At 52.7% G+C, this 276,815-nt stretch overlaps 12 protein-coding genes, 2 long non-coding RNA genes and 1 pseudogene across 23 annotated transcripts in view; 7 read left to right on the forward strand and 8 right to left on the reverse strand.

Annotated features, from left to right (window-relative positions):
* The first annotated feature begins 14,006 nt into the window (after positions 1-14,006).
* Positions 14,007-78,697, forward strand: SYT7 (synaptotagmin 7). Of its 2 annotated transcripts, XM_090260587.1 has the most exons (13): positions 21,487-21,647; positions 44,948-45,051; positions 49,457-49,536; positions 53,030-53,161; positions 54,064-54,258; positions 57,918-58,286; positions 62,112-62,234; positions 67,008-67,143; positions 71,032-71,302; positions 74,302-74,471; positions 74,905-75,019; positions 75,548-75,747; positions 77,853-78,697. In XM_090260587.1, exons 1-13 carry the CDS (start codon positions 21,617-21,619, stop codon positions 77,955-77,957), a joined length of 2,031 nt encoding a protein of 676 aa, XP_090116713.1. In that variant the 5' UTR covers positions 21,487-21,616; the 3' UTR covers positions 77,958-78,697. The 2 variants fall into 2 exon arrangements, with proteins under 2 accessions (XP_090116721.1, XP_090116713.1); XM_090260595.1 differs by lacking the exons at positions 21,487-21,647; positions 53,030-53,161; positions 54,064-54,258; positions 57,918-58,286; positions 62,112-62,234 and adding an exon at positions 14,007-14,056.
* On the reverse strand, positions 17,905-18,985 carry LOC150017675 (uncharacterized). The gene is made up of 3 exons (XR_016509170.1): positions 18,823-18,985; positions 18,319-18,502; positions 17,905-18,210 (listed from the first exon to the last, which is right to left on the reverse strand). It is a non-coding gene; the product is annotated as an uncharacterized LOC150017675 (long non-coding RNA).
* A 6,781-nt stretch (positions 78,698-85,478) lies between the features above and the next one.
* On the reverse strand, positions 85,479-87,292 carry LRRC10B (leucine rich repeat containing 10B). Its single transcript, XM_090260605.1, has one exon. The coding sequence runs from the start codon at positions 86,899-86,901 to the stop codon at positions 86,023-86,025; it is 879 nt and encodes a 292-aa protein (XP_090116731.1). The 5' UTR covers positions 86,902-87,292; the 3' UTR covers positions 85,479-86,022.
* Positions 87,293-95,823: 8,531 nt separating this feature from the next.
* Positions 95,824-108,720, forward strand: LOC150017677 (uncharacterized). The gene is made up of 4 exons (XR_016507763.1): positions 95,824-96,084; positions 96,366-96,524; positions 107,779-107,938; positions 108,491-108,720. It is a non-coding gene; the product is annotated as an uncharacterized LOC150017677 (long non-coding RNA).
* On the reverse strand, positions 99,606-105,824 carry SAXO4 (stabilizer of axonemal microtubules 4). The gene is made up of 14 exons (XM_090267471.1): positions 105,765-105,824; positions 105,161-105,302; positions 104,650-104,767; positions 104,287-104,440; positions 103,193-103,321; positions 102,566-102,629; positions 102,035-102,147; positions 101,587-101,646; positions 101,383-101,469; positions 100,985-101,098; positions 100,804-100,898; positions 100,420-100,584; positions 99,851-99,933; positions 99,606-99,714 (listed from the first exon to the last, which is right to left on the reverse strand). Exons 2-13 carry the CDS (start codon positions 105,267-105,269, stop codon positions 99,864-99,866), a joined length of 1,278 nt encoding a protein of 425 aa, XP_090123597.1. The 5' UTR covers positions 105,270-105,302; positions 105,765-105,824; the 3' UTR covers positions 99,606-99,714; positions 99,851-99,863.
* A 16,617-nt stretch (positions 108,721-125,337) lies between the features above and the next one.
* SDHAF2 (succinate dehydrogenase complex assembly factor 2) lies at positions 125,338-139,476 on the reverse strand. Its single transcript, XM_090260657.1, has 4 exons — positions 139,321-139,476; positions 132,576-132,799; positions 132,383-132,492; positions 125,338-125,810 (listed from the first exon to the last, which is right to left on the reverse strand). The coding sequence occupies exons 1-4, from the start codon at positions 139,354-139,356 to the stop codon at positions 125,680-125,682; spliced, it is 501 nt and encodes a 166-aa protein (XP_090116783.1). The 5' UTR covers positions 139,357-139,476; the 3' UTR covers positions 125,338-125,679.
* On the forward strand, positions 136,912-137,263 carry LOC150017680 (large ribosomal subunit protein eL42-like; annotated as a pseudogene).
* An 11-nt stretch (positions 139,477-139,487) lies between the features above and the next one.
* Positions 139,488-158,587, forward strand: CPSF7 (cleavage and polyadenylation specific factor 7). 4 transcript variants are annotated; one of them, XM_090260647.1, is made up of 10 exons: positions 139,488-139,568; positions 140,189-140,297; positions 146,252-146,470; positions 147,280-147,383; positions 147,801-147,973; positions 150,928-151,342; positions 151,685-151,803; positions 154,272-154,440; positions 155,073-155,240; positions 155,664-155,882. In XM_090260647.1, the coding sequence occupies exons 2-9, from the start codon at positions 140,244-140,246 to the stop codon at positions 155,233-155,235; spliced, it is 1,416 nt and encodes a 471-aa protein (XP_090116773.1). In that variant the 5' UTR covers positions 139,488-139,568; positions 140,189-140,243; the 3' UTR covers positions 155,236-155,240; positions 155,664-155,882. The 4 variants fall into 4 exon arrangements, with proteins under 4 accessions (XP_090116773.1, XP_090116755.1, XP_090116747.1 ...); XM_090260629.1 differs by lacking the exons at positions 139,488-139,568; positions 155,664-155,882 and adding an exon at positions 158,280-158,587; XM_090260621.1 differs by lacking the exons at positions 139,488-139,568; positions 155,664-155,882 and adding an exon at positions 158,225-158,249.
* Positions 158,588-166,340: 7,753 nt separating this feature from the next.
* Positions 166,341-170,509, reverse strand: TMEM216 (transmembrane protein 216). Its single transcript, XM_090267472.1, has 5 exons — positions 170,390-170,509; positions 169,705-169,806; positions 169,088-169,180; positions 167,209-167,410; positions 166,341-166,922 (listed from the first exon to the last, which is right to left on the reverse strand). The coding sequence occupies exons 1-5, from the start codon at positions 170,400-170,402 to the stop codon at positions 166,907-166,909; spliced, it is 426 nt and encodes a 141-aa protein (XP_090123598.1). The 5' UTR covers positions 170,403-170,509; the 3' UTR covers positions 166,341-166,906.
* A 9,591-nt stretch (positions 170,510-180,100) lies between these two features.
* On the reverse strand, positions 180,101-185,718 carry TMEM138 (transmembrane protein 138). Of its 2 annotated transcripts, none has more exons than XM_090260717.1 (5): positions 185,271-185,718; positions 183,427-183,694; positions 182,176-182,347; positions 180,945-181,020; positions 180,101-180,687 (listed from the first exon to the last, which is right to left on the reverse strand). In XM_090260717.1, the coding sequence occupies exons 2-5, from the start codon at positions 183,552-183,554 to the stop codon at positions 180,575-180,577; spliced, it is 489 nt and encodes a 162-aa protein (XP_090116843.1). In that variant the 5' UTR covers positions 183,555-183,694; positions 185,271-185,718; the 3' UTR covers positions 180,101-180,574. The 2 variants fall into 2 exon arrangements, with proteins under 2 accessions (XP_090116843.1, XP_090116849.1); XM_090260723.1 differs by having other exon boundaries at positions 183,427-183,512; positions 185,271-185,717.
* A 57-nt stretch (positions 185,719-185,775) lies between these two features.
* CYB561A3 (cytochrome b561 family member A3) lies at positions 185,776-193,270 on the forward strand. 4 transcript variants are annotated; one of them, XM_090260705.1, is made up of 7 exons: positions 185,776-185,931; positions 188,312-188,418; positions 188,944-189,084; positions 189,587-189,785; positions 191,139-191,347; positions 191,864-192,018; positions 192,507-193,270. In XM_090260705.1, the coding sequence occupies exons 4-7, from the start codon at positions 189,602-189,604 to the stop codon at positions 192,805-192,807; spliced, it is 849 nt and encodes a 282-aa protein (XP_090116831.1). In that variant the 5' UTR covers positions 185,776-185,931; positions 188,312-188,418; positions 188,944-189,084; positions 189,587-189,601; the 3' UTR covers positions 192,808-193,270. The 4 variants fall into 4 exon arrangements, with proteins under 4 accessions (XP_090116831.1, XP_090116819.1, XP_090116825.1 ...); XM_090260693.1 differs by lacking the exon at positions 188,944-189,084; XM_090260699.1 differs by lacking the exon at positions 188,944-189,084 and having other exon boundaries at positions 185,776-185,882.
* A 2,587-nt stretch (positions 193,271-195,857) lies between these two features.
* Positions 195,858-208,058, reverse strand: TKFC (triokinase and FMN cyclase). Of its 2 annotated transcripts, XM_090260669.1 has the most exons (19): positions 208,001-208,058; positions 207,759-207,874; positions 206,497-206,616; positions 203,492-203,681; positions 202,928-203,038; positions 202,649-202,830; positions 201,307-201,385; positions 200,946-201,035; positions 200,304-200,338; positions 200,143-200,227; positions 199,958-200,047; positions 199,278-199,394; positions 198,907-199,026; positions 198,611-198,748; positions 197,320-197,426; positions 197,113-197,216; positions 196,945-196,978; positions 196,751-196,840; positions 195,858-196,404 (listed from the first exon to the last, which is right to left on the reverse strand). In XM_090260669.1, exons 3-19 carry the CDS (start codon positions 206,497-206,499, stop codon positions 196,243-196,245), a joined length of 1,737 nt encoding a protein of 578 aa, XP_090116795.1. In that variant the 5' UTR covers positions 206,500-206,616; positions 207,759-207,874; positions 208,001-208,058; the 3' UTR covers positions 195,858-196,242. The 2 variants fall into 2 exon arrangements, with proteins under 2 accessions (XP_090116795.1, XP_090116804.1); XM_090260678.1 differs by lacking the exon at positions 207,759-207,874 and having other exon boundaries at positions 208,001-208,050.
* A 118-nt stretch (positions 208,059-208,176) lies between these two features.
* Positions 208,177-234,802, forward strand: DDB1 (damage specific DNA binding protein 1). The gene is made up of 27 exons (XM_090260733.1): positions 208,177-208,384; positions 209,508-209,656; positions 210,668-210,784; positions 211,132-211,353; positions 213,214-213,328; positions 214,156-214,253; positions 214,939-215,097; positions 215,665-215,748; positions 216,291-216,407; positions 217,010-217,112; positions 220,363-220,438; positions 220,530-220,638; positions 222,761-222,939; positions 223,034-223,197; positions 223,275-223,382; positions 223,534-223,741; positions 224,463-224,558; positions 224,662-224,773; positions 225,751-225,874; positions 226,179-226,343; positions 226,998-227,092; positions 230,985-231,155; positions 231,519-231,628; positions 231,904-232,073; positions 232,240-232,342; positions 233,345-233,468; positions 234,045-234,802. The coding sequence occupies exons 1-27, from the start codon at positions 208,324-208,326 to the stop codon at positions 234,126-234,128; spliced, it is 3,423 nt and encodes a 1,140-aa protein (XP_090116859.1). The 5' UTR covers positions 208,177-208,323; the 3' UTR covers positions 234,129-234,802.
* Positions 234,803-238,534: 3,732 nt separating this feature from the next.
* On the forward strand, positions 238,535-261,951 carry VWCE (von Willebrand factor C and EGF domains). The gene is made up of 20 exons (XM_090267233.1): positions 238,535-238,644; positions 240,990-241,084; positions 241,207-241,296; positions 241,626-241,754; positions 243,298-243,414; positions 245,253-245,369; positions 246,252-246,380; positions 247,150-247,592; positions 247,667-247,760; positions 249,019-249,101; positions 250,578-250,665; positions 252,158-252,243; positions 253,514-253,631; positions 254,328-254,413; positions 255,698-255,794; positions 256,801-256,883; positions 257,998-258,088; positions 258,171-258,253; positions 258,612-258,702; positions 261,293-261,951. Exons 1-20 carry the CDS (start codon positions 238,535-238,537, stop codon positions 261,877-261,879), a joined length of 2,817 nt encoding a protein of 938 aa, XP_090123359.1. The 3' UTR covers positions 261,880-261,951.
* Positions 261,952-269,371: 7,420 nt separating this feature from the next.
* LOC150017688 (pepsin A) overlaps positions 269,372-276,815 on the reverse strand; it is an 8,790-nt gene continuing 1,346 nt past the window's right edge. Inside the window, exons 3-9 of the mRNA XM_090267473.1 lie at positions 275,225-275,342; positions 274,625-274,743; positions 273,727-273,926; positions 272,138-272,254; positions 270,861-271,005; positions 270,667-270,765; positions 269,372-269,680 (exon numbers count right to left, since the gene is read on the reverse strand). Coding sequence (XP_090123599.1) covers positions 269,531-269,680; positions 270,667-270,765; positions 270,861-271,005; positions 272,138-272,254; positions 273,727-273,926; positions 274,625-274,743; positions 275,225-275,342 — 948 coding nt within the window. The 3' untranslated portion in view covers positions 269,372-269,530. The remainder of the gene's footprint in view (positions 269,681-270,666; positions 270,766-270,860; positions 271,006-272,137; positions 272,255-273,726; positions 273,927-274,624; positions 274,744-275,224; positions 275,343-276,815) is intronic.

The raw sequence follows: 276,815 nt of genomic DNA on the forward strand, positions 1-276,815 counted from the left end.
GAGGACAAGGTGCAGAACAAGAATAAGGATGCTCAGACTGAAGCCAGCTGTACTGCTTACCAGCCGTGTGACCTTGTGCTAGTTACTTGGCCCCTCTGGGCTTAAGTCGTCTATAAAATGGGGATGAGGCACCTCACAGGGCTGTTGTGAAACAAGGTGAATTAAGACATGTCCAGTGCTTAGAGCAATGCCCGTTAGAACACAGTAAGCACTCGGTCTCAGTTCTCCATTCTTATCATTACTGTCACCCTGGGACTCAGCTCTAAGCTGCGTGACATGTTGGTTCTTTGTTCCTGTTCTTGGAGGGGAAGCAGATAGGAAGACATGAAGCCCAGGGAGAAAGGAGCAGCAGCCCTCACCGTAGACCCAGGTGTCCCTGACCCAGATGGAGCGGCCCCAGCAGTTTTCAGACCCCTAGTAGGTGACCAGACAGGCAAGAACTGGCCCGGGTAGCTAGGTCCTGGCCACACCCTGTCCTAGCCTTGGTTCTAGGGGACAGGGGAACTTCATATCAGTTTCCCTGTGCCCATTCATGAAGGTTGCTGGTCAGGGTCCAGTGTCCCCCCTGCCAAGCCCAGGAACGGGGTGACGTCTGGACAGTGGGCTGGTGGGCACGCCCAGGAGGCCCTAATGAGGCATGTAAAGGCCACAGAGGCTGCCTTGGAGCCATAGTCCGTGGGAGAGCAGCCGTGGCAGCCGCGTGCGATCCGCCCCTTGCTGGCGGTTGCTTGGGTGAGCAAGTAAGCTCGGAGTCATTCGGCTGTAATAACTCTAATCTGCTCATTACCACTCTTGGGCTGACGGGTGACTCAGGCCGGAGGTGCCGAGGGTTCCAGCCTCCCCCCACCTCGCCCACATCTGTGCAACAGCTGGGCTCCGGGACAGCCAGTTCTCGGCAGGCCAGGCACCATCTGCTTCCCCTGGAGAGTCAGGCTCCCCAGAGGGTGCACCCAGGGGGTTGGGCCCCCTGGAAGGGCAGAGTGGAGCTAAGGTACACCTAGCCTGGTGTTAGAAGGCTTTGAGCCGCCCTCTGCTCCCTATAAATATGGCAGGGGCCCAGGCTGGGGACTCAGGAGGCCTGGGGTCTCTGCCTGGCCCCTGGTGGACATTGAATGACGTGTTTTCCTGACACTTGAGCCTCGGTGTCCCCATCTGCACGATGGAATGGCTGTCTGGCTCCCTCCCTGCTTCCCTGGTCAACCAGACCTAGTGCAGAAAGGTGTTTTTCCAACACAATACCTGGGGCACCTGTGTGTGTTGGGGTCCATTTGAGGGTAGTTGAACTGCTGACTTCTTTGGGGTGTGGATGGGGTGTATGAGGGGCAGAGGCACTGCTTCCCAGTGCCTTTTAGCTCCACCCAACCCCAGGCTGCCCACTAGTTTTGGGGTCCTCATCCCCTCTCTCCTACCCCTGCCTGGATCAGGGGACTTTTTCTCCACGGACTCTCCTTCCTAAGACTGGGAGGGGCCCTCAGGATCCTTGGTCATGACAACTTAGACGTATAGAGCACCCACCATGCACCCTTTGAAAACTTTATGCCAGGTGGTCTCCCAGGTGGGTGGTTTTCTTTTCTACCCAGTCCCACTTCCTTTAATGGGTGTGTCATGTCTCAGGCTCCCAGCCCAGGGACCTGAGGCAGAGGGGACCCGAACCACTCTGGAGCCGTCTCACAAAGCCACGGAGCCCCATGTGGCCCCAGTGCAGGCTCTGGGATTGGGGGCTCCCCTTCTAAAGAGGAAGCTCTTTGGGGCTGGGAAATCTGGCTGTCTTATTGGACTTTATACCCATTTGGCATGAAGCGGGTGCTCAGCAACTGCTTGGCACATGAAGGGACCACTAGGCAAACTGCTTAAAACAGACTGCTCTGGCCGAAGAGAAGGGTTGGTGTCTCTTTAGGAAACTGTTCATGTGCTTCTGTCCCTGCCTCCTCGTCTCTCATTTTCAGAAAATAAAACTGAAGTCGAAAGAGGGAAGGGGCTGACTGGGGTCTCCCATCAAGCTGGTGGCAGAATCAAGACCAGATCCATACGGCGGGCCTTCCCCAGGGGCGCGATGAGGAGGCGTCAGAGCTGGACCAGCTGCTCTCTCGCCTCTGAGAGGGGAGGGCCACACCCTGCTGGCCCCTTCCTCAGGCCCCGCCAGAACCTGAGGAAGAGGAATGGGGACCCAGTCGGGGCCTCGCTCTCCCCACAGCTCTGTTAACAGGGGTGTCAGGTCTCAGGGTCCGCGGCCCCCACCAGCCGCGCCCTGCACAGTGGTCTCAGTGACTCCCTCCTGGGACAGCCCATGTGTGCATGCAGTTCAGGGCCACCTCGTTCCCCACTGTTGACACACCTGACTCTTATTCCATCAGCAAACATTGGGCCTGGAGAGATGGTCTAATTGGCTGGTGGCGTCCTACTCCTGGCTCCCTCCTTGCCTAAACAGACAGTCCTGTTTGTCCTGTCTGCCAACCACCATGACCTCATTGTCACCCATTGACAACTCACCCCCTCTCGCTCCCACAGAATCTCTGTCCACTAGAGAGGCCCCTGGAAAACTTTTAGGACGACCCCTAACCACCTACCCAAACAATGCCATCTTCACTTTTGCAGATGAAATATCCCTGAGAGGACAGGAAGTGGCCAAGGTCACAGAGCAGGAGGGCAGGGCCAGCATCCGACCACCCGCTGGTGTGTGTGTGAGCATGGCCTCTGTATCTTTGCATAGCTGTTCCTTTAGCCAGGAAAGCCCCTCCTCAGTGAAGCCTCAGCCCACTGGGTGAATGACAATGACGTCATCTGCATCCCCACATCTCCTGGGGCTACCTTCACTAGAGCCCGCAATGTCCACCACCTTCTTCATCACCCTGGAACTCCTGAAGGTCAAGACCTGGGCTGATTCAACTCAGGGCTCCAGCTCCCAGCCCAGGTGCCCGGAGTGAGGCCCTGATAAAGGGTCGGCCAGAACAGATCCCAATCTTGGCCCAGCCTGACCCATCCTCGGCCCCTCAAATGCCCGTGCCGGCTTCCCCTGGTCCAGGGCTATTCTGGGAGGCTTCCCCCCACCCCACCTGTCCCAGGATCCCAGGGGGCTTTTCAGATCATGATCTCCCTTGCTTCCCTATGCCTGGTCCCAGCCTGGGCAGAGCCTTCTCCAGTCTATGGTGGGTGAGTCAGGGGCAGACTGTAAACAACTCTGTGGAGCACTGACTGTACCACCAAGGCCTGGCACTCGTCCTAGCCGTGCCGGGGGATCTAAAAGAAGACACGGATGGCTCCCACGCACCCACTATGGAAAGGAGAAGGTGGACTTGAAACAGGATTCCAGATTTGCATATCAACATGTGCACAGAGGCTGTGATGCAGCCCCTCGTAGGAGGGGCCCAAACAGAAGCTAGGGGTTGGAGGGGGTGTTAATCAGTAAAGGACCTATCCTGGTGGATTAGAGCATCATCCCCACCACCACAAGGTTGCAGGTTGGATTCCTGGTCAGAGCACATACCTAGGTTACAGGTTTGACCTTCATTCAGGTATGTATGGGAGGCAATTGATCAATTTAAAAAGAAGAAGATTAAAATTATTTTTTTTAAAATCAGTAAGGGACCCGTGGAGGGAAGGTGGGGTACCTACTGGGAGTTTAGAAGCCACGAAAATTATTGAGCATCTACTATGTGATAGACACTGCTGTGGTACTGAGATGTCATGATGAGCAAAACGAAGGCCCTATGCTGCCAAAGACAGGAAAGGTGGAGTAGGGTAAGGGCAGGTGTGGGGCACTGCTTCATTCATCATTTGTAAGGTAGTGTAGAAGGATGGGATCTTGACAGGAGGGGAAACTGAGGCCCAGGAGGCCTGAGGATTGGCCTGAGATCCCATAGGGAGTCAGAGCAGAGGCAAGTCCCAAGGCTTTGCACGTGGGCTCAGAGGTGAGGTTGGCCCCAATGTGGCCACGTGGGGCCTCATTGCCGTAGTCCTAGTGGGGGGCTGGATGAAGGCAGGATCCCTCTTTTGTGCACCTTGGGGTAGGGGCGCAGGGGCCCCCATGTACATGGCAGCAGAGGAGACTCATGAATAAAACCAGGCCCTGAAATCACTCAGCGGTGGATTGCCATGACCAGCCTCCTCCGTCTCCCCATCTGTAAGTGGGCAGCTCTGTCTCCATGCTGAATGGCCTCTTCAGGACCAAAAAAGATGCTTCTTTACTCCCCAGAAGCAGCCAGCTGGGGCCACCAGCATGGTCTGGCATCTGAAAACTCTCCCACCTACACTGCAGCCCCAGGCAGGGAGCTCTAGGAACACGGAGTGACTCGTTCCTGGGCATCAACGGCCTCGCCACTGCAGGGTCAGACCGCGGGCGCTGACATTTCAGAGGCTCGCGCTCTGCTAAGTGAACATTAGACACGGATTACTTAGCCACTGAAATCTGTGGCTGCCTCCTACATGCTGTTTGATAAGCTTTTATTGTCACCTCCCTCTCGTGCTGCGTCCCTGGGGCCTGAAGCAGCTTGTTTGTCCGGAGCCAAGAGGCTGCCTGGTTGTGGGGTGGGGGACAGGGCAGTGGGCGGCCCAGAGACCTGGCTGGGAGCTCCTGCCCAGATGTGTTCCCTGGAGCATGACGCCTGCCCTTTCTGGTCTCGCCTGGAAATGGCAATAATGAAATCCGACTTCCCTGTCTAGTGGCCCCTTCACAAGTCCACTCCCAGTTTCGCTCTCAGACTAGGAAAAAGCAACTTATTCTTGGGTCACTAAGCCAGTGCCACCACCCCTCCCCCAGTCACCTAACCTAAACTATTAGTCATTCCAGGCCTTCACACTTCTTGCCGGAGCTTCTGAGGATCCTCTCTCCAACACTATTTCTTCCTTCTCCGAGCTCCGGTCACACCTTGTCCAGGCTCACTCTGGACGGTGCACTGGGCATGTGGCTGCTCCATGGAGCTGAGGCTGTCTTATTAACCATCGGACGCCCTGCACAGGCCTGGGACATAGTTGATCTCTATAGATGTCCATTCAATCAGTCAGTCATTCAACAAACAGCTCTTGGGGGAAACTGTGTACCCCATTCCACACTGAGTAGGGGCATACAGATATTAGAGGTTAATAAAGCACTGCCCTACCCTCGAAGAGCTTCCAGTCTGATGAGGAGAAACACAACTATATAGCAGGTGATTAGTATCCTGATGGGGTGGGGGGAAGCCTAGGGAACCATGAGAGCACACATTGGGTCTACCTGGCCGGGAAAACCAGAGAAGGCTTCCTAGAGGAGGCAACATCTGAACTATGACTTGAAGGATCAGTAGGAGTCAGCCAGGTGGAGGAAAGCATTCCAGGAAGAGGGAACAGCCCAGATAGAGATCATGAATGCAGCAGAAGCACAGTGTATTCTGGGAACTCTCAGTAGGTGGGTTGGTCTCTTTGCTCCTCTCTATTTCCTGGATCTTCCTAGCCCTCTAATAAAAGAGGAGATAATTCCCTCCTATTGGGTCAGCTTCCCAAACCCCTCCCCCTGCCTGGAAATGCCAGAGAACTCCCAGGAGACTGGCCACTTGTCCCATGCCCCCAGATCTGCCAGTGACTTCCCCACTCTGAGCCTCAGTTGCCTCATCTGTTAAATGGGGTAGGGCACTCCAGCCCACATGGTTAATATTATGAGAGACCTGGAGGAGAAGAAAGAAGACCCTGGACCTCCCGTGCCCAGCCAGGGGATGCAGCCTGGATTGGGGTTTGGGTCTGCAGGGGTGGGATGAGGGGGACCTCAGATGCCAATGACAACCAGTCTGAGCCCAGGCCATGAACCCCTGCCTCCCATCTCAGGAGACTCTCTTCCTGAGCCCCCCTCCCTCCCAGCCAATTTGGACGGAGATTAAAAAAAGAAAGAAACCATCCTCCCACAACCTGGCAGGCGTGCCCAGGATGAGAAACGCTTTCTGCTGAGCGTCATCTCCGCGGAGTTCCCGCTTGCACCCAGCCCTACCTGTCATGGTCTTCTGGCTGCTGGCCCTCTGTCTTCCCATCCCCTGTCTTCCCTACCCCTGGACTAATGAGGGAGGGGTGGATAAGTCACCCCTCATGGCGGGGTTGGGCGCTCAGAGTCTAGGTGTGGGGGCAAGGGGGAACAGAGGGGTGAAGGGGAGCCCTAGGACCAGCTGGAGACAGGCCATTTTCCCCTTCCTGGTTTATAGGGAGAGTGTGGAGGTGGGAGTGGGGGCAGGAGAGGGTGAGGTGGGGTGGGGGGCATGGAGTCTAAGACCAGCAGACATACTGAGCCTGACTTAATTCTCAGAAAGTGCTGCGCCCCATGAAGGACACAACAAGCTTACAGAATCAGATTGGCAGAGTCAAACGGGACATCAGAAATGGTCTCATCCAATAAACATGAAAACTGCGGCTCAGAGAGGGGCCTGGGCTTCCCTAACGTAACGCAGCAATTTAAAGGAGGCAGAGCCAGGACGACAGCCCGGGCCTTCTGAGCCCAGTCCTAGGGCTGGGACCGGCGGTGTGGAGGGAAAGCAGGACCACCGTGAGGACTGTGGCAAAGCCAGGCCAGGCTACGATAGGGTCGGGGCCCAAGCCTGACCGGGGCTTCTGTTCCTCCCACATGCTGCAAAGGTTTGTCCTGGGGAAGGCTGGGTTCCTGTCCCACCCACAGGGGTGTAGTGGTAGGGAAAAGAGGAATTCCTGCCTAGATCTTTCAGAAAGCCAGACTTTCGGGCCCTCTGACATTCCAGAATTGCAGAAATGCTGGCGAGAACCTTTTGGAACATCTATGGGTGACAGGACAGAGGCCCAGGGAGGGCATGACTTCCCAGATCCCAGAGCCCAGTGAGTGAACAATGCATGTCTTCTGACGGCCAGTCCTGGCTCCTTCCGGGATATCAGTGATGAAGAGGCCAGGCTAGGGACGGAGTCTGACCGACCTGGGCTCGAATTCTTGCTCTGTCACCCACTGGCCATGGGACCTCACTTCACTCCCTAGGCTCTCTGAGCCTCAGCTTCCCCATCTGTAAAGTGGGGATAGCAATCCTGACCACGCAAGGAGTGATAAAGATTTAATGCAATAGCATGAACCCCACAGGGCTGGATGGTAGACTTGGCCTCATTTACCCCTGTATTGCTAACACCCAGAGCGCTGCCTGACACACAGCAGGCCCTCAATAAAAGGGAGCAGTCATTATCATCACTCTGCCATGACACTTCTGGCTTGACATTACTAGTGGATAGGAAAGGGGTAACTTCTTCAAAGCCATGGCCACCTGAAGGGACGTGGAGGAGCCTGGCTGTTGCAGAGGCAGGCAGTCACTATCCTAGAAAGGAGGCTGTGCATCCTCAGGCAAATCCCATGCCCTTTCTGTTTGGGTTCTTCCCACAGTACAAGAAGAGTATTGCTAAGTGATAACTGAAGTCCCCCCCAACTCCAGGAAGTGCTCCTGGACCCTGTGCCATGGCTCTGGCTGAGGGCACTGACCCTTTCCCTCTGCAGAACCCAGAGTGGAGAGTCGAAAGGCAGGGCTGGAACCAAGGGGTGGGAATGGGGCAGCAGCTGATTCTGCGAGGCTCTTGGGAGTCTCGGCTCTATTAGGCTGCCTGCTTGCTGGACACATGAGTGATCAAGGCAGGCCGGCATCAGTGCCAGCCTCTGTCAGGCCTGAGAGCCAAGCTGATGGTGAATGCTGCCTGGGTCATTAAGGGGCTGAGCTTGCTGAGCACTTCACTCTAGTCTTACCACTACCTGGCATTTAGCAGCTGCCTCCCCAACGCTTCCACCGGGCATCTGGGAATGGTAAGCAACCTTGTGGATTTTATGACAGACCGGGAAGCCCATTCTGGCCATTAGCTCTCGCTCCTTGCAGGTGCCTTGTGAGGGAGGTTTTATTGCTACCTCCAGGTTGCAGGGGGGTGGGGGTGTAATGGGTGAAGTTCCCAGAGCAAGATCCCCAGCTGGCCATGGCCATGCAGGTCCCCCTGCCTGGCTCTGAGCCCCTCCCAGGGTGCCAGCTCCCATCCCATGGTCTTTTCATGGTGTGTTGCCAGCCCACTGGAGCAGAGCAAGGCCACATCTGCCCCCATGAATCCTCCTATCCCCTCCCCATACATGCATATACACTCAGGATATGTTCTAAGCATAGCCCGGTGCATCCAGCCTCCAGAGAGGGGCTAGCCAGTGGGTTATTTTCTAGGGGGTACCAAAGGCCCAGGTCGAGAAGTCTGCAAGTCCAGAATGCTCTGGGCTCTGGAGACAGAAAGCAGCGTCCTGCCCTGACCCATTGGAGGAAATAGCCTCCAGGGGCCAGAGAGGGAAAAACAGGAAGCGCCAGGCTGGGGAGGAACTTTCAAGGGTGGAGCCTGGGGAGGAGGTGCCAACTCCAGCCCTTCTGTCCTTGCCTGCACTGGTGGGCTCTGCTGGGGGAATGACTGCGAGCCCTGGCTGCAGGCTGAGTTAAGGGACTGTCGTGGGCCGCTCTGGAGGGTCTGTCCGTCCCTAGCTCACTGTTGCCCACCTGAGAGTCATGTCAGGGCCCCAGCTCACGGGGTGGGAACTGAGCCCTGCGGGTGGGGGCACAGACCCTTCCTCAGCAGTGGTGAGGTGCATAGACCTGGCACCAGCCCTCTCCTCCCACTCCTTGGCCCACTCATGCCCTCTCTCTTCATCTACCGAGCCCTCCTCCGGGCCAGGCAACAGGTACAAAATAGCACGACACGGAGTGCTTTTCTCCTACCATTGCTCCTATTTCAGAACTGAGAACGCTGGGCCATGGGGATGTTAAAAAGAAACTTGCCCAAGTTGACACAGCCAGGGAGTCGCGGAGGATAATTCCAGCGTTGGCTGCCTGACTGCACAGCCCTCGTGGGTACAGAAAGCCCAGGAAAGGACGAGACCCTCTCCTCAAGGAGCGTGGGGCAACTCTGGGGGCCGGAGGTGGGCAGCGGACCTGGGCAGGTGGGGGGCGGAGGCTCACTGCTGCCCGTCCTTGCACGGCCACCTTCCTGCCCCCAGGACTGTTTCTCACCAGCTTGCCTCACACCCTGTCCAGGCCTCCCCCACCCTCACGCTCCGCTGTCGACCTCGTTTCCCACTCCCCGAAGACAATCTAGCCTCCCTGGATTCACAGGGTCACATCAGCGCCCACCGGCATCTGCACCCACCAGCTCCTCCTCCCCAGCCCTACGAGACTTGTCACCCACGCTCCCACCCCCACGCAGCATCAGAGCCCATCCCTCTGCTCTGCTCAAGGATGGGGATCCAGCAAGTCCCCCGCGCTCTCTCCCTCCCGCATCATCAACCTCTCCCTCTCCACCAGATCGCTCCTATTGGTGAACAGACAGACTCCCAGTTCTTCCTCCTGTCTAATGCCAGCCTGCCTGGATCTCACATTCCCTGCCAGACACCCCCCATCTCCCTGCTCCCCTCTGCAGGGAGACTCCCGGGATTTGCCCCCCACTACCATCCGTTCCTCTCTCCCTGTTTCGCTCCAACCCACCCCAGTCTGGCTTTCACCCCCGCCCCTCCATCAGAAGTGCTCCGGTCAACATCTACGATGGACTCTGTGTAGCTAAACCCAGCGGTCAGTTCTCAGTCTTGCTGCCAGGTGTCCTCCTCGCGGCATTTGACACGGTCTGGGTCTCCCTTCCCCTGAAGCACTCTTTCCACTTGGCTTCCCGGCTCCTCTGTCACGCTCCCTTGGCGTCCTCCAGCCTCTCTGGCCAACCCTTCTGGGCGTCCTCTGCTGGTTCCTGCTCCCCTCCCAGGCCTCTCACTGTGGGCCGCCCCGAAACCTGGCCTCTGTCTGCGCTCGCTGCCCTGGCCTTCTCACCGCTTTAAGCGCCAAGCCCACTCCTCCAGCCTGGAGCTCAGGTGCCCAGCTGTCTCCTCCGCACCTGCTCCCTGGGACAGACTGCAAGGGTCTGTCTTGTGTGAACCTGAGCGCCCGCCTTCCCATGGACAACTCGCTCTAGCAGGTGCATTCTCCACGGGAGCAACCCCCCCCCCCACGGGGGGTGAACATTGGTTCTGGGGGGGACAGAAATTCTTAGATATTGCAATGGTGTGTAATTCTCCAAAGAGCCGAAGTACGTGAACATATACCCATTATAACGGCGGCATTAAAATTTCTTGCAGGGAAGTGATGAAAGGAAAAAGTGATAGGAAGTGTCCTTGGGGGTGGGCGATCCTGACAGAAGATTGAGAAATGTTGCTCTAGCACCACTTCCTGCTGCGGTCGATGGCAATCCTCTCCTTCCAGGGCTCAGGCTGAGATCTCAGAGCCCATGCCGCATCCTGCCTTGTTCTCACAACCCACTTCCAGTCCGTCAGGAAATCCTGTTGGTTCTGCCTTCAAAACAGATGCCAAACCCGACCACTCCCGCCCCCCTCCCCCCACCGTACCCACCCCAGGCTGAGCCGCCTCGTTTCTTGCCTGGATTATTGCAACAGCCTCCTAACTGTTCCTGCCCCCTCGACACAGCCAGGGTGATCCTGGTACAATATGGCAGCTCGTGTCCCTCCTCTTCACAAAACGCTTCAGAAGCCTCCCTTCTCCCCAGCTTCTTATAGGACCTCCCCTTCGCCTCCCCCGTCACTCTCCTGACTTCCTCTGCTGTTCCCCTCTCCCTCACTCACGTTGTTCCAGCCCCACAAGCCTCCTTGCTGTTCTTCCTGCCTTCCAGGCACAGCTCTACCTCAGGGCCTTTGCTCTGGTTGTTCCCGATCCCTGGTGCACTGTTACCTGGAGAGCCACAGGGCTAGTTCCCTCCCTCAAGTCTCTGCTCAGATGTCGCCTCTCAGTGAGGCCAACCTTAACCATCCTGTCTTTTTTCTTTTTTTTTTTTTTTAAAGAGAGGAGAAAGGAGAAAGAGAGGGAGAGAAACATCCATCGGTTGCCTCTCACGTGCCCCCATTTGGGGACCCGGCCCACAACCCAGGCATGAGCCCTGACCAGGAGTTGAACCAGCAACCTTTCGGTCTGCAGGCCAGCACTCCATCCACGGAGTCAGCCACACCAGCCACACCATCTTAATGTTGCAGTCCACCCCCAGCAGTCCAGAAAACCCTTGCTTCTCCCTACCCTTAAGATTTCCACAACATTCATCACCTCCCAACACACTATGACATTTACTTACTTGGCTTATTGCTAATTGTCTATCCTCCCTGCCTAGATGCCAGCTCCCAGAGGGCAGGGCTCTTTGTTTTGGTCACTGCTGGACACCCAGTATGAGAAGTGTCTGGTACAGAGTAGGTGTGTCTGATACCCTCTGGGTGCCCATCCCAGGCTCCTGCCATTCTCCCTCACCGTTCCCTCTGAAATGTACCCCCACCCCCGCCACCACCACACACATCGTCCTTTAGCCAGTTCTTTCTCACCCCGAGAACCCTTTCAAAGATGACTTTGCCTCCCTGGTTAGGTCAGGAAGGGCCCTACCTCTCAGACAGAAAGTGAGCTTCTCCCCCAAAGCAATGGGGTCCATGGACGGGCTTTGAGCTGAAAAGAAACATGGTCACACTTGTGCTTTGATGCCCATAGAAGGGAAGGGGAGCCACCTTGAACCGGAAGACGGGACACAGAGAGAAAGCCAATGAGAAGTGAGAGGACCCAGGCTAGGGCAGTGGGCTCAGGCAGAGTGTTGAGAAGGCTTGGAAAGAGAACCAGGACCGGGGGAAAGGCCAGGCCTTGTCACCAATTTGATGTGCAGGTAAGGAGAAGAGGGGAGGTGGGGACATGGCCAAGAGGTGCCTGACTTACAGAGTCGAGGGTGGCACACCAGCCAGGCCCAGGGAGTGGGCGGGGAACACATGTCAGAAGGGGCAAGGAGGTTTATGATAGAAACTTCTCTTCCCCTACTACAGCTTCCAGCCCCTTTCACTGGGAGCATCTTGTGCCCCAACACTTCTCTGGCCATAAAGGGAGAAGCCCATGGTGATTTGGAGAAGGACGGTACTTTCCTGGAGGAACCCAGACCTTGGACCTGGGATGGAAGGGAGGGGCCCACTCAGAGGGCTTTTTCAGAATACGTGCCTCAAGTCTATGATCCATAGTTGACAGGGACATTGCTGGCTGAAAAGTCCACATACACCTCACTTTCTGCATGGCCTTGTTTGACCAGAAGAAAGACAAACAGGACAGGGAGTAGCCTTTGGGACATCACAGGGACTCCTGAGCTCAGCCCAGGGCGTGGTGGGCAGTGCATCTCCCTGGAAGAGTCAGAGACACTCAGGATCATCTTATCCCACATCCTCATGTTTCAGATGGGGAACCTGAGGCCCAAGGAGAGAATCGAGTTGTTATAAGGTGCGCCTGGCTTTCCCAGGGGGACATCGAGGCTTCTGGAAAGAAGGACTTACTGGTACAACAGGATAGACTAATAATGTTGTACATAGATATTCATATGTCTATATACAAGGGAGGACCCCCAAAGTCAGAATTTATTTATAAAAAAATTGTGTATTTGTTCTCACATGTTTTAAACTCCAGTCACCTTCAAGGTACTCTCCATTTGATGAAATACACCTATCAAGGCATTTTTTCCACTGCTCAAAACAGTTTTTGAACTCATCGATTTTGGTGCCTTGTAGTGCTTCTGCCCTTTTCTTGTTTCACCTCTTCCACATGGGTGAAACGTTTCCCTTGAAAGACTTCTTTCACTTGGGAAACAAAAAAAGTCTCGCTCGGGGCAGGATTGAGTGGATAGGGAGGAGAGAGCAATGGGGGTCATGCCGTTTTGGGTCAAAAACTGCTGGACACTAAGCACGGTGTGAGCAGGTGTGCTTGTAAATCACCCATCATGAAATGGGCAAATGTGTTGAAAGCCTTCAAAAAAAATTCACTGAAGCTGAACGCAACCTCTCACAATAACACCAGCTGGTACACTGATACAGACGGGTTCCTAGAACACTCGCCTAGTGGGAGAAGCCTGCCGTACAAGGGGCCTGGCCTCCAAATATAATTCTGTTTGTTTGGGTTTTTTTTTTTTTGGATATATATATCTATATAGATATATATAAAATCTTTTGAGCTCATTCCTCCACAAGAACCGCCTCCCCCCCAGGATGGGGAACAGGACCGCTCTGTGCAAATGTGTGACAATACTGTCCTTGTACTTCCCTCCATAACATTCCTATACTCCCTCAGTCTCTGTTATGCGCCATTTCTTCTCCCATCCAATTTATTTCAGCAAGCATTAAAGAGGCTCCCAGTTGGTGCAAGGACTGCGCATTTGGGAAGCTTCTGGATTTTTCCAGGGCCACAGTCATTGTTCTACCTTCTACGATTTCAGAGCACTGTGTTCATACCCGCATCTGTACATGTGCTATTTCTATATATCCACGGTCCCGGAGGGCAGGGCTTGGTCTTACTCAAGCTTCATTCCGCCACAGTGCCTGGGCCAGGGTCTGGCATTCAGGAACCTGGAAAAAGGCTTGCCCAGGGCTGACTTACCCCACTGAATGTGCCCTAGGCATCCTTCCATTAGTGTGCTTGTCCCACTATATGCCAATTACGAAGAGGAGGAGCCCAGAGTAGGAATTCTGTTATAGGCTGTACCTAGCACACAGCAGCATCTCTGCTGAATGGATCCATTAAAAACTGAATGAAGGAAGATGAGAATGGATAGTCATCGGCAATGCTTGACTTTAAAGAGCTCCTGATCCATTGCATGGGTGGGGGAGGTAGACAGGGAGCAAGATTGGAGAGGCATGCAAATACTACTGAAGTAGACAATTCTGTCCAAGCAGTGCTGAAGAAGTACTGTGGGGCTGCAGAGGAGAACAGCTCAAACTGACCTGGGAGAATCAGGGACAGCTGCCTGGAGGAAGTGGTATTTGAGATGGGCCTTGAAGGGTGGAAACCCATGGAAGAAGGTCAGGAACAGTTTTTAGCTGAAGGTGGGTATTGGCTAAGACAAGGAGGGCAGGGCTCTTATACTGGGGAGCACTCCGTGGCAGGCAGTGGGGCACCACTGAAGGCCAAGGGGTGTGTTGCTGGGAGGAGAATGATCAGATTACCAGGAAATCACAGTGAAGGAGGGCACTGGACTGGAATGGAGACCGCAGGCAACTGGTCAGGACCAGCTACGGAGGCGGAGGGTAAGAAGACTGTGGGTGTCTTACATAGGCAGGCCACTGCCAACTTAGTGATGAGGGTGTGTGAGGCTCCACAGCAGACAGATCTGAAGGACCTGGCCACTGATCTGCTTCGGGGGGAGAGCAGTGGGAGGCTTTGGGGAACTGATCTGGAGCTTGGGAGAGTAATGGGGCCTTAACAGGCATGGTGAGATCCCAGGGAGGGGCTGCTTCCCAAGGAAGGTAATGAGTTCACTCCACCTGGGTGGAGACGCTTGATTGGGAAGGCAGATACCATCCTGGGAGGGAGGTCAGGGCCCCAGAGACAGAGTTAGGAACTGCGCTGAGGCGAAAGTGAAGGCTGTGGGAGTGGATGAGCTCATGCAGGAGAGAGTGTGGGGTGAGAAGGAAGATAATAGCTAAGGACAGGGCCTTGGGGAATGCCCACAGTTGGGGAGGGGTAGGAGCAGGAAGAGAGGGGATCCAAGAGGAAAGGGGGTGGTCCCCTAGTTCTCCCTCTTTTCCAGTGCTGCCCCACCTCTGCTGCCCCCTCACCTTCCATGAGCTGAAGAGCCGGCCCTGGTGCCTGCCTAGTTCAGGAAAGTTCCAAGCTGAAAGGCAGCGAAGCCCAGTGGTTGTGTGCTAGGGCCCGAGACCTGGTCAGAGCTGGGTGGGACTCCCAGCTGCCTCTCTCCCTCACCCCTTCTGACAGGGTGGCCTCAGTTAAGCCACACCCCCTCTGATCCTCAGTCTCCTCACCTTCCAGAGGGGATCACAACTGGACTTCTTCATCAAGTCGCTGTGGCTATTAAGTGGAATAATGTGTGTTATGCACTTGGCCTTGGACATGATATGCCCTCAGAGCTCAATAATCGGGGGCTGCTGCTATTATGATTATTACAGAGCCGGGACTGGATTCTGCCTCTCCGTCTGGCTAGGCCAAGGAGCCCAGCAGCCCCCAGAGCCCTTAGCGAGGGAGGGGGCCTGGTGACCTAAACTCACCCCTCCTCTGGAGTGCCAGGACCCCTCCTGTAATCCTCCCCAGCGCAGAGCCAGGCATCGTGAAACTGGGGCAGACGCAGCTCTCTCAAGGCTGATCATTCTACACCTGCTGAGAAATGGGACCCCCACCCCGCACTGCGGTCTTAAACTCCAGCTGGGGCGCAGGGACGCGGCCTCTGGCGCGGGAGTGGGGTTGGGGTTCCTTTGGGACTTGTCATACCCCCAGCTGGAGGCACGGGTAGGCCTCTCTCGGAGGCAGCACGGACAGGGACGAATCCTCTTTCTGCTCACGGAATTCACCATCTCTCGCCGGCTCAGCTCCGAGGCGCCCCCCACCGCGCACGCGCGTCGCCGCCCGCCGGCCTGAGACTTCTGCGAGCTCCGGGTGGGTCGATCCAAGTTGGCAAGAGGAAGGCAGCGCTGGGGGAACCCGCCGCAGGGCGGTGATGGCCCTGAGCCCAAACCGCCCCCCGCCCCCCTGCGTGTTCGGCAGATGGGGCCCACCCAGGGCCTTCTTCAAGGCCCTGGAGGAGTGGCACCAGCTGTGATGGGGGCTTGAGGAGTGGGTGAAAGTCTTGAGTTGTTGGGTGCCTGCTCTTGTGCCTCAGTCGCGGAGGCCTGCACCCAGGACTCCCCAAAGCCTGCTTCCCCTTCTCAGCCTCAGGATGAAGGGTGTCATTTACTGGGCACTGGAAACAGGTTAATGGATCCCGTGGGCCGTATGCCCCTCTGTGCAGCCTCAGCTGGGCGGGAAGAAGAGGGGTGTTCCACCAGAGTCTGGGGGACACATACTCAGACTCCAGTCTACCCGAACCAGGCGGGGGCTCCCTGGCAGGAGTGGGGCTTGGCTGAAGCAGACCTCTGCCAGCTGGGCTCAGGTCTGGGGTCCTGCAGTTGCAGGCGGAGCCTTCTAGCACTAGGAGACCCCATTAACTAGGCCACCGCTGGAGGTTGGCAGTGGCAGCTGCAGCTGACCGGCGTGAGTCTCCAGGGAATGTGGCCACAAGGGCCAGGGCTTTGAACAATCCATAGAAGGTTTCTGCAATATCAAAAGAGCTCTTAGTCACTAATATATGGAAGAAGAGGGGCTGTTGGTGAAAGAGCCTCTGCTTGGTTTCCATCAGCAGAGGATCAAAAGGCATTTGGTCAAAGAACCTTTAAATACCTTGAAAGGCAGGTGAAGCCTGTTCAATGGGCTCCAAGAGGGATTGAAACGCTGGTCTGAAACGCTGGTCTGAGCCGCTGGCAAGCTGGCTTCAACCACAGGGAGTGCTGGGGGAAGGGAGTATGTAGGCAGGAGGGACAAATGTTGGGGATAGGCCACAAGCCCACCCCCACCACGACCCAAGAATCACTGTGTGGTGGGTGCCTAGGGCAGGGCACTGGGCTCAGACAGTCAGAGTTTAAGGTGCTCATGCAGTCCTCTAGGACAGGGATTTTTATCTGGAGCTTTAAGATGTCCCCACCCAATTATGGGGAAAATGTGTCTCTACTTGGATATGCATTTTTCTAGGGAGGACAGGTCCACAGAGTTCATTACTTCCCAAAGGAGTCCAAGGCCAAATCAAGATTAAACACCAACATTCTTATGGTATAGACTGGTAAACTGAGGCTCAGAAGGATTGAGCAATGTATCCCAGGTCGCTCAGCTTGTAATTGACAAGCTGTGATGCTTCTACAGTGCATCCTGATAAGGGCGTCTCACTAGTCTTGGAGCCCTCAGCAAGCCTCAGGGTCCCAGAGTTGCCCAAGACTGCGAAAGGCAGGGGTGTCTCAAAACAGAGGCCTAAGCCCAAGATTCTGACTGAGGCAGGGCCTGGCCAGGAAAAGGGGGACCAGCTTTCATCTTTCGTGGTGGCAGAGGGTTTGAGGAGCTGAGCCAAAGCTCATAGGGGGTGTCAGGATGCCCATGGAGAGAGACTGGGGGCCAAAATCTGGTTGGAGAGGAGGTTACAGGGAGAAAGCTGGGGGTGGCTAGGGTTGAGGTATGGGTTTCTGGCCCAGCAACATGAATTAAGGACAAGGATTGGGGACCCAGGGCTATGGAAGGTCAGCTTGGGGCAGGGTCCTTGGTACTGAGACTCACCCCAAGGGAGTTAGGAAAGACGCCCAGTTCTTGCCTAGCCATCTCCCCAGTGTATTCTCACATACCATGTGGTGCAGTTATTTAGCCCTATTTCACTGATGCAAAAACCGAGGCCTGGAGACATCAAGCAACCAGTCAAGGCCAAATAGCTAGTTCATGGCAAAGGCAGGACCAGAGTTCAAATCCAGGATTCTTCCGTGGATGCTGTGGGCCTGCGCCTTTAGTATCAGATCTCCAAAGCAGGGCCAGGCAGAAGTGTGACATGTGTGGACCCTGGGTGGCCCTTGAGATTCAGTGGTTACTGGATCTGGAGAGAAGAGTAATTGATCAGCAAACTCGAATTCAGCCTCTGTTGTGACAAAGTGGCCATAGAGGTGGAGGCAGCTGTTTCTAGGAGTTTGCTGTCGCATCTTTTCTGAGGAGGTGACTTCTGTGAATTTTATGCTTTTACCTTCTTTAAAGCTTGCCCTCGTGGAGGACAGGGCAGAGTGAGGACGGGGGCAGCTGCAGGGACAAGGTGGCAGAGCAGGTCCTCACCCCTGGTCTGGCACATCAGCAGACTCTGCTGCTCTTCACAGCTGTTTTCTGGCTGGTGTCTGAGTTTGATCATCCTGGATCAGGCGAATGCTCGGCCTGCATCTCTTGCCACATGGACGGTGGCAAGGAGAGAGGTGTATTTGTTCTGTCACGTGAGCTGCACAAACAGCTTCCTCAGCACTTTTATTAATAATTCAGCCATGGCCAAAGGGATGGGCTGGGGGAGGGCAGGAGCCGTGTGGGGCAGGAGCCGTGTGGGACAGCAGCATTGGAGACTGTGCCAGGTAGAGGCCAGAGGGGAACCCAGGAGCCAGCCCTGCCTCCCAGCTGTGGCCTAGCAACAGAGCCTGGAGTCCTCAGGGGCCCTGTTTAGAAGCGTGCAGGCCTAGGGGACAGAACGTCCCTCCTGCTTTGAATTCCTCCTGAAGCCAACCCAGGTCACCTGGGCCCTGATGACAGTACCAGACTGGAAACAGTCCTGAGGGTCCACGGGACGCAGTGGCAGTTCGTGGTGAACCAGGCGCTGCCAGCATTTCCTGCCACGTCATGGAACCTAGAACACAGGGGCCAGCAGTATCACAGAATGAGAGGGCCTCTCTGGGCCCTCCTCTCCTGGGAGGCGGGAGGAGAGAGGTAGAATACCAAAGGCCCAGGCTCTCACCTGCAAGGGACGGCAGGACATGAGGCAGAACAGGGTTGATTCATACCCTCTGATCTCCTGTCTTGGAGGACATGCTCACTCCCAGACTTCATTTCCTGCCTGTGCACAGTCCTCCATGAGTGCTTTGAAGACACAAACTCACAGTGGGCTTGGCTCCCAATGATGCTCCAGCAGGAGAGAGTAGCTTTTAAATGCAGCAGAACAGTTTGAGGTTAGACATCTGGAAGAACTTCCTTGACAAGCAAAACATGGAAATGGGGTGTATGTGGTGTCTCTCTTAAGGATAAACATATAACAATAATGGCATTCAATATCTGTCAATAGTTCTATGCTCCATGTAGCATTTTAAGTGTTTTAATTGTATCATCTCATTTAATCTTTATAATAGTAGAAGGAAATACATGCTATTATTATCTCCATTGTATGGATGAGGAAACAGAGGCCCAGAGGTATCAAGTAGTCTGCCCAAGGTCACACAGCTATGAATGACAGAACTACACAAACCTGTATTCTTGACTCTTCTCATGACTCTGCATCCTCTAGACAAAGTGACCAAGGCCCAGAGAAAGGGTGTCTTCAAAGCTTTACTGTGTCAGTGATACAAACAGGATATAAAAAGATTCAGAGCCTCAGTTTCCATAACAAAATCTCATGGGACTTATATGGTATGTCTGATGGACACTCCAGCTCTGATATTCTGGAACAATGGTTGTCTACCCATTGCTGAGAGTGAATGAGATTGGAACTATTATTTTTGTAAGGGACAGGCTGTAAGCTCTTGGATGGGAGCAACCATGGATGGGTCTTCTTGTGAATTTCACATTGACGTTGGCAAAAGTCTGCGAGTCAGGACCAAGGGTTCTACTCCTGGCTCTCTCATCAGCTCCCTGAGCTGTTAGTCCTGGGGCCTTTCACTCCCTGGATCAATTCCTTCCCCTCTAGAGGGCTTGTCTTTGTCATCTGTCGCCTGATAGGTGGTCTGGGTCATCTCTCAGATGTCCACTCCCCCACCACCTCTGAAAAACTCCATGATTCTAGATGCTTACAGATTTGTTGAGATGCAGTGATGAATTCTGTATCCCCCACTGGACTCTCAGGTTGATGGATGGGGAGGTTACAGGGAACATTTCTGTGTGGTGCTGGTTGGTGGATAGGGGCGGGGTGGGGTGGGGGTGGGGATGGGGATGAAGTGCACTGTTTGCTCTTTGCTAAGGCAATGAGAGAGGCAGCTAAGGGAGGGAGCAGGAACAAGCCAAGCTGGAGACCCTGAGTTCCCAATCCATTGGCTTGACTTTCTGGGATTTGCCAAAAAGGGGTGCATGGATGGATAGCTCCTGGATTCTTGGCTGCGTGTGGGTATATGAAACATAATGGCCCTTGACCAGGGGATGAAGACTGAGATTTATGTCCACTGAGGAATTTTGGGCTAGAACCTACAAATGCCCTTTATCTTTCCATTTTTTAATTAGAACATTCAATCCAAGGTAATGCGTATGAACTCCACTGGAATGATCTTCATGAAGGTTTGCTTGGGGGGATTTTTTTATCTGTTTCTCAACCAGAAACTTGTGGGTGGAAGTGTGTGTGTGTGTGATAGGCTCCATGTGAGTTCAAGGAGATGGTGTGTGTGTGTGTGTTGGGGAGACTTGAGATGGAGGTTTGTCCCTGTGGGTGCTGCCTGCCTGCTCCGCTATGGGAAGGTGGAGGTGTGGCTGGGTGTGAGCTGTGTAGTATAAAATTAGGTGAATTTCTCAGGGTGGGAGTAGGAAACCTTGACTCTGGAAAGCCTGGATTACCTGTGAACCTCATTCTCAGTGGAGGGGAGGGCAGGATGCTGTAGCAGGCCTGGGATTATGTCTTCCTGCCAACCTCCTTCAATGCACAGTGGGAGCAGGCTTTGTGCTGTATGACGACGCTTCAGTGTCTGTACCTCCTTGTGTGGGAGTGTGTTTGTGTGCCTGTGTGGGGGGTGGTAGTGGTGGTGGCAGTGTTGGGGATGGTGATGGTGTTGTTGATTAGCTGCATAGGTGTGCACAGGGAGGTCTCTGTACCTGAAACCACCAATGGCTGGTTCCAGGCCCTTCAAATGCTTACAGTTCCAATTCTGCAGAAAGAAGAACTAGGATTTGCTGGATCTGGACTGAGCTGTGCTGACAGAGGGACAGAGAGGGTCAGGAGAGCCGCAGGGTTGGAAGGGCAAGGAGGGATTTCCTTCCTACCCACTGAAAGGAAAAAGAGGGGCCGATAGTGGAGGAGCTGTGCAGGAGATGGATGAGTACAGGCTGTGAGGTCTGTTTTCTTCTTTTGTGGGACTGGGTTAAATGGGGAGGGCACTAGGCCTAGTCCTCCACCAAGGGTGACGGACGATCCTAGGCTTTTCTGTTCCATCTGTGTGCAAGCCTGGGGGATGGCCAGAGTAGCGGTTCCAGGGCTCAGCCTGGCAAAAAACTCCACTCCTGGTTTTTGTACACGTCAGCCCGTTCCCTGCTCCCCCACCTCACCCCCCAACACACACACGCCACCACCACCACCACCACCGACCATCGTGGTGCGGAGTCCCGAGCTGACGCCCTCGAGCCGCCACCAAGTGGAAAACCCGGACGGGATTTCCACGCCTTTCGGAGCGGAGTCAAAGGGCACTTCGGCGGAGGTGGCCGGCTCCGCGGTCTTAGCGGGTTCGAAGCCGCTGCCAACAGGAGCGCACTTGCTGAGCGGGTCGTGCAATGCGGCGGGACTAGCAGGATCAAAGAGCCCAGCAGAAGGGCGCAGGGCCCTCCCCGCGGGGGCTGCGGGAGGGCAGGGCGCGGGGCGGCGGCAGTGCCCTCGGGGCGGCTCCGGGCGGCGGCGGCGGCGGGCGCGGGCTGCAGTGCGGCGCGCGGCCGGCAGCGGGCAGCAGCGGGCGCAGGCGGTGGCGACCACGGCGCTCGGCAGCGGGCGGGCGGGCGGCGCCGGCGGTGCCCCGGGCGCGCTCACACACGCGCTCACACACACACACATACACACGGGCCCCTACACACGCACTCACACACGCTCCGGCGCGCACACGCGGCGCGCAGGCCGGAGGGAGGAGGCTCGGCGCGGCTCGGCGGCGGCAGCGGCAGCGTGCTCGGCGGGCGGGCGGGAGGGCTGGCGGGCGGCCCCCGCTCCCCAGCTCCGCGGCTCTGTGCAGCCCGCGCGGCCTCCGCCCTCGGACCCGCCCCCGGGGGTCGCCCGGCCCCATGCCCTGCAGCGGCGGCGGAGCAGCGCGCGGCCACGGGCGGCTCTGAGGAGCCCGGAGGGAGCCGGCGACGAGGGGACCATGTACCGGGACCCGGAGGCGGCCAGCCCAGGTAAGCGCGGCCCCGCGCAGGCTGGGGCGCCCCGCACCGGCGGGCAGGACGGCGGCAGCGCGGGGCGCCGTCTCGGAGCCCCAGCCTGGGGCCGCCAGAGCCAGAGCGGCGCAGACTTCCCCGCAGGGTCATCCCAGCCCCGGGGCGCGGGCTAGAGCGACAGCGGCTCGGACCCCGATCCCGTAGTCTGAGCACTGCCAGGCTGGATGCCCGGCGCCAGCTTCGCAGTGTCCCCACAAGGACCTCCCCCCCCCCCCGACACCCCAGCAGCCCAAGGACAACGTGTGTGGCGGAGCGAGGAGCCGCTGCCCCCGCGGGAGCCGGGCAGTGCCCTCAGGCATCCCCGGGTCCCCAGCACCAGTGCCCTGAAAGGGGAGGTGCCAGCGCTGGGAGACCCCAGGACAAGGATCCTGGAACGCTTTTGATTAAGATTGCGGGCACTGGGGAGTGGAGTGACATCGGCGGTGCCGACTGTGAATTGAGAGGGTGCTGGGGGCAAGCGGGAATCTGGCGCAGCAGCAGGGGAGGGGGCTGCGGGAGGGACCGCCGGAGCGCTGAGGAGGGAGGCAGGAGTACCTGAAGGGAAGGAGAGCCCAGATGGATGAGTATGAGGGCGCCAGGGGAATGTTCTCCTTGGCTTGGGGAGTGGGGGAGCCAAGAACCCCAAACTCCAGTACTGCCGGGGGAGGGAGGGGGAGGGGCCGCGCTCCTTTGCATTTCCCCCGAGCTGGAGCCCGGGGAGTGGCCGGGAGCCCACGTCTGGTCTGCTCAGCATCCTGGAAGCTGAGCCAGGAGCCTCTCTTCCTTCCTTGGGCAATGGCTCTGCCATCTCCTCCTGGGCTCGTGACGCCGCCTCACGCAGTGCCCACCTGTAGGTAGGTCCCCTGCATTTCCTGCCAAGGCTAGTCTGAGGTCCATCCTGGGGTGCCCCACCCCAGGCCCAGCAACCCCATTCTGCCAGTTCTGGCAGCAGGATCTCAGTCTCTGAGTCTCTGGGGTTACTGATGCCAATGCCCTGGGGGTGGGGATTTTTTGGGAGGCAGCTCCAAGACCCTCAACAGAAGGGACCTAGAGCTCCAGAGCTTTTGAGGGCAGTTCGGTGGGCACCTGCTTTGCCTGTTCTTGCCCCGGCCGCACTGTGCTCTTTCCCTTGGGGGCAGCCCCAGCCTGTCTTTGCCTTCTGAAGTGTCAGCTCTCACCCCCATCGAGTCATTGCAGCTGACTCCAAGGAGGGACACCTACTGGTGCCAGGCATTGCACTCACTCAGTGTGCTGGTACAACCGTGAAAGAGACTCTGTCGCCCTCTCTGGAACCTCATGCCCACCTATGAATGTCCTGTAGGTGATGGCTGAAGGGCCATTGCCTTTGGAGATTCCTCCCTTCATCTGCCTGGACCTGGGTTACTCACTGTGGCATCTTCCCCCAGGAGGCTGCCAGCTTCCAGCACTTGAACCAAGGGCAGAGGCATTGTCCTGCCTGTACCACCCTCTCAGCAGCCTGTACCACCCTCTCAGCAGCCAGTAGCTTAGTTCAGAGACCAGCTCTGGGGGATGAGGATGGAAGGGGGGATGCAGTAAGGACACTCCCCTCGCCCTGCCCAGCCTGGCTGTCAGCACCACCCCTTAGGTCAGTGGCCTGGGGCTGTGCCCTCGTCCCCTCTCCAGCCCTCCTCTCCCCTCCCAGGCCTGGGCACCATGACATCACCCCTCCTTCAAGCCCCTCTGCCCTCTCCACAGAGGCCAACTTGACCTTTTTGACATCTTTCAGGCTAAGGGATAGAACCCAGTGCTTGCAGCCCCTAGACATTTCCCTCTCCCCCTCTGCAAATGGGCCTCCCTGGCTGAGGCGGACACCTGTCTGTCTTGCCCGCTCCCACCGCAGCTGCAGGGCCCACCAGTTCCGTGGCAGGGCAGCTCTGGGAAAAAAGCTGGCCTGAGGTCTGCTTTTCTCTGGTGTGGGCACTGGGCTAGGTGAGGGTCAGTCATAGCCTGGAGGTGGCAGAGGCTGCTCTTTCTTCTAGTCCTCTGGGGTTCTCTTTGGGACCAGAGGACTCGCTCTGGCCTCTGTGCCCCCGGCATCCCTGCCTACCTTCTATAACCCCTACAGTTCCAGGCTAGACTTCCCCTTCCTGCTCCAGCTCACCTCAGCACCCCCCCCCCAAACTTTGCTCCCCCAGCCAGGGCTATGTGTCCCTAATTTCTGTTCCCCCATCTTTCTTTGGCTGGCATCAGGTGGGAGTGAGATACGCACATTAATTCCTGTGTGATTCAGTCTCTCTGGTCCCCCAGGGGCCAGTACCTTTTACATCCTGATCCATTCATCCTACTCCCAGGAACACCTGCGGCCCTATCGTTTTAACATATTAAAATCTCCTGTCCTCTCCTTTTGCCCCATGTCCCAAGCTGGTTCCAGAGGGTCCCTGTAGTACCCTACCCCCACCCCCGCCTCTTTCACAGCCCACTCACTCAGCATGTCTCCATAGAGCTTAGCCTACTGCAAAGATCCTCACCCAACAGGATAGGCTCAGTTCCCTTCCCACTTGGGGCCCTGGCCCCCAGGCAGTTCTCTCCCAGGCCTATCAAGGCTGAAGCAACAGACTGGGAAAAAGCCGGAACCCAGTGAAGAACAAAGACTCCAATCAGCTTCTGCTCTATACTCTGCCTGGCCTTCCCCAGCTATGCCTGCAAACTCACCTCTGCCACCTCCCCTAGACATGTGGTCCTCTTCCTGTTCTCAGCTTTCTTCTGTTCATTCCCAGGCTGGCCTGGCCAGGCCTCCCTGTGTCCCTCAGATGCCTGTCCCCAGGCCAGGCAGGACCTCAGCAGGCCTGCAGGGGTCAGCGTTGCAGTGGGCAGGCAGAATGGCAGCAGGGAGGGAGGGAGGGAGAGGTGACCTTGCAGTGAACGAGTGATCGGGGCCAGAGAGGGGACGTCTGAGCCTGCACAGCAGTGTGGGGAGAGAGGGCAGGTCCGAAGGGTGCCTGCCCTGCCCTCTGTGAGCTTGTCCCTGGGGATAGCAGTGCTTGAGGTCTCATCTGTTCCACCTGTTAGCCGGCTCTGCTCCCTACAGCAACTCTGCCAGGCAGGTCATTCCTAGGGAGTATGGGGGGCACACTGCATGGGCCAGGGGGCTGGGGCATGGTGGGTCTCCTCTCTTGAGGCAGAAGGATCCACTGGGCATCCTCTGGGCACCAGTTAGGGGCACTGGCTGTTGGGTGACATGTCGGGCAGGGGTGTGCTGGGAGGGCTGTCCAGGTTAGGGATCAGGGCTGGGCTGTGGGATTGTCCAAGGAGGCCTGACTGACTCTGTCTAACCATTTCACTGACACTCTCCCACTACCCTGATCTACCCATCCATCCCCCCACTGCTCACCTGCCCCATCTGCACAGGAGTCTAGGACTGAAGATCAAATGATCTCCCAACAGGCCATGACCTAGAGGGGCACCTGAGTCAGAGCAGGTTTGAAATGCAGGGCAAGAGGGATGGCTTCTGTGGGCCTTGGGTCAGGGTAGCCAGCGCTCCCAAGCTGTGATGTTTCCCATGGAGACAGGACCCCCTTGGCCTTGGTTCATACTGTTCAGTGGTCTTGTGGGGACAGTGTGCCCCACGGGCTGGGTGCTCAAGGACTGTGGGATGGTGAGGAGGAAGATAGCCTCAAAGCCCCTTCTAGTTGGAGAAGAGGGGCTAGAATAGGCTGGGTTGGGGTAGGAATACACAGGCCAGCAGGTGACAAATGAGAGACAGCTGGAAGGCACAGGGACACATGGGTGTCAGGTGAGCACAGATAGGCCCTGGACAGCTGGGACCCGCCCCTTTCTGACCCCAAGCCCAGGCCCAAGGATCCTGGAAGGCGACATAGAGTATCTGTGGCGGGCTGTCCCCTTCTCCACCTCTAGACCTACTGTTGCAGGAAGCCTTTAGGGAAAGGCAGAGAAGCGGGTCGTTCCCCTCTCTTTCCCCCACTCCCACTCCCTGCCGCCCTGGTTCTCTCAGGGCCTTTGAATCCTCATTGAATCTGATGGACCGGTTTCAATAACTGCTTACCCCAGGGGAGTGAGCCCGGAACAGCAGGAAGAGGAGAGAGGAGGGGGCCTCATGGAGTCCTGAGCAGGGCTCTTGGCTGGAAGAGGAGTCAACAGCACAGCCTGCTCACGGGCACCAAAGCCTCCCCCGTGGGCACAGGCAGCCCTACACGGAGCCAGCCCCCCGCTCCCCGGGCAGGGCCCCACAGGTGGCACATGCAGCTGGTGAGGTCAGCGCTCTCTGCTGGGACAGTCACTTGTCTGGCCAGGTGCCAGGCCCAGTCCAGTACCTGCCTCCCTTGCCAGGGAACCCCAGCCAATGGTGCCAGGCAGACTGTGCCAGTTCTGTGGACATGGAAGTCACCGACCTCCCAGGCGGCAGGGGCAGCAGCCTGGCTGGGCCCCGTCCAACTTGCATCTGGAGGGCAGGGCTCTGGTCTCACCCAGCAGAATTCCCCCAGGGTTGCAACAGAGTTGGCAGACAGAATGGGACCTGTGGAAGGCGCTGGATGGTGCCCAGAGCCGGCGTCTGGAATTCTGGACGCAGTTGGTTGGAATGTGGGCTGGTGTGTTGGGCCTTCTCCAGGGGGCTCTGCAACCTCCACCTGGTAGGGCCGCTTGGGAAAGTGTGTCACCCGTGGGGCCGGACTGGGAGCCCACTGGTATCGTGATTGTGTGTGGCCACAAAGCAGTGGAAAGGGAGGGTGAGGCCGGTGGGAAGAAGCACCCTGCTGCACGTGTACCTGTGTGTGGTGAGGTGCAGGTGGCAGCTGGCCGGGCCCCTGTAATAGCTGTGCTCATCTGAGAGCTGCGCCCTCTGTAAACAGCAGCTAATGAGTGTATTTGTAGGGAGGTGCGTGGAGGTACGCAGGGAGCTGTGATGGGAAGCATCGGGGGAGGGCGCTTCCCCAGCCCTGGGCCCCTGTCCCCAGCTAGGCAGGGCCTGTGCCCTCCAGGGGCCCTGCCTGCCCCCTGCCACGCCCTCCCACCTGCCAGCTGGGCTGGCTCAGGGGCCTCCATCTGCGGGGAGCAGGGCCTTGCCTGGCTGTGCGGCATGCAGAAGTCCCAGTGCGGATGTTGGAGCTTTGGTGTGTACGGATACAGGCATTTCGACAACAGCATGTGGGTCAGTCAGCATGTGTGTGTCTGTGTGTGCTTGTGTCTGGGTCCAACGGGGCAACGTCTGTTTGTGACTACATCTGATTCTGTGCGTGTGTGTGTGTGTGTGTGCGCGCGCACCTCTCAGAGGCTTCCCCGAGGGGAAGACTGCCTGCCCCTATCTTGGTGGCCCTGCTTCTTCAATGCCCTTTGTGGAGTGCAGGGAGCTGGGCGCTCTTAGGCTGGCTGGGAGAGAAAAGGGAGTGACCCGTCCTCTTCTGCCCATCAGAGGAGACAGGAGGGACAGGTCTGAGCTATGGCCCCAGGGTCTCCCCTAGTTGCGGCTTGCATCAGAGAAAGGGAAGGACTTGGGGCCTACAGAGCCCAGCTAGGCCTGGGGTTCTGGATTCCCAGAAGCCCTGGGAATGAAAGAGGCAGAGTGCCAAAGGGTCGTCCTAGCAGGTGGGGGTCTCACGGTGCTGGCTGGTGCAGTGTGCGCCCTGCCCCCAGACAGGGTGGGCTGGCGTGGGGTGTGGGAGGCCACGAGGAGCGCCTGCGTGAGGCCCTGCACGAGGGGAGCGGAGGAGAGAGCTGTGTGGCTAATACGTCCAATTAAATTACTTCAAACCCTGCCGCGGCAGCTGCGCCCGGCGGGGCCGTGGGTACAAATTGGATCCGTCTCATTACCACAGGGTGGTGTCAGCGGGGCCGGAGAGTGGAGGCCAGCTCAGCCAGCACACGCAGGGCCTTCTCCCACTCTGCCTAGCCTGGGCTCCTGTACCCCTTTTGAGCACTTGCTCATTCTAGCACCGCCTGGTTCCCCAGGTCCACCGGGTCCAGATAGGGGGGGCTCCCTGCACACCTGTTTACCATCCTGACCTCCATGGCAGCTCAGGGCTCCTCTGAGCCCTGACTTCTTTTCTCTAGGAGTGGGAATTTCTTGCATTATAAGGGCTGCAACGTAAAGAAGCCCTCTCGGGTCGCTCAACATACCCCCTTCCCTCCCGTCCTCTGATAATAACAATAGTGCAATAGCAGGTTCTTACTTGTGGGGCGCTTAGTATGTGCTGATCACTTATGTCTGTGCAGAAGTTGGCTTGCTTAGGCTAAGTCTCTGGGGTCCAACAGCTGTCTGTTCCAACCCTGGCAGACGCTCTTGCTGCTGTGTCTCTGAAGCAAGTTACTCTACCGCTCTTGCCTCGGTTTCCTCCTCTGTTAAATGGGTGTGGTGATGGTTCTTACCTCCCATGGGACTGGAGGATGAGGCAAGATAAGGCAAGAAACATCTTTAGCAGAGAGCCCAGCGCATGGAAAACACACAGCCAGCGCCAGCTGTTATCAGCATTATCCTGAACCAAGTGATTGATGTGTGGGCTGATGGTTCTGGAAGTTCTTGGGAGGACAAGCCTGGCTCCAGCCGTGGGGGGCGGGGGTGCTTCACCTAGTTCACCTAGGCAGTGCCAGTCAGTTATCATCAGAACAGCTGGAGGAGGACCTTTCGGTTAAAAATCGGTTTGAGATTCCAGCCACACTACTGGACCCAAGTGGGAGCTTCGGGTCCAGCGCCTTGGGTCTTGAAGGAAGAACAAGAGCCTGCCATGCACATAAGCATGGGTGAGGCATTGGGTGTGGTAGGGACAGCACATGCAGCTGTCTGGAGGTGTGACAAGTCTTGGCCAGGTGAGGCAGCAGTGTTTGAACGTGGCTGGAAGGGAGGCCTTTGCGGGTAGTTGTAGGAGTTAGGGTATGGGAAAGGTAGGATCGGCCAGATGATGAAGGTCGTGGCATTCTGAAATGGAGAAGCAGGATTTAAAAAAAAAACAACAGAGCAATGGAGAGTCCTGGATGGCTTTCAGGCAGATCTCTCTAAAGATCCTGAATGCTGTGGCAGTTGGGGGGCAGCCTGGTACAGATGGGTGTGGACGGACACCCCCAGAGGGCTCCCCTAGAGAACTGGGGGATTGAGAAAGCCGCCTAGGGAGGGATCTAGAGCCAAGAAAGGCAGGCCAGGGTCCAGTGGACATGGTTAATGTTCCTGACAGTTGGATCTGTACCCCACCCTTCACTGTGGGCATCAGGGAAGAACCACACAGCTCACTCCAGCTGCCAGGCCTGAGCTCCAGAGCTGACCTGTTTCCACAGCAACTACGTGGGCCACCCCTGCCCCTCTGTGCCCATGGCCCCTGACATGGGGGCCCATTCATATCAGGGCATGGGTATGTCTTCTCACTTCCCTAGGGGGCTGCCCTGGGTAAATACCTTCCATCTAGGTGCTGATTGCACACTTGTGTGTTGGAATTTGGGTCCATGTGCATGTATCAGGCATATGTGCACCCTGCAGCAGGAAGCAGGGAGGCAGAGATGGCCTACATTGCATACCCACATTCGCTGGGCATTTGCTCCCCTTGGGGAGAGGCTCAGGTGAGCACCAGAGAGCCTGATGCCAGGATGAACTAGAGGCCACTTTATAGTGAAGAAAGCAGCCCAGGGAAGGAGAGGTTAGGAGGATGTGCGGGTCCCAGGACGTGGCCAGGGAGAATCTCCTGGCAGTGCCTGGTGGGTCCTCAGACCACAGTGTTCCTCACATACATCACTTCATCTGATTTCACAGCAGTCCTGTAAGGGAGATAGCATTACCACTGTCCTACAGATGAGGAAACTGAGGCCTCGAGGGGTGGGGGGGCAGAGTGTCTTACCAGGTCATTCAGTAGAACAGGGAAGAGATTTCAGGTCAGCCTCACTCCAAAGCCGAGATCTTAGCCACTGGCCCACACTGCCTGGTGCCCTGCTTATCCTGCTAGGATCCAGGCCAGCCTGTCTCTCAGCCCATCACTTGGAAGGGAGTGCTGGAAATTGGTTCTGGCTGCAGAGCTGGATGCAGGGCGACCCCAGGGCCTCCTTTGGTGCTCAAGATGTCCCCTGAACCCTTCATTCTCAGGTCCCTGCGGTGGGGTGGAGCCTCCTTTCCACCCTGTCTCTTATCAACAGGGACCGCAGAAGCATCCTCTCACTCAGGGGAGGCATCCCTCACCCCTTGCTTGGCACCTGCCAGCCCTGGAGGAGCCTGATGAATTGGCTGTGTGCCCCCCCAACCCCATGCCTCCCTCACCAGCCCCCGCCTGGTTGGGGAGGTGCGAAGGGAGCGATTTCACAGCCTGTCAGCTGAGGCCTAAAAATACCCAGAACTCCAAGATGCTCGGGCAGGGGGAGGAGAGAGCAGGGACCAGGATGGGGTGGTGGGGGTGCAGTGATAACTTAGCCAGAGAAGCCCTTGCAGCACCCCAGTCTGCTTGAGAAGGATGAGCAGAGGTCCCCAAGTCTCCATCTGGCCTCATATCTGGCAATGATAAACGGGGGGGGTGGGGGGGTGGGGGCGTTTCCTCTGGGGTCTTGAGAACTCAACTCTGGCACTCAGACCTAAGGGAGGGCTCGATCTCAGACAGGTCCCATGGACCTGGGCACCCAGAGCCTCTGGCCAATGCCTCTGTCTCTCTCTACACCACCCAGTTGGCTGGCATCTTTGGGCCGTGGGAGCTGGGTGTGTGCCCGCTTCCTTCCTGGAGAAGGTGCCTGCTTCTGTTAGGGGAGAAGTGCGGGGAAGGCGGCACGGATGGGGGTGCCGGCAGGTGCGAGCTGTGACGTGTGAGTCACCCAGGCGCTAGTGGGGGGCAGACAAGAAGGGGTGTGGTAGCCCATGTCACTGCCATGTGGCTGTGTGCTGAGGCATGGCACGGCCCCCGCGAGTCTGCCAATGCCCGGAAAGGGGGAACGTGTGTGCATGTGTGTGGACCTGTTCTTGGTGCTGGGATGCTTGTGGGAATGTAGGACCGAGCATGACTGTCCCAGACAGCAATTGCGTGAAAGCAGCAGGCATGGAAGCAAACACATGTCATGTCATGCAGACACATGACGGTGCATATGCTTCTCATGTTGGAACACGATGGCATGTGTGCCTGTGCAGAGGGACATAGGCAGACCTCTCTGGGGAAATAATGTGGAGTGACAGTCAGGGCAGGGACTCTGGACCAAAAGTAATGGGGCTCAAACCCCAGATCTGCCACCTATCGATTAGCTTTGTGACGTTGGCTGAGTTAATTAACCTTTCATTGACGCATTTCCCCATCTGTAAAATGGAGATGATAACAGCACCTACTTCAGAGGGTGGCTGGGAGGATGTGATGAGTTAGTATATATCAGCTGCCCAGAACTGAGCCTGTCACAGAGTCAGCACCATCCGCGTACTAGCTCTTATTACCTGGTCCTCTCCTTTGATGGTACAGGTGGGAACACCAAGTTCAAAGGGCGCAAATGAGCTGCCCAAAGTCACACAGCAAGTTAGTGGCAGAGCCAGGACTAGAACCCAGACTCCAGCACCTTAAGACAGGGCTTGTTCCAGTCTAGGACCTCATGACACTGCCCATTGTAAGCCACAAGAAGCCTCTGCAACACAGGACTATAACCCCACTGGCATGTGGGGCCTAGATGCCACCAGGGCTGGGCTGGCATCTTGGGAACTCAGGGATCTGAGCATCATTAGATGCCGGGATGGAAGGGTCTGCAGGGCAGTAGCCAGCCGCCTGAGTTAGAACCATGGCACTGGTTAGCCTGTGGACTTGGCCAGTTACCCCCGAGTCTCAGTTTCTTCCCTCTAATGGAATAATAGTAATGCATACTTGATAGGGTTATTGTGGGGATTAAATGAGATACTGCATGTAACACTGTAAGCAGCTGGCACACTGTACCTAGTAAGTGCTCAGTAATGTCAGCTGCAGTTATAACCAATGTGGAACCCTCCCCACCCCCCCACCCCCCGCCGGTGCTCCATAAATGGTGACTTCCTGTGCTTCCCTTCCCGCCCCTTGATACCCTTGCTCCCTTCCACCTGCCCCACCATACTCCACAGGGCTTAAACGGATCAGGGGCGGACTTGCTGGTGACCGAGACCTGTCTTTGTCTTCTGTTATTGGCTTTGCCCAGAGGGAACAGGACCTGCCACTGGGACTGAGTCCCTGAGCCCTCTGTATCTGGCCTCATCACCCACTTGCTGCATGACCTTGGACGAGCACCATTTCCTCTCTGGGCCTTGATCCTCCCTTTATAATGTGGGGAGGCAGGACCACACAGTCCCAGAGCATCCTGCCCATGTTGCTCTGTGACCCAGGAGGGTCCCTGGCTCAGCCCACTGGAGGGGGTGGCAGATTGGCAAGAAGAGAGGTGGGCCGGCTGCCCTGGGTGGGTGGAGCATCTGGGGCCTGAGCTGGCTGGTGGCCTGCCGTCATGCCTGCCCATACCTGCGGGTGTGTAGGAGGGCGAGCAGGCCCGACTGGCTGGGCGTTGACATTGGGGGAGGCTCAAGGACAGTGACGTAGAGAGAGCCCTTCCTGGGGCCCTGGGAGCTACCACTCCAGCCGTCCTCCCCTTCTCCCAAGGCTTTCCTCCAGCAGTTCCTCCTTCCTCCCTGCCCTTCCTCTCTCCTTCCGCTTCATGGAGTCTCCCAGTATCTTCCCCTCTCTGCCTCTTCTGCTTCTGTCTTTTTGACCATTTTCCAGGGTGCTGTCTTCCTTCCTCTCCCTCTACAGAGGGGAGATTTCCCCCCTCCTCTGTCTCTCTGCTTCCTGAGCTTCCTTCTTTTTCCTTCTTATGACATACACGTGTCCCCGTTTCTCTGGATCTTCCTGGCTTCCCCTGCTGCTCCTGAGCCTAGGTCTCCCTCGTACTCCCTGTTCCAGCTTCTTGTCCTCTGGCTCTTCCACTTCAGAGCCCCTCCTTCCCCAGCATTCTCCCTCCCTTCTTCCAGTTCTTTGGTGCATCTTACTCCTGAGCAGCCCCCGCCCCTTCTGCCCTCAAAAGTTTCCTGGCCTCCTTCAGCCGATGGGGCCAATCCAGGCAGTTTCTGTGGCTGGTGCTGCTACCCTGTACCTCAACAACCCCCACCCGGTGAGTTAAGAAAAGGGGTCAGCCCAGGGCCCAGGGACTGGCAGTCTTGCCTCCTAATTAGCAGGAAGTAATTGCCTGAAAAAAAATTTTCATTTAGAATGAGAAATCGAGACTCCAAGTTAGAGCGGAGCCCACTGATGGCCCCTAGGGAGCAGGAGGAGGGAAGTAGCCCAGGTCAGGGTCTCAGGAAGCCTCTCAGGAGGTGAAGGCCCATAGAACCCCCTCCCTGGCTTGCTCCTAGGACCCCAGCCTTGGCAAGGAGGGCGGATAGCGCTGGGCTGGGAGTCCCACCACTGTCATCTGAATTCTGGCCTCCTTCCTCACTGTGTGACGGGGCAAGCCACTTATGCCTTTGAGCCTTAGTTTTCTCTCCTGTAAAACAAAAGAGGTCCTCAGTATTGTGAGGGCTGATTTGGACAGTGGCTATAAAAGCACTTTGCAGACTGTAAAGTGATGCAGGAGTATGAGTGTTACTATCTTTTTCCACATGGCTTTCAGCTTAAGATGTGAGGATGGTGGAGGGGTGGTCTTGGAAACACCTAAGGGTCAGCGAGCCTTCCAGAACAGGTTGATCTAGCTGAGCTGCAATACTAAAGGCAGACAGATGTGGTTTCCCGTGCCAGTCTCAGCACTCCCCGGCTGCACCACCCTGAGTGGTCACCTCGCCTCTCTGAACCCCACTTTCATCATCTGTAGGATGCTGATCATGATGTTTCCCACCAAGGGGGTTGTGCAGCTAAATGAGATAATGTTGGCAGAGCTCTTACCATGGTGCTTGCCTGTAGTAAGTGCTCCATAAATGACATTGGCTATAGGATCTACTGTAATTAAAGGCTATTATCTTTCCTTGCTGCCCGGATTCAGAGAAGCTGTGATTTCGAGTGTTGTCTTCAGGTGGTTTTATTTGTTTTTGCTTCTATTTTTTTAAGGAGGGGATTTTTACACCCAGTGAGGCTAATATCAAGCAGCCCCTATAAAAAAAGAGCAGAAATTCCTCTCAAAGAGCTCCCGTCTGTGGGGAAGGGGGTCAGTCTCTGCCCTGGGGAAGGGATATTACAGTCCTTTGTGTTCATCATGGGAGGCTGGCCCTGAAGTGGGAGGAAATGGCAGGAAAGGAGGAGGGAGCAAGAAGTTTCACCTGGCCTGGGTTGGCCACCTGGGTTGAGTCGTCACTGTGAACTGGGCAGCCCAAGGCCACTGGAACACAGCTGGACTCACAGTGAGGAGCACGGGTGCTGGGCAGCACTGCAAGTCAGGGTGCCAGGTTACTCTGAGAGGGGTGAGGGGGGGTGGGGGCCAGGGTACTCTGCCACTTCTTCCCCATTCACCCAGGGCCACCACTTGGGGACCTTCTGTGTGCCTGCTCTGAGCACAACACCCGCGCCAACATCCAGGAGGCAACGTGGCAGGTTCCCCTTGAGGGAATGGGATGTGGCATTTACAATGTCAGGAAGGTTCTTTTTATCTCAAGTTGGGCTGCTGACTGGGGACCTCATGAGCAGAGAGGTAAGGGAGCTCGCTGACTAGGGACCTCAAGGAGCTGGGGTAAGGGAGCTCTTAAGGTCCGTTGGTCGCTGAAACCCCACCAGCAGGTTTCAGCTCAAGTCTGATAGTGGAGGAGTTGGCAGCAGAAGATGGGGCCACTATGCAGCAGTCCCGAAGGGTTCTGGTTGGTCGGATTCCGCTCTCCAGGGGCAATCAATGCAAAGGGTAGTCCGGAAGAGGGCTCTGTCCCGGAACTGAGTCCTGTGTCAGCACCACGGACAGGGCAGGTGGCTGTTTCAGCACCATGGACAGAGTTCAGGGTGAGCGCTTGGTAGCTAATTGTGGTGCGAATGATAACCCGAATATGGTAGAATGGTACCTCTGATAGGGAATCTCAGACTCCCTATATTCTAACAAGGCGATTTGTGACCAGAGAATTGAGTTAGTTGCCTAAGGTCACACAGTCATAGTGGCACAGCGGGTGGCAGACCTGGACTCAGATCCCCAGTGGTCTCTTTCCACCCATCACTGCCACAGACCAAATTCCCACTAGTTATCCCCCTCTTTCCTAAACACCTCTGGGAACAGCTTCCCATTATGTTGCATCCCTAAGAGTTCTTGAGCTGTCAAAGATTGAGTGTATCTCCGCCCCTTCAAAACCCCAGGTCAAGAATCTGAGTGTCAGGACAGAAGACTCCGAGTCCCTACGGCTTTCCTCAACTGGGAAGGTGTCAGGGCAGGACAGGTGCCCGGGCCTGTAAGAAACCCTGTGACTTGGGGGGTGGGGGTTAAATTGAGTCATCAGCCTGAGGAACTCATAAGTGCTCTGAGATCCCCAAGTAAAATATTGCTCACCATTGCAACCCCAGCTTCTTTGCGGCCGTGTATTATTAATAACAATAAGATGCTGATTTAGGCCAAGGCACAACAATGTATTATTCATAGGAGTCACTAACTAGCGGTCAAGGCCTGCACTTAATCATCACACGTCCCTGATCCTGCCCCCGCCCCACACTCCTGGAGGAGAAGCGCTCCATCTGAACTCCTCCTTCCCTGGGCTCCTGCTGCTCTGATGGATGTGATTATTTTCATGACTGCCCAGGCAGCTCATCAGCTTTGGGAGGGGGTAGGTGGGAGGATGGCAGTTTCCGGGCTAGCTCCTGGCTAGACACCCTTCCGCTTGGGCTCCCTGCTCAGAGCTGGCACCTGGCCCTGTTCATCCTGAATGGCTTTGACCCTGATGACTTCTGGACTCCCTAGTTTTCTAGGATCTGCAGATGGTCTCTCTCCCTCTCCCCTGCTTTTGAGGCTAAAGACTAAAGCCAGATGCCCAGGCTTTGCTAAGCTAGGAATTGTGGGAAGTGGGGGCAGCTGCGATGAGGGGAGGGGTCACCGGGGAGAAGATACCTCCATCACCTCCATTAAACATGACAATGGATGTGAACCCCTCCATGAACTCTGGAGCACTTTGTAAACTGTTCTGCACGGAGCAAATGTGAACCATTATTACCAAGGCCAAGCTCTGTGCTGGAAGAGAGAGCAGAGGCAGAGAAGGGGTGGACAAGGTCCTCGGAGCTCTCCAGGCCTCGCTCCCTGATGAGGAGTCAGAGCGCTTGCGGATTCTGACATGTCCCCGTCCAATTTCTGGCTGGAACAGCTCCTGGCCCATCCAGATAATCCTTCATTCACTGTTTACTCACTTGGCATCTTCTCTGAATCCTAAACTGTCTGCATCGAGCCGGCCTCTGCGGCCCCTGCCAGCGCTCTCTCCCTAGCTCATGCACGCATTATCTGTTTTTATTACAGTCAAGGTTGAGGAGGCTTGCTCATGCTAAGCCCCTATTTTCAGCTACTTGTAACTTTCCAAAACAATTCCCCTCAAGCCTCCTTCTTTCCCCAGCCTTGTTCCCCTCCAGGTGAAGCCGGAGGGGTTGTGGGTGCCTCCTCTGCTTTCTGAAGGGCACTCAGAGAGACTGTCGGAGCGTGCGGGGGTAGGGCCGAAGCCCGGCTTTCCTGGGAAGTGAGTGTCTGGCTCTCTTCCCCTTCGTTTTCTTTTTTTCTTCTACCCGCCCATCTCATTTTCTTTTTTTCCTGTAGCAAGAAATGAGCTGCCCCCATTCCCAAGGTGGGAGGCCTGGAGCAGGGAGTCTCAGTGTGGAGAGAGGGCAGAAAATGCATCATGACAGGAGGCCTGGCACTTAGCCTGGCTGTCTGGGGTTCAGAGGTTAGCTCCTTGGTTTTCTGTTGCTATCTCCAAACTATGCCCTTGTCTGGCTGTGTGTGTGTGTGTGTGTGTGTGTGTGTGTGTTGGGTTGGTGGAAGGGAGATGGGCTGGGCATCAAGAATGTACCCCCCTTCCCATGCCCAAATAGCCCTGGGGCTGGTAGGCTCTGCACCTGTAAATGCCCTCCCACCTCTGCATTTCCAACTGCTCAGCAGAAAAGAAGTAAAGCCAGGATTGGACTTGGAGTCTGTATGACCCCCAAACCCTGCAGCTCTCACTCTATTCCATGTGCCGGGAGCTGATCCTTTTTGAAACAAGTCGCTTCAAGGATAACAGGAAGAGAAGAAAGACACCAAGTGAATGCGAAATAAAGAGCGGCAGGGGAAAGGGCTTCCACTTCCCCAAGAAACCTGCGACTCCAGCTTTCGCTGCTTTCCACCTGAAACACCATCCTGCAGCCGCCAAAGGATGGAGTGGAGGGGAGGGAGCAGTGCTGGGGCATAATATGTCCCAGTGCAGGTGCAGAGTCAGGTGGGAGGAAGTGGAGTCAGGATGGGACCGTGCTGGCAGATGTCGCGCCAACCACCCCCAGTATCACTCCGCTTTCTCTCTGAAATAGTAGCTGCACTAATCAGCACAGCGGAGACAGGGCCCTGGGTACGCCCTCGGGCACCCCAGCCTCCTCTTCTGCGCTCACTCTGTCCAGCCTCAGGAGCTCAACCCCCAACCTTTTCTGAGACCTCTTGGTAGACTGAGCTTTTATCTAATGAGGGTGCTTTGCTGAAGCCCCCCCGGGGGGGGCGGGGGGGGTTGGCGGGGAGGAGCTTTGGGAAGAGTGGAGGGGGAATGTCTGAAATGCTTGGGGTAGTTTGGGCACAGCTCTCTGGTAAAATTCTTGGGGAGGTGGAAGCCCTTTGCCCACCTCTCTTTATTTTGCCTTCACTCAGTGTCTTCTCTTCCTGCTATCCTCGGAGCGACTTATTTCAAGGCTCAGCTCCAGGGGGTGGAACAGAGTGAGATCTGTAGGGTCTCGGGTCTTACAGACTCCAGGTCTGATCCTGGCTTCATCTCTCTTCTGCTGCATGCTCCTGGACAAACATTTTACCCTTCTGAGCCTCAGTTTGCTTCTTTGTAAAATGAGCAAAGGAGTATTTACTTTCAGAGAGGTGCTAAGGACTGTGATTCAGTGTTGAGTGTACATTAGTTACTATGATTAAAAGCACTTGGGAAGGAGACTAAAGGCCTGGGATCTGGGGATGCCTAAGAGGGGGGAGCAGTCTAGATTGGGAGGGTGTGGGGGTGATGGCACAATTTTGGAAGTGCTGGATATGGGGAATGTGCATATCACTATCCGAGAGTATAAGAGCAAATAAATTCTGGGCAAAAGAGCCTATGCGCACAGAGTTCCAGCATGTCCAGGAGCTTCCCTGGATATGTCCTGGGCTGTGAGCAATGGGAGACCCCAAGCAATGGGGAGACAGGATCTTACCCCATTGGCCTTGCCTTGGGAACAGGACTATCCCCAAGAAAGGGGAGGGGGCAGTTAATTCAAGTTTGGAGAGGGAAGAGACTGCTGTGAGTGTATATCATCAGGGAGAGCTTCCTGGAAGAGGTGGACTTACCAGGGGCCTTGAATAATTTTATGCATTTGTTCAGCACTTATTTATCCAGCCTCTGCTGTGTACCTGACCTTGGGCTACAGGGATGAGTGATATGGGGTCTCAGCCCTCCAGGTGCTCCCAGGGGGGGAAAGACATAGAAAGTGCTAATTAATATCATTAGCCCAAGGAAGAATTCCCACAGTTACAGGGGAAGCAGAACAAAATATGGGAAGGAATGAAGGCCATTTTGTCTAGGGATCTTGAAGGTAGAAAATAGAAGGAAAGACATTCCAGGCAGAGGGAGGAGCTTATGCAAAGCCTCAGGTGTAAAAGACGTTGGCCTTCTTGAAGGAAGGAGAAAAGTTGGGTGTGGCCAGAGTGTGCAGTGTAGCATATTACAGAATGTTGTCACATCCTTCGGCTCAGAGAAGGCCACTAAAGCTGTGGTAAAGGACAAGTTCAAGTTGCCTTAATTCTCCACGCCTGTTCCTTCCTCTGTGAAATAGGACTAATAATGAGGTACAAGGCTGTGGAGATCATACAAGATGGTGTATATAAAGTTCCTGGCACAAAAGGCGTGTGCTCAATTAATGTGAACTGTTCTTTGATCCTGACAGGACCCCAGCAAGGGAGGTCAGGGGTTATTATCATCATTTAAAAGTAAAGCACTTAGACCCAGAAAGGGCCATTCCAGGGTCACTGGCCAGGGTCAGAGGCGGGACTTGAATCCTGGTCATCTGCCTCCAAGTCTGTTTTCTCTCTCACTGCTCTGCCTCAGAAGGACAGACGGAATTTGAGTAGACAAATAATGGGCATAGGGAGAAAATTTCAGGCTAGAGGAAGTACATGAATAGCTTGACCCCCATGGATGGCAGAGTGGGCTGGGCATCTGCTCATGGCCATGGCCATGGGTGTCCATGCATGTGTGTGTGGATGACTGTAAGCATGGGTGTCTGTACCAAGGGTGAGTCTCCGTGATGTGTGCACACATGTGTGAGTGTGTGAGAGAGAGAACAAGTCATGGGTGTCTGTGACCTGTGTATGTGTAACTGCTCCCCCCCAGCTCCCCTTCCATTCCCCCTGGGTAGCTGGTGAGCTTACCCACAGAAGTCCTTTCCCTCTCCAGCAGCTGCCCAGGGCATCCCAGCAGCCAGCAGCCTTGTTTGATTCTGTTCATCTATAAATCATGGCTTGCTGAGGAGATGAGAAAAAATTGGGAGCGGGGGCAGATCCCTGACAAAGGACTGGGTCAGGTCTTCAGTTCACGCCTGAAACCCAGTCTGGCTTCCAGATGTCACCCCCACCCCCCTGTCTCAACCGTGCCTACTCCTTGCCATAAGTATTCACAGATTCTTGCTCTTGGTCAAGCCCTGGGCCAGGTCCTGAGTCAGGGACTGTGTGGGGGGTGGGGTGGGGGGGTGCATAGAATTGAGGAATAAGTGACCCCTGGCCTCTGCTATCCTGCAGGGAAAACTAGATATGTATCTAGTTCAGTATTTTGTTCAACACTCATTGACTGCCAACTCCTTGACCCTGAAGTTGCATGCCGAGCGAGATGTGGTAATGCTGTAATAATAGCTGGCATTTATTGCCTACTTATTCTATGTCAGGCACTGTGCTGAGCACATTACATGTGCTAATTCCTTTAAACCTCACCATAGGTCTATGAGGCCTGTACTGTTATTAGCCCCCATTTACAGATGGGGAAACCAAGGCATGCAGAGCTTTGGTCACATGGCTTGAATGAATAAGAGCCAGAATTTGAGCTCAGACAGTCTGACTCCAGGGCCCTGGCACTTAGTCACTGCACTCTGTGAAGGCAGCTCAGCGGCAGGAGAGGTTAATTCCTACTGGGGAGATTATGGAAGGCTTCCTGGAGGAGGTGCTTTTTCATCTGGGTCTACAAAAATCAGGAATTATCAGGCAAAGATGGGCATCAGGGAAGAACAGAAGGCGTCCTAGTGTATGTGTGTAAAAAATAGGTTCTCAAACTCTGTCACTGCAGCATCTCCCATCTCTTCTCTCCCGTCTTGTTTGGGTGACAAGTGAGATAACATAATACAAGCATTGAATATTCAACAAATATTTACTGAGTGCCTCCTGTGTGTCAGCCTGTCACAAAGGATCCTGTAATAAGCAAAGCAGATATAGCCCCTGCCTTCATGGACCCTGTAGTCTGGTATACACAGTAGATGCTTAGTAAATGGTAGCCTCTATTATTATCATTACTCCTAGAGGTCTCGAATTCTTCCTCATTCATTCTTTCAACAAGCATTTATTGAGCACCCTCTATATGCCTGGTTCTGTCCTGGGTGCTGGGAAGACAGTGGTGACCAGGAGAGCCAGTGCACTAGAGGGAAAGACTGTGTGTGAGCATCTTGTCCACCCTCGGAGGTGGGCCGCCTCCTGGGGCACACACGCTTCACCCTGAGGGCTTCTTGGGGTGTGGCACGGTCAGGAGCACAGGCATCGCCCGCAGGACCTGGCAAAGCCTACAGAACTCCTTTAGATGATCACTAATCAGCTGACATACCCACCACAGGCCTGGGCGTGAGGGCAGCAGTGCCCCTGAGCATACATGTCACTCCCAGGATACCCCTGGGAGCGAACCCAGGAGGCCTGACTCTCCTCACCCATGGCTCACCTTGCCTCCTGGGTCTCCCGATGTCACCTGCCTGCCCTTGTCTGAGTCTCACCCCCTGGGACCCAGGATGTCTCCTCTGCCCGAGGATAGGTCGTGGAACTCAGCTCTGTCAAAAGGCTGACGAGGGCTGCAATATTTTCTTTCCCCGAATGTTAATATGCTGACGCTAAGAGGACTTGAAACCAGGCTCGTCATCGGAGAAAGGGTTGAGAAGGGCCAGGGCGGCTTTGCCTGGAGAAGACCGGAAGGGGACATGAGAGCTGTCGGCAAGGATTTGGGGGCCTGTCATGTGGCCAAGGAGGCCTGCTTGTTCGCAGCAGCTCCGGAGGGCAAGCTTGGGGCCATGAGGGAAAGTTCTAGCAAGACAGATCCAGCTCAGGGCAAGGCACAGCAGCCCTCCCTAACAATGCGCATCATGGAGGGCCTGACCCCTGCAGAGGCAGCTTCCTGTCACCAACAGGGCCGCCCGGGGTGGGGTGGGGCGGGGGTTGTGCCTTGGTGAGGCCTGACCCATGACTTCCGAGGTTCCTTCCAGCCCGAGACAGAGGCTCCCTGCTCTGGGAACGGTTTCACTCTGGCTGGCAGGTGAGAACATGCTTGTTCCCCTGGATGGCAACATCGCGTGTTGGCGGAGCGCACTGTGTCACTTCTAGTCACAGCATCAGTGCAATTTGCAGTGGCAAGTGTTTGTTTTGCCCGAGATGCAGTTTCAATAGCTGTCTGAGGGCTGCTGGGGGGCTTCGGGGAAGGGGTCAGCTGCCTGAGAGATGAGGGCTTCCGCTCCTGCTGCGGATGATCCCAGGGTCACCGACCCCAGGAGGGGGGCTCCACGCCCCAAACGACACATCCCTTTCTTCAATTGCCTGCAAAAGCTTAAGATGTGAAACAGGGAAGTGATGCTGCTTTGGCTGAAGAGGACTTGTGGGACCAGAGCCTCATGGACTCAGTGTCTACCTCCGTATCGCTTGAGAAATTCCTGGGAACCCTACATGTTCTCAAAAGCGCACAAAGCAAAGCATACAGACTCTGAGCCAGACTGCCTGGGTTTGAATCTGCTATCCCAGTGAGCTTGGACAAGGTAACCTGACCCCTCCGAGCCTCTGTTTCCCCATCTGTAAAATGGGGATAATCATACTGCTTCCTTCGGTGGTTGTTGTGAGGATGAAGTTGTCACCTCGCAGGGAACACCTAGAACACTTGCTTGCCATCAGAATGAGGAAGGGTCTGCTCGTTCACAGAGGAAGGCGCTGGCCTCCAAAAGGATGAGGGTCTTGCCCACAGCCACATGGCTGGCAGTGGCCAGGATAGGGCCTCAGTCTAGTTCTCCTAGAAGCAAACCCAGTGCCCATTCTGCACGCCACAGCATGCTAATTGCTTAAATGGGAGCTCCCTGGGTCTCCGGGGACCCTCCAGAGGAGGGTGCCCACTGGCTTCTGGGATTGACAGGCTCTGTCCTCACGGTCTCTCCAGCTTACGGCAGAGGTTGAAGAGCAGCTTTTGAAAAGGATTTTGTTTGGCAAAGAGACTAGGGAACTCCAGGGAGGTGACCCCTTGGAGAATTGCCCCTTGACCAAGACGGGGGTGCGTGTATGTGTAGAGAAATCCATCCATAGCGCAGCTGCCTATCACAGTAATGTGGCTACCAGGTCATGAGTCTGCTAACACCCCCTCTGAGCCTGCCCCTCCCCCGCTCACAAACCCTCCATGGCTACTACGGCCTGCAGAACACAAGTCCCCTCCCCATTAGGCCTTGCTCTCATTACCAGCCTGGTCCCCACACTTCGTTCCCCATAACCTAGTCAAACCGCTCAGACAACATGCCTGACACTTCTCACCACCTCCTTGCCTTTGCTTTTGCTGTTTCTCTGCCCAGAATGCTCTACCCTCACCTCCCCTCAACCCCCAGACCACACCAAATACCACCTCCTCAGGGAAGCTCTCCCAGATAGCTCCCTACTCCAGCAATCACTTCTTCATTTGTGCTCCCAGAGCCCTCTCTTTACACCTGAGGCAAAACTGATACCAACAGCCCTAGAAATCATACCTATGGACTGAGTGCTGACAACAGTCCCATGGATGGGACGCCATTTCTACCTTCACTTTATAGAGGGGGAAATGGAGACACACTGGTTCAGACACTTGTCCAAGGCCACATGGCAATTAAGAGGCAGAGGCTTGTCAATTGTAATTGTAAAATAAATTTAAAAGGATATAAATATTTTTAAAAATCATGTTTAAAAAAAGAGGCAGAGGCTGTATTCACGCTTGGATCTTTTCTCTTGTATTTTGGAGTCTGGAGCCCAGGTGTCCTGCTGAACACTGGTCCTCGGGCACCTGACATGCTGAAGAATAATTAGCTAGACCCTTGCCTGTCCCCAGTGCCTCATGGCATATTCCCAGTAGATAGTGGTTGGAGAAAGCTCAATCCAAGAATGAAACTTACTTTATTGAAGAGGGAGCTCAGCAAAGGAAGGTGTGGGGTCACCTGCTGTCCCAAACCACACCTCCCCAGATCCTTCCAGCGGGGCAGGGGCAGTTTCCTGCAGAGAGAGCTGGAAGAAGTGCAGGCCCGCTTCCCAGAAGACACACTTGCCCATTTCCTTACCACAGCCTTGAGTCTTGGGGCCCTGGTGACAAACCCTGTGGAATTCTGGCCATCACTCTCTCCATTAGCCCCCTTCCCCCACCTTGGAAGCCTGGAGTTTAAAGGTGGAGGCCTCCCATTTTGCCAGAGTACTTTGGCAAATGCATTCCTCTGCTCAGGGAAGGGAAGGGCAGGACCAGTTCTTTGGTGTCTGGGTCAGAGCTCCCAGGTGACAGGAGCTTCCTGGGGGTAAGGCTGTAGACTCAGGACAAGAGGAAATTTAGTGGGCCTGACAGATAGATGGGGGAAGGGGACAGGTATGTATGGCCTTTTCCCACAGCTGGGAGGCTGAGGAAATTGGGAAGGGAGAGGGGGCCCAAGCAGGATTCTAGGGAGAGCAGGTAGTGATCCAGGTGCCCAGGGCCCTGGAGTGGTGGTAGTAGGAGGGAGCCCTGTGGGCTTGAGAGCTGGAGATGACCTCTGGGGGCAGAGGCCCGCCTCCCGGGGCCCCACATCAAAGCAAGGGAGACTGGGGAACGGGGACCAGACAGCTATTGTCAACTCTTAATTACCATCATCACGGGCACCAAAAAGCCCACGCAGGCTCCTCGGTAAATAAACAGCATCTCCTTGACTTGAGGACACATCCCACTGCACACATAGTTACAAAGAGCACGCGTGATCAGTGCCGTTCTCACTCGACTCCCCCACGTAATCCTTTCTGGCCAAGTTATGCTTTCTTACGTTTGGTTTGGGCTCATGTTTACAACCACCTGCGAGAAGGCTGAGAAGGGGTTTAATCTGCGTCGCAGGGGAGAAAACCGTGGTTATGTGACTTGTCCAAAGCCACACAGCCAGCAAGAGGCAGGATTTACATAGAAACATGGAATTTTCCTCCCAGGGCAGATCCATGAAGATTTCCATTCCTGGAGCATGGGACCCCTGAGCTCTTGGAATGGAAGCTGCTGGGTGGCCCCTGTGAGCATTTAGGAGATGGAACCACACACTCAAGGGCTGGGGGTTGGGAGGGCAGGGTGTGCAGAGGCCAGCTGGTGGGCTTTCAGCCCAAAGAAAGCTGGGCTCCAAGGGGTAAGAGCTGATCAGAGGGTTCCCAAGACTTCCTCTCTGACTCTATATGAGGCTGTTAGGTCTTGGCCAGACGCTTAAGGGGATCTGTAAGTGCCTATAGGACAGATGTCCTCTGAGGAATTGTAAGAGCTGACAATAATCCTGTGGGGAAACTCAGCTAGAGTTGTGGCTCAGAGTGTGGGGGTGGAGGGGCGTGAAAAGCGTGCTGAGCGGGAAGGCCTAGTACAAGCAGTGGCTATTTTAGAGAGATTTGAAGGGCCTATGAAGCCTGGCTGAGCTTGGGGTCACACTGGCTGCTTCTCCATGTGCAGATGTCAAGTTTAGGGGGTGGTACAGATCCCATGGGCTCACACAGGGCCCATGCAGGGAGAGACCAGGAGAGATGTCAACCAGCACAATTCTCCCGCTTTACAGATGAGGAAACCGAGGCACAGGGAGGGGAAGAGCCTTCCCAGGGTCAGCGGGTCTGGCAGAGCTGCCAGTAGAACTTGGGGCTCAGAGCTCCCAGTGTGGGGGCCAGATAGAAGATAGGGTGGCTGTTCTAGGGGCTCTGGGGTGAAGGGAGGGTGGCTGACCCTGGCCAGTGAGGGTCTGACCTGTGCATGTCCTCTCCAGGGGCGCCCACCCGCGATGTCCTGCTGGTTTCCGCCATCATCACCGTCAGCCTTAGCGTCACTGTCATCCTCTGCGGCCTCTGCCACTGGTGTCAGCGCAAACTGGTGAGGCTCCTGAGGGCCCTGCGGGCGGCGCCTGGCCCTGCATCCCGCACCCCATAATCACAGGCTCGTGAACGCTCTCAAGGGCGCGTGCAGATGACCCACCTGCCCACAGAGTCAGGCACACTAGCGTAGGAATTCACACCCCACGTGCGCACTGCATTTGCGGGGGGCGGAGGGGGGGTTTGGCGGGTGGCCCCGTGTGTCTGTGTGTACACCTAGAGCTACACAGCTAGGGCCATTCGTGGATAGACATGGATCTCCCGGGCATTCTCGTGCGCAAGGCCACGCACATGCCCCACCTCCCGCAGAAAGAGCCGCAGGCGCACGCCCGCAGACTGAGAATCCAAGCCCCCCTCCACCCGCTATCCCCTCCCACCAAGCGCTGGGCGTGGCCAAGCCAGGTAACCTGGCCAATGAAGCGGCGGCGCCCACCCCGCCCCGCCCCCAGCGCCTGAACATTCATCCTGGTTCTCCAGGTTTGTACAAGCACAAACGGCTTCTTTTCATCTTTAACGAGGGCTGAGGAATTAATGAGCAGGATTGGGCCATCAATAAGTAACGAGGCCGTCAGAAGGGACATTCATCGCCCAGGGCGCCGAGAGGGAGCTGGGCTGGGCCGAGCCGCCCTCCCGCAGCCCGCAGCCCAGCTCCCGGAGGGTGGCCGCCTCAGGAGACCCTCACGCATTCCCTGTCCTGCGCCCCCAGCCCAGAAGTGCGGTGGGGACTTCGGGGAAATGCAGGGGGACACCCCCGGAGGTGGGCCGGGAGGCGTCCCACGTATGGGATCTTTCCCGGGGTTGGTTGTAGAAGGGTCGCTGGGAACCCCATTCTCTCCCAGCCCATGCACAGACGGGCCTTAAGGACAAGGAGGGAGGGCTGTGGTGGTGGGCACTGTGTAGGCGGGGGCTTCATGCCCCACTCCTATGGAAGAGAAAGGGCAAATAACCATAGGGAGCACGCAGCCTGCTTCCTTTGGGAAAGGCTAACTCCAGAATTGGAATGTGACTCTCCATCCAGAGATGCACAGCTTCAGGCTGTTGCTTCCGGTGGGGAGCAGCCATGGAGACGGCCAGCCCTGCCCCATGTAGGAGTGTGTGTGAGTGTTTGCAGGAGGGCTGCTCCCTGCATGCAGGTGGAGCCAGGCTGGCTGCCCTGCATTGTTCCTGGATCTCCTGTGGCTGCGGCTGTCTCAGAATTTCGGGGAGGTGGAGGGTGGGGCTTGGCCACGTGCCTGTGTATGCTTGTGTCCTCAGAGGCTGTGGGAGTGGCTGAGCACACGCTGCAGCCCTGTAGGACTAGTTGGGCCCGTTAGGGTGTCTGTATTGGGAGGCAGGTGGAGGTGTAGGAGCAGGTGTTGCTGGTGACCTTGAGTGGGGGGGTCTTTGTGCTGAGTGTGCCGACTTTGAGGGTATTGGTGCAGTCGTGTGTGTCTGTTCGTCCTGCACGGTAGGATGTGGACAGTCTCATCAGATCCCTGAGTGAGCTGATGCAGAGGTCCGTCCCATTGTCCCAGCTGAGTGCTGCAGTGTGTGCGTGTGTGTGCATGCATGCGTGCGTGTGTGTGTGCATGTGTGTGTGTGTGTTTGTGTGTGTGTGTGTGTGGAGAACCTCACCCCACCCCCACTCACCTGGGGACAGGACTTCAGAGAGAACAGCTTTTGTAGCAGGTGGGCAGCTGAGAGAGGCAGAGCCTTCCCTGGCCTCAGCCCCTCCTCCCAGCCTGAGGAGCTTCCCCAGGGGTCCGGACCACAGTCTGTCCTTTTCGACTTGCTCCTCAGAGCTGCCCAAGCCCTCAACCCTGTTACTACCCCTCCCCTCCCCTCTGACCCCCCCCCCCCAGGTTGCAGAAGCCAGGGAGCTTTTGCACAGACTATCTCTGTGCACGGTGGAAGGGGCTTTTAAATGCCCTCTGCACAGTGGCTGGGATCTCCTTGCCTGCCTGTCCCCTCAGCAGCAGTGACGTGATACCCTGAGAGCCCAGATCCCATTTCCAAACATTAATAACTTCCTTAATCTCCAGCTGGCTTTTTCCGTATCAGCCATCCAACCCCCTCCCTGCCGGGCAGGCTGGTGATATGGGTTCCTTTGTAGCCCCTTGGACCCCACCCCCCCACCTGGGGTTCCTGTCCTTGCCCCATTAACTACCCCCTATTCCCCAAATCAAGCCCTGCCCCTATTCCTGCCACCCAGAGCACCCCAGTTCCTGCTGCAGCGATAGTTGCAGCCTGAGGGGAAGGCTCTGTGACCTGTGGGAAGAGAAGGCATAGCCCTGGGTGAACTGGGGACCAGCCCACCCTGGCCATGCCTGGCCTCGGGCAAGGACAGCTGACCAGCCTTAGAAGGGGGTGCTTGGGGCAAGTTCCCTGCCAAGAGTAGGAAGAAAGAGGAAAGGAGGTGAGGGGTGGTTGGGGGCCCTCAACAGGGGTCACTCCAAGAAGGGCCCTTGGCCACCATGGAATTGTTCTAGGCTCTGATTATCCCAGTTGGAACCAGGAATTGTTTGGGATTAAACTTTTGGGTAATAATGGGAGAGAGCTGCGGAAGGGCAGCTTCTGTGGACCCAGAGGATCCAGCAGCTCTGTTTGTTAACTCTTCTTCTTTTTCTTCTTTCTTTTTAGATTTTATTTATTTATTTTTAGAGAGAGGGAAAGGGAGGGAGAAAGAGAGGGAGAGAAACATCAGTGTGTGGTTGCCTCTCACACACCCCCAACTGGGGACTTGGCCCACAACCCAGGCACGTGCCCTGACTGGGAATCGAACCTGCAGCCCTTTAGTTCGCAGGCTGGTGCTCAATCCACTGAGCCACACCAGTCAGGGCTGCTTGTTAACTCTTAATGTTCTGGCTCAGAGGCAACAGCCTTGGTGCTTGGACCACAGGGTGTGTGGGACGCTAGAGGGAAGCTTTCGGTTGATGGTTTTGAGAACCAGCTTCCATGCCAAGTACTAGAGGCCACCCAGTTCCCGTGATTGAGGGTGACGTCCCCAGGGATGGGAGCTGAAGTAAATAAGGAGTGAAATAATATCTTTGGTGAGAAGCTTGAAGCATGAGTGTCCTGGGCTCATCCCATGACACCACAACATTTCAGACAGAAGGCAGAGGAGGCCAGAGAGGGCCAGGGACTGAACCAAGTCAACATGGGCAGTGCTGGGACCAGGATCCGGGGGTCCCTGAGACTCAGGGCTGCGGAAGGTGGGGTGAGGGCCCACTCCCGACTCCACACACACCCTTTAGGGAAGCTCCGCTGCCACTGTCCCTAAACAGGTGGCCCCCCGTCCAGGAAGGGGCTGCAGCTGGCAGGAGCACCAGGGAGCACGGCCGTGCAGCTTTTCTTTTGCTTCAGGGAGGATGGAATAATTGCCTGCTGTGGCTGTGGTGCCAGGACTGGATGTCGGGGAATGTGCGTGTGTGTGTGCCCACTGGGCTGCAGCAGGCCAGTGCCCAGGGGGCGGGGGTCTGTGGGGGCAGCCCCAGCCCCCGCACAACCCCTGTTCCCCCACCACCCACACCAGCCCTGGGCCGGGCCCAGGCCTGTGGCCCATGGGTGCACTGAGGATGCTTGGTGGCAGCCAGGAATGTTAATGGTGCCAGGCTCTGCATGAGCTAAATTTAGAAACCCAAACCAAGGTGAATGGTGCTCACCTTCCGGGCAGCAGGCCCGGTCGCCGCTGCAGCCGTGGCCCTTCTTCTAGCCGGGGACCTGGCATGCCCACCCAGTTCTGCCCTGCCCCTCTCCTCCCCCGACTCATGTTGGCATGAGGAAGTCTGAAGGGCTGTCCCCAGCCTCAGAGTCAGGGGGCAACCTGTCTCCCTAAGGCTGCCTTCCCGCAAGGGACAGTGCTCAGGCGCTGCTCTGCCTCCCAGCCCCAGGGTGTGAGGACCCCAGGGAGCCACAGACAGTGAGGGACACAGCCTGGACAGGACCGGGCACAGGCTCTGTCCCCGCCCCCGTGGCTCACGTCACTGGCGGCCACTGGCCGCAGCCAAGTTTGCCCTGCAGGATGCCACCCCCACCATCTGGGGGCAGTGACATGGCCAGTGTGACGTGGCCAGTGTGACGTGGCCAGGCGCCTGAGAGCCATCTGTCTGTGGCAGAGGGAGATATGTTTCTGGGAGCCTGGCCAGAGCCCCAGGAGACAGGAGGACAGGAGAGGCCCCATCCCTGGGGTCAGGGATGGAGTGCAGGTTGGGGATGGGGGGGCGGGGAGCAGGTCTTAGGGCCCAATGAAACCCAGAAGCTGCCAACCAAAGAGCCTGTAACAGTGGAGTTGACACCCTTCAGCATGATGCCCTCTCACCTTGGCCCCTGACCTTGTTGCCAAGGCTGGGCTCCAGTGGGAACCCTTTCTGGGGAGGCAGTGGGGCTGCAGCCCTTGTCCCAGGAGTGACGTGGTGCTATCTCCGTAGGGCAAACGCTACAAGAACTCCTTGGAGACGGTGGGCACGCCAGACTCAGGGCGTGGGCGCAGTGAGAAGAAGGCCATCAAGTAGGTGCCAGCCTTGGGGTTTGGGATGAGGGTGCACAGGCAGCCCAGGTGGGAGGGGCCCCTGTCTCTCCCCAGATCTGGCCACACACACACCTCAGTCCCCCTCACATCCTCCTGCCTTGCTCTCCCCAACCCCCCCACCTCAGGGTGACTCCAAGGGCTCCACCTTCTCTGCCTGTGCCCCCCAGACCCTCACAATGTTCCAGGGCCCCCAACCCCACTTTCTGGCTGCCTCCTCCCTTGGCCCTGGTTGCTGGTGCCTCCCTCCGAGCCTTACATCACACACACCATGCCCAGCCCCCCCCCAGCTCCCCTAAAGGGTGCTCTTTTCTTGGACCCCATCATTGTTCTCATGGTGACCTGGAGGGGTGCAACCCAGTGATGGGCTGCTCAGGGGAAGCTTTAAGGGGCAAACTCTCCCCTCCCCCATACGCCCCATCCCCACCGAATGTCTTGCTGCCTCTGAGTCTCCTGGGTTTCCCCATTTTGCTCTAAGAGGCCTTTCAAGTACGCAGGTCTGCCTTCCACTGTGGACCCCCTGGGCCAGCCCACTGCTGAGGTCGCTGGGAGACACCAGGAGAAGCCACCCGACCCCATGCTGGGCATGGGGGGCTCTCTCTAGAGGGCTCTGTGCCCTCTGACCCATGGCCTTGACATCTTCCCCTGCTGAGCCCAGGCCTTCACTGGGAGGCTGTCAGGCTGAGGAAGGGCCGAGGGCCCCTCCATCTTAGCCTGCCAGCTACGGGACAAGCTCCCCCAGCCTGCCCTGGCCCCCCTCCCGCACCTGCCTAGTCCTCCTCTTCCCTGCCCTTCCCTTGCCCGTCTTTCTCCCTTTCTCTCTTCCTCCTTCCCTTCTTCCTCTCCCCTGTTCCCCAGGCCTTCCCTCTCTGTCCCTCCTCACCCCCGCCTCTCTTTTCATCTCTTGCTCTGACCCTGCCTGGGGCCTCCCCAGAAGCTGCCAGTGTGTGTCTGTGGAGGGCAGGTTAGTGGAGGGGGTGGGCCAGACCAAGGCTGGGGGTGGGAGGGAGGCTCTGCAGGAGGCCACGGGAAGCCTTTGAAGCTGGGTTCAGTTGCATACTCTCCAGTCTTCAAAGCCAGAGCTGGCAGGTCTGCGGAACTGTGGCAAAGCCCAGCTCCAGGCTTTCCGAAGGCGGAGGGGCCATGTGGGAGGAGGGCCCAGCCCAGCCAGCACCTGTGCCGCCTTCAGGGCAGGCGCCTGGGTTTGCAGCCGTGGTCTGGGCCAGGGCATCTGTCTCTGCCGAGTGAACATAACCTTCCTGGACAGGGGAGTGTGTGGCAGGACCAGAAGTCCTAGAAAGGGCCCGCGAGAGGAGATGGGATTCCCCGCAAGGGGTTGGGTGGGCAGCGGGGCTGGCAGAGGCCCGGTAGGCTGGGCCAGCACCCAGGAGGGCTCTCTGAGACAAAGTGAGGGCAATAGTGGGCTGTTCCCCGCCTCTCTGCAGCCCACGCCCACTCCACCCTGCTGAGCTGGCAGACCCTTGCCCCAGGAGAAGGAAGCCACTGTCTCTACACGTCCCCAGATGCCTAGGCCTTTGCCTCTTGCCAGGGCCCAAAGCCAGGGGGCGGCAGGAGGCAGGCCTTAGCCACTGTGCAAAGCTTCCCAGGGCTCATGACCTCCGTTAAAGGGATTGGCTTGTCCGGGGGTCTGGGAAGGTGCATCCATTAGCAGTGCTTCCCAGACTGTGTTCCTCAGAGCACCCGCGCCCTGGGAGTGCATAGTTATTCTCCACGTCAAGGCTTTCACGACCAACTCAGTTTGGGAAACACTGCACACTATATTCATTGGCACCTTAAAGGCTCTGAGAAGTCCTGCATTAGAGCGACCAGCGTTTCACAAACTTTTTTAAAGATCCTCTTTTCCAGTACTGCAGCAGGCAACCTGGGGGGCCTTCAAGCTCCTTAGAACACAGGACGGGAGGAAGGCCTGGCAGTGACGACCCTGAGGGGATCTTTCTCTCCAGGACCTAGGGTGGCTGGCCCTTGATTTTGGCCATCTGAAGGGGGTAAGGGGAGGGAGGCCTTCCAACTGCTCCATCTCTCTCTTGCCCTCGAGAAGGGGGACCAAAGGACATCTCTGGTGAGAACAGGGTCTTCCGTCCAGGGGACTTCCCCAGGGATGGGCCTCCTGCTGCTGAGGGTCTGCCCTGCCTCTCTTACTTTTGGTCCCCACTGCCCGTGAGCTGGCTTAGGGTTTTGGCCTTGAACCCTGGTCACAGGGTCCCTGTGAGGCATTTCCAATGTGTGCTATGGACAGAGACTCTGTCCACACCAGGGAGGCCCAAGGGGACCTGTGGTGGCAGCTCAGCTTCTCTCTGTCTTTCTGTACTTTGTTGTCTGAGACTGAGAACTGAGGTCAAGGTCAAACCTGTTTTTGGCTCCTGGGGTTTCCAGGCCATGCCTTCTGGCAGCTGAGACTTCTGCTGCCTTCCTCCCATGGATACCCCCACATTCTCTGTGCTTCCAGCATGTCTGCTCCCACAGGACATATCAAGAAGCAGAAGGGGGTCGGGAGACAGGGGCAGACGCTCCATTCCAGGCCAGGTTCCCCAGCCAGATACGTGCCAAGGGCCCGAGGCTGAGTCTGCCTATTATCCCTCAGGGAAGGGCAGGCCCCAGACACAGGCCCCAGTGCAGAGGACCTGAAGGGCCCCTGTCCCACCCTCAGCAAGGTCGGAGGCCTGGAGATGCTTCCCTTTTCTGGGGGCGGGGGCGGGTGGGTGACCCAACCATCACATTTGCAATGAGCAAAAGGTCTCCAGCTCAGCCGAGATCTCACCCATCTCCTGTGCAGGCTGCATCCCAGCCTTTGCCAAGGAGGGAGAGAGCAGAAGAGGCTGGGGGACCTCAGGCCAATGGGAGGCAGAGAAAGAAAGATGGGCAGGGAGCTCGGCCTGCCCCAGGAGCTGCCCAGCGGAGGTGGATGGAGGCGGGAGAACGTCAGGTTCCAGAACTTCGGCCCCCACGCCGCCATGGGATAAATGGTGGCTTAGCAGTTCCAGCCCGCCTCCTGGTGTGACAGGCGGGGAGACTGAGGCCAGAGCAGATGGGACCCAGGAAGTTGGCAGCAGGGTCTGATCTACCTTTCAGCTCTTTCAAGCCAGAGACCAGCACCCTCTCCTCTCATTCTCCACTGCATCCCATGGGGCCTTCTCCCCAGACCCTCTCCCCTCTCCCCTCCTCTCTCACCATCTTTCTCTCCCACCAGCTTCCCAGGGTGCAAGACTCCAGGCACCCTCCTGCAGCTTGCCTCCTCTCTGCATGGGCTCCTCCCGCCCTTGAGTGCGTGTGTGTGCACATGTGTGTGCCTGTGCCTGTGCGAGGGAGCCCGCCTGCCTCTCTTCCTCCCGCAGGAGCCGATCCCGGCCCGTCCTGCCCTCTGAGTGCCCAGACTGGCCCCCCTGCCCCCAGGACTGGCAGTTCTTGTTTCTCCTTGTATCTCCCTGTTTTCTCCCCTCTCTCTCTGCCCCTCCAGCGATCTAGACAGAGACTTTTGGAATAACAATGAGAGCACAGTGCAGCAGAAATGGAGCTCCTACCCTCCCAAGGAGTTTATTCTAAACATTTCACCCTACGCCCCTTATGGCGACCCACGACTGTCCCTCAAGTGAGTGACTTTACCTGGTTTGATCATACGTACTGAGTATCGAGTTCCCGCGCACGCCCTCCTCCCTTCCCAGCCCCTCATTTCTCTTCCTCCTGCTCCCCTCCCTCACTTCCCTTCCCCTGCACCCCATGGGCAGGCTGACCATGGAGACGAGCAACCCCTCCTGCCCCCTCGCCTGCCGGCCCCTCTCCTGTCCCCACCCCCAGGGCCAGCCACACAGGAGAGCCCCCTGGCTGCCACACCGGCCCCCAGCTGGTCCCCACGCCCCGCCCCCTCTGTGCAGTCAGGATGGGGTTGCCCGTTTTGGTCCCTCCCTCCCGGTGTGGCTCAGCTTTCCTCCCTGCTGTGTGGTGCTGCCCTGCTGCTCCGTGGCGGTGGTGGTGGTGGTCTGGTCGTCGGTCGGTTGTGGAGGTGGTGGCGGTGATGGTGGTGGTGCTGATGAACTCTGACTAACTCGGCTTTCTCTCTTTCCCTGCCTGGGGGCCTCCTGGCCTGGACAGCCCGCTCTTCCTCCGTCGTTAACCCTTCGTTGTCCTGTGGGATAGAGTTGGAGGTGGCTGCCCACCCCCCACCCCCGCCGCCCTTCCCCGGCGGTGGGGAGGGGCCCCCTCCGTTGTCGTGGTGCGTTGTTCTCCAACCCCAGCCCGCTGGTCCCCCTCTCTCCTCTCTGCAGGCTCTGCTGTTAACCCATTTGCAGTGCTGATGTCTCTCTCTCTCTCTCTGTCTGTCTCTTGTCTGTCTGTCTCTCTCCTCCTCCTCTCTCACTGTCTCTTTCTTCCTTTTATCTGTTATTGTTTTTTCTCCTCTTCCACCCCCCCCCACCCCCACGTGTGTCCTGCCCTCTCTCCCCCACCGCCACCCCCGGTGCCCCTCTGGCCTGGCTGCCTCGTGCGTGCCTCCAGTGGCACCCTCCTGTCCGGCGCCAAAGTGGCCGCCGCAGCAGGGCTGGCGGTGGAGCGGGAAGGCCGGCTGGGGGAGAAGCCGGCACCGGTGCCACCACCCGGAGAGGACGCCTTGAGAAGCGGCGGCAAGGCGGGGAGAGGCCGCTGGCGGACGGTGCAGAGCCACCTGGCCGCAGGGAAGCTCAACTTGTCCAAGTGAGTGATGGCCCCATGGCCGCCAGAGCCATGAGCTCAGGCCTGTCCCTGCCAGGGTGGACAGCGGGACCCCTGGCATGCCCGCTGCTGCCCCCAGAGGTGCCGTCCTCGGCCCCTGGCTCATTCCATCCCTTCATGAGACCCCCATCGTCCTTGCCATCCAGCACAGCTAACAGCCATCCAGTGTCACATCTCAGCCTCCGGCTGCGGCCCCCATCAATCTCTTCCTTGGCCCGATGACCAGGTCATGTCATTTTCTACCCCCAGGCAGCTTCATTTCAGCCCTTGGGTCATCCCATCCTCTTTGATTGGCTGCCCATATCAGCCCTTGGTCACCCCTTCACAGGCAGCAGGCTGTTCAGCCCCTGGACCATCCCATCCTTGGAGAGCTGGCCCACTCTTCAGCCTGTGTTTTATGCCACTCATCTGCCACCAGGCTGTCCCTCTTACAGCCAGCAGATGGCTCTAGACCCAGAGGTTGAGCCCTGCCATTTCTGACCATCAGGTGACTCCACTGACTCGTCTCAGTCTTCCTTACACCATAACACCATCTGTTACCAGCCCCACCATGAGCGACCGGGCCGTCCCCATTATGGGTTCATCCTCATCTCAGCCATGCCCACTGGCTGTCCCCATCTTGGTCAGTTGTTGGGATGATATGTCTGCAGAGGTTGGGTTGTGGAGCCCCAGCTAGCTTCTCTTTTCTGACAAGGGGGTCTGGATGTCAGACAGAATTGCCATTTCCTCTTTAATGGCCATCTGAGCTTCTCAGACACAGTCAGCCCCTCTCTGGCAATGGAGGTAGGGCTGGGCCCTCCTCTCAGCAGAGAGTATGCTCCCCGCTTCCCGGCCATGGGGAAGCCTTATTCTCGTCTTGGCTTTTGGAGCCTTCTGTTTTCCCCCAGGCTCAAAATCCTTTGAACCATGACCCTCTCACCCATTGGGACATAGTTTCCCGTTTCAGCTGTTAGAACTGCCTTGTTCCCGGCTCACTCACGGGCCAGCCTCTCACTGAGAAGGCCAGCAGCACGGACCTCTACGTAGCTCCTGGGCTATCCTGTTTTCCCAGTTCCGGTCCCTCCTGGTTCTCTTCCCAAGGCCTGGGATTTCTGCCATTGGGACCGCTGAGGCCCACTGTGCTAAGGTCACATTTGCTTTTTTGGCCTGAAGGAACACAGGCCGATTTTGCCCCTGACATCAGTCCTCAGGGGAGTCTGGAGGGAAGCCGCACCCTCCCTCTGAAAGGCAGGCCCAGCCCCCACCCGCCCCAGGCTGCTCCGACCACAGACTCCGGGCTGGATGAAGCCTCCATGCCATCCCCTGGCTTAAGGCCTAGGGGAACCAATTTTAGTGTCCTGTGACTGAGAGGTTGTAAACTGGACTAATTTTGGATATGATAGGAAACCAAAATGAGGTCAGCAGAGAGGAGGAGGCGGCCAGGTGCTGTCCTCCTGTTGCCTCTGCCTGCCCCTGAGAGCCGTAGGCCTACCTGGCCAGCCAGGCCTAGGCCGGGCCCTGGCAGGAGCCCTGATTCCAAACCTAAGCCAGGAAAGGCTGCTGCCCTGCCCGAGACCCCGGCAAAAGCCATGTTTTGCTTCTCTCTCTCTCTCTCTCTTTCTCTCTCTCTCTTTTTCTCTCTTTCTCTCTTTGCTCTTCTCTGACTTTCTCTCCCTCTTATACTCTCTCTCTCTCTCTCAGCCCACAGGGGCAGCCTAACTGTTGTCCTTTGGTTCCCAGGGTAGGCTCAGGGTGGGAGCAGAGCTGAGGTCTGGTTGCAGTGGTGAAAGCGGCTCCAAGGGCCCTGGGGCCCCTCCCTCGGGCAGCTCAGAGGTACATGGTCATCCCGTGGCCCCAGACCAGAAACTGGCACGCTTTCTCTGTAAAGGGCCAGGCAGGAAATAGGCTTTGCAAGTCACATAGTCTCTCTTACAATAGCTCAGTGCTGCCATTGTAGCCCCAAAGCAGCCATAGACGGAGGTACAGGCAACCCTTGGAGACATTTCCAGTTCCATTCTAGACCACGCAATAAAGCGAAGGTCGTAATGAACAAGTCACACGACATTTTTGGGGTGTCCCAGTGCATTTAACAGTTACATTTTCACTATACCGTAGTCTGTTATGTCTAAAAAGAATGTACATACCTTAATTAAAATACTTGGTGGCTAAAAAAAAAAACTGGCACTGATAGACTTGCTCGACCCAGGCTGTCACAAGCCTGCAATTTATAAAAACAAAAAAACCCACAATATCTGCAAAGCACAGTAAAGCAAAGCTCAATAAAACAAGATATGCCTGTAAATTAATGACAGTGGCTGTGTTCCAGTAAAACTTTATTTAAAAAAACAAGTGGCCAACCCCTGCCCTAGACCACTGGTTCTGGAGACAGAGGGAAGGGACAGAGGAAGAGGATGGGACCTCTGAGGCTCCGGCCATGCCTATGGGATGAGCTAAAATCTCTAGCCAGGGCACGAAGCAGGCAGGCTTCCATCTCCTGAGACATTTGCAGCCACGACTGGCACAGGAGTGGTGATTGTACCGTGCCTCCCTGGGTCTGGCCTCATTCGGTCCCCATGACCAGCCTGTGACAGAGGCAGCTCGGATTATTTTCCCCTCCCATCTCACAGACGAAGAAACTGGGAGGTGAACTCACTTTTCCAAAGTCACAACATTAAGAAGTGGCAGAGATGGGGTTTGAACCTGCGTCTCTGACCTCATGCTGCCTCTGATCAGCCATGTCCTGTCTCTTGTCTGTCCTTGCCCTCTACCCCATCCCAGTGTTTTTCTGAGATGCCTCGGGCCCATGAAGTACCCTCTTTCGAATGCATAGAGGACAGGGCAGTCACCCTGTTTTCCATCAGAACTGGGCAAAGTGGCCAGACAGGTGGTTCCTGGGGCTCCCACCTCGTCTGCTCCTTTCCCGGGGTCCCTTTTCTGACTAGCAGTCATTCCCAAAGATACCAAGAGGAGACACTTGACCTCAGAAGCAGTAACCCTGGAAGGAGGGTGAAGATCTGCACCACAGCTTGAATCCTGAGGTCACCCTGGCCACAGGGCACAGGTCTGGGAGCCCAAGGACACTCCCAGCCTCTGTGGACAAAGCACAAGAACTGCCACCTTCCCCTGATTCACCACGCATTACTAGGCCAGCACTGCACTGGCCTGGATTTCCTCGTGTCTCCAAAGGCCAGGAGAACTTAGAACACAGAGGCAGATTTTCCTGAGGTCCCTCAGTGAGACGGAGGGAGGGGACAGCCACAGCTCCATCCACCCCGTCTCATTCCAACATGACAGGCAGCCGCAGGGCCTTGGGGGCCCGCCTTCGCCACGCAGCAGCCTCTGAAGCTTCCGGGGCCCACTCAGACCAGCCGAGAGGTCTGCTCAGACAGGAGGTACCCGGGCATTAAGCTGAACCAAAGCCAGAGGGGAGGGGCTGGGCGAGGCCAACCTGGGGGCCTCAGGGTGGGCTCGGGGCTTTATGGCCTCCTGGGTGAGGTGGCAGCGGCGACAGCAGCAGCGACACCTGTGATGGAGGCCTGGCGAGGTCCGGCACAACACGCCCTGCACGCGGGCCTCCTAGTCCTGGCTCTAGGCTTCTTTCTTCTCCACTGTGATCCCTTCACCTGCTTCTCCTTTCTCTCCTCTCCTCCACCCACCCCAAGTTTCGAGGACTCCACCCTGTCCACGGCCACTACCCTTGAGTCTATCCCCAGCTCCACGGGAGAGCCGAAATGCCAGCGACCCCGCACTCTGACGCGGCAGCAGAGCCTGCAGCAGCCGCTGAGCGAGCACCAGCGGGGCCGGCAGCCCAGCCAGCCCACCACCAGCCAGAGCCTGGGCCAGCTGCAGGCCCACACGGCCTCAGCGCCCGGCCCCAACCCCCGGGCCTATGGCAGGGGCCAGGCTCGGCAGGGCGCCTCGGCCGGCTCCAAGTACCGGGCGGCCGCGGGCCGCAGCCGCTCCAACCCGGGCAGCTGGGACCACGTGGTGGGGCAGATTCGAAACCGAGGCTTGGACATGAAATCCTTCCTGTAAGTCCCCCCCTTGAGCCAGCTGGCCCCCCCACCTCCCCGACCCAGCCTCTTTCCCTCACATCTCCTTGGGAACTGCTGGCCCTCCATTTCCAGGGCAGGGTGCCAAGCAGACTCAGCCACCCCCTCTCCAGTCTCTTGTGGCTTATGGTTCAAGCCTGAAGCCCCCCCGTGGAAGGATTCATATCTGAGCCACCCCTCTGAGGACCCTGGTGTCTCAGGGCTCAGAGAAGCACCCCCACCCCACCCCCAATAATCAGTGGAGGCACTAGAGAAGCTGCTGACATCCCAGATCTGTCTCCTCTTCCGGACTAGTCCCAGGCTGCTCATGGCCTCCCTGCCAGCCTCCCCCTCTCCCCTGTGACCCCTTTCTTCCCCTCCTCCCAAACCTGATCTCCTTCCACTCGCCTCCCAGGCCCTGCCTCCTCCCCTCCAGTTTACTTCTTCCCTGTAACTCCACTCTGCTCACCTCCCTGCCCCAAACTTTCTCCCTCCTTCTCACTTCTCCATCCCTGCCATGGGCCCTGTCCTCTGCCTCTCTGGCGTTCTGTAGCCAGCCACCTGTCCTCCGCTCCTATCCTGGCCCCTGAAATGACCCACCCCCTGAGGACAAATCTCAGATGTTTCTCCCAAAGCTTTAGAGAATGTTGTTTCTATATCAGAGTCTTTTTTCGAGTGTCCGGATCTGAGAAGTAACAATATACCATCGGTATCTGACCTTAGCCACTCTGCCAGCCACATGCTCCTCTGCCCTACCTAGGGCCCCCACCCCCACCTGGAGCACCCTGTCCCTGGCATCCCTCTGGGCACCTGTGCTCCCTCTCAGAGCCCAGGCAGGTCTGGTCCTCCGTCCCTGCAATCACCGCCTTCTTGGGTCTAACGCGACCTTCCTTCCAGGCTCTGGGGATCATTCCCCTCGCCCAGGTCTTTACTGGGAGCGCTTTTCCCGAGCAGGAGACCAGCACCCCAAGCCTGGGAGACGACAAGGGGAGGAGGAAGGAGAAGGCCAAGCTCAAGGCCTCCGCTCATTGGCAAGATGTGGGGATTCTGAAGGCAAGCAGGTCCCTCAGGGCTTTCTGCCTCTCTGGCTGGATCCCAGCCCAAATTTCCAGGGCAGCCGGGAGTGCTGCCCCCGGCAGAGGCATCCACCAGAAGAGGCTCCACCGTGGCATCTTCCCACACTCATGCAAGTGACTGGTGGCCCCAGCCTGGCGGGACAGGCCGCCTGTGACTCTGCTTGGCAACTCCAGGCCGCACATCCATTGGGGCTCTTCGGCACCCCACCTGGGACTTCCTGACCCAGGATCCCACCTCTCTCTGGAACATTCCGCCAGCTTAGCATCTTCCCCTGGGACCCTCTTGAGATGCTTTCATGCCTATCCCATCTGAGACAGAGAATCCCTCTCCCTTGGTCGGATGAGAGACCCAACGCTGGATGTGCTCCACAGAGCACCCAGGAAGTGCCTGTGAGCTCAGATGGTGGAGGGGTAGCCGCCACTTTTCATCCCTGGAAAATGCAGGTGAGCCTGCAGTTGCCCGGCAGTTCTCTGAGAGTGCTCCGTGCTAAAGATGTCACCCAGGGACCCTCGGGCATGAGACGAGATGCCCGGCAGAGCCTCCTGGTTTCCAGGTTGCGGTTTGTTTTCAGACAGGCGCCGTGGCACTGGCTTGGAAGAGGACAGCACTGAGAGCCAGCCCGGCCCTGCACGCTTGTGCAGCCCCACCTGCAGTCCCTCACAGTGGGGGTCAGCCAGTGGTGGGAAGAGCAGGTGTGAATATTTTAGGCTTTGCGCAACACATGGAGTCTTGATCCCATTTAAAAATGTGCACACCTTTCTTGGCTTGGGGGCTGTGCAAACATAGGCCGCCAGCTGTAGTTTGCCGACCCCTGAGCCCTGCCTTACAGTTCAGATTCTGAGGCCTTTCTGAGGCCCAGGTAGAGGATCAGGGTGAGGAGGCTAGCCAGGGCCAGCTCCCCAGAATCCCACTCCCTCTCTCAGGGAGGGAGGCATTTCTCTTGCTTAATGGGAGTGACAGCCCAATACCACCAGCTTCCCCCCAACTCTTCCAGTCTTGCCCCCCATTCTCACCCTTGTAGCCTGGCTTGCTATTGAGAGAGAATGGCAAACTGGGAATTTATGCAGAGGAGCCATTCTGTTTTTACGAAGAGCAAAAGCAGTGCCTGAAAAAGGCATTAACCAGGGAAAAACATGCTGTTTTTACTGGGTTCGCTGTCGCCCAGCTCAACCAGCTCCCAAGCAGCCAAATGGAATTTTACCAATGCTAGAACAGTGCTGGTGGGCCAAGAGCAAAGGAAATGAGGGGTCATCCCCAAAGTTAGATGCCAGTGCAAGTGTCAGCCTGGAGTCACCAAGCCTAGGACAGAGACACAAAGGCAGAGGAGGCAGTGTGACCACTTAACTTCCTCCCTCCCCAGCCCCCCCCCCACCAGCTCCCCTTTTCCAAGGCCTCTATGCCCTGCCCTCCCTGCAGAGGTCATTTCTCACCTGCTAGGGCTCCCTAGTTGGCAGCTTCTTGGGGACAAAGCCATAGCCAGCTGCTTGTGATTGCCTTTGCCCTCCTGGATGGAGGTGGAACTGAAGGACTTCCCGACCCAGGATCCCGCCAGCTTAGCATCTTTCCCTGGGACCCTCTTGAGATGCTTTCATGCCTACCCCATCTGAGAATCCCTCTCCCTTGGTCGGATGAGACACCCAATGCTGGATGCGCTCCACAGAGCACCCTGTGAGCTCAGATGGTGGAGGGGCAGCCGCCACTTTTCATCCCTGGAAAATGCAGGCGAGCCTGCACTTGCCCAGAAGTCCTCTGAGAGTGCTCCGTGCTAAAGATGTTGCACCTTGACCTCTGGCCCCAGGCTGCTGCCCACACATCAACCCCAAAAGGGTCTTGTCTTCTCCTTGTCTGCCCGCGCCGCTCTGCCTGGACTGTCCAGCCTTCTCCAGACTGTGCTCACTGCAGACACAGACCCCCTCAAGTCCTGCCCGGACGGCTCCAGACTCGCCAAGTCCTGGCACTTTCTCAAACTCCATCTTTGCTTTTTGGTGACTTCTGGACTGCTTCTCCAAGGGATGGCCTTGGCAGTTATTCCCTGGATCTCCAGGAATGGGACACAGAAGGCCTGTGATGGCCAATACACCAGAGGCCAGAAGGGACCTCCATTTCCCTCTGATGGGCTGTGTGTCCAGGGACCCAGGGGAGGAAGCTCCTAAGACCCCTCCTGGCATCAAGCACGCCTAGCTGACCATGACCAACAGATGTCTTTACGAGGGGCTTCCATAAGCGTGGGTGCGATGACTAAGAACCTCCCAGCTGGGAGCCAAACCTGCCTGCACAGTCCCGAGCCAGGATGGCGACCGAGCCCTTCCCTCCGGCCTTGGTTCAGCTGGAGATGACGTGGCCATCGGAAGTCTGCCACGTCTCCGGGCCTGGGCTCCCCTCCCCTCAGCCTTCCCCCAGGTCCCCTCACGAAGTCCCGGTCACATGCCACCTCAGCAGGACTCTGCCCGGCCCCTTCTCCTTTTTTTTCTTCTGAGAACCTGCTCTGGCCCCCTGGCGAGCCGGGTCTCAGACCATGGACACCTCCCCTCCATTGCGTGCCTCCCTCCCCGCCCCCCGCCTCTACCCTCCTCTGCTCTACAGCTGTTGACAGTGCTGAAGTTTGGTTTCTCTCCTTGCAGGACCAGTTTCTTACGCTTTTTTCTTCTCTCTTTTTGTCTCTGTCTCTGTCTGTCTCTCTCCTTCCCCTCCCCGCCCCGCCCGTGGGGCCTCCTTTCACTCGGCTGGTGGGCTGCCCACCCCGGGCAGGGAAGGCCGGATGGTGGTGCTATCCTTGGTCTTAGGGCTTTCGGAACAGGATGACTTTGCCAATATCCCTGACCTGCAAAACCCAGGAACCCAGCAGAACCAGAACGCTCAGGGGGACAAGAGGTACGAGCTCAGGCGAGGGCCCGCGGCGGTGGCAGAGAAGGACGCGCAGAGAGGCTGCCCGCCTCACCGGGCTCGGCTGCTGGAAGAGGCGGCGGTGCCTTCAATGGATGCTGGAGCGGCAGGACTGCCCCCTCCCCAGCCGGCGCCCTCACACACGGCCACCCTGGTGGTGTCCCTTGGGTCTGAGGCCACTGCGGCTGTCCTGGGACCATTCTGGATCAAGCCTGCTCCCCGGGGATGCTTGCCCTCGCCCGGAGCAAGCCAGCCTGTCTGCCCCATCCTCCTGCTTGGCTCCCTCCTGCTGCCCCTCATCTTTCATCTCTGCCCTGACCCAGAAATCCCAGTTTCTCCGGTGGTTGGTGGGCGGGGGGGATGTCAGGGAAGGGGCGCCAGCCTGTTCTCCCTCATCCCCGCCACCTCAACCTCCCTCTTGCCTGGAGGTCCTACTGGGGTGATGGTCACACTCCCCGCTGCAGAGGTGTGACCAGCTACTCTGCTGATGGAAGAAGAGTCCCTGGTGGGGAGGGTCTGGGGCAGGGAAGAGGCCTGGTGACCAGAAAGAACCAGAAAGGCAGACCCTGAAGCTGAGGTACCAAGAAGAGGGAACAGGGTGAGGGGCCAAGAGCAACCTGTCACTGGGAGCCCGGCTGCTGGCCCTCAGGGCCCTGTGGGCACCAGTAATAGTCCACGTGGCCACAGCACAGGCTCAGCAGAGGGCTGGGCATTTAACCAGCCATAGCCTTGGCCCCCAGGGTCTCAGGGAAGCATCTCCTGATGCCCCTGTCTCAGGGAGGACATGGAGCATTCTCATGGGAAAGGGGACGGGGGTGCAGCTAGAGGTCCCAGGGCTCCGGCAGCATCACAAAGGCGGGGTGATCCCGCGCCTGGTCTGGCAGCCTCCTCTCACCTGGCCTTGGCCTGGGCTGGCCACACACCTGTATTCATGGGAGGAGGGCTCATCACTGTGGTCAGGTCTGCTGCTCGTCAGACCTACGCCTGCGTTGCAGGGGAACATGTGGCCCAGTGGCGGGGACTCCTGCCTCCTAGCTCTGCTTCAGCCAGGCCACAGCCCCTCCTGGGCTTTGTCCCCTTGTCTGTCCAATGAAGGATTGGACAGGGTAACCCTTTGCAGCTGAGACATGCTAAGTTTCTAACGAGGGAACAGGCCCTCAGCCGGGGGCACTTGTCAGATCCTGTCAGCCAGGCAGGGATCCTGACGCTTGCTCATTAAGAGGCCCTTAGGTACAGGAAGGGGCTGTCCCAAGCTGCTGCCAGGGGCCTGTGGGTTAGGGGAGGATAGGCTGAGTTAGCCAGCTGACTGGCCTGCCCCTCCGGTGGCTTCTGGAGACCAGCCCTCTCCTGTCCTCCCCGTCTACGTCCACAGTTGCATGTCTGTGGTGGGCAAAGGCGGAAGTTCCCTATGGGGTGGGAGGGGAGGGCCGGACCAGCTCTTTCACTGAGTGACAGATGGTGTCACACCCTGAGCCCAAGCCCTGGGGTACAGGAGGAACAGAGCCTGCCACCCCGCAACTCACCTGGCGCTACAGGAGTCCCAGCTTCCTGGGCTGGGGCCACAGAGTGGGGCCACACGCAGGCCCGAGGGCCGTGGGGAAAGGGCCAGGAGCGGGGCAGAAGCCCCCCAAAAGCCGAGCACCCGAGCCCTTGCCTGGAAAGGTGTGAAGCGTGAGGGAGCAGATGCAGGCTGGAAACGAGATTTCACGTCACCCATGTGTTAATTAACTGCCTCCATTTTCATCCATAGCCTATTTTTACCTCTTTGCCACTTAGGCCTCACTCCATAGTTTAAGACTACCATCCCTTCTGATCATTGCATCAGCTATCCCCTGCCTTCCTGGGAAAGGTGGGTGTGCAGGTGGGGGCCAGGGCCCTCCCTGGGACCCAGCTTGACTTTCCGAAGGATCCATGCCATTCTCACCTGCTCACACCCATCCATCCTGGGCACTCATTTCTCATGGCCTCTGGGGTGTTTTCAAGGGAGTCCAGAATCCAGCACTTTCCCCATCCCGAGCTTGGTGCTGGCACCACCCACTGGGCACCAGGCGCCTCAGGGCTTCAGCTCTGTGGGCTCCTGGCTCCTTAGACCTTGGAGTGTTAGGCTTAGGTTCAACTGTCCCTTCCTATTCAGTGTCTGCCTCCAGACCCAGTCCCCCCCTTTCCATCTAGTCTCCTGGGTAAGGGGTGGGAGGCCCTTGGCTGGTGTTGGGGAGGACTTTCTGCGCCCAGGGTCTGTTAGCATGAGGCTCCAGGGAGACAGGAGGACCCTGGGAGGAGGAGCAGCCCCCCCAGGTCCCAAGAGAAATGGGGGTGCATCTAGCAAGGAAGTTGAAAATGGAAGGGTTGGTCACTGTCCCTTCTCGCAGGATTCCATGCAGGATCCCCCAACCCCTGGGCCTCAGCACAATGGGCCCCAAGGACTTCAGAATGCTCTTGGGCCCAGGAGGGAGGAAGGGAGGGAGGCCAAGGCTGTCCCTGGCTCCTGCGCCCTGCATTACACCTTCACCCATCTGCCCTGCACCCATCCCGCCTCACGCTCTCAGCCATCCCTTTCACCACTGCTTCTTGGGATCCAAATGGTTTCCACCATGGCCCCACCCCTACCCGAGTGGGCCAGGGGCCAGGCCAGGACCTGACCACCCGCATCGCTCTCCTTGCCCCAAAGTCGCCATGTTTCTCCTGTTGCGGTGTGTGTCCCCCGCCTCCTCTGCCTCCTCTCGGCCGCCTCGCTCCTCCTGTCCCCTTGTGCACCTGCAGCCTTCTTCACTTGTCTCTGACTAACCTTTCTTGGCCTCTCTCTCCCCCATTCTTCCTCCCATCTGCTCCTCACAGGGATGCCCCTGGGCCAGCGACGGGCCCCTCCGCCTCTCCCTCTGCCTCTCTGTGCACTCGTCTCTCTGTCTCTCTCTGTCCTGTGACCTCCAATAGCTTCGGTGGCGCTGACCATCTCTTCCCAGGCTGCTTTGCAGCTGTGCTGATGCAGTGGTGTGGCCAGAATAACTCTGACTTTCTCATACCTTCAGCAGTCAGTCTCTGCTCTCCTCCTCTACCCCTCTATTTTTAACCTGACTTTACCTCTCCAGCTATTTCAGTCTCCTCTTCCTCCCCGTGCCTGCCTGCGTGAGCACGTGTCCACGTGTGTGTCCGTATGTCCGCCCATGTGTGTTCGTGTGCGTGCGTGCTCTGCTGGCCACGCCTCTGGGAGGGGCACCCTCGTGTCCCGCCCCCCCGGGTTGGATGGGGCTGTTTCCGTGTTGTCCAGGCAAGGCCAAGTTCTCACAGCAGGTGCGCCATGCACCTGATTTCTCAGAGTGTCTGTCCCTGAGACTGCTCCCTGCTTTTCTGTCTCAGTTTGTCCCAATTCACCAGCACACCTTGGCATGCTTGGGTCTCCCCAGGTGTGTTTCCTTTTGGGCTCAAAGTGTGTGCATCCCTGGATGTACGTCACCTCGCTGCTCTGGTTGACCTGCCTGTCGCCTGTGCCATCCTCTCCCTGTTTCCTGGGTGTCAGTTGGGCTTATGTGCACGTGAGTGTGTGTGCGTGTGCGCACGAGCACCCTGCTGTTGGGTTCTGGTGTCTCCCTTCCAGGACCTGGCATATCCCGTGCATGTCTGTCTGTGCCTGTCATGGCCAGTTGTGTGCTGGTGGCTGGTCCATACCAAGGGCCATGGCTTGTGTCCAGCCTGTGTGGTCTCCACGTCTGGCTCTGGTTCTCTCAAAGCTGACCTACTGCAGCCCGTTCCGAGCCCCGTGCTGCCAGTCTCCTGCCTGCCCCACCTCTCCTCCTCGTGGGACATTCCAAGCTGGTCCCTGGACAGGCTTTTAGTCCCCCTTCTCAAGCCCCAGCTAGATGGAGCCTGGGCTCACCACCCAGCTGCTGGGCCAGAGAGTCTGGCTCCCTGGAAACAGCACGGAGTTGGGTGGCAGAGAGGGCCTCTCATGGAACAGTCAGATCTGGGGATTCTCGGTGGTACCCCATCTTTCTCTGACCCTGAGGGAGAGCCTTCTCAAATGTGCAGTCCTCAAGAGTGGGTAAGGGTGGGGACTGGAGCGCTCAGGGGTAACAACTTACCCTACCCAAGGGGTGGCTATTTAAATGAGTTTTAAGTCAAACCATGAGAAATTCAGTTCTCTGTTGCTCGGGCCACATTCACACGCTCAGCAGCCACACGTGCACAGCACAGTTAATAGGACACTCCTGTCATCATAGAATGTGCTACTGGACAGAGCTGTGCGGACAGCGGTCCTGACCGCACCTGGTCAGTCTCGTGCCTGAAGGGCACCTGTGTTCTCGCTGAGCCTGAACAAACACAGGTGGGGCGTCCCGTCCGGGAGATAGGCACTCTGGGGGTGTTTACAGAAGGTAATGATGTGGAGAGGCAGCCTGGACACGCCACCCTGGAGCCTCTCCTCCCAGGCTGGGGTGAGCAGGGATGCAGGGGGCCTCTGGGGAGGGAGGCGTGCTCAGGGACCACCACGCAAGCTGTGCCTGAAGGGTGGGGTTTTTCTGGGGAACAGGTGGAGGGTGACTACCCCCCAAAAAAACAGCATCTACAGGGGGCAGTCAAGGCAGATCACACTGGAATAGGTGAGGGGATGGGAACCAGGCCTCGCTGTGGACGAGAGCGCAGTTCCTACTGGCCTGCGGGAGGTGGCAGCTGCTTGGGTCTCAGAGAAGGTCCCGCAGCCACCCAGGCCCATGGTGCCCCACCCTGCCCTCCTCCAGTTACGCTCACTCGGACTCCCCCGGCCCCCAGGTTGCCTGCAGGAGGGAAGGCGGTGAACACCGCTCCGGTGCCCAGCCAGACACCTCACGATGAGTCTGACCGTCGGACTGAGCCACGCTCCTCTGTTTCGGACCTCGTCAACTCCCTCACCAGTGAGATGCTTATGGTGAGAAGGGCCAGAGGCCTGGGCGCCACGCAGGAGCTGGGCCAGGGGACCTGGGGGCATGGGGAGGAGTGCGTGCGGGAACTGGGGACAGCGTCGGAGTTGTCCAGTCAGGTGAGGGAGCCAGCGTGGTGACCAGCTCTTTCGTCAAAGCAGGCTCTCATGCCTCAGTTTCCTCACTTGTCAAGTGAGAATAAGAACACCCATCCTCCACCAGTCTCTTTCTGCGTTGAACCGGGGCCTAAGAAAACCTTCCCACAGGAGATACCTTTATGGTCCTCGAAGGGAAGGCGAGTGGACAGGGGACCTGGGACAGAAGCTGTCTCCTTTCTCTGAGTGGCATCCCATTGGATGGAGGTCTGAGGCAGAGCGCCCTGTGGAGCCCGTCTCCTATAAGCATCCCAGAGACCTTCCCCAGCCCCCATTGCTGGGGCACCAGCGGGGGTCCAACGCAGACAGGAGAGCAGACACCGCCCTGGTCCTGATCCCTGTGAGGGGACGACTGTTCTGGGGTTTTCCTGTCCACACCCCACCAGGATCCCAGCCCTGTGGTTCTGGGGCATTTTTCACCAGGGCTTCACGCTGCGCCCCCTGGTGGCAGCACCAACAAGTCACAACCATTTGCCCTGCCTGTTTTCCAAAGGCCTGAGATCTGCAGGCAGGAGTCAGTCAGTCCAACCTTTGGCAGCTCAGAAGCCCCAGGAAAGCTTGGGGCGGGTGTGAGGGTGGGCAGCCAGTGCCAGCTGTGTTCCTACTGGACATGACATGGGACATGTCAGTTCCCCTCCCTGGACTAGGCCCCTTCCCCACCTCCCTCCCACAGAGAGGAGGAAGGGGCTTGGTGGGCTCTCAGACCCTCACCGGTGCTGACAGCATTCAGCTTAGGGTTCCCTTGCCCACTGCCTTGGCACCACAGCCCCCACCCTCCCTGAGGCCCCAGGAGCCCCTAGGTCCACCCCTTTGCCATTTAGGGTTCTGGCTGGCCTAACCATCCACCCTCGCCTGCCCTTTCTAGCCCCGCCCAGGGATCTTGGTAAAGTGCAGATCCCCGGTCCTCAGGCCCGAGGTGGGCCTAAGGGTCCATATTCCCCTTGGGTGCAGATTAGAGCATCAGATTCCCCCTGTTTCACATCTGGTCTCCCTAGGGCCTCCTCACCTTTCCCCTTTGCCCCGCCCTGCAGGCCCTTGCATGCCGGGCTCTCCATGGCCATATATCTGTCCCAACCGTGTAGGTGGTTCGGCTGTCTCCTCTGCACAGGCTGTCACCATAGTCCGTCCTGTCTTCCCGCACATTCTCTTAATTGGCTATAGTTCCCGGTACCCAGGCTCCCAGAAGGGACAGCCCTTTCCCAGCCAGCTGCCTGCCCCTTGCAGCTCCCCAGAAGGGGCGGCCAGCTCAGGCAGAGGAGGAAGTGCAGGCCTCAGTGCCCCTCACAGGCTCAGCGGCCCCTCAGAGGCAGGCAGGCGGCCCGAATTGCCCAGCCCTAGGCCAAAGGCATGTCATTAGCACCAGTGGTGAAGATGAGCAGGACAGAAGTAAACCTCTAGCTGATCTCCCGGCCCCAGGCTGTCAGACGCTGGGGGTCAGGGGAAGGAGCAGGGCACCCACGGCTGGCCAGAGGAAGGGTCAGGAGGGAAGCTGGGCCACACCCCCATCCAAATCTGAGTCACCCAGCCCTAGCATTGCCCAGGTGCTTTTGGATGTTTCTACTGGAGCAGGGGCTCAGGGAGCACCTCCCTGGGGGTGTGGTGGGGGTGGCCAGCTCAGTTGCCATGGAAACAGCTTCTGGAGCTGCCCCAGCTGGTTAATTAGGGCTGGAGGGCTGGGAACGGGCACAAAACCACTGCCTGCTTCCATGGTGAAGCCCACTTGCCCCCCGCCTCCAGCCCATCTTGTTTGGGAGCCAAGGGCCAAGTGACCAGAGAGAACTCAGATGGGGCTAGAGCCACCTGGACTCCGGTCACCAGGGACTCCACCCCAACTTTTGGAGGAAGGGGAAAGGACAAGAGGTCTTTGCAGGCCCCAGGGCAGCAGTGGCAGGGCCAGAATGCAGAGCAGCACTGTGGAAGGGACCTGGACCCATTTAACCCTCCAGGATCCCCGAGAGCTGGGTCTCACAGTCCCATTCTGCAGATGCAGAAACTGGGTTCAGGGCGGGGCTGGAGAGGGAGGGAGCACCAGGGGGAAACTGGATTTGGGTAGGGAAGCCACACTCTCAGGGGACCGGGGTGGAGCTTGTAGGGATGCCTGGATCGGGGCGGGGGCCACTGGAGGGACCTTCTTCCACTGTGAGGATCTGAGTGTAACAGTGAGGACAGCTGGAAGGGCACTCCTGGTAGCTGGCACTGACCTGGGTTTGAGCTTCCACTGACCATATAGTCACAGGTGACTTGAAGCAAGTTAGGAATCTATCTGCGCCCCAAACCAACTGGAATAGAGCTGTACCTGCCTCCTCGGGATATCGTTGGGAGCGTGAGAGTTAAGCACTCGGCACAGGGCAGGGCCAGGCACGGGGCAGTTCCTATTACTTGTGTGACTTAGATGCTTCTCACCTGGGGCAGGTGAGTCCTCACTGGCTTGGGGGGAAGTCCCAACCCTGCCCTGGGATGTGGACCTGCTTCGGTGGAAAAGCAGGCTTTCAAGTCAGAGGGTTCACATTGTCGTGCAGCCTTGGGTGTGTGACTCAAGCCCTCTGAGCCAGTCCCCTTGGCTAGAGAGGTGGTACCTGCTTCGCCCGCCATTCTCAGGGCTCAGTAGGAAGGTGATATAAGAGTCTTCTGCCGTGGTAGATGCGCACTATACACATTCTTATCACCTGTATCATTTAGTATTTTGGAGCGTGGGCCACCTCTCTAGGAGGAACAAGGGCCACGTGGACCCTCTGGGTTTGGGGTAGGGTCTGGGGTGGGACTCAGGTGGCCGGGAGTGGGCAGTATTCTGAAACCTACCCAGATATTCCCAATGAGCAGCCACAGCTGAGAAGACTCGCTTGGGAGACCCGCCCCCAGTTGCTTCCTGTTTCAGCATCAGCCTGGGAATGGGACGCCCATGCTACCTTCCATGTACCTGTCAGTGGCTGGGTCAGCCCAAGTGGCAGCCCTGAGGGAGGGGGGCGGAATCAGGTGTGGTCCTCAGCACAGTGTGCGGTACAGTCTTCTGAGGCCTCTTTTAAACAACACTGCTGCCCACCCCCCAGGTCCACCGACCCCATCACATCAGGCTCCCAGAACCTCAGGCCTGGGAATCTGTGTTCTTAGTGTTCCTGCCTTATACAAGTAGGGGTCACTTCTGAAAACTCGCCTCTCTCGTTTTGTGACTCACATCTTCCTCAGAACTCCAGAGTCACTTTCCAAAGAAATATCATGGTCCATTCTTTGGAGATATGAACAATCCCCCTCACTGTTTGGTAGCCCAGGTTTTTGTGCTGGTATATTTCACAAAACACACAAAAATGCCCTGCAGGGCTGTGGGAGGCTGGGAAGCTGGAGGAGGGACCTGGGACCCCGGGCAATCCAGCTCAGTGATGACCAGAGGAGACGAGGGTGGCCTGTGTTGGAGCAGAGAGGACAGCAGACCCGGTGTGTCCGGGGAGGCTGGTGAGTGAGCTGTGCACTGCCCTGCGGTTCAGGAGACAGAGGCTGTCCCGGCTCTGCCCTCCCTCCCTGTGCGGCCCTGTCTGACACTTGCCCTCTGTCTGAACATCCTCACCTAGCTGCGAGTGTGGGACAGGCCCCACCAGCCCCACGTGGTGACAGAGGGACAGTGCGGCTCTCAGCAGCTGGCATGGCCTTGTTGGGCACAGAGAGGCCTCCTGACTGTGCTGGGCTGCAGTGGGGCCTGTAGGGAAGCAGAATCCACGCCAATCCTGCCGGCCTCTCCCCCACCCCCAGCTCTCCCCAGGCTCCGAGGAGGACGAGGCCCATGAGGGCTGCAGCCGAGAGAACCTGGGCCGGATCCAGTTCAGTGTCGGCTACAACTTCCAGGAGTCCACGCTCACCGTGAAGATCATGAAGGCCCAGGAGCTGCCGGCAAAGGACTTCAGCGGCACCAGCGACCCCTTCGTCAAGATCTACCTGCTGCCAGACAAGAAGCACAAGCTGGAGACCAAGGTGAAGAGGAAGAACCTGAATCCCCACTGGAACGAGACCTTCCTCTTTGAAGGTGAGGTTGGGGCTGCCCCTGCCCACCCAGAGCCTCTCTTACCCTCCACAATTGCCCCACACAGCCACATATCTGTACACACATGACCATAGGCACCAATGCACATGTATAGACACACACACACACAAGGCCCACACAACATGTCTTGCCAGGTTAACCTGTTGCATTTTGTATCTACCTGAGATTAGGTTATTGCCTGAGTGGAGCTGGCATCATAGCCAGAGGCTCAGGAGGAAAGCTGGGCCACCATCGGGCCTTCAGCTCAAACACAGAACTCATCCTGAGCAGGGCAGGAAGGAAGGGAGGCACCCACAGGATCCAGAGGTGGAGCATGGAGCGGTTAAGAGCACAGGTTATGGCCCAGGCTTCCTGAGTTTGAATCCCAGTTCTGCCACTTACTAGCTGTGTGACCTGGAGCAAGTTCCTGGGCCTCTCTGTGCCTTGGTTTCAAATCAGTGAATCAGCAAAAGCACTTAACAACAGTGCCCTCCAGGTGCACAGGAACAATGGCTCTGAACTGTGCCCCTGGGAGAGGCAAATGTCCTTCCTCTCTCCTGCAGGCACTTCTTTATCTCTTATCTCTGAGGATTCAAGGTAACCAGGAAGCTGGTGTGTGATCAGGGAGTGATTTCTGTCCCAGGCCCTTTGGGTGCCCAGACCTGACTTAGAGAAGCCATAACCCTTCCCCAACAGCCTCATTCAACCAGTGAGAACAAATCCGGGTGCCCTGGCTCTCCAGAACCTTCAGTGTGCACCCCACCCCTTCTGCAAGGCGGTGGCCAGCTCACCCACTACATAAACCACTGAGGGTGAGCTAGTAGGGGCTCCTGTGTTTCTGGTCCCTCCTCCTCCCCAGGTGAGCGTGGGGGTTGGTTTAGAGATGGTGCAACCAGCAAGAGGCTCAGCCGTCCGGAGGTATATGGAGCAGTTAGTGGGGAAGGTTTATGGGCAGAGCCTTCCGTAGACATTCATCCAGCATGAAGTCCGAGCCTGGCACTTTCCTGGGTACTGGGGGTGCAGAACAGAATTATGGCCCTCACGGCACTCCTGGTCTGGTGGAGGACGGAGCTGAGTAAATAATTGAGCCATGTACTGTATGACAGGTGCTGCAGGAACCCAGTATGGGCTCCCCTTGGTGATGTTGAAGAATATTTCCCAGAACAAGGGCCATTCAAGATGGGTTGTGATGAATGAATAGGAGTTTGCCAAATAGGAGACTGCCTCCTCTGGCGTTGAAGAGAGCTAACTCGGGTGCCAGGACCTCTTGGAACCTCCAACATTTCCAGAACACTTATGCATTTCACCTGAATAGATGCCAAGCACCATCTGGCAAGGTCCCTGGGGTACTCCAAGATGAGCCAGACAGATATAGTTCCCCTCAATATGAGGCTGGAGATTCAAGGATTCAAGGAACGTAAGATTTCATCTTCTAGTGCACCTGCTCCTGTCAGAGGCTTCTCTGTGCTTCCAGCGTCTCTGGCTGAAGGTGCTAGAATCTTCCAGAGCCCCTCGTCTCCATCAGTCAGGCGAAGATGTTGTGTCCTCCCTCCTTCCTGCTCATACCCTGCTTCAGGATCTGACCCCCTCAGGCCTCTGGTTGGTCTGTGCCCCCTGCACCTCCCAGGCGACCCCTCCCCGCAAGGGCCAACAAGTCCAGCTTCAGACCTTCCCCGGGCTTCCTAGTACCTTGTCTGTCCCATCCGTGCTCCTTCCCCTGGCTCTCCCTGGCCACAGCTCCCCTCCACCCGGCTCACTCTTGCTGCTCCAGCAAGCCATTTCACCGGCACTTACTTGTTCAATTATTGATTCACTTAACAAATATTTATCGAGTGCCTACTACGTGCCAGAAACAGTGTTAGATGCTGGGATCCAGTGGCTGAGGACAGAGATACCTTCCTGGAAATCCGAGCCTAGTGAGAGAGTCAGACTCAAGGAAACAGATTAATCTCTATTACAGCTTGTGATATGAGCTGCAAAAGGAAAGTGCTAGAGGGTAGGACAGGGGATCTGACCCCATCTGGGATGTCAGGAATGAAAGCAGAGACTGCAGTGGCGGGGGCCAGCTTGGGCTGCCCAGCGGGAGGGGCAGGGAAGGAGGCCCATGTGGCTGGAGCCCCGTCATTGAGTGAAGAGCGGTCACAAGACCAGCTGGGCGAGGACAGCGGGCCAAGTTGTGGAAGCGGCCTCAGCGCACGGCTTTTATTCTAAGTGCCCTGGGAGCCACTGAAAGGCTTTAAGCAAGAGTATTATGAGGCGATTTCTATTTTTAAAAGCTCACTCTGGCCGCTCTGTGGAGAATGGACGGCAGGAGAAAGTGAGCAAATGGGGAGGGTGGTCTGGAGACTCTTGTGACTGTCTAGGCAAGAGACGCCAGTGGCTTGGAGGAGGGAGGTGACCGTGGAGAAGAGGGCAGCTGTGGGACCTGTTGAAGGTCAGAAGGACGGGTGGATGCGCTGGGAGGATGCAAAGGGGAAGCGCGGAGTCCTGTGAGGTGCACCCACTCCGACTCCTGCGCCTTTGCCATTTCCTTCTGCCGAGTCCTCTGGGTCTCCTGTCTGGCAGCCCTGCCCACCTCCGGCAGGGCCGCTGGCCCGGACTTGCCTCAGGACAGTCGGCAGTGGCAAGGGGACTGCAGTCCTGTCACCGAGGCGGATACATGATGAATGAGCAAATGAATGGTGGTCCCGGTTCTGCTCTGGATTGTCTGTGGGACTCTGGGCAAGTGATAGAAGCTATCCGAACCTCAGTCTCCTTATCTGTAGAAAGGACAGGAGATCACCCACCTCGGAGAATTGTTGCAAGGAACAGATGAGACAGCTCTTGCTAAGGCTTCATGGAGGCCTGAACGTGGGTGTGGCCTGCTGAGCTGGGTGGGGTGGCAGCCTGGGGGGACAGGTCTACCCTGCTCCTCACCGGCCTTCCTGCCCAGGAGCATTGCCCCGCCCAGGCCCCAGGGGGCCCCTCTGTCCCAGTGTTCACCTGCGCTGTCTGTCCCTCAGGTTTCCCCTACGAAAAGGTGGTGCAGAGGGTCCTCTACCTCCAGGTCCTGGACTATGACCGCTTCAGCCGCAACGACCCCATTGGGGAGGTGTCCATCCCCCTCAACAAGGTGGACCTGACCCAGATGCAGACCTTCTGGAAGGATCTGAAGCCATGCAGCGATGGGAGTGTAAGGCCCCAGCTGCGGGTGCCCGGTGGGGGCTAGTGGACAGGACTGACAGACCCAGCCGAGTCCCCCCACCCCCCCGGCCTCAGGAAGGGTGGGAATTCTGTAAGGAGGGTGCAGGTGGGCAGCTCCCATGGGGCTGAGTTCCCACCAGCTGTCTCAGTACTGAGGCCTGGCACTTGGGGGGACTCACTTGAGCTGTGGTAACGAATCTGGAGCTCTGTTTATGGAGGGGGTGGGGGGCAGCACACAGACCGAGCGTGGCTGAGGTGATAGACGGAGGGTATAAGCACCCAGGTCAGAGCAGGGGGGCCCTGGGACCAGCCAGAGGACTCAATAACCCTTCCCGCCCCTGGTCCCCACACCCCTCCTGTTCTCCCTTTGAGGGGAGCTGAGGGGAATGGCCCAGCCTCACCCCTCCCCTTGTCCTTCCCAGGGGAGCCGAGGGGAGCTGCTCTTGTCTCTCTGCTACAACCCCTCTGCCAACTCCATCATCGTGAACATCATCAAAGCCCGGAACCTCAAAGCCATGGACATCGGGGGCACATCAGGTTCTGGGGCTTCTTGAGGCAGAGGGCGGATGGGCCGGGGAGGTTCTGGGGACACGGGTGTCATGCTGGGCACGGACAGCAAGGTCCATGCTGTTGCCATCATCCCCGACTTCCACAGCCCACCCCCCACCTCCAGTCTCAACCCCTGGGTGGTCCCCTTGGGGGCAGCCTCTGGGTCAGCGTCCTCTGAGGCTCTGTCCTTCCCACAATCATGAGGAAGGGGACACAGTGGCAGGGAGACCTGGCTTCTGGCCCCAGCTCCGACACTGCTTGTCTGTGCCCTGGGTGAGACCTGGCCTCTCTGGGGCTCAGTTCCCTAGTTCTTGTTCACAGGAGGGCAACAGTGATGGCTAAGGTCCCTCCCAGCTCCTCCATCCACTGACGTCCCCACCCCCCTCTCTCTTGGGGCTTTCCTGGTGCTCTGCAGAAAGCAGCAGCCCCTCCGGCCCCAGCTCCACCCATGGAGGGAGGAGGGTATCCTGGAAAGCTGCCCACCGCCCCGCTGACCCTTCCCCTCCTCCTTCCCAGACCCCTACGTGAAGGTGTGGCTGATGTACAAGGACAAGCGGGTGGAGAAGAAGAAGACCGTGACGATGAAGAGGAACCTGAACCCCATCTTCAATGAGTCCTTTGCCTTCGATATCCCCACGGAGAAGCTGAGGGAGACGACCATCATCATCACTGTCATGGACAAGGACAGGCTCAGCCGCAATGACGTCATCGGCAAGGTAGGGGGCGCACTAGCTGGCGCCCGCAAGGGTCTGTCCTTACAAGAAGCAGGAGGGATAGTGGGCGAGCCCAGGGCTGGACAGCGGGAGAGATAGGGTCAGTCCCTTCCCGCCTCTGGACCTCTGGAGATGAGGGGATTGGGCAGGACTCTCCCTCAGTGTCGTGCTGTGGATCTGTCAGCTGAGACAGACTGCTGGAAGTCAGGGACAAAAGGAAATGGGAGGAGGAATCACCCAGGATCCCAAGACCTTCAGGGTAAGGACCTCAGAGCAATGCCACCCAGGGTCCCATCTGCAGAGGGTAAACTACGTGGGGCAGTGTGGGAAGCTGCAATCAGGCTCCAAAAACCTGGCTTTGCTTCCCATCTCATCTGCTGTGTGACCTTGGGCAAGTCACTTGCCTCTCGGAACTTCAGCACACTCATCTGTAAAATGGAGCTGCTCATACGGACCTGACAGCACTTCACAGGGTGGTGTAAGAATGGCCTGAGAGAAGTAGATGTTCTCCGCGTATAGAACGGCCTCTCCTCATCATATATTAGCCAAAAAATTGCCGTGTGGCCTTGAATTTTTCCAGGATGTGCTTCTGGGACGCACACCCTTCCGTTTTTCCGCTTTGAAACATCTGTTCCTGTGTTTCTTTAGGATTTAGTGTTAAGTGTGTGGGTTTGCGAGTCAGACTGTCCAGGTCCAGGTCCCAGCTGTACCTATTAACAGTTATAACGTTTCTGAGCCTCATTTCCCCTCTTAAAATGAGAAAGACAGTCCCAGGATTCAATAACAGGTGAGAGGCTTAGCACAGTACTTGGGACGTGTATAGTAGCTTCTATTATCTTAAAAGTTATTTTTGAAACGTCCCTACTGGGCACATATGTGCTCGTTCAGACATGGAGGTCTGACCAGGAACCGTGCAGGATGCCAGTGATCGGGGCAGGCAGAGAGGAAGGGTAGATGCCTCCAGGAGCCAGCGAGGGCAGCCAATGGATGACCCAGGGCATCGCCCTGTGTGGGGGAAACAGAAAGGGCCCCCGCTGGGAGGGGGGCCGAGGTGGAGGCACCCCTCAGACAGAAGGGAATGGAGAATGCAGCTACGGGGTTGAGGGAAGTAGCTGCCTCAGGGAGGAGTACCGGGCCTGCCTGCCATCGAGCAAGGGCCAGGGAGCACAGCTGGTTGACCTGTGGCCACAGGTGAGACAGTTCCCCAGGATATGACGTCACTCATATTCCGGTGCGGCTGTGTGTTCTGAGTGGGCTGGGGCCTGCTTAGCCCCTCCTTGACCAGCGCAGGCCAAGGGCTAAGGGCCAAGTAACTATTATCTACTTCTAAGCTTTTCTGAAGCTTAGCCTTTTGCAGCAGGGAGTTCCTTAGATACCAATTATAGCTCCTTTGGAAACAGCCCTGCGTTCTGTTGGCTGAAGTAAGGTGGAGCTGAGTTTGTTCTGACTTTGGCCTGGTAGCTCAGAGAGCTCTATAGCCAGCCACCCGCACAAGCTGGGGGTCATGTGTGCAGCCCACGAGGCTGCGATCCCCTAACCCAGAGGCCGGCGGGATCAGGCTGGTAGTGTAGAGCCCAAGATGGGGGTTTAAATCCCTCAGCATCACTTATAGATTCTGTGGCTATGGGTAAGTCTCTTAACTCTCTGCACCTTAGTTACTCCATCTGTAAAATCAGGATAATACGCCTGCTTCACAGGTCAGGATTTGACGATCTGTGTGTGAAAAGCACCCCCCGCTCAGTTCCTGGTGTGTAGTAAGTGCCCCAGAGGTGTGAGTGTTCCTATTAAGGAAAGGTAGTGCCTAACATTTAGGGCAGGGAAGGGCACGGAAGCCAACTGCCCCACCCCCACCCCACTGCAAAACAGGTCGGAAGTCTAATTCAGAAGGGCTGTGCCTGCCCAGGCTCCCGAAGGAAAGTAGGTCAGGCTGGAAGGGGAAAGGAGGAGGGCGGCCGGCCTCTGTGACATAGGTTGTCACTTCCTGAGGAGGCCCCTTGGTCCCCATGATCACAGGAGAGGGGGTCATTGTGGAGCTGTGGAGATGGAGTGTCACAATGACAATGCCTCAGAGGGAGCCGCTAACGCTGTCCTCTTCCCTCTCTCCCCAGATCTACCTGTCCTGGAAGAGCGGGCCTGGGGAGGTGAAACACTGGAAGGACATGATTGCCCGTCCCCGGCAGCCCGTGGCCCAGTGGCACCAGCTGAAGGCCTGAGTGGGCCAGAGGAGGCCCAGGGGGCCAAGGGACCGGGTCCCCATCATGCCTCACCACTTTATGCACAACGCCCGGCCTGGTCCCCCTGCCATGGGTGAGGGGAGGACCCTGACGGCTTGGCCAGGGAGGGGTCCCAGAAATCATTTGGGCCCCATTTCTAGGAAGCACCAGCCCCATCCTCCGCCAGTCCAGCTCTGGGGGAGGGGCTCTGGGAGCCATTTTCCTGCTTTGCCCCTTTCCTTCCTGACTTGCTGATACTAAAGAAGGGGGGGAGGTCAGGAGAGCCAGACAAGCAGACATGCAGATCCCTCCAGAGGCCCGCCAGGTGGGCATGGTCCCCCGTTTTCTTTAAGGCAGTGCCTGGAGTGGAGAAAGGCTGCCTGCTCCTCAGCCCTCGATCTGGGCCCCAGGAGAGGGGAGGCCGAGGCGTTTGGCCCCAGCCTGGCCAAGAGAGGCCTGACCCAGGGCAGTTTCAGGTGCCGGCTGGGCCCTGAATGCCAAGGATAGTATATAGCCCCCTCTGGGGTCCTGGAGCCGCAGCCCTGTGTACTTGTGTTGTGTCCACTGTGTGTGTGTGTGCGTGTGCGTGTGCATGTGTGTGGGGGGTGGCGGGCTCGCTCCCTGTCCCCGTGGGGCCAGCAGTGCTGGAGACCATGAGGAGAGGGCAGGGTTTCATGAAGTGAGGCAGGGCTGGAGGCCTGGAGAGGGCAGTGCACTGAGCCAGGGGACAGGAGAGGAGAGGCAGGGGAGGGTGAGTGGTGGGGATTGGGGAGGGTGGGGTGGAGAGGAGGGACAGACATGAGCTGGGCTGAGACTGGGGCTGCCTCCTGCTGTTTCCCCATCCTGTCTCCCTGCACCCCCCAGGGCCCCTCTCTGCTCAGTTCCCTCCCTAGTGATTTCATCTCTTGAACATGGCTTCCCATCTTTTAGGCACCTACTGTGCGTATCACATTCCACAGGGACCCACCTGCTCCCTTCCTTCTTGGGGTCCCAAGCCCTCACTAGCTCTCTTCCCTAACGCTCTTATCCAGAGACATCCTTATTCATCCCAGATCTCATATCCCAGCCCCGTTGGCAATATTCTACATAAGTCCCAGCCCACCGCCTCCCCCAGCCCTTTTTCATCTCCCTGTCTGCAGACACACCCACCACCACCACCACGCTCACTCCTCTGCCCCTCCTCCACTTTTGCAGACCTTACTTTTCCTTCCCTGCCACGGTTTCCGGCCCTGCATCACCCAGCCTTCTCCAGGAGTGTCTTCTTACCTTCCCCACTGCTCCCTGTCCTTCAGAGCAGCTCCTTCTTCCCCTGTCAGTTCAGGTGAAGGAAGCAGGGAAAATGCCAGGATTTTGTGAGTTCTGAGGCCGCCCCACACAAAGAAGCTGTGGTTTCTCCGCCTCAGCTGCTGCAGAGACTAGAACTGACTTCCCCTTGGAGACAGCCGATTTCATGATGACCCCTGCTTAAGCCCGCTCATCCCCATGCAGGTCCTGGTATTGATTCAAGACAGATAAATGGTGACAGCTTGGAATCCAGAGGTCCGCGAGCCCGGACCGGATATTCGCGGCACGCGCCGCCAGGTGGCGCCCGGACACCGCAGTCGGTGACCGGCGACCACGGTCTCTGACCACAGTTACGCCCCAGAAGGGGCTGACACCCCAGGAAAGGAGCACATGGCAAAAGCATGGGCATGTGGGAACCATTCTTCAGCAGGCTCCCCTTGAGCTGCGCATTCTGCTCGATGCAGTAGACGGGTCACATTTTTGCCCATATCAAAAATTTCTGACATTGAATCTCACACTCCCACTCCCTCCCCTCCCCCTTGGATCTGGAGGAATATCATACTAAGTAGGTGAATCCTTCTGTAGAGTGAAAAGTGCTCATGTACAGCAAATAGTCGCCCACATTCCTTGTAAATTCAAAATTTTCTCTCTTGTAGCTTTGCTTAAAATGGGGGTCTGCCCCAAATGCACCGTCCTTATCCAGCGGGCTGGGGAGCAGCCCCCTGCGGGGACAGGAGGGCAGCAACTCTGGAGTCTGTGGGGAAGCGAAGAGAGGGTGCTGTCTCTATAGGTGGGGGGGATCCTGTGCCCCTCCACCTCGCGGGAGGCGAGCGAGTGAGCAAGCCCCGTGCCAGGCCCCCGCTTCTGCTGCAGAGCCCAGGGGACCGAACCACTTTGCAATTGCAGCCCTTTTTCTGAGCCCCACCACGGGACTCCTAGCCAATCATATGCAGAGAGCATCTCCGCGCCGAGTCTGTTCCCCGTCTGACCCCACCCCGGCACATCGGTGAAACTGGTCTGGGGTCCCCCAACCCCCGGACGCGCAGCCAGGATCACGGAAGAGGGGTGGCACGTGGCGGGCCTAGGGCTGGGTGGGCCTGCAGGGAGGAGGCAGGTGGGATGGGGGGAGGGCGGGAGCGGTCTAGGCCTATAGGAGAACAGGGAATGGGGGAACTGGAGGATGAGGGAGGGCACCGGAGTCCAGCAGCGATCCCAGGACCTTGGGCAAGTCACCCACACTCCCGGGGCCTCGGTTTCCCCATCTGTAAAATGATGGTAATAATACTTCACCTACCTCATAGGGGAGGTTGTGAGGCCGCTGTCACCTGACCTGGGGGTCAAGGCAGGAGAACTCTGAAGGTGCTACCCGTGAGCAAAGTATTATTGCTGTAGCCTGAAAGCAAGGCCCACCTGCCCTGACCCCCACAGAGCCTCTAGGGATAGCGGAGGCCGGCCTGGGCCCATCCGTCTGTTCTCCCCTGTGTCCCAGGCCATCTGTCGTCGTCGTGGGCGCCCTAGACTTAGTTGTTATCTCGTTCAGGTATCCTTTTTTGTGACCATTTCCCCAGGGAACCGCTGTACAAATTCCACCACCCCGGGACCCCGCACCTGTCCACCAGTGCCAGGAAAACAGCCACAAAAAAAGCCAAGGGGGCACCAGAGCCCCCAACCCAGCGGGGGCCTCAGGGGTGGGGGTTGGTGGCCGTTGTTTGTATTGTGTTTGAGTCCTTGAGCGCAAGTGTTTTATAAAAAAACAAAATGAAAACCCACTGTCACAAAAAAAAAAAATGCAGCAAAGAGAAATGAAGAAAAACTGAAGAAAAAAAAAAAAAGGAAAAAAAGAACCATACACAAATTTTCCACCACAAGCACCCTCTAAGCCAGCAAGATTTCCTCTTTGCAAAATCATATTTTTGTGGGAATGGGCCTACTTTTTGTGGCAAGGCTCGTTCTGGCTAATAAAGGATCGTGGAAAAGTAGGGCCTTGGCTGTTTCCTCCGTGGGTCCCAGCCCTCTCACCTCTCAGGGGAAGAGGCAGTGGGGTGACGGGGATGGGGAGCCTGGGGCACAGTCTCCCCTCAACCTGTCACCTTGGAGATTTGACTTCACTGGTGGTGAGGCCCTTCCAGTCCTGTCCTCAGACCTAGAATATAAACCCCTCAGCTGCCCAGAAAGCAGAGGAGCAGCCTCCCAGATCAGGCCTGGAGCAAGGCTTGTTGGGAGTGGAGTCTCAGCGAGGTAGGTCTCAGGGGTACCCCTGTAGCTCACCCAGCCCAAAATTCCCTCTCCCAGCTCCCAGGGGACCCTCACCATCCTCCAAGAAAGGTCAGACAAGCCAACAGGGGACCCTCCACCTTCCCCAATCACCACCAGAACTCTGGCTTGGCCACTGTGGTTTCAGATCAGCTTCTTCTCCTTCCTTGTCCCTAAGGAGCTCATGGTCTGTCGTCTGGTCCTGTGGCTTCTTGGCACCCTTCTGGGTTTAACCCTTTAGGATTTAGAAAAGTCTCTTCAACTCAAAAAAGTCTGTGGCCAGACCCACCTTGAGGGAACTAGGCCTGGTGTCCTCCTCCAGCCACTGTGGCCCTGAATAAGCTATTTCCTTCCTCTAGTCTCAGACCATCTAGGTAATGACCGTCCCAGCCCCTCCCCTCCCCCGCCCGTCGCCTGGGGAAGCAAGGCGGCAGCTCTCAAGTACTTCAGAAGGAAGGTGCTACCTCGGTGACAGGCACGGAGGGAACCAGTGCCCTCTGCTGTCCTGTGTCCCCCTGCTGGCTCCTGCCCCGCTCCAGACTGAGCGGGTGAGAGAGGCTCCCCAGCACCTGGCCGGCAGCTGTTCCTCATGCAGCACTAAGTACCCCCACCTGAAGCGGCCCACCCGCTCCCTTCCTGCCCCATCTATTTCTGAGAACCTAGTGTAAGTGTCCAGTTCAAAGGTGGTTCTTTCTTTTGTCTCCTGATCTCTGCCCCAGAGATCAGAGGGAGCCCCAGGGTCAGGTAAGTAGACTCAAGAGTGCCCCTTTCCAGAACCTCTGTTCCGGCTTTGTCTGGGAAAACGGCTCCGGAAAACGGGGCCTGAAAACAGGGACAGCTGGGCCCAGAAGAGGTGGCAGCCTGTTGCCACACACCCAGAGCCTTCTCCTCCTGGACTTCTTGCCTCGCTCTCCTGCCTGTACTTCGTTAGGTCTCTCTTCCTCCCTGACTACACTGAGATGCGCCCTCCCTTCCTGAGCCTGGGACCACTGCCCTTGGGTGTTCTCTTTCTCCTGAAGTCCCTCCTGGATGCCACTGCTTTCTGGAAGGCCATCCTGGGCCACGCTGTGCTCTCCTCTTCCCCCCCAAAGACACCCAGAAGGACAACGCTGAACACGCTGTATTCCCCAGCCACGGCTCCCCTGACCATCTGTGTCCCCTGGAGATGCCTCACTCCCTGTGTTTGTGTCCTGTGTGTGTGTGTTGTGTCTCATTTAGATTGTGAGCCCCCCCTGGGCAGGGATCTCTGTCTGAATACATGTTCCATGTGGCACACCTGGGTGTGCTAATAAATGTCCATCCTCAGAACAAGAGTGCCCGAGTGTCTTAAGGAAGCTTTCGGACAGGTGGCTGAACAAGCCCATGTGGTGGCATTGGAGACAGGAAGGTACTTCTGGGTGGGGGCCCCAGTTCCCAAGCACCCTATTCTGCCTTCCCAAGCCCCTGAGGGGGTGCAGGAAGAGGAAGATGGTGGCAATAAAGCTAGGAAAGGATCCAACCCTGTCCCATCTCTGCTGCTCTGCGGGCCAGGAGGTCGGTCTGGCTGTCTGTCGGGAGGCTCCAGGAGGGAGAAAGAACAGGTTACTAACAACTACCGCTCATTCCCCACCCAGACCTGACCGCCAGCCAAGGACAGAGGATTGAGCACTGGCTTAGGAAACCTAACACCCATTTATGGGCAAGTCACTCCCTCCCTGGGCCTGCTTCTTGCTCTGCTGCAGCGGCCGCTCTTGTCCTCCCAGTCCCCGTGGCCTGCCTTCCTGCTCAGAGGCTGAACCCCCGGCCTCTGCCCTGCATGTGTAGCACAAACACAACTCCTCCGAGGCTCTCCTCCTACCCGCCACGGCCCACACACCACTGACTGCTCCCACGCAACTCTCAGAACTGCAGACGTCATGGCCTTGTTACAAGTGTCCCTCCAAAGTCAACCCCCCTCCTCCCTGCTCGCCTGAGTGAGTCACAGGCAGTTAGTTTGATGTGGGGGAGAGGAAATAGGACTCCTAATACAGTGCTCTTTTCATCGCCGAGGGGAGCTATAATGTCCAGCTGTCGTTGGCAACAGCCCCCTTCCTACCCTGCTCTCCCCAATTCCGCACAGAGATGGAGACCCTCAACAGTACTCCCTAGCCAGGCAGCAGCAGCCACTCTAAGCAAACTCTCTAATGTCCCAGGAGGAACCTGGCTCCTGATGGTGGAGAGCAATCGAGTAGCAAAGCCGGGGACCAGGCCTCAGAATGACCCAGAGGGACATATCACAGGGCCTTTGCCCCAACCTGGAGCTCTCGAGTGAATGCAGCAGAAGAGTTTCAGGGAAACCAGCCAGAGAGGAAGGACTCTTAAGCTCACAGTGCCAACAGTTGTTCTAGGGTGACTGTGGCCCACCCCACTGCATCCCCCTCCCAGATGTCTAAGGTAGACAAGCACCAGGTTGCATGTAGTCCTGAGCTGCAGCATCAGATCTAAATAAACCCAACTCCTTGCGTGCAGATGGAGAAACTGAGACCCAGGGCAGGGTGCGGGCCATGACTTACTCAAGGTCACTCAGTCAATAGAACTAAAACGGAAACCATAGCTTTCTGATTCCAGGACCAGGGGAATTTTTCCCATGCCATGACACAAGCCACATGGTCAGAGGGCATTCTCGGCTGCCACTCCCACCCAGCCAGTGTGATCTGAGATCTCAGTTCCTTCCTCTAAGTTCCCAGACCCGTGAGCATGGGCACCTGAGGAGCTTGGGCGGGGGAGACGAAGTCTGCTGCCACTCAGACCCCTATTTATCCTCAGGAGAAGGGAGCCCCAAGTGTTCCCCACCCACTAGCTCTTTCTGTCCATTCAAAGCCTTCACTCTCGCTTGCAAGATGACTGCTCCAGACAGTCCCGAGCCTCCTCCTAACCTAGGCCCAGCCCAGTGGTCAGCAGAACTGGTGGGCCAGGCCTGACCTTTGGGCCTTGTATGACATCAGTCCTGTTGCCATGGTGATGGTGGCCTAGCAGTATCTCATGGGAGATGGGCCTCTAGGCTTGAGGCTTTACAAATTTTTCCTTCCTTTAAATCTTTAATATTTTTTCCCTGAACAGTAAGGGGAGAAAGTAATACCGTGAGTGAATAAAAAGAGACTAAGAGGGAGAGACAGAGGAAAACAGAGGAAAGGAGATGGAAGAAGGGAAGAGTAAAGTCACAGAGAGGGGAAGGGGAGCAGTGAAGGAAGAGGGAAAGGTCAGCCCAGCTTGAGGGAGATTCAGAAACATATTAAGAGTCAGGAACCTGAGAATTAAGCTGGAGAAGACCGAGGAAGAGGGAAGCAGTTGGCTGGACCAGTCTAATGCAGAGCTGGGGCACATGGACAGAGGGCAGGGCCAGAGGGAGCCCAGGGTCCCCGCAGCAATGAGACTCAGTGCTCCCAGACTTATAAATAAACAGGCATTGGGGAAACGCACATACTTTCTCCAAGAAATGTGATTTATGTTTACAGCCAGTTTTGTTTTGTTTTTTTCTTCTTCTTCCTAATGAAAACAATACCATGAGGGGCCCCGGCCCCTGACAGTGTCCCTGAGTGTCCTCGGCCCTGGCTTCCTCCTCCCATTATTACTTGGATGGGAGAGGTCTGGCCCTGGGAATTGCACAGTGAGGCGCCCTCTTCACCCACTTGAGGCTGTCCCTGGTGACTGGAGTGCTCGTCCCATGCCCCGCGCCGTGCCAGCCACCCTAACTGTGCCCATTTAAGGGAACGCAGAGTGCAGGCAGTGGGAGAGGCGCTAGGCGGCTTCCCAGAGCAGAGAGCCACTCTGCGGTGCAGGAGGCCTAGAGGCACAGTGGCTTCTTTTCAAAATTGACAGCTGGAAGGCTCAGGCTGGGGGGAAGGGAGGCAGAGCTTTTTTTCCCAGCAAGATTCCAGGCACAAGCCTGGGAGAGAGAACTGAATAGAAGGCAGAGGTGGAGACCCTGCCTCCCAAAGGGGGGGGTGGGGGTCCTGGCAGAGAGTCAAGGGCAGCTGCAGTGTTAGGGCCCCAATCCCAGTTTCTCACTTCTGTCCTGGGCACTGGCCCCTCCAAGCCCCTGCCCCTGGGCCAGGCCCTCATCCAGGAGAAGTCCTGCCTCACATAGGCATGTGGTCCATCCAGAGGCAGGGCTCCTGCGCCAGAAAGGGTGGGTCTGGAAGATTCAAACTCCGGGAGGAGGGAGGTTGGTGGGCACCCTGGGCATCCAGACTCAGCCAAGGTGATGATTCCACGGGCAGAGGTTACCCTGATTCCAAGAGGAAGCTGGAAACTTTATCCTGTTGTCAGCGACTCTTTCAGGGACAGACACGGATCCCAGGAACTGGATGGGGCTCTGAAGTCCATACTTCTTGGTCTGACGACTGCCCAGAGACCAGTCAAGAGGCGGTCCTCTTACTACCCAGGAATGTCTGAAGATGGCCCCCAAGCCTGCCTATTCCTGGCAACTCCCCCAAAGTGGCCCCTTTTCTGCCTACCACTCCCTCGGACCTTCCCAGAGTGTCCCAAGTTCATCACCCAGAGCACAGGCTCAGGTACCCAGTCCTGGAGAGGCTTCCAGGGCGCGGAGACTGCCCCCAGGAGGCCCCAGAGCCCGGGAGCCACCGCCTCCTATGAGCAGGTCTTCTTCCTCCTCATCCTCAAAGGCCCGCGCTGGGCGTCGGGGTGGCCGCCGGGGTATGGGCTCGTCGCGCTCGGCCATGCGTTCGACGGCGCCCTCGCCCACGAGGAAGACGGTGTCGGCGACGCGCGGGGGCCCAGTGACCGGGTTGTGGTCGTAGGAGAAGACTCGCAGGGCGCGCAGCGGGCGCAGGTCTGGGAAACCACCCAGGCGGTTTCGGTCCATGTCGAGGATGTGCAGGCGGCCCATGCGCAGCAGCACGGGAGGGAACACCTCGAAGCGGTTGCCGTAGAGCCAGAGGCCACGTAGGCCGGTCATGCCCGGCAGTTCGGCTGGCAGAGAGCGCAACCGGTTGTCGCCCATCTGCAGCGACTGCAGCGCCACCAGGCGCAGCAGCGGCCGTGGGAAGCGCCGCAGGTAGTTACCCTCGATCCAGAGGCAGCGCAGGCTCTGCAGCTGCGCGAAGTCGTTGGGCAGCTCCATCAGCCGGTTGCCACCCAGGTAGAGGCGCGTGAGGCGCGGCAGGCGACACAGGCCGTCGGGCAGGCACTCGAGTTTGTTGAAGTCGAGCGCCAGGATGCGCAGCTCGCGCAGCTCCTCGATCTCCTCGGGCAGCTCGCGCAGACCCGTGCCGCTCACGTACAGCTTCTCCAGGCGGCTCAGCGCGCACACGGCGCTCGGAAGCCGCCGCAGCCGCTTCCCGCTCAGCTCGAGCTGCTGCTCGCCGTGGCGCAGCTGCTCCTCGGCGTCCGACGGCAGCTCGTCCAGGGTGGACTCGGCGATGCCCATGGTCACGGGCCCCGACCGGGGCCGCTGCCGCCGCCGCCCCGCATCGCTCAGCCCCGGCCGCCCCCTGTCTCCCCGACGGGGCCGAGGCCGCCTCGGCTCCGGGGCCCCCCGCCCCGGCCTGCCCCTGCGCCGGGAGGGGGGCCGGGCGGGGCCGAGAGGAGGCGCCCGCTTGGGGCCCCGCCGCCGCCCGGTGCGGCGTTCAGCGGTTAGCCCTCTGGCCTCCGCGGCTCCCTACGCCAGCGGACTGGCTGGAGTTCGCGCTGAATCGCAGCTAAGCGACCTGTCGCCCTGGCAACCCCCGACGCGGCTGCCAATGAGGCGGAGGGAGGGCGGAGCGGGGCGGGGCCAAGGTGCTTTTAGCGCTAAGTCACGGGCGACGCTGTGGGTCCCCCGTCAGCTTATCCCACCCTCCTGACAGTCACTGCGGGCCAAGGAAACCCAAGGTCTGCGCCTCGCAAGCCGGTGGGAGCTGTACCAACACAAACCCGCCATCCGACGCTGTCCACCACTCCTCCTGTCGCAGCGAGCCACTTGGTGTGCTGTCGTGTGCGCCCAGATCGACAAGTCCAAGAAGGGACCAAGGAACTAGGAAACGCCGGCGCACGACCCCTAACTTTGGACACGTGGTTCTCCAGGAGGAACTGAGGGTTTCGATCACTGCCGGACACTTAACGTCCATCGGCACGCGACTGGTCTCCCCGCTAGAGTCACTTCAGGATAGTGACTCGGAACAGCGCTACAGTCTGGCCCTTTTCCGGGTGCGTCACATAAGAAGACTTTCGCGGACTTAGAGCCTGGTTCCGCCCCCTTCCGCGCCCCAGACACCTTCCTTGCGCAACAGATTCCTCGGTAGTGCACTCACGTACTTATCACCCGCCACGTCCCTCCAGCTATGCTCAAAGTCTGTGTGTGGCTGCGGTGGACCGAGGACCGGGGCACAAGTGCCTTTGAGTGCCACCAGCGATGACCACTTTAATTCGCGACTCTTCTGTTGTGCGCGCTCCCACCAACCACCCAGCCATGTGTCCCTGCCTTCTTCCCTCCCACTCCGGACCGTCTTGCCCAAGCTCCTGCCAGAAAAACTCACTTCCATTTATTGTGAGCCTGCCGTGTGCCCAGAGCATTTCACTGAATCCTTGTGAGGTGCCTATTGGGGAGGTACCCTCATTACTCCAATTTTAGAGATGAAGAAGTGAGGCTCTGAGAGGTTTCCCTTGAGCTGAGTGACTTGCTCAAGGTCACCCCTGGCTGGTGAGTGGCTGGGATTTGAAACCAGGCAGTGTGACTCTCTCTCCAGCCTGCGCTCTTAAACATGTCCCACGCCAGTAAGTGGAAACAATGATAACCGCACCTCCAGCAATGAACTTTCTCACAATGGAGCCTCTAACCCTCGTGCCAAAAGTACAAGGAAGGCATTATTAATCCTGTGTGAAGAGGAGGGAAGTTGCCCCAGAGGGATGAGGCACTGGCCTCCTCCATCCTGCCTGTGACGGACCTCGGAGCAGCACGCTGCCCTTTGACCCACCCTCACTCCCAAGGGCAGAGGGCAGTGGCCAGTGCAAGGTCAGAATAAGAACCACACTCCCTGTCATTGAGCTCCACGGGGCAGGCACCTTGGTCTCCCCTGCTGGCATAGGGTGTGGCCCACTGTAGGGATTCAGTGAAGTTTGTTAACACTTTGAAAGATGGAGGCAAACTTTACATACAGTGAGATGCATGGATCGTCTAAGTGTTGGAGTTTTGACAAGCATGAACACCCACGTACTATTTCCATCACTCAGACACCCCCGGGCCTCTTTCAGTCACTTGCCACCTCCCAGGGGCAGTCATGATCCTGACCTCTGCTGTCATCATGGGTCAATTATTTCTGTTCTTGAATTTCATAGAATGAAATTATTCTGTGTGTGTGTGTGTGTGTGTGTGTGTTTTTCTCCTGGCTTCTTTTGCTCAGACATTCCATATATATGGGTGGGATAAAGGAACACTAGCAGTTGTACCTGGGCAAGGGAGGTCATGGGGTAGTGGGGGACAGAGAGACAGGTATTGCTCTGAGCCAGAAACCAGCGAGGGACCCCTGTCTTGGGATGGAGACTGACGAGATGCAGGCAGTACCCAGGCAGAGCCTAGACATCAGACCTGAAGTATAGGAGGATCTGAGTCCTAGCCAGAGGGACTTCAGTCTCCTTCCAGACCTCGCCTGAGCCCCGACCCAATGCTCTCCCCTCCACCTCTGCTTTATTGATTCAGGAGAACTTCTTGGAAGGAGTGAAACCACAGAGACCAGGAAGCTGAGGAAAACCCAGCCAGAATGATGGCTAGGATGAGCGCTCCCCACCCCCACCCCTGCTGCCCCTCAGGCAGTCTCCCCAGGGAACATTCGCTGTGGAGGAGGAAGCCCAGCGGGCCCCCTCACCACATGCTCGAAGCTGGCACTGCAGCACCAGGCGGCCCTCTTAGGCTCTGCCTGTACGGGCAGGAGTCACATGTGCCCCTGCCACTCCAGCCCCAGCTTGGCAGAGCTTCCTGGGGTCAAGGGCAGAGGGGGGCAGCCCTCTCCTTTCTCCAAGGGTTTTTCTTGCTCTCAGTAGATGCTGCACCTTTGTCTCCCTCCAGGTCCTTCTCAGTGAGTACAGGTAAAATGCGCTGGTGGTTCTGGCCCACGCAGGCTGGCACTGGGCAATCACGTTGGTGAATCACACCAGCACCGCAGGCGCCCGGTCTTTGTTGAGGCATCACTAATGAATTAGCTTCGTGCCCAGCGTGGGGCCTCTCAGCCTTTCCCTGCTCCTCAGGGAGGCAAGCAACAGATCTGGGAAGGGGGAGCAGCGGAGGAGAGGGGCTCTGACCGCTCTGGGAATGGGCCCAGATGCCAGCCATCCCCTCTGCCCCTACACACCAGGAAAAATGCCTGAAGTCCAGGCCTCCTAGGTCCCCAGAGACAGCCTCTCTCTTCCTAATCATAAGCCATACCCGCCCTGCCCACCTCCAGATCTGGGTTTTTGAAAGCCATTTTTGACCCACACAAAAGCACTAAGCTCCCTGTGATGAGCACCCCTGTACCCAGTAACCAGCATTCACAATTGCACACATTTGGTCATATTTGCTTTAACTCCGTTTTCTTTTACAGAAAAGGAAGAAAACAGCACATGTAATACAGAAGTCTCCTCTGTCTTCCCTCCCATGTCCCCAGAGACCCCTCCCCCTCACCACACTGACCCTGCCAAGGCCCCTCTGGTTCCCACTCCCCTCTTTGGGGCCAGGACCGGTGTGGCTGCTGAGACTTGAAAACTATCACAGTTTGCTCAGCATCACAGGTCTTTAGAAAGCAAAGATTTGAACCTATCAGAGCCCAGTGTGAAGTGTCAGAGCAGGGGGGGTGCTTAGCTCCCCTGAGAGATCACGGACTCCATTAAATGTGCACAGGAAGCTATGGGCCCCCACATCCCAGAAAAATGCAGGCAGGCACACACGCACCCAATCAGGTGCCCAGTAGCCATGGGTTCATGGTCTCCTGGGGACCTAGTGCAACTCCCCCATTTGGCAAAAAAGGAAAGTGACAATGTCCTTCCTGCCATGGTCCACTCTTCTAACCTGCACCCTCAGAACTCCAGTCCTCGCCTTCATTCAGGTATTCATTCAACAAACATTATGTCTCCGCTCACGTGCTTAGGTGCTGGAGGTGGCTGTGAATGTGAACATATTAATAGGCTCCCCCCCCCAAAAAAAACACCTTACCTTTGTGGGATTTATATTCCTGGGAGTAGGGATAATGCACTAAAGGCATTTCCCAGTGTGGAGGAAACACGGCAGGGAGAGAGGGCTCTGCAAAAAATGGAATGGCTGGGAGCCCTCATTGACAGGCTGGCACTTGAGCAAAGACACAAGGAGGGAGAGCACCCAATGCAGATGGATGTCGGGGGAAACGTGTTCCAGGATGGGGGTGGCGGGGGGGAGTGCTGAGACCCTGTGGCAGGAGTGTGTTGGGTGTCCTGGAGCGACAAGGGGCCCGGGCAGCAAGAGAGCGTGGCAGAGAGAGGCAGGGTGGAGGGAGTGGCCTTGGTGAAGGCTTTGACTTTGACTTTGACTTTAGGTGAGAGGTCACTGGGGGACTTTGAGCAGAGGAATGGCATGATCTTACTTGCATACATTTTAATAGGATCCCTTTGTCTGCAGCTGCGGGAAGGGTGTGTGTGTTTGTGTGTGTGTGTGTCGGAGGAAAAGGAGTTTGTGCAACTTGTACCCCTCTCCTCTTGGTCCCCTTCCACACAATAATAATGATTATTATTTTCTGACCACCTTCAGTTTATCTAATTAAACTTTTGCCACAGCTTTGTCACGAAGCTACTAAATTCCCCTGGCTTTACAGATGAGAAAAGGGATTCAGAGAAGGTACCTTGATCAAGGTCACACAGCTGGAAAGGGCAAAGCCAGGATTCAAAGCCAATCCATCTTATTGCAAAGCCTGGACTTTGACTATGTCTTATGGCCTCTCTCAGCCAGGGGAAATTAGAGAAACCACCCAGAATGCTCAAATGCCTGCCCCGCTCCTGCAGACAGCAAGGAGATTTCCAGGACTGCCTTACTTGGAGATTTTGACCCCAGGCCCCAGTGCCCAGTGTGTTTATCCAGCTGGGGGCATCCTAGAACCCACAGAGCAAGCCTAGGAACTGCAAAATAGAATCCAGAAGGCAGAGCAAAGAGGTCTTCAAGTCCAGGGGCAACCTAGAGCTATGATCTGGGCTCAGGGTTTGCCCATTAGCAAATTTCAGGAAATGTCTGGCCCACCATTGGCCCAGACCCCTTCATTAGATTCAAACTCATGCGGCTAGCTCAGCCACTGCCATCCTGCTCCCCAGGCCCCCTAGAAACTGGAGCCTAGGTACAACCTGGGGATCACATTCTCTGAAACCAGAGCTCTTGAGAGTAACCAGGCTGGTCTGTTGAAAGCTGAGCGTCCTCTCCATCCTCCCAGGGACACAAGAGCTGGAGCAAGAGACCAGGTAGTGAGGCTGACGTGGTGCTGGGGGGACACCACCATGCCATGGGTGGAACTTGACCTCCACATTCCAAATTGGGTCCTGACATCATGGCTCCTTCCTCCTGGAAGAGACCACAGTGGTCATGGCTGGCAGCTGACCTTATGTTAATACTTTCCTAGATCTGCGGCCAAGTTCAAGTTGGATCTTCTGCTCCAAGACTGCAGACCCAGGTCCTGACCATGACTGCCAAGGACACACCTGACCTAGTCCCTTCAATGTGGCAGGGGCAGACAAGAGTCAACAACTTCTATTTCCCCCTTTTCTTCCTGTGCACTCAGCAGGCTGATGGAGTTGGGCCCTGGAATGAGCACTGGGCCAACAGAGGTGGGCAGAAGTAACAATACACGCCACATCCATGAACAATCTCCCTCTGTTTTATTTTCTGCAGTGTTAAAGGTGGAAAGAAACTGGGCCCCTGAGTCACCATGTGGAGATGAGCTCTCTGAGCCCTGTTAGACTGTGAAGCAAATGAGAAATACATTTTAACATGTTCAGCCACTTAGATATAAGAGCTGTTTATTATAGCATCAGCCTGGACTAACTACCACATTTCCTCTCAGATTCTCAAATGCAGCTGCTTTCCACCCCAGGACCTTTGCACATGCTGGTCCCTCTTTTCCCCACTCTACCCAGCTCACATTGTTTATCCTTTAAGGCTTCAACTGGAACCTCCCTCTGTCAGAGAACCCTTCCAGACCCTCCAGAGCATGTCAAGCTCACATGTTACACATTCTGGAACTCTCACAATTCTCCTTTAAAGTACTTATTCCAATTATAATTGAATAAATAATTGCCTTCAGATTATTTGAAGTCTGGCTCCTCTGTACTAAGATACAAGCTCCATGAGGGCAGGGACCTTGTTCAATGATGTTCCATGTACTCAGCTGCATTGTACCTACTTAACCAATATGTGTTAAATGAGTGAACACACAGCCTCTGCCCCACAGGTTCCCTGGGCCATCTGTTCCGCTTGAGCTACTCACCCTCTCTGAACCTCGATTCTCACATCTAAAGAATGAATCTGAACCAGGACTAGGGTGAGGTCAGTAAGGCACTTTCCCCAGGCACATAATTTAAGGGGGTGCCAAAAAAACTCAGTAATCAAGATAAATAATAGTTTGATCCGATCAAGACAAGTCAGTACCAGTTCTGTGATGAGCCATATTGGAGCCTGTGGCAAAAGGAAAGAGCAGTAATACTAATCCTGTCTGTATTTTAAATGTTTACATTTTGTTCATCATGGATTTTTTGCATTCATTTTGATTTTTAAAATGATTGCATTCAACTATTTTTTTTCTCTGGATTACTCAGTGCTTTGGCTCTTTAAATGTTGTTCCTGGGAAAGTGCCTCGCTCACCTCACCCTCGTCCTGGCCCTGGAATGGGCACAATCACTCTCCTGGAAGGATTATCTATCGTGAAGCCTCCGTGAGATATAATAGGGAGCTGGGTATTATCACTCCGAGGAATTAGCTGATGCTCCACTGTAGGCTACGTCCAGGTATCCATTCCCCTCCACTCTTCCTCTATTCCAGCTCTCCAAGGGAAACTCAGAACAAAGAGTCAAATCACTGGCTTTGAGTTGCAAAAGAGGCTTTGAAATCCATATCTGAGACTATAGCTTTGCAAGAGCTGAGAAAGAAATCTTTTTTGTAGGTCCAAAAGCTTGGCTTTGAACTTGGATAGGAGGGAGCTGATGCTGTCAGTCCTGGAGTGGGGGAAGCATGCGCCATGACAAAAGCCACAACCCCACCCGAAAAGAGATAAGCGCCCATCCGGCGGGCAGGCGGGAGAAAAGGGGCGGAGCAGGGCCCTTCAACGTGGAAGTCACTGGCAAAGGGGTCCCTGGCCCTACCTGCTCTGAGTGGAGTCTGAGAGTGGCATGAGAAAGAGCAGATCTATTTGGGGAACACCAGGGCAGAGGCGACCTGTAATTTTTTACCAGGTGTGTGGCATGCACAAGCTTCCCTGACTTTCTGGAGAAGCCTCAGTAGAGGCAAAAGGTAGGTGAGCTAGCCCCTCTGCTGAACCTCTACCCAGCCCTGTGGCATGAGAGGAACATCCAGAAGTTTCTGCACCTCCACAGTGAGTGGGGTGTGGCTGAGAGCAGGCTGGTGGACCTGGCGGGGCTGCATGAGAGGTCCAGGTATGGCAGCTGGAGGGCTGAATGCGTGACCCTGGCAACCGGAGGTCAGAGTGTCACCTCTGCTTCCGGGCAGGTGCAGGAAGGACAGGTGTGGGCGACCACAGCCCTCAGAGATCACACCCTCAGGGGGCTGAGCAGGGTTGGGTGACGCTCCTCCAGCAGTAAGCTCCTTGAATGTTTGTATACCCACTCCTGGGAGAAGAAAATGAAAAGGAGGAGGGACAGAATTCCTGACCTGGTTGGATTTGAGTCCCTGGGGACAAAATTAAATTCAAAGGGAACTGAGTGGGACTGGAAGCAATTAGATGGATGTCTTTGATCAGTTCAGTCACAGAGAGACCAAGGTACATTTCTGAGCACCTATGAGCCTGCGAACTCCGCACCTGCTGAGCACACAGCTGAGCAGGGTGTGTGATGCCTGAGGGAACCCCATTCAAGGGGTTTGCATTAGGGACCTTGTAGATGGGTGTACCATCAGGGCAGCGGAGGAGGGGCGTCCCTTCCAGTGTCTCACAAAGAGCCAGCGCATTCCTACCAGGTGTGCAAAGCACTGGCACGCAGGGGGCACCCCACAAAGGCTCGTTCCCTTCTTGACGGCAGCCGCATGTGAAGGACATTTGAATGCCCTGGGCCGCCCAGCGTTTCCCCATGCCGGAGAATTCCAACTGTCTTACAGAACAGAGCCCACATGTTCTTGTGTGGAAGCTGAAAAGGCTGGAAACTCACCTCCCCAGCTTCCTTGGCAAGTTAAATACAGACATACGACCTGCAAGCTACGCATCAGAAGCACCTACCCCCGAGTTTGTATTGAAAATGAGCAATGCAGAGCGGAAGGGACCAGGCAGGGTCCCTTCTGAGGACGGGCACCCGAGTTCTTGGCTGTGTGGCCTGTAAGCTTTGCTCTCAGGCCCACCTGAAGATTCTGTGATCTCCGAAATCCTTTTCGTAAATCCATCTTCTGCTTAAATGAGCCAGAGGTGGTTTCTGCAGCTTGCAAAGAGATCTGATGGCTGCCCACAGGGCCAGAGTTCAGCAAGCCCTCCTAGGAAGCCCCCAGTTCGGTGATGTGCTGGGAAGGGCCTGCGCGCGGAGCAGAGAGGCCCGAGTGTGCGCACTGAGCCGGTGGCCGGGCGAGGCGGCTCCATCTCTCTGGCTCAGGTTGACCTGGTTCTCACAAAGTTCCTTCCAGGGTAGTTTTATGACTCAAAAAACTTTCTTGGCAGAGCCCTGTCTGCAGCAACAACATCTTGAGAAGCAAGAAGTATCAGCATGGGGTGGGGGTGGGGTGCTACTGGGTCTGATTCCTCCTCTGTCCTTGCGTATTCGGCTGCTCGGGGAACATTTCCGCAGGAATGGGTGGCCCTCCAGATGGTCAGAGAAGAAACTGGGGATCGGATTCCGAGTTTCAGGCCCTCCATCTGTCTGCGTGTAGCATACCCACCCTCCTGCCGCTCCCCAGCAGGGCTTTCCGCCACCCCTCTGGCCCCCAGTTCCCACGGACAGATGCCTTTTCCCAGCTGGCTGGCTATCAAGCCCATGAGCTGGCGACTCTGCAGGTCACCATGTGACCCGAGCCAGATGGCACCTGCCAACATCAGCTGCCACGGTGCCATGACGAGCTGCAGCCGCACACGTGTCCGCATGCGTCAGAACTGGGGCCTGGGTGCGTGGCATCCAGTGTCTGTCCCGATCCTGCTGTCCCATCAGCCCCTGGAGCTCCACACCCCCACAGCAATGCCATCAGCCCAGCACCCACCTGTCCCCAAACTTCCCCCAGAGGGAGGCCTCTCTGTGCTCTCGCTGAAAAGACGAAGGCCCACGGAAAATTTCCAGCACCCTGCAGGCTGTGGGGGCTTAATGAAGGTTAATCATCGTCACTGTACACCTCGGACCAGTTTCTAGAATACCCTGGGGAGGGGCAGGAAGTTTTTGGCAGCAGCTACAATTGGCACCCGCTGGAAGGAGTGACTCACCTGACTGCCTAAAGCCTGGTTTGCAGGTGAGGGGAGGGGCAGGCATCTTCCAAGGGGCCCCAGCAGCAGCTGACCTCAGGGAGGCGGCCTGCGCCCCCACTGAAGGCTGTGCAGGTGCACCCCCGCCCCCGTGCCCTCCCAGACAAGAAGGGGCCAAGCGGGAGGAGACAAAGGCCAGAGCCTGTGACTGCCTGCGGTATGGCCTTGCTCCAGTCCCTCTTCCTAGCTAGGCCTCTGTCTCCTCTGCTCCAGAATCAAGGCAGCTACTTACCTATGAGCTAAGTGCCTTACACATGATCTCACTTAGCCCACGATGTAGGCACTGCTCTTAACGTCAGCTCAGAGCGCTCAGGTGGTCACAGCTGTGGCAGGAAGCTGCCTCCGGTGTGAAGAGCTGAGATCTGAACCCGGGATGTCTGACGCCAGAGCTCAGGCCGGACGGCTCCACCCTGCTTACGGGTCCCAGGTAAGGAAAGGGTGCTGGGCTGATGCTGGCCCAAGCCCGACAGGAGACTCAGGTCTCAGAGGGGCCAGGAGACAGGCATCCCCAAATGAAGCCACACTGTCAATGCCCACACCCACCTAACCCCACAAAGGGGAAGGGGCGCAGCCAAGGCCGGTCCCCTCAACAGAGTATCAGTAACCTGGGTAGCCACAGCGCGGGAAGTGTCCGCCCCTCCTGCCTGGTAACATTGAGGACTGCTCAGCGCTGACCCAGCTCTGGCTTTGGGGCCAACGGGCGTCAAGGTTGGAATGCGAGGCCTTTGGGCCACTACAGGGGAGCTTGGGTGGGATCGGTCAGAAGCTGGGCACAGGGTGAGGGGAGAACAAGGGGGCACAAGCTGAGAGAGAAGAGGTGGCCTGGTGGGCAAATCAGAGCCATTCCAAGGGGTCATGGCCACGGCTTCTGGGAGGGGTGGGGGCACAGTTGGGCCTCCCCAGGTGCAGGGAGCCTGCCTGACCTGCGTGGGGCCAGGGCATGTGACAACCAGAAGCACACATCCGGTGGCCCTGCTGGCAGTCAGAGTTCATTCATTCAATTATTCAATCATTTATCAAATATTTACTGAGCACCTACGGATGGGCTGGGCACTGTCCTGGGCTTCAGAGTTTCTGCTGTGAACAAGACAAACACGGTCTGTGGCCCTGTTGAGTTTCATAATCGAGGAGGGGGACAGAGACAGGCTCCTTAGCACGTCTGACAAGGCCCCCGAAACCTGGCCAACCTACCCTCTCACAGGGAGCCACGCTTGTTCTCTGCCCCTTTTCTGGCCAAGCCTTGGGCTAGCCCCTCCTCTGTGTCCTTGCCCAAATCTTGCCTCCCTCGGTGCCCCAGACTGGCCGCTCTGCCCATCTAATTCAAGGTTGGCCACAGGGGCCCGCCGCCCTGGGTAAGTTGGTGGGTGCGAAGAGGCCAGGAAGCCAGGTGTGACTTGGGATCTACTCTGGCTCCCACCAGGCTACTGCCCTCCACCCCTCACCTGCAGGCCCCCACCCACAGTCCTCTCTGGCTATGTGACCTGGGGGGGGGGGGCGTCCCTCCACCCCTCCATGTCTGTCTCATCTGGGAGATGGGAAATCCAGGCCCTGCACCAGGTGGAAGCTCCAGAACCACCCAGGCATAGCATTGGCCCCTCTGAGACCCCCTTCCTGCCAACCCACGCCCTGGGCAACCCTGTCCTCACACAGACCCTCATGCTGGGGCCCAGGACCCTCACAGGGAGGCCAGGAGGAGCTGCCTGGAGAGAGGCGGCAGGGGAGAAGGCGAGGCTGAGCGAACACAGGGGGCTGCCCGTGGGTGGGCCCACAGCTCTAGCTCAGGAAACCGTGAAGCAGCCCCAGCTCATGTGGCCTGGAAACTGGGTGCAGGATGATGAGAGAGGGGGAGGCAGCAGAGAGAGGGTGGAATCAGGCCCATGTGTCCCCAACACCGTATCTCCCATCATGCCAGAGGCTGGGTGGGGGGTGAGCAGGAAACACGAGCCGAGCCGTAAGGAGACACTAATGGGGCAGGAAATAGAGAAGTGGGGTGGGGTGGGGTGTGTCTGTCCTGTGAGTCTCTGTCCATCTGCTTCTGTGTGTCTGTGTCTGGCCTATGTGTGTTGATATGTCTGTAGGTCTGCCTGCGTGTGTGTATGTATGTCTGCATGTAGCAGCATGTGGGTGTTCATGTGAAGACCTGTGCTTTTGTACATCCTTGTTTGTGTTTCCATACGTTCCTGTGTGTGGTTGTTAGTGAGTCTATGTGTATTTGTATGCTGGGATGTTTGTGTCCGTATGTATTCCTATGTGCGTGTCTTCTGGGGTCTGTGTGCATCTTGTATTTGTGTGTGCTTTGGTGAGTGTGCGTGACTGTGGGTGGGAGGCGTTCGCTGACCCCGACCTCTCCCCACTTCACTGTGGCCAGGCCTAGGTTGGGGTCCAGCCCAAGCAGCAAATTGCTAGTTTGCTGACTCACCCCTAATGTTGGGGGCCATGGACCAGCGGGCTGCAGCCACAGCCTGCAGGCTGTCACTGGGCCCTGAGTCCGGCTGGGTCTGTAGCTAAGAAACTCTGAATCCCTCCTCCAGTGCTGGTGCCTGCTAGAGACATCCACATGCCACACAGAGCTCCAGCCAGGCCATGGACAGATCCCAGGCCTGCCACTCAAGACTACTGGGTGCAGCCAGGCCCTGGGGCCAGCAGAGCTGCTCCCTAGACACCCTTCTACCGGGCAGGGGAGGGTGGGGGTGCAGCTGGGCCACTGAGTCACCCCTCTGCATGCTGGGCTGGCCTGCAAGGTGCAGGGGACGTCCTCAACCGAGGGCTGCTGCTGTCTTTCTGTCCTGTGTGACCTTGAGCAGCTCATGCACCCTCTCTGGTCCAGCTTCCTCATTCATAAAATAAGGAGCTGGTGCCAGCAGGGCCACAGCCACACAGACGCCCCTGGAGAGGTGACAGGCACTGAGGGGCAGCCTGGACTCTGCCTTGCAGGCTACGGGTGCTAGTGTCGGGCAGCCGCCTAGGATGCCTGTCCCAGTCCCCACAAAGGGTCTGCACTGAGGCACAGACTTTTCCAGCAGCCCATCGACCCTGCATTGGCGTCCATGTGTCCATCCATCACGGACCCTCCTCCATATGTCTCTGCAGCGAGATCTCTGGGACTCCTCCTGCCTCCCATCCTCCCGTATCCTTTAAACCATCTAGTAGGGGACCCAGAAGGGCCTGGAAGTCCTGCCCTGACCGCCCTCCTGTTTTGTAGACTAGGCATCTGAGGCCTCTCCACCCACCCCACCCACCCCTGCCTGCCCTCCTCCCTGGCCCACCTGCCCTCTCCCCGGGGCCTCCTCCCTTCCACAGTCGGCCTCACACTTAGCGCAGCCCATAGGAGACCCCTTGACAGGAGTGGAAACTGAGTCTCAAGAGTGAAGTGCCTTGTCTATAGTGTCACAGTGAGTCCAACCGGGCCTCCCGACTGCACCTCTGGCCCTTGCCCCTCCACTGCTGCACCCCGCCTGCTCGCTCCCCTCCTTTTCCCAGCCACCCCGGGCAGCGATGGACACACTGCTCTGCTCACGGCTCTTTATTTCATTAGGAAAGTGGCTGGGGGAGTCCCAGGGACACTGGGGAGGGTGTAGGGACACCAGCCGGCTCATGTCCCATTTGGGTCAGCAAACCTGTGGGGAACGAAGATGAGCTCTGAGGGGCTCTGGGTGGTCTGTGCACTCACCCACCCCCGCTCTGGGGCTGGAGTCCACAGGCAGGGCATTCTTGACTCAGGGGAGCAGCTGCAGATGGGGCCCCAGCCCTTACCCTGGCCTCAGGCTCAGTGGGGTGCATTGAAGCGGCTGCCGTGAGGTGTGGAGCAATAGAAGGGGTCGGCTGAGATCAGGGTTCTGCAGGGAGGAAGGGGGCGTGCTGAGGGAGGGGTGGGGCTGGGAGCCCAGCCTTTTCTTCTGCCCGCCCACCCGCCTTCCGGGAGGGGCCCGCACTCCACCAGAGCAGCCAAGCCACAGACATTCTTTGCCTGCCAGCTCAGGGCCATTGCGGGTATAAACGTAATTTTTGAGGAATTGAGTTGAGCAGAAAGGTGTCAGGATGAGGCGTAACCACAGCCCATTCAGTTCTGTGTGCCCCACATCCCTCCCCTCCCCCCCTCCCCCGCCACATGCAGCCTGGCGGGGAGCAGATGCAGAACTGGCCTCTGGTCACCAGGTAGAGGAGGGGAGCCATGTGGGCAGGAGAAGCAACGAGCAAGCCACAGAGAGGACATGGGCCTCTCAGAAGGACAGAAAGACAGATGGAGGGAGGTGAGGCTGGGGAAAGGCCTGGAACCAGCCAAGGACAGAGCAGAAGGGAGGGAAGGAAGGAGGTCATGCTACCTTCCCACGTGGGGGTGCAGGTGCCTCAGGCTCTCTGTGGGGTCGGGGGTGGCCTCCATGCGGGTGACTGGCTGGTTGAGGGCATAGCCTCCAGGCTTCTGTGGCTGGATGCCACCTCGAGTCCAGCCTTGCCGGTCTAGACCCTTGGGAATGTTCTCGAAGTACCTGCAGCACAGGAGGGGCTGTGGGCGGGGAAGCAGGCCCCTGCGCGCCTCCGCAGCCTCTCTGCCCTCCTCCACCAGCGGTCTCCGCTCCAGCAGAGCACCGGCTGCCTCTGGGTTTGCCTTCCTCGCAAGCTGCAAGCGCGTTGCTTGTCCCGGTCTCAGTCTCCCGGTCTGCGGCATCGGCTCCACAGCCCCAGACTCAGGCAGGAAAGGGGCTCACCCTTGGCTGTAGGTGGTCAGGTAGTGGTTATCCACGTCTGGGTCACAGGGGCTCCGGACATAGCTAGAGTTGTTAAGGCTGTATCCTGTGGGTTCCTGCAAAACAGGGATAGAGAGAAGGGACCTGTCGGGTCAGGAGGGGGAAGGGATTGGGGCTGGGGGGAGGGTACCCCAGGCCTCACCTTGTTCCCCACAATCTCCCGGCCGGGCAGGGCGACATTTGTCTGTTGTACACGCTGGGGGGGCTGGAATTGCCAGTGGCTCATGCTGCTGAGTTCTGGGTCCAGAGGGCGCACCTGCGGGGAACGGGACCACGAGAATGGTGTGGCCAGGCAGCCAGGCTGAGGCAGCGAGGAAGGAGGGAGGTCAGGCAGAGGCGCATGTAGCCACAGCCTGCCCCAGGCCCACAGCCCCGCCATCCCCTCCAGCCACACCAAATCCGGCCCCTAGGACCTTACCCTCCACAGAGGGTCCAAATATCCTGATTCTTCCCACGCTTCAGGGCCAGCCCCAGTCCCAGAAACCCCCTTCTCCCCCCCTCTGCGTGCCCCTTCTCCAAGGGAGCCCCGAGGCCACTTACTCTAGAGTTAAAAGTCCTCTCATTCACTCGGCTGAAGCCTGTCTCCCGCTTGGAGCCGCGGGCCAGCCGGGGCAGCACCTCATCCCCCTACGAAGCAAAACAGCAGGGCCCCCACTGCGCCTTCCCGCACACTGTCCTCACTGCCTCGCAGAGGGCCCCAGCCAGTCGGCGCATCCCGCCCCACTCTGCTGCGGCTGCACTTACGTGAGGGTGGATCATGGGGACAAAGTCTGACTTGGTGACACTCCGGCCAGGAAAGAGGACCTGAAAAGAGGGCAGCAGAGGAGCATCAGCCTGACAGAGGCAGCTGCCCCCTTGGCGTGAGGAAGGCTCAGCACAAATAACTATCATGGGGTAACTGGGGACAGGGAAGAGTTTGGGGAGAACTGAGAGCAGGCCATGATGCTGAGCAGCCACTGGTCACGGAGTTCTTGTCTGAACACTGAGGGACCTGGCCACGCAGCATCTCCTCCTTAGACCTCAGGCTTCCCATCACAGTGGGTATATTGGACCCAAGTAGTCGTTTTCACCTAGGCTTTCATCTTGTGTTTGAGAAAAGGTTCTGCAGCTCCCTTTTTTTTTTAACCTAGAAATTCCCAGATGGGAGGGCATCAATTTCCCTGAGATTCTAGCGGAGCACAGCCTTACTTACCGGGTCCCCAGGGAGGGCCTGAGAGGGCGGCTGGAAGACAATGGGATTCTTGGTGGATTCCTCGGTGAAGCCGGTCTCCTCTTTGGCACCAATTGATTTCTTCCGCAAGAGATCTGCAAAAAACAGCCCCCCCTGTGCTCCCTACCCAGCCACCTGCCCCCACCCATGTGGCCTCCAGGGGCTCAGAGTCCCAGCAGGTGGGAAGGGAACTGGCTCCGAGGATCTGGAGGCCTGAACCTGCAGGACCATGGGCACCTGGAGGAATCCAGATTCCAGGGCAGAGGAGGAAAGAGGAACAGAAGGAAAGTGGGCCCGGCCCCATAAGGGAGCTGTCTGTCGGGGTTCGGCAGACCTAAGGCACTAGGGTCGGCCCAAGGAGGCTGTTTTCCCACGCTGCCTTTTTTCTTCCACTAGTGCCTCCTTAGTGCTGTGTCGGCTCCGGTCCCCAAGGGGTCTCTCCTGGGGTAGCTCCTGGGATTGGGGGTAAGGAGGTACAGTGGAAAGGAGGTATGAGCTCAGACAAACACCCACCTGGCTGGTTTGAAGGCTCCTTGAGATACTTGGAATTATACTCAGATGTCATGAAGCGTGGGCCCTGGAACACAGAGGGTAGAGCAAAGGGGGACATAGGTAGGCCGGGGCTCGGCAGGCGACCAAGTGGCAGCTCTTCAGAGGCTGTGCTCTGAGCAGAGCTGTGTGGTGTGTTCTGAGACGTGAGAGCCAGGATGACACCCCTGACACACATGCCTCTCTGCTCAGGCATCCCAGTGCCAGGAATTCATTGGAGGACATTTCCCCTGCGCCAACGGAAACTAAGTCACAGCCCACGCGGGACTCCTAGTAATGAGCAACAGGGTCTGGAGTCCTGGGACTCAGACCAGGAGGCACCCAAAAAGAGGAGAGACTGAAGGAAAGAATTGGGTGGTCATTTCACAATTCCGTGCCTGGATTCAAAGTGTCTGGATGGGGGGGAGGGGAGAAGGGAGCCTGGATGTGAAATCCTAAGATGCACATAAGGACCAAATCCTTTGCTCACCCCAGTGTTTCTTGGTGCCCTGAGCCCGTATTTAGTTGGCTTCTTGAGTGTGTCAGAGGGAGGAGGAGGAGGTGGGCCTCCTCTACCCAGCCCACAGCCCGTGCTGGGATCTGCCCACTCACGTGTCCGGCGTTCTCCCACTCCAGCGAGCCCTTGCTCTGCTGTTGGTGGAGCAGGGGCATGTGCTTGGGCTCCAGTCCTGTGATGGTCTGGGGCCCATAGTCCTGGGTGTCGAAATGGACCTTTCTGACCTGGGAGGAGGGAGCAACCGATTACCCGCCTGGTGAGGGGTTGGCAGTCACTTCCTGACTCTGATTCTGCCCTGGACCCCTCCCAAGTATCTGCACAGAAGATCACAGGATCCCTTTCCCATGAGGTTGGGTCCTATCGCTCCTCTGCTCAGAGCGCCGCAGTACTCATAACGCACTCAGAGTAGATGCCCACATCCCAACAGGAGCTCACAAGGCACTCGTCTCCCTGCTCCTCTCCAGAACCTGCCTCCTTGCTGTCCCTCCTCACATCGGACACCCCCACATCCACACACTCTGCCTCAGGACCTTTGCACTTGCTGTCTGCATGGCCTGGAACTCACCTTGCTGCAGCTGAGGCGAACACTAACCTCCCTCAAGTCTTTGTCTAATGTCTCCAGAGCAACCTTTTCTGACCCTCCCGAACTGCAGTTGCCACCCCGTCACTTCTGCTTCACCCCCTGCCTCTTCCCTGCTGTAGGTTTTCCCCAGCATTTATCACCTTCCAAGATAGATGTTCAGAACATTCGTTGAATGAATGAATGAATGAAGAGTATCTGATAGGAAAATTGATAATAAGAATGACGGTCATATCAAAGAGAAATGAAGGAGATGGGGATGATGATGACAAAATTGAATGTGACAGTGGTGGTGGGAATGATGATGTGGGCTTGGAGAGGTGGACGGGATGGTGGAGACCGTGGCGCTGGGGTTGGAAGGGGATGGGACTGAAGATGGGCATGGGGATGAAAATGGAGGGGAGGAGCTGGTGGGGATGAGGGTGAGGAAAAGGGGGTAAAGGTGAGTGGACCCCAGCCTACTTTGTGGCTTCTTCATACCCAGACATCTCACCTTGACCAGTCCCATCCTGCTGGAGAAGTCCCCACTCTTTCCACCTCCAACCCTTCTTCCACCCCAAGCCCATCCTAGGGCTCCCCCCTCTCTCCTGGCCCTGGCCCAGCGCTGACCTCCTTGGTGGGGAGTACCGAATTGGCCTTCTCCAGAGAGTAGCCAGAGTCGGTCTGGTACAGGTTGCAGGGCAGTGGGCATTTGCCGTCAGGCACCTCCAGGGGGCGGTAACTCTGACTGGTTACAGTACGGAGTTTGTCCTGGACTTGTTCCCTGAGGATGGAGCAGGACTATTACCACTAGGGCCTGCAAAGCTTATGTCCAGACCTCAAACCTCCCACAGATGCCCCAGAAGTCCCTTGGGCCCCAGGCTAGGTGCAGACCTAGGCAGGAAAGGCTCAGGGTCCCCATGCATGGATGTCCACGAGAGCTAAGGCCCAGCAGGCCAGGGGGTGAGAAGGGGCTGTACAGACCATACATACCCCACGGCTGGATTGTCCAGGACGTTGAGACTGGCTTGGCTTGAGACCACAGGCCGGTAATTTGATTTGTAGCCGGTGCCTTTGTGACTGCCCATGCGGGGCTTGAACCCTTCCCGACCTGCCAGAGGGGTAGCAGCGAGGCAGGACCCAAGGTCAGCAGAGTGGGAGAGTAGAGGGCAGGGCTTCCCAGGGGGCCCAGTGATGCAGAAGGCACAGAGCCAGGGGCAGCAACAGGTAAAACAGGAAAAAGCAAGGCTTTTTGGGACTCTGGCAGAGGGAATGGAGTCGCCAGGACGGGGACCAAGTCTGTGTGGCAGAATCACAGTGGCTTCATGGGCAGGGACCACAGGGCAGGGCCAGCTGACAGTATGGGTGTGGACCTGGTCAGTTCAGTATGCTGGGGTAACCCTGAATGTATGGCAGGCCAAAGGGGCTGCTAATCTCCCAGCAGGAAGACCCCCGGTCCTGCCTGTGTCCTGGGGGGTGGCCCCTGCACAAAGGTTACCCTCACCATAGGCTGTGCAGTAGCTGGTGGCGTAGAATTTCAGAGGGTCCGTGCAGCCCCCCGAACTCATCTTCACATAAGGGGAGACAACTCCCAGGGGGAGTTTCCCCATCATGGTGCTGTGGGGCAGGGCCCCAGGTAGGGGAGCCTAGAAAGGAAGCACAAAGAGTCTGTATAGTCCAGCAGCTCTGGGACCCCCGGTGGCCCCCCTCCACCAACACCCACACCTCAGACTGAAGAGAGGACTGGTCCTGGGCACGGTGTCTCTTTTCCCCTTCCTCGTGCCTTTTTATGAATTCCCCATTTTATAGCCCAGAGACTGAAGTTCCAGGTGATGAAGGATTTAGCCCATAAAAGGTGGCAGAGCCAGGACTCAGGCCCAGGGTACCTGACTCCTCGGTCTCTGATCTTAACCCAACACACTGTCCTCTGGGGTCTGATGGCCAGACAATTGCTGGCCGGTTGGGAACGCTTGGCTATTCTACCTGGACACTCACTCTCAGCCTCAGGCTCCTTGTCCCTCCCTGGGCTCCCTGGGCCTCATCCACCTCCCACCAGAAGTTGGCTCTGCTCTCCCCAGGGACCCAACAGCAGCTGGCCCCACCCTCACCTGCCCTCTGCAGTGGCTCTGAGGTCTGGGAGAGGCTGTAGGAGGCAGGTGCTAGCTGCTCCAGAGAAGCCTGGGCCCTTGGGAGGTGGCCGGGCCAGGGCAAACAGTGTGTTGCTTAGCAGCTGGTGCCTAGCAACAGCGTCCCATACTTCTGAAGCCCTTCTAGGGCCAGAGCCCACTGAGGTGCTGACCTGGCCAGGAGGGTCTGCCAATTGAGCTGCCCAGGCAAGATCCTGCCTCCCCACTCTTGCCCCCATCACCAGCCTCCCCCGCCAGGGCCAGACAGAGCTGTTGTCTGTGTGACACAAAATTAAAGATAATCCCAAACAATCACTCCCGTTTATTGAGGACCCACTTCTCACCAGACACTTTACAACCTTTATCTCCAGTGCTCTCAGCAGCTCTTCCAGGCAGCTATTATCATCCCTCTTGTCACACGGGGAAAAATGAAGTTTAGACAAGAGAAGTGGCCAGAGAGCTTGCAATCAGAAAACAGAGCTGATCTCCAGACGCGGGTGGGTCCAGATCCCACTCTCAGCCTCTGGGGAATTTAACGTTTGCTGTGTTCTGCTGGGGCTGAGGCTGTGCCAAGCTCCTCCGCACACATTAGCTCCTAGAATCATCCCCCAAACCACCCTGCGACCTGTGTTTATAGGCCCAGCAAACCACAGCGGTCAAGAGTGTGGTTCACACCGGATTTGAAGCCTTTGATGAGGTATTTACCTTCTCAACGCCCTGTTTTCCCACCTTCCCTGAGGCTGTCACTGGCCCAGCCTCACAGGCTCAGGAGAGCTCAGACTTAGCACCTCACAGAAGAGTGTGGCAGGCACCGACCCTCCGCCACGATTCTGTTCAAGGGTCAGAAGCTGCAGGACAGAAGTGAATGCCCTCCAGCCAAGAGCTCCCAGTCGAATGACAGAGGCTTACATGAGCCCCACGCAGGAGACACATGATACGGCGCCATGGGTGGGGGACTCACCCAGGGTGAAGGGAAGGAATGGCTCTCCTCAAAGTGTCTATAGAGAAGTGGTCCCAAGCAAGGCTCAGACTACGAAGCCAGCTGGCATGAGCCCTGGCTCTGCCACTTCTATCTATAAGACTTGGTGTCTGTTACTTGTGCCTCAGTTTCACCTTCTGGAAATTGGGGGTAATCATGGTAGCTACCGGTAGGGTCATGGTACCTATAAAGCACTTAGCCCAGTACCTGACACACCTAGATGGTAAGCGCCACCTTAGAGTGAGGGAAAGGCCTTGGCAAAGATCTGGGCCCAAGGCTTAAGAGCAGGACTTGTACATGGCCCTGCCCTCAGGGAGCCCACAGTCTACAGAGGTCTCAGACCTAGACAGTGGGATGATAATAGCCACAATCCTAAAGGTAACTAACTAAAAGAACAAATACACAAAATGTAACTGAATTTTTCTAATACTTTGTTATAAAAAATTTCAAACAAACAACAATGTTGAAAGAGTTCTACAGTGAACACCCACATACCCAGCACTTCGGTTCTGCCGTTAACAGTTTAACTCCACTTGACCCATCGCTCATCTGTCTATCTTTCCATCCCTCTCTCCACCCATTAAACCATCTACTTTTTGATGCATTTCAGAGAAAATTGCGGACATCAGAACACTTCCCCTAAATACTTAAGAATGCAACTTATTAACCAGACTTTGATATACATTTAAAGTTTTTGTCTTTTGCTGTAAAATATGCATACAATGAAATGTACAAATATTATGTGTACATTTGCTGAGTTTTGACCCAAAAAATATATTTTTGACAATGAAACCCCTATCAAGATATAGAAATTACCATCATCCTGCATACCAGTTCTTGCCCAGACAAATGTTTGCAAATATTTTTACTCAGTCTGTGGCCTGTATATTCATTTTTCTCAACAGCGTCTTTTGAAGAGCGAGAGTTTTAAATTTTGATGAAGTTCAATTTATCAGCTGTTTTTTCCCTTATGGTTATCGCTTTTGTGACCTTATTTTCTCTGTCCCTCCCTTACAGGTGCAGCCTTCGCCTCTCAACCTGTCTCTGCACCTGTAAGGGAGGAACAGAGCGCCTACCCGGCAGGGTTGTTGGTGGACCTGAAATGCCCTCTGCAGCAAGCCATCCCCAGACGGAGGTGAGGGACAGCACTCCATGTGGAAGGCCCCGCAGGGCAGAGGTGAGGGTTGCTGGCCTGCGGGGAGCAGAGGTGACTGGTTCCCTGAGACCGGGGCCCTGTGTGAAGAGGGGGGCTTAGCCTGGGCGGGGGCGGGGGTGGGGGGGAGGCAGCTCCAGGGGCGTTCTGTTGCGTTGTGAGGGAAGCTCTTGAACTGGGGGAATGGCCCCGGCTGGAACCTTTGAAAGATTTGGGCAGGAATTCCAGAGGGGAAGGCTCTCCCAGCCTGAACTCCCATTGGGGCCACTCGCTGCAGGCTTCTCGATAGCCTGTGGGGCTTTGTTTTGCGGTGTGGCGACACCCAGCGGCCGTAAGTCGGAACTGCAGGAGATGCAGCAGGTGCTGCCTTCCCTGGAGATGCGCGAGGCGTGAGCGAAGCGACCAGATCACCCCAGACACAGGCTGGCGTGGAGCCAGCTTTGACTCTGGCATCGCGCCAAGCCTGCTGGGACGTGCTGGCAATTTCTCCGTAGTGTTGAGACTCTCGCAATGGGCTCAACACCGCTTAGTTCTCATTAGATAGACTGTCCTGACCCAACTCTCTCTCCTTTCTAGACTTGCCCGGTTCTGAGCGGTAAGATTGAGAGGGCAGGGCTACGGGTAAACAGATGCTGGCCCTGAACACCAGCCTGGAAGGCGGAGGCTCAGGAGCCAGCAAGAGGACATTTGGGGGTCCTGGCCCATGGAACTGCTTCACTGGGGCCAATGGGGGCAGACCCCGACAGGCGTCTTTGAAAGGCGATGGACACCTTCACTCTGTGCACTGGGCGACGCGAGCTGCAGGCCCCTGGGAGCAGAGTCAGCCCAGGCAAAGGAGAAGGCATAGCACCAAGCACGGCACATGATGCTTCGGTGACGTGTGTCTTCGCAGCTGGCCTCCGAGGGCAGGACTAGGGCTCTTACCAAGAGGAGACAGGTTCAAGGAGGGAAAAACTTCCAACCACACTCCAGCTTCTAAGGGGAACTGGATGCTCTGGGCTGGGGGAGGGCGTGCGGAGTGAGTTCTCCTTCCAGGGGGCATGCAAGTAGAATCTGGATGATGATAATAGCAAACTCTTATGGGTGTGATGACTGGGTCCAGGGAGAGAGCCCCCAGACGGGCCAGATGCCTTCAGGTACCACTGAGGATTTGGCCCATGTCCAGCTTCTCTGCAGTGTGACTTGGGCCTGCAGGAAGGACCGCCGCCTCCGTGAGGCAGGAGAGCAGCCGGGGCTTGGCTCCTCAGACTCCCACTTGCATGGCGCTCTGGGCCCTTTGCTCACTGCACTGTCACCACCAGGAACAGAAACAGCCTGAGTCGTAATGGCCGGAGTCCCATCTCCCTGCCTTTGTCTTTTCTAAAAGGAAATGACTCCCCTGATAGCCTGAGCGCTCTCTCTCCACCTCCCCCCACACCAGCATCATTTCTTCCAGTTCATTTCCCCCCCTTGGCGGGCGTTTCCTGGAAGAACTCTGTTGTGCTCCTTTGATGGCTGTTCTGTTTCTGCCTGTTCTGTTCTTTTACTGTCTCCTCCGGGGAAACTGGTTGATCTTGCACAAGGTTTAAAAATTCATGACTCCTGGGCAAGATGAAATGAGATAAAGCAGAAAATAAGAACCCAATCCCAGTCCTCCAATGGGATGGAGATATTTTTGGCAGTGACGAGCAAGAAACCCAGGGCAGGGGTCGAGAGGGTGGGTTCTGGAGGCACAGAGACAAGGGTTCAAATTTGCCCCTTTCATGGGGTCGGCGCCCTCGGGCTTCCTTGACTTCTTGAAGCTCATTTCCTTAGCTGTACAATGAGTTCACAGTGGAACTCATGCCATGAGGCTGAGGATTCAGAAAAAAACAATATTTTTTCTTTCTTATTTTGCTGTTCTTTTTTTTTATTGTATTTTTTCCATTACCATTTATCCCCCTCTCTCACCCTCCCTCCCCGCAATCACCACACAGAAAAAAAACAATATTCCAATGCTCAGCACACAGCCTGGCATAGAGAAAGCACTCAGAAAGTGTTTATGATTATTTTACATTTCCCAGCTTCCCTTGTGGTTAGATAAGGGCCATGTGGCCAGTTCTGGCCGGTGCGCTGTGTGAGGAATGGAGGGGTGCCCCTCCCGGTCTGAGACCGTTAGGAGTGGCTGTGAGTTTTCCACTCTCTGTGGGTGGGGACCCCATGTGGGGATGGAAGAACTAAAAGCCGGAAGTAGCCTGAATCACTGAGTCACCACATGGAGGTTAGCTGCCCTGGGGAGCTGCCTTTCCCTCGTCAGAGGGCATGTGACAAGAGAGAGAAGCCTCGCTGCTTCAAACCCCTGAGGCCTGGGATGTTGTTTGTTACTGCAGCATAGGTAAAGAACTGAAGACTGAGGACTTCTTGGGAAAGAGGTTTGGATGTGATTCTGTGAATTAGTCAGGATCCTCTAGAGAAACAGAACCAATAGGATTCATATATATATATATAGAGAGAGAGAGAGAGAGAGAGAGAGAGAGTGAGAGAGAGAGAGAGAAATAGATTTATTATAAGAAATTGGCTCATGCTACTTTGGAGGCGGACAACTCCCGGGATCTGCAGGGTGTCAATAAGCCAGAGCCCTAGCAGAGCGGGTGGTTTGATTCTAGACTGCGTCAGAAGGCCTGAGAACCGGGAGGGCCGGTGGTGTGGTTCCCATCTGAAGATAAACAGGCTTGAGATCCAGGAAGAGCCAGTGTTTCTGTTGGAATCCAGAGGCAGGAAATGAGCCAGTGTCCCAGTTCAAAGTCAGGCAGGCAGGGAGAATTCTCTCCTCTTTGCAGGAGGACCAGTCCCGCAGGCCCTCTGCGGACAGGATGAAGCCCGTGCACTTTAGGGAAGGCAGTCTGCTTTACTCAGCTGACCGATTTAAACGTTAACCTCATCCAAAAATACCCCCACCGAAACAGCCAGGGCAGTGTCTGACCAATGATCTGAGTACCTTGTGGACCAGTCAACTTGACACACAAAATTAACCATCACATTCCATCCTATGGGGAGCAGATAGACGAGAGACCCACTGAAGTTTTGAGAGGCTGGTAATGCTAAGAAAACCATGATCTGGTCTTTCAATAGCTCATAGCTGAACTAAAAATGAATTAAAAACTTAAATGTAAGACCTAGAACCGTAAAATTCCTAGAAGAAGACATAGGGAAAAAGCTCCTTGACCTTGATCTTGGCGATGATTTTGTGAATCTGACATGGAAAGCACGAGCAACAAGAGCAAATATAAACACGTGGGATTGTGTCAGATGAAAAGTTCTGCGCAGCAAAGGAGACAATCAACAAAATGAAAGGCAACCTTCTGAGTGCGAGAAGATATTTGCAAGCCACATACTGGGGTAGGGGTGAATGTCCATATATATAAGGAACGCATACAAGTCAATAGCAAAAAGGCAAATAACCCAGTTTAAAAGACATTTTCCCAAAGAATATATACACATGGCCACTGGGTAGATGAAAAGGTGCTCAACATCACAAATCAAGAATTTGCAAATCAAGACCACAGTGAGATAGCACCTGTCACAGGCTAGCATGTCAGTTATCAAAGGGACAAGAGGTAAGTGCTGACAAGGAAAGGGAGAAAAGGGAATCCTTGTGCACTGTTGGCAGCAGTATGGAGGTTCCTCAAACATTAAAAGTAGAACTACCATACGACGCAGCAACGCCACTTCTGTGTATATACCCGAAGGACATACACTAGCTTGGAAAGATCTCTTCACTCTCGTGCTCATTGAAACATTCTTGACAACAGCTAAGACATGAAAACCACCCAAGTGTCTGTCGCTGGATGTCAAGGAGGGCAGAGCCTACAACCCAATGTGAGCAAGAAATGGACTTGTGCTGTTTGGATCCACCAAGATCTGGGGCTGGTTGTCACCACAGCACAACCTAACCTGTTCTAACTTTTAAGCATTATCATTTTTAAACATTGTTATGTTATTTTAAGTGCCAGTCTTAGCATGACAGAAAATCTGCCACCCTCCCTTCCAAGCCTCATCTCTAATGCTTTCCCACCAGGTTCCCTGTGCTCCGGCCTCGCCAGTAGGACCATTTCCTTTGATCTCAGCCGAAAGGCCGAGAAGCGATACAAGTAGAACCATTTCAAGACCCTCGGAACAGGCCTGGCACTGTCTCGCCTCCTTGCTTTTGCCCAGGCAGTTCCCTCTGCCTGCAACGCCTTCTCCCTGCCAGGTGCTCTTTCTAATTCACATCTCTGCTTCGATCTCTCTCTGATCATTGTTGGAGGACACGCCTGAGGAGCTTCCTCAGGCTAAAGCAGAGGGTTTTGTTTCCGCAGAAGAAGGCCATTTGTTAAGTGGAATCTTGTGTGTTACCACAACCAAAGGGCGAGGCAGGTAACAGAGCCTAGTTGGGTGTGAGTAGGGGTGGAGGGCAGTAGGGGTGGGAGGGACGGACCAGGGTGCTGTGGCTGCTGTGCCTGACAGTGGCCTTGAGAAAGAGGTGATGGGGAAGACACAGGCAGCAGGCCCCAAAGTGCAGCGTGGGGCCCCCACAGGGGGCACAGTCCCTGATGTTTCAGGACGGATGTCAACAAACAGATTTTTAACAATTCAAATGCTTCAATTACTTAGTAATGGGAACAGTAAGTTTCTCACCAGACGGCAGCAGTGCAGGCTGGTGACTTCCTGTGCCACCTTCTGACTCACCAGCAGAGTGACTGAGCCTTGGCAAGTGGCACAATTTTTCTGCACCCTTGTTCCCCAGTCACAGTGGGAGCTGTCAGAGTGCCTCCACCTTTCTTTATGGGAAATAAATGAGCTCAGTTAGAAGCGTGCCTAGCACCGTGAGCTCATCTCACTAGTATCAGGCTCAGGACAAAGCTAACGGAAGCGTGGTCGTGGCTGTCTTTCCGACACTGACCGGGACACCGACCACGTGACCACAGGGACCTCGCGCCACATGGTCAAGGGACAGTATGCACGGGAGAGATCACTGGTGAGGATTTTCAAGCCCTGAATTTACACACCCAACACCACAACGAACATTCCTCCTGGACGTGGACAGCCATTTCTTATGTGACAAGCTGATAAACAATTGTATCAGAGAAGGCAGTTAAAAAAAGTCTTTTGGTCTCTCTACCCACATGCCTAGGGCTGTTGGCATTCTTCATGCTGGTTAATATCACTGTGAAAAAAGAGAGAGAGAGAGAATTGTTTGTGGATGGAGAACTTCATTTTCATTTTAGATATAAATAACCTTAAACCCAATATCCTTTTATGACAGACTAGTCTAACCCGTTCCACTTTTTCTCAGTAAGGAACTTACTTTTATTTTTTAAATATATAGTAAGATTCCAATCATATAAAATTAAACAACTAAATAATATATATTAAGGGAGGCCTACAAACAGGGTAGAAACTAAAGACAAGCAAGAGAATAATGAATTCAAAATTCAGCAGATTGGATACTTCTTCATGGGAGGGAGGAGAGATACAATGAAGGACAGGTGTCCAGGGGGCCTCAAATGTACTAGCTGGGGGACTGCCCAGGTGAGTTTTATTATAACTTTTTTCCTTTTTTTAATTTAATCTTTATTGTATTTTTCCATTACCATTTAACCCTCTCATACCCCACTCCCCGCAGTAATCACCACACCGTTGTCCATGCCCAAGGGTCCTTTTTCCTTTTTGCTCAGTCCCTCCACCCCCAGCTGTCATCCTGCTCTCTCCAACTATGAGTCTGTCCCCATTTTCCTTGTTAGTTCAGTTTGCTTATTAGAGTCCACATATGAGTGAAATCACACGGTATTTGTCTTTCTCTGATTGGCTTATTTCACTTAGCATAATGTTTTTCAGGTGGAACTTACTTTCAAATATGATTTTTTTTTTTTGTAACTCTATTGGGCTACTTTTATTTGAACTTAACTTTCATTAAAATATTTTATTTAAAAATTTTAAAAACTTAATAACATTGTTGTTTTGTTTTCATGGTTACAGATATGACTTTTGACAAAAATGCCAAGGCAATCCACGTTGTGGCGCTGTATGTGGGGGAGGGGCCTGAGAGGGAACAATGCCACCTGCCCAGCACTGGCCCCTTTTCCAGGCACTTCTCCCACTTCCGTACGGGACTGGCGCCCCTCTAGCTGCTGCCCTGGCTGTCGTTCCCAGAGTGGGTGGGTCTGCGGACGCTCTAGGACAGTGGGGGCCCTTTAAACAAGTGGACTCTGCTGAGACTGGCAGTCCCTTCCTCTGCCCCAACCCCCACTGGTCTGCACAGTCAGAAGCAATGAGGCTTGATTTTCCCCGGTGCTGGGACCATGGGCTGCGAGGTCCAGTGAGGAGCTGGGAGCGCTCCCCAGGTGTCCCTCCTGGCTTTTTAAAACATGTGCCTGCACTTTCCGCTGGCCTGCTGCTGCTGTCACCACCACACCGTGTCCTCTCCGCCCTGGCTCCGCCCCTCCTACCTGTCTGGGTGAGTATTTCTTCTTTATATCTTTGTTTGCTGGACTTCCATGTAGTTTGATTTTCTGGAACTTCTGGTTGTCTCTAGTTTTGAGGTAGTTGTGTTCCTTCTCAGTTGTGGAGAGAGATGCAGCGTGTCTGTCTATGCCTCCATCTTGGCTGGAAGTCCAAAAGAAGTCTTTTAAATAAATGATCATGGAATAATGGGATGCCTCGAACCTTACCTCACACCGTACCTAAAAATTCATAAAAGGTATGAAGATGCTTTCATGAGTTGGGAATAAGCAAAGAAAATAAGGTCACAAAAGCGATAACCATAAGGGAAAAAACAGCTGATAAATTGAACTTCATCAAAATTTAAAACTCTCGCTCTTCAAAAGACACTGTTGAGAAAAATGAATATACAGGCCACAGACTGAGTAAAAATATTTGCAAACATTTGTCTGGGCAAGAACTGGTATGCAGGATGATGGTAATTTCTATATCTTGATAGGGGTTTCATTGTCAAAAATGTATTTTTTGGATCAAAACTCAGCAAATGTACACATAATATTTGTACATTTCATTGTATGCATATTTTAAAGCAAAAGACAAAAACTTTAAATGTATATCAAAGTCTAGTTAATAAGTTGCATTCTTAAGTATTTAGGGGAAGTGTTCTGATGTCCGCAATTTTCTCTGAAATGCATCAAAAAGTAGATGGTTTAATGGGTGGAGAGAGGGATGGAAAGACAGACAGATGAGCAATGGGTCAAGTGGAGTTAAACTGTTAACGGCAGAACCGAAGTGCTGGGTATGTGGGTGTTCACTGTAGAACTCTTTCAACATTGTTGTTTGTTTGAAATTTTTTATAACAAAGTATTAGAAAAATTCAATTACATTTTGTGTATTTGTTCTTTTAGTTAGTTACCTTTAGGATTGTGGCTATTATCGTGAGAGCTAGTGACATAATTTTTCCATTTACACTTGTGATCAATCATTTCCTTTTTAGATTAATTTGTTTAAATAAAAAAGGAACTCAATTTAAGAGACATAGTAAGGAAAGCTCTGGCTCGAGTGGCTCAGTGGGTTGGGTGTCATCCTGCAGATGGAAAGCTCACTGGTTCGGTTCCTGGTCGGGGCACACGCCTGGGTTGCGGGTTCAGTCCCAGGTCAGGCCACAGACAGGAGGCAGTCAATCGGTGTATCTCTCTCACATCGATGTTTCTCTCCCTCTCTGTCTCCCTCCGTCCCCTGCTCTCTAAAATCAAAGAGTGTGTCCTCAGGTGAGGAGGGAAAAAGATAGTAAATCAGTATTAGAATAAATGGTGCACAGATATGGCAAATCTCAGAGTGGCAAGGAGTGAACAGGATCAGGCTGGGACAAGTGGGTTCTGAATACAAGTCCTGTCTTTCCTGTCTTCTTTTTTTTACAGCAGACTTCATTTTATTTTTTAAGATTTTATTTTTTGAGAGAGGGGAAGAGAGGGAGAAAGAAACATTGATGTGTGAGAGAAACATCGATCAGTTGCCTCTCACACACCCCCAGCTGGGGACTGTCCCCACTCCAGGCATGTGCCCTGACTGGGAATCAAACTGGCAACCTTTCGGTTCACAAGCCGGCACTCAATCCACTGAGCCACACCAGCCAGGGCGCTCGCCCTGTCTTGCTGCTTCCTAGCTGTGAGTGTGGGCAAGCCTCTCTGGGTTTCGGTTGCCTCCTGTAGAAATGGGATCATGTGAGCTTCTCTGCAGGGAGGCGTGTTGTGAGTATGAATGGGACAGACCAGGGAAAGCACAGTTTGGGGGGCCACATACCACCTTCTTCCCTGCACCTGACGGGGGGCAGAGAACGTTGCTCTCTGGGATGACAGTTTGAAGGCTACTCTGGGGCAGGGAGCGAAGAGCATGTGCCAGGGTACAATTTGAGGAAGGCCCACCAGATTGAATGGGTAGGAGAGAGCTGATGCTGAACGCCCACACAGACACGACTCCCAGCTATTTCTGCTTCTCCAGCACATCCTCCTTGTGGGAAATGAGATGCCCACCCTCAGCAGGGGTGGGCGCAGCCCGGTGCCCTGTGCTCCAGGGCTTTCAGGTGCAGCGTCCATTTCCTGAAGAACACCTGAGTTTGGGACCTGGCTTTCTTTCAACATCCCAGGTCTTCCAGAGGCCTGGGCAGAAAACCAAGAACTCTCCACTTTCCACAGTGAGAGGGAGAGATGTAATTCATGAAAACCCTTTGTCCCCATCTGAGCGCATTCAGTCACCCATCTTTCAAGCGCACTGACCCGTTGTAACTAGAGAGGAGCTTGGGGGGAGGGGGAAAGCTCATCAGAGCTGGAGGCCCTAGAGGCCTCTGCCTCCTGCAGGCCCACAGCTCTCACTGTTGGGAAGTTTTGCTTTGAGCTCTGCGATCAGATTGGCACATCGACTTCTATTTTTACTCATCCCTTAAATAATTAGAAACACCTCTGTGTGCCAAGCAATGTGCCAGGCACTAAGGATATAAAGGTGAACAAAAAACAGATCTAGTCCTCATCCTCATGGAACTTCAAGTCCAGTGTAGAGACATGGGTTAACCAGAGAATCACCAGACAGATTTTAAATTGAGAGATGCAGGAAAGCTTCTTTGAGTAAGGAGCCCCTGAAGTGAGCAGAGGGGAGTGCATGTGCAAAGGCCCTGTGGTGGTGGGGGGGGTCATGCAGCATATGAGAGGTTGAAGAGCATTGTAGAGGCTGGAGCACAGAAACCAGAGAGGAAGTGGATAAAGCATGAAATACCCCTGACTTGATACAGTAAAGGTCTGTGTCATACTTACACAATTTGAAAGAGTTTAGGTGACCCTCCTCTGTGTAGGTACCCCACCTGGAGCACGTGACTTGGACGTCTGCAGTAGGGTAACAGCAGGCCGGGATCACTCAGGATGGCTCTAAGGGCCAGGCCTGAAAGTGGCTCTTGTGACTTGAATGCACATTCTATTTCCTGGTCTCAATCACATCGCACCAGCCTTATTATAAGGGAGGCTTGGAGGGTGCTGTCATCCTATGGGCTCAGGGAGAAGAGATGGTGTATGGACACTTGCCTCAGTCTCTGCCACAATCCACCCTGTTTTGTGCCAACCAGCAAGTTTTTCTTCTCGCTCATGACATACGCTCGCCCTCTTCTCAAGGGACACCGTCCGAAGTCCTGTCCTGTCCTCTCCCTGCATCTGGACCCTCCGATGAGGCTCTTCTTGGCCCAGGGACCCATGAAAAGACAAGAAAACTGCCCCCTCACCCTGCCCCATACAGCAGGGTGGTTGTGCTCCGGGACGCTCTCCCACATGCCCTTCGTCTTGGCCCCGGCTCTTCTCCCTGGAGCTTCCTCCTTGGCGATCATTCCCCTTGACCACATAGAAAATGGGTGAGGCCCTTGGGGGCTATATACTCTCTCTCCTGTTCATGGGTGGCTGGAGGTCCAAAGCTTGTTTTATAGCCAAAAATAGTCAAGGACTTTTATTTGTGGGGGTGGGGGTGGGGAGCCCCAGTTCTTGGTTCCCTTGGCAATACAATTCTTCCAGACTTAGTTGGCCTCTGACCTCTTTGTTTCTAGTCCGTTCCGTGTGCCCACAGCTATACTCCCCCAAATTCTTTTCCGAGACATAATTCCTGAGCCTAACTTGTTTTGCTGGTTCACCTGCATACCTCTCCCTTTCTCCTCAATGACTACCTTGAGGCTATTTGGAACAATAAACCGCAGGCACGCCTTTAATCTGATCCTGTCCTGAGTCACTTTACCCAAGAGGAGAATTTTATTAAGCTGTTGTTGCCCCAAACTTGTTTTCTATCTCATCTTTTTCTACTTAGGGTACAGAAGGTTTTTCCACCCTGGGAAGCCCGAGGCTTCTCCACTGTCTCCTTTCATTACTACTCAGACACCAGGCAATTCTTTCCTGAGCCCATCTTTTCCTGGTAAATCCTCACCAAATGCAGACGGTAGTAGCCAACAGAGATGGCTTGCTCCCGGCTTTCCCGCCGCTTCCCGTGGGCAAACACTTGGGGTACCTCCCAGGTTAGAGCAGGCAAGAGCTTTACCAAACACTTTGCTACTGCATAACATAGGTCTCCCCCTTTCTGAGGGTCCAATGTCAGTTTCTTTGTTCCCCTGGGCCCCAGGGCTAACCCAATGACACATGGGTGAGCAACTCTACTCTGGGCCTGTCTCTTCATCAGCAAAATGAACGTAAGAGCGTAACCTGCTTCACAGGGCTGCTGTGGAAACGGAGCAAGTCAGTGCATGAACGGCGTTAGCCCATAGGCCCCCTGTCAAGGTTGCTGTGACCACCGCTGTTCACATAGTGGGGGGGGAGGGGGATTACATGTGTTCCTATGAGACTGACATACTAAGTTCACAAGAGCCTGATACACTAAGAAGGCATGTTTTCAAAGTTGTTAAAGTGAGAGATTCACCTGCCCAGGGTACAGGATACTCACTCATGCTGGTCAGTCAGTGATTTTTTTTCTCTATAAGCAATAAATAAATAAATAAATAAATTTTTAAAAAGGTAATCAGGAAGCTATTTTTCTACTTCTTATTATATTATTTAAAAGATGCATTTATTTATTTTTAGAGATAGGGAAAAGGAGGAGAAAGAGAGGGAGAGAAACATCGATGTGTGACAGAGACATTGATTGGTTCCCTCTTGCACTCCTGCGACTGGGGACCTGGCCTGCTACCCAGGCACGTGCCCTGACCGGGAATCAAACCAGTGACCTTTTGGTTCACAGGCTGGCGCTCAATCCACTGAGCCACACCAGCCATGGTGCCTAATTATCTGTATCACTGACTGATTGCTACAATAATGCTGCCTAACGAAACTTGGTGACTTAAAATAATAAACATTTATTCAGCTTAATGGTCAGTGGGTTTGCAGTTTGGACTGGACTTGGCTGGGTAATTCTTCTTGTCTTGCTTGGGTTCCCTTTCCGGTCAGTTGACTTTGGCTGAGGCGACCAGGGGTTCCTTGGACACACGTCTCTCAGCTTCCTGAAAGCTAACCTGGGCAGGTTTCCAGGTGGTGGCCGAGTACAAGAGCGAGGGCAAGCCCAAGTGTGCAAGTGCCCTTCAAGGCTCTGCCTGCCTCACCATTATGAACAGCCCGTTGGCCGAGCAAGGCCCTTAGCTGACCTCGGGGTCACAGTGGAGCGCCTGCCAAATTGCAAGGCAAAGGGTGAAGCATCCACCAGACAATTATAACGTTAGTTGGTGAAGGGGAAGTGAGAGCAAGGTGACTGATTTCCACGATATGAGAAGTAGGTGTGTCAGCACTCCATGGCCCTACCGTGGGGACAGACCTGCCATGCAAGGCTGGATGTCCCACGGCCTGCGCTCGGGTCAGTGCCTGAGACACACAGACCAGTCCTCGCCTCTCTCTGCTCCCCACCCCTTCTTCAGAGGCCCTCCGGGGCACGGGCTCTGTCCGATTCCCCTCTGTGTCTCCTGGGTCTGGCACTAGCGCGAGGGCAGATAGCCTCTGCTTGCGAATCAGTGAAACCAAGAGGGAAAGCATAAACAGTGAATTCCGCAAGGACAGCCAAGACACATTCTTCTCTGATGCCCAGCGTCCAGTGAAGACCATTAAGCATCATTTTTCCTGTTTGCCCCCAGCTGGACAGCCTGTTTCTGCTTGTGCTAGAAACACAATACCCATGCATGGCAACATCCACCAACACCTCCTCCCCTCTGGGTGGCCCTGCTGAGGGGGGTCAGAGCAAGAGGGAAACAAACCTCCTGATCACACCGGGCCTGGAATCAGAGCCTCTGGCCTTAGGAGAAATGGGCACTGGCTTGTCAGAAACAACGCTGCAGCCAGGGGTGCGATAGAGGTTGGGCAACCCATCTGGGGACCCTGGAATGTGGGGGGGGGGGTCATGTTGCCTTTCTAACCAGTGACACCCAGCTCCCAGAGCTAGCCTCCACCTTAGAGGGAACAAACAGAGGATAATGGGAAGACCGAGAAAGTGTCCAGGCTCATCTCTGGGCTCAGGTGAGGACAAAACCCTTGAAACAGTGTAGAGTCTGAGCCTGGCCCTTTGGCTCCCTCCCTCCTTTCCCCGCCCCGCCACAGCCAAAGGAGCTCTCTGAACTCAAACCATCACCTAGAGAGCTAGGTTGCACCTGATTGGCTTGGAAGGCTCAGGGGGTTAACGCTGGAGCTGCTGAGGTTGGGACATCATCTCTGTGAGAGTCAGAATCCTGGGGTCCTATCAGGAGCCGATAGAGCAGCGGTTCTCAACCTGTGGGTCATGACCCCTTTGGGGGTCAAACAACCCTTTCACAGGGGTCACCTAAGACCATCGGAAAACACATATATAATTACATATTGTTTTTGTGATTAATCACTATGTTTTAGTTATGGTTGGGGGTCACCGCAACATGAGGAACTGTATTAAAGGGTCGCGGCATTAGGAAGGTTGAGAACCACTGCGATAGAGGGTCTCTGCCAAGTCCTGCGCACAGCAGTGCTCCACAGACCAAGAGAAGACCCCGGATGCGAAGCCAGTAGAGAGAAGAAGGACGAGGCTTCCAGGGGTTGAGGCAGGGGAGCATATCGTGCCTAAGCACATGGGCCCGGCTTCACGTTCTGGTTCCACCACTTCCGATTGGTGACTTTGAGCAAGTTTAATCTCAGCGTGGCCCCCTCTCCTCCAGTGTGAAACGGGAATGAACCTCGTACCTGTGTCATGTTACTGCTGTGGGCCATAGCGAATGATGCAGTCCGTGGAAAGCCGTTAGCGGTGTTGGGCGCACCATTAGCTAACAACACTAGAGCTGTTACTGCTCCCGACTGCTACTTGGGTGTCAGGTATGTGCTAAGCACTTTGTATGTATGCCTGCAGAGGGGGGGAGGCGCTTTTTCTTGCCTTTTTACGGATGAGAGGTAGAAGTGTGGAGAGGTTAAACAACGTGCCCAAGGACATCCAGCGGACAGATGGCAGGGCCAGGATTCCAGCTTCGGTGTGATTCCCACGCAGCGACCCTTGACTGTCCTGCTCCATTTCCCACCCAACATGTGGACCAGGGCCCCACCAGATGTGAGCACTTCTCTTTTCTTTTGAATCCTCTTCCAAGGATATGTTTATAGGCTTTAAAGAGAGGAAGGGAAAGACAGAAATATAGATGTAAGAGACACATCGATCGGTTGCCTCCCGTCCGTGCCCTGGCCGGATAGCAAACCCGCAACCATTAGGTGCACGGGACCACACTGCAGCCAATGCAGCCGCCCGGCCAGGGCCAAACGTGAACATTTCATTACACGCTAACTAAGCTGAAATGCACTGGGAAATAAAATGTACATCTTAACATTATAATTTGCTTTTTAGAATGACATGCTATGACGTGCAGTTATGTAAAATCTGTTCCCGTTGCCCTTTTTAAAGACACTTCTTATCTGGATTCAGGCAAGACTGAAACTCCCCTTTTTCAGTTACAGGTTACAAGGTGGTAGACCTCTCTGCATGTCTTCTCCTTTGAAGCCTGACATTAGCTCAGACACTTTACCTTTTCTACCGTCGCTCTGAAATGTCTGACTGCTAACAGACGTGTGTTTCTTAAAGCCCAAGGAGCACTAGCCTTAGGCCACTTGTCCTACCCATGCCACTTTACCCGACTGAGGAAGAGTCTCACAAGGCTCAGGGGGCTCGCTGGGAAACTGAGGTGTCACAAGTTGGCTCCACTAGAAGCGGATCAGCACCATGGACTTGACAGCTGTGGGGTGGCAGGTTCACTGTACCCACACATGACAGGCTGTCCTTAATAAGGGTGCTGTCAGCTCAGAGTCTCCCAGACCTGCTTGCCATTTAAGGCTGCTCAAGCCTCTGCGTCGCGAAATCTTCCTGTCGGGTCACAACAGCAGCAGATGAACTGAAGGGTACATGTGAGACTCTCAGCTCACCCAGAGGAATCTCTTTCCTTGTGGATATTTCAAAGAAGAGCTGGGTTTGTGCCGGTGCGCTGTGGCTGGAGCAGGAGACAGACCAGATGACCTCCAGATAATGCCCAAAGCCAGCGAGAGACACCTCCACAATGACCCGCAACAGGTGCACTCCATCGAAGGCACAAAGCTCACTCAGGCAAAAGTTGTTTGGCTTATGGATTTTGAAGGCTTAAAATGATTCAGTGAGAAAAGGAGGGGAAGAGAACAGCCTTTACTGACCCAGTTTGATGCATCAAGCGGGAGCCTGGAGATAGGGCTCGTGAGACTTCAGATGGGTTCGGGCAGGGCCGGATGCTCCTTGGCCTGGCATGGGCTCTGAATGAGGTCAGTGAGCAGTGATGTGTCAGACTGAGAGGACCGAGCCTAGCTTCTGTTCACCACGGACCCTCGGGGGGCTGCTGGCCCTTGCTATATGCTTATTAATTTTTTAAAACGCCCTGTGGTTGGCCTAGTTTTACTTAATACCTAATAAAGGGAAAACCTGTTTACATAGCATCCCTGGGTCTGACACTGAGCAGCTGAAGTTAGCAAGATCCTTCACCTTCAGAGATGACACAAGCCAGCAGCCTGGGAAGAAAACAATTCCTTTAGAAGCCTGCCAACCCCACGTGGAAGTGGCAGTATGTTAAATAAGACAAAATCGGGGGGGGGGGGGGCGCGCAGCCCCAACTGCATACTTGGCTACTGGAGTCCAGGACAGATGGGTGAGTGGCTGCCCAATTCATACACACTTCTTACAGTCCAGATATATCTCTATATAAACTCTGCCTGTTTAGCCTTCTCCCCCCAGTACATCAACGGAGGCCCGAGAGAATGGCCAGAGTCCGCGGTGAGCTCCCGGGTGACATCCATCTTCCAGTCTGCCTGGTTCTGCCTTCTCAATTTCATTCCGGCTCCTTGCTTAGGTGAGCGCCACAGATTTTTCCATCAAAGCTCTCGCTACCAGGGCCTGTTTTCTGTCCAGCCTTCACCGGCTGGTATGACACCCTGTGGTTCTTTAATAGGCTCAGCTTTCTCTCTGCAGATGGGACGGCCCTGCACACAGCTCTGGTGGCCTTCGTGACATGCCCAGCGATTTGTAAGGAGGCAGGTTTTAAGTGTCATGCTGAGGCCACGACCAAGTGCTGACACCTGATATCGACTGTGAGTTTACTGTGTGCTGGGACCATGTAAGAACTTCGCATGCTTCACCCCTTCCTCATCTGATCCTCACCCCTGGTTAAGTAAGACAGGGAGTGTCGCCGCCCTCCCTTTCTAAATGAGGGAACCAAGGCTCAGGCCAAGTCATTTATCCTGCAAGTAAGCAGCAGAGGCAGGATTTGAACTTGTAACCAGTGCCTGCACTCCTTCCTCACTCAATGAGTGCAACCCTGGCTGACCAAGTGCTTCCATGGTGAAGCATCAGGCAGCTCCCTGCCCCCAGGTGACACACAGGTCATGCCTCAAAACTGTCAAGTTTCTTCGCTGAAATTTTTCAGAGCGTCGATTTCTACCCCGTTTCTACCAGTAAGGTAGTGTGTTCTAGTGCAAAGCTTACAGGATTTAGAGGCAGATTGAACTAAACGAGGTTCTGGCTTTTTGACTGAATAGCTACTTGACCTTGGACAAATTACTCTCTCTGGTCCCGTTCTCATCTACAAAACAGGGAGAACGCCACTTGCATGTAGGAGTGCTGTGACGCTTCAGGTAGAAGCTCGTTCTCTGCTCTTCTCCTTAGCCAGGGACCTGATGAGCAGGCAGGACCACGAGGAGGCTCCAAGGGGGAGCCCCTGCAGCTCAAGGACACTGGAAACGTGGACTTCCTACCCGCCCCGTGATCACCGACCACCTGCTTATCAGCCCTGGCCTTCCCTCCTAAGGCTGCACCTTGTGATGCTGCTGGCCAGTCAGGGTGGTGACAGCTCTGAGGGCAGAGGCCCTCCCAGGAGGTCACCCCTGGCAACAGGGAAGTCTTCTGGCCCTAGGGCTAAACACTTTCAACTAACTCATTCTAGCATGTTATTTGTTATTTTGTCCATTAAAATAATTGTGAAGACTGTAGAGATATAGAAAAAGTTTGTTATAGTGCTACATGGAAATAAAACCTATGATTGTGACCTTGTAAAACTCTAAAAACATGTCTGTGGATGATACGAGAACAGACAAAATTAAGTAATTGTGTGAGGGTTGGGAATTGTGCTTTTCCTTTTTAAAACATTCTTTAACATTCAATTATCATTCAGTTAACAAAGTGAGCATTGTAGAGACAGTGTGACGGGGAGGAAGTTGCCTGCACACACCGTTCCTGCTTGTGGCCCTCACACTGCCTGCTGCACCTTTGAAAGACTCGGCCTGGTGGCTCAGGTCAGCGTCCCTGGGCAGAAGGAACCGCCCTGGGTTGGACGGGAAGAAGAGCACCTGAACAGGCCCCGGGCTGCCTCCTTCCGCAGAGCGCCGTCTGGCTGAAGCAATGGCGAGCACATTTGCTTCCCTGCAGTGCCCTCCTGTGGCGGACGCCTGCCAGAGACCAGACAGGCCCGACCACCCACAGCAGGGACAAACCACTCGTTTTTCCCTTTTCTTTTAAAAAATATTTTTAAGCCTGTCCCAATATGCCAACGTTGCGGGTTTGATCCTGGGTCAGGGCGCATACAAGCATCAACCAATGAATGCATAAAGAAGTGGAACAACAAATCATGTTTCTCTCTCTCCCAAATCAATCAATAAATTTTAAAAAACACTTTAATTAGCTAATTTTCAAAGCAATTATTGGGCATGTAAAAATTTTCAGTAGTAGGAATAATCACAAAAACTATTAATATTGCAGTTTTTCTTTAATCACTATGTTTCCTATAGGCAAAATGGATACACATTTATGAAATAACACAAAATCTGCTTCTTTTTTAAATGCCCGATTTCAGAAAAACTAGTGAAAGTGACTCAGCACTGTGGGTTGTAGGTGAATCTCAATTTTAAAGGCAATTTCAAAAAAATTAAATAAATAATTCTACTTCTTTTTAAAATACCTGATATCATAAGTAGTAAAAGTAAATTCAGCATTGTTGGTTGTAGGTGAACCTTCATTTTAAAAGCAACTTCAGAAAATTAAATAAAGAAAAGATCGAGGCAACCTCAGACAGGTCTAGGCCAAGGGCGGCAGCCCTCACACGTCTAAGCCTCTTCGGGGGCCTGGAACTGGACAAACAAGTGTTACAAAGAGACGCGGAACGTTTCCATGTTTTGAGGGGGCGGGGGGTCCATCCGCTGGGGTAGGACGGTCCGGGGGAGCTGAGTATCTAAGGAAAAGCGGGAAGCCAAGGCCCATCTCTACCATCGGCACTCGGGGCCGTGGACTGAGCCGCCGTGGCGGGCTGCGGGACACGCTCAACGTGGCTTCTCAAAGAGGTATTCGAGGTCTGGGGCACGCAGTCTCTGCTCTCTGTTTTTGTTTTTAGCAAAGTCTCTCAGCAGCGCCAGGACTTCATTTTCAAATACTTCCGGGGCTGGTTTTGCTTCTGCAAGAGAAGAATGGGCAGAAGGCATTATGTCAGTCAGTCAATATTTAGGCAAAAGGATCTTGAAACCTGAAACTCCGGCGCCGGACAAGAGCCTTGGCAGATACGCAGATGGTCCCCACCCCCCCTCTTGATGCGCACAGCAGCCTGTGTGGAGTCACCTGTTATTGGAACAGCTGCTCCTGCGGGTTTACCTGGCTGCCCGTGGCCGCCTCGGTGCTGCAGCGGCAGAGGAGGTGCAGCAGAGGCCGGATGAGCGCAAGACTGGAATATTTACTATCCAGTCTTTTATAAACAAGTCTGCCGACCTTTGGCCTGGCCTGTCTCGGCCGCGCTACTTTGCTCTGCATTTGGTTATTTCAGTTGTTTACTGGATATTGTTTCTCCTTCTAGTCTATAAATTTCCTGAGGCAAAGGTCCTTGGTTGTTAAGTGACAGAAACTAATAACTCAAGTAAACTGAAGCCAAAGGGAATTCATTGGAAGGCTACTGGAGGCGCACAGTGACATGAACCTGAGGAAGCAGATCTGCACAGGAAGCACAGCGATGCAATGCCAGCCACTGTCCAGTGGGAGGAGTCTGGCCGGAAGTTGCTCACCTTCAACCTTTCCTTCCACCTGAGACACTCGAGATTCAAATCGCAAGCCAAGCCTCCCATTGGGAAAGCTTAGGTAATGTGTTCTGGAATTACCCTCCTACCAAGGCTAAATGCAATGCCAGGAGGGAATTCCTCAAAACAAGGTTTGATCGCCTCTCAGCACAGAACCGAGCATCCAGTGGGTCAGGCATTTGTGTTTTTTAAAAATGATCAAATTAAGATCAAGGATATTTAGGTCCCCCCACCCCAGCTGTTGCAAGTTGGAAATAACATCGCTCTCATCCTAACAACAAAAAGCCAGAAAAGCTTCAAACACCATGAGTCTTGAAGTCATTAGAGAGCTGAGGTCACAGGGCCACCATGCAGAATAAATTCTAAGGCAGGAGAGGCCCCCGAAGGAGACACCGGACATGGGCACCTGATCACCTGACACAGAGCACAGGAAGAAGAGACACTGGGCACGATACAAAACGCTAAAAAGATTCAGCTAGAATGTTTACTGCCCGGCTAGAAGCCAGGTGTGGACTAGCCACAGACGCAGTCGGGAGTTCACGCCCACCTACAGGTCCTTCTCAAGAAACCCGCACTGAGTGTGCTCCTGACGAAGACTGAGCTCGGACCAGGAGGCTGGAGAACGCCCCCCGCAGCAACGCAGGCCGGCAGGAGCAGAGCAGACAGCGCCGCAAAGGAAGCCCAGAGCCCTTGCCTCCCACGGAACAAAAGCCGCAAGTGGCTGGGAGCAGGTCAGCAAATCCTGTCTCCTACGGGGCACACCTGAGGACCCACTTGGGCTGGTGAAAGGGTCAAAGAAAAAGATATCCTCTCCCCCCTGGGATGGGCAGGGTCACTGAGAAGGCCCACCTCCAAGACCCAGGGCCACAGGGACTGAAGCTGGACCAGGGTAGCAGCAAAAGCCCTCCCAACCTCCCTTCACCCAAACTAACAAGCACCACGTAGGGGAGCAACAAGAATCTACAATGGGGGGGGAGGGGGGTGCGGCTAAAAGCTGGGGGAGAGAATCCCTTTGAGGCACAGAAATACGGGGAAGGCTGAAAGCTGGGGGTAAAGCAGGAACAGTGAGAAGCACCCTCTGGAATCTGAGCTCCCGCCCTAAGCTCATGGTAACAATAAGGCTGGTGGAGCACCAAAGGGAACCAAAGTAAAACAAATCCAAAGTGAGCTTAATTCCTAACTAGAATGACTTGCTCCCCACGCAAACAGCCTGGCAGAAGCACGCCCATTTCTAGGCATAAATACTACTTACCTCAGTCTTGACTGTCTTACTCACAACGTTTAACATTCAACCAGAAGCTGTGAGATACACACACACTGTGAAGGGACAGGGCAGTCAACAGAAACCGGCTAAGAGATGACCCAGATGGTAGGCTATTAGGAATTTAAAGTAACTATGACTAGTACGTAAAACAACCTAGTAGAAGAAGTAGACAAAGTGTATGAACGGATGAGGAATTCCAACTGTAAATGTCAAATGAAAATGTTAAAAAGAAAAATAAGCAAATAAGCAGACTGACCTCAGCAAGTCCATCACGAGGTCTGACACAGTCAAGGAAAGAATTATGAACTGAAGATGGGTCCATAGGTATTATTCAATACAAATCACCCAAATAGATAAAGAAAAAAGAGAGACACACACTGATTCCAAAAGCTACAAAATAATACCGAAGAGTCTAAGCTAAGTGGAATTGGATCATACGTGCCCAGGGAACCCCAAGCAGAGTAAATATCGAAAACAAGCATCATATTCAAACTGCTAGAAACCAAAGACAGAAAGCTGAAAACACTCAGAAAGAAAAGGTGCATTATATACAACGAAACAAAGGCACAGCAGACCTCTTGTCAGAAACCAGGCAAACCAGAAAACGGCACGTGGTCACCGGAGGAATCTGAAGCTAGTGGTACAAGGACGGTAACCAAAGCAACAGCAAACCCAAATCCAGCTCAACTCTTGACCAGAGTGAAGCCCGCGCACTAACGGCCTGGCAAAAAAGTGTGCCCCTATAAAGTGATGAAAGAAAAACTGTGAGTCTGTATTTCCACATCCAGTGAAAAAATCTTTCAAAAATGACAAACGCTGAGAGAATTCATGACAGCAGACCTGCACTACAAGGAATATTAAAGGAAATCCTTCAGGAATGTGACATCAGATAGAAACGTGGATCTACATAAATAAACAAAGATCTCCAAAGATGATTAAAATGTAGGGGAAAATAAAATATCATATACTTTTACATTATAATATTAATGTTATACATTATGTTACCTATGTATTTACAAATATGTTATAATTTATAAATATAAAGTATTACTTTCCTTATTTTAAATTGCGCTAAAGATAATTGTCTAAAGCAATACAAATGTAGTGGAGGCTCGCAGCGTAAGTAAAAATAAGAAGTATGACACCAAGAGGACAAAAGATGGGAAGGAGGAGCTGGAGGATCCTATTGTAAAGTTCCTACATTATAGATGAAGCAGTATAATATTACATGAAGGCAGACTGTGATTAATTAAAGATGTATACTGCAAACCTTAGGGCAATCACTAAAAAAATTATAAGGAGAGGTATAAATAATAAACCAACAGTGGAGTAAAATGAAATTTAAAATGTTCAATTAAAAAAACCCCATGGAAATAGAGGGGAAAAGGAAGAACAAATGGAAGAAACTGGAAACAAAAAGATGGTAGATTTTAATGCAACCACAATGATAATGAATTCTATGCAAATGGCCAAAAGACACTAAAGACCATAAGATCAGACCAAAAAAAAGACTATACATGCTGTCTATAAGAAGCTCAATTTAAAGAGAAAGAATGGTGTGGTAGGCGGACTGCTAAGCAGGCCCTCAGTAGTTCTCACTCCCCTGCTGTGCAAGCCCCGTGTAGTCCCCAGGACTGTGAAAGTGACAATTTCCACTCCCGTGATTAGGTTATGTTATTACGGCACAGCTGCCCTCAGGACAGGGAAATTATCCAAGTGGTTTTGACCTCATCACACGAGCTCTATGAAAGCAGAGTTTCCTCCAGCAGGTGACAGAAGGGGCCACCAGGCAGATCTGGAGCGGGAGAGGGATCCCACATGAGGGAGGATCTCCTCTGCTGAGATGGATGGGGCCATAGGGCAGAGATCTGAGAGTGGCTTCTGGGAGCTGAAAGAGAGCAACAGCTAACAAGACAATTGGGATCTCAGTCCTACCACTCAGTCCTGACAGCCTGGATGAGTTTCCAGACAGGAACATAGGACAACTGACTCTGATTTCAGACTGTGAGTTCTGGGCACAGCTTCTGAGCTATAAGACCATGAGCTAATAAACAAGCGTTGTTTAAAGTCACTAAGTTTGTGGTCATTTATTACATAGCAATAGAAAACTAACATATCAAATATTTAAGGAAGAAATAATTCTAATTCTCTATAAATTCTCCTGAAAATGGAACAGGAGAGAGCACGTCACAATTAATTTTATGAAGCCAGCATTACCCTGATCAAAACCAGAAGATAATATGCCAAAAAAAATACACATCAATACCTTCAGAGATACAAGACCAAAGTCTCCAAAATGTTAGCAAATCAAATCAAGCAATACATGTCATGACCATGTGATATTTATCCTAGGAATGCAAGGTTGGTTCAATATCTGAAAATCAATAAAAAGTTCTCATATCAATAAACCAAAGGGGAAAAAAAGTCACATCACTAAAGAAATGATCATCTCTATAGAAGCCTAGAAAGCACTTGGCAAAATTCAACATCTATTTATGATTAAACACTCCATATACAAGGGACAGAAGGAAACTTGCTCAACCCGATAAAAGGCATTTACAACTAACCTACAGCTGACGTTATATTTAATGGTAAGACGGAGTATTTCCCCCCTAACATGGGGAAAAGGCGAGCCTGTCAGCTCTCACTGCTGTTATTCAACATTATACACGAGGTCCTAGACAGTGCAGTAAGGAAAGTAAAAGATTTAAAGGGCATGCGGATTGGAAAAGAAAGAAAACCACCTCTGCTCACAGATTACACAACTGTCGACATAGAAAATCTGAAAGAATCTATCAAAAAGCTTTCGGAACTAAGTGAGTTTAGCAAGGTCACAGTATACAAATCAACATACAAAAATCAACTGTATTTCTACATTCTACCAACAATGGAAAATTGAAGAAAAATAATCTAAAGTCCCATTTATAACAGCACGAAAATACATAAAATACCTAGGTATAAACATAGCAAAATATTCTGAAAGCTATAAGACGCTGCCTGCAGCGGGGAGACCTCTAGGATGTCCCACCCACGATGATCGCTGCCTCCTGGTATGATGCCTCCTTCCTTGAACATGGCTGTACCTAATGACTTGATTCTAACCAACAGAATACGGCCAGGATGATGGAATGTCATTGCTGTGATCAGCTTACAAAACACTGAGACTCCCATCTTGCTGGTGGACTCTTTCTACTGCTTTTTTGGTTTGCAGGCTCCCTGTGGGAGAGGCCCATGTGACAAAGAACAGAAGCCAGCAAGGACTGAAGAGCCCGTAAGGAGCTAAATGCTAGCAACACCAGAGAGAGCAGAATGTCCCCCAGTCAAGTCTCCTGAGGAGACCCCAGACCTGGGCTGACACCATGACTGCAGCCTCGTGACGGACTGAAGGACAGAACCCAGCTAAGCCATGCCTGGATCCCAGACCCACAGAAATAATGAGAGACTAAATTTGGCTTGTTTTAAGTCAGTACATTTTCGGGTAACTGGTTATGCAGCAATACATAATACACTGATTAAAGAAATCAAAGAACTAAGTAAGTGGAGATATAGTGTGTTCCTAGATTAGACAATTCTAAATTGCTATGAGAATCTTCGCAAATTCATCTACTGATTTAACACAACCCCAGTCAAAATCCAATTAGGATTTTCTTTTTTCGAGAACCTGAACAGCTGATTCTCAAACTCTGAAATTCCTAGAACAGAGAAAACCTTTGTGACTTCAGATTAGGTAAGTTCTTTGACAGTACCAAAAGCACAACTCATGGTCACATCTTGTACTTGGGACCTACCGCATGGCTTCTATTTTACGCTGCATATTGAGCGTAAACAAAAAAAAATAGAAGACCCAGGGCGTAAGAGAAATAGATGAGATGTCCCCTAATATCCATTCTCTCACTTTTCCTTAATAGAATTTCCAATTCAGTTGGACACACGCAATAGACTACATCATGTCTTCTTTATGGCGCAGGATAGCCATGTGACTAAGTTGTGGCCGAGGAGAAAGAAGTGGAAGTGCTATGCGTAACTTCCTGAGAAGGAGTCCTAAAGAATGGAGTGGAATCTTCTACATGTTTTCCTGGCTGAAATATGCGCGTGACAGATAGAGCCTCAGCAGCCACGTTGGACCACAAGGCAGATGACAGACCCCTGCAGAGGATAAAGAAGTGGCAAGTCATGAGGCCTCGCCTTTAGGACGTTTTAAAGCCCCTCTCTGTGCCTACCCTGGACTCCTGCTATGAGAAACAGCAACAGAGCTCAGTCTTGCTTACGCCATTGTTGTTTCGGATTTTTTCTCCCCACTCCCAGCCAAAGCTAATCCTAACTACACACCGTAAGATTTCATTCCTCACAAAGGCAGTGCCGGAGCGAGACTGCTGAGGGACTCTCACTGTGCAGATTCCAGCGCTGTCTGGTTCCACCCCACCCCCAGCCTAGGTCTTCTTCAACCTTCCTCCGATACCTGTACGATTTCACTAAATTCCCTTTTTGCTTAAATTACACACAACAGGTTTCTATTGTTAGCAAACCAAGAACCTTAACTTATCAGATTTTACACACTTTAAAAAAATGTGAGGTGTTTGGGCGGAGTGTCTATTTGTCTGAATAAAAGGAAAACAAATGGTCGCGGATAGAATCCCAGACTCACATCAGCCCAGGTCATCCCGTTTTTCCCATTCTGCTGCTTTTCATGCCCCGTACCTGTAGCCCAGTAGTAAATATCCCAGTCATTACTGGGCTCATTGATCAGGCGATCGTAGAGGTTCAGCTGTTTCTCTGTCATGTGGTGCAGATATTCTTTAGCAAAGAGGCTAAAATGAGAGGGAGGGAGAGAGAGAGGTTAGAAGACCGTCCCCCATCCAAGGGAAGAGCCCCCAGGCCCCCAGGTCCCCACCTGAGCAGAATGCAGTTCTCCAGCATGCCCCGCTTCCTGCTCTCGTAGAGCAGGCGGGCTCTTTTGGTCTCCATGGACTCATCAGTTCGTTCCTGCCATGGAGGCAAAGGGATTTCAATCATATCTTTCTGGGAATCTGTCGGGCTGTCGCCTCTGTAGAAACGGTGGAATGACGTCATGCTGAGCAAAGGAGACCCTAGGTGGTGCCTTGACACAGCAAGCATCTGAAACAAACAAACCACTTTTTTTCTTTTTTAACAACATCAAGTAACATCGTTGTCATCTGCTCAACACTTACTAGGTGCTAAATGCATTTGATCTCATTTAGTCCTTAAAAAGTTATGCTGATAACTGACCCCACTGTAGCGCTTGGGAAGCTGAGGTTCAGCTGAGGTTAAAAAACCTACCAAGGTCACCCAAATAGTAATTGAAGTCAGACATGAAACCTGGCTCTAACTGCAAACGTGTTCTTAACCATCGCCCTTCCAGAAATTCTTCAGCAGAAATACCTTCTCCTTCCTTTGAATTCCCTTATGGTACGGCTTGTTACGTGACTGTGTTAAAATCTGAGCACACAGCGATGGCATGGACCCCGGTCCTCCAAGGTCTCCCAATCGAGAGAAAGGTAGAAACCACCAAGATGCAATGAGAAGATGGTAACATCAGCAAGATGGCAGAACAGGGAGCCTCACACTCTCCCTCTCCCACAGAGACATCAACTCCATCACACGTGGACCGAGTCCCTTTATAAGAAATCCAGAAACCAGTTAAGAGGTTCCTAACCCCCAGACAAGCCCAAGAGCAGCTGCATCAAAGCAGGAAGGAAAATTCAGGACACTCATTCACCATAGTGCCTCCCCCTAGCGCAGCCTGGTGAAACCGAAAAAATTTTTTAGCTCCTGGTTTGTCCCCAGGGAGAGAAAGGGAAGCCTGGAACATCCATCCAACATGCAGACTTGCTGAGTTTTTGTTCTTTCTGAATCTAAGTGCTGACAGGAAAGGGCCCAGCTTGGGTGGGCGAGGGTTTGGACTGGCGTGCACTCACTCTCCATGGTCACCGCCCCCGGCTCAGCGCAGAAGCAGAGAAAACCCCCAGCTCCTGGCTTCTCCCCGGGGAAGTGAGAGTTGGAATGTATGTCCAATGTACCCGCTTTGGGGGAGGTATCTGAAAGAATGGCTTCTGCCTCACCTGTCTCAGGGCACTGAGAGGCCCCAGCACACTCTAGATGCCTGGGGGCCTCTGGAAACAAAAGAGAACTGGGCAGCCTGATGCTGCTCCAGAGGACCCCTGATACAGGAGACGGGCCGGGAGAGCTTGGTAGCCTCTCCCTTCAGAGCGAAGGAAGAGCAGAGCATGCATCCAAAATCCCTGCTTTGCAAGGAGCTGCTCAAGAAACTGGTTCCTGTCTTCACCAACTTGCAGCTTTGAAGCGACTTGGGATACTCTAGAAGTCTCGGGGCTGTTGAGACCGAGAGGAGCTGGGAGGATCGTGGCAGCTCCACAGAACCTGCAGTACCACAGACAGGCACCAGAGGGAGAGAGATTATGAGTTTCTGGAAAAAGCCAGCAAATCCCTCTAATTGGAAATTTACCAAACCCAGGAAAGACACATTCACACAATTCAAACAATTGAGGGAGCCCCCAGAACCTCAGCAGGGCTGATTGGTGAAGGTCCTTCCTTGTACAAAGCTGGTCCAAAACTGGCTGCTTTTGAAAGGAGTGAATCCCAACACAAAGTTGCATAAGATGTGATGAAACAAGGAAACGCAGCCCAATCAAAAAACAGGAGAAATCTCCAGAAACCAACCCTCAATAAACAGAGGGGGACTTCCGGCCAAGATGGAAGCCTAGGCAGACACGCTGCATCTCCCTCCACAACTAAGAAGGACTACAACTACCTCAAAACTAGAGACAACCAGAAGTTCCAGAAAAGTGAGCTGCATGGAAGTCCAACAAACAAAGATATAAAGAAGAAACACTCATCCAGACAGGGAGGAGGGGCGGAGAGGACACGGTGTGAAGATGGCGGTGGCAGCAGCGGCTGTGGCGAGGTGGCGGAAAGCACAGTAACATATTTAAAAAAGTAGGAAGGGACACCTGCGGAGTGATTCCAGCCACAGACCAGACTGCACAGATCACAGTCCCAGCACCAGGGAAAATGAAGCCTCATTGCTTCTGAGTGAAAACCAGTGGGGGTTGGGATGGAGGAAGAAAATGCCAGTTTCTCAGCAGAGTCCGCTTGTTTAAAGGGCCCCCACGGTCCTAGAACATCCACAAACCCACTCACTCTGGGAAGCACAACCAGGGCAACAGCTAGAGAGGTGACAGTCCCATACAGGGAGTGAGAGGAGTGACTGGAAAATGCACAAGTGCTGAGTAAGCGGCATTGTCCCTCTCAGACGCCTCCCCCACATACAGCACCACGATGTGGTGAAACGGGTTGCCCCATACTGATGAATCCCTAAGGCTCTGCCCCTTACAACGTAACAGGTGCAACAGCTCTACCTGAGACACAGAGGCAAATGCTGGAGCTTGTCAAGTTGAGGAGACAGAGAAGTACGGCACCAAAGAGGGAACGGATCAAGGTTCCAGTGGGAGAACTAAGCGACAAGGAGATAGCCAACCTAACATACCCAGAGTTTAAAACACTGGTGATAAAGATGCTCACAGGTTTGACAGATATGCTTGAGTATGGCAAACGCATAACAGAAGGAGCGAAGGCTATGCTAAGTGAAACGAAGGAAAATCCACATGAAACCAATGATGAAGGAAAGGAAACCAGGGTTCAAATCAATGATTTGGAACATAAGGAAGAAATAAACAGTCAACCAATACAGAATGAAGAAACATGAATTGAAAAAAACAAGGAGAGGCTTAGGAACCTCTGGGACAACTTTAAACGTGCCAACATCCATATCATAGGGCTACCAGAAGGAGAAGAGCAAATTGAAAACTTACGTGAAAAAATAATGAAGGAAAACTTCCATCATTTGGTGAAGGAAACAGACATAAAAATCCAGGAAGAACAGAGGGTCCCAAACAAGCTAGACCCAAAGAGGACCATGCCAAGACACATCATAATTAAAATGCTAAACAGTAAAGATAAAGAGAGAATCTTAAAAGCAGCAAGAGAGAAGAAGAGAATTACCTACAGAGGGGTTCCTATAAAACTATCAGCTGATTTCTCATAAGAAACTTTGCAGGCAAGAAGGGACTGGCGAGAAGTAGCCAAAGTAATGAAGAGCAAGGACCTACAACCAAGACTACTCTATCCAGAAAAGCTATCATTTAGAATGGAAGGGCAGATAAAGTGCTTCCCAGACAAGGTAAAGCTGAAGGAGTTCATCATCATCAAGCCATTATTATATGAAATGTTAAAGGGACTTATTTAAGAAAAAGAGAATCAAAACTATGAACATTAAATGACAAACTCACAACTATCAACAACAGAACCTGAAAACAAACAAAAACAAACTAAGCAAACAACCAGAACAGGAATAGAATAGGTATGGGGATCATTTGGAGGATTATCAGCTGGGAGGGGGGAGAAATGGGGAAATGGTGTAGGGATTAAGAAGCATAATTGGTTGGTACAAAATAGAGAGGTGGCAGTTAATAATAATACAGGAAAGGGTGAAGCCAAAGAACTTATATGCATGACCCATGGACATGAACTAAGGAGTGTAGAACTGCTGGAGAGAAGGGAGGTACTGGGAGGAGGGGAGCAAAGGGAAAACAAATTGGAACAACTGCAACAGCATAATCGATAAAATATACTGAAAAAAAAAAAAAAATCAGAGGTAGCCCTGACTGGTGTGGCTCAGTGGGTTGGGCATAGTCCTGTGAACTGAAACCAATTGCTGTTTCTCACATTCATGTTTCTCTCCCTCTCTTTCTCCCTCCCCTCTCCTCGCTCTCTAAAAAAAAAAGAAGAAAAACCTTTAAAACAAAATCATAGCCCTGGCCAGTGTAGCTCAGTTGGTTGAGCATGGTCCCACAGAATAAAAGGTCACCGGTTTGATCCCCAGTCAGGGCACATGCCTGAATTGTGGGCTGGTCCCTAGTTGGGGCACATGCAAGAGGCAACCAACTGATGTTTCTCTTCTCACACATCAACGTTTCTCTCCCTCCCTTCCCTCTATCTAAGAATAAATAGAATCTTAAAACACAAACAAAAAAAGAATGCATGTGAATTACCTGACAAAGAATCCAAAATAACTGTCATCAGACATTCGATGAGCTCAAAAGGACAACGCGTGTAGGAATTAGAATATCAACAAAGATGATTAAGAAGAACCAAATAGGTTTTTTTGTATCGACAGTGCTTGCGCCAACATGGTGAACATTCCTAAAACCCGCCAGACTTTCTGTAAGAAGTGCGGCAAGCATCAACCCCACAAAGTAACACAGCACAAGAAAGGCAAGGATTCTCTGTATGCGCAGGGAAAGCGACATTATGACAGGAAGCAGAGTGGCTATGGTGGGCAGACTAAGCCAATTTTCTGAAAAAAGGCTAAAACTACAAAGAAGATTGTTCTGAGGCCGGAATGCGTTGACCCCAACTGCAGATGTAAGAGAATGCTGGCTATTAAGAGATGCAAGCATTTTGAACTGGGAGGAGATAAGAAGAGAAAGGGCCAAGTGATCCAGTTCTAAGCTTCATTTTTGGTTTATGTGACAATAAAATCTTGAAGATAAAAAAAAAAGAACCCAATAGAAGTTTTGGAACTGAAGAATAACTGACTTGAAAATTTCACTACAGGGGTTAAACAGCAGACTTGATCAATGAGAAGAAAGAAGCAGTGAACTCTAAGACAGGTCATTTGAAACTACCCAATCAGAGGAAGAAAAAGAAAGAAGAATGAGGGAAGTACACCTAAGAGACTCATGAGACATCAACAAGCAGACCACTATACACATTATGGAAAGCCCAGAAGAAGAAAGAAGAGCAGAAAGCTCATTTGAAGAAATAATTCCCCACCCCACCCCCAATCTCAAATATGGGAAAAGAAATGAACATTCAAATTCAAGAAGCCCAAAGGATCTAAAGAAAACTACACAGCAAAACAAATGCATATGAAAGCATAAAGCTCACTGGCAAAGGTAAATATATGAAAAACCCAGAATACTGCAATAATGTAATAGTTATACATAAATCACTTTTAATTCTGGTATAAAAGTTTACAGACAAAAACATTTTTTTAAAAAAGTATGCCCTGACAGGTGTGGCTCAGGGCACACAATATAAAATATGTTATTGTAACATCAACAAAGTGAAGTGGGAAGGAATAAAAGGGCAGTTTTGTATGTGATTAAAGTTAAACTGTTATCAGCTTACAATAAATTATAAGATGTTTTTTTGTAAGCTCCACAATAAACACAAAGAAAACATCTAGAGAAAATACACAATAAAAATTAGGAAGGACACCTGACCAGTGTGGCTCAGTTGGTTGGGCGTCATTCCATAAAGCAACGGGTCACCAGTTCGATTCCTGGTAAGGACACATGCCTGGGTTGCTGGCCAGGTTTGGGGTGTGCAAGAGGCAACCACACAGTGATGTTTCTGTCCCTTTCTTTCTCCCGCCCTTCCCCCTCTCTCTAAAAATAAATAAATAAAATAAGTAAGATCCAACGACATGCTGTTACAAGATTCACTTTAGATGTAAGGATACACATGGGCTGAAAGTAAAAGGATGAAAACAGTATTCCATGCAAATGGTAACCAAAAGTGAGTAGAATGCCCCTACTCATATCAGACAAAATAAGGCTTGAAGTCAAAAACTGTCACGAGATAAAGAAGGGCATTATGTAATAATAAAAAGGCCAATTCATCAGGGAGATATAACAATTATAAATGCATATGCAATTAACATCAGAGCACCCAAATGCAGGAAGCAAGCACTGATGGCACTGAAGACAGAAAACAGCAACACAATAATAGGTTTCAATACCCGACTTTCAACAACGGACGGAACATCGATGCAGAAGATCAATAAGGAAACAGAGGATCTGAACAACATATAGACCCAATTAACCGAAGAGACATATACAGAACATTCCATGCAACAGCAGCAAGAATACTTTCTGTTCAAGCACACTGGGTACATTCTCCAGGATAGATCCCTTGTTAAGTTACAAAACCAGTGTGTCTACAAAGATTGAAATTCCACGGTGGAATGAAACTAGAAATCAACAGAAGACACACTGGGAAATTTACAAATATGTTAAATAACGCACTTAACCAAAGGCTCAAATAAGTCAAAGGAGGAATCCAAAGGGAAATTAGAAAACACCTTGCGACAAAAGATACAACACACAGAATATCAGGTACAGCAAAAAGTGCTCAGGTAAGTATACAGCGGTAAACACCTACATAAAAACGGGAAGACCTCAGGATGCTAAGTGAAATCCCGACAGGTATTAGAGAAGACTTAAGAACAGAGATTCGGGGCGCCCAGAGGCGGTGGGGCAGCTCCACCCGGGCAACAGGTGAAATATGAATTCGGTCTCGCAGGAAGACTAATCGTTCAATGACACTACACGGCACGCACACTGTGGGCTCAGGAAACGGTGGAAGCGCCCCGAATCTCCTAATCGTGCAAGATCGACCTCTCCTTGGGTCTGTCCTTGCCCTGGGCTATCAGACAGTTGGATGCTCCCCACTGTCCCCAAGACTGCGGAGGAAAACGAGACTCAGTCTCCACCGTGGCCCGCCTGGGACCCCGGAACATCCACGCTCCTCACCCGCGTCAGAGCCGGGAAAACGGCGGCCACTGCCATCTTTCCCGACTTGTACCGGAAGCCTGTCGCCCGGAAGCCGGGAACTCCGGGACGCCGGCCTTGCGGAAGACACTTCCCTGCGTATAGCGGAAGTGGCTGTGCGTGTGACGCCCGTGGCGGAGTTAGGGGGGGAAGGCGGGATCTGGGGGCCGAGAGCGGTTCGCGCGCTTCGGGCCTAGTCCGGACTCGCCGCCTCCGCCGCCATATTCCCGGTAACGGGGGCGCGCGGCCGGGGGCCGGCAGGGCCGGAAAAGGGCTCGGGGCCGGCGCTGAGGCGGGGTGGGGGTCGGTTGAGTTTGGGGCAGGCGGAGTCGGCGGACGGAGCGCGGCGCGGGCCTTTGTGGGAGGGGGCCGAGGGCGCTGGGCCGGGTCTGTGGGGAGGGAGCGGGGCGGGCCTAGCTGGGGGCGAGGACTGGGCCCGGGTGGGGAGCGGGGGCGTCTGGAGCTCCGGGGCCCGAGGGGACCTTAGCCGGGCCGCCGTGGGGCCTAGGCAGGTGCGCCGGGCTGGGGCTGCGGGTTTTGCCTCAGGCGTTCCTCGCAGCGCCGTCCGCGGGCCCCTCGAGCAGAGAGGCCTGGACTTCCCCGTCGCGCCGCGGCCGGCTGCGGCGCGGCTCGGGGCGGGCCCGCGGGTGATGGGGAGCGAGCCCCGCGAGCCTCGGCGGCCCGGGAGAGCGAGGGGCGGCGCGAGGCCGGGGGCGGGGCGGAGCGGGTGGGGCCGAGCCGGGGCTGCCGAGAGGCTGCGTCTCTGGAGACGGGAGGTTGGCAACCATTGCCCTCCTTCCGACCCGGGACCCACATGCCGCCTAACTCCTGCCTCTTTCTGGCTATGCAGTGGCATCTTTCTTACTTTGTGCGTGTTCCGGACTCGCGATCTGCCTTCCGGAGCCATGTCCGAAGGAGTGGACTTGATTGATATATACGCGGACGAGGAGTTCAATCAGGTGAGGGGTCGCCGAGAGCTCCGGGATGTTCCCGGCGCCGCGGAGGGATCGCTGCCCGCGGCGGCTCCGGGTGGTGCCAGGCCTTGCGTATTTGCTAGGCCTGAGCGTGCCCCTGCCGGGTTTTAAAGGATCCCTTTCGGTCACTTCTGACCTTTCTACTTTGTTAATTAAAGCCTCCAGGCTTAATTTTAAAGGCTTTGATTTAAGAGCAAATAAAAACCAGGTTTAATGGGATGGGGAATTCACCTGTGGAATGTGCTGCCCCAGGAAGCCAGAGTTGGGGATCTGTCTGCTCAGAGACCAGCCACACTTAAAAGTCAGATCTGTGTTGGCTGTAGTATTGATGAGGACAGCGTTGACACCCGTTCCTTTGTAACTCTCACACGGACGCCGGAGACGTGTTCGTAGTCCCCTGTCCGTAGGCAGTGCAAAGGCACCGTGTGAAAACAGTTCATTTAATTTCAGGTCCGTTCTGATTGTTCTGCATCTTCTATAAGTAGCTCGACTTCAGCCTTAAGAAGTCCATAGACATTTTTGTGTTGTAAGTTTTATTGATGTATCTGATTGTTTGGGAGATGAGGGGAGGGGTAAAGGGTTTGTATAAACCAGTTTAAAAAACCCACGTACATACCCGAAGTTGGATTTGTGGTGCCTTTATGTTACATCAAGAAACATCATACAGTGATTTCGCTTGAAAGAATAATCTCATATACAGTTGGATTCTGAGGTCATATCTCAAGAATGTTCCAAAGTGTATTTAAAACTCATTGATATCTTGCCTGGATTGTTTTCAGCACCATTCTCCGGTAAGCTGGTTCTTCCCATTGGCATCATTTAATGGGTACACTGTAGGACTTAGAGACTGGGTAAACAAAAACCAACTAAAGCCCTGGCTGGTGTGGCTCAGCGGACTGAGCGCTGGCCTGGGACCCAGAAGGTCACAGGTTTGATTCCCAGTGAGGGCACATCCCTGGGTTTCGGGCCAGGTCTCTGGTTGGGGGTGTGTGAGATGCAACCAATCAGTGTATCTCTTACACATGATGTTTTCCTCTTCTTCTCCCGCTCTTCCTCTCTATCTAAAAATAAGTAAGTAAATAAATAAAATTTTTTTTAAAAAAGAATAAACTAGAAAAGGAAAGTACATTGCTTGGACCCTGACTTTGATGCAAGGCAACAGAAGAGGTTGAAATATACATGCTATTTTTTTCACTTGGCGTAAGTTTACATTTAAAAAAAAACAAAACTTTATTATGGCTTTTTAACATGAAAATTTAAAAACATGAAATCAGAATAGTGTAATGATCTTGTACCTATTATACAGCTTCACCAGTTATACGTTTTTCTTTTAAGTATATTTTATTGATTATATTGTTACAATAGTTTCAATACCGGTTATATTTTTTAATAGTCATTTTCTGATGTCTCTTCGGGTAAACCGGCCGCATCTACATGTGGCTATTGGTTGACTTAAATACATGATCTTTAAATTTCAAGCAAGTCAAATAATTATTTATGGATAAAAAGAAAGGTTTAGTATGTTAATTTGGCTACAAACCATTGCTTTCCTGAGTTTTCCATGTTACCTTGAGTCAGACTTTTACTAGTTTTTAACAAGTTAGGGTTGGTGTTTTAAATACAAGATAGCAAGAAGAGAAGACTCCCGCAGTGGAGTAGGCGCCCTGCTGTGGGCGGATAACAGCGCTGCTTTGGGAAATGCGCAGAACGGGATCCTTGGCCATAGGTCTAGCCACGTTTGGTCTAAGAAAGTGAGATTTCATTATTTCTTAAGCAGTATAATTTATAAGTAAATAAGACATAGGCCATGTTCAGAGGTCACTGCTTTGTCAGAGTAGAAGTTAGTGGCCTCAACAATTTCTGTCCTCTGGTCTCTTGTTAAAAAGGGTTTTTTATGGGTCTGAGGCCACAAAGATGGTGTGTGAGACCTAGTAGACATTTGTACCAGACAATATCCAGTGCCTAGCAGGTTGGAGAGTGTAGAGTTTGAATACCTTGTGGAAGGTTGGGGGAGGCGTGCTGCCCCCAGTCAGTTAATTTTTGCCAACACTGGTTTTAGTGTAATTTGGAGCTGCTAAAGAAATGATAAAAGCTCTGGCTGGCTAGCAGTGTTAGAAACAGGCCTCGACTGAAGGCAGTCAGTTCAGGTAGTGCTTTAAGAATGTGACTCACCCCAAACCGACCCGTGCACAAAAATTTCGCCACATGTCCTTTGCTCCCCGGGGAAAATGACGGAGCCCTGTGGTGCCCACTCCCTGATCTCTTACACCTGCTGCAAAAGCCTCTTACGGAGCTGCTTTGTGCCCGGTTACCTAGCGAATCTGGACGCTCCTGGCTGCTCTTGGGGAGGGGAGAAGAGCTCCAGGACAGCCACCAAGAGCTCTTCTCTCGAGTGTTGTCTCTGTTCCCTGTGCAAGATGGACAGGCACTTGGCAGAGTATGTCCAGTTCTTTTCCTTCCTCCCATCAACACGTAGCTATTGAACTACCACTGTTTGCTAGGCACAGTGATGGTTCTAGTGGGTTAGAGGGGGGAGCATCCATGTGCTCAAAAGAGGTGTTCCTGGTCTCCCTCTCTTTCTCCTTTCCCCTCTCTCTAAAAACAAACCAAATTATTTAAAAAGAAAAAAAAGAAAAGAGGTGTTCCTGGTGACAGGGAAGGAGGCTGTGAGATGAGGACTGCGGAAAAGGTAATTATAAAACTTACAGTTTTTAGCTTTGGTTACAATGAAAAGAAACAGTGGTATCAATAGGTTGCTTTGAGAAAAGTAAATCTGAGGCTTCGTTACTGCCCTCACTCACATCAGGAGAAGCGGACTGCAGGTGAGCGCGCAGGTAAGGAATTGGTATTCCCACTGAGCGTTCTGCAGGTTCTCTCGTTAACCGGGGAGCCTCGTGACACAATGACAGTTCTTCCTCTGCTGTTAAACACGAAATCCTTTGTGCGACAGTCATTCAGTATTAAATACTTCCTTCTGAAGTAACAGTTTTTTCTTTTTATCTTGTTTTTTAAACATTTTGTTTTATTTTTGCTTTTTAAGTAAAAATTTTATTAACTTAATTTGTAAAATTAGGTTGTTTTTTAATCTAATCCATCACCACATAAATCATCGGCTTATTTGGTAATCAGAAAAACTTCAGGTTGTTAACTGGTTTTTTTTTTTTTGTCTTAATCAACTGAAGAAGTAAAGTGAATTGTTGTCACTAACACATTCCTTGTTTCTTCAATATTGCACCTCAACACAATCCTCAGCAGGCCTACCCTGTGCATCACCAGAACTGTTCCCATCAGCTTCTCTGAACTGAGAGTCTGGCCCCGAGGGACCATTTGACTCTTGTGATAATTTTGCACTTGCTGAATCCCTTTGCGTTTCTTAAAGTGGTAAGGTGGTCCATACAATAAGCTCTTCCAGGCTGAGTCTGTCATCCTCTAAGGTACCCTGAGAGAGTAGGTGGCTCGTCTAGGTTTATAGTATGGGGGCTTCCTGGTGGTACATTTGCCCTCTGAACTATCCAAAGCTGGATGTTGGTTTGCTGCCCAATTATCAGTGGTAATTTTGTATTAACAACTTTCAGGCACACATCTCTGAATCACAGGTACTACAGGGAAGGAATCCCAATTTGATTCCATTGACTGTCCACGATGGTGTGTTTCCTTATTCCCTTTAAGTTCCATTTCAAAATCCTTGACTTAAAAAAAGCAACCTAGTGTGAAGTAGTGCTCTCCAAGGGTTAGATCATTGGAGAGGACCAAGTGCTTTCTCTACCTTGAACCACAGGGGTAAATCACCATAGCTGGTACAGGGATAAATAAGTAAGTGCTTTCTTGTTTTTAAGCTGCCCCTAAAAAGTTTCTCTTGCCATTTTCTTTCTGGCATTTTTTCCAAGGTTTAAACTCCTCCCCTGTGGGGTTTCTTAGAGTATTTGTGATCTTTGAAGTTATTTACATACCTCAAAGTAAAATCCTTTCCCCTTCACTAGCAAAACAGTAGTATTTTCTTAGAATGCATGTTTTTCCATTGCACTTTAGATAAGTAGAGAAACTAAAAGATTGTTTCCAAAAGTTTGTGATGGTATGTAGGTCTGTCTAATCATGAATTCTGTAGTGAGTCTTCTCTCTAGTCTCACTTTTTGTGGTGGTATTGAAGAGGGAAAGTCTTCGGAGCTTCTGTCCTGAGTTCTTTAGATGAGCAAATGCCTCTTCAGGGAACTAGACAAGTCACCTAATGTCGGGTTTTCCTTTATTCCCTATTTTAAAAGACAGCAGTGGGAGGAATGAGCTGTTGTTTCCCTGAAACACTTTGAACTTCTCTCTGCCTCTGTCATTTTGGCAGCAGCATCTTTAGTGCTGTTTGAATGTTAGAGTGTTCACTGAAACTTGTCTGATCCTTAAAAAAAAATCTGAGATAATGACATTGTAAAATCTGAAATATTAAGATCCCTTGAGAGTAGGTGTTGTGGATTTAGGATTTTTTTTGGTATATAGTGTTGGTCAGCTTGAGCTTTTATGACAAAATACTAAAAGTAGGGTGGCTTGTGAACAACAGAAATTTTATTTCTCATAGTTCTGGAGGCTGGAAGGCCAAAATCTGGGTTTTAGATTTTGTGAGGGCCTTCTTCTGGGATGTAGACTGCTATTTGTTTTTTTAATCCTCACTTGAGGATATGTTTATTGATTTTAGAAAGAGAGGAAGTAGGGGGGTGAGAAACATTGACCAGTTGCCTCTTGTATGTACCCCATCTGGGGATCAAACACGCAACCTAGGTATATGCCCTGACCGGGAATTGAACCTGCAACTTTTTGGTGTATGCGGACAATGCTCCGAGCAACTGAGCCTCCTGGCCAGGGCTGGACCAGCAGTTTCTTATCTTCTCACATGATGCAGAGCAGAGCAGAGCGAGCAGTCTCTCACTTGACTCTTAAAATGGCACAAAGCACATTTGTGGGGCTTTACCCTCAAGACATCATCTAATCCTAATTATCTCCCAAAGGCCCCACCTCCTCATATCCTCACACTGGGGAGCAGTGTTTCAGCATATGCATGGGGGGGGGGGCGTTGCGCACAAGCATTCAGTCCGCAGAGTGATATATCACATAGGCACAAAGTATATTTTGCATATTCTCCAGAATAGACATTTATATTGTAAATGCTCACTGTGGCGTAGCTTATGGTATGGGTACGTCTCCTGTTTTCTGACCCTTGTATTTTAGAGGACTTTTCATTGTATGAGTAAACATTTCTGGTATTGCTCAAAGGTGTCTCTCATTACAGGTGTCATGGTAATATGTTGGATATGCATGTCACTTGAGAGATAGGACTTAGGGAAAATCCACCAAAGTTATTACCTTTCCTTTTATTTATTTTTTAATGTTTCTTTGATAGTTATTAGAAAGATGAGTTTTAGAACTTCTCTAAATCATTTGTGTAAATCAGATAATTTAAACCCGTAACTCCCGTTCCTTTTTCCATTTTGGTTCCCATTTTAACATGCCTTTCCCCTGCTTTGTATTTCTAAATAAATACACTTTCTTATGACATAGAATAGTAAGTTTTGTGTAACTTTTGATTTTGAAAATGCGTAAGTTACTGAAATTTCATTAGACACTAACCTCATTGGTAACAGTGGTGAATGCATCTCTTCACATTCTCGGTTTGCATTATTTAATCATCATGTACCTTTTAATTCCCACAGGTGACAGGAGCTAGAAACATTGCAGACAACTAGCAGGGTCTTGGGAGAAAGACCTGTGTGAGCATAATTAAGTGAATTAGTTTTAAATGAGGGAGGTTTTCTTACCCTAGTTTCCTAGAGTGGGACAAGGAAGTTTTGTACGTTTTATAGAGTATTTGACTATGGATTCTAAGTAAACTAGAGTGAAATGGAAGGAACAAAATGAAAGGTTTGCAAATCCACCTTTGCTGACCCCTCATCTCTCAGGACCCAGAGTTCAACAATACAGATCAGATTGACCTGTATGATGACGTGTTGACAGCCACCTCGCAGCCTTCCGATGACAGAAGCAGCAGCACTGAGCCGCCACCTCCTGTTCGCCAGGAGCTGTCTCCCAAGCCCAATAACAAGACTCCTGCAATTCTGTACACCTACAGTGGCCTGCGTAATAGGCGAGCTGCCGTTTACGTGGGCAGCTTCTCCTGGGTGAGCACGGGTAACCACAAAGGCTTGTGGGTGGGCTGGAGGGAGAGCACTGGGGGGTGATGGCATTTTCAAAAATGGATGTTGCACTGTTTTGTGCTCTGATGGGGTTGGATTTCTTTTTCCTGGGATCAGGTTGGATTGATCTCTGAAAGAGAGCTATCCTGAGGACGTTCTGATGCCGAAGAAAGCAATGATTAAGTGGGTAGTTGATTTTTCTGCCATCTTGTTACCACCCCTGACCCTGGGGCTTTATGTCTAGCAGGGTCATCTGTGGGATGAGATTTCAGAGTGAACTCTTGGTGGTCATTAGATGGTCCTGTGATAATGATGGGTGACAGGGATCAAAGACCTTGATAGCTCTAGTACACTCAGGGTAGGTGGTGATTGTTATTCCGCAAGTTATTGTGTGACATGTTTGGGGGCTGGTGGGGGATGTTTTTCCAAATTAGGAAATGCATAAGGGAAAAATTGCTGACAGTGGTCAACTCTAGCATATCAGATCTGTAATTAAAAGCTGCTAGTAATCAGTGTTTGAACTGATGACCAGCCAGCCCAAATGGCAGACAACAGTTAAAATAGGTTTTAATCTTCTTAGTCTAAAGATAGAGGGGTGGGTGGTTTTGGAATTCTGTATGGGTGACAATAAGAAAAGCCTGGACTAACTGAAATATTGATGGGCTTTCGGGTTCCTGTGGGAGGTGCTGGCTATGACTAGAATCCTGTGTTTGAGGGAAGGGTTTGGGACATTCTGGGGTGGGGGAGCAGTGTAGCTCCTGACATTTCTTCCTTTTCCATTTTGCCGGCCCCAGTGGACCACAGACCAGCAGCTGATCCAGGTTATTCGCTCTATAGGAGTCTATGATGTGGTGGAGTTGAAATTTGCAGAGAATCGAGCAAATGGCCAATCCAAAGGGTGAGGTGTGGGTTTGAGAAGCCCCTTTTAGTTTATAACCATTGGGATAACAGGTCTGCACTTTATTTTGACCCTGGATTTTAATCCCTGCCACCCCTGGCCCAGTTTACTACCTTGGTTTTGGCAAACTGCCTTAGAATGGAGACCTAGCTGCAATGTAGTAGAGCATCCATTTGTTGGGGGACAAAGAAAGCTGATTTCCAATTTCAAATAAGTAGGAAAATTATAGACTGACACCTTATTGTTGTTGGTAGTTGTGTGTGTGTGTGTGTGTGTGTGTGTGTGTGTGTGTGTGTGTGTTTGATAAAAGCAAACTATCTTCTGCTTTACCAGTTTTCACTAAAAGTGGAAGAGAATTTCTTTGTTCCTCTCTGTTGTCTAGCAGATATCACTCATTTTTAATTTTTCTTCCTCAAGGTATGCTGAGGTGGTGGTAGCCTCTGAAAACTCTGTCCACAAATTGTTGGAACTCCTACCAGGAAAAGTTCTTAATGGAGAAAAAGTAGACGTGAGGCCAGCCACCAAGCAGAACCTGTCACAGTTTGAGGCACAGGCTCGGAAACGTGAGTGCGTCCGAGTCCCAAGAGGGGGTACGTGGAGACCATCTGTATGACTGGGGGAGGCTGTGGATTTGTTTTTTGTGGTGTAGGCTCAGCCTACAGTGTGGAGGAGTTTGGGGCAGGGTGGTGGAGGTTGTGGGTGGTGCCATGGCCCCCAAATGAGGTTAAATACAAGAAAGAACATTGTGGTTCAGGTTATAGTTTGGTTCTGCCACTGAATCATGTGACCTTGGCCAAGTCACTTTACTACGTGGGCTTATTTGTCCATCTGAACTAGGTACATGATGTTTAAAGTTCTTATCAACTCTAAATTGTGTGTTTCTCTCTAAAATATCAATATATAGTGAATGGGCTTAACTATAAGATATACCTCTGAATTATCAAGAAGGAGCCACTCTAAAATGAAAGTAAGGTATATAAAGATGGCTGTAGTATTGTCATAAACCTAGATGGAAGGGTGCTGTATAAGGAGTTGACCAAAAGAAGTGCTGACGGATGAGAATTTAGTAGAGTTTCTCCAGCATTGCCTGGGGGGTGCCCTTTCAATTACCATATATTTTAGTCTGCTTGGCACTTGTTTCCCGTTAGTGAAGAAAGTTGCATACTGCCTTGGCTCACTGACAGTATCCCTGAAGTGCACCTTACTCCGCTTATGACCCTGTACTCACCAAACTACCTTCTGACACTCACCTGGTTTCCCAACTAGGCTCTCCCACTGGGAAGAAAATGTGCTGACCAGCCGACACAAGTATTCCAGTCTGCTTGGCAGTTATGGTTCTAATTGTAAATTAATAAATTGGCATTCTGGTTTATGAACCAATCTCTTGTGAGTTTGGTTAGTGTGAATTAGTCTCCTAGGGTTGGATCACCCCTAAGAGAACTGTGAAAATTGAGTTTCTGAGGACCAGACCTTGGATTGTCCTGACGTCACAAGGTGCGGCCCCCCTGCAAGGCTCTTCCTGAAACAGCCAACTGCCTTTGCTTTGCTTTTACTATAGTAGGGTGTGTTGGGGGGAGGTGGCAGAAGTCCTCTCAAAACAGTACCTTGTATTGATTGGTTGAAGATCGAAGTATGGCTGCTTCTCTCTTGTATAGGAAGAGCTGTTCTTTGAGCTAGATTGAGGGCCTAAATGATGTGCGGTGAGCTCCCATTGCTCCGGGTTAGAAGGCATACACTTTTCTTCCTTGACAACTTATCCCTTCTGTTTTAGAGTCTTCCTATAATTCAACCCTCTTCAGACTTTCCAAAAATGCATAATTTTAGAGCTGTGTTGGGGTAACATTCCTCCCTCCACCTGGCTGTTTATCCCTTGGTGTTACCTTTCTTTGCTGAAATAGTGGTGGTGACTGGGCGGTGTTTTCTGCTATATTGTGTTGATGGGCTTGGCCTCTATCACTTTACTAGGTAGAGCTGGTGGACTTCCTTCGCTTAAAAATGGTTGTTACTCTTGGGGTTTGTAGCCATAGGTGCAAAAAGGGAACCTTGCAGATGAGAGAACATAGCTGGAAAGGTGGCCAACTTTCAGAGATCATGTGTGCTAATAACCTCTCCTTCCTTCAGTTTGAGAGAAGTTGGGCAATAAGCAAGTTGTCATGTGTTTGAAACGTGAAAAGAGAGACAGCTGCCTGGGCTGGGTAGCTCAGTTGGTTGGAGTGTCGTTCCTCTACGCCAAGGTTGTGGGCTCAGTGTCCAGTCAGGGCACATACGAGGGGCAACAAATGGATGTATAGATAAGTGGGACAACAAATCAGTGTCCTCCCTTCCTCCGTTCCTTTCTCTCTCTCAAATCAATAAATTAAAAAAATAAAAATTAAAAAGGAAAGAGCTAGAGAGTGCCGTGATAGGCACTGGTGATGCACTGCAGTGTAGAGACCACGGTGGTTGCCACGGTGATAATTCCACCTGTGCTTTAATCAGGAGTTGGGGTTACCAGCGAGTTTCAGTGTCGGGAGTGCTTTTCTTTCTCCACTCTTGTCTGCAAACAGCATCTTTCTACTTCTACGACTCCCAAGGCCATGTGATCATGTTCTTCTGTGGAATTCCACATTAACCAGGTTTAAAGCAGACTCTTAAATTGGGGAAAGGGAACAAATTGAATCAAGTGACTTGACAGTGTCAGAGCCATGTTTGCAGCTGTACAAAGACACGTTTGGAGCCCCTGTTGGGTATAACAGCGTATCAGCATGCTGTGGTCGTGTTCCTGTAGGGCTGCTCTGTGGGGTAAAATGTGTGGGCCATGGAAATACAGTGGGAGTCCCCAGATTTGAGATGTGTTTTGTTTCAAGCTTTTGCTGGGAATTCCTGCTGTCAGCTGTGTGCCATCTGTTCGTTCTGGGCAGATCTTTTCCTGGCGTATCTCCCATTTTCTCTTTACCTGTCAATCTCCAATCTTCTGCTCTTCTGTTGTGTGCCTTTTTTAAACCCCACTACTAGTTTAGGTATATGAATGGAGGAAGTGACATCCATCCCTTGCCCTCCCCTCTCTTCCCCCAAATCCCCTAGTCAGAGTGCCCCGGCAAGGAGAACATTCCAAGTCTGCAGCGGGATAGAGGAGGTTGACTAGAACCAGTCTAAGGAAAAAGGCCCTGAACTCTTACGAGGGAACATAGGATTTCAAATCACATTGAATCCAGGTGATCACTAATGAACATATGTGAACACTATCATTTTCTCATGGGTTATTAGGATCCTTCTGCAATTAAAAATATAAAACAAATCTAAGGGTAAATAACATGTGAAGCACTGAGTTCTGGATAAATGACATACAGAATTTAAAGTGGTACTGCTTTCTGGGTTTATGTCTTAACCAAGTTGTCTCTGACCTTTTCTCTCTGAGGTCGAAGAAAAGGCAGTAGATGATTTTACCTTCTTTTTCAGCTGCCTTGTTCCCTTCCTCAGTGTGGTGTCAGATGACTTGCTGAAGGATGGATCCCGTGGGTGGTCTAAAGCCTGGGCAGTAACAATAGTTCTTTTTGCTTCACAGGAATACCTCCACGGGCTCACTCCCGAGAATCTAGTGATTCTGCTGATGGACGGGCCACACCCTCTGAGAACCTTGTACCCTCGTCTGCCCGTGTGGATAAGCCCCCTAGTGTGCTGCCCTACTTCAATCGCCCTCCTTCAGCCCTTCCCCTGATGGGCCTGCCCCCGCCTCCAATCCCACCCCCACCACCTCTCTCCTCCAGCTTTGGGGTTCCTCCTCCTCCTCCTGGCATCCACTACCAGCATCTCATGCCTCCTCCTCCTCGATTACCTCCTCATCTGGCCGTGCCGCCCCCTGGGGCCCTCCCACCTGCCCTTCACCTCAATCCAGCCTTCTTCCCCCCACCCAATGCTGCCGTGGGGCCTCCACCGGACACATACATGAAGGCCTCGGCACCCTATAACCATCATGGCAGGTAAGAACTCTCGTTCCTTTCAGGTCTGAGCGAGGTATAGCAGGGTAGACAGTGAGGCACTTTGTACTTGCGGCGAAAGAAAGTGAGGACTGAATTCCTGTGTTTTCCCTTGTGGAAACTTGTCATAGTGTTGAGTCCTGAGAAACACTTATCCATTAGGTAATGTTTTTATTTGTTTCGTTTGCACCTTAACCACTGGACTCAAACCATGTCCTTCATACCCCTTTCTAAGGGGCTTGATTAAAATGAGAGACGTAAGTGGCTATTAGGGAGGCTGTGAATGTGGAGTGGAGTGAAGACAATAAGGAGTGTGCAGTCAGGACTGGTACTGTTTGTGCGCAGCCGAGACTCGGGCCCTCCGCCCTCTTCAGTGAGTGAAGCGGAATTTGAAGAGATCATGAAGCGAAACAGAGCAATTTCCAGCAGTGCCATTTCCAAAGCGGTATCTGGAGCCAGTGCAGGTAACTCCCCCTTACCTTTGCTGCCTTCCCCTTGCCTTTATTCGTTCCACTGTTTTTCCATGTTTTGTCATTTCCATTGACAAGAAATTCAACAAAATCAAGTTGGAGCACTGTTAGATTCTCAAGAGTGGCACAGGTTGAAAAGCAATATGTAATCTAATTTCTTGGCTTTGGGGATGCTCTACTGCTGTTATTTTAGCCTGTGTCTAGACCTGCCCCGTGAAAACCAACCTAGGGCTTAGATATAAAGAATACCATCTCATTGTGGTATTCGTTGTAGAATGAAATTCCTGCCTCGTGGAGATCTTGACTTCAGGGGGTCTGATGTCTGTGTGGTGGATCCACTGCTAAGTGTAGACACTGGGATTTTAGGATTGATGCCTTAACTATATGGATGATGTGACATGAAATCTAATTACATTTGGGGGTCTAGAGAGAGTTGGTGGCCTCCATGTAGCCTGTCTTAGAAAGAGGCAAGTCTTTTGGGTATCATCTTAAGGCATAATATACTTTCCTAGGTAAGTTTTGCCCTGTTAGTATCAAGTAGACAGAACCAGAAGCCATGACTCTTGAAAGTCCCAGGCACAGAATCTTGGATTTTTAAGAGAAGAAAATATAGGAAGTTTTAGGGTTCTGGTCCAAGTTTCACTTTATGACACTAGTCATGTTCACTTACTTCCTGTGATTTCCCACATGAATGTAAATGTAGACTGTCAGATCTCCAAGTTAACCCTAAATATTATCATCTGTTTTCCGTAATTTCTCAGCTTTGGTTGCAAAATTTGAATCTACAGAGTAGGTTAAACGCAGGAAGTATACATATTCTCTTAAATTTTTTCCCTCCAGAAAATCTTCATTGGCACCTGAATAAATCTTTTTTGTTTTTAAAGATTTTATTTATTTATTTATTTATGGAGAAAGGGAAAGAGAGGGAGAGAAAAATCTATGTACAAGAGAAACATTGACTGACTGGTTGCCTCTCATACGCCTCCAGTTAGGGACCTGGCTCACAACGTAGGCATGTGCCCTAACCAGGAATCTAACCGGCCACCTTTCAGTTTGCAGGATGATGTCCAATCCACTGAGCCACACTAGTCAGAGCTGAATAAATCTTTTTAAATTAAAAAGTATTCGCTGCTCATTGTGACAAGTCAAATATACAGAGGACTATAATGAAAATCATTATTCTCCACCAATTCCTTTACACTGAGAGGATCAGAAACCAAATCTCTCCCTCCATTTTTGTGCTCTCATTCCAGTCACTCAAACCAGAAATATTTATTGGCTGCTTATAAAGTAGGCAAAAATTTCCTCTGGTATTGCTGACAGCCCGGTGTTCCTGAACTCCTCCACAGTTTCTGTTTTATTCTTAGTCCATTGTACAGAGAGGAAGCCGCCAGTCTTCCTTATCACTGGACCCTTGTCTGGTTTCATGCTTCCCTTGCATTATCTTCTGTCCTTAATTCTCCTAACTGAGCTTGGAAAAGCTTTGTGCACGTACCCACCCTGTGGCCACTGTCCCTGGAGGCCTTGCCCAAATTTGGGGAATGAAGGGACTGATTCTTTGGTGGCAGCATAATTTCAATAAACAAAAATTTTAAATATGCATATCTGTATGTATACACATATTTATGCTATATACACATTTTAGATATATATATGTGTATATATGTATATACACAGATTGACTGTAGATTTAAAACAATTTAGACAAGTATGCAATATTAAGTTCTCTATATAAGGACTACCTGCAAGTCCAACTCTTTACAGTTCTGTGTCTTGTGCTCCAGATTTTTTAATGCATATAATAACATATATATACATATATATATAATTTTTTTTTATAAAAATGAAACTCTGTTTTGTAACTTTAGATTAATATACTCTGGACATTATTACATCATGTATAATAATACTTAACAGTTATCGGGCACTGCGCTAAGTGCTTTACATGGATTCCTTTGATTCTATACAGATTAACCTCATGCTCTTTAACATAGCTCTTTAACAACCACATAGCAGTCTGTAGAACCGATATTCTACGGTTACATAGCCAGACCCTGTTGACAGAACTTCAGGTTGTTTCTAAGTCTTTAGTACAACAAATAACACTGGAACAGACATGGTTAAACTTACACATGGTTGTGAATAGAAGTAGGAAGTTTTCAGAATTCTTCGGTCAGAAGTATGCACATTGTTTATTTTAATGGCTATTGTCTCACAGCCCTCGGACAATGATGTGCCAGTTTAGACACCCGCTAGCAATATCTGAGAATACCCGTGCTTCCAGACTGTTGGAACATAGGTGCCGTCCAGTTTTATACCTGCCACTTCTGCCTCGTGTGTTCTACTGTGGTTTTGTGGGACAGCTAGTTACTCTTGGTCTGTGTCCTCCTGAGTTCTCCTTTCGGGCCCGTTGGTTTACTGCCGCTGCTCACCCTTGGCCTTTCCCATCCACCCTCTGTCAGGGGATTACAGTGACGCGATTGAGACGCTGCTCACAGCCATCGCTGTTATCAAACAGTCCCGGGTTGCCAACGATGAGCGCTGCCGTGTCCTCATCTCCTCTCTCAAGGACTGTCTTCACGGCATCGAAGCCAAGTCCTACAGTGTGGGTGCCAGCGGGAGCTCGTCCAGGTGAGCTGCTGGTTGCTTCAGTGGACTGCCAGCCCTGAGCAGCTCTCTTCCAGGGAGGGGCAGGGGCAGGGAAGGAGCCCAGGGTGTCTGGCAGGGGCCTGGCTGAAAGAGCAGACCTAGTCCCTCATGTCTTAACGGGGGAGAAATTAACGTAATGTCTGGAATCCGTGTTGGGTGGGGCAATGGGCTTATATAGTAAAACAGGTAGACTGGTAATAGCTAAGAACATGGGCTTGGAACCCATATGTGCTTGGATTTGAATCCCAGTTCTGCTCCTAACTACCTGTGTGATCCTGAGAATAGAATTACTCAACTTTCTAAGCCTCATTTTTCTCATTTTTAAAAAAGAGATAATAGCAGCACTAATCTTACAGACCTGTTGTAAACATCAGGTGAGGTAATGGATGTAAAGTTCTTGGCACTGGGCCTGATAACATTAGTAAGATCTCAACAAGTGTAACTTAGTGTTTTCTCAAAAAAGACTAGACCTCAAAGAGCTAGACCGTTGGGCAGTGGGTCTGTGACAGAGCGGTGGGAGGCTGGTGTAGACATGACCAGCAGACACCGACACACAGCGCTTTGGGGAGGAATGTGGTAGGCTTTCTGAGTGATGCTGAGGGTCTTTCTAATAGGAAAAGACATCGGTCCCGAGAGAGGTCACCTAGCAGGTCCCGGGAGAGCAGCAGGCGGCACCGGGACCTGCTTCACAATGAAGACCGGCATGACGACTATTTCCAAGAGAGGAACCGAGAGCACGAGAGACACCGGGATAGAGAGCGGGACCGACACCACTGAGAAAGGTGGGGGAAGCCCCGTTCCTCGCCGGTGGGTGGTCTCTCATGAAAGAAAAATTACTGATAGTGCCGATTTCTCTCTCTCTTTATTTTTTTGTTTATTGACTTTAGGTGGGGGGAGGGGGGAGAAACAGCTGTTTGTTGTTCCACTTATTCATGCATTCATTGGTAGCTGCTTGTATGTGCCTTGATCCGGGATCAGACCCGCAGCCTTGGCTTCTCAGGACAGTGCTCTAATCAACTGAGCTACCCGGCCAGGGCTCTCCCTCTTTTTAGAGCAAATAAAGGGAATGGGTGGACTTTTGATTTAGGTAACTGAAAATTCAGAAGGGCAGATTCCTGCCTGTCAGGAGTCTCACCCTGAAATGGACCTGAGATTAAGCTATTTTTGTTTGTTTCTCGGCTGCCTTGTCCTGGTGTCTGAGACAGCAGACAGAATGGCTAAGAGCACAGCACCTGTACCAAAGTGTGAATCCCACCCCTCCAGCCACATTACTTTCTGTTCTACAGCTCCTCACTTTGTAAACGAAGGTAATAAAAGCAGCTGTCTCCTTAGATTGCTGAGTATTCAGTGAGATAATCTGTAGGCTTTTAGCACTTGTAGTACCTATCTATCACATAGGAAGTTCTCAGTCAATAGCCATGTTATCAGCGTTGTTATACATTAACTCCATCAAATTTTAAAGTAAAAAAAATCGAGAAAATTGACCAATACAGAAAAGTAAGGCCATTGCCTACTTGTCTTCAAGGTGCAACATTAATGATTTTAAGAATTAATTCTATTTACAAGGTTTTGAAAATCAGGTTGCTTTAGAAGAAAGCTGGTCTGGACAAAATTATTTTTAATAGCTTTAGAGACTATGGAGGATACTTCAGTAGAAGGATATATTGGTTTTGGGGGAAAAACATTGATAGCAATTTATTTTTAGAAAAAGCAGAAGGGAGGGAAAAAGAGGAGAGAAACATCCATGTGTGGGAGATACATTGGTTGGTTGCCCCTTGCATGCCCCCGAGTAGAGACTTGGCCTGCAACCCAGGCATGTGCCCTGACTGGCAATTGAACCAGTAACCTTTCAGTTTGCAGGCCAGCACTCAATCTACTGAGCCACACCAGCCAGGGCAATTTTCTTTCTTTTTTTTTTTTTAAACAAAACAAACGCAGGAGAGCTGGGGTGGGGATCATATTAACTCAGGTAATTAAAAAGTTGAGAGGCTTGGCTGGATCCAAGGGCTTTAGCTCTGTTTTCATTCTCGACTCGGCAATCCCAACTGAAAGGAAGCTTCTAGCAAAGATTGTTTCTAGTATGTAAGCAGATAAGAGCAGTTGTTGACTTTTTCTGTGGAGATCTTTAAAAGTAGCTCAGACTCTGGCTAGGATGGTGTGTTTGTGGTTCCTGAAGTCTGCTCTATGATCTAGGTGACCTTGGGGTCTCATCTCAGTTTTGTGGTTTAACATCAAACGCATTATGAAAATGTCCTTGGTTTTAGGCCAATTTGGTTGGTGTGAAGTAATGGTAATTGAGGAGGGTGAGGAGCAGGGATAGTTCTCTTGGGTTTCTGGGTGGATAGGTGGAAGGCTGGATGAAGAAGAGAAGGGAAACCCCACCACCACCACCCGTAAGTGCCTGAAGTTCACAAGCAATAACTGGCCTGTAAACAGTTGGAAAAGTCTGTTGTATTTTGCTTAGTGACAGGTTACTACACAGACAGACAAGAGTCTTGTTATGTTTGGCTGCTGCCCTCTACTACGTTGTTTGACACTGTCTGCCATTAACTTAAGCAGAGTTATAGCTGGGAATTTTGTCGTCTTCTGTAGGTGACAGGTAAGTGGGAAAATGAAAAGTTGGTAACGTTTTTTACCTGTCTGCCTTCTTTTTTCCCCCTTCTCTGTTCTTAAAGCCCTTACTCATTCCACGGAATCTTAGAATGCTTGACATCATTGGAATCTAGGGTGCCCCACATAAAATTGCCAGTTAGGGCCATGTGTTCTAGATACCTTTTTTCTGGATCTTGCAGTGGGTTGAGTTTTGGGAGGTGCCTACATATCCTCCAGAAAAGCAGATTCTAGGGCAGGTGGAGCCCACAAACAGCCCTGAGACTTGGGGACCAGGCCGAGGGTGGGCGCTGGAGCAGGTCTCAGTCGGGTCTCACGGCCTCTGCAGCAGGAGCGCGTCTCCCTTCTCTTGCTGGAGGTGGCACAGTTGCTCGTGTTGCTTGTGGGTCCAGAATGGCCACCCTCACCCAACCCTGAAGCCCACAGTGTGTGTCCTGTGCAGCTGACTGGGATAAGAGTGACCAGGGAAGTATTTGTTTGTGCAGAGCACAAATTACAGTCTCTGCGACTGCATTCACTTCAGTAGTTAGAACATGTAACCGCGTGTTACTCTTCCTGGTAGCTTTGCTTCTAACGGCCTTCAACAGAGATGTTGTGAGATCCTCTGAGCATTAGTACTTTGGGGATTGAACATCTAAACCTAAGACTCGAGCTGTCATTTTGTGTCATTTCTTCCACCTGTTATATGGGACTATTTCTCCCATTATGAGGGTTACTCAGTTTAGATAACTGAAAAATCCTGTAACCCAACGGTTCCCAGAAAACCGTCATTTGTCTGGCGTAGGCCCATGACAAGATGAGGAAAGCGAACTCTGAGGCAGATTTTCCAGTTCTGCAATTTCTCTTATGTTGGCAATTCCATCCAAATAATAATTTAGTCCAAGAGAACTGAAGCAGACACTCTAAAAATGTCCAGTTCTCATATTCTCATCCTAACGACTTGGTTCATCTAGTTACCAAGTTGTGACTTAGCAGATTTTACATTGGGAAGATGGTACATAGGCCTCATTTATCTCAAGAAGTTTGTCAGCATTGACATGTCCCTCTCCCTAAGCTCCTGTATCCAATTTCTCACCAACCTCTTCCATCTCTACTGCCTTTCACCCTCTTCCAACGCGCCTGCACCCACATCTCTCATCCTGGACCACTGCAAAAGGTCCGAAAATGAGTTTTAAAAAGCCAGTGCCAAACCATGGGCATCTATCTCTCAGGACAATGGCACAAGAGCCACAAGACCAGGGGCAAGAGAAAGGCCACCACAAGAACAGAAAATACGAGCTGGACGCCCTGCTGCCAACACTAAGATTGGCCTCCGCAGCATACATGCAGTTCATGGTGGGGCGGGGGTGCCAATAAGAAGTACTGAGCCTTGAGGCTGGATATGAGCAACTCCTGGGGCTCCGAGCATTGTATGCACAAGACAAGGGTTATTGACACTGTCCACAGTGCATTCAGCTGAGAACTGGTCCGTACCCAGACCCTGGCAAAGAACTGCATTGTGCTTGTTGCTAGCGCACCAGGCCGGTGCACTGCCCCTAGGCTGCGAGAAGGGGGCCAAGCTGACTTCTGAAGAGGAGATTTTAAATAAAAAACGATTAAAAAAAATTCAGAAGAAATATGAAGAAGAGAATGCCAAAATCAGCAGTCTTCTAGAGGAGCAGTTCCAGCAGGGCAAGTTGCTTGCGCACGCATTGCTTCAAGCCCAGGCCAGTGTGGCCGAGCAGACTGAGGGCAAGGAGCTGGAGTTCTCTCTGAGGAAACTTAAGACTCAAAAAGGCAAATAAGTCCTCTTCCCTTCTTTTTTGAAAGCTCGTGTTAAAAAAAACCAAACAAAATAATAAAGGTATTTATTCTCGGGTTAAAAAAACTTGCCAGCGTTAAGTACATACTTTTTAGTTAGAAAATAATAGTATTTTTTTTTTTTTAATTTTGGTTTTTCAATTACAGTTGTCCCCTTTTCCCCTAATTTCTCTCCCCCACCCAACCCACCCCCTCTCCCGCAATCATATCCCTCCCCGTTGTCCATGTCCATGAGTCATTTATACGGGTTCTTTGACTAATCCCTTCCCTTACTTATCCCCCTTCTCTCCCTCTCCCCTCCCCCCTATTGACTGCTATTCTGCTCTTTGTTCTATTTAGTTCCTTTGTTTGTGTTGTTCTTTAGTTTCCTGTATTAGGTGATATCATATGGTATTTTTCTTTCTTTGCCTGGCTTATTTCACTAAGCATAATTCTCTCTAGTTCCATCCATGTTGTTGCAAATGGCAGTATTTTGTATTGTATAAACAGGTGTTCTCTGAGCGCAACACGTGCGTTCTGTCGAGCATCAGCAGTAGGTCAGCAACCATCCTTCCTCAGATCGCACCACCTTGCGGGCTTGACGTGTGATTGGCCCACTGTAGGACTCCTCTTTTTTTTTTTTTTTAATTTTTAAAAAATTGAATTTAGAGAGCAAGGGAGAGAGAAAGACATTGATTTGTTGCTGCACGCACTTATGCATTCATTGGTTGATTCTTCTATGTGTCCTGACCAGGGATCAAACCTGCAACCTTGGTGCATTGGAACGACACTTTACCCAGCTAAGCTGCCCGGCCAGGGCGTCCAAGACTTTGGCTTATATCTGCATTCAAACATCATCAAAATGTAGCCATACCCTTTTAAAAAATTAAGTAATATAGTTTATTTCTCTCTCTCTTTTAAAGATTTTATTTATTTTGAGAGGAAGGGAGGGAGAAAGAGAGGAAAAGCATCGATTTCTGAGAGATACATCTGTTGGTTGCCTCTCACATGCCCCCAACTGGGGACCTGGCCCACAACCCAGGCATGTGCCCTGACTGGGAATCAAACCAAGGACCTTTGGGTTCACAGGCCGACACTCAATCCACTGAGCCACACCAGCCAGGGCAGTTTATTTCTCTTGATGCACTAGTTAGCTTCTGCATCTTGTCTTGTAGAGAAAGTTCCCAAAGTACATCTTTTTCAGGATATATGTGTCTACTTTGGAGTTTGAGATACTCTTAAATGATTAGTGGTTTTGACTTTTTGTAGTTCTTGGCTATTGTGGCATTATTTTAGAACTTCCTGCAACTTGAAATATAGTCATTCTACCTGATTTCTATCTTCCTGGCCCAATGAAAACAGCTTTCTGCTCAGTTTTGATCCAGTGCACGGATTCAGGAGCCCAAATGGTGTGAAATGGAGAAAGCGCTGAGGGTTTCAGTTTTCCCTATAGAAAATGAGACAAAAGCTGCCTGCATAAGTGCTTAGAGAAGCCAGAGGGCAGAGGCCGTAACTCTTTCTGAGGCTGCCAAGCTGGAACAGTGCTGTTTCAGAGAAGGATCACGCAGCTGTGGGGGTCGTTTTTCTCGCATAGCTCCCTCAGCATACAGATGTGCGTACAGAAGTACGTACAGAAAGGGGGAGCGTTTGTGTGGGGGCCATATTGCCAGTTTGGGCATTATTAGAAATCCTAAGCCTGAATTTAATCTCCCTTTTTCCGTTTAGCTATTCTATTTTATGTGGGCAGGCTGACCCAGCCACCCCCTGCACGTTAGTATTGCAGTATCAGAACAAGGGCTGAGTGGACTGGGGACCTTAAGTTGGGTAGAGATGTGACAAATGGCTTAACAGTGCCATACTGTTCAGCAGAAGTTCTTAACTGCTTTTAAGTTTCTCAGATGGTGACTGCAGATTATTTTCTTTCACGTCCATGCTCTGCTTTGTGTCCTGGCCTGGCTAGATCACTGCAGCTTGCTGTTGGTGTGCTTCTTGGTCCCTCACCCGCTGCGGTCATCTGGGAAAAAGACTTAAAAAATTTCTTGAGTTTTAGTACAGCTTAAGGACATCTCTGGCTCTGTGTGTGTGCATGCACACACATGTCCTCCTAAAAATGCCGTTTGAAATGTGTTCCAACCAGGGCTTCTTTAAAAGAAGGAAAAGGTTTAAGAGTTCCCTGTGTAAGTACATGCTCCCTGCCAGGGCCCTCTCGGGTGTTTGGGGGTTAGTGGATTTGGTTATGTACACACGTGTTTTCTCATCACTGTACCCCGCATTTCCAGATTTCTTCTCCCCCTTAAGGTAAGCTATGATTTGCTCAGAATAGATTTTCTGAAACAGTAGTTAAATTCACCATCTTCTCTTACAACAACCTTTCTTGAAATGTTGTAGTCTCCATATTTCTCCAGCCCAGGTCTCTTTTTCAGACTGCTCTGAGACCTCATTTCATTATTTATGTTTCCCCTCAACCTTAAAGAAAGATATCCCTTTTTCCTCCTCTCTACTCTGTAGCTTCTCTTCCAACCAGTCCCTCACTACTCAGTGCCAGACAGTCCCAGGCGCGCATTCTCCCCCTGTCCACGTCACCTGTGTTATATGTTGTAACTAGAAAATGCCAGCGTAACTCACCTAAGCCCGTTAAGCAGAACGTAACCTCTAATTCGTTTTCTCTTCTGGTGTTCTCATTGCAGGAGTCTGTTTGGAAGCAAATGTTTTTTAATGGACTTGCATCTCCTCACCTTGATCAGGACTAAAGGACGGAGGCCGTTCCACCCCTTCCCCTTCCTCCAAACCCCTAACCCCCTCCAGACACCCAGGGAATACCCTCTGCCCTACAGGATTGAAGAGTGCCTGGCAGCCCTCCCAACCCCACACCTCCTGTTTGCCAGGGAAAAGAACCTAAAGACTTGGTGTGGTTGGGAGGGGAGGCAGCGGGAGGAAAACATGTCCAGGCCCCTGGTTTCCATAGAGAATGGTGCTTTGTTCAAGTTTCTGATTCTCCAGGAGCAGTTCATTGGTGAGGTTGATGGGAAGACTTCCTTCTCAAAGAAAATGACTCCGTTTGGGATCTAGGAGAGTGACTGGGTGTGCCAAAATATGCCCAGGGTCCTGCCCACAGCACTAGGTTTGCCGGGGCCAAGAGGGTCCAAACCCCTTGCTAACGCACCACTTCTTTAACCCCCTTACCTTCCCAGCCCTTTGAGGAGGGACCATGAGAACAGAGATTTCCTTATGAAAAGCTTCTCTTACTCTTGCTTTTCCTTTTACATACTGACGGTTTGTTTCCCAAACCTCCCAGAGGGCTAAACCCTTCCAACTCCCTGCTGCCCACCCTCCCCAGTGGACTTGCCCCTCCTAAGCAGAGAAGACCCGTGAGGTTGCTTTCTGCTGGGATCCCTGCAGAGCCAGTTACCACCCTTTGCTGCTTCGTGCTTGGTTGCCTCTTGCAATAACCAGCTCTGCTAGGTGTTCCCTTTCCCGGGGCTTTGCCACTTCACACATGGGGCCCTTCCCCCAAGCAGGCTGCTTCCTTGTTTTAGAGGAAGGCACTGCCATTGGGAGAGGGACAGAGGACTTCAGCAGTGAAGAGCCCTTGTGAAGTTCCAGGACTGGGGAAGGAGGCAAGTCGGGCAGGATACAACCTATTCCCGTAGGTTTTTTTTCAGGTTTGATGCAAGCGTGGGCCTGCGTCCCCCAGGTACTAGTTTTACTTAGTGTGGGAGAACCTGGCACTAGCAGACAGGTGAAAATCACAAAGTTGGTGTCTTTCCATCTTCTGACTATTGACTTAATAGCTCCCCTTGCTCTGCCTGGAGGTACTTCCTTCCTCTCATAAGGAGCAGGGAAGTGGAGCCTGATTTGAATGAGCTCAGCGTTCTAAGGACTGCCACTCTGGGGGCCATTTTCCACATGGGCATATGGAATTGCTTTTCCCATAACAACTAAGTTGTGATGTTCTTGTTGCTGAGGGAAGAATCAGCAACAGGGTCCTGCAGTACCCGTGGGGCAGTGGGCGCTATTTGCACGTACACCTGCAGGGCACATGACATCTAGCCTGAGGAGAGACGTGGCAAGTGAGGTGTGGGGTCATTGGAGACCCTTCTGGGTCAGAGGGGAGAGACTGAGTTGGACTGAACCCTTCCTCATCCCTGCACGTTTCTGATACAGCCCTCAGTCAGTCACTGAGGGAGTCCCCCCAGGGTTGGAGAGGCACATTCCCATGGGACAGAGGCTACAGGTTTGTAGCACTTAACACCTGTCCCAAATCCTATCCCCACCTCCACTTCAGAACGCACCTCGCCCAGCTGGCCAAGTGTTGATGTGCTTATTCGCAGGAGCAGCTCCGGGTGTCTTTTAAATGTAGAGAAAACCAAGTAAGGTGACTGTGTAAGGAAAGGAATAGAGTACCAGAAGAGCCGTTTACCCGGAGAATTTTTTCTCCCCATTTTTGTTTTGTTTTTACTCAATGACACAATTTTTAGTTTTATTTCCTGATAGCAAAAGGAAAAAAAAAAAACCCAACCCTCAAAAAGGCTAAGGCCCCGTCCCCCTGTTGTCGGTGACTTGTCTGTCTTTCTGATAGGTTGAAAATTGTGTAATAAACTTGATGACGCTGTCAATCTTTTATACTGCATTGTATTTTTTTCCTTTTGTAACAAAGTATTTTTAAATAATAAATGGGGTGTGAGCTGTTTTATGGATTCTGCATTGAATAGATTTGTCGAGGTGTCTGGGGCATGGGCTGCTGTAGAGGCTGCGGGACGGCAGTGGAGCCCGAGTTCGTAGCTGGAGTTGCGTGTGATACACCTCGTGGCACTCCGAGTGCCACCTTTAGAAGTGCCCCTTGGGGGTTAGCTTTTTTCCCTCTTACCACCTAAACAGTCTGCTTAAAGGAAAATCCCAAGTCATTCTTTACCAAGATTCCTAAGATTTATTCTCAGAGTAAATGTCCTACCTTATAGTTCAGTGCTATGTCATCAAATTCAGGAAGGGAAGACTCCTCTGCCAGGAGTGAGGAGTATGCTTACTAGTACCCACTTCCGTGTATTGATGTGAACATGGACCAGCAGTGGGACCTCGGTCACTTTTTCAGCCGTAAGGTGAAAATGATAGCTGTTCTGCCGTCCACACGGGGATGTTGTAAGAACCAGAGATAAACGTTAATGAACATGTTTCATAAGCTGAACTATGAGGGAGTACAGATTAGGAAGCAGAAGTGATTTGGGGATTCTAGAAAGCTGCTGGCTTTTTAAAAAGCCAGGTGAACAAGAGAGTTACATGACATGAACCAGAGACCAGGTGATACATCAGGTGCCGGGAAAGGCAAAATCAGTGTAAAAACCTGTAGCAGAAGGGAAATTCACTAGAGGGTCTGAAACTTGAAAAACTAGTTGGGAGTGCCTCTGCGCTGAGACGCAGTCGCCTGCACCGCAGTTGGCCACGCTTGCTGGAACGCCTGTTCCTGTGCTGCACCGGTCTCTACGTCAAGTCTGGAAACTTCTTTCTGCTCCAGGTGACTTTTATACAGACTGAAGTGTGAGGACTGCTAGTTTAAGAGAAGTAAATGCATTCTTCACTTTAGGAAGTACCATGGTGGCATAGAAAGGGACTGACCTTTGGGATACCTCTAGGTCCAAATCCCAACTCGCTGACTAAGCTGAATGCCTTTGGACACGCGAGTTAACCTCTGACCCGATTTCCGTCTGCCTCGGGATCTGGGTCTGCCAGGTCCTGGATGAACATTTCGCCTCCTACAGGTTGCTGCCACAGAGCCAGAAACCTGAATCTCTGTGTCCTAGGTGCTTCCGGGGCGGGGGGGGGCGGTCAGACCTCAGCCCCTAGAAATGGCATGCGGCCACCTGACAGTTCTGGCCCTGAGTGTGAATTTCTGAACAGGCTTCTGCCAGCTGTGGCAGGACCTGCTCCTCAGTCCCCTCCGCTGTCTCAATCCTGGTACCTGCAGGTCCATGAGCTATGGAGTGGCTGCCCACGGCACCCAGCGAGTACAGCCTCTGACCACCTTCACCCGGAAGACTAGGTGCGCTAATTCTCCTCCGCTGCCTGTTTCTGTCGTATGACGTCCTCCGATGTGACTCACTGCATCCACACAGGTGGCCCCAGCCACCATCAGGGAGAATGAACATGGAGACATCCATGGGGAACATAATGCACTGAGCTTCCATACAGCTGTGAAGTAAATGAGGGGACTAATCCTTTTCTCATTTTCAACCATTCCTTCTCATCCTCAGGTGGTACCTGCTGAAGAATGAAATGTACTTAATCCAGACTGAAACTCCTAAGACAAGGTTTCTAGCTCCAGCTGCTCACAACCAGTTGTGTGATGCTAGGTTATGTTACTTCCTCGTCTCTAAGCCTGCAAAGTGGCAGATTAGGTTAAAAATGGGTTTCTTAAGTCCCTTTGAATTATAAGCCACCTCTAAACTTCCACCTGAGCCTCCCATTCATTTATCTGTGTTGCTGGGTGACTATAACCACTAAACCTCTAAAGGAACAGGGAGGCCATGGAGAATGGGTGCCTCTCCAGCTGAATGTCAGCGATTTCTGCAAAGCAGGACCAGAGAAGGCAGCAGCATGAGAAGCAACAGAAAGTCAGGGTGTTAGTGGGATTTGTGATGAAACATCAGGAATGTTCCTACTGGATTTTTTGATAGTTTCATGGTTGATTAGACCTGTCTACTGTGGTTTTTGGGTCGACCCCAGAGGCAGTTAGGAGACAAGGGCACAGAAGGGACAGAAAACAAGGAAGAGCATCAGTGTCGGGGAGACAGTCATAGGATGAGAATGAGCCTGGTTACAGGAAATAAGCAGAGTTAAAAATCAGCATGAAATGCTTAAAGGCCAATTACTTTTTACTTTAAGTGCAGATATTCTAGGAGTCATCTGACAGACTGGCCCTTGAAAACAGGTTTCCTAAAGCAGTGGATTTTTGTCATGGCTCCTGGTGGCTTCTCAGGGCAAAAAAGTAAAAAATAAAAAATTGGCCATTACCGAGCAAGATGAGAAAGTTTTAAAGATGATTACTTGGAGAAGGGAATGATATACTCATCTAAGGCAACATTTCTTCAGCTTTAAAAAAAAAAGGGTGGGGGGATGTGTTCCTTTCATGTTAATTCAAAATTTTAAAATAAGTGACCTAAAAATATTAGTTTAGAATATGTTTCTTCCAATTATTCATGTCTCACCCTGGAAGGGAGGTGACAATTATCTGTAAGAGGAAGTTGTGGCAGAAGTGAAGAATACAAGCAGTCTTTTGCAGGATGTCAGCCCTGAGAAGACACAGAAGCAGGTCATGCCTTAAGGAATTGGTCCAGGCTGGAACTGGGGGAAGAAAATCAGTGGCACATCTGCATCACTGTCTCTGGGTCCACACTGGATCACTCAGCACAGCCTGAGAACGAACTACTGGGGGAGTCGCTACTTTCTCTCAGAGAGGATGAATTTCTAGGGACAGGTGCCATAAGGAAAAGGCTGCACAACAGAAAATACATATTTATTATAAAATAGCATTTGTTTCATGATGAGAATAGAAAAATAACACTATGAGTTACTAAAAAACTTCTGGAGCTCAGTCTCTGAAGAACAAGGGTAAGAGGCTTTTTCGTCACCTGGAGTACACTGTCCTGTGGATCTCCATACTCGTGTGTGACAGGTGTGGCACAGCACATACAGGGTGCAGGGAGTGTCACTCAGAACCTGCCAGAAGTCCAAGGAGCCTACATGGTCCACACATGATGCTCTGGCCATGATGATCAAAGTGGAGAACTTGAGGCTAGCAGGGAACTGGTTCTGAGGATGGCCAGGAGGGGACAGCTGTGCCCCTCCCTATAATGGAGTGTAGAAGAGTTTCTTAGGCTGATGGTCCTGTTGAGAAGACAGTGCTCAGGAGGCTTACGCTCGGTTTGTTGCCCAAATGTCTGTACTGAGGAAAAGCTGCAACTTTCCCCAGGACCACTGGGCCCACCATTTCTCACTGATGTGACTAAAGTACCAGAAGTCTGTGTGGCCTCAGTCCCTGAGGGCTGCTGGCTGAAACTTTTGTACTTCAAATCCTGTCCATACTGATGGAAGAAAGAAACAAAGAAACCAAATGTTAAAAGACCAGTGAACAAGGGCAGCTGCCTGAACTGTTCTATACTCCAAGCCTCCTGGCCCCGAAGAACAAAGAGAGCTTCTTCCCTACGTGGGTAAGTGCCTACTCTCAATGGGAAAGGCAGTTCCACGGATGCCCCTTCCCCCTTAAAAAGTCCACTAGACCCCTGAGGCTTCAGAACAATGAGTCCCTTCCTAGCATGGGATGGGAACCCAACCCTCGGGTGACGGGAAATGGCCCCTCAGCAGCAGTACCTGGAGAAAGCGGCCAGGGTTAACACCTCAAGCAGCAGCTCCGAACCACAGAAGAAGAGCAAGATGCCGTTCATGATGGCTTCCAGGCGGAGCACGTAGGTCTGCAGCAGCATGTAATAGGAGGCCATCACGGCAGATGGGAAGGTCAAGGCCACGCTAATAGCAAGTGGCATCTTCCGCTGGCAGAGGTTTCCCTTTGTACCTGTCAGACACAGTCCATGGAGTCACCTCCAAGGGGCCTGCTTTCCCTGGCCTAAGAGGGAAGGCTTTGGAATAGTTTAGGATTGGGGTCGTTCACTCCAAGGGTCCCGCTTCCAGTCTGGCTCCTTTTCAAGGGATGCTGGGATTATTATTGGGGAAAATTTTTTTTTCAATTATAAAAATAACATAGTCAATGAAAACTTTTCAATTAATATACAGAAAATAATTTTAGGGGCTATAGAAATTGAAAGACCCATGCTCACTCCCTGGAAATAGCTATTATTAGATGTATACTGTTTCAGTTTTTAAAATGTGTGTATACCCACATACCGCTAGTTATTATTCTAAAAATTGGATCATACCCTAATACTGTTTTGCAACTTATTTTTTCCCATTTAATATAAGTTAGACATCTCGCCACACATAATTACTTTATTCTTTTGTAATGGCTATGAACGATTTCACTGAATACTATTATTTAATTAATCCTGTACTGATACATGTTTAAGTTGTCTCTGGTTCTGAAGTTATATGTGGCAACAAACATTCTCACATAGATACCTCTGCATATCTGTGGACATGTTTTTTTTTTCAGCCAGTTTTAGAAGTGAAATTGTTAGGACTAAGAATACAAATTTTAAATGGGAAAAAGGATGTACTGTACTGGCCAGTGTGGCTCAGCTGGAGTATCATCCTGTAAACTGAAAGGTCGCAGGTTCAATTCTCAGCCAGGGCACATGCCAAGGTTGCGGGTTCGGTCAGACCACATACAAGAGGCAACCAACTGATGTTTCTCACATTGATGTTTCCCTCACTCCCTTCCCATCTCCCTAAAATCATAAACATGTCCTTGGGATAAAAAAAGGGATTTTAAAAAAAAAGGATGTACTAACTTATATCCCCAAAGAATCTGACACTATAAATACCCACAAGCGTGTAGGAGTACAGAGACCTGTCCCTCACGCCTATTCTCATACGGGGTATTGGGAATCTTTTTAATCTGATGGGTGAAAATGTGCTCTTCTCATCTCAACTTACTTTTTATTAGTGAGTGCAGGCATTTTGTTATGTTTATTGGTTCTCTGCAACTATTGTCATATGAATTGCCTATTAAGTGTCCTTTCCCAATTTTTAAAATAAGGTTGTGTTTTCCTTAGTGATTTATGTGAGCCTGCTTTATCCTTTGTTAAATGTCTTGCAAGTATTTTTTTTTCCTCAGTTTTTATTTTAACACTATTTTCAGAGATGAGATATTCCAACTGCTCTGTATTTCTGGGGATATAAAGCTTGTCCTAAAGAAAGCCTTGTTCAGAGGGGTGGAGAGGAACTTAGTGCTGATCTGTGCAGGCACATACTGTAATAGACATGGAGTCACATCTGAATCTACTCTCCCAAGCAGACCCGTGAGAGGAACCAGGCACTTTTATAGTAGTTAGACCACTGGGAAGGAATTATCTAATAATCTCATGCTACTGCCCACATTTAGCCCACAGAGCAAGAGACAGGTAAATCTTGACCCAAAATATAAAGCAGTTTGAAACTTCAGAAAGGGAGTAACGGGATATGCCACCAGATCCAATCTTATTGTGAGCCTAGGTTATGTACGTTTCTTGTTAATCAAGTTACAGATACCAGCTCATCTCATAACGAATGGAAATATTCTCTGGACAAAACTCACCAAAAAACAACCGAATCACTTCAATTCCAAGGTAAAGGAGAAGCATCACCACATCGAACACTAGATTGGCTCTTGGATATGGTAGCAGGAGACCTGCCAATACAAAAGCCAGAGTTTGCAAACAGCATATGACAGCACCCACAAGAACGCCCACATGCTTGGGAATAAAGAGGACAAGAGTCTTATCAGCTTTCCATGGGCTGGTTAGTGAGATGTGGGCAGGATCCGTTCACCTGCTCCAGAATATGTTAACTCATAGTGCAACTATGTCTGTCAGGGGCAGGCTCCTTATTATGGGGCTTTACTCCCAACTCCAAAAGTCCGTGGGGACTGCACTGTCCAAGATCATCAGATGTACGTGGGTACACAAGCTGCTGAATGGTTCTGAGGGTTACCAGAGGGCTTATCGTGGCGTTCACAGAGAGAGGCGATGGGGTGGGAGTGAGGGGTAGTCAGAATGGAGAAGAAATTCTTGCTGAGTTTCTAGTGAAAACAACATTCTAATGAAATGTTCTAATGAAACATTCTCACCTTGCAGTGAAGAGGAGCCACAGGAAAGAGGTGGCTGAAGTGGGGAAGGGATTTGGGGGCCAGGGTAGTCAAGCCCCATGCCTTACCTTTATACAGAAATATGAAGAGTTCCAGCAGGAAATAGGTAGCATAATACCACCCGTTCAGAAAGAACAGGATTTCCAGGGGGGTGGAGGACAGCCGTTTACCTGAGAAGGGGAGCACAGAGAAGAGGGATGGGCGGGGAGGGCAGCTCAGTCTCCTGCAACGGTCTGTGTCTGACTCGGAGGAAACACGAGGAGGTCGCAGCCAAGAGGAAGGGCCGTTCGGGGCACTTCTGCTCACTGACAACGGGGCGGGTGTGTGTGACTACAGGATGTGGAGGGGGCTTCATTCGATCCCGTTCTTCCCCCGGAATCACAAACTCGACTCTTTCGGCTTCGGGGGTGAAAAGCCCCTCTACGATCTAACCACGTCAGTATTTGGGAGGGGAAGTCGGGGCTCAGAGAAGCACTGGCTTCTTCGAGCTCACATAGCAAGCCAAGGCGTCCCTAAGCCGGCCTAGAATAAGCCCGGCCAAGAATCTGGGGGTATTTGAAAGATCCTCACCTCGAGACCTTTGCACTAGGGGTGGGTGAGGCTGACGAAACCGCCCCCCAACCCCCGCCATTGGAAAAGTGAGGAGCGATGTCCCTAACATCCGAGAATCGAGGGTTTAGGTGGAGCTCTGGGAAAGAATAGAGAAAAGGGGCTGAAGGGATCAGGAAGCGACTCACACCTCCAGAATCTCACCTCGCGGCGCCATCTTCAGTCCCCATGGAAACTGCGTACGCGGTACTGCCGCTCCCGGAGCAGTGAGGTGCGCCGGAAGCGGGGGACCGAGGGGCCCTGGCTTCTGGCCCCTCTGCCCGCCCGTGGCGCTCTATGGTGACCGGGGAGGTCTCCGTGCCGTTGAGTGTGCAGAGAGGATCGCGGGCCGCAAATGGCCGTGGCTTGCGATTTCGGCTCACAGAGACTTGGGGAGAACCGTGGTCGTCCACGGAATAATCGTTGTCCCCTGGATCCCGGGGCGGGGGAGCTCTTGTGACCCCACCCCGGGTCACAATGCATTGGCGGAAGTTGCCAGTTATGGCAATGTGACCTCAGAATTGGCACAAAGGCCCAAGCCCCAACGATTCTCTTTTTCTGACAACGGCCTGAATATGAGAAACGATGTGCGTGGTCGTGCTCTGCAAATGCAGGATGGGGTTGGGGTCCTTTGCCTAGCAGACAGCCTTGAGGGAGGTTAGGGGGTTCTGTGCGTCGAATTTATGTATCCGGTAATTAGCAGACACCAAAAGAATCATAACTAGAGGCTTCTTTCAAAGAGCCCAAAAGACATGAAGAATGAAGCGTGATTAACTCGTGACCCCTAAAAAACATGCCGTAGTCATTGAGAGGACAGTACTCGCGGCAAGAATTGAGACTTTTCCGTAAGATGGTCTGTAAACTGGGGTTTGAAGCCTGAATACGATTTCAAGGGGTGAAGAAGTGTTACTGCCCGCAGGGGAGTAGAAAGAAAACGGGTTCTGAGTGCACTCGGGCCGACTTGGCTGTTGGCCGGTTGTCAGTCGGGATAGGATAGGACAGGAAACAGATGGTACGCTCACAGGTAATTTGAGTAGAGGGACTAACGTCTAAGGACAGGGCTGTGTACTCCTAGCAAGTGGGAGTGGAGGCGGGGCAGTAATTCTTGCCGCTCTTCCCTGGGAGGAAAAGGGAAGGGGCAGGAGTAATTCGCTGAACCTGGAGAGAGTAATTTGTGTCTTCTCATTTGGGCTAAGGGTAAGAATGTTACCTTTAAGGATAGATACATCTTGTTGGTAGAAACACACTACTAGGGAAGTTCCATATGTGTAGAACGGTGCATATGGAAGCTGAGTAGGCAAAAAAGATGGGCTCATCTATTTTTTGGCTGCTAGCTCCACGTTGACCCTTCAGTACCTGTTCTGCGATAGTGGCCTGGGCATTTCTCTCTTACAGTGAGCATGATGGCAAGCTTCGTCAGTAGAGGGCACTGGAGGGACATGAAGGAAGGAAGGGCTTGTCTTCCTGTCTCCAGTGAGCTCCGGTTTGCTTTTCCTTGCTCCTGCGCCCTGCTCTATCCGCAGTGCAAGCGCGTGGGGACATCGGGTGGTGCTCTGCTCCAGCTGCACGCCAGCAGCAGGCGCTCCCTCGGCAGGCTCCTTGCATTACTGGTCCAAGCCCAGTGACCACTTTGCTGTGTGTCCTCCTGTCAAGGATGCCGCTTACTTCAGCCCTTGCTCTGTGGCCACGCAACTTCCTACCTGGGCACCTGCCCCCTCAGCCTTGTTTTCTTATGCTTTGCAGTTTTTTTCCCAAAGCTGTGTACCCACAGCAGTGCCCCAGCTCCCTCCCTCGGCTCATCAACCTTGGCTAGTCTCCCCAGAGGGTTGATTTCCACGATCTCCCATGCCCTATGTGGACATACACACTCCAGTCCTCGTACACACAGAGCTCCAACTCTTTTGGTGCACCTACCCACCAGCCTTGGCTCACCTGGGCAGAAGTAGGTTTACTGGGATCCTTCCAACGTGGACAATATGTGCTCTGGGCCCAGTGTATGCAGGCGGTGTCCCTATTCTTCCTGAACACCTGTCCACCAATCTCAACCTGCCTGCATACTGGAGGGTTATTTCTTGCCTGGCAACTGTCTGGCCTGGGAAAACTGGTGAACTTGTTCACCACCTAGTGAGCTTCAGTGAGGTCTGAACCCCAGCTTTGAGGGTGGGGGGCCCTGCCAAGTTTGTTCTTCAGGTACTCTGTCAGCCCTAAATATTAGAGTTCCTCTCATATTAAACTTGCCATGTTTAAATTACTGTGTGGTTTCTATTTCCTGGTTGCACCTAGCCTGAACCACCGAACTGTCTTACTGTTACTTATTTCTGACTCAATTCCATTGTCAAAGAACACACTCTTTCATTTTTAATTAATTTAAATTCTTTTAAATTTATTGAAAATTGTTTTATGGCCCAACATATGGTATATATTGGTCAATACTCTGTGAACTTGAAAAAAAAAAGTGCATTCTGTATTTATATGTATAAAGAAATTAATAGCAAAAAAATTTTAAATAGTCTTTATATTAACCCAGATACTATTTCTGTTCTGCTCCACTCATTTCTGAGGATCTAAGTTTCCATCTGCCGAAGAATTCCTTTAGTTAGCATTTCTTATAGTGCCGGATTGTTCGCAATTAATTCTTAGTTTTCTTTCATCTGAAAATATCTTTATATTAACTTCATTCTTGAAGTATATGTTTTGGTGAATACAGAATTCTGAGTTCACCTTTTTCTTTCAGGACTTCAGAGATGTCACACTTCCTTCTGGCCTCTGGTTTGTAGCGGGAAGTTAGCTGTTCATTTCTGTCCCTCTGTTACGTGGTGTGTTGTTTTCCTCTTGCTGCTTTCAAGGTTTGCTATTCATCTTTAGCTTTCAGTCATTTGATTGTGATGTGCCTAGGTGTGGCCTTTCTTTCTTTTTTATCAAGGTGGGTTTTTGGAGTATCTTAAATATGTAAATTTCTATCTTTCATCAAATTTAGGAAATTTGGGCTATTTCTTTAAATCTTTTTTTAATGTTCTATTCCTTTTCTTTGCATTCTAGGACTCCAGTTACATGTATGTCAGACTGTTTGATATTATTAACTAGTGGGAAGACTTTTTTATTTCTTTCATCTTTTTTCCCCTGTTCTTCAGCTTGGGAAATTTCTGTTGTTCTATCTTCTAGTTCATAGACTCATTCTGTTATCTCCTCTTTTGCTGTTAAATCCATACATTTAAAAATGTTCAGTTACTGTAATTTTTATTTCTGGGATTTCTGTTTTTCAAAAATCATTTCATTTTTTTAAGTATATTTTATTGATTATGTTGTTACAATAGTTCCAATTTTTTCCTCTTTGCTCCCCTCTGCCCAGTACCCCCCTTCCCTCCAGCAATCCCACCCCCCTTAGTTCATCTCCATGGGCTGTGCATATAAGTTCTTTGGCTTCACCCTTTCCTATATTATTCTTAACTTCCTCCTGTCTATTTTGTACCAATCGATTATGCTTCTTAATCCCTGCACCATATCCCCATTTCTTCCCCTCCCCGCCCCCAGCTGATAACCCCCCAAATGATCCCCATACCTATGATTCTGTTCCTATTCTGGTTTGCTTAGTTGGATTTTGTTTTTATTTTTTTAGATTCAGTTTTTGATAGTTGTGAGTTTGTTGTCATTTTAGTGTTCATAGTTTTAATCTTTTTTTTCTTAATAAGTCCCTTTGATATTTCATATAATAATGGCTCGGTGATGATGAACTCCTTTAGCTTTATCTTGTCTGGGAAGCACTTCATCTGCCCTTTCATTCCAAATGATAGCTCTGCTGGGTAGAGTAATCTTGGTTGTGCGTTGCTATTCATCATATTGAATACTGCTTGCCAGTCCCTTCCTGCCTGCAAAGTGTCCTCTGAGAAATCAGCTGATAGTCCTATAGGCACCCCCCTGTAGGCAACTCTCTCTCTTTTGCTGCCCCCAGGACTCTGTCTTTATCTTTCACCTTTGGCATCTCAATCATGATGCATCCTGGTGTGGCCCCCTCTGGGTCCAGCTCACCTGGGACCCTCCGTGCTTCGCAGACCTGTATATCCATCTCCTTCACAAAATTTGGGAAGTTTTCCTCATTTTTTTCAATTCTTGCTTCCTCATTCTGCACTGCTTGACTTTTTTTCTCCCTTATGTTCCAAATCATTGATTTGAACCCTGGTTTCCTCCCCTTTACCATTGGTTTTGTGTGGATTTTCCTTCATTTCACTTAGCATAGCCTTCACTTCTTCTGAGTTTGCCATACTCAAGCATAACTGTCAAGCCTGTGAGCATCTTTATCACCAGTGTTTTGAATTCTGTGTCTGTTAGGTTGACTATCTCCTCGTCGCTTAGTTCTCTCACTGGAACCTTGATCCATTTCCCCTTTTGGGCCATACTTCTCTCTCTCCTTATTCTGACTGGCTCCTGTGTTTGTTTGCCTCCGCGTCCCAGCGAGAGCTGTCACTTCTGTTATGTTGCAAGGGGCGGAGCCTTAGGGATTCATCAGTACAGGGCGACCTGTTTCACCACGTTGTGGCACTGTGAGGGAGGGGTCCGAGAGGGAACAATGCCACCTGCCCAGCACTCACCCCTTTTCCAGGTACCTCTCCCACTTCCTCAGTGGACTGGCGCCCCTCTAGCTGCTGCCCTGTTCCCAGGGCCATTGTTCCCAGGGTGGGTGAATCTGCGGACGTTCTAGGACTGTGGGGGCCCTTTAAACAAGTGGACTCTGCTGAGAGACCGGCAGTCTCTTCCTCTTCCCCAACCCCCACTGGTCTGCACAGTCAGAAGCAATGAGGCTTGATTTTCCCCAGTGCTGGAACTGTGAGCTGGGAACACACCCCAGGTGTCCCTCCTGACTTTTTAAAACATGTGACTGCGCTTTCTGCCGGCCTGCTGTTGCCACCACACCATGTCCTCTCTGCCCCGGCTCCGCCCCTCCTACCTGTCTGGGTATTTCTTCTTTATATCTTTGTTTGTTGGATTTCCATGCAGTTTGATTTTCTGGCACTTCTGGTTGTCTCCAGTTTTGAGGTAGTTGTGTTCCTTCTTAGTTGTGGAGGGAGATGCAGTGTGTGTGTCTATGCCTCTATCTTGGCCAGAAGTCCAAAAACCATTTCTTTATATGCTGAGATTGCCTATCTTTTTATCCACTGAGAACATATTTTCATTGCTGATTTCATATCCTATGTGTTAATTTCACTATCCGGATCATCTCAGCATTAGTGTCAGTTTTGAATGTGGAGACTCTGGTTCCTGTTGTCTCCAGAGTGATGGTTCTTTTATTTTATCAGGCAATTTGCTTGGTTGGATACATGCTGCCTGCCACACTTATCGGGTGGCAGCAACAATCTCAGTTTAGGTCTTGTCTTTAGCTGAGCTGCCTTGAGTCTGAACTGCACATGCGTGGTGCAGAGCTTGGGCAGAGATGCAGGCAGACAGAACTTGGGGATTTCCCTTCTCTCTGGTTTGTTCTCTTCTGAGACCCCCATCTTTCTCACCAGTGGCTGTAGTTGTCCTTGCTCAGCACTCTGGAACTGTGATTTTCCACCAGCATATCCTGCAGACAACTTTGCCAGCTACCAAGTTACAAGCAGCAAAAATAGGGAACTTTCTCTGCATAATTCTCCTCTTGTGAGTGTGGACTTCCTGTCAGATTTTTGCTTTTCTTCATTTTCCAGTGTCTTCAAGTAGCTGGTTTGTCTTTTTTTTTTTTTCTTTTTTAATGTCCAGATTTTACAGTTATTTGTGGAGGGCTCATTCCCACCATCTTACTCAGCCATTATTAGGAATTTGTAGGTTAATTTATCTATTTCCTCCATATTTCCCTCTACTTCTTGAGCGTATCAATCATACTTTAACTCCTTGTGTGCTTTCTACAGTATTTGGATTACCTGTTTCTATTTTCTACTTTTATTCTCGTTTTAAATAACGTAGGCCTATCTTTTGACTTGCTAGTGATTTTTATTAGATCAAGAAATTGTGTAAAAAACAATAATAGTGTCTCTAGATGTTTTCTCCATTCTTTCCCCTGCTAGGTAGGCAGAATGGGGGCTGACCACCTTAATCCACTCAGGGACTATGTGGTTTGAGGCTGCACTGTAATTTTGATAAGCCTCAGTCAACCTGTTTCATCTTGTTCCTAGTTAAGATCCCTCCTGAGCTTTCATCTGAAAGTCCTGTGTGCTCACCAGTCCCCACCCCCTGCTCAAAATTCTGTTCTGCTTTTCAGTGGTTTAAGGCTTAGCTTTTTTTTTTTTTTTTAAGATTTTATTTATTTTTAGAGAAAGGGGAAGGGAGGGAGAAAGAGAGGGAGAGAAACCTCAATGTGTGGTTGGCTCTCGCACGCCCCCAACTGGGGACCTGGCCTGCAGCCCAGGCCTGTGCCCTGATTGGGAATCAAACCCGCGACCCTTTGCCTCGCAGGCTGGCACTCAATCCACTGAGCCCCACCAGCCAGGGCTAAGGCTTAGCTTTTTATAGCCTCTGTCTCTACACAGCTTTGGACTTTGGTAAACAACTTGAGGAGAAACTGTTATGTGTTTAAGACTCCTCTCATTCCCGACTTTGTCCCTCCATCAGTATGAGATCCTTAAGCTCAGCTGACTTCTGTTTTCCTGGCTGCAACCCTCTGTCTGGGCAATGCTTGGATTCTTAGCCTCTCGTTCAAGCCCAGACTCAGCCAATGTGCCCTCAGGGTCAAATCTGCTGCAGATTGTCAGCTCACCTGGCTGTGATTCTCCCTACTTTAGAATTTTACACCTTCTAATCTGCTTTACTTCAGCACTTCTCTGAGGCCTTTTTAAAAGATGGTATTTATATTTTATCAGTTTTTTTCCTAGTTCCTGACTAGTGCATTGATCAACCAGAAGCAACTCCATCCTATTAAATTCTCTAAGCACTTTAAAATGTGTACTTTCTTTCTCTGAACTTTGAAAGCTGACTGGCCCCAAGAAATCAATTTACAGGCTATCTTAAAAACATATTCCTACTGCTTAGCGAAAAAAGGAACCCAAGCTACTTTCTAACATACTCCCCATAATTACCACTGTGTGTAAAATATATATACATACAGTGGTCCCATGGTATCTGCTGAGGACGGGTTCCAGGACCTCTACGGATACCAAATTCCAAGGATGCTCAAGGCCCTTATAAAAAAATGGCATAGCATTATATACGCCTATAACCTGTGCCCATGCTCCCATCTACAGTGGAACCTTGGTTCTCGAACCTAATTCATCCCAGAAAACTGTTAGAGAAGTAATTTGTTCAAAAGCAGAATCTCGTTTGTTTGTTGCCTGAGGGACATGGGACTGATCATACAGGTATCAGCATGAAAGGGTTGTTGTTGGGTAGTGAATTGAGACCCAAAGTTTTGTTGGACCACCAAGACTTTTTATTCTGTGAACAACTTGGTCGAGAACCGAACTGTTTGAGAACTAAGGCTTTCAAGAACCGAGATTTGATTGTACTTTTGTATCCTTTCTAGATTGCTTATAATACCTCATATAATGTAAATGCTATGTAAATAGTTGATACACTGTATTGTTTAGAAAAAAAAAGTCTGTACGTGTTCAGTACAGACAACCATGGTAGGCCTAACCACATAATACACATCAGCAACAATGAATCTTTTTTCTGAATTTTTTCCATCTGCAGTTGTTAAACCTGTGGATGTGGAACCCATAAATATGGAGGATTGACTGTATTCGAAATTTTGGAATAAATGAGTGGGGTAGGATTATGGTAATTTTTTTGGTAAAAATGTTTCTGAAATATTAGTCTATAAGAAGTATATAAATAAATGCAGATTGTCAAAGAGGGGAGGGAGAGGAAACTCAGTGGCTAATATATAGCAGTGGGAAAATTAACTGCATAAATCTTTTTACAACTTGAATTTTGTACATTGTGGATGTATTGACTATTAAGGAAAAAAATATATATATATATATACAAACATATTTCAGAGACTCATAGGGCCACATGGCGCCCAAGATATTGTGAGGAGGCAGGTATTTGGCTGTCCTCACTAGCTGCGAAACAGCAGAGAACAAGCCAGCCCTGATTTATTTGGAGGCACAGAAAATTGCCTTTCAGGGATATTAATGAGCAAAGGGGATTATAATACTCCTGCAAGAGCTTTTATGAAAAGATTCAAAATCAGGCTATTTTCTTTTTTTAAAAAATAGCTGAACAGATAGTAAGTAGGTAGATGGTGGCTTTATTAGGACTTTTTAGATCACTTGTTCCGATGATAGGATATGGATCTTAGACATTTTATTTGAACATTGTACCTTTCCTTTTAAAATATGTTAGGCCCTGGCTGGTGTGGCTCAGTGGTTTGAGTGCCGGCCTGCAAGGCAAAGGGTCACTGGTTCGATTCCCAGTCAGGGCACATGCCTGGGTTGAGGGCCAGGTACCCAGTTGGGGACGTGCGAGAGGCAACCACACATTGATGTTTCTCCCTCTCTCTCCCTCCCTTCCTCTCTCTCTAAAAAAATAAATAAAATCTCAAAATATAAAATATGTTAAAATTCTGGCAGCACACCAGATTATTACCTATAGCTCTCTTTCCCCAGAACTTTATTACAGGTTTCCAAACCAGGGGTTGGCATACTATGGCCTGGGGCAATTGTAGCCTGTTTTGTACCTGAGCAGGAATTAGCTTAGCTTTGTATCCTTGAGCTGAGAATAGAATAATTTTTTTTTAATTGAGGGAAAGGAGGGAAAGAAGGGAAAGAGGTTAGAGGTAAGCAGGAAACTCCCATTCCACCTCAAGGGCCATAGGAGCAAGGGGCCCATTGGAGCAAGAGGGAAGGGGGGAAGGGAAAGGGGGACGGCGAGTGGAGACTCCCAGTTGCCCAGAAGGGCCCATAGGAATTGCCTCCTATATCAGAATGATTTTTTTTTTTTATATCAGTGAGAAAAATAAAAAAGGTTATTTTATGATGCATGAAAATATGAAATTCAAATTTCAGTGTCCTAAAATAGTTTTATTGGAACACAGCTGTTCATTCATTTACGTATCATCCATGGCTGCTTTCATGCTATAATGTTGAGTAGTTGCAACAGACCATATGACCCTTCACAGATGATGTTCATTAACCCTTATGCTAAAGTTTCTATGAATAACAAGTTCCATACAGCAACTTTCTGGTGAGTAGACTGACAATGAATGGCCCTTCCTGTATCCACCCCTTTGGCCAGGAAACTTTAGTGCTTTGCTTTCTCCTTCTGACTCCGGGCATAGCTGCATGACCTGCTTTGACCAATGACAATCTAAGAGACACCATACAAGCAGAGGCCTGAAATGGAATTGCACACTGGGGCTTTGAACAGGCCCAGACTAATCATGGATGGGGTCATGTGAACCTGAGCTGAACAACTCAGTCATTCCACTGAGGCCAGCCTAGGTTAGCCAGGAGCCAAGGGTCCCAAGATCATCACAAGCTGCCTGGCTGACCCACAGCTGACCAGAGACACATGAACAAGTCCTACAGAAGTCACCCAAACCCAGCCAGATGGCCTGAACCCCAAGACTCAAGAGCCACATGACTTTATTATTATATGCTACTGAAGTCTGCTGGTGGTTTGTCACATGTTACTCTGGCAGTAGAAAACTGATACTATGGGCACGTGAATTTAAAAAAGTTCATTTGCCGAAACAGGCTAAGGAGCATTCTTACTCTTCTGAGGGCAGTTTAGGGCTCTGACAGGGACCGAGTGTGAATAAAGCACACAAGTCTGGAACTCTTGAATTTCTGCGTAATGGGACTCAATAAATTTTATCTGTATTTGCTTTGTGGCTCCATCTGCCCACTGGGTCAAGGACTTGGCATCTCTTAACCATGAAGAGATCTAGACAGACAGACTCCACCATTTATGGAAAAAAGTCAATTTATTCCTATTTATAAAATGTAACAAGAAAAGTGCCTTGAGTATAAAATCTAAATGTCCAAGGCGTGATCAGTCAGAAGCACAGAAACATCCTCTCCGTGTGGTTTGGTCCTTAGTGTGTGTGCAGAGTGCAGGGCCAGGGGCTCCTGGGCCGGGCTAAGGGGAAAGTTCCCCAAAGATAAAGCCACAGAGCCCTCCGAGGAAGAGGGGACAGAAAGGAGAAGGGGCAGCACTGAGACAGGAGGCCAGGGAGGGATTATGTACACTCTGAGTCTGTATTGGGGAACACTTTCATTTGCAAGAAGGAGGACTGTCCTTCCTGGCTGGGCAACACAAATGGCCCGAGCCTGTCCTAGGAGAGCCAAGCTCCTCCTGGAGCGTGGGGCCAACTGCCCCCGTGCAGAACCACAAGTGTGGCTTCTGTCAGGAAGGAAAGGCACCCATCAGGGTGGCACGTCACCTTCGGACTTGCACGAACTCCTTGCGCAGCCACACCGAGTCCTGGTAGAAGCGAGGGTCGCCCAGCCTCACGGCTGTCCGTTTGTAGAAGTAGCAGTACAGCACTGCCGCTGCGGACGGTAAGCGGAAAAGAAGCCTCAGGGAGCTCCCGAGTATTTGTTTCAGGGAAGAACCTAAGCTAAGGAGGCTGAGGGGCCCTGCCTCATGATTTCCCAGTGGCTCCCAGCGAGGCAGAGGGCAATAATCTCGGCTGTCCCTCCCGTCCCGTCCCATGCAGCTGTGATGGGCTGGCAAGCCAGCACTAAGGCCCTCGGCACCAGAGCCACAAGGGGACCACAGTGAGGCCTGTGACCGCCCTGGTCCTTACCTAGCCTCTGGAATACAAACAGCGTCTGAAGTCCATCTGTCCAGACAAAGCGATTAGAGTCTTTCCAGCGTAAGTTCTGCAGGAGACAGGAGCAGACAGGGAAAGGTCAACGGCCAGGTGAGGCCCTAACACCCGCCACTAGGTTAGTTGCAGAGATGCCACTTAATTTAAACTCGGCTAATCTCACCCTTCTTTCTTTCCACATTCCCAAGATGTGTTTCTTAAAGGCGCCTCAAGTTCCCCCCTTGTTTCTTTTGCTGTAAAGCAAATGTCCTTTTAACCTTAAAGGAGGAAGTTTGACCTAAGCTATTTATATCTTTCACTCTGTAGCCAAGGAGAAATGATACACATTATCTCTGTCTTGCCTTGAAAATCTCAGGCTGAGCTCTAGTCAGACAAAGGCTCCGTGCACTCAGGGTTTAATCAGATTACCGGCTTTAAGAACAAAGCCAGGACCTATTTTGGCTCCAGGAACCAGACAGAGACAATCTTCCTTAGGAAGCACCAAGTGACTTTGGCATTGCTCTGCTTCTTTCCTGACAGCTCTCCTTCTCCCCAGGGAATCACAGGGACAACCTAACGGAAGATGCAGTCCGAGCAGGTGGCTTTAGTACAGGAATCACTAGAGAACCCCGAGCTTTCAACGCGTTCCATCAAAACGAGGACTTGAGAAACACACGAGGTACCCAAATGGATGGAAGAGTCTGTGAAGCAGAAGAAACCTGAAACCATGAAAAGTGGATCTGCTGTGAGGCCTGTCTCAGTACCAGAGGGCGGCACCTTGAGGGCTGGCCTCCCAGTGTAGGTGATGAGTTGCAACGGAGGCACGAAGCTCAAAAAGGCAAGCAGCAGTCCTGCTTGGCCATTTCCCTTGGGACACTGAGGCCTGCCTGTAAGTGCCCTGTATCAACACCCACCCAAACAACTAATGATGAAACAGGTTCGACTTCCCGCGTCAGCCCAGGTAGACCTGTTCGGGGCAAAGGTGAACCGAATGTTCCAGAAGTATCCCTTGACTCTTGGATAAGGCTGTTCTTCAACACACAGGCTGGGGCAAGGGTACCTTAGGAAACGCACATACTGAGCTCCAGGCCAGACCACATTCATTTCACTTTTTTTTTTTTTTTTATCATCAAGGATTCTGTGAGATGTACAAGGACGATGCTGGGTTCCCAGAGAAGAGATATTCCTAGTCCTTTAGAGATTCAGAAATTCACAGTTCCACTCTTACCATGACCCAGACATGAAGGGAGATGCTGAGGGCGAAGTACACAGCTGTCAGGATGATGGTTCCTTTGAACTTATGGAAGAGGAGGTTGACCAGGCCAGCCTGGAAGACGAAGGTGTTGAAGAACATGAGGAAGATGATGATGATGTTGAAGAGGATTGCAATATCCTGGATGCTGCAGACATACAAAACAAAGTAGAGCCAAATGGAGGGCCGTGAGGACCCAAGAGCTGGCCCTACGTCCTCAGGAGCACCATGTGCTCTGTGCTTCCCTGTGATAAAGTCCCCCTAAATCCCCAATGGGGCAGCATGTGCTTCGGGCCCCAAAAGGCCTGAAGCTAAAACTACCCACTGGCCCCATCAGTTGAGCTGCAGCCCACAGACAAGGCTTCCTGCTCTGACACTCTTACCACCTGCTAGGCACTTGTGAGGAGCAGCTACTTTCCTCCCTGTGTCCAGAAAATGCCAGCCCTGCCTGTCACACCGCCTGGTTCTATAAGACGTTTTCATCTAGCATGACAGCAATGCACTTCCTCTGACCTCTGCTGATGCCTTAGTGCCATTCCAGTCTCAGTGCAAGTGTCCCCTCTTCAGAAAGCCTTTTCTTTAGCCTTGTGTCCTAACGTAGCCCTTCCCTCCCTTCCGCAGCTGCTTTATATCCGTTGTAGGACATTTATTACTATTTGAAATGATGTTTTTGTTGTTTTTTTAAATGTATTCATTGTCTCCCTCCACTAGACTGGAAACCCCATCAGAGCAGGAACTTGTCAGATTGACCCCTGCAACTGGCAGGCCCGTGAGTACTTGTGAAGTGACAAACGACCACGTCTAAGGCTGTGGATTTTTGTCTGGAACTTGCCTCATGGAGTCTCTATAAATTATTTTGAGGGAAAATGCCAATAGCTTCGATCTTATGAGATTCATATTTTTATTAATATGATTACCCTTTCAACCTGCCATTTTGCAATCCTCATTCACAGTAGTGTAAGACAGTATTTCTGCTCACAGATGTAGAAAATGATAGGGTTAGCAGTCTGACCCTCATTTTCAATGTGAACTGCTCCCTGTATCCCGAACCCTTGTCAGAAGTAAATAAAAACAGGACCTGTGACATGGCTATGTACCCCAGGACAATGTGATGAATTTCTTTCTTCCTAACATTGTTCTATTACTAACTTCAAAATGCAAGATCATGACTGTCAAGGCCTTCAGACTGCGTGGGTGTAGCTGTCCAGTCCCACCCACTGAACTCACATGAAGAGCACCAGCTGGATGACAGGGGCCGTGCGGAGTAGCTCCGAGAAGGAATTGACAAAGAGGTCATAGGACAGCAGCAGGAACTGCAGGGAGAGCACCAGGCTGTAGTTAGTGGTCTGGAGCATCTTCCTTCTGCTCTCGTGGGCCCCCAAGGGCACATTCCACAGTTCCCCAGAAAACAGCTTCTGACTCTCTCCCCAGTGGTGAGGAAGAAGCGTCTAGTTCCTCAGAATCAGAGCTGCTGCTTTTGCTCTAAAACAAGAGCCTGTTGAAGCAAAAAAAATAAAATTAAAAATTAATAAATTTTTACTGATGACCTATTATGTGCCAGGCACCATTCTAGGTGCTTGGAACACATCAGTGAACAAAGCCCCCACCAAAAACCCCCAACTAGTCACTCCTTACAGGAACCCTCACCCTCAAGTCTTTCCATGCTAGAAACCTTCTAAACTCAAGAGCACTTTCTAACCACTTTTGAGCCCAAAGGAATCTAGGAGTACTACAGAGAGTGACTGTCCGGTCACGTGATAATACCGATTCTAATACTGCAGTACCAAACCTTTACATGTCACTTACAACGTGCCTGGGACTAGTCTAAGCACTAATATTATTTAAACCTTACAATAACCACATAAAGTAGAAGATACACTATTCCTCTCCCCATTTTACAGGTGGGACAATTGAGGTCCGAAGAGATGAAATAATTTGTCCAAGGTCACATTGCTAGTAAGTGGGGCAGAGCTGGGATTCAGATGCAGGCAGTCTGGGTCCAGAGTCTGCTCTTAACGATTGCACGAAGCTGTCTCTCGCATTACTGATAGGCTGATATGCATAACTAGGCGGGGGAAATGTTGGCGCAGAAGTGGGAAGTGGTGGAGGCAGAAAACGCTGAGAGGAAACAGTGCTCTCCTGCAAAACCGTATGTGTAAGATTATGGGAGCAACACAGTGGGCACCAGGCAAGGGAAGCCGGGCCTGTATTTCCATATATTACAAGACCCAGAAGTTATCTGGGGGGTGTCCAGTGACCCCCTCCAGCTGGATTCCATTTAGAAACAAATTTCAAAATGCTTCGAGGTGCCAGAGATTGAGATTAAGTTAACATGTAACATGTTTTACAGTTTACGAACTCTTTTCATATTTATTACTTTATTTAATCCTACGCCCAGCTCGAGCAGTAGCTGTTATTACGCATATAATCCCCATTTTACACGGAGGCTCTGAGAGGTTAAGGAACCTCGCCCACGTCATCTGGTGAAGTTCCGCCAGGGTGGATGTATGAACGTGGTTTCTCTGAGCCGAACTTCCTCATTCATCAAATATTGACACATCACGTACATGCCAGCACCGTGATCAACGTTTCAACTCAGATAATTCCCTCTAACCCTCGCAACTACTCCTCGCAACTACTATTCTTTCGTGGGAAAGAATTATCCCCATCCTACAGGCAGGGGCACAGGTTCAGAGTTCAAGTCATCCCTCCGGATCGAGTATACATTACTCGGTGTGACACCCACGCCCGTGCCCCTAACCACTACTTCGCAGGCCACCAGAGGGCCGCTGTGCTGGTCCGTTACACGGAACCGCCCACCGCCACCTCTGCGGGAAAGATGAGCTTCTCCTCCGGTTCAGGGCGGCGGTGATTCGCAAGGTAATGAAGCGGTCTTCACATTTCGTCCACCACCGCCTGCCGCGTTCCCTTTGTCCCCAGGGCACTTTCCCCCCTACTTTCCCAAATCTACTTTAAAATGGGGCTGCTTTTGGCAAGAAGCCAACACCAAAACAATAACAAAAATTCGGACTCCTGCACTCCCTTATCGACTAATCATCAAGCACTCTCACCTGAAAACCCCAACGTCGGTTGTCATGGGGACACCGTCCTGGCTTCCGGAAACCGATTTAAATTCCGGAAGTAGGTGGCGGAGTGGGGCACCTCGGCTGCGGTGCTACCCGCTGGTCCTCGGCTTTCTCTCCGCGCTCTACGGACAGCCGGGTTGCCCTGTTTGGGCCCCCGCTTTCCTGGGCCCGCCCCTCCCCGGGCCCTGCCAGCTGCTGACCAAGGCCTGCCCGGTTTGCGCGTGGCTTTGCCGAGGGTCAGCGCTTGACGGGCGGCTTCGCGTCGGCCCAAACGTTTCCGCTTCCACAGAATGGGGAGTAGGGACAGGGCAGACCGCGACGGCGTTGCTGGCCTCTGGGGCCCGGGGCTTGGGGATAAAACGCCCGCGGAAGAAGTGGGGCTGCAATCAGCCGCGTGGCGCGCTACGAGCGGGCGACTGCGAACTTCATTTCCCAAGCGGCCGCGCGCGCGCCACCGGAAGTGTCACGAGCCTTTAAAGGGCGAAGTGGCTCCCGCCGGTCCATTCTGGGGCGGCGGAGGTGTGAGGTGCGTGCGGCTTTCTCAGGATCAATTCACCAAAGAACCGCGGGAACGGCGGCGGGCGCCGGGTGGCAGAGGCGGGTCTCGGAGACCCTAACCCCCGCTGCGTCCCACTGTGGTTCGGGGGTGAGAAAGAACCTGGGCTGGGAGTTCTGGGACCTGGGTTCGAGTGCTGCCTCCGCTGCTACCTCGCTTCGCACTGTCGCGACCCCTCGCTCGGCCTCAGTTTCCTCTTTTAGGAAGTGGACACCGGTCTCCGTGCCCTTCCTCCTGCCGGTGGTGGTTGTAACGGCGCGCGATCTCTTCAGAAGTCGCAGTCAGCTGGTGGAACGTCTCGCTTTAATTTTCAACGAGGGTTGGCTGGGACCTCCTTGGTGCCAGCGGAGGAGTCGGATTGGCCGGGCGCTGGTCCAAATGGTTCTCGGGACACCTGAGCCGGACCAGAGCGCAGTCTGAAGGGCGGGCCTGTGATCACTCCCGTGCTAATAAAGGAGGGCTTTGCTTATCGCCCCCCTGACTGGGATTTAGGTCCTGACTCTACAGGAGCCGCGCTCGGACGAGAGGGGTCCTTGAGGCCGAGAGGGAGGGACCGCGACTCCTGTACCGGTTCCGCTGCTCACCGTGGCCAGGGCCCGTTCCTTCTTTGGGCCCCAGTATTTTTGAGTTTAGGACTTGAGAGCCTGGATTCCTTCCCGAAGCCCGCGCCGTTCATCTGGGAAGGGAGAGCAACAAAATGACTTTTTTCTTTCCATCTATTTATGAAAGTAACATTGTAAGAGTTTGAAATAGAGCCTTTTCCTAAGTCTTAAAGGCCGAACGGGAAACACCTGTTGCACTCGCTTCGTTGCACTTTACAGCTGTTGGCCGTTTCTTTTTTACAAAAGAAGGCAAGAGCCTCCACCAGCGAAAAGAGGACCACTGGCTTTCTTGCGATGCTCGCTTACCGCTGTGGTCTGCAAGCAAACCCACAGCATCTCCCAAGGTGTGCGTGCGCCCATTCCCTATCCCAGGGCCTGATCTGTTTTCCTGCAGCCCGGGAGCATCCTTTCTGCCTCTGCGATGAGAGGGTCAGGCCGGGGAGCGGACCCCTTAGATCAGGGTCGACAGGCTTCACCCACAGGCCACAGCTGGCTCTCCTGCCTGGCTTTCACGTTTTGAAATGGTTGAAAAGAAATGAACAGGGTCCTGTTTTGTGACGTGTGAAAGTGACATGCAGCTAGAATTTTAGTGTCCGTGAATGAAGTTTCTTTGGAGCCCGCCTGTATCCATTTGTGCGGGGATCGTCCCTGGCGGCTCTTGCTCTGCATCAGCAGAGTTGATGACGTGGTTGTGACAGAGACTGCGTGGCCTGCAGAGACTGAAATGCCACCGTGGCCCTTCCCAGAAGAGTCGCCGGACTTCTTAGAATGGGGCCCCACACAGCGAGGGCGGAGTGGGAGACACTCCGTAGTGAGCACCTCCTGAAATCGGCACCACCTGCTCTCACGTAAACGAGAGGACATTTTTAGCATTTGGGGTGCAACTTTCACGACATTCTTCCCTTTTCTCTGCTTTTGTGCTCTTATTTCGGGCAGAGGGAGGGCTCCTCCGTGTACTGGGAGCAGTGTAACATTTCAGACCTCTGGCAGGAAAGTCCCCATTGTCGTTCCCGGGCTGTCTCAGGGCCTTAACCCAGGCGCTCTTCCAGGGGAGTGGCTCCAGCCCCTTCTGGGTTCTATTTTCGTTCTCCCTTTAACACAGGAAAACATACTGATAGTAGATATTGTTGGATGATGGAGCCTCCTGACCAAGAGGTCCTTCATGCTGACTTAACACTTCCCTGGGGGTTAGAGGGTTTTAGGTGACCGAACATCTGGTGATCTGAAGCTTCCTTTGCCCCTTGCAGGAACTAAGGGGACAGCTCTGAATTCGGTAGCTGAGGCACGACGCTTCTGGAAGCTGACAGCATGATTTTCTCCTTCCAGCCTCATGGAGGCTTGTTCCCCCCCCCCCCCCCAAGACCTTTATCAGAGATTATTGCCAACTGGGATCACCGCATGAGCGCTCAGTGTCCTTGTTTCTGGTTAGGTGGACGCCGGGCATGGAGAGAGCTGGCCTGGCTTAGAGTCAGGGCCACTGAGGCCTGGGCGGCACGGGGGCCACGAGCTTCAGGTTTTTGTTAGTTAGGATGGAATGTTGTGACAATACTAAGAAAAGGATAATACTTACCTTTGACAATGTCCTCACATACATTTTCTCACTTGACCTGACAACTGGTGGTCAAGGAAAAAACACGGGCCCTGAAGCCAAACAGATAAGGGTTTGAAACTCGCTGCCCACTTACTGGGTCTCAGTGCCGGCTACTTAATCTTTCTGTGCCTTAGTTTCCTCACCTATAACATGGGGAAGATAACTCCTCACAGGGTTATTAGGAGGAATTAATGGCATCATGTGTATAAGGTTCCAAGGTGGTGTCTGCTCAAAGCTGTCACTGAATCACATTCTTACTGCCATGCCTTTCTTCCAGTGGAGAAGACTGAGTCCTGCCAGCATTCAGGGATCTTTTCAAGGTGCCTCACTTCATAAGAGTTAGAGCCCAGGCCCCACTCTGTCAGCCGGCCACTCGGTGTAAAGGTAAGGCATCAAGTGTTTTAGCTCCTTGGGAATTCTTGGCTACTTTAGGGGTCTCCTCTTTTCCCTGTTAGCTGGTTCACGTCCAGGGACGTCAACCGCAGGAAGCCACAGTGTCGCCTTCTTGGTGTGAGTCCACGGGAGGGTGCGATTTCCTTGAGAACTGGACCCATGGTCCCCACACCTTAGCCGAAAGCCTGGCAGTCCTGTGACTGCACTTGCCTGCTAACCCTTATGCCCTGGCCCAGCTTCCAGGGGCAGCTGCTCCGGAGGCCTGGGCATTCTCCATGCCTGAAACCAGAGTTTTTGAGTTTATCAAAATAACTCCATTTCATTCAGTATCAATGAGATGCTGTAGGAACTTAACTCTTGTTTATACCAATTCACCTGTGGTAAAATCGGTTTCATTATACATCTTCCACCACGGTTCCAAGAACCTACCGATGACATTCAGTGAGTCATGTCGCCTCTTGCTTTCTAGACCATGAGTTCTTGCTTCCTCTTTTTTCCTCTGGACTTTCCCCACAGGAAGAGAAAGCAGAAGTCTCAGGCCTGGGGAACAGCTGAGGGCCACCACCGAATTCGAGGTGTAGAGTGTGGGGAGCCGAGCGAAAGCCTTATCTTACCTTCCCCATTGGGAGGCTTTGCCCCACAGAGTTCACCATCTGGGTGAGAACTTTTCTGCACAAGTGGGAGCCCAGAGGGCTTCTTCCTGGCTGGCCTAATAGTGTGTTTGGTCCTTGTTGATTATGGTTTTGCCTCCTGATGTCAGAAGTGAGGGTCTGGGCACTTGTGTGATCTAGCCTGGATTTTGATTCCTGTCCCTTCTTTTCTGTGAGGAGGTAATTCTTTACCATCTATTCCTATGAGGGGAGATTAATCCCAGGGCTCTGGGCCCAGAGCCTTGGCATCAGGCCACATCAGAGGAGACACCTCTCAGGGCCAGCTCCGGGCCTGGCTGGGTGTACTGTGTGCTGGGGTAGATCCTCAGTCACTGTCCCTAACCAGAGATCAGGCTCACCCAGCCATCAAGGCCTCATGGGGGTGGTGCCTGGTCTAATGGTGGGGGAACTGAAACAAAAAGTAACCACCCTTCAGACCAAGAGCAAGGTCCATAGCTGGTACACGGGGTGCACCTGAGGCAGCAGAGCCATGTGATTGTTGCTTCTAGAAGTGCCTGACCAGAATGGCCGTGGGATGGTTTTACCTGTCTGTCCTGGCGCTGTCGGCCCTGGGCTTGATGTGCATCCTGTTTACCGTCTATTGGATGCAGAGCTGGCATGGTGGCTTTGCCTGGGATGGTACCATACTCACGTTCAACTGCCACCCGGTGCTCATGGTTGCTGGCATGGTGGTGGTCTACAGTGCTGGTGAGTATGAGGTCAGGGTGGGAGATGCACAGGGGCCCAGGCCTGGGGGAGCAGAGCAGACGAGGGTTGGTTTTTGTCACTGTTGGGTTCACGGTTGTGGTGGTTGGGTGGGTTGGTCCATCTTTGGTGTCACTTGGAGGAAGAAGTAGTGAGAATGAGGGCATCTGAGAAGGGGCAGCCTCACAGATACGCTATGTCGGGGGCGGTCAAAATTTTTCTTGTTCTTTTCTTTTTTTTAAAGATTTTATTATTTATTTTTAGAAAGAGGGGAAGGGAGGGAGAAAGAGAAACATCAACGTGTGAGACATATATTGACCGGTTGCCTCTTGCATGCCCGCAGCTGGGGACCTGGCCCGCAGCCCAGGCGTGTGCCCTGACTGGGAACTGGACTGGCAACCTTTGGTTTGCAGCTGCTACTCAGTCCACTGATCCACACCAGCCAGGGCAAAATTTTTCTATAAAGGGCCAGGTAGTAAATATATGAGGCTTTTCAGGCCGTGTAGGCTGTGTTGCAACTACTCAGCTCTGCTGCTGTATTGGGAGAGCAGCCATAGACAACAGGAAAATGCATGCATGGCTGTGCTCCAATAAAACTTTACTTACAGAAGCAGGTGGTGGGCTGGAATTGGCCTGTGAGCTGTATTTTGCCACCCCTGCTCTGAGGAGCAGGAGGTTGAAGCCTCTGATGGCAGAGTGGACCCTTACATAAGGGTTCTGGTTACTCCTGCCAGACCCATCTGTGCCCCAAGCACTCAGAGCTGGGCCGTGGGGCCCTGGAGAGCCTCCTTTTCCTCACTTGTTAAATGGGAATGATGTTGCCATTGATAATAGCTTACCGGGTGTACTTCAGACATGTCATCCCATTTTGTTCTTATAAGAAGCTCTTTTGTTATTCCCATTCTACAGATGAGGAAACCGAGACTTAGAAGATGCCAAAGAGCTAAGAGGCAGAGCCAGGATTTGGACGTAGGTTATCTAACCTTGCAGCCTGTGGTCTTGATAACTAAGCTCATTGTGAGAATTCAGTTAGGTAGGATAATGAGCGACATTGCTCTTTAACCTGCAGAACCACACACGAGCCACCTTTATTATCGTAATGACAGAAGGGCAGGTCTAAGGAACGCCCTCCTCCCTTTTTATCACTGTCCCTTCTCTCCCCACTTCATGGCTGGCTGGTGTCCCAGAAACGATGCCAGGATAGAAGACGCTGAGAAATTGGCATCAGTGTCCTAGGATTTCCTTGTTTCCTCTCTGGGAGGCGGCGTGGGGCCATGTCAGGCCAATCCCCGTCCTGTGTGGTGAGCACGAGGGGAAGAGGCCAAGTCCAAGCCCTGGGACTGCTCTCTCCCGCAGCGTCACTGGTGTACCGCCTGCCCCAGTCCTGGGTGGGGCCCAAGCTGCCCTGGAAAATTGCCCATGCGTCCCTGCATCTGATGGCCTTCATCCTGACTGTGCTGGGGCTGGTGGCCGTCTTTAAATATCATAACAATTACAACATCGCCAACCTCTACTCTCTGCACAGCTGGTTGGGCATCACCACCGTCTTCCTCTTCGCCTGCCAGGTGGGTGCTCTCCAGCCTCCTTTGGGTTCCCACTGCGGGATGGCAGCCATGGGCTCTGGTTGGGGCTTCACTTGCATCAGCGCCAAATATTCCCTCTGCTCGTTGCCTGGAGGTGGCCTTTGCAGGGCACACCCTGTAGAATGGGCAGTTTATAGGGCCCTGGGAGATCGGTGGTTCCCGCACTCACCCTGTTCCTGCCCATCTGTATTCCAGAGTGCTCTGAGCAAGGGACTTTTATGAGCCAGGACCGGAAAGGAGCAGAGACAAACAGGGTGGCTTTGTTTGCGGGAGAGTGGGGTTGTAGCTAAGCATTTCATGACAGGTTCTTGTTTGTGTAAGAGAAGCAGACAGACCACCTTGAGCAAGCTTGGTGGTGCTGGGGCAGTTCCTGGTGGAAGGTTTGAGCTGGGAAGGAAGGGAGAAGATACACTGTCTGGTAGGAGGCGCTGGTGAGATGGGAATGACCTGGAGTGGCTTTGGTCACACAGGGTCAGGCACTCCTCCCTGTGTCCGCAGTGGCTCCTGGGCTTTGCCGCCTTCCTGCTGCCCTGGGCGTCCCTGTGGCTGCGCAGTCTCCTTAAACCTGTCCACGTCTTCTTTGGGGCCTCCATCCTCTCTCTGGCCGTTGCATCTGTCATTTCCGGCATCAATGAAAAGCTTTTCTTCAGCTTGTGAGTGGGATGGGTCCCAGCTCTAAGGTGGAGGGGAAAGAATAGTCTTCCAAAGATGCGCCCTGTGATCATTGGACCCATCTCAGGGGGTGCGGGGGCTTTGGGGTTGGGCTCATTCCTGATCAGGAAGCTACTGAGATTGGTAAATTGGTAAACTGGTCAGTGGGTATTTCTCCAGCTTGAAATGAACTTAGCACCTACTGTGTGTCCAACTATTCTAAGCACCTTAAATGTAATCCTCTGATTGCGCTACAACATTGATACGTTGTCACTGCCACTTACAAATGGGAGACCCGAGGCAGAGTTCCCTCATAAGTAAGAAGCATTCGCAGATATTTGTTGTGGCCGGGACTTAGAAAGTATGTCAGCATTCCGGGTCCCAGGTCCTGGGGAGCTTTCTCACCCTCGGTTAGTGGCACTGATCCTCCCACTGGGCAACAATAGCTGGAAAAGGCTCTCAAGGGCCCACATTGTTTCATCATCTTCAGGAAAAATGCCACCAAGCCGTACTCCCGCCTGCCCGGCGAGGCTGTCCTTGCCAACAGCGCCGGGATGCTGGTGGTGGTCTTTGGGCTGCTGGTGCTCTACATCCTTCAGGCTTCATCTTGGAAGCGCCCAGAAGTGGGGATCACGACCGAAGGACAGGTACGGGGTCCTGGTCTCCCAGGTCGGGTCGGGGTAGGGCTGGGTCCAGAGAAGGCTCTCCAGGAAAGGCATAGGCCTGACCAGGAAGAGACTAAGCCAGCAAGGCCGTGGGAAACCAAGCGGCTAGGATGTGGGGCTGGGTGAGCTGCTGGGAAGCTCTGTGTCAGGCAGCCCGTCCCGGCCGCCACAGCAGATGTCTCCTGGGGCCTGTCCCCTGGGAGAAGACGGGGGCTACTCCCCTCCCCGAATTCTTATGGTTTCTGAGGGGAAGCATGGCCTTCTCTTCCCCAGGGGAGGCCTGGAGCATGAGGAGGGGTGTCGGAACTTCTACTTTTCCAGCTTTGGGGCTAGTCTAGTGGGACGGGAGCTTCTCTAGCAGGTGCTTGGCGACAGGTTGAGTGCCTGGAGCAGGTTGTGCCTGTTCCCGGCCACTCAGGCACCCGAGGGCGGGGTGAGCTGGGGTGTGTATCAGGCTGGGACTACCGTGTCGCTGGGGGTCTGTACAACTGCTCAGCTGGTGTGATGCCTACAGGTCAAGGGCCACTTTGACATATGCCATTGACCCCTGTGCGTCTGCCTGTCTTTGCAGCCCCTGTTGCGTGAGAGAGAGTGACACAGGAAGGGCTCCCGGGAGCAGTCCCCTGAGACGTTCTGCTGTTCCTGGGCTCCCGTCTGTTTTGTCAAGACTTGCTTTGGACTCTAGGCCCCAACCTCTCCCTCCCTCCGTGTTGGGCCTGCTCTCTGCACCGACTTGTTGTCCGCGGTGTTTCTTGGTGGCTTTGGCTCCTGCACCCCTTCTCGGCATTGGCTTCTGAAGTCCTCCATTTACACAGGCCCTTCCTGCCCTGGCTGCTCACACCGCTCCTGCTCTCTGGCTGAGGTCAAGCTGATTTCCCCTTTAGACTCCTCGGGATGTGGTAGGAAACCCCAGCAGCTCAGATGAGCCGGACTCAAGTGCAATCTGCAATGTGAAAAGCGGGGGAGGTGGCGTGCCCCTCAGCTTCCTTGAATGCGTGCATTTCATTTAGGCGCCCGCCATGGGGTGGCAGGCTTCCTCGGCTCTGTCACCTCTACCTGGCCCTCCTGGACATGAGGCTGGGTGGGGACATCAGGAGGTGGTGGAAGGGGAAGGGGAGAGTGGCAGAGCAGCTTCTGCAGAGAGGCAGCTGAGGCGCTGGCCGCTCATCTCACGTGCCTTCTGTATCTGCGCCCACTGTGGCCGTGTGGCTCTACCTCTTCTAGCTGCTACTGTAGCGAGGCCTGGGTCCTGGCCTGTCCCTGTGACTTACGTGCCCGTCACTGTCCAGCAGCCCAGTGAGCCCTGGGAGCCTGTTGTCCCAGCTGTCCCAACAGGGATGAGTAGCAGGGGTGCCCCAGACTACCTTTACTTTCCTTCGCCAGATTAGGGTTTCCCTGCCTGTCCCCTCTCTGGCAGGGCCCTAGCTCAGCTGTTGTCACATTCCAGCCCACACCACATGCCGAAGTGTGCTTTGTACGCAGCAGAGCCTGGGAGCCACGGCCACCTTCAAAGGTGTTTTTGCTGAGCATCAGTGCATCACCTGCCTCCCATGATGGCTCCTCACATGGCCAAACCCTGTCTTGTGCGCCAAGCGAGTGCGAGCTGTAGCTCTTTCCCTGGGGAGGACCCGGTGAGGAGGGAAGAGTCTGGCTCCTCTCCTACGTGTTGGCGCAGTGGCTTTTCCTGCCCCCTCCAGATGAGCCCTGCTGGGTCTCAGGTGCCACACTGCTGTGCCTAGATCACAGGCACTGTGACAACTGGGGTTCAGAGTGTGGCTTCTCTCTGGCCAGTGGCAATGAGGCTGACAGGCCACCATAACCCCACGTGGCCAGATGCTAGTAGGCTGGCTGACTGAACCTCTCTGGTGGCTAAGGCTTCAGAGCCATCGGGTTGACTCCCAGGTACCTTGGTCACATGGTAGGTCACATGAGTAGTCATTTCCATTGTTTATGAAACCTGATTTTCATTAAATATGATTTTTTAAGAATCAAAGCCTTTTTTTTTTTTTTTTTTTTGCTGAGATGTGGTTAAATGAGCTCTGGGCAATGTATACAAGTCTCAGGACAGCTCTGACCCTAAGTAAGACCTTAAGAAGGACAAGCCGGAAGTCACCAAAGATCCACGATTGTCTTCCTGGAGTCACATGCTACTCCTGTTATGTGTGGATGTCCCTAACATTGAATGGCCTTTGAGTGCTTTGTTATCTCACAAGGAAGTAAATGTTTCCTGTCTTATAATCTGGAACACAAGGGTAAGTGATTTGCCTAAGGTTACCCAACCAGGGCAGAGCTGGGAGCCACAGGCCAGGTGTCTGATGCCAGTCTCCTTCCCTGCTGTGGGGGTGTGCATCTGTGCACACTTGGTCGGGGGCTGTGGGGTGGCTGATGGACGGGGGACCCTGGGCAGAGAAACCCAGGGATTGAGGGATCCTGCAGTCAAGTTAGGACAATGCAAGTAAAGAGGCCCCTCCCTCCCAGTGTGACCGGCTGTAGATGCCCCCTGGTGGTGGAGCAGATGACATGGAAGGACTCGGTTGCAGACCCCAGTGAGTGAGCCCCAGGACTGCCGGGGGCTTCCCCATCAGTTCATTTGAATCCTTTCCCACATCCCCACGAGGCAGGTACCATTCTGATTTTCCAGATTCCAGAGGCTAAATAATAGGCTTGAGTGTATGTAGCTGGTTAGAAGCACAACCAGGATCCAAAGCCGTGTCCATGTGAGCCCACGCCAGTCCCTGAGCTGCTCCCCTGCATCAAGTGTGGGTCAGGTGTTGCTGGCCTGTCCACCATGCGCCATGCTTGGCAGTGCCATTAGTGGCTGCTCTAGAGACACCAGGGCCGGGCTGGGCACAGTTTCTGCCCAACCACTGAGCCCTGAGATGTGGTGATTTCTCTTCCTCGTGGTGTCCCATCTGGTTCCTGAGGAACCAGTGGACTGTGTTAGTGTAGTGCTGAGAAAAGCACACCCTCAGGTGTGCTGTGTGCATCAGGAGGAGGACAGGTTTGGGGACCCCAGCAGAGCCAGCCCAGCTGTGCAGACCCGGCTTGTGGGTCTCAGCTGGTGGGAGATGGGTCATGATCGTCTCAGACGGGGGCCGAGGTCTCAGGCCCTGGGCAGCAGTGGAGTCACGTGTTCACACACTTGGAAGAAGGCCGCTCAGAGGAAGCAGAAGCGCTGTGGCTTCAATGTGGTTTATTAGCTTGTTTTTCCACACGGGCTCAGGTTCAGGTGCAGAAGGCTTTCCCCAGAGAGTCTTAACCAAGGCAGCGAAGCCAGTTAAAGGCTGTACTGCCACGCAGGGAAAATGCCTCACTGCTGAGGCCCAGAGTTGGCTGGGGACAAAGTAGGTTGACGCCAGGACCCCAGCCGTCCTGAGGAGGGAAGGGGCAGTGCTGAACAGGCAGGTGACCTGCTCTGGGCCTGCGGTTTCTACGCTGGAGCTCTGGAGGCTGGACTCAGAGAATGAGCCTGAGAGGCGAGGGAGGGTAGCAGCTGGGAGGCGGAAGGATGTGACAGTGGCGGCCTTTGCACAATGACAGACCCAGAGGCCCAGGGAGCATTCACGCCCCCTGGCTCTGCAAGACCTCCAGGATGGCCCGGAGAATGGCTGCAGCCGCCACGGCCCCGGGGTCTGGCTGATCCAGCCGTGCAGAACTGATATAACTGGCTCTTCCAGCTCCAGCGTCCATGTTCTTGGTGGCCTGGGCTGCAGCTTCTGCGCTCTGAGGGGCCAGGGTAGGGGAGGAGCAGGCGTAAGGACAAGCCACCAGGCCTCCCTCCTGCCATCGGCCCTGGACCCTTCTGTCCCAGCTCTGTCAGGACCCTCTGCACTGTCACCAGCGTACAGAGGTTTCCTCCCTCCTGTCTCTAGCAGGGCAAGGGGCGCCGTTTACTGAGGGGCTGCTATGTTCCAGATACCACGCTGGGGCTCTATTTCTCTTTGGTGTCACAGCACCCTCTGAGACAGGTAGGCAACTCCATTTGCAGGGGAGGAAACTGAGGAATAAAGGAAGGATATTAACTTGCTCCAAGCCTGTTTCCCCAGGTGGGGGGCCCAGCTTCACTCACCTTAACAGCCTTGGTTAGGATCTGTAACAGATCAGCCCCCGGGTTCTTCCAGGCTTGGAGCTCCTGTCCTGCTGCCCACAGAGAATCCAGCTGGACGAGGTGAGGGAGAGGGGAGCTGAGCACAGGCCTTGCCATTAAGGGTGGGCTTCAGGGCCTCTATAATCAAAGGGGGGGAGGGCTGGGCCCATACACACCATAGTCCTGTCCCCAGGGGCAGCCTTTCCATACCTGCAGAGGAAGAGAGAAAATGAGGTTCACTGGAGGGAATCACTTTGGGGGTGGGGACAGGGCCTGGCTGGGAGCTGGTGACATCAACCGCCTCCCCGGCTACCCCTGGTCTAAGGCACAGGGCTCTGGCTCACTTCTGCATGGCCTCCAGGCCGGCATCCATGGCAGCAGACCAGGCTGGGAGGTCAGTCTCGGCCTTGAGGGGCTGGGTTGCAGCAGTCAGGAACAAGCCATAGAGCTGAGGAGCACCAGGATTTGAGCACTGGGGTCTGGCTTGGGCCTCAGCCAATCGGGGACCCCTTCGTATCAGCCCTCTGTCCCTGGGAACAGCTTGCACTCACTGCCCCAGAGGAGCCTCCCATCTTCTCCAGTAGCAGGAAGGACAATTTGGAGAGAAGCTGGGCAGGGCTGGCAGGGGGTGGACCCTCCTTCAGCCACTCCTGGATTGCTGCAGGCAGAGAGATGGCGAGGAATTCAGAGACCCTCCCTCCCAATAAATACCCGCACTCCACTGCCAGGCAGCAGGAATGAGCCCTGGAAGAGGCTGAGGGAACCCCCATGGAGAGATTCCCAGGCTCCCTTTCTACATCCAGTGTGCAGTGTGGAGGGGAGCGGACGTGGTGACTGACAGGGACCGCGGCAGTCGCCCAGCAGTGAGGCCTGCCTGAACGCCCTCACCTGCCGTTCTGTACTGTGCTTCCCCTGCTTCGTTTTCCTCCTCAGCCCTTTCCGCTGCCATCTTTTATCTTTTACTGATTGTTTATTGTCTCCCCGCCAGAACACAGGCCATTAGGGCAGTGATTTTTATCTGCTTTGCTCTCTATTGTATCCAGAGTTGAGAGCAGTGCCTGGCCCATGATAGGCACTAAATACATTTAAAAAATATATTTTATTTTGCCCTGGCTGGTGTGGCTCAGTGGATTGAGCATCAGCCTATGAACCAAAAAGTCACTGGTTTGATTTCCAGCCAGGACACATGCCTGGGTTGTGGGCCAGATCCCTGATCAGGGGCTATGTGAGAGGCAACCAGTAGATAGTTATCTCGCATGTTGATGTTTCTCTCTCTCTCTTTCTCCCTCCCTTCCCCTTGCTCTAAAAAAAATAAATATTTGAAAGAGAAATATCAATTGGTTGCCTATCATATGCACGCCAACTGGGGACCGACCCTGCAGCCCAGGCATGTGCCCTGACTAGCAATCGAATCAGCCACCTTTTGCTTTGCAGGACAATGCCCAACCCACTGAACCACACTGGTCAGGGCTAAATATATTTTTCTTAACTGAATGATGCTGGACAACTACGAACTGTTCATTAGTCCAGGGAAGCTGAGAAAAATAAGGGCCATAGAATGAGGTCCCTTTGAATCTAAAGTTATTATTCACTGCAAAGGGGTACATTTGTTCCACAATAGCAACCTCCCTGCATCTGTAGTGTGAGGAGGGTCTTTCCTCTGTGAGAACAGGCGGAAGGGGTGCTGGGTCTTGTGAATGACCGTGCTTGGCAGAAGAAGAGTTGGCAACCCATGTCAGCACTCCAGATGTTTCTGAAATTGTTCTGGGTCATGAAATGGCAAAGTCTCAGAATCAATGTGTCACCAGCCCGCCTTGACCCCGGAGGGGCCCTGGCACCAACCTCTGGCAGCACGGCTGTGGGTGGTGCCACAGTCCCCGTCACCGGCAGCGCGGTCCAGGGCATTCAGGTGTTCCTCCAGGCCCAGGAGGGTACTGCACACCCGCTCCAGCACCAGCACGATCCGCTTCGAGGCTAAGCCTGGAGGGGAGGACAGTGCGGAAGAGGGCGCCTGGTCCTTCTCACAACCGAACATGAGGGTGTGGGAGGCCTGGGTGTCAGGGCCCCTGCACACCCCTCACCCTTCAGGGCTCAGGCCAGTGCCCTGGGCCACCTGCCCCAACAGCTGGACTTGGTACCTCCTGCAGCAGTGGAATCAGGGGTGTCCAGGGGCTCGGTGGGGGCTGCCCTGGTCCGCTTCCGCCCGGTCACGGGGACCCTGGGCACGTTAGGCCAGGCTGATGCGGTGGTTTCAGCATCTAGTGACAGCAGGGTGACTCTTAGACATAGGCTGGCAGGCCAGGGAACAGGTGGGACTGTCCCTGGGGATGATCCTAATACCAGCTCCTCCAGTCACATGAGAGCTGGAGAAGGCTGGAGAAGTCAGGAAGGGCCTCTCCACGGGGGACTGATTGTCATGGTCAGCCCTGATGGGGTCTCTCGAAGTCCCCCTGGCTCCTTGCAGCTATGAGAAGCCCTGGCTTGAATGACCCAAGGTTCTAGGTCTCACCTATCAGTTTCAGGAGGGGCTCATCCACCAGCAGAAGGGTGAGAGAAAGGCCAGGCATCTCCAGGGCTGACATGAAGGTGCCCACCAGGGCACGGGCAATCTTTACCCCACGGCCCTCTGCAGTAACAAAGTATGGACATCTCTGTGAGGGAAGGTGGGAAGGGCGGTACTCCCTCCATCTCCCGCATTGCCCAGCATCAGATAAAGAAACAGAATAAGAGAAAAACAAGGACTTTGGAAGCTGGGGCCCTGACGTCAGCAGGGAGATGGTCAGGTCTGCTCAGGTCAGGGCATTCCTCCATAATGCCCTAAATCACCACAGTCCTAGGCCAAGTCCCTCCTTTAGGGGCAGATAGGTAATTCTGGGTCTCATTCACTGAGCTCCTCCAGGGGCCGGGCCCTGTGCTCAGTGTGCTGTGTGTGTTTAGTTTCAGTTCATCCTCACAACATGATGAGGAAGGTACTCTGACTTTTATCCCCGCTCTGCAGACAGGGGGCAGGCTCAGTGCTCACAGCCATTAGGTGGCAGTCGTGATCTAACTCAGGCTCCTCGGAAGGCACAGCCCAAGCTCCAGGCCATCACGAGACTCTACCTCAGGGGCGTTTCTTAGGTCCAGCTTCAAAGGGCTGGAGGGAAGAAGCTCGGGAGTTGGGAGGTCCCCTTCCAGGGTGGGGCTCACCCAGAGAGCGGACCGCAGCGTCAGCGATGATGCCCAGTTCCAGGAATGACAGGCCACCCAGGTTGTTGACTATCAGCACCACTGAGGAGCCTGTGGGCAGACACGACACCCTCGTGAGACTCTCTGGACTCCTCCCCCAAGCGGGGAGGAAGGGCTGGGAGACAAAAGGCGTAACAGCCCCTCACCGGCCTGCACAGGCACACGGGACACATTGGAGGAGCTGGTCATGTGGTCAAGCATGTGCGTCACAATCTCGTCAGCTGTTGCCATCTGCCGGGGGGACCGGGACTGAGCTGTGCCCGAGGGCCTTGGCCTTAGACTAGCCTGGGCCCGGGAGTCCACCTACCTTTATCCGGCGCACGCCAGCTTCCCCGTGGATCCCTGTGGAGAGACGCAGTCACTGCTGACACGCTCAGGCCTGGGATTCGCTCGTTGTGTTTTTATCAAGATTTACTCAGTGCTAGGCGAGGTGCTGTGTACGTGGGGAGTGGGGTAGCAATGGGCAGAATAAGAAAAAAATACACCATTTCTGCTCTTGAGGAGCTGTGGCGTGGTGGCAGATACAGCCAGGAGCTTAACTTTTAACTAGTTAAGTAGCTTTACCCAGAGGCAGTCACACTGAAGCAATATGAGGCCTTTGCCCATCACTTTGGAAGCACAGGAGAAAGAGGGAAAGCATTGCAGCTAGGGCGGCCTTTGAAAGAAGGGCAGCATTTTGGCAGAGGACCCGGAATGACGTGAACAAAGGCAGGGAGGCGGGCAGTGCACGGAGCCTCCCGTGGCTGGGGCTGCGGGTGTAGATGGCAAAGCAGGTAGAAATCAGGCAGCTTGGGCCAGAAGGGCTTCATGTGCCCATTTAAAAACACCAAGACCACCTAGGTGACAGCTCCAGGGAAGCTGAAAGGACCAGGGAGATGGTCCCAGGGCATAAGAGGTGGGGAGAACTCAGGGAGCAGGCATGGCTGGAGCAGGGGTGGCCACAGCTTACCCAGGCCTAGCTCTACTTCATCAGCTGCAAGTTCAAAAGTGGGTATGGAACCAGGGACACTGCAGGAGGACAAACTCACTCCCAGGGTTCCTACGAGAAATGAAGTATACACGGGATGACCACTCAGCTATTGGCATCAGTCAGGGCATTAGACAGGGCAGCCTCTTTGTCTCAGAGGAAAGAGAAACCTAGCCCTGGGACCCAAGGCTACCAGTCCCAGAGGCTCCCCAGGGAGACCTTCCGTCAGCCCCTGGGGAATAACTGGGCAAGTCTTCCTACACAGCTGCTGGGAACCTACTCCCAGTCCCAAGGTCAGCCTCCTCTTCCCTCCCCGCTTCCCAGTCCCTGGGCTGGTACTCACCCATGGCCTTGGCAACATTGCTCACCCGCTCTGTGATCTCCTCCAGCCCCACACCTGCCTCAGCCAGGGCACCTGCCACCTGCACCCACATAGAAATAAGCCCCCAATGGGGAAACAGTCACTGTAGCACTTGAGGGCTGAAGAGAGGCTGGGAATGAGTTTCTAGTTGACCAGAGGGACTCTCTGAGTCCTGCCACATCAACCTGGCCCGTCATGTTTAGGGCAGAACAGAGTGTATCTATATCCACAACGAACCAGCCAGGAATCTCTAAGAATCCCAATGTGTTGGAGCCAGAAGGAACTTTACAAATGGAGAAATGGGCCCAGAGAGGGGAGATAGCTTGTCTAATGTCACATAGCCAGCTGATGGCCAGTTTTCTGATTCTTAGAGCTCTTTCTCCAGGGCATATACGCTGTGGGTCACTTTACCCACCTACCCATCCACTCACCCATTTACCCATCTATCCATCCATCCACTCATCCATCCACCCACCCACCCACTCATCTACCTACCCACCCACTCACCCATCTGTCTATCCACCCACCCGCTTTTTTCCAAGCATCTAGTATGTGCCCAAATGAAAAAAAAAAAGAAAAAAGGACTAACTCACAGTCCCTTCCTTGAAGGAACTCAGTCTGGGGAGGGGCTGGGGAAGCAGACACACACTAATTGAACATTCAGTGCAAGGTTCATGATAGGACGTGACGGGACCACTGAGGAGGGGCCCCTAACCAGCTCAGTGCAGCGGGAGGGAAAGGTCCCAGACGGGGAGACATCGGAGCAGGACCTTGACGGAACAGTGGATTAGCTGGAGGGAAGGACCCTCAAGGCTGTGGATACCGCAGGAGGAAAGCCCCAAAGGTGAGCCGCAGCCTGGTGGTACAGGGAACTGGTATTAACGGAGCATAAGGGCACGGAGGGATGATGGGGATGGACTTGGAAAGTTCAGAGGGAGGCGCAAGAGCGTGGCGGGCGCCAGACCTAGGAGCTGGGCTGACTCAGGCAACCCTGGCGGCTTTCAGCAGGTGAGCAGCCTGATCAGACACATGTCTTCAAAAGACTCCTCTGGGGGAGTGTGGGAAGAGACTGGAAGGGTAAGCAGGGGGCAGGCAGGGAAGCCCAGTGAGGAGGCAGCTGCAGCGACCCGGGCCCCAGCAGGTGAGCGCGAACCAAGGCTGGGACAGGAAGGGCAGGGCTCTGAGGAGGATGGACGAGTGCTGTAGAGGAATTTGGGAATACGACTGGGGTGGGGTGGTTGGAGGGGTCCAGGTACCAGGTGCTGCCAGGGGACAGCAGGCCAGGAGGGGCTGGCCAGCCCATGTCCTGCATGGGGACCCTCACCTTGTGGATGAGCACCGTGCCGCAGAGGCCCCGCCTGCCTGCCTTCTTTAGGACGTTGAAGGCGCTGTCATCCCCAATGACCACCATCTCCACAGGGATGCCCTCAGCCCGGGCCTGCTCCCTGGCCAGGCCGAAGTTGAGCCGATCTCCAGTGTAGTTCTTCACGATGAGGAGGGTCCCCACTGCAGAAGCAGCCGCCAGGGGCCCATCAGTGCTTGTCCTCGCCCCCTCCCTCAGCTTGTCCTCTTGGCAGCAGCCCCTCCTGCTCGCCAGGCTTACCTGTGCCCACCTGGGCCACTGCCCTGATGGCTGCCAGGATGCTGCCCACGGCTGGGGAGGTGAACACAGCTCCCGCGATGACCCCCGTCAGCATCCCCTTCCCTATGAAACCTGGAGGTGGGTGGAGAGAGGGTGCGGGGTGCAGGCTTGTGTCTGCTGTCCCTGGGCCTTCCCATGCCCCTGAGCCTCACGGTGTGGTGGGCCCCACTGTGTGCCTGATGCAAGACAAGAGTCAGAACAGCTTCACGGAGGAGGTGACGGGTTAGCTGGAAGGCCAGGAGGACTCACAGAATCACTGACTCTCAGAGCTGGAACGGCCTGAGAGATCATTTGGCCTCACCACTTACTTTTAGGAGCTATGGAGACTGAGGCCCAGACAGAGGCCCAAACTGGCCCCACATCACTGCTCAGAGTGGGAGAGTGGGAACCAGGACCCGGTTCCTGACTGGGCTGGGCTCTGGACCTCCTAGCAGCACTGATGATCTCCCTGGAGCCCCCACCCACTCTGCTCAGCACCCACCCCCTGCCTCCGGCCTGGGGTACTCACCGGCCTGGGGTACTCACCAGCATGGGCAGGCTCATGGCCAGAGCCCCCACCTGACAGCAGTGCCACTCGGCCCTTGAGGCTGTCCAGGTCAGAACGGAGGGCCACCCGGTGGCCCTGAAGGAGCTGCAGGCTGGGGTTGCAGGCCACCAGGCCGGCAAGGGCATCATCAGCACAGCCTGCTACCGAGTTCACCAGCTTTTTGGAGGTCTATGGGAGAGGAGGGGGGAGAAGGGTTCAGGTGTGGCCTGGCCCCTGCCCTACCCAGTCACACTGCTATGGCCAAGACCCCTCTTCCATGCCCACTCAGGAACTCCAGGGACACACAGAATTGGGTGTCATTTTATCAGGTGGATATTTCTATGAGTTCTCTTCTCAATTTGTATTTTGTTATCCTTTGTCCGACTAATGAAATGGTTTGGACTATGGCTCAAATTTATCCTGAAGAATGGCTTCAATACAAAGAGAATGGGGGACTGGAATACTGAGTATAAAAAACTTAATGAAACTGGGGCCCAACAGTCCTTTTCTGTCAAAGGAGGAGAAGCCCTAGGCTGAGGCTCCTGTACCAGGGGCAGAGGCCATACAGGCCGTGGACTGTTAATGAGGGCAAACAGTATACTACCTGAGCCTCTCGGAGCGCCAGGCCAGGGCTAGGCACTGTGTGTAAAGACATAAAGAATGCTGGACCTGTCCTGGCTGGTGTGGCTCAGTGGACTGAGCACTGGTCTGCGAACCAAAGGGTCGCCAGTTTGATTCCCACTCAGGGCACATGCCTGGGTTGCAGGCCAGGTCCCCAGTTGGGGGCACTGGAGAGGCGACCACACATTGACATTTCTCTCCCTCTTTCTCCCTCCCTTCCCCTCACTCTAAAAATAAATAAAATCTTTAAAAAAAAAAAAAAAAGGAATGCTGGTCCTGCCCTCGATGGAAAACACAGAGATCATTTCCACACTCTGTGGGGACGTGCTACATGAGGGAAGTGCCCATGTGCCGCAGGGGCACAGACCAGGGGGCCTTAGCCCCCTTAGCAGATCCTGGAAGTCTTTGAAAAGGGTAAGTAGGAGTCAGGAAGGTAAAAGGGAGGGAGGGGCGCATAGGGAAGAGTGATATTCCAGGTAGGGGGAGAGTATACGCCAAGGTCTGGAGGTGTGAAACAGTATGGTGACCACGCCCGGAAGCAAGATAAAAGGACCTGAGCTACCAGTGACCATCCGGGAGAGGTACGTAGGATCTCACAAGCAGATGAAGGAACCTGGTCACCCAGAGCCTCAGGTGGGAGGGTCATGGGCAGGCTGGCCTGAGAGCTATAGCTGAGCTGACACGGGGCTGTGGGAAGAAGTGGGTGGCATGGGGCTTGAGTGGTTAAGGATTTGGGTGCTGCAGGCATAGGCACCTGGGCTCAAATCCCTTGTGCCTCCATCAGCTGTGAGAATTCAGTGAAGACACCTCACTGTTCTAAGCTTCAAGTCTTCTGCAAAATGAGGATGTAATAGAGTATATGCCTGTCACATAGTAAAAGCTGAGTAAAACGGAGCTACTTCCTTTTTCAAAAAGCTGGAGCTAGCAGGAGGAGGTTTGCAGTTCCCATCCAGCTCCTACTTTTGTCCCAAAGAGAGTGAGACTGGGCCTAAAAGGGACTGGGCAGGCCAGGCTCCCAGCACCACCTGGTGGCCAGGCCCTGGGGGCAGCCTGCCGCTGAGCCAGGTCCTGGCAAGGTGCACTTCCAGAGGCTCCTTCCTCAGGCCTGTGGGCAGCAGGTTCTTTAGTGTAGACTTTGATCTTCCCTGGGTCTGGCAGGGGCCAGAACCAAGCCACCTGTTCCAGACAAGGAAACAACCCAGGTCAACAGGGGAAGAGCAGAATAATAAGGTCAACTCCGTCCCTAAGCAGCCTGAGAGCCAGACTGCTTCTGCGTGCTTTTGAACATGTCTCATTTAATCTTCCCACTAACCCTAGGGGGGGAAAGATTGGCCTGGTGAGGAAACTGAGGCACAGTGAAGTGACTGTGCCCAAGGTCACACAGCCAGCAAATGCCCAGGTCTGCCTGGCTCTAGAGCTGGTTCCATTTCGGCCTTATCACGCTGCTTTCCCCAGGGGCTGAAGGGAGACGGGGAGTGGCAGAGGTCTTGCCCCAGGGAGGGCACGGGCTCGTGGCTCTCAGAGCCTGCCCGGGCCTGGATATGCCATGAAGTTGTGACTGATCTCGACCCCAAGCCCAGCCTCCAGCGCCAACACTCTCCAGGAAGGCGACCCCTTGCCATCACTGACAGCCTGTCCTGCCTGGAATTTGCAACCATTCCCATACCAGAGCCAGAGGAGGGCGTGGGACCAATGCTATCCCTGGCTCCCAGCAGTCTGAGGGAACAGGAAGGGAAAGGAAGTAGATTAGTTACTGTGCAAGGCCCCAGGGCTCTGGCCTGATAAATACCGCCCAGCTCCTTGGAGGAAGGCCTTAAAATGCCTCATATTGCAAAGAGAAAGAGGCTCAGAGAGGTCAAGTCTCTGTATCAGGTCACACAGCTGGTCAGTGGCAGGCTGAAAGTTGAACCTAGGTCTGTCCAAGGCCTGCTTTCGTTCATATCACTTCTAGAGTGAGCATGGAGCAACGCTTAGCGATGCTGCGCTTCCCAGAGTGAAGTTTCCGCCTATGGGACCAGGTCACACAAGCCCAGGCTAAGGAACACGCACCGGATCCTTCTTCACGGCTCCTTCTGTGACCAGTACAGTGCGTATTACAGAGTAGGTAACTGTCAATGTTCTAATCTAAAGACGTGACTCAGACCGGGGGCAGATGGCCCTTGGAGGGACTCAGAGGTTGCAGCCCCAGGTGTGGCTGGACTGGCTGGGAACTGGCGGGAAGCAGGGACCAGGTCCGGAGAGGGACCCTCTCTGAACCTTAGAAAGCATCTCTTGGCTGGAGTGTAAGAAAACTCCAGCATGCCCGGGGCTGGCATCCCCTCCGACCCCCTACTGCTCCAAGCCCAGAATGTCCTTCCCCAGCCCTGGTCCTCATGAGACTCACCATGGTGGGGAGGCTCTGAAGCAAGCAAGCTGGGCTCACACCTTTGCACTGAGCTGCCAGAGGGTAGGCGATCCTGCGGGTGCTGCCCGGGTCTGAGCACAGGGAAAGCGGCAGCAGCTCCTGCAGGAGAGGGTAAGAATACGTGCTGCTGAAGGCCCTCGCAGCCTACGGCACAATCTTGCTTCCAGTGATTAGGGAATTGCCCCAGACTTTGATCCAAGTCTAAATTCCAGAACACGGGCTGGGGATGGACAGGAGCGTGGGGGCTGACCAAGGTTCACACCTGCACTTGGCTGCAGGAGGCAGATCTAGCCACGTTGGGCACAGGGCTGCCTTTGTGCCCCAGAGCAGCACACACATCACTAAGAGGCAAAGGGACACACAGAAGAACTGCATCTCTTACATGAGCATCATATGCACTGAATACGTTTGCAAAGCTCTTCACCCACTTGCTCTTCTTGTTGGTGCTGGTACCAAACCAAGAGGGAGACAACTGGGCCTGTTAGTAAATTTCACTTCTGGGAAAATGACTCAGAGGGCTCTAGGGACATGTTCAAGGTCACACTAATAAGGGCCAGGACTTAAATGTATGTCTAGTCTTCCTACAAAGCTGCTGTTTTTTCTATAGACAATCCAATGCCTCCAAAGGCAGAGTCCCTGGTGTGGGAAATAGCACACGGAAACCCCAAAGGCGTTTTAGCTCCTGTCAGTTCAGCCTGGTTCCGAGGTGTCTTGGGAGTCATTCACGGTCTGAGGCTCCTTGGATGCGCCTGCAATGCAAAGAATCCGAACCTGGCTCTACACCTAGCTCTGCCTCTGACTTGCTGGGGGATCTTAGGTAAACCACCTCCCCCGAGCCTCAGCTTCCTCATCTGTAAAATGGGGGTTGCACCCTCCGTGGCATTCTGCAGGGGCTCCGGACCACCCGGTTCTCCTGGTTCTCCTCCTCGCAGGGCCTGTGGGATACGACGTGGCCTGGAAGTTGCAGAGCTGCTTTCCTGGGTCATTAAGGTGCTCGCTAGGGAAATCCTGTTTTTGTAGTTGAGGTCAGGGTTTGTACAGCAACAAGAGCACTAAAAGCGCTGGGCAAGTGGCCTGGTGGGTCCTCCAAGTCTGAATGAAACAGTTCCAAGGGGAGAGGCGAGTCTCCTGGTGTCCCCCCACCCCCAGGTAAGGCGGGGTGATCGGCCACTCTAGGGCAACGTGAGGGTACCGGCTGCGTTTGGAGGAACTGGGAGGGCTAACGGGAGGGAGGAACGGACCTTGGTTCTAGCCTGGGAGGTGCACAAACTGCTGTCACCTCCCTTCCCTCCGTAGGCCTCTGCAGTTCTTCCGGTTCCAAAAGAATGAACACCCCCGAGGGCTCTGGAGCAGTGGGCTGGGATAAGACGGGGCCTGGGTTAGGGTGAGGGTCGCGGACAGGGGCTGAGGACGGCGGGTCAGCTCCGAGGGCTTCCGGGCGTCGTCGCAACTTGCCCGAGCACCCTACTGCCCCATCACTAACCCCATAGACACCGCCGCTTCCCAGGGACCCACAACGGGAACCCACATCCGGGTACTCGGGACTCTGGCGGTAAGCGACGGGGCGGAGCCTCCGGGGGCGGGGCCTCCTTTGGTTGGCCGCTCAGGGCGCTCCGAGTCCTCCAAGAGGCCAGGTGAGGCCGTCCCATGATGCTCCGCGCATCGGCCGCTCTGGCCTGCAACGTGTCTGCGGGGCGGAGGCAGCGGCCGCGGAGTTAGCCGCGCGGGCAGGGCTTGTGTGTTTTTGCTGGTGTCTCTCTCTTTATCGTTGCTTTCGAGTCTCTTCGGGCAGCCCCAGCTCTCGACATGTCGTACAACTACGTGGTAACGGCACAGAAGCCCACCGCCGTGAACGGCTGCGTGACCGGTGAGGCTGCCCGCGCCGGAGACCCCGGCGAGGGAGCGATCTGGGCGCCCGGGTGGGGGGGGACCCCCGAGGCCTAGGGAGGCCAGCGGCCCTTGGGGCAGCCGGGCGGGCCCCGGGAGTGGGAGGGCGCCGGCGGCCGAGGAACGTATCCTGGGTCACGACTTAAAAGAAGCTGTCTCCGCATGCGCCTTTGGGGGCTTAAAAGCTGAGTTCGAGGGTCCCCTTAACGTCCCGGGAGGTCACTCGTCCCCGAGGACAGGGACGGGCCCAATGGGACAGAGAGCGCAGTGTGAGTTGGTTGTGCGGTGTTGCTTGGGCCTCGAGATTGGCCTTGTGTGGTCAGGGGAGCGGGCGGTGGTGATAGCGATTTGGGGGGCAGAATTTCCTTGTGGGAGAGCCCGCGGGGGAGGGACGCGAGGAATGCCCGCACCCGCCCGGAGCGGGGCTGGAGGCTCCCTTGCCTGGGGCCGTTGTTTACAGGAAAGAGCTGCTGGAATGCTGGTTTTGCCTTGTTGACTGTGGAAAGATGGTTGAGGACACAGATGTCCAGAATCCGGGAATAATCATCTTGAACCTTGTTTTCAGCAAAGTTAGGATGACCTCAGACTTTTGTATTTCTGTAAAGCAACTCGTGATTCCAAAACGAAACAGTTGTCAGTTGCAGGCGGCGGTAGAGTGCGGGCGAGGGTTGGGAGGCAACAACGTTTTCATTAGTGTAGCGCTCTGAGAGCTTTCTCCCTTGAACCTGGCCCGTTTGGTAGAGACGTTGTGAAAATGTAGACGAGGGCTAATAGAAGCACTTTCACAGCGTCCCTTAATTAGGGGATAACGGCGCCCCTGCAAAAGGAAAAGGAAAATTTGACGGCGCAGAGAGCCGTCGGAAGGGTCCTTGTCAGTCGAGGGACATGCTGCTCTTCCCCTGGGCCCCGTTTTCTGAGTCTTAATTAGAGAAGGAGCTGTTAGGAATGTATGAAGCGAGACGTGGAGGTGCTGGATTTGGTGAGAAGGGAGGGAACGGGTTGGGGGGGGGAGCTGGAGAAATATGTAAATTAAGTGAGAATTCTGGATTATTTAGAAACGGCTCTGGCTTCAGAAGTTAAAAAGAGTATTCTGTTCTTTTCAGGACACTTTACTTCAGCTGAAGATTTGAACCTGCTGATTGCCAAAAACACGAGACTGGAGATCTACGTGGTCACGGCTGAGGGGCTGCGGCCTGTTAAAGAGGTGGGCATGTACGGGAAGATCGCCGTCATGGAGCTCTTCCGGCCCAAGGTGAGTGCTCCGGGCTGGGCGCAGTGACAGTGACTGTTTCATTTATTTATTTATTTGTTTGTTTAAATCATCGCTTGGGGTAGGCGGGGTAAGGCCTAGGAGAGAAACTACTTCTTTTGAATGGCAGACTTTAATTCATGTTCTTCTTGAACAAGCTTCCTTTAAGTGGGAGAGGTTGACTACAGAAAAAGGGATCAAGCTGACCTTAAAAAGGGGAAATTAAAGCAGTTTGAAATGCGGGTCACCGGGCTGTGGGGTCATGGCGATTTGGAGCCCTGGGTCTAGAGCAGGGCAGCCCCTGGCTTCATTCCTTATTAATTCTCACTTTGGGTGTCACGTAACCTTTCAGAGCCTTATTTCCCTATCTGCACAATGGGGGTAACGGTGTCCAGTTCCCTGGGTTATTGTGAAGATTAAGTAACTTAATAACATAGCAAGCATTCATTGTTATGTTAACAATGATCATCCTCATCATTGTTAGTCAAATGTTTTTATTCAGCTAGGCACCGTTGCTACATTGTATCTTAACTGACTCTGACAAAGCAGTAGGTTCAAAATTTTAATTATAACCCCTTAGAACAAAATACATTTTGAGTAAGAATTTGTAGGTCCATTTTAGCTTCATTGTTATTCACATTTTTTCCTCTTTCTCCGAACAGTTGGAGAAGATTAGAGGAGTCATTACATTCATCTCTCAGAATTTGAATGGAATGATTGAGATTAGCTTGATACTGAAAGAGATGAAGATGTTGTATATAGAGCAGAGAGATGGGAAAATCAGGAAAGTGAGGACTAGATGTTTACCAGCTTGAGTTCTGGCCTTTTCACACACCCTCAGAGTGTGTGCATGTGCACACACTTATGTCTGTTATGTACTTGCTGGATTTTCTCTTCAGGGAGAAGAAAGTTCTTTAAAAAATTAGCATGCTTCAAGAATGATACTTAAAGGCTGGACAGAAATTCCAGTTTTAAAAAGAACCTTTGCTTTGATAGCATAATGTTGGTTTCCAGGGGGAGAGCAAGGACCTACTGTTTATCCTGACGGCCAAGTACAACGCCTGCATCCTGGAGTATAAGCAGAGTGGCGAGAGCATCGACATCATAACCCGAGCCCATGGCAACGTCCAGGTGAGGGGGCTGCTTTTTTCAAGCAGGGCTGTCAGGATTTCGTGAAGAAAATTGAAATGCTGGGGGCAGCTTTCTCCATATGATCAGAGAAACAAGGAGAAAACTAAGGATTTGAGCTTTTATGAAGAAAGGACTTCTGTAGTTTAATCAGAGTCCAAGAGACGGGATAGATAATTAAGCTCAGTGTTTTACAGAAAGACATTCACTTACATTTGGGCTTCCTGGCATGTCACGTAGATGCCACCAGTTTTGCTACTGCTCTTAAAACCATCTTGGAAAGTGGTGCCTGATGTCATCTGTTGCTCTGGGTGTTGAGCCTCTTCCCTAACCCAAGTTTTACTTTCCAGGACCGAATTGGCCGCCCCTCAGAGACCGGCATAATTGGCATCATTGATCCCGAGTGCCGGATGATTGGCCTGCGACTCTATGATGGCCTTTTCAAGGTTATTCCACTGGACCGGGACAATAAAGAGCTCAAGGCTTTTAACATCCGCCTGGAGGAGTTGCATGTCATCGACGTCAAGTTCCTGTATGGGTGCCAAGCGCCCACCATCTGTTTTGTCTACCAGGTACTGGGTCGGGCGGCGAGGGGGAGAAGCGGTGTGGTCTGGGGTAATAGGAACTCATTTTTGCTGCCAGGAGGATAGACGGAAGTGTTCAGTGTGTTTGTCCTGAAGTGTTTTGAGCAGTATAATTAATGTGGTCAGGTTTTGGTTGCGGTGGTGCTTATTGTGGAGGCAAGAGGCTCGCTGAGGCTTGTAGCAGGTTTTAATCCTGAGATTACACCCTGGTTATGGGCCTTAGAGATTTCACAGGGTGACCCAGTTTATATTTTCTCTTAGTCTCTTACTGGCATGCTGAGGAATCATTAAAACGTGGCTGTAGAGAAATGATGTGAAAGTTGCTTTACAAGCAAAGAGGAAAATGTCTCGGTGATACATTTATATATGTCTTCTAAGAAGAGGCTGGCATTTTATTCAGCATTCACTGTCTGGTGACTTGCTGGCTGTTGACTTCTATTTTAATCTGTGCCTAAAACCTTAGCGGAGCTGATCGTGGGCAGCTGTTCTCCCGGCCAGATCCGTTGGGGCGGGGGAGGGGGGGACAGAGAGGCAGAGCTCTAGACTAACATGCCTGTGTCTTGGTAAAATCTCAGCCTTTGTAACAAAGGGCCCTACAGCATGAGGTCATTTCACTAACATGCCGCTGAGTAAATGACAAGGAAACAGTCCAAGTCCGTGTAATCTGTGGGTATGAAAACACTGACAGCTGTGTTAAGTTTTGGAAATACACTGATGTGTAACTATTTGTAGAGACCTTAGTATCATTAGAAGGCTTGTAGTTCTGAGGCTGGTTGGATAAGGTTGAAACTATTTTGGAAATTTTTAAAAATCTTTTTTACAGTGCTTTAACTATCAGAGCTGAAGTACAAACTTAGAATTTCTCTCCCTTCTTTAGTTTTGTAAATATCAGGCCACTAAAACATGGCTGTTGGTTACTATGACTTGCCTGTTTGCGGCCTCGAGGCTGCCAGTGTGAACAATCTTTTTGGTTCTGTAGGTCTCCAGAGGCCCAAATCCAAACTCCTTGTGAAGTTGAGAGTTATCTCATCATGGATGGGAAAATCTTCTCATCAACTGAAAATGACTTCACCTTTTGTTTTTGTGTCAAACATTCAACTTGACTAATATTTTCCATGTGAAAGGTAGTTATGCTAGTAGTTTCAGGAACTGGAGCAGGGATTAAGGTGTGGTCCCTGCACTAAAAAACATGGTTGAATTCCTTTCATAGCTTCTTAGACCCGGGTCTGGCCCGTGCGCGGGCCGTCCTCCACTGTCAGGAGGCAGCCCGCCCCCAGCCCTGCGCTATCTCAGGATCTCGTACAGACGACGGTAGCTCCAGGACGGAGTGAGTCATGGTTCAGAAAAAGGCGGGGGACGGTGGTGACAACGGCAGCCCTGGAGGCCCTGACCAACTTCAGAGGGGCAATACTCGTTTTCTCCCTACCATCTCATCAGAAAACTTTTAAGAATTTATCATACAAATTTTTAAAATTTAGATGTCTGCAGCTTCTCAATGTGTTTTCCTCTTAAGCTATTTTGTAAGTTCCTTGAGGTCAAGGAACATAGAATATATATATACTTTTTTCCTACACACGTTCACAGACACAAATTTACATATTTACATTGCATCTTACAGTAATTAGTACAGTGTGACAGTTTCCTTTTTATTTTTAATTCTTAAACCTTTTATCGGTTGATTGAATTGTTGGCAACATTAGGCCTCAGTGACAGTCTCCCCAGACAGTCACAGGCAAAGGGTAGGAAGGCTGGCATGGCAGGGTTGTCACATGCCGGGCGGTGGTCACCTGTTGCTTTCAGGGCCCCTCTCCTTCCCTTAAGGCTAATCCTCCATCTTTTCCTACCTAGGACCCTCAGGGGCGGCACGTAAAAACCTACGAGGTGTCTCTCCGAGAGAAGGAGTTCAATAAGGGCCCTTGGAAACAGGAAAACGTAGAAGCTGAAGCTTCCATGGTGATTGCAGGTTGGTTGGGGGTTTCAGGACGTCTGCCTCTGCCCCAGGTCCTGGCCAGTTCCATCGTCTTCCTCCTCCCTCATCTGCTCTGCCCTTCCCCTTCAGTGCTCACGTGCTGTCAGGCAGACGCGTTGGTTAGCCCTCCCTGGGCCTCTTCTCTCTAAACGCAGTTTCCTTGGCTTTTTCATTTCTGCCTTCGGGGTCGTCTTGTTTTTTACTTTCCCACCAGAAGTATAGTTTTTCTTTATTTAGGTTAACTATAAAACACAAATTGATTCGCAGGGCGGCATATGGGAATTAGTCTCATTATTTTGCTGTGGAACATAACGTTTAGAAAACTGGAAGGGACCAGTAGAGCTTATCTCATCTGACTCCTTCATTGCAGAGATGAGGAAACAGGGCCCGAGGGACCTGTCCATGCCTGTTCCTGCTCGACAAAGCCTGGGCCGCATTCCAGGCCCGTTCGCACCTTATCTGTGCTCTTGTCCCAGCAGTGTGTTGTGGGGCTCAGCTAGTAGAGAAATTGTAAAACTCTTTAAGTGCAAATTGGCTCTTTTAAATGGTAGCCCTTATAATGGGGGAAATTAAGCTAAGGAATAATGAGAAGAGTAAAAGCTTTTAAGTTTGAGAGGATCTGAAGTACAGGAGAGAAAAATAGGAAGAATTCATGTGTCAGAACCCCGAGAAGACTGTACCCTGCTCCGTGGGCTTAGGTGTCTTTAAGAAGAATGATTCTCCTGTTGGCCTCCTATATCTGGGTCCACAGTGCCGTTGCTGCCGCAGGGCCTGGCAGGTCCAAAGTGTGGAGCCTTCTAATGCCACCCTTTCTCCTGCAGTCCCAGAGCCGTTTGGAGGGGCCATCATCATTGGGCAGGAGTCAATCACCTATCACAATGGTGACAAGTACCTCGCGATTGCGCCTCCTATCATCAAGGTGAGCAGCTTCCCTGTCCTTTTTTTCCTTCCATCTTTTTTTTTCTTTCTCCCCTTGTTTTTACCCTTTTCCTCTCTTCCTCCCCACTTGTCCAAAGGAGATTCACAGATATCAGTTGTGCTGTTCACTGCGTATACAAGACACTGTGTTGTCATTGGGAATACAAAGAGAGACTGGCCTGGTTTTGCTGAGAAGAGCTTACTTGCTCACTAAGAGAGAAATAATAAAACAGGTTTACCCTTTCTGTTGATTGGGGCAACTTTAAGAAGGGAAAATCTTTGCAATTGTGTTGAATATTCAGGGCTTATGTCATGTAAAGTACTATAGTGATAAGTTATATAGATTTTAAAACAATCATAAAAATTTTTCAAGTCATAAAAATGAAGGCTTCAGGATCAATAACAAAATTTTTGGAACCATTTATAGTCCAGTGAATGATTAGAGCTGCTTTCCATTCTTTATATTCCTATTTTCCAGTAGAATAATATGTGAATACACATTGCAGGTATGTTGAACTCAGAAAATTGTCTTAAAATAAAAACGTTCCCATTTTCAGTCACGCGTAATGTTGACTGAGTGGATTTCTTGTTTGTGCAGTGTCTGAGTTTGGTGAAGGGGGGAGTGGTTTGCTCGCTGCTTGTGAAAGACAGTTAATCTCTAATGACTGTGTCCTCCCTTTTGGCAGCAAAGCACAATTGTGTGTCACAATCGTGTGGACCCCAATGGTTCCCGTTACCTGCTGGGAGACATGGAGGGGCGGCTTTTCATGCTGCTTTTGGAGAAGGAGGAACAGATGGACGGCACTGTCACCCTCAAGGATCTCCGTGTGGAGCTCCTCGGAGAGGTAGGGCTTGTTGCTACTTCGCTATATTCTCCTAGGGGCCTGTTGACCCCACGTGTGGTCCCCCTCTACGGCCGGGAGTTGCTTTATCTGGCAACAGATGGTCACTTCTTCTGTGGGAGTTTGTTTTTGGATGAGTTAGATGTTGAATCTCACAGGCAGCGGGGCACTGCCTCAGGCACTTCAGAAAGAAACGAACGAAAAGAATTAAAGATTAATGCTGATACTTATTTCTGGGAGGAGATTCCAAAAGTTTAAGAATGATGCAGTGACCTTTAGAGGTTTCTAATTGTTTTGAGGAGACTGAAATTGTTGGGATTAAAGCGATCATTTGGTGTGGGCACTTTCAAGATAAATTATAGATTTTTCTGACTGTAGGGATGTGGTAAAGGGAGAGTCACGAGCTTCAGAGACTGGGGAACATTTCTTCAGTGTGACCCGGGACCCGAAATGGGCACGATGGCTCAGCTGTGCAGCCTCGCAGCACAGGCCTGAGAGGTGGGTGGGGTGGTGTCTGGGTCCCGTAAGGGGGCCCTTCTGATGCCTTTCATGCGGTTGGCTTTCCCCCAGACCTCAATTGCTGAGTGCTTGACGTACCTGGACAACGGTGTGGTCTTTGTTGGGTCTCGCCTTGGTGACTCCCAGCTCGTGAAGGTGAGGAGACATTTCCTCCTTTCTGGCTTCTCTTTCACTGGCTTCACTGCTGCTCCTTCAGGTTTCTTCTGTGCTTAGTGCCTCTCAGAACTTCTTCAGTTCATTCACATCCCCGTTCTTCAGCTTTCTACTTGGTTGATTTAACATCCTGCCCTGACTAGCTCTTTGTCCTGACGGTTCATTCAGCAAATGGCTGGGTGCTGTGGACAATGATGAACAAGATCCAGCTCTTGACTTCAGAAGGTCATAGTTCAGTGTATTGGATCCCCTCTAGAATGTGAAAATTTTGGACCTGTGCAGGAAAGTGCATGCAGATCCTTTACATTAATTTCCAAACTGCCTCATTGGAAGTCACGGGCTGGTTAGTGGTCACCTACAGCACAATCATGTTCCTTAGTCAACGGTCCCCTTCGGGAAGCCTTCAGTGGAGCACAAGAAGGGCAGGGCTAGTAGGATTGAGAGGGTTTTTTGGATGAAGACCATTTCTTTTGGAATGGGTCTGTTAGGACCATTGCAGGACTAACATTGTTTTTTCATTTTAGCTCAATGTTGACAGCAATGAACAAGGCTCCTATGTAGTGGCCATGGAAACCTTTACAAACTTAGGACCCATTGTGGACATGTGCGTGGTGGACCTGGAGAGGCAGGGGCAAGGACAGGTAAGGGGGTCATCCTGGAAATGGGGAGTTGGTATGCTGACTCAGACTGTGTCCTCCTAGGTGTGCCTGTGTAGAACGGGGATGCACACTGAAGATAGCGTTTAAGAGCCTCACTCCCTAATCCCAAGGGCAGAAGGATAGCTGCCATTTATTGAGTGCCTATCTTCGTCTGCCAGGCACTCTGTATACATTATCTGTAATCACACGGGCACGCGGATAGATAGGATTCTTGGCCATTTCAGAAGTGGGACACTTAGGGCTGAGAAATACTAAGTAACTTGTCCAAGGTCACATAACTAATTGGCAAGTTGTGTCTGACTCTCGGTCCTGTGAGTTTCCTAGTAAACTGGGTTCCAAGAGTGGAAGCAAGCTTGCTAGGGGAAAAAGTGGGAGCTTTTTGCTTTTTGAACTGGGCCATTCTGTCTGCTCAGTATATTGAGAGACTTTGGAGATCAACCTTTCTCTGCCAAGTCTGCATTCTCAAACCGAGCTCCACAGTAAGGGTCCTTGGATTTAGGTATAACTAGTGTACTTCCTGGGCATCAGTGTGATGGCCCCAGGCTCTGGAGGGGGTTATTTAGAAACCTTTTCTCTCCTTGCAGCTGGTCACTTGCTCTGGGGCTTTCAAGGAAGGTTCCTTGCGGATCATCCGGAATGGCATTGGAATCCACGAGCATGCCAGTATTGACTTACCAGGCATCAAAGGTAGCCTTCCGGTGGACACAGGTTGCAGATCTTATTTGAGTGACCTTGGCGTTTGACCTTGTTACATGTTGTGAAGGCACTTGGGTGGGAGCTAAAGGAAAGCAGATCAAATGAAGAATAAAGAAAGTCATGATAACAATGAAGTGATAGAAGCTTAGACATACTTGTAAGTATAAAAATGAATTTAAAAAGAGAATACTGTGGACCAAAACTTAATGAATTAGAGGAGTGAGAAGGAAAAGATTAGAAGTTAAATTTAATGTTGTTTATAGGGAAGTGATGGAATCCTAAAAGAAAATGGAGACTGAGGATATCATAAAAAGGTATAAGTAACTTCTAGAACAAAAATGTGAGTCTTCCTTAGTTCTCAGAACTAATATAATCAAAGAGATCAAAGAAAGACTACACAATGAAAAACTTTTACAGTATATAAACATTAAACATAACCTAAAATAATATAACAGAACTGCTATTAAACATGTGTAAGTCTCTGGATCTCATATCAGGTACCTGGTACCATATCAGCAAACGTAAGTGGGCTAAACTCACAAGGAAAAGATGATCAGATTGAATCATAAGGCAAAACCTGTTTGACGATGTATATAGGAGGTACATCTAAAATAGGGTAATTCAAAATATAAAAAACTGGAGGATGGGAACAGAAAATAGAGATTTATGAATTAGCAAGGAAGAGGTCATAAAATTATAAAACCCAAGAGAATCAACTGAAAAACTAGATAACAATTCATTAAGGTAGCAGAATACAAAATTAATGTACTGAAATCAATAACTCAATTGAAAACACAATTAGAAGGTATAGTAGAGGGAAAGAGGCAGTTTGCAGTAGCAGTAAAAAGATAAAGTATCAAGGAATATATTTAACAAGAAAAGTGCAAAATCTATACATGGGAAACTTAAAGTACTCTTGAAGGATTAAAAGGATAAATTGATCAAATGTAAAAGGCATATCAAGTTTTTATAAATTGTTATGAAGCTGTTCTGTCTCTGACTTTTTACATATAATGTATCAATAAAAACATCAATAGGTTATTTTCCTTGATCTAGACAAGTCAAAGTCCAAATGAAAAAAAGGCAAGAAAAGCTGGGAAAACTTAAAAGCAGTGAGATGGACTACCCTTTCCAGATATTAAAACATACTATTAAGCTTTAGTAACTGAAAGTGTGGTTTTGGTGCGCAAATAGGTAGTCTCGTGGGCAGACTCAGAAGTCCAGGAATAATAATTATATGTGGGAATTGAGTGTATGATAGTGGTGGTATCTCAGGTCAGTGAGGTAAAGGTGATTCCTTTTTTTTTTTTTTTTTTTTTTTTTTAAGATTTTATTTATTTAGAGGGGAAGGGAGGGGGAAAGAGATTGAGAGAAACACTGATGTGTGAGAGATGCATCGATTGGTTGCCTCTCTCGCATCCACCACTGGAGCCTTGATATGCAACCCAAGCATGTGCCCTGACCGAGAATCGAACCAGTGATCTTGGTTCACGGGCTGGCCCTCAAGTCCACTGAGCCACACCGGCCAGGGCAAGGTGATGCTTTCTAATGGTATTGGGATAACAGTTATTTGGGAAAAGATAAGGCAGGACCCCTATTGCACAATGTATACCTTGCTAGAATCTAAATCAGCGGTTTTCAACCTGTGGGTCGTGACCCCTTTGGGGGTCGAACGACCCTTTCACAGGGGTCGCCTAAGACCATCAGAAAACACATATATAATTACATATTATTTTTGTGATTAAGCACTATGCTTTAGTTATGGTTGGGGGTCTCCTCAACATGAGGAACTGTATTAAAGGGTTGTGGCATTAGGAAGGTTGAGAACCACTGATCTAAATGGATTCAAGACTTAATGTAAAACCTGAAGCCATACAAAAGCTGAAAGAAAATATGGGTGAATTCCTTTCTAATTTTGGAAAGTCGTGGTCTTTTAAACTATGACTTGAAGTCCAGAAGCCAAAAAGAAGGATTGATAACTTCAACAACATGAAACACTTCTGCATGGCAAAAAACAAAACATAAAGGTAGAAGAAATGGCAAACAGTTAAAATATCATCTTCTAGCCAAAGGCCTAATCTCCCTAACTTAAAAAAAAGTTTCTAGAAAGATCACTAACTTTTCTATTCCCAGTTTGGCAAAGGACATGAATGGACAGGTGACAGACTTCACTTTGTGTTAAGAGAAATGCAAAACAAAACAAAATAGTGATATCATTCTTCACTGGATGACCAAGACCGAAAGGTTTGATAACACACGATGCTGGTGAGGCTGGGAAGGACGTAAGCATGCTCATTGGCAGTACCTACCCAGACTACACCCACATTTAGAGACTTACCCGCAAACCCTGGTTCTGGGCATCCACCCCACAGACCTTCGTATGTAGAAAGTCAGTGTAAGTGTAAGATTATTCCTAGTAGCATTGTATGTTATCACAAAATCCACTGAAAAAGTGTCCAGCCGTGGACTTACTAATAAGCTGGTATAGCCATGTAATTGAATACTCTGGAAATGTAAAAACAAGGCACCATTCTATTCTGATAGGGGCTCAGGCATAAATTGAGTGAGGGAGCAAGGTGCAAAACAGTGTGCAATAGGCTATTTTATATTTGTATTTGCTTATAATACAGTGTGTATTTCCTTAAAAAAATAAATTTGAAGCCCTGGTTGGAGCTTTGTCCAATAAACTGAAAGGTCTTGGGTTCAATTCCCAGTCAGGGCAATGCCTGGGTTGCTGGTTCAATCCCTGGTCAGGACGGGTGCAAGAGGCAGCTGATCGATGTTCTCACATCAGTGTGTGTCCCCCCCCGCCCCCCTTTAAAATCAGTGAGCATATCTTTAGGTGAGGATTAAAGAATAAAAATAATAAAATAAATTATTAACCAGTGTTACCCCAATAAGTTTAATTAAATTAAAAAATAAATTGGAAGGACAAACTATAATAGAAACTTTTCTATTTGAGGGATAGGCTGAAGGGAGAGACTTCTGTTACATGTTTTAAAAATAAATTTGAGTTGGAGTCATAGAAATGTATTACCTGAAATCAAATGAAAAACTAAAATATCAGGCTCAAAACAGTTTTTAGAATATCCAGCTTCTTCAGTCTTAACGCCAGCAAGACTGAGTCGTGTTTCAACTCAGGACTGACTTCAGATTTCCTGCTCTTCCTATGGGGTCAGGCTGCCCTTCCTTAGTTGGGTGGGTCTGTGCTGTGCATCTTAATCCTTGGTCTTTGTTTCAGGCTTGTGGCCACTGCGGTCTGATCCTAACAGGGAGACTGATGACACCTTGGTGCTCTCCTTTGTGGGCCAGACGAGGTAAGATGAGTCTGGGGCCAGCTCTAGGAGCACATGTGAAGGATGCACGGGGCAAGCTGGGCTGGCTGACCTGCGCCTTCCTCTGCTGCAGAGTTCTCATGTTAAATGGAGAGGAGGTGGAAGAAACGGAGCTGGTGGGCTTTGTGGATGATCAGCAGACTTTCTTCTGTGGCAACGTGGCCCATCAGCAACTTATCCAGGTAACAGCTGAGAAGGGGGCAGGCCCCATACTTGAATTTGACCTGGAGTGTAGTGCAGAGCACCACCAGATTTTAGAGCAGTCCTTTTTTACGGCTCTAAAAATAATGTTAAAGGTTTAGAAAAAAAATTAATTACTTGATAACCCACTACTCAGCGATAACAACTCCAAACTATGGAGTTTATATATGTTTTTTATTCATGCTTTCTTTTATAGACAGGGATTATAACATATATAATTTGGAGGGTACTGTTTTACCACTAATTATATCCTGTTTTCTGAGACACACGTTTTCTCCCTCGTTATAATATTGATACATACTTATTGGAAAAAATATAGAAAAGCACGAAGAAGAAAAGCAACTAGTCATAGTACTGCAGTCCATATATGACTGTCGGCAGCACCTTCTACATATCACTTGTTAGAACCAGAGCTCTAACACTATTCGGATTCTTATTGTAAGTCTGTCTGCACGATGGGGTCAGGTAGCCTTTTGGCACTGGCTATCCTTGAGAGCCTGATTTCTGAGCACCCTCCCACCCCCCCGACAGTCTTTATGTTTGGGGTGACCCTGATGCTCTTTGGTTCACACCCCCACCTCACATTTGGAGCCCTTCTCCCTTCTGGGCAGAGTCGGTGTTTGCCAGTGGAGGGTACAGCACTTGACTGGGGATTATAAACTGTGTCCGTCTTTTTATCCACTTGGTTTTCCTTTTAGCCGATAGGCAGTGGCTTACCAAAGGGCTTTCCTCCTTAAACATAAACTCAATTTTGATAGTAAGATGAACCGATACATAACAGGGTCATCGACCTGCTTTTTGTTTTGTTTCAGTGATGAAATATGTTTATGAAGCATGTCAATACAATTTTGCTGCCTTTACTAAAGAATTTTAAATACTTTTAGTTATTTGTGCATAGTAAATAACTTGAGTATTGAGAACTGTTAGAAATGTCATTTTATTACATATTTAACCTAAACTTTTTCAAGCCTTTCCAGTTCCCTAGAAATAAAGGTAGCTCATCTGTTAGCATCACTTTCATAAAGAATGTACTTTTACTTGCTACTTTAAACACATTTCTACATTACTGTTTATGGCTGTGTTGACAGGAGCAATAGATTCAAATAATAATACCTGTTAAGTGCCTGCTGCATGCCAGGAACATTATACTTATTTCTCACCCAGCTTTCTAAGGTGGGCATTCCTATCATCTTGTAGATGACTATGAGCTTGAGAGTTTACCTCTGTTACCCAAGGTCATGAAATTAGTATGTAGTAGGCTTCCGGTCTGTCTGGCTTAGAAGTCTTATCTTTTTCCCATTTATATGTCTATAAGTATTAGTTTTTGAAAGGGGTCAAGATGTGTCATTAAGACCTTGGTCTTGGCTGATGGGCCATGAGATGGTAAGAATATTGAACATCATATTGAGGTATGTATCAGCATTACAATCTTGGTAAGTTTTAAATTTCATAGGTATCTGCAAAATGAAAATAACAGCATTATTCAAAAGTGCTTGTTCTTTTCAGCTCTTAATACTTTATTTTATTGCCTTATATAAATGTATATTTTGAAAAGTTTCAACAGTCATCATAAAATATGGTTTCATGAGTAGACACACCCATAGTATATTCCATGACAACTCCTTGACCTCATTTTGCTGTGGCCTGCGAGAGTGTGCTCAGGGTTAATAGCTAATAAGTTGATGTCATGACCAAGACTTTTTCAGATGATATTTGTGGAATTAATAGTGTGTGCTATTTTCAAATGTATCACTTTTGAAATGTAATTAAAGTTGGTATGTTATAATGTGCATAAAAAAAAGAACTTGGCTATTTTAGAGGTCTCATTTTGGGGCTGAGAAAAACCGCTGGACTGGTGAGTCACAGAGTCTCATGCTGCTGATCCCTTTCCGTGGGATGCGGTGTGAGTTACCCGAGCCTTAATCAGAATGAAGGGTTGTAGGTGTGCAAGCTGTAAACGGCCTTAAGCCAGTCTTCTTCCGGGCTTCTGCTAAAAACACCGCGTAGCTCATTCTCAGGGCTCTCCTCGGGCAGCTGTGAGCACTTCCCCTCTCATGCACTGGTCCCTGCAGACACTCATAGCCATGGCTTTTCTTTCTCTAGATCACTTCAGCGTCTGTGAGGTTGGTCTCTCAAGAACCCAAAGCTCTGGTCAGTGAATGGAAGGAGCCTCAGGGCAAGAACATCAGTGTGGCTTCCTGCAACAGCAGCCAGGTAGTAGTGGCTGTGGGGAGGGCCCTGTACTACCTGCAGATCCATCCTCAGGAGCTCCGGCAGATCAGGTTTGTGCTTACCTGCCTGTCCCTTTCCCTCCCGTGTTCTCTGGAGCTTCGTTCATCTTTGACCTCCTTCCTCTGCCATGTTCCCTTTGTTCAGCCACACAGAGATGGAGCACGAAGTGGCCTGCTTGGACATCACCCCATTAGGGGACAGCAGTGGGCTGTCCCCTCTTTGTGCTATTGGCCTCTGGACGGACATCTCGGCCCGGATCTTGAAGCTGCCCTCTTTTGAGCTACTGCACAAGGAGATGCTGGGAGGAGGTACAGATCTTCTAAGGACCTGGGTTGGGATCAGAGTCAGAATGTGGAACAGAACTGAATTGGCCCCTTTCCCACAGAGATCATTCCTCGTTCCATCCTGATGACCACCTTTGAGAGCAGCCACTACCTCCTTTGTGCCTTGGGAGATGGGGCGCTTTTCTACTTCGGGCTCAATATTGAGACAGGTGAGAGCAGCAGTTCTGAGGGGGGCTCTGGAGGGGAAGGAGGGTTGGAATCGCAGATCTCTCAGCCTGAAGGGGCTACTTGTGGACCTTCACCATCCCAGCTGCTTATCCTGTTTGCTTTCCTCCTTCCTTCTGATGCCATTCTCTGTAGGGCTGTTGAGTGACCGCAAGAAGGTGACGCTGGGCACCCAGCCCACGGTGTTGAGGACTTTCCGTTCTCTTTCTACCACCAACGTCTTTGCTTGCTCTGACCGCCCCACTGTCATCTATAGCAGCAACCACAAATTGGTCTTCTCCAATGTCAACCTCAAGGAAGTGAATTACATGTGTCCCCTTAACTCAGATGGCTATCCTGACAGGTGAGCCTCTTCCTTTCTTCAGCAGGAGCCGTGGATTGAGGGCATCATGATGTTTTCGTAAGCCCCTCCCTTCCAGCTCTTTTCCACTGTCACGGTCAGTAAATAGCTGAGATGGGGAGGGTAGAGCAGAGGTTCTCACATCTGGCTACCCATAGAAACACCCGGGAAACTTTAAAGTACAGATTGTTTTGAATCCTCAGATTCTGGTTCAGCAGATCTGAGGTTGGGCCCTAGAATTTGTATTTTCAGAAAACCTCTCGGGCGATTCAGATGACTCACTCCTGACTTAGAGATGGGTGTGTATTCCCCTAGAGCAGGACTTGTCAGAGTGTGGTCCCTACTAGCAGTCACAGCACTGCCTGGGAACTCAGTAGGAACGGTAGGTTCTGGGGGGAGCAGTCCCGTGATTCTTGATAGTTTGAGAGTCGTGATTGCAAATCTGTTTTAGATTCTGCCGCTGCACAATAGCATTAGATTGAAAGCTGTAGCATCTGAGACTAGGCCCACACAGACCAGTTAAATAAAGTCTCTGGGTGGAACCAGGCATCAGAATTTTGAAATCTCCCCAGGTGGTTTTTAGCCTAAGGGTTGAAGTCGAGAACCATTACCCTGGGTAAACTAGTGTAATTCTGCCTTGTTTTTCTTCCCCTAATGGAGTTACCTCCTAGAATCCTTTCCTTCCTTGGGTCTACTCATGCTAAACCCAGACCCTTCTTTCCAGCCTGGCACTGGCCAATAACAGCACTCTCACCATTGGCACCATCGACGAGATCCAGAAACTGCACATCCGCACGGTTCCCCTCTATGAGTCTCCCAGGTGAGGCAGGGTCAGGAGGCTGCAGGCGGTGGTGATCTGGGAGGAGATGGACCGGTCCCAGATGTTTTCTGAGAGGCACTGTTGTTCTGTACATGTTCTGCAGGAAGATCTGCTATCAGGAGGTATCCCAGTGTTTTGGGGTGCTCTCCAGCCGCATTGAAGTCCAGGACACGAGTGGGGGCACCACTGCTCTGAGGCCCAGTGCCAGCACCCAGGTGAGGGCTGTGGACAAAGAAAGATGGTGTTAGAGTAGGGGCAGGCTTTTTTGTGAAGAGTCAGAGTAAATGTTTTCGGCTTTGTATGCCATATGGTCTCAGTCGCTGCTCGCCCCTGCCATTAGGAGAGCGGCATGCACAACAGGTGGCACAGCGGGGTTCCAGTAACCTTGTTACTTACAGAAGCAGGCAGGGGCTGGGTTTGGCTCCCTCATTGGAGGGTTGAGGAGAATTGGAGATATCTGTGGCAGTCAGTGATTTTGCTACTCGGTAGCTTTGCAGGATGAATAATTCCTTTCCTCTTCTCGTCAGTTTGGGCACTTTGTAGGGTGTGCGTAATTGGGAACAGCATAGCATTAGTTAAGAGCATGGGATTTGCAGTCTGACGGAACTGGCTTCAAGGTTTATAGCTAAATGCATGACCTTGGGCAAATCTGCATTTTATGCCTATCTGCAAAGGATAGGAACAGGACGATCTAGAGTCGTACATAATGGGGAGATTAGCCGATTGTCTTTCTTACTCCACGTGTGCTCTGCCTTTCTTGCTCCCAGCCTTCTGGGAAAGGACTTCTTCCCTGATCCCACTTAGAAGGTCTTCATAGTTTTCTTTGTATTTGAAGTGCTCCCCTGCTGTTCCCATTGGAGAGATGGGGTCTGTCACTTCCTTAGGTATCCAGAGTTCCTCATTAGCTTTGCTTGATTGACGTGACACCACTGTTTCAGTGATCTGTAATGACCCTTGCGTTCCTGTGGCGCTCTGGACTCGCTGGCCGCTCTGCGCTGAATTGAGGTGCTTATCCTCGGTCCCTGTGTCCTCTGAAGCCCTCTGCTCTTTGGGCTCTGCTCGAGCTGCCACCCTTCAGAGTTTTCCTCCTTCAGACTCAGTCTCGACTCCTCGATCCTGTCTGTCTGCCTCCCTGCTGTTCCCGGCACCCGTCCTGCTTTCGGAGGGTGATGTGTCTGCCTTCTGTTCCCAGGCCCTGTCGAGCAGTGTCAGCTCCAGCAAGCTGTTCTCCAGCAGCACAGCCCCGCACGAAACCTCCTTCGGGGAAGAGGTGGAGGTGCACAACCTCCTGATCATTGACCAGCACACCTTCGAAGGTGCATATGAGCTCTTTCTGTCACTTTGTACTTAGGTTCTCCCTAAACTAGGCTGTTCTGGGTTCCGACATATTCCAGAATTTGGTAGACACTGGGATAGATCGTCCTCGCAGGAGAAGAAAGCAGAGGTGGGACCTCCTCAGGTCAGTAGAGGCCGGTGAGGGAGTCGGTGGAGACGAGGGCAGCAGGAGGCGAGGGCGCTGTCACCACCTGTACTCTGCTTGGAGCCGAGCTGCGAGCCTCAGGTGCAGGGTTACATGTGCGTGGGGGTCGTCACCGTCACTCCTCTCCACTCTCCTTCTAGTGCTTCATGCCCACCAGTTTCTGCAGAACGAGTACGCCCTCAGCCTGGTCTCCTGCAAGCTGGGCAAAGACCCCAACACGTACTTCATTGTGGGCACAGCCATGGTGTACCCGGAGGAGGCAGAGCCCAAGCAGGGCCGTATTGTGGTGTTTCAGTATTCAGATGGTAAGTGGGCATGGTCTCCAGCTTCTGAGAGATGTGAAACTGGGAAAGTAAGCCGACTGTTTTAGGTTTCAGATCCTCAGTTACGTGGCAGTAGAACTTGTATTCATTGTTGTGGAATGAGACATTCTGTGATCTGAATGTGTTTTGGGAATAGGTGAGCAGAGGCAAGTACAATCTAGCATGTGTTTCTTCCTCATCTCCCCTTTGAAAGGCGGGAAGGTGGGGAGAGGTGAATGATGGGTAAGAGAGTCTAGTGGCTGGAGTAAGAGTGACGCATCTTGGGTTTGCTTTCCACTTGGTTGCTCAACCAAAGAATTCTTTCCAGCTTTAAAACTTTTTATCGATGTCTGTATCTCTTCTCATCTCTCCCACCCAGAAATCTCGGATCAGGTGGCTGAGATGGGATTGGTCTTCATCTTAAGAGACAGATCTGGAGTTTCAGGGTGGGCAGATCTTGGCCACTGTCTGGAGTCACTGCGCATTCCCTTGGGGCTCATACTTCTGGTGATGGTTAATCTCAGTGTGCACTGACTGTATTTTTTGCTTTCAGATGAGCAGTTTTAGATAGGAGTTAGAGCCAGAGGGGGCATCAGAGGTTTCTTTTGATTAAAGTGTGGACTCAAAGGAGACTCAAGAGTATTTTTGCCCCCACAGGAAAACTACAGACAGTGGCTGAGAAGGAAGTGAAGGGCGCCGTGTACTCCATGGTGGAGTTTAACGGGAAGCTGTTAGCCAGCATCAACAGCACGGTGAGGCCCCTACCACTCGGTGTCTGTCGTACCTCAGGGTGCACACCACCGTCCACAGAGCGTGTCTCCCTGTGTTTCCTGGGGCCGTGTATGTCTCATCTTAAGGATAACAAAGTAGCGCGGATGTGGGCTGGGGGACGGGCCTGGGCATCTGGGGGGCTCAGGTTAGACCAGCGCTCGGACTCAGTTATGTGAACCTCCATGAGTACCAGCTCCTAAGTGCCCGTGGGGACTGAGAGGGTGAGAGCTATGGCAGCTGCTCCGGGAGGGTCCTGGGTGCGGGAGCTCCTGTCCTCATGGAGTGGGGTGCGCCACCCTCCCAATAGATGGGTGTGTTTCCCAACCTGAGAGCTCTTTGAGCCCTGTAGTTTAGGGGTTTTGTGGAGACTTCATTATGTAGGCATGATGTCTTATTGATTCAGTCTCCAACCCCTCCGTCCTCCCCCGAGGCTGAGGCTGGAAGTTATAAACTTCTAATCACGGCTTGGTCTTTCTGGTGACCGTCCCATTCTGAAGCTATCCAGGAGCCACCAAGAGTGGTCTTGTTAGAACAAAAGACTCCTATCACCCAGAAAATTCCAAGGAATTTGAGAGCTCTGTGTAAGATGCTTCTATCACCCATATCACTTAGGAAATGACCACGGGGGTGGGGGCAGAGAACACACACGTGTGTCTTGGGTCACAGTGGTGACACCAGAGGCTTGGTTTTGGCTGTGCTAAGTGTTAGTGGTCATTGTAGTGAAGAGGTCAGGTAGGTAGCTGGATGAGCGAGGCATCGAATCCAGGCAGGTAGGCTGGAGATAGCGGCTGTCGGGTGGCATTAGAGCTAAAGGTCTGGGTGAGGTCACCTGAAATCAAGATGGAGCTGATAAACCGCGCGTGCTGCCATTGGTCAGGTAACGAGAGGTTAGAATTGGCCATTGGCTTTAGCAGCATGGAAGTTGGTGTTGACCTGGACCAGAGCCCTTTTGGTTGAGTGGCGGGGAAGGAAGGATGCCTGACTGAAGAGGGTTCAGCCGAGATGAGGAGGAGAGGACAGACAGACAGCATGAGAAACCCCTTTCAAAGGAGTTCATCATCACCGAACCCTTATTATGCAAAATGTCAAAGGGACTGACTTCAGAAAAAGAGAATCAAAACTATGAACATGAAATGACAACAAACTCACAACTATCAACAACTGAATCTAAAAAATAAAAACAAACTCCAACTAAGCAACCAGAATAGGAACAGAATCATAGGTATGGGGATCATCTGGAGGGTTATCAGCTGGGAGGGGGAAGGGAAGAAATGGGGAGATGGTGCAGGGACTAAGAAGCATAATTGGTTGGTACAAAACAGACAGGGGGAAGTTAAGAATAATATAGGGAAGGGTGAAGCCAAAGAACTTACATGCACGACCCATGGGCATGAACTAAGGGGGGTGGGATTGCTGGGGGTGGGGTACCAGGAGGAGAGGAGCAAAGGGAAAAGAAATTGGGACAACTGTAACAGCATGATCAATAAAATATATTAAAAAAAAAAAAAAAGAACCTCCCTTTCGAGGAGTTTGGTAGTAAAGGAGAAGAGAGTAATAGGGTTAGTCGGAATGTCAGGACGAGTTTTAACTTTTCATGTTAGGAAATACTGCTGCCCACTTCCTGCTGATGGGAACACTGTTAGAGAAGAATTGCTGGTGCTGTGGTTTGGATATGCAAAGGGTGGTATGGGGTCTGTGCACTGAGCTGCCCTCAGGTGGTGGAAACTCTGGAATCTTCTCGGTCGTGTCCACCTTCTGTCAGTATCTGAGAGGAAAGAGGAGGAGAAGGAGGATCAGGGGCTGGAGGGGCAGCCCGGAGAGGCGGACTAGGGGATCAGGGGCTGGAGAGACAGACTAGGAGAGCGCACAGCTGCTGGGAAGGGCGAGCAGCCGCGTGCAGTGGGTGCTCTTGAATTGAAAATGAGACCAGTCGTCCTGGTCGGTGGTTTTCCTCAGCCATAGTTGAAGAGCAGAATTTCATCAGTCACGTTGTGTGGGGTGAGCATGACCCAGGGAGCGGGGCAGGGGAGTAGAGCGTCTTAAGAGAAGTGTTGTGGCGATGGTCTCTGGGCACCTGAGGAGAGATGAGACCGAGGACAGGACATTCTGGAGTTATTTTTAATGGCAGGCTCTAAGGGGTGACCATAGGACAAGATAAGCGGGAAGGGGGGGTTCAGACAAGGTTAGACGTCAGAGTATTGGAAGGATTTTCTTTGTGTGAATGTTAAAGTCTCCTAGAATTACAGGGCGGTGCGTGGGAGAGAGGGGGGAGGGGGAGGTGCCGGGAGTGGTCCGGTGGTGTGACCTTGAGAGCTGGCAGGAGGTGGGGCAGGAGTCTGAGAGGGCAGGTGGGGGGGAGCCCGGGAGGCTGTCCTTCCAGCCCCAGTGGTCTGAGGGACAGCACGAGAGAAAACCGCCACGCTGAGAGGGCCGCAGGGCCCTGTGGGAAGGCCTGCGCTTCAGTGCGTAACTGCAGACTGGCCAGAGAACAGGTCACCATACCCTTTCTGGTAGCCACGTGAATGCAAATAAAAAGAAGCATTGTATTTAACTTAATAGAGCTAAAATACTGTGTAACATTAATTGATATAAAAATCATTAGTGAGATAGTTTGCTTTTTCTTTTTTTTATATATTAAGACTTCAGAATCTGGTTTTGCACTTAAAGCCCGTCTCAGTTTGGGCTGGTCACAGTTTGGTGTTCTGTAGCCTCGAGGGGCCAGTGCCTGCTGCATTACTGGACAGCGCAGGTCTGGAACCTGTTGGGTTGAGAGTGGGCGTCTTGGGTTTTTGGTGGCGTCTGACCTTGGCCATGACTGTGTCCACAGCGGAACGGAAGGCTGACAGTGTGGAGGCGGGCGGGATGGGGTGTGTTGCCAGGAGTGTGTAGAACTCCCTCCTTCACTCTCCGCTGTTGGAGGGGTGGGGCTCCGGCAGGGCCGGACTTAACGAAAGGGGAGGTGTGCTGGGCACCCCAGGCCCTGCCCACGGAGGCCTGGTGGCCATCGTAACGATTATGAATGACTCTTGGAGGGCACAGCTGTGGAGCTAGGGTTCTTTGGACTCACCTTGAGAAGTCGTGGCCTCATACCCTGTCCAGGAGTCTCTGTGTGCGGAGGCCATAGGAGGGGCCACCTGGACCTTGAAGGGTCTGCCAGGGCAGGCTTCTCCTGGGAGTTGAGCGTGTCTTCCTCGGACTGGGCGGCACCAAACATCTGTTCATTTGTCCGCTGATTGTAAAGCAGCATCATTCTTCTGTAGATGTGGCTGCGTGTAACTGAAGAAACATTGCAGTGGGGAAGAAAAATAATTTTCTTCTTTGGGTGGAAGGGTTGCCACAGACTAGTGCTGCCGGGTCCTTGTTGCGTGGCGGTGCTGCTCTTGGCTTCCCCATCCATTTTCTCTACTCACTGGGCTCACATCAGAGGTTCCAGGAGTGAACAAGTTTGAGAAGGGTTTGGGACAGCTGGTATTTCGGGGAGGCAACCTTGGAAACTGAGATGGACCTTCTAGAAATCTCCGGTAGATCTGTCACCAAACTTCAGTCACAAGAAACCATCTTTGGTCCTGTCCATGGCAGGGCTTCAGTAGTTCTTGCGTTACAGCCGACTTAGTATTTCAGTATTTGCTTTTCACACTCACTTACGTGAAGGAAAACTTCGTATTACTAGTTGGATGTGCTTGCTCTGATTTCGCATTTCATAAATACAACATAAACACCGAAACAAACGTTCACGCAAGTGCCCTGCCAGACTGTTGCCCGCGCACACGCACTTGGTAACCGGCGCTGCAGAAGCAGGGCCGGGGACAGGGCCAGGCGGTCCCTGTGCGGGGGCCTGGGCCCTCAGGCTGAGAGACAGGGTGCCCTCCGCAGGTGCGGCTTTACGAGTGGACAACGGAGAAGGAGCTGCGCACCGAGTGCAACCACTACAACAACATCATGGCCCTGTACCTGAAGACCAAGGGCGACTTCATCCTGGTGGGCGACCTCATGCGCTCCGTGCTGCTGCTCGCCTACAAGCCCATGGAGGGGAACTTCGAGGAGGTAGTGGGGCTGGGGCAGGCGCCTCGCTCACGCCGTGACCCCCGGCAGTGTTCCTTTGGTGGCGAGGGACAATCAGGCCCAGCGGGGGCAGACGCGTTTTCCGTGGAGCATACGTTCTGTGTTGGTTAAGGATTTTTACAGCCCCCATCTTGAACTCTGAACAGGCTCCATTTCTGGGTAATTGCAACCAAATGGGCTGCGTTCACCAGAAACTGGGGAGACTGTAGAGTGGCAGTTGTCAAACCCAGGGCTGGATCTTCTCAGGGCGGGCTCTTGGTTTCTGCTGGAAGAAGACGGGCCCCGAACTGGGCTCCATGCAGACTGCTGATTGTATTTTGTCGTGTGCACCCTGTTTACTTTAAGATTGCTCGGGACTTTAACCCCAACTGGATGAGTGCTGTGGAAATCTTGGATGATGACAATTTCCTGGGGGCTGAAAATGCCTTTAACTTGTTTGTGTGTCAGAAGGATAGGTGAGTGGCCAGCTGTGGGAACAGCGGGGAGGGGCTGGAGCCCCCGGTCATGGAGAGTGAGGACGTTGGGTCCCCTCTCAGGTTCATGCTGCTCTTCCTGGAGGTCCAGTTTTTCCCTGAGAGACTCAAGGCCACAAAAAGTAGCCTTTGCATACCAGCTCCTCTGCTGTAGGATGTGTGGGATCACCAGGGGAGCTTGGTACACGCTGTCCACTGGATGCGGTCCCTGTGGGGACAGGAGGTTTGGGTAGTGAGTGTGTCACACTGCCTTTCAGTGCGGCCACCACTGATGAGGAGCGGCAACACCTTCAGGAGGTTGGTCTCTTCCACCTGGGTGAATTTGTCAATGTCTTCTGCCACGGCTCTCTGGTTATGCAGAACTTGGGTGAGACTTCCACCCCCACGCAGGGCTCGGTGCTCTTCGGCACAGTCAACGGCATGATTGGTAAGGGTCCCCCTGCTGGGCGCGCTCCCACAGCCGCCGCCTCGGGGTCGCCGTTCTGCGGGAGCTGGGCATCTGCAGGGAGGCTGCTCTCTTGGGCTGCCCTTGGTGGGCGTGCTCGCTGGGGCTCCGGGCCCTCTGCAGCTCACTGCTCCCTTGGCTTCTTCAGGCCTGGTGACGTCACTGTCAGAGAGCTGGTACAACCTCCTGTTGGACATGCAGAATCGACTCAATAAAGTCATCAAAAGTGTGGGCAAGATCGAGCACTCCTTATATCCTTCCCAGAGGCCTCCGCTTGTTGGGCAGCCTGTCCTGGCCCAGGCAGACAGCTGCGTGGCCCCCCAGCTGCTGCCGGAACTGCTGTCTAAGAAACGTCTTAACTGGATTCTTGTGGGAAACAGACATTTTTCTTTTATAACTTACGGGAAAATTTAAACAAAATAGCAGAGAAAAGAGTATAATGAATCCCCACGCACTTATCACCCAGCTTCAATTGGTTCATCTCGGAAATGTACATTATGTTCCTGAAATGTGTCTACCTCTGGCCTTCCTGGCGTTGCATGTCAATCAGATCAGGTGACAGCATAGGAACGTTTTCAAGAGATTTTGTTGGCAGTAGTGTCTGAGGATCCTCGCTAGAGAGGCTCGCAGAAGCTGGGGAAAGTAAAGAGGCTAAAAACTCTAGAAGCCCAAGGGTCAGCCTCCCCCTGGACACACCCAGGGTTCGAGTAGTATTGGAAGTGTGTTTATCATGGGAGATTTAAAGGGCCCTCCCCGGGCAGGAGGTGGGAGGGGCCCCTGCTGGGAGTCTTGTGTTGGTCATGCTGTTACCAGGCGGTGTAGTACGGCCTAGCTGGGGCCAGGGAGGAGCAAGACAGCGGGGTTGGCTGCTGACCGGCAGGGCACCGGGACGCCTCGGTCTCCCTGAGCCTCGCCCCATTCCTCTGTGAAAAGAGGGCAGGGTTGGGAGAGTAGTTCCTCCAGGCGTGCTCATCCAGGCCCCCACAGGAGGTGCGTGCATGTGTCAGGGGCTCCAGGTGAATGACCTGTACTTGTAAAAGTGTCATTTTGAAGATTACCCCTTTGAGAACCATTGGAGCAGGTAGTAACTCTGTGTCTTTCAATTCCAAACTGTGCAAAAAGCAGTGAGATTTTTTGTTGAATCCGTTTCCTGTTCTCATCCTGACTGCTTCAGAGCGCGGTCCTGAGCAGAGGGGGTGACTGAGAGTGAGGGTGTTTCCAAGTGATTGCACATTCCTTAACTCACCTGTCACCTGGAGGTCCTTTCATACTGAACGAAAGACAGAACCCGCCACCGGTTTCATCGACGGAGACCTGATCGAGAGTTTCCTAGACATCAGCCGGCCCAAGATGCAGGAGGTTGTGGCCAACCTTCAGGTGAGCCGCACGGTGTTCAGCTCTGGGCCAGCTACACAGGTTTGTTGTAGGGCCAGGCATGCCAGGGGGCCGTCAGAGCTCTGGTGCCCCCCATCGTCGCCTCCCAGAGACCAGTGGCCCCTTTCGTGTATGCTGCTGCGTGGGAAGGTGGGGTCTGAGGGCGAGGAGGGTTAGCTGAGGCTCAGCTCATACCATGCACCGCACCAGCAACTTTACCCGTGTGACCCCCGTACTGTAGCGGTGAGGGCACATTGGGGCACGTCTGAGGTCTGGCAGAGTCACAGGAGGGAGGCAGGGCCAGAGTCCCACAGGGAAGAGAAATTTCTCCAGTGCTAGGGTTGGGGGTCTTGCTCTCTGGAGACGGGGCCCTTGGGGAGCATCCTGGAGGAGAGAAATGCACTCTGGGTGGCAGCCCCTGAGCCAGCCCCGCCTTCAGTAGACCTTGCGGGCCTGTATCCCGAAGGAGAGGCTGGGCTCCTGACGAGCACCTCCCCCCTGCCACGGCACTCTCTGCCCCAGGGGAGGGAGAGCGCCCCCTTGGCCTCACCACTGTCCCTCCTTGCCTTGCTCCTGCAGTATGACGACGGCAGCGGAATGAAGCGCGAGGCCACCGCAGACGACCTGATCAAGGTTGTGGAGGAGCTGACGCGGATCCATTAGCCAAGGGCAAGGATTCCCTTTCCCAGACCCTCCCGGAAGGCTTTGCCCTCCTGCCTTCCCTTCCCCACCACTGTCTTCTCGGCCACGGGAAACGTCTCCCTAAGCCAGCTGCCCCAGAGCCACAGTCACCTGTGTGGAAATGGGGATTCATTAGAACTAAAACCAGTTCACTGGTCACCCGGAAATGGGCTGAAGGGGAAATCATTTTCTCCCTGGATTTTTACCAGTCTCACATGATTCCAGCCATCACCTGCGGCCACCAAGCCTCGATTGGTGTTGCAGCTTCTCCTTCCAGGGAGGGATTTTGCAGCTCTTTGGCTGAAAGGAAGCTCTCTGTGTGTGTCTCACTCATGCATTGTCCTCTGCTATCTTTTTATTTAGGCCGGGGGTGTGGGGGGGTTGTGGGGAGAAGGATGAGGGCGGGAAGGGTTCATTGTCTTTGAAGTGAGCGCTCCCTTTTACTTTCTTCTATTGCCTCTGAGAGCTTTGGGTCTGGAGACCTGACCACAGGCTGTGGGCTGCCAGAGTATAAAACCTGGAGATGGAGGATGACCCCCAAGCCACAGCCTTTTTGTCTCTGGGGAACTGCCTTCTTCAGAGAGGAGGAGGTGGGTGGACGTGAATTGGTAGTTAGCTTCTGAGTTTTACCAAATAAAGTAGAATCTAAAGAAAGATCCCTTTGTTTCTGCTTTTCTTCTCGCTGCCCAGCACTCCAGCATCCTGGTCATATTGTGCCCAATTCCCTGCAAATTCACAGGCCACGTTTATGGCAGCTGCTGCAGTCCCTGCTGCTGCTGCAACAAATCCTCTCGGGCTCACTAGTAAAGATGTGTCTACTTCTCCTTTGCTATGTGGTGTCCTGAGGGTGGTGGGCGTCAGGTGTTTGAAATTCCGTGCTCTTTGATTGCCTTTGGTCATCATTTGAGATTCCCAGTTGCCTTTGTTATAACCTGCCGGGTCTGGGGGTTGCTTGGGCTGCCTTTCCTGAGTCCCTTCATAGCCAGATGCAGCCTCCCATGGACCAGCCCCCAGATACTGCTCCGTGGCCGCAATCAAGTAGCTCCTCATGTGCCTTCCAGCTTCCTGTCGTCACCATTTGGATTCTAGTTTTATGTCCTCTGGTTTTAATCAAGTAAACCTTTGGTGCCTTTGGTGTGAAAATACAAGTGTAGGGCACATTTGGGGTCCCCTTTCTGTCCAGCAAACAGAGCCTGTCTTCTTTGAGCTCAGTGGGTCAGTGTCTGGGCCCACATTTCCACCAGTGACCCAGTGGGGATAAAGGCTGCTCTGTCCCAACAGTGGAGTCGAGTTGATCCCAGGCATACTGGCCGGCTCCTTTAAGACAGGCCTTTGATACAGTGTCAGGAAAGTTGTGGTTTCAAGTTCAAACTGTGGTTTTGAGAGATTCTAGCTTAAAAGGAAAAGGACAAGGAAGCATCTCTGCTTTGGGATCTTCTGGAGTGAGTTTCCTTCCCTGGATGCTTTCCTTGTGTTTCATTACTGTTCTTTTCCCCTTACTCTCCTAGGCTTTCTGAGGGTGGGGAATAAGGGTCTTTAAGGAAAAAATAATCAGCATCTCTCAAAAACCACAGTTTGAACTTGAAACTCAACACTGTGATTTGAATTCTTCAAGTCATGGTTTGAATGGAAAAGGCCTGCCCCCATGCCAGAGACCGCTTTGATGAGGCAGGCAAGCAGCGGTCTCCAGGTTGTGATTATTTTAAAAATTTAATCTTAGATGGGAGAATGGATGCTAAGGTGCCAAGATCAGGAAGACGGAATGTGGGGTGATGTGTCCTGGTGCCTTTTAGCAGTCTGACCTGCAGCCAAGGAGACCTGCTACGCTGAGTGGAAGGTTATTAACTTCCCAGTGGCTTCAGTCTGGACTTTGGAAGCAGCGAAGTCCTCACACTTCTTGTTTCCTACAGTCTTGGGTGTATGTTCATTTAAGATTGAATTCCAGCAATCTTTTGGAAACGTGGCATTGTGCTGCCACACTTTCACATCCCCCTCCCCCCACTTAAAAACCAGTAATCACCACTCCAGGGGTGAAAGGTTGCCTGTGGCGCTTTGCTGCAGCCAGCTGAAATGGCTCCCATCCATGCAGGCGCTGATGCACTAGCCTCACTCCAGGCCTTTGCGCGGATGGACCTTTGGGAGAATGATAGAAACACTGACTCATGACATGACCGTGTGGAAGGGTCACAAGCCAGAGGCCCTCTTTCTGCGGCCAACAACAACTTGCATCCTCCGCCCTCCAGGGAGGGTCCGTTTTGTTACTTAGAAGCCATAAGCTGAAGAAGTGGGGAGGGCACACTGAAGAACTGGGACTAAGAGGTATGCCCTAACTAGTCCTTGAAGATCACCTATGTTAAGTTAGAGACTTGGGGCAAAGGACAGGAAAAAGAAGAAAAGCAAACTAAAGCAACATATTGATAAAAGAGTAAGATGAATGAGTAGGTCCAAGAAGCTGGAAAAGTGAGAAATGCCAGAGCTGTTGAGAAAGTTGTTTTGAAATGTGCCAGTAGGAATTTACAGCATCTCAAAAACCTGGAGCTCCTCCTGAGGGTGGATGAGGATTTTCTTCAAGCACAAGGCCACTACGGGGCAGACCCTGCCTGCTTAAGGGCTGGAACCAGGTGTGACAAGTGTGTAAAAACAAGCGTTTGTCCTGTATAAATGTGAGAATTTGTGGGGAGCTTCTGGGGCCAGGATGGAGCACCTATTAGACACTGAGTGGTGGTCTAGGTAGGAGTAACGGCAGTGTTGGGATAGATTTTGTGGGACCAAGTGAGAGAAGGGCTTATTTATATCACTATATTTTAATAATTCAGAGCAAGATATGTGACTTCGTGGTCACTGAAGGTGGACGTTGCAGCACTTTGTAAGTAATGGGGGAGAATGCGGTGTTGGCAGCGGAGGGAGAAGCTGCACCTTCTGATTTTGGAGACACAAAGGAAAGATGCCCGAGGGTTCAGTGTATCCTCCGGGCTCAGGATGGATGTACACATGGGAGCTGCGTTCAACTTAGGATACAGACTATTTTCACAGCCTACTTAACTGAGAATTCGTTGCTTAGCTTAGAGGAGAGATCAAAACGAACGAGGTGAGATAACCAGGCTAAATTTGAACGTCTGCAAAAATTCAGCCACACAGGTTCGGGGAGGGCAGTCAGCTTAGCAGCTTGTGTTGGACGTGACAGCGCTGGAGGTTTTCCTTTACTGTAAACTCTGTGCTATGAACTAGCAGCATCCTGAGGTTGACCCGAGAGCCAAGTAATATTAGGATGTGTTAATAAAGTGGTATCTGAAAGGAAGAATGCAAGAATCCAGGCTACTGTTGGCACACCATGTTAGGGACCACCTATGTTAGGGACCTCAGTAACAGGCGGAGGTAGCCAGTGGGCAGGCAGCTGGAGAGGCGGGAATAAAAGAGTGGGTTACTTAGGTGGGAAGTAAAAGCACTTCCCGACAAAGGTAGTTACTCAGAACTGGACTGGTCTTCCTTTTGACAGGTAGTGAGTTTCTATCCCCAGAAATGTTTATGCCAACTTTGACTAATCGGGCCCGGGTGGCTGGGGAACATTCCCGCACAGAGCAGAAGGCAGAACTTCAGCTTTCTGGTAATCCTTCAAGTTTTCCCCCAGAGGGGTGATCCTGGCCATCGACCACCCGCCCAACCGCTTCCCTGCCTACCACTCTCTGGCCGGCCAGGGGCAGCTGCATAAGGGGGCAAAGAGGAGCCTGTGGTGCAAGCCCTGCTAGTTTCCCGGGACCAGGGAGCAGGTGAACACTCACCCAGGGTTAGCGTCTGGACACGCGGGCAGGCTGGGGGCAGGCTTAGAACTGCCCAGGAGTGAAAGGACCCAGAGTCTTGGGCACGGATTTCCACACGTTCCACCTTCGGACGACACAGGCGTCTTGGGCTCCACAGAGACCAAAAATGCGTTGGACGTGCAGCCTCCAGCGCCAGCCTTGTTCCCGAAGTCTCTTCCCTTCCCGGGCCTCAGTCTGACGCCCACAGCCCTTCTCAGGAAGCCGACTCCCAAACCCGGGCAGGGGGTGGGGGCCAAGGGCTAAACCCCGCCCCCAGGGGTCCCTGATCTTTGACCTGCCAGAGGCTCCAAGCCTCCTCAGGAGGCCACCAGCAAGCAGGCGGGAGGCACTGCCTTTTGTGTGTTGCGCTCTGAGGTGCCAGAGACCCCCCAGCCTTGCGCAGCGTCCCCTTGCGGGCCCCCAGCCCCTCCTCTCAGCGTCCCCAGCCCCCCTGCTCGTCTCTGCGTGCCAGCTCGGGGCTCGCTGGTTCGCTCCCCGCGGCGCCAGGAGGAGGGGCGAGGGCCGGTAGCCCCCTCCCCTGTGCACGGCGCCGGAGCCCAGCCGAGCCGGGGGGACGCACCGCTGCCGGTCATGTGGGCCGGACTGTTCCTCCGGGCCGCCTGTGTCGCGCTCCTGCTGCCGGGGGCCACAGCCCGTGGCTACACGGGGAGGAAGCCGCCAGGGCACTTCACAACCGAGAGGTAAGCCGCCGAGACCCTCCCCTGTCCCACCGCAGGGGCGCTGTCGGTGTGGAGCGGGCAGGCGCTCAGGGCGCTCGGAGCTGCTGGCAGCTGTGAAGAGAGGCTCTCCTCTGGGGTTCTGTCCGCGCGGGCTCAGTGCAGGGGGGGACGACAAAGAGACTGCAGCTTGTGCCTCTGGTCCGGTGCATCCTCTGTGCCCCTGTCTGGGGCTGACCTGGCTGGGACACGTGGGGAGGACGGAAATCCAGGCGGTGCAGGAGCCTGTCTGAGTCTGCTGTGCAGCGCAGACCTGGGGCGAGGGGAGCCGGGGATGTGCCACCTGGTCTCCAGATTGGCTGGCTCCGCTTGAGAACGTGCTGGTGACTCTGCCTTGGCAGGGCCTGGCTCCCCGCGGCGCCGGCCGATCCCGGGAGGGGGCTTTCCCTGAGTGCAGGCTCTGCGCACGCCGTGGACCTTGGAACCGTCGGGGTCTCTCCAGGTTATGTTTCGGTTTCCGCCTGTGTGCGCGCGCGCGAGGGCGGGGGTGGGCTGTTTGTCCCTCAGCTCTTTCCTGACTAATGCCGCCTTCCCCTCGGGTCTCCTCCCGGCGGAAGCTGGGCTGCCGCGGGCCGGGCCGAGCGCGTGTGTGCGTGATGCTCCGAGCGAGGGAACGCGGTGTGTTCCTGGCCCTCGGCTACTGCCTGGGGTGGAAGACGGAGTGCACAGGGGGCGGCCTCGCCCGGCTCGCAGCTTGCACGTGCGTCCCGCCGACACCGCCAGTTCTTGCTCAGATCCCGCAAGCTCCGCGCGTTTCAGAGCTTGCTTGCCACCTGTCTCCCCGCCGTGGCCCGCCCTGGGAGGCTCCTGGGCATTCTAACATCTGGCACTTTGGTGGCATCCCTGTCTCATTCTGAGCCGGGTCTGAGGAGCATGGGATGCCGGCTCCTCCTTCCTAGGCTGCTGACATAATCACTCCAGCAAGGGCAGTGGAGGAGACATCACTGTCAGTCCCACCCCCAGGGCCCCCTCTTTTTCTGCGATGACTTCAGAGAGCAAGCAGGCTCGTCGGGGCTCCGGGGACTGTTTTCTGCCGTCGTTTCCGTGCTTCCCTATGCCCTGAGCTTCCCTTTCAGACTACATGTCACATTTGGCACAGATTATTCTCCCCGAGGGCGGGGTGGGTCTAGCTTGTCCATCCGTGTCCTCAGCCCTGACCCGCCGACTGTTCCCGTCAGCCTCCAAACAGGTAGGGCACACGTGGGAGGGCTTTCTTGGCCCTCTTCTGTTGTGTGGGCTCCCCCTTTGCCTAGCCCCTCACAAAGAACCAGCTGTGCGATGCTCTCCGTTTCCCTCCAGGCCTGTGCTGGCGCCCCCTCTGCCTGGAGCGCCCTCCTGCACGCGCTCCGACCGCCCCCCGCCCCCACCTCGCTCCCGCGCCCGCCTCTTTTCCACCTCAGTCTTCCAGGAAACCTCCTCAGGTGCTACTCTGGGCTCTGTAGCCAGTCCCGTTGTGGCACTTGTTACAGTGTGTTGTTATCACCCGGCTCTGTCTGCCCAGTGTCCCTGAAGGTGGGGAGATGACGTTGTGCCTCACCCAGCATCCGGTTCCCTTTCACTCCTTTGGGCAGCTTGCTGGCATCCCCACCCCCACCCCAGAGATGTCACCTGGGGAATGACATCTGTCCAGCCCCTCTGGGACTGCTCTCCCTCTTCCTCTTTTCTGCTGGCTTTTCTTCTCAACCTTGCCCTCCTCAACAGCCATTTATTGAGCACTTACTATGTGCTAGACACTGCTGTTGGTGTGGAGGAGATCGAAAAGATGGATCCCTTGTCCTCGAGAATTGTTGGGGATACAGACAATGAACAGATCAGCAAATTAATAAGTAATGTATTATCCCAGGAAGTGAGTGTAATGAAGACAAATAAGCAAGGTAAGAGAGGACAAGAAGGGCCTCTCTGGGAAGGTGACCTGAGCAGAGACCTGGGTAAAAGGAAGGAATGATCCCGTGAGTGTCCGAGGAAGAACCTTCCTGAGAGCAGGCACTGCAAGTGCAAAGGCACTGAGGTAGCCTCCCAGGGCTCTTTATCCATTGCCATTTTCCTCCTCCACACGGAGGCCCCATGGAGACTCCCTCTCCTGGCCACGCTGCTCTGTATGCATGTGGCAGTCATCTGTAGGACACTGGTGTCTGTCTTTGTCCTGCCTCTAGGACAGTCTATCAGAGTCATTTTTCTTTGGTAGCTTCTTGTTGCCTCTCCTGAGGATCTCAAGAACTGTGTGTTGACAGACTGCTGGCTGGGTGGGGAGGTCTTCATGCCTCTGTAGGCCCATCTGAAGGTGGAAACTGTTCTCTCCTCTCTTGCAGACGCCGTCTGGGCCCCCACATCTGCTTCTCGGGGTTTGGGAGTGGCTGCTGCCCTGGCTGGGCACCGTCCATGGGCAGTGGTCACTGCACCCTTCGTAAGTGCCTGTCCCTGTGCTCCAAACATCCTCCCTGGCTGGGTGCTCCTTCCCTGGGACAGGCCTGAGGGGCAGATTGGGGGCCCCAGCCTCCAGCCCCTCACCTGCATTTCTCCTCTCAGCCCTCTGCTCCTTTGGCTGTGGGAGTGGCATCTGCATCGCTCCCAATGTCTGCTCCTGCCAGGATGGAGAGCAAGGGGCCACCTGCCCAGGTAATAGGGCGGGCAGTGGCTCATGGGAAAAACTCTGTTAACACTGAGATTCTGTGCCAGACACTGGGATGCGAGGCATATCATCCTCAGACCACCCTATTAGAATAGCAGGCACTCTCATTTCCATTGCAGAGATAAGGAAATTGAGGCACAGAAATTAGTGGCTCACCCAGGGTGACAGGGCTAGGAAATGGCAGAACCGGATTTGAACTCAGGCCTGTTTGCCTCCAGAAGCACCTTCCCAACAGAATCCAGGAGGACCCCTGGTAGGGTGGGGGCAGCCGGGACTGGGGCATGGTGCATGCTCACGTGTGCGGTGCCTGTTTCAGAAGCCCACGGACCCTGTGGGGAGTACGGCTGTGACCTTACCTGTAACCATGGCGGCTGTCAGGAGGTGGCCCGAGTGTGCCCTGTGGGCTTCTCGATGACAGAGACAGCTGTTGGCATCAGGTGTACTGGTGAGAGAAATGGGATGGGACTCGAACCTGCAGCCTTTTGGTTCACAGGCCAGTGCTCAATCCACTGAGCCACACCAGCCAGGGATGTTCGTGATTTTGAAACGTTCCTGCTGCCAGTCTGTTACCTTCCCCAAACGCGACCATTGGGACCAATTTCTTGCATATCTTTCCAGAGAGGGGAAAGCCTCTTTCTGAGGTTTGATTTTGTAAAAACTGTGTTTTTTCCTTTGAATACAAAGGGAAAAGAGAACTCATTTTGAAAAATTTGGAAAGTATTGTGAAAGATGAAAAAAAAAAAAAAAACATGTCCCAGAGGTCCCTACCCAGAGATACTTGTTACAAAAATGAAATTTTCATACCCTTTTCCTTGGGTGTGTATGTATTGGTAAGTGCGTACTTGTGTGTATATGTGTGTTAAGCATCCATATCTATGTGTTTTATAAAATTGGGATCACCCCTTATCTGTAGTTTTTGTTCATTATTTTTCTTACTAAACTTTATACTGGGAGCATGAAATAGCCCTTACAACATAATTTTTAACAGCTGCATAGGTGGCCACCGCAACTTAAGTACCCGGTCGTGTTACCCATCATTCAGCTTGTCTGCAGTATTTACCACTATAAATAACGCTGCAATAAAGAGCTCTTTGTCGGCATCTCTGATTATTCCCAGCAGAACTGGTGGGTTGGAGCATCTCAAGGAAGAGTTCTGGGGCTGGGACTCCTTGCACCACCCCCTCAGGAAGGTTGAAGTCATGCATTTTCCCTCAAATGTCTTTCATGGGCAGTTGTTTCTCTCCCACCCTTGTTGCAGAGGTGAACTGGACCAAGGAAAAGCCGGAGAACGATGCCAAAGCAAGCGCAGGGCAGGGGCACACTGGCCACCGCCAGGAGGCAGCCCAGTGGGATGGGGTTAGTCAGGGAGGGCTTCTTAGAAGCGGTGGGTGTGGTCCTGAAGGGCCCAGAGTAAGAAGAATGGAGGTGTCCAGGGGGCTTGGGGTCAGGGGTGGGAGAGTCCTCTCCCCCATCACTCTCCTGCTGTGGCCGGGCGTTCCCCACTGGGGCACAGAATCACCCAGCCATGTGTGGTCTTTCGTGGGTGTGTGTCCTGGCTCCTGCCTTATCAGACTGGAAGCATCTGGAGAGTCAGCGCCGTATCTCCGTCACATTTGTGTTCTCAGTGTCCCCCCTCCAGGCCTTCCCCACAGAGGTGGTGCTCTGCAAACATTTAAGGGGGTTTACTCAGCCTGCCCGCCCATTCCCTCCGCCCTGTTGGGGCCGCCGTGTCGGTGGGGAACAGCCATTCTTTTGGTCCTCTAGTCTGCATGGGTCAAAGACTGGCCCCTGGCCCCTCGGCCTCTTCTTTCTGGGGCTTCCCTCATAGTCCGATGACTTTCCTGGTGCCTGGACTTCCTTCCCGTGGTGGGGTGGGGGTCAGGCTGAGGGCAGGCATGTATGGACACGGGGTACACGTGGGGTCTTCTCTCTCAGCACCCCAACCATGTTGGCAGTGGGCTGTGCAAGGGTGTCTTCTCTCTTCCCAGACATTGATGAATGTTTGAGCTCCTCCTGTGAGGGCCACTGCGTGAACACGGAAGGCGGGTTCGTGTGCGAGTGTGGGCCAGGCATGCAGCTGTCTGCCGACCGCCACAGCTGCCAAGGTGAGCGGCTCGGGGCGGGTAACGATGATGCCGTCACCGCCGCTGCTGGGCTCCGACGTGGGCCCTGCGGTCCTGTAGGCCCAGCTGGGCCCGGTCTGGAGACCCAGGGCCAGTAAGGAAGCATCCTGCCCTCCAGCTGCCCCAGTTTGGTGGGGAACAAGGCAACAAGGTTGGGACGGGGCATAAGTGTTGTTGGGGACCCAGGGAAGAGAAGAAATCTGTCTTCCTAAGTGAATAGGGTGAGAGCGATTTTTAAAAACAATTACTCATTCTTTTAAGAAGATTTTTATAAACAGAAGTTAGGAAAGGGGACACATAAACAAAGCAGCTAAGACAAAAGTTCCCCCTTGATAGTGCAGTAGTATTTTCTGTGTGTTTGAAATTTTCATCAATTGTTAAAAAAAAGTTTTAGAAGTTGCTAGCTCCAAGCCTCTCGCACTCCTGAACTCTGCTCTCCCTAGAGAATAACCGTGATGTCTTAGCTGAGGCTGCTAGAACAAAATATCACAAGGCAACTTAACAGAAATTTATCCTTATAGTTCTGGATGCTGGAAGTTCAAGTTCAAGGTGCTAGTCCATTGAGCCCCTGGTCAGCACCATCTTCCTGGCTGGCAGATGGCAGAGAGAGTGAGCGAAATCTCTGGTGTCTCTTAGAAGGGCACCAATCCCTTCATGAGGGCCCCACCCTCCAGACCTCATTGAAACCTAATTACGTCCCCAAGGCTCCCCTCCTAACACTGTCGCATTAGAGGTTATAGCTTCAACACGTGAATTTGGGGGACACAATTCATCCATAGCACCTGAGTGCCTAGCCTGCCTCTCCCCAGCACATGTACACACACACACACACATGCACACACACTCTTACAGAAATGATAATAAGAGATGAACAGCTCACTGTCCTGAACTATTGTGTCTGGGCACCATGTAAACATTATAGATACATTGTCTCATTTCAGCCTCAAAGTTATCCTATGAAGTTGGTACTATTTATTTTCACTTTCCTGATAGGAACACTGAGGCCTAAAGAGATTGAATAACTTGCTCAAGTTCATGGTAGAGCTGGAATTGGAACCCAGTCATTCCTCTACATGCTTCTCCCCCCTCAGCAATCTGCCTTCAGGATCTCTCCTCTGCTTTGTTGTTTAACTGCCACCTGATAGCCTGCAGTGCAGACATCCCATAGTTTACTAACTCTTCCCTTATTGATGAACATGTAGGTTATTTCCAGTTTTTCACAATTCCAAATACTGGCATGGGGAAGCTTTGACACAGGAGGTGCTATAGAAGCTGAGGGTTTGAGGTGTGAGTAGGAGTTTCCCAGCCAGACAAGATGGAAAGGCAGTCTGAGCTGACAAGAGACCATGGACAAAGGTGAGGCCCACAAGAGTGCGGTGCACTTGGAAGAGGGTGAGAATCTAAGCCAGAGCAAAGGCGAGGGGCAGGGAAGGAGGTGGAAAAGGCAGCCCGGGGTTTGTGAACCACGGGGCTGCGTGGGTGCTTGTGGGAGCCAAGGAGGGAGCGTGGCCTGACCAGAGGAGCCCTTTGGCTGCAACGTGCTGGAGGCTGTGTAGATGGCGCAGGTAGAGGCAGGGACATGCACCCACCGGTAGATGGAGGTGGCCCAGGCTAGGACGTGGCAGAGGAGGTGGAGAGACGGCTGGTCCAGGGAGGACTTAGGAGTTGATACACTGAATATGGGCAGTGAGAAAGAGAGGGGTGAAGATGGTCCATCGCAGCCTGCGTGGGGCAGGAGATGGCGAGGAGAGGTAAGAGGGAACCACATATTTCCACGACTCCATGGGGAAGAGAGCTCGACCTTGTCTGTTCCCTTCCAGACACTGACGAGTGCCTCGGGACCCCATGTCAGCAGAGATGTAAAAACAGCATTGGCAGCTACAGGTGTTCCTGTAGAACGGGCTTCCACCTCCACGGCAACCGGCACTCCTGTGTAGGTAAGGTCGGGAGGCCCCGGCTGTCTTCACATGTACATAGGCTGCCCATCTGGAAGACGGAGAGGGCAAGCCCAGGGACAGGGGAAGGTCAACGGCCTTGACCTCCTGGCCCCCTGGAGCCTGGAAGCGCTTGAGCCTTTGCTCAGTCTGCCTTTCGCTGGGGTTGGCATGGCTCCTCATGGAAGACCCTGTCCTGGCCTTTTCCTGGCCACATGCCACTTTCATCCTGTTATGTTTCTCTTCCGCCCCTCCTCCCAGATACACCCCAGGATTCCTCTCTGCTCACACATTTTCTTGGCTGCCTTTGCTCCCCTTGGTAAATAAAGCACGTTACGTCTTACTTAGTTCCTCTGGTTTAGAAGGAGACCCCTGTTTTCTCAGCCCGTTAGCTGAAATTTCCAGAAAGGGACTGGCATGTTTGTCTTGAGCTTGGCTCATGGGTTGAAGGTGGGGTCCCATGGGCCTGAAAAAAGCCCTTGTTCTAGCAGAGTTCGGGATTTGTCCTGAAGCCTACCTTGAGCAGTACAGTGATTTTTGAGACTCTATTTTTTTTTCAGAAGGGGCCACACCACCGACCCCTGACAGGTGGGATGGTGGAAGGTTTGGAGATAAGCTTCCCAGCAGGCTCATCCCCTCCAGCATTTAATCCTTGCTGCATAACGCTGGGGGGTGAGTCACTGGTGCATCCACTCACTAAATGCCCACTGGATGTAGCAGCCTTCCGGGGGACTAGCTAGATTTCAGCCTCACTGCCAGACATCTGAGTCACGTCCCACACCCTGGGGCAGGGAGACGCCCCCCAGGCTTTTGGTCTAAGGGATGATGGAAGAAAGGCTCCGTAGCCCCGACAAGACAGCTGTCGGCAGCCAGGCTCTCCTGCAGATGTTAACGAATGTCGGAGGCCGCTGGAGAGGCGAGTCTGTCACCATTCTTGCCACAACACTGTGGGCAGCTTCGTGTGCACATGTCGACCTGGCTTCAGGCTGCGAGCTGACCGCGTGTCCTGTGAAGGTGAGCATCCAGCCCGGTCCCCAGCTCCCTGCCCCGCCCCGGCCCCACGCCCCGCCCCGCCCCTCGGCCCCACGCCCCGCCCCTCGCGCCAGGCCCCGCCCCCGGTCCCACGCCCCGCCCCTCGCGCCAGGCCCCACCCCGGCTCCAGGCCCCGCCCTCCCAGAGCCTGACCCTCTTCCTTCTCCACCTACTCTTGTTTTCATTCATCTTATTTCCAACACTTCACTTTCTTCCTTCCTCTTCCCATTTCTTTACCCATTCTTTCTCCTTTGTCACTTTACTGTTTCCCTAGGCCTTCTGATTTCCCCCAAATGGTAAAAGAAAAAAATTAAAAGAGGAGCATGTGACATAGGAGCCCCAATAACCTGGGCTCCTAGGGACAGACACTTGGGACAGAGGTGTCAGACCACTGTGCCATGCTCTACCAGCGTGCCTGTAAACGTATGTATAATGTCATATAAAAACTGAAGGTGCTCTTTCTAGTCCAGGCGAGTTCTCCCAGGCCTCAGCGCCCCATCCCAGGAAGCCACACGTGGGTGGAAACAGGGACACAGTCCCACTTGGCACCTTGGCCTTCTCCTTTGGTACTTCTCTATCAGTCTTTCTGTGTGATTGGATCCGTTCCCCAGTACTTTAGAGTTGAACTGGTGGTATTAGATCCATTATGCCGATGAAGAAACTGGCCCGGAGACATTCAGGGACTGATGGGAGAGCTGAGTTCTGGCCCCCAGTCTCTCCGCCCTCAGGATACCCTGCGCTTCTGTTTCAGCTTTCCCGAAGGCCGTGCTGGCGCCCTCTGCCATCCTGCAGCCCCTGCAGCACCCGCCCAAGATGCTGCTGCTGCTTCCAGAGGCCGGCCGGCCTGCCTTCTCCCCAGGACACAGCCCTCCTTCTGGGGCTCCAGGGCCTCCAGCCGGAATCAGGACCACCTGCCTGCCATCTCCCACCGCTGCGCTACCAACAGCTTCTCCTTCTGCCCCGATGAGGTTGCTGGCCACCCTGCTGACCACCCCAGTGCCCAGTGTGCCCCTGCTGGGGACGCTCAGACCTCCCTCACAACTCCAGGAGAAGGTGGTGGTTACCCCTTCCTTGCCCAGGGGCCCCACAGCCCCCCAGCCAGCAGCAGGGCCCTCTGCCTGCTGGCACCTGGGCACCGAGTATGAGTCGGGGAGCCACTGGACAGAGCCCAGGTGTTCCCAATGCTGGTGCAAGGTGGGTTTGAAGGGTCCTTGGGGCTCCCTGGTCTGCTGCGGGGGTCTTGTGGTGATCGGAACTCCTGCTTCTAGGATGGGGAGGTGACCTGTGAAAAGGTGACGTGTGAAGCTGCTTGTTCCCATCCCATCCCCTCCGAAGCTGGGGAGTGCTGTCCCTCGTGTACAGGTGGGAGCTGGTCCAAGGGAGGCTGTGAGTTCCCCAGAGGGCTCCCCACTTCCCTGCCCTAGCTCTTCTGCAGCCGACCAGCTACCTCTGACTTTCTCATACGTTAGAATCTAGAATCGCCTGGAGGAGGATCCCTGGGCCCCACCCCCAGTGCTTCTGATTTAGTAGGTGTTGGGTAGGGCCAGGAATTTGCATTTCTAACAAGGTCTCAGGTGATGCTGATGGCTGCTTGTCTGGGGACCACCGTTTGAGAACCACTGCTCTGTGCTGTGATCTCTCTCAAGGGCAACTTTTTATCTTCTGGGGATCCCTGCTGAGCTTCCTTCCTTCCTTCCTTCCTTCCTTCCTTCCTTCCTTCCTTCCTTCCTTCAATGAGTTCCTCCATATCCACTCTGCGGTCCCCTTCCCTTGTTCCCTCCTATAGCCAGAGGAGTAACTGTTTGTAGATTCTGCCCCCTTTCTGATTTTCTCCCACAATCTGCGTACAGTTTTTCGTTTGCTTCCCACTGCTGTTAGGATAAAGACCTCAAATCTTAACAAGTCCTTCAACAGAGCTCCTCAAAGCACACACATCCCTGGGGAGCTCGTTAGATGCAGAGTCTCATTCAGTGGAGCTGGGGTGGGGCCTGAGCATCTGCATTTCTATGTCAAAAAGATGCTGTAGTTTCTGCACTTTGAGCAGCCAGGAAAAGGCCTTCCTACACACAAGTTAGAGTAAAAAGGCACCTACTGATTTGCTGAATGATAATTGTGACCTTTTACTGGGTCCCTTACTTTGTATTGAGCCCTAAATGGAAAGCCCTGGGTACTTTACATCTGAGGTTGTGGATCCTTCTAAGTTCCCTGCAGGGCACAGGGTGCCATTTCCATTTTACGGTAAAGACAGCTAGTCCCAGAGAGCTTGAGCAACATGTCCAAGGCCACTCAGGTCACTGAATGGGCAGGTCAGGTTTTGGGCCCAGGGCTATCTGGCTGCCTTTCCTATCTATGGGAATAAAAGGCCCTGCTGTCAGCACAGTTTGGTTTTTATCAGACATGCATGGAACCCGCAGGGGCATCCTGTGGGGGTGTCTCCTGGTAGTCCTCCTGGGGTCTTAGGACCACACAGTTCTGGGTACCTGGATCTGCCGCTCTTAGGGCGTCCTGGTCAGTGAGCAAAGGTTCCAGGTACATTATGCCTGGAAAAGGAATGAGACCACAAGCTGCTTCTGCTTTGAAGAGGTCTGATGCCTCATTCGCTCCTGCTTGTCTTTCAAAGGCTGCTTTCACAGTGGTGTCGTAAGAGCCGAAGGGGCCGTGTTTTCCCCTCCCACGGAGAACTGCACCATCTGCGTCTGCCTGGTGAGCATCACAGGAGCCTGACGCCTTGGAACCTCCTGGGTGTTTTCTTAACCTTTGGGGGTTTTAGAGGAAGCGGGAAGACCAGATGTTGGAGGTGAGCTGCGTGAATGGAGGGAGCGTTCCCTCCCAGATTGTGGATTTTGGTCGGAACCTGTAGGATTTAAAAGCCTGGGAGGATTTAAAAACCTGGGGGAAATGCGAAACCTGTAGGTCTGCGGAGTTAGTGAGGCTTCTGCTGAGCAGAAAAGAGCCAGCAGGCAAACAGGGGTCCATCTGTCTAGGAAGGGGAGGGAACGAAAGTCCCTTGGAAACTTCCCACCAGGGACGCTGTTTTTCTCTGCAGGCAAAATATTTGCCAGCACAATGAAGGGACCCACCTTAGGGAGAAGGCACCTTACTGGACTCAGCTTGTGAAGAGTGTGTGTTGCTGTAGGCAAATGCACTTCTCCAAGGATACTTACGAAGCACCTACTGTGTGCCAGACACTGCCAGATGCAGACACATGGATTTGATTATGGGCACCCAGTGTGCACCAGGAATGGGCTTTGGTGCTTTTTCATCTGATTCCTCACCTGAAGCTCCTGCCAGCTCTTCAAAGCCAGTTTTATTGTCCCTGTTCTACAGACTGGAAGACTGGGGCTGGGATGGAGCAGAGGTGGGATTTGAGCTGAGGTCCATCTGCGTCCCAAGCTTGGACTTTGTCTATCAGCTCTCACCGCCACCCTCTGGCCATCTTTAAAAGCAGCCTCTGGTCTGGCAGTGATGACCGGAGCTGCCGCGTGAGGTGGGGGCGGGGGCACTTAGACAGTTACTGCACCCATTGTTGAGTTTTTCCTGGGTGCCACCCACGTGCCCTGGCCAAACGCTTTTGTGGGTGACCTCATTTCACATAATCCTCGGCACCCCCTGATGGGTGAGGAGACAGGCTCAGAGAGGTGATGCCCTTTGCCGAAACTCACGCAGCTCATTGGTGGAGGAGTAGACCCTGGAACTCAGGTCTGGCTGGCTCCAAAGCCAGGGGCTTTTTGGTTCTAACTTCAAGTTTTAAAAATTTGGTTCTTTGAGTAGCTAACGCAGTCACTTGGTTCAAAACTCCGATGCCCTGAAGGTGTCCCTGGGGGGTAGCCTCTGTCCTCTGCTTCTCTGTGGCCTGCCAGAGCACCCGTATGGGATGCAAGGGATGGCTGTGGAAGGCGGGGCGCATCGTTTTGACAAGGAAGCAGCACACTCTGGAAAGGGAGATCACCCCATAATCAACGCCAAAGCCTGGGTCCCTGTAGACTCTCCTTGTTGAGACCTGGTGGCATTTAAAGGTCTGGGAAGGCTTTCTTTAGGAGGCTTTTGCATTGGACAGGAAGCCTGAGGTGTGGTGTGATGTGGGTGGGCAATGAGCTGGTTACTGATGGGCCTGAAGGGCACCAGAGCCTGGCTCTCGCCTCCGCTCCCCCCGCCCACCGCCATCTCTCACCTCCTCAGGCTGGAAATGTGTCCTGCATCTCCCCCGAGTGTCCTCCCGGCCCATGTCAGACCTCCCCAAAGTCGGACTGCTGTGCTTGTGTCCCAGGTAAGTGACTCTTCGGGTGGCAGCTGGGGCAAGGGGATTTAGCTTTCTTTTTTTTTTTAAGATTTTATTTTATTTTTTAGAGCGAGGGGAAGGGAGGGAGAAAGAAGGAGAGAAACATCAGTGTGGTAGAGAAACATCAATCAGGTGCCTCTTGTACAACCTGGCCCACAACCCATGCATGTGCCCTGACCTAGAATCGAACCAGCAACCCTTCGGTTTGTAGGCCAGTGCTCAACGCACTGAGCCACACCAGCCAGGGTGAATTTAGCTTTCTTGTGAGTTCTGGGGAGGGCTGTCTTTTGATTATATCTTGGGGCAAGGTGAGTGGAAGAGAGAAGAAGGAGATTTATTTCTACTTTAGACATTCAGATCAAGTGATGCATTTTAACTTGCTTGTTTTAATTGAGCACCTACTATGTGCACAGAAGTTTAGATGTTAGACTGGGCTCACAGCCTGGCCTGCCACCTGCCCCCGGAGAAACCTTCAACATGGGCAGGAAGGGGATTGAGTCCACTCTTGGCATTGCTCTGTCTTGAGATGAAGAGGGGGCCTCGTCTTCCCCCCTAATGACTTGGTCCTTTGTTAAAAATTTGGTTCTCTTTCCTGGGATGACCTCATCACCGTCACTAACATTCTCTGCGGGCTCCGTGCCATCGCTGTGCAGACACTTGCCAGACCTTGATCTCACTGAGTCTGTATGTCACGGCCCTGAGGGAATACTGTTCATAGCCCTAGTTTACATATGAGGAAACTGAAGCATAGAGAGGTCAGGTCGCTGCCCAAAGACACACAACCAGTCAGCGCAGGAGCAGAACTTGAACTCAAGCCTACCGGATGTCACAGTTGGCATCCTTTTAAAATATTTCTTTTCTTAACTTTTCAATGTTGTATTATTTGCAGTGAAAATTTTTTTGACTAGGTGACCTAGTCCCTGGGAGGTAGAAACTGTTTTCAGTCCCACTGAGCAGATGAGAAAGCTGAGGCTCAGGGAGCTTAGGTATCATGTCAACAGCTCCTCCCCAGTGGTTTATGTAGGTGGGATTTGAACCCAGGGCATTCTGACTAGCGCCAGCTGGGCCTGGGCAGGTTTTTAGGCAGTTTCTTCCTGGGCAGACCTTCAGATGGGAGGCTCCCACTGAATCCTCCCAGCCTCCCCGGGATGGCACGGTCCCAGAGCTGTCTTGGGTGGCTGGGCAGTCTTTTTCCATTTCTTCTTTCTTCTTCCTCTTGAGCTATTCTGGGCTTCCCTTGTCCTTTTGGTGGAGGACCTTATTTTACATGTGGTTCATTCTCTGTTGGTTTTTAAGTAACAGTATATTTTTTGCTAGGGGGTTGGGGGGGAGAAGTGGGTGGGGTTCGTGGGTGTGGGCTGGGCTGTGGAGGGTTGTGGGAGTGTGTGAGCTTCCCCAGGGTTCCCCACCCATTTTCCCCCCTTTTTCTTCAGCTGCCCCCACCCAAACCTTGAGCTGCTTTTCCCTTTCCTCTCTGCAGTGAGGTGCTATTTCCACGGCCGGTGGTATGCAGATGGGGCTGTGTTCAGTGGGGGCGGTGACGAGTGTACCACCTGTGTCTGCCAGGTAAGGGCTGAACTGGTGGGTGATGGGGAGGGTGCAGGGCACAGTACTTATCCAGGAGGAGAGGAGCTGCCACACAGAAACAGGGGCTGAGGCAGCAGAGGGAACAAAGGGACCCGCACTCACCAAGGCCTTCAGGCAGGCTCCTTCAAGGTCATCCTTCAGCAGTGCTTGCTTTTTGTAGAGCACCTACTGTGTGCCTGGAGCAATGCTGAGTGCTGGGGACACAGCAAAGCACAAAGCCCCAGGCTTCTCTCTCAGGGGCCCTGCAGCCTAAGTGGGTGATGGACAGGTGACCAGAGCTCCTAGCCAGCCTGCAGGCTTGAGGGAAGCCCTCTCGGAGGGAGGGAAACGAAGACGAGGCCTGAGGGGTGACTCGCACTGATCAGCTGAGGAGCTGAGGCAGGTGTGCCTGGCAGGGGACAGGAGGCAGAAAGGGCGTGGCGTGCAGACATCTGGCTGGAGTGCAGAAGGCACATCCGACTAGACTTCCTCAAGAGATGTGGCTGCAGGCAGGGACTATGTTTGGGTTAGATTTTGAGAAGTGGGACCTGGGGCAGGATTCTTGTGTAAGTTATTTTCCGAGGGAGTGCCGTGAGGGAAGCAGGAGGGGCAGAGGCGGGAGCCAAGTGGAGGCTGGGGTTCAGGCTGGTAACCCCGGGGAGCCCTGGGGTGTGCATTGCCCTGCACAGATCGGCATGTCCAGAGGCCAGGGCGCATCAGTCACTTGTGCATGCCCCCTTGCTCCCCAGGGAGTCGGGGTGAAGGAACCACCAGGCACCTGGAAGACATGGTCCCCATTGGCCAAGGGCGGTACTTAGGGGAAGGGGTCTGGGGGTGTTTTGACAGCCTCTGCCTCAGACTCAGTCGTGAAAGGCTTTTCCAGCCAGGCTGAGGGCTTTGGACTTGGCAGCGCTGCTGAAGGTTTTAAGTGGTGGAGTGATGTGATCAGATCGGTGCATGAGAAAGTTCTCTGGCTGCAGAGCGAGGGCAGGTTGGAAGCGGGGAGCCTGAACAGATGCTGCTGGGCATCAGTGAAGGGACGAGATGCTGGTGGCTGCAGCTAGGGCAGGAGGGGACCCTCCACAGAGCAGCTGGCACCTTCCCAGGACTAACCAGCCTCACCTCAGCCCCTGGTGAAGGACTTGCCCATGCTCTCTTGCCTGCTCCCTGGAGATTTCTCTGTCACTTTTAGGAGGGGGGTGGCAGCCCTCCAATGGCGCAGGGCTGGGGAACTACCCTCACTGGCCCGTGCCCTTTGGCTTTCTTCCAGAATGGGGAAGTGGAATGTTCCTTCACACCATGTCCAGAGCTGGACTGCCCCCGCGAGGAGTGGTGGCTGGGCCCTGGACAGTGCTGCTTCACCTGCCGGGAGCCCACGCCCATGACAGGTGAGGGCCTCCAGCTGTGCGTCCCAACACAGGCTCTCGAGGAGGGAGGCTGAGCTGCACCCTTACCTGTTAGAGGGGGTCTGAGTGTGTAAGTTTGTGTCTGCGTGTATATCTATCTGTGTGTGTATGTGTGAGTGCATGTTTGTGTAAATGTGTGCCAGTATGCGTTTGTGTATTTGTATGCATGTGTCTGTGCATATAACTGTGCAGATGTGTGAGTGCATGTTTGTGTAAATGTGTGCCAGTATCTGTGTATTTGTATGCACATGTCTGTGTGTATATATGTGTTTGTGTAAATGCATGCCAGTATGTGTGTGTTTGTGTGCATGTGTCATCTGTGTGTATGTGTGTGTCAGTATGTGTGTGTATTTGTGTGCATGTGTCTGTGTGTGCATGTGTGTGATTGCCTTTTCTCTATGTGTGTGTGTGTTTGTGGGTGCACATGGAAGCGTATGTTTGTGTGACTGTGCTTGTGTGTACCGGGTGCATGCTTGGGGGGCACACTCACGAAGCGAGGGAGCCGGAAGGTGGCTGTGGGCAGCCCCCGGGCTGAGCGCACACCCTGGGAGCTGTCTGCACAGCGTGAATGAGTGGAGGCGTCTGTCCTTGCTGGGCGGTGCTGTAGGTCGGGCGGCACCCAGGACCCTCCGCGGCACTTCTGCCCACTTGTCCTTCCTCCCTCACTGTCCCCGCTAGGCTGCTCTCTCGACGACAACGGGGTTGAGTTTCCGGTTGGACAGATCTGGTCTCCCGGTGATCCCTGTGAGTTATGCATCTGCCAGGTGAATGACACCCTGCGCGCCTTCAGCTGCTTTCCCGCTGCCCGCGCCTCCTCTGAGCAGCCCCTCAGCCCTGACCCGGGCGCTCGGGTCCCAGGCATCCTGTACCTCTGGAAGCCGGGCCCCCGGCCCTGCTCCCAGCCTGGTCCCCATGTTAGACAGGAAGGGCTGGGCCTGAGTATATTCTGTTCTCAGTAGACTGCTCAGTACAGCGGAACCCGGCTGTCTGCCTTGACTGGTGTGTGACACGCTGTGCGTGTGACAGTGGGGTCCTCAGAGCAGGTTCCCGGGGCACAGCTAACTACGGGAACTGGGGCAGCCAGCGGTTCAGGCCTTTCCTATGAAGTTGTGGTGTTTTTGTCATTAATGTGAATCATGCGACCTCATTGCATCCAAAACAGATGAGGACAAGGTGCCCGGGTTTTAGAGTCAGAGGGCTGGAAATGCCGGCATGGCGCCTTCCCAGGAAACACAGGGGTTGCAGCTCATTGCCTAAGTGCACGTCGCCTTTCCTTTCCACCTGAAAAGGTTTGAGGCTCCCTTAGACCTCTGTGTCTCAAAACGAGGTCCCTGTGCCCTTGGTGTCGTGGGCGTCACCCGGAGTTGCAGTCTCAGGGCTGCCCAGACCCGCGGCTCCGAATCAGCGCTTCGCAGCTGGATAGGGGCACCCATCGGTGTGGGAGGCACAGCCTTCCGGCCCTGGGATGTGCCATTTGCTAGAAAGCCTCAGACCCTGGAAACGGCCCACCGGAACTCGAGCTGGGAGCGCAGCGCTTCTGCTGCCTTCTTTCCCCTTCACGACTGAGCTGCGGCACTCGGGGCAGGAGAAAGGAACACAAAAGGGTCAGGAACATTCAGGTTCTTAAGGGAAGAAAGAAAGATTATGTGGCACTTTCGTCTTCTGAAACAGACATTTCAGGTGGAATATAAAACGAGGATTGTATCCCTCTGCGCTGGCGTGGGCTGAGGCAGGGTGCAGCACTGAGAGCAGAGCTCAGAGGGGCCGATGGCGCACCTGTGGCTGGTGGGGGAGGGGGACAGGGAGCCATGGGACCGAAGCCCAGCTGCACCTCCCCTCTCTTTGGATATGGGCGCCTTGGAAGGCTCACACCCCCTTCCCAAGGAGCCGGTGCCCTTTGGGGAAGGCCTGCCACCTCCCACTGCATCAGGGTGCCTTTTGGGGCATGCCGTGGCCAGTTTGCAGCATGGCCGTCTTGTGGGGGAGGGGGACGGCAGGCGGAGACTGGCGGCGCAGGTGCGATCTTGGTGAAGTTCCTCGTCCTTCAGGCAGATGGCTCCGTGAGCTGCAAGAGGACAGACTGCGTGGACTCCTGCCCGCACCCGATTCGGATCCCGGGACAGTGCTGCCCGGACTGCTCGGCAGGTAATTCCCCGCGGGGGCTGCGCTGTGCCCCTCCCCGCCATCGCGCGCGGCCTCACCTGCCCTGCGCTGCTCGTGCGAAGCCCCATGCAGGCTTCCTCCTGGGTCATCCTCACTGCCACCCCGGAGGGGGCAGCCCCATCTTACAGATGAGGAAACTGAGGCTCAGAGACGTAGAGGGTTTGCCCGTGGCAGGCCCCGCCTGTGAGCTGGAGGCGGATAGACGTGTGGCACGCTTACTGCTTAGCGGGGGCGACAACGCGACAGGGAGAGCAAAGCAGAGTGACATTTTATTTGTAGTCACTTTTACCTTCCCCTTGTGTCGAAAGGAGTGTTTTATAGTAGAACATTAAGAAGGGCCCATTATCACTTTTCAGCCTCGTGGTTTTGCTTTTCTAGTCTCTTTTTGTGATATAATATCTACATCTATATATAACATACCCGTAATATATATATATCTAGCATAGAATATGTCATATTTTTCCTTTAAAATATTTCCCTACAGTCTCATTACCTGTTTTTTTGTTTGTTTGTTTTTACTTACTAGTATATGATAAATACTATCAAGGTGGCACCGTGTAGATGGGGCCTCTGTGGGCATCAGGAGACAGAGAGGGGAGAGGTGTGGAGGAATGTTCTGGAAGGTGGGGATTGGCTGAGTGGGGAGGAGCAGAGAGGATGGCTGTGGTGCCTTCTGTCCCTCTGTCCTGACCTACCTGGTGCGGGGGAGAGGAGGAAAGGCTTTATCCTGGGGGGTGCGGGGTGGGGGGCGCTAAAGTGAAGACACACTGACCCCTCTGCTGACTCCAGCCCCAAAACGTCAGCACCCAGTCTGGACCTGTGTTCTGTCCCTTCCCCAACCTCTGCGGCAACTGCCCCAAGAGGCAGCTGGCCTGCTCTTCACCCCCCAGATAAGCCCGGGACCTTCGCCCTGGCAGGAGCCTGGTAACTAACCACCCCCTGCCCCCACCCCGCCCCGCTGGCCCTCACCGCGTGCTCTCTCTGGCAGGCTGCACCTACACAGGCAGAATCTTCCACAACAACCAGACCTTTCCGTCTGTGCTGGACCCGTGTCTGAGCTGCATCTGCCTGGTACGGCCACCCAGATCTGACCCCTGTCTGCGGAAACTCCCCAGGGACTGCCACCAGCTCCTGAACCCTGGAGGCAAAGTCCAGAGACCTCCAAGAGAAAGGTCACTTCTGGGTCCTGGTGACAGTCCGCTCCCTCCAGGCCTGCCTAGGGCGAATCTTTACCCAGGGCCAGGGAACTGTTTTTCACCCTGTCCTGATAAAGTCCTCTGCTTCTGGTGAGCAGGGAGGGTCTTGGGAGCTGGTCCTTAGAGTGTGACAGGGATTCTCTCTGAGGGTGCAGTTGAGGGACCCCAGCCCACGTCCTCTGCTCACATCTTCAAGTCCTGGGTGTGGCCACCCCGCTCTCAGCCCTTTACACGCCTGGGCTCAGTTAGTCCTCAGGAGAATCCTTGGTGGTAGGCACCACCACCATCTCCATCTGCTAGGCGGGGAAACCGAGGCACAGAGAGACAGAGTCATTGGCTCAAGATCCCACAGCCAGTGAACTGAAGGACCAGGCATCAAATCCTCCCACTTGGAACCTGTGCTCCAGGAAGCGCATTAACCCCAAACCATACTGCCTCTCAGTCCGAAAAAGCATGTTTGATAGTCTTATCAGTTAGTGTTTGGAAAATGGAACAAAAACCCTGCTTGCTTGTCGTGCTGAAGTGTTGAATGCAGATGGAGCTTCCTTGCTGGCGGTGGGGGAGATGCAGCGTGGAAGGGGTCAGGTTGACAGAAAGACTGAGAAACTCCGGTGAACGTCTTGGGCCTCTGAGCGTCCCTGTTCACTCCCAGCCACGTGCTTCGGGGAGCTTCGGCTCCTGGGTCCTTCTTCCTCCTGGGGTTTTGGTGCTCCCCTTTCTTGGCCAGTTCATAGCTTTATTCAACAGGTACCTGTTGAAAGATGAGGTCTGTGGACAAGGCCAGGCCCTTGGCCTTGTGGGACTTGTGTTCTAGCAGGAAGACAGACTCTGATGGAGTGAACAGCCCCCTTCCTCTGCCCCCACCCTGGACCTTTCCCTGGACCTTGGTGGTTCTGATGGACACTCAGTGGCTATGTGACCTGCCCTTCCCGAGTGTCGCATCCACCCCCCCGGAACGAAGGGCCCTGTGCATTTTCTGTGTCCTGCAGCTGGGCTCGGTGGCCTGCTCGCCCGTGGACTGCCCCATCACCTGCACCTACCCTTTCCACCCTGATGGGGAGTGCTGCCCGGTGTGCCGAGGTGAGTGGGACCAGCCACCCACATCCAGGGCTCCCGGGTGGGCCTTGGCTCTCACGGGCCCCTGTCTCCTCTGCCCCTGCAGACTGCAACTACGAGGGGAGGAAGGTGGTGAACGGCCAGGTGTTCACCTTGGACGATGAGCCCTGTACCCAGTGCACATGCCAGGTGAGCTGGGCCTGGGAAGTGGGAGCTGCCCAGCCAGGGGCTGCTTCCTGCTTTTTGTCCCTTTGCAAACCTCGGAACCCCTGAGCTCACAAAAGCCCATCTTCCTCCTGCCTTTCTTCAACTTTAATTACCTGCCAGAATACCTCTGGATGTGACCAGAGCCTCCCTCTTTGTGATTTCCTTAAGGCCACCCTGTTGTGTTTGGCTTCACCTGCTGTTCAGGTGAGGGCCAGGCACTGCAGCCTCTGTCCTCAGATCTTTCCGTGGGTCCCACTGCTGGTGCCAGAGGGCTTCAGGGTGCTGCTCTGGGTGGCGAGGTGCTCTGGGGGTCCTCATGCGCACCCTTCTGCTTCCTCAGCTGGGAGAGGTGAGCTGTGAGAAGGTCCCCTGCCAGAGGGCCTGCTTGGACCCATCCATGTCCCCTGGGGACTGCTGCTCCTCCTGCCCAGGTAAGGGGGCCGCTGGGGCCTGGAGTTTCTTCATCACCTTCTTCCACTTTGCTCTTCTTCCTGGAACCAGAGAACTCCTAATGTGCGGGAGGTGAGAATCCCAGGCTCCGAGAGGGAACATGCTTGCTCAGGGTCACACATGGCCCTCATCAGTGCTCCTCACGCCAGCCCATGACGTGCTGTGTGACGAGTTTGTTTGTTTACAGTGCCTTTTTCTTCTCCATAATCTCCTTCCTTAGTCTCTTCCTCTGCTTTCTTCCTTTTTGGAAACTCAGAATTTAAGAACTGAATCCGTGTTGTAGAAGAGTCATTGCTAATAGGCATTGAGCACTCCTGTGTCAGGGAACATTGTGTGTCTTATTCTACTCCCTTTTACAGCAGCTCTTTGAGGTGGGTGCTGTTATCATCCCCATTTTCCAGGTGAGGAAGCTGAGGCACAGAGAGGGGAAGTGACATGCTCCAGGTCACACAGCCGACTGGCAGTAGAGCCAGGATTTGAGCCTGGCGTCAATGCTTTTAGCCCCTATATGCTGTCCTGACTCCTGAGAATTATTCTTATCTGTTTGTCTTTCTCGATCATTAACGTTCATCCAGAGAAATAAACAGGACGTGAACAACGCGCAGTTTTAAGTGTTGATGTGGCCCATAGCTGGTCATCTAAAAAGCTCCCAAATGTTCTGGTTTGCTTACTCCCTGTCTTCCGGTTGACATTTAGGTGGTTTCTTTCTTTCCTTTTTATTCTAACCATAATGAACCTACTGTGAGAAATCTTTGGTCAGACATCTTTTTTTCCCCCCCACATTTGTGAGTTGCATTTGGGCGTGTGGTTAGTAGGTAGAGTGACAGGGCCACAGGGCGTCAGAAAGGTTTGGTAACTGGTGCAAGGTGACGTCAGTATGTGACCAGATGGGGTCCTGGAGGAACCCCAGATGCCCTCCAACTTGACCCTGAATGTACGCACTTTAATTTTCCCAGTTTCACGGGTCCATAAAGCACCTTCAGTGTGGCTCTTTTACGTTTTTAAAATTTCCAGGAAGACAGTGAAGTTTTCCACTGATTTGTGGCCTGGATCCCTTCATGTGTAAAATAGCTTCTATCGCCTTTGATGAGCCTTTGAAGGGGATGTTCTGTATTGAGGGCAGCTCTTCAGATCTGTGGGTGCAGAGCTGCTCTCAGGAGTCGGGGGCTGGAGACACCCAATACCTGTGCAGCCAGTACCTTGGGAACCATTGAGAGTTTTCTAGATTCTTCTCCAGTTTAACCACCGCCCACTCTCCTGCAAGCTGATAGGCATTATTTCCCATGCAGTCTAGAGACTAATCGTTAGCTAAGGCGCTGGGCAGGGTGTGGAGCATTGCACCTGCGTTATCTCCCTGAAGTGTACCGGGAATAGTCAAGCGCGGCTGGTAGCATCATCTTCCTTTTCAGAGGGGGAAGGAAAGGCTCAGAGAAGTTATGTATCTGTTTTAAAGCCGTGCTGTGGTTGCTGGCGTTGGACTCCAGGCCAGGTTTCTCTGAGCCCTGAGCCCCTGCTCTTTTCTACTCCGCTTTCCGGCCCCCAGATGGGGAAGATGAGGCCCAAAGAAGTTTCGGCTCCTTCTGAAACCTGTGGCCTCAGGTTTGTTTTCCATGTGACTCTTTCTAATGAGAACTCCTTTTAAGGACAAACCACTTTTTATTGAACTAGAATATGAATTTTTTTGATAACCAAAAAAAAAAAAAAAAAAAGAAATCCAAACAAAAAACCCCTCCAAAACAAACAGACAAAAAAACGCAAACAAACAAACAAAACCCAGCTTGCTTGAGGTGTAATTCACAGGCCATACAATTCACCCAGTCCAAGCGCAGGGTCAGTGGGTTTGGGTATATTCACAGAGTTGCGTGACTGTCCTTTGATGATTTTTTAAGTGTCATTGGTCTAGTTTTTTAATGTGTTTGACAACGTCCATCTCTTCTGTGGTCATGCCTTTCTCTGACATTTTTTCTTCGTTTGCTTCTTCACTCTCCATGTTCTCTCTGCCTACCACTCCCGTCCTTTACTTGTCCCCCGCCCTCCCATGTGTGAAGCCCTCATGATGTTCTGGGCTCCAGGCTGAGACTAAAAAAAAAAAAATCCCAACTGTGCAATAGACTTAATGTTATTAGAACAGTTTTATGTCCACAGCAAAACTGAGTAGAAGATACAGGGAGCTCTCACATACCCTCTGTTTCCACTGTCAATACCCGGCAGCAGGTGGCACATTTGTTACCCTTGGTGACCCTCCGTTGACACAGGATTGTCACCCAAAACCCACAGTTTGCCTTTGGGTTTAGGCTGAGACGTCCTTGTCAGTCTTATGCAAGCGCCATCTTACGGAGGAGGGGACGGAGGCCTCACGGCACCATGGAACCAGTGCCCGGCGGAGTCACTCCAAGGAGCCGCCTCTTCCATCCATGCTTTTTCGGTCTCTTCTGCCCGGAGACAGGCGCCAGCTGGTGCTCACCCGGTGTTCGAGGACCCGCAGAGGACAGGGCTTGGGCATCTCGTCCCAGAGCAGCCTCAGCTTGTGGGAGAACCACTCTGCCTCTCGTTTCCTCCATGTCTCTCTAGATTCCTCGGGAGAAAGGCAGGGACTCCCCGCTCCTGGAGACGTGGAGTTGAGCACCGCGGCTCAGAGCCCCCCCAGAGACGCCGAGGCCCCCGTCAGCTGCAGCTCCTGCCCGGGACCCCCGGCAGTCTTGCCTCAGCGGTCGGCGCTCCGTTTCATCCAGCTCCTCTTAAGAACGAATGTGTCCAACGTGCAGACTCCCCCCGGGAGTCCTTCAGGAGCCCCGGCCTCCCCGTCACCCCCTGCGGGGCCCTCATCGGGGCCTCCCACCCCCCCAGGAGTCTCCACTCTACCTCCAGCCTCTCCCAGGGCTCCTGGGCCACCTCCTCTTACTCCACAGCCTCTGTCCTCGGCCTCTGGGGCCCACACGGCGTCCAGACAGCCTCCTCTGCCTGCAGCCGTCCTGACTGATGCGTCAGCCCTTTCCACGACAGACCCTGGCCCCTCAGAGACCCCTGTCACCCTCCTCAGGCCTCGCAGACTCTCGCCCACCACCTCCAGACTCTCTGCGGCCCTTGCGGCTACCGCCAGCCCGGACCCACAGCAGCCCAGCACGGGGACCTCAAGGGGAGAGGGGTCTGCCGGGTAAGGCAGCCCCCATTTCAGGGCCGTGCCCAGGAGACGCGGGACAGAGGAAGCTGCCAGCGGCCCTGGGGGTGTGCAGGACATTGCTGGGGCTGACGAGGTTCACTCCTGCAGGGCCCCTGGCCGCGTGGCAGACCCTCAGGGCTGATGTCACCTTATTCCCAGGACGCATTTGCAATGCACTCTGGGGATCAGCAAATGCTTTCTCCTGGGCCAGCGGCGTCCCTGGAAGGCCTGGCCTCTTGTCTTTCAAGGAAGGTTGGGCTGCTGAGCTGCCTCCTCTGGAGGAGGAGGGCCCGGGAGGGCCTGAGACTCGCTGGGACTGTGCCCCCAGCCTCACTGTCCTCGCCCGAGGCTTCCTGATTAAAGGCTGGTTTGGTCTCCCCCAGGCCGCTCCGCTTGCTCATTCACTTCTTGCTTTCAGAAAGGTGGGAAAACTCCACTCCGTGCCCACAGGTGGCACACCGGCACCGGCTCCAGCCCCCCGCCTAGGGGAGAAGCCTGCCCCAGACTGAGGCTGGGCTGGGGAGGGGTCTTGTGTGAGCCCTGGGTGGCCTTTGATGCCGACACACTCCTGAAGTGAAAAGGGAAAAAGATGGATGGAGAGGGTGTTGCAGGTTGGGCTCCCTGGGCGGGGACCTCTGAGAGGAAGCAGCAGGCAGCTGGTCCTTGTCATCGACACCCGTGGGGGCCGGGCGAGAGGGAGAAGCTGCCCTGAGTCTCGAGGCCTCCGCCGGCCCCCGCTTCCTCAGAGTGGTCTTGAGGTCGGACACGGCTTTGTGTCCCCATGTTGACCGGCAATTCTATCTGGGCTGCCCCGGGAAAGCGGTGCCACATTGCGTGAGGCAGCTCCCCCTGCCAGGGTGATTCCTGATGAGGGCTGGGGCCGAGGGCCACCAGCCAGCAACCCTCCCAGCAGCTGGGGGGCTAAATCCATCAGTCCTGAAGGGGGCTCTGGGTGGTGCAGCCAGGTTTCCGTGACAGGTGGACATGGGGCAGTGCTGTTATTAATGGGGCAAGTCAGATGGAGATGGAAGACGGAACTATGGTGTCACTGTGTCGCCGGCTTGCTGCCTCTGAAACCCAAGGGGGCTGTAGAATAAGCCGCCGAGAGGTGCAAAGGATGTAGACTCAAAGGGTGGTATTTAATTTAAGGGTGAGGGCCGGGGAGCCCCGACCAGGTGTGGGCCCTCCCCAGCCATGACCTCGGGGCTTGGCTCCTTCTGGATGGTGAGACCATAATCCTGCCTTGTGGAGTTGTGACGTTGCCATGCGGGAATTCCTCCACATGACCCCGGGCAGCCACCCAGCTTCCTGATGTCACCTGGGGTCTAATTCCAGGATGGAAGTGCAGGATCCTGGCTGCCTCAGTTCCTGCCTCCATGTTGCAACTTCTCAAACAAGCCAACTGTCAACATGGTAGTGGCTGAGAGTCGGGGCCGGATGCCTCATCCTTACCCCACTGTTTCATAAAGGGTGCAGCTCAAGTTTTAATACCCGTCCCCCCCACCCCCAGTAGAGTGCAACTAAATGATGTTTTTTTAAAATATGCTTTATTGATTATGCTGTTACAGTTGTCCCAATTCCTTTTCCCTTTGCTCCCCTCCACCCAGTGACACCCCTCCCTCCAGTTGTCCCCCCCTTAGTCCATGCCCATTGGTTGTGCACATAGTTCTTCTCAGCATCCTCCTGTCTACTCCACTCCCTCCTACTATGCTTCTTAATTCCTGTACCATCTCCCTCCCTCTGCCCCCTTCCCCCTCCCAGCTGATCTCCCCCCCAATATGTTCCCCATACCTATAGTTCTTTTCCCACTGTCGTTGCCTATTTAGTTTGCCTATGTTTTGGTTCCCTAGCTTCTGTTGTTGGTTGTTGTGATACAGTTTTCATTTTAATATTCATAGTTTTGATCCTCTTTCTCCTAAACAAGTCCCTTTAACATCATATATAATGGTGATTTGGATCTGATGAACTCCTTCAGTTTTACTTTGTCCTGGAAGCACTTTCTCTGCCCTTCTATTCTGAGTGACAGCTTCGCTGGACAGAGTAATTGCAGTTGTAGATTTTTGCTTTTCATTCCTTTGAATATTTCTTGCCAGTCCCTTCTTGCCTGCAGAGTTTCTTTTGAGAAATCAGCTGAGAGTCTTATTGGGACCCCTTTGTATGTAATTCTCTTCTTCTCTCTTGCTGCTTTTAAGATTCTTTCTTTATCCTTAATTTTTGATATTTTGATTATAATGTGTCTTGGAGTGGTTCTCCCTGGGTCCAGTTTTTCTGGAACTCTCTGTGCTTCCTGGACCTGTAAGTCTATTTCCTTCCCCAAGTTAGGGAAGTTCTGCTTCATTATGTTTTCCACATAATTTTTCTAGTTCTTCTTCACCTTTTGGCAGTCCTATGATTCGGATGTTGGCCCGCTTATAGCTGTCCCATAGCTTTCTGAGCCTCTCCTCATTTTCCTCACTTCTTGTTTCCTCTTTCTGCACTGGTTGACTGTTCCTTCACTATGTTCCGATTTGTAGATTTGACCCCTGGTTTTCTTTCCCTCACCGCTAGTTCCGTATGTGTTTTTGTTCATATCAGCAGGACTAGCCTTCATTCCTTCCCCTTAAGATCTGCTGTTAGATCTGTAAGCATTTTTATAACCAAAGCTCTGAACTGTGCCTCGGAAAGATTTCCTATCAGCTGAGCCATTAGATTAGATACTTGCTGGCTGGTCAGCTGTGTCACCAGGATCTCTATCATGATCGCTGCCATCCTGACGGTTTTGTGTTTACCTTTGCTTCCTGGGCAGGGCTGTCACTCCTATGCTATAGGGGGCAGAGCCCCCATGCACCCATCTCAACCGGGTGACCCGTCTCACCATGCTGTGGCGTTTTCTGTGGGGGTGGGGGTCCAAGATGGATTCCTGCCGTTCACTCTCCGCTGAGAGACCAGGAGCCTCCTCCTCCCTCCCCACGCCCTCCGGCCCTCACAGTCTGAGGCAATGGGGGTCTGCCTTCCCCAGTATTGGAATCGTGAGCTGACGGTCTGGTCTGCAGCCAGGGGTGCTCCCAGGCGCTTCTCGCCTCCCCTTAAACACGGGTGTCTGTGCCGACCGCTGTCCCGCCTCCACTGCTGCAGCCGCCAGCACAGCCTGACCTCTCCGCCCCGGCTTTGCCCCTCCTACCCGTCCAGATGGACATCACTTCTTTATAACTTCATACGTTGGACTTCCATGTAGCTTTATTTTCTGGAACTTCTGGTTATTTCTGGTTTTGTGGTAGTTGTATTCCTTCTTAGTTGTGGAGGGAGATGGAGCGTGTCTGTCTAGGCCTCCATCTTAACTGGAAGTATAAAATGATGTTATTTCAAATGTTAAAAAAATGCACAAGCACCCACCCCCACCAAAATAAAGCACAGGGGAGGGGGCAGGAGGACAGATGTAAACATTTTCCCCAAGCTGGTCCAAGTATAAAAACATGCTTATCTGGACCCTTCCTTGCCCCCCTGCCCCCACAACTTACAGCTGGGACCACAGAGGCTCAGAGAGGTTTGGAGAGCGCCCTAAGGTTGCACAGCTTATGAAGGCTGAGCTGGGATTTCTCCCTCGTGTTGCACTTGGTTGGCTTCTTCTGTGGGAATTTAAGAGAGACAGTTGACAGCTCCAGTTGACAGGAGGGTACTGTGACCCCCTTAGTTTGAGCTTCCCCAAGAGCAGACCCATTGATCAATATTGGGGTGTGAGCCCCTGAGCTGGGAGGCGATCCCAGGGAGAAGGTGAGGGAGGGGCTGTGGGATGGGAAAGAGATGAAAGAGGTGTCACTGCTATAGGTGATCGGTACTCAGTCGTTCTGCGGACCCTCTGGGGTTCTGTGTAGCACATGCCTCAGGATTATCCCTAGTGAGGGCCCGAGGATGCCACTCTTGTTCCTCTCTTGTTCCTGGCACATCCATCTGGCCTTGGGGAAGGCCTCTGCCTGCTTCCTCTCTGCTCACTCCCTGGCACAAGAAGGCTCTTGGGGAAGAGGCGCAGGGGCAGACCGTCTGCAGAGGACCTCTTGGCTGGGCCAGGGCTCTCACTGCCTCACACTGGTCAGCATAGTCCCTTCTCAGGGTCCTTGGAATGGGGGTCGGAGCTGTCCTCCTCTCCCCATGGGCAGGTGGTGTGATGACACGCGGGGGGCCCTGGTGGGATCTGACTGAGCAAGAACATGCTCTGTCCACAGTGGGCCCCAGTGTGCACGGCCCGCTGCCTAGGCCTGGCTCCGGGAGGCCGGAGGACCACCCTCAGGACCCCAGATGGGTGCATGGTGCTTTTAACAAACAGGATGAACTGGTCTGAATTCTCAGCAGTCTGGGCTCCCACAAGCAGGAGAGTGTTTGTCCTTGGGTGAACATACGCTGGATTTGCCCAGACCCGGGACTCCACATTTAGGCTTCTGAGAAGCCTTCCGTGTGCTGGAGCCTCTTCCACATGGTCAGTGTCACTGGTTCTGGGGATTCCCGAGGGGACGAAAGATCAGACCTGTTTCAACAGACCCAGCTGTGGAGGTTAGCAGGTGAACCAAAGACGAACCACAGGAGGTTTCAAATTAGAATAAACATTCAGAGGTTTAAAAGTACCTTTCCTGAACTTACTTTGAATGTGTAGTCCATTTACATCCTTAGAAATAAAAATATGTACAATTGTATTCAGTGAACGTTCTCCCCGACCCTGTATCTACCCAGTTCCCCTTCTTCTCTTTCCGGTGGTCTGTGGTTCTTGGGTGTCTCAGTTCCTTTGTGTATATGCAAGCAAACCTTATTATTGTTATTTTTTATAATCCAAATATAGCATAGTATAGGCCCTATTGTCACCTGTTTTTTCTTTTTTCCACCTAGCAATCTGTTTTCAAGACCTTTGCATCTCAGCACCCAGCAAGCTCATTCATCTCTCCCTTTTCACAGCTGCATAGCAGGGCCTGGCATGCACGCGCCATAAGCCGTTTAATTATTCCCTGTGGGGGAACATTTGGGTCATTTCAAATCTTGCTCAAAAGATGCTGCTATAAAGAATAACCTTCTCCTGACATTTTGCACATGTGCGAGTGTATTTTTAAGATAAATTCCCAGAAGTGAAGTGACTGGGCCAAAAGGTATATGCGTTTCTAATTTTGGTGGATATTGCCAAATGGCACTCCCTCGGGTTTGACCAGTTTGCACTCCCACCAAATGCGGGAGAATCTGTGTTCGGGGAGGGGTTGGGTTCCCCAGATGAGTGGAGCAGAGACCTGTGGGATGAAAATAACCCTCCTGGACAAGCGTGGATGGAAAGGACGGATTGCGCTGAGCTTAGACCCCTGAGGCCCACAGGGAGTGGAGAAGAATGAATGGAGAAGGGTCTCGAGATCAGAGAAAAGGGACGTGGGTCAGATCAGATATGTTAGTCGGGGTTTTCCAGTCCTAAGGGTCTGTTTCATGGGGAGCATTTTCAGATTCCGTCTGGAGGCAGGGATCCCAGGGTGCGGGGATGGAAGTGGAACTGGGAGGGGGAGGCTGAGCTGCAGGGGCAGAGCTGAGGGTGGGGAAGAAGGCAGCATGAGGCTGGGAGCAGAACCGGGAGGGTCTGGAAAGACCTGCCTGCGTCCTTGGAGCCTAGCACATGGCCTGGCTCCCAGGGGGTGCTCAAGAAATGTCAGAAATGCCAACAGCCAAGGAGCCAGGACACCATGAAATTCCTCCCTCGAAATCTGAGAAGTCCACCTGTTGGTCCCATGACCAAATATGACCGGGACAGAATGCTGGTGGGGGTGGGAGCAGACCCATCTGTTGTCTTAACCACGGCCTCGGTCAAATCAGATCATTCTCTGGTCCTATCTGAACAGTTTCCTTATAAAAAGTCTCAAATTCATCACTCAGCCAACAAATATTTATTGAGCAGCTCCTGCGTGCCAGGCCCTGAGGCTCCAACAGGGGAGCGCTCACAATCCCTGCCCTGGTGGTTGTCAGAGAGACACCCCAACGAATGCATGATTGACGGCTGTGCCTGGTGCCAGAAAGGCGAGGAGGGCTGGACTCTGTGGAGGGTGGTCAGGGAAGCCTTTGAAGGGAAGGGACATTTCAGTTGAGATCTGCAGGACACGGGGTGTCAGCAGATCAAGAAGAAGGGAACAGCTACCCAGGCAAAGGGAACAGGGTGTGCAAAGGTCTGCAGGCGGGGAAGAAGTATGCGTATTTGTGGAGGTGGAAGAGGGCCAGGGTGGTGGGCGCTCAGGGTAAGAGAGATCAGGGCAGGCAGGGAAGGTACGTGGGGACCAGAGCTTGCGGGGCCTGGAGGCCACATCAAAGCTTTGTTGTCTTATCCAAGTGCAATTGCAAGGCATTAGTTCAAGGTTTTAAGCAAGGTAGGGATGTGATCACATTTATGATTCAAAGAGATCATTCAGCGTCTTATATTTGTGTGAGTGATAAATGACATGTCGTGGGATGACGTGACAGGAGAGTATCTAAAGCTATGTTGTTCTGGTTACCCCAAAGTCACTCCCTCTCAGCAGGGAGCCCCGCAGGCCAGTGTCTCCAGCGAACAGTCTGGAATCCAGCTGTCAGCAGAGGCAGGAGCTATGGGCATTTTTCCAAGGTGCGTGCAGAGGAGCACAGGACTGTAATAGGTTTACTAGCAAAAGAGGAACTGAGATCAAACTAAGCGAGTTACAGTGAAACAGACCACTTTGCCGCAGGACTTCTCAGAGCCTTTGATGGGGGTCCGTGCCTTGGGAACCTCAAAGAACGGCCTAGAACGCCACACGTTCCATACTTATTTTGAAACTTCAGTTTTCATTGAACGTTTTGCTACCAAACTCACTGAAAAACACTGCTCTGTTTCCTGTTTGCCTTTGTATGGCATATCTGCTAATGAGCATGCTCAGTTCCTTCTCTCAAAATCCCTGTCTGGGGAAAATAAAACCATCCTCTTTCCTGATGGGGAAATGCATCAGTTCAGCGTTTTATACCCAAAACGTGGAGGGGTCCTCAATTGTTAGTTTGGATTAACCAGCTAATCCCGGAGGGCAGCCTGGCAGATTGTGGGGTGTCAGCTTCTGTCACTCCCAGCTCATATTTTACAGTCAAGACCACCCTGCCCAGCCTACTTAGGAATGTCATCATCAGTGGCCACCTGTCCTTGGTTCCTTGTTTTGCTCATTATCTTATTGGTTTTGGGAGAAATAAGAAGTCAGTTCCCTTAACCAAGAACTTAGGTGCCCTGTGCCATGAAGAGGCAATAGCCTGGCATTTCTGGTCCCTTATTTTATTTTTTATTTAATTGAGGTATAATTGACTCCCAAGTCTTTATATGGTGCTCCCTGCAGGACCTGCCAAGGCCCATTTGTCCTCCTGCCTCTGTGTGCAGTGTGAGCTGTCGCTGTGACTGTGTTCGGTGCTGTCCCCAAGAGAATGTGGCCATTTCTGCCCCCCGCCCTGGTGTTCTGACCCTGGTGATGTGAGGAGAAATACCAACGAAGAAAAGCGACTCCACGAAACAGTTTTCAGGAGGTTATGTTTTTATTCTACATTATTGGTGTAACAGGAAACAGGGCCAAGATCCCACCTCCATGATCCCACGGGCAGAATTATGTACATCCAACGTGGGCCCAGAGCTGGAGTGGATCTTCCTGGGAAGTAGCAGGAAAGGCTCAGGCTTAGGCCACGGGAGCCAGGCCGACCTGGTTGTTGCCCCTGTCAAAGACGGTGAAGTACTGGCGGATGAAGACGTCGCCCAGGATCCAGAGCTCTCCGGAGGCGGTGGGCAGGTTCATGCCCTGGAAGCCGCTGGTACAGCCCTGCTGGCTCTGGAGAAGAGGGGAATGAAACCAGAGTTGGGACACAGACTCAGCGGGGACGGGCGCTCGGGGACCACACCTCCAGGCCCGCAGTCTGCTGTGAGGCACGTGCGCAGGGGAGCTTCCTGGCTCCCGTCCTGGGGCTTGGCTCTTTCGAGCTGGGGTCTGCCTGGAGAAGCTGTTCACTGCGCTGTCAGTTACCAGACATTGTCCAGTGTTTCTGGCAGGTGCGCAAACCCTGACGTCAGCATCAGAGCGAAGGGGTTTAGGGAGAACGCTGCCAGGAAGGATTCTGGAAGCTCTGGTAACACAGCCTTTTCTCATTATCCTCATCCCGTTCAGTGACAAACCAGGTCAGCTGTGACTGCTTTTCACTCACTGAGGTTGTGGGCCACGACTTTGGGGGCACATTGGAATCACCTAGGAGGCTTTGAAAAAACCCCACTGCTCAGGCCCCGCCCCTCCTAATTAATCAGCGTCGCTGGGGGAGGGGCCCGGACAGCAGTACGTCTTGCCAAATAGCTTCGAACCACTGGGTGGAGCAAGTTTTCCTCCTGGCGTCTTAGTAGAAGGTAAAGGGTTTCCCTGTGGCTTGTTTGACTGAAGATTTGTTACTTGGTAGAGACAGTAGAAGCATATTAGCCCTGACCCTACACAAATTATGATTTTCATATGCTCAACCCTTAATGGTTTTGCTTGGGTCACTCTTACCTGGTTTCCCCTAAACCACACTCGAACCAACAGGCTAGTAATTGAAACCTAGGGCTTGGACTCAGGTGTTCAACTAGAAATTCTTTTCATGCTACCCTCCTTTGCCTTACTTTTCTCCTGGGGTAGGGGGCTCTATCCAAATTCTCATTCATGCATTTATTGGTAATGGGTTCTTTTTCTCTGGAGGCTGTCTAGAGCAGAAGTCAGCTGCAGCCCGTGCAGAGCCGGGGGATGTGGCCACATTCCGTGAGCACAGTGAGGTGGAAGGCCCAGAGCCCCCTCACCTGCAGGATGTAGGCGCTGGCGGGCAGAGGGTACTGGATGCCGTTGATGGTGAACACGATGTTGGGCAGGTTGTTGATGGCCGAGCAGCTGACCACCATCTGGAAAGAGGGAGGGTTGGAAGGGTTGCATTTCTTCCACAAGGCAGACCCACCGCCACCTGGGTCTAGACCAGCGCCGTCAGGGCTGGGTCTACCTGGCCGTTCGAGTCCTGGCTGGCTCCGATGTAGCCCTGGATGTTGGCAATGGCATTGGTAGGACCAGCCAGCAGAGAAGTGCCGGTGTCAACAATGGCCTGGCAGCCACCGCTGCAAGCGATGGCCTCGCCGTTCATGGTGATGCTGAGGGCAAGAAGCAAGTAAGGGTTTCCTTAGCCCCCCCCAGGGGTTACATCTCCCCAAGGAGGAACCAAGTGACTCCAGAGGGTCCCCCTTCCCCATCCATTGGCCAATATATAAAATGTCAGCTTCTCTCCTTCTCCCATGCATTCATTTATGCATTCATTTACTGCACAGCTATTTACTGAACACCTACTCTGTGCCGGGCCTGGGAGATGCAAAGCCTAACAAGGCAGCCGCACAGTTTCTGCTGCAGGGAGTTCACGGTCTAGCTGGAATGATAAGTTATGACTGAGCGAGGGCAGGATGAGCAGGGCACATGCCAGGGGACAGAACCACAGCCCAGCATGAGGGTGGTGGTGGCGAGGAGCAACCAGGGGAGGCTTCTCAGGGAAGCAGACGCCCAGAGGTTGCCAAGGAGGTGAAGAGCTGGGGGAGGACATCGCAGGTGGAGGGCACAGCAGGTGGGGAGCAGTGGAGACAAGAGGAGCAGGGGTGGGAGCTGGAAGACCTGATGAAGTTTCAGCACAGCTGGGACAGACATAAGGGCACCAGCATATCCTGGTTTAGCCAGGGTTGTCCTGGTTTTAGTACTGAATATTTTTGCATCGCAGGCAACTGCTCACGTCTGGGCAAACCTGGGTGATTGGTCACCCCAGCAGGCCCTCTGGGGGAAGGACGGCTGGGGGAGGGGCCTGCAGGGTGGGTGGGCAGGTCCTGAGAAGGTGGGAGGGAAAGGCTGAAATAACCCCTCAGTCATTTTGCCCTATCTCCATTCCTGGAATGGGAGGAGCACGTGCTGGTTCACAGGTCCCCTAAACGCTGAGACATCTGGACAGCCAGGTCCTCCAGCTCTCCCTGGGGATGCTTGTAGATTGTCCTGCCTCTGTGCCCAGGAGGAAAGTGGCCATGCCATCCTTGAAGAGTGTTTGGGGGTCTCAGACAGCTCTCCTCCTCCAGTGAAGTGCCCTTCTCAGGGTCTCTCTGGCTTGGCCGACTCCCACCTTCTTCTGGGACACATTTCCCTGTGTTGGCTGTTCCAGTGGGATCCTGGACAGCTTAGCTGACTAAGAGTCTATAAAGAAATGGGACCTGGGGCCCATGCCAGGGTGTCACCCATCCAGAATGACCTCACCTGTCCACGGTGATCTGCCAGTAAGTCTCAGAAGAAAGAGGCACCCAGTTCAGGTTTCCAGTGTAGTAAGAAGAATCGATGCCACCAAACATCACCACGCTGCCACTCTGGTCATTGCTATGAAAAGTGGGGGTAAAAGACAGGAATCCATACTTTCCTTCCTTCACTCATTCAAATGAACATAAACTACGTGTATTCTAAGGAGTACCTCTCCTTTTCTTTTTTTTGCTATGGAATTTTGCTCTCTAGTTTAAGAGGACTCACTTTGGTCTCTAACCAGTGGCAGGAACTGTGCTGAGTGTGTGACAGACAGGGTTTCTTGTAATCCGTATGCCCCTGCTGTGGCCACAATGATTATTATCGTCTTCACTTTACAGAGATGCACAGAGAGGTGAGGCAACTTGCCCAAGGTCACACAGCCAGGGAGTGGCAGAACCAAGATTAGAACCTAGGTCTTTCTGGTTCCAAAGTATGTGAAATGAATACATGGTGATGTTTGCTCTTAAGGACTTGACAGTGCAGTTCTCATGCTCAGCCAGGGGCATCCCCCTGCCCCGGGACATAGGCCAATGTCTGGAGATGCTTTTGATTGTCACGATTGGATGGGGGTAAGGGATGCCACTGGCATCTAGGAAGTAGAGGCCAGGGAGGCTGCTCAACATCCTACAATGCACAGGACGGCCCAAAATGTCAATCATTCTGAGATTGTGAAACTGTTCCAGCTGGAGAGATGAGATGGCCCTACATGAAATATCTAAGTACCTGTGAAAGCATATTATGTTGAAGGGCCAGGGGGGTAAAGGAGAAAGGGCCTCTCTGTTGTTATTGGAATATTCATTGTCTAAATCTGCAGATTTGGTCTATGATAGGAAAGCAAATGCCAATGATGAAATTAATCACCAGAGAACTGGCTACAGAAAGGACAGTCCCCACTCCCCTAACGCCTGCCCGCTGTTAATACCTGACAGTACACGCGACCCAGTGTATCGCAGAACAGTTAACAACCGAAGAAACATATCAACCATGACCAGCTGCCTCCAAAGAGAAGGATTTGGGCGTCTCGGGAAAGTTGGAGACACCCTCAGGTATTCTTGCATAAACCTCTACTCAACCCAAACCAACACCTGGTTCATTTTTGATTCTTAGAATTGACTCATAGTCACAACCAAAACTCTGATTTTAACTAATAAAAGAAACTCGCCTTCACCCCTGAAAAGTTCCACTGTTCAAGATGTAAGTCTCACCCAATTTTTCTTTTCATTTTTTTGCTATGAAATTTTGGCCCCAATTTTAAGCAGCTTCACTTTAAATGGTGGTCTTTGTTGGGGGACAATAATGAGGGTACGGGCACTGGAGAGCAAGGGCTAATGACATTGGACTTGTATAAGTCAAAGTGACAAAGACTACACGGGTCCAATAAGACGATGACTGGTCAGAGAGGGATTTGGTACCATTCTCTAAAAAGACACATCTCAAGCCTTAGACACTGACCTTTTCAATCCCTTGCTTGCTAAGACCTTCTTCATCCCACCAGCCCTGGACAGCCCCTCGCTGGGCCAGGTGGCCATGACCTCTCTGTCCCAACTTACGAGCTCAGGTAGACGGAGAAGAGATCTTGGGAAACCAGACCCTGGTTCCACATGTTGTCAAAGACGGGTGTGGCCCCCGAGGAGGCGATGCTGGGGTAGGCCAGACCCAGGATGCCGTCGAAGGGTGCGTAGTACAGGAAGGAGCCGGGCTCCGTCTCGCTCAGGCCGAAGATCTGGTTGGTGTCAGCGATGCCTCCGACCTGAGTGGGGAAACGAAGTCGTTCATGATCAGCTCGGTTCCACTGGGCTCTGTGTGGCGCCAGCGCTGGGCCCGGAGCGTCGTGGCTCATTCTGTGTCGGACTCAGCTTCTGGGCAGCAGACTGGCAGGACAGGAGAGGGGTAACCCCAGGAATAGTTGTTATTCTGCTGGAGGTAACCATTGCGGCTGATGTCCAGATGGCCACGGTCTGCAACTGGGTGTGAGAATTTGCTGCAGAACAGATGGTCACCGTGTGCTTGTGTGTCTGACGAGTGGACACAAAGCAGACCCCAGGCAAATCAGAGCCCTTGCCCCCTGCTGTGCCCTGGAAGGGGGGAGCTGGTGGAGCTTTTGTGACTGGAGGGGTGGGGGCTGCCCTGGGGGGAGGAGGAGGAGGCACTAAAAGACAACTGAACCTTTTCTTACCTTCTCCATAGCACTCAGCGTGGGTGGGGCTGAGGGTGGCTGATGGCTCCAGGTACCACCTCCTTACTCACTACTACTCCATCTAGAAATGTCTGGGACATTTCTGCCGCTTCCCCTTTCCCATCCCCCATTAGGTTACTTTTGTGATCACTGAGACCCACATTAGTGAATGAGCTGGTGATGGGGGCTGCTGGTGCTAGGTGACCCCCAAGGTCCCTGGAAGCTGGCCCCAGGGCTGGGCGGGAGGAGGGGGCCCACCAGCAGGTGCTCACCTGGACGGTGTCGTATCCGAGGATGCCTGTCATGCTGCCGGTGCCGTAGGCGACGGAGAGCTTCTGGCTGGTGCCCTGGTAGGTGGAGGACTTCTGAGGGTTGAAGCGGTTGTGGTTGGCTGCAAGGGCGAGAAGTGACACTGTCCACCTCCAGAAGCTGATCGAGAGTCGTGGTCTGGGGTGGGTGCCTGCGTTCTGGGTGGGGAGTGCTTTGGAGGAGAAGGGTAACCTTTCTCTAGGTTTTGGGGCCCAAGTGTCCCAGGTTTCATACCTGTCTGGTTAGACCAGTTGTGACAATCTCACTGATGGAATGTCCCCAGCTGACCCTATAGTCCTCCCGAGGCCGCCCCAGGGGACACTGAGAGGCACAGGCCCATGGCTGCCTGCTTCTCTCTGCCATTGGCCTGAACTTCTTGAGTACAGGGACTATGTGTGAATTACTCCTTTATCTCCCTGGCACACAGTAGGTGCTCAGCAAATGCCTGCTGGGTGAATTCCTGAGTGGCTCCAGCAGGCTTGAAATGGACTGATTTGAAGCCCTTGAGAGTTCTGGGCTCCAAGTCCGTCGGCGCTGGGGCGCGGGCAGGGCCGGGCACTCACAGCAGGCGGGGCTGGAGCAGTAGACGGAGGGCACCCACAGGTTGGAGGAGCCGGTGTCAAAGATGACGGTGAACTCCTGAGGGGGGGTTCCGATGCCGATGGTGCCAAAGTACTCGATCTGCCGGGCGGGGACAGCACAGCTCACCAACCCGGGGCTCGCCACGCTGGCCTCCCCAGGGACTCCTCAGCCCGCCTCCCGCCTTTCCCTCCACTGCTCTTGCCTCTCCCTCCCTGTTCTATGCTTCGGCCCTTCAAGGCCCAGCCTGGTTCCCCTGCCTGTTTGGAGTCTCCCCTGATCTCTCCCCAGGTCTCCTCTGACTGGTCTCTTCCACGCACTGTTAACACCTAATAATAATCCCGGCTTGTCTGTCTTTGTCTTGCCATCCTAGAGAGCGCATGTTCTTGGAGGACAGCGTGGAGCCTTAAAGCACCAGGCCCAGAAGATGCTTAAATGCTTGTTCATTACATGGTTGACCAGGAGATAAACAAGCCACTGAAAAATGAAAACTCTTCGATGTATCTTCTTCCTGAATCTAAGGCGTGTACAACGGGTTTCAAGAAAGGGCATTGTCAGGATTTTTATTCTTGGTGTCAGCGTTTTTTGGTCTTTGTTCCAGCCACGCTGGTCTTGCTAGTCTTTGAGGCTGACAGCCTCATTTCCATCCCAGGGCCTTTGTACTTGCTATTTCTTGTGCTTCGAAAATGTTTATTCTAGATCGTTCCTTGGCTGACGCCTCCTCATCAGTTATTCAGAGCTCTAATCAATGTCAGCTCCAGCAAGAGGCTCTCCCTGACTACTCTATGTAAGTTTGCCCTTCCCCATTATTCTTTTCCCCCTTACTCTAATTAATTAATTTTTATACCTCTTTGTCATTACCTGAAATTATCTTACATACTTATGTATTTGTCTCTTATTTGTCTTCTCTTTCAACATAGGAGCTCCAGGAACTTGGCTTATTCACTATCATTTTCTCAGCTCCTTGCATCGCCCATGGCACATAGTAGGTGCTTCATAAACATGTGAGTGAGTGGGCTAGCTGTACTAGGGGCCAGGCCCTGTGCTAAGTATTCCAAAAAACATTATTGCACTAATTACTTGTAACAACCCTCTGATAGTTGGTAGCAATGGTTCTGTTTGACAGACAGGAAACTGCAGCTCACTCAGAGAATGCACAGGACTTGCCCAAGGTCACCAGAACCCTCAGAGCCTAGATTTGCAGCTGGTCTGGCAGAATCAGAGGCTAAGCTCGTAATGCAGGCAGCACTGCTTTGTACCCTCGGCCCTGTGCCATGCACATAGGGGACATGTAGTATTTGACGAAGGGCAAATAGAATTGTCAGAGTGATCTTCCTGTAATTTTAATCTGGCCAGGTTGACCACTTGTTAAGACGATTCAGTGGCAATTAGGATGCAGACGGTTATCAGAGACTCTGTCGGGCTTCTCCCACTGACCCTGCACCTCACTGTGCAACCCCCCCCCAACTTTCTCCTTCCCTTTCCTCAAATGCACTCTGTTCCCTGCTGTCACAGGGTCTGATACAAGCCCTCGTGCCCTCTGGGGTTCTCTTCCATCCTCTTGGCATCCTCGCT

This window comes from Furipterus horrens, unplaced genomic scaffold (assembly GCF_987537825.1).
Source record: "Furipterus horrens unplaced genomic scaffold, mFurHor1.1.pri manual_scaffold_2, whole genome shotgun sequence".
Taxonomy (NCBI): Eukaryota; Metazoa; Chordata; class Mammalia; order Chiroptera; family Furipteridae; genus Furipterus; species Furipterus horrens.

Coding starts and splice junctions, on each gene's coding strand:
- SYT7 (XM_090260587.1), top strand. CDS start 21,617: ATGTACCGGGACCCGGAGGCGGCCAGCCCAG. Junction 71,303..74,301: donor CGAGACCTTCCTCTTTGAAG/GTGAGGTTGGGG, acceptor TCTGTCCCTCAG/GTTTCCCCTACGAAAAGGTG. Junction 75,748..77,852: donor GCAATGACGTCATCGGCAAG/GTAGGGGGCGCA, acceptor CTCTCTCCCCAG/ATCTACCTGTCCTGGAAGAG.
- LRRC10B (XM_090260605.1), bottom strand. CDS start 86,901: ATGGGCATCGCCGAGTCCACCCTGGACGAGCTGCCGTCGGACGCCGAG.
- SAXO4 (XM_090267471.1), bottom strand. CDS start 105,269: ATGATGGGGAAACTCCCCCTGGGAGTTGTCTCCCCTTATGTGAAGATG. Junction 104,768..105,160: donor CAGCTACTGCACAGCCTATG/GTGAGGGTAACC, acceptor CCCCTCTGGCAG/GTCGGGAAGGGTTCAAGCCC. Junction 101,647..102,034: donor AGGCCCTCCCTGGGGACCCG/GTAAGTAAGGCT, acceptor CCCTCTTTTCAG/GTCCTCTTTCCTGGCCGGAG.
- SDHAF2 (XM_090260657.1), bottom strand. CDS start 139,356: ATGGCAGTGGCCGCCGTTTTCCCGGCTCTGACGCGG. Junction 132,493..132,575: donor GAGAACTGCATTCTGCTCAG/GTGGGGACCTGG, acceptor CTCTCATTTTAG/CCTCTTTGCTAAAGAATATC. Junction 125,811..132,382: donor TATTTACTACTGGGCTACAG/GTACGGGGCATG, acceptor CTTCTCTTGCAG/AAGCAAAACCAGCCCCGGAA.
- CPSF7 (XM_090260647.1), top strand. CDS start 140,244: ATGTCCGAAGGAGTGGACTTGATTGATATATACGCGGACGAGGAGTTC. Junction 146,471..147,279: donor ACGTGGGCAGCTTCTCCTGG/GTGAGCACGGGT, acceptor TGCCGGCCCCAG/TGGACCACAGACCAGCAGCT. Junction 154,441..155,072: donor GCCAGCGGGAGCTCGTCCAG/GTGAGCTGCTGG, acceptor TCTTTCTAATAG/GAAAAGACATCGGTCCCGAG.
- TMEM216 (XM_090267472.1), bottom strand. Junction 169,181..169,704: donor CTTCATATTTCTGTATAAAG/GTAAGGCATGGG, acceptor TTGTATTGGCAG/GTCTCCTGCTACCATATCCA. Junction 167,411..169,087: donor AGTGATTCGGTTGTTTTTTG/GTGAGTTTTGTC, acceptor TGTGTCTGACAG/GTACAAAGGGAAACCTCTGC.
- TMEM138 (XM_090260717.1), bottom strand. CDS start 183,554: ATGCTCCAGACCACTAACTACAGCCTGGTGCTCTCCCTGCAGTTCCTG. Junction 182,348..183,426: donor ATCCAGCTGGTGCTCTTCAT/GTGAGTTCAGTG, acceptor GTATGTCTGCAG/CATCCAGGATATTGCAATCC. Junction 181,021..182,175: donor CCCTTCATGTCTGGGTCATG/GTAAGAGTGGAA, acceptor TGTCTCCTGCAG/AACTTACGCTGGAAAGACTC.
- CYB561A3 (XM_090260705.1), top strand. CDS start 189,602: ATGGCCGTGGGATGGTTTTACCTGTCTGTCCTGGCGCTGTCGGCCCTG. Junction 191,348..191,863: donor TCTTCCTCTTCGCCTGCCAG/GTGGGTGCTCTC, acceptor CTGTGTCCGCAG/TGGCTCCTGGGCTTTGCCGC. Junction 192,019..192,506: donor GAAAAGCTTTTCTTCAGCTT/GTGAGTGGGATG, acceptor CATCATCTTCAG/GAAAAATGCCACCAAGCCGT.
- TKFC (XM_090260669.1), bottom strand. Junction 203,039..203,491: donor CCATGAGCCTGCCCATGCTG/GTGAGTACCCCA, acceptor ACCCACCTCCAG/GTTTCATAGGGAAGGGGATG. Junction 196,841..196,944: donor CCCCTGGGGACAGGACTATG/GTGTGTATGGGC, acceptor CACCTCGTCCAG/CTGGATTCTCTGTGGGCAGC.
- DDB1 (XM_090260733.1), top strand. CDS start 208,324: ATGTCGTACAACTACGTGGTAACGGCACAGAAGCCCACCGCCGTGAAC. Junction 224,559..224,661: donor CCCCTCTATGAGTCTCCCAG/GTGAGGCAGGGT, acceptor CATGTTCTGCAG/GAAGATCTGCTATCAGGAGG. Junction 227,093..230,984: donor TAGCCAGCATCAACAGCACG/GTGAGGCCCCTA, acceptor TGCCCTCCGCAG/GTGCGGCTTTACGAGTGGAC.
- VWCE (XM_090267233.1), top strand. CDS start 238,535: ATGTGGGCCGGACTGTTCCTCCGGGCCGCCTGTGTCGCGCTCCTGCTG. Junction 241,755..243,297: donor TGTTGGCATCAGGTGTACTG/GTGAGAGAAATG, acceptor CTCTCTTCCCAG/ACATTGATGAATGTTTGAGC. Junction 258,703..261,292: donor CTGCTGCTCCTCCTGCCCAG/GTAAGGGGGCCG, acceptor ATGTCTCTCTAG/ATTCCTCGGGAGAAAGGCAG.